General features: G+C 38.6%; 16 protein-coding genes and 1 non-coding gene across 27 annotated transcripts in view; 8 read left to right on the top strand and 9 right to left on the bottom strand.

Annotated features, from left to right (window-relative positions):
* The window catches only part of LOC121949597 (gastrin-releasing peptide receptor-like), a 2,953-nt gene extending 143 nt beyond the window's left edge, over positions 1 to 2,810 (bottom strand). Inside the window, exons 1-3 of the mRNA XM_042495328.1 lie at positions 2,413 to 2,810; positions 712 to 1,063; positions 1 to 172 (exon numbers count right to left, since the gene is read on the bottom strand). The exon at positions 1 to 172 is cut by the window's left edge and continues 143 nt beyond it. Coding sequence (XP_042351262.1) covers positions 1 to 172; positions 712 to 1,063; positions 2,413 to 2,810 — 922 coding nt within the window. The remainder of the gene's footprint in view (positions 173 to 711; positions 1,064 to 2,412) is intronic.
* Positions 2,811 to 9,189: 6,379 nt separating this feature from the next.
* LOC121949282 (lanC-like protein 3) lies at positions 9,190 to 14,314 on the top strand. Its single transcript, XM_042494928.1, has 5 exons — positions 9,190 to 9,771; positions 10,918 to 11,041; positions 12,757 to 12,954; positions 13,054 to 13,261; positions 14,140 to 14,314. The coding sequence occupies exons 1-5, from the start codon at positions 9,238 to 9,240 to the stop codon at positions 14,297 to 14,299; spliced, it is 1,224 nt and encodes a 407-aa protein (XP_042350862.1). The 5' UTR covers positions 9,190 to 9,237; the 3' UTR covers positions 14,300 to 14,314.
* A 4,750-nt stretch (positions 14,315 to 19,064) lies between these two features.
* xk (X-linked Kx blood group (McLeod syndrome)) lies at positions 19,065 to 34,583 on the top strand. The gene is made up of 3 exons (XM_042495355.1): positions 19,065 to 19,758; positions 28,884 to 29,146; positions 32,793 to 34,583. Exons 1-3 carry the CDS (start codon positions 19,514 to 19,516, stop codon positions 33,716 to 33,718), a joined length of 1,434 nt encoding a protein of 477 aa, XP_042351289.1. The 5' UTR covers positions 19,065 to 19,513; the 3' UTR covers positions 33,719 to 34,583.
* Positions 34,584 to 35,608: 1,025 nt separating this feature from the next.
* On the bottom strand, positions 35,609 to 38,922 carry dynlt3 (dynein light chain Tctex-type 3). The gene is made up of 5 exons (XM_042494958.1): positions 38,836 to 38,922; positions 37,494 to 37,535; positions 37,265 to 37,388; positions 37,068 to 37,145; positions 35,609 to 36,657 (listed from the first exon to the last, which is right to left on the bottom strand). Exons 1-5 carry the CDS (start codon positions 38,860 to 38,862, stop codon positions 36,581 to 36,583), a joined length of 348 nt encoding a protein of 115 aa, XP_042350892.1. The 5' UTR covers positions 38,863 to 38,922; the 3' UTR covers positions 35,609 to 36,580.
* Positions 38,923 to 41,057: 2,135 nt separating this feature from the next.
* Positions 41,058 to 92,509, top strand: sytl5 (synaptotagmin-like 5). Of its 3 annotated transcripts, none has more exons than XM_042495294.1 (17): positions 41,058 to 41,155; positions 65,519 to 65,870; positions 65,963 to 66,178; positions 67,955 to 68,067; positions 68,173 to 68,290; positions 69,642 to 69,785; positions 70,870 to 70,978; positions 71,070 to 71,199; positions 73,494 to 73,594; positions 74,742 to 74,837; positions 82,500 to 82,678; positions 83,434 to 83,536; positions 83,628 to 83,789; positions 83,874 to 83,982; positions 85,990 to 86,128; positions 87,538 to 87,746; positions 90,040 to 92,509. In XM_042495294.1, the coding sequence occupies exons 2-17, from the start codon at positions 65,752 to 65,754 to the stop codon at positions 90,180 to 90,182; spliced, it is 2,190 nt and encodes a 729-aa protein (XP_042351228.1). In that variant the 5' UTR covers positions 41,058 to 41,155; positions 65,519 to 65,751; the 3' UTR covers positions 90,183 to 92,509. The 3 variants fall into 3 exon arrangements, with proteins under 3 accessions (XP_042351228.1, XP_042351231.1, XP_042351230.1); XM_042495297.1 differs by having other exon boundaries at positions 70,870 to 70,972; XM_042495296.1 differs by having other exon boundaries at positions 69,645 to 69,785.
* A 1,610-nt stretch (positions 92,510 to 94,119) lies between these two features.
* Positions 94,120 to 119,843, bottom strand: srpx (sushi-repeat containing protein X-linked). The gene is made up of 10 exons (XM_042495265.1): positions 119,727 to 119,843; positions 109,215 to 109,271; positions 105,932 to 106,120; positions 104,941 to 105,117; positions 102,076 to 102,202; positions 101,813 to 101,934; positions 101,042 to 101,221; positions 99,351 to 99,484; positions 96,392 to 96,513; positions 94,120 to 94,801 (listed from the first exon to the last, which is right to left on the bottom strand). The coding sequence occupies exons 1-10, from the start codon at positions 119,785 to 119,787 to the stop codon at positions 94,618 to 94,620; spliced, it is 1,353 nt and encodes a 450-aa protein (XP_042351199.1). The 5' UTR covers positions 119,788 to 119,843; the 3' UTR covers positions 94,120 to 94,617.
* Positions 119,844 to 123,672: 3,829 nt separating this feature from the next.
* On the bottom strand, positions 123,673 to 135,762 carry rpgra (retinitis pigmentosa GTPase regulator a). The gene is made up of 15 exons (XM_042494765.1): positions 135,732 to 135,762; positions 135,322 to 135,447; positions 135,130 to 135,222; positions 134,249 to 134,311; positions 133,992 to 134,150; positions 133,728 to 133,877; positions 133,480 to 133,638; positions 132,545 to 132,700; positions 132,112 to 132,236; positions 131,703 to 131,909; positions 130,283 to 130,805; positions 130,070 to 130,155; positions 124,761 to 126,495; positions 124,005 to 124,667; positions 123,673 to 123,893 (listed from the first exon to the last, which is right to left on the bottom strand). The coding sequence occupies exons 1-15, from the start codon at positions 135,760 to 135,762 to the stop codon at positions 123,673 to 123,675; spliced, it is 4,497 nt and encodes a 1,498-aa protein (XP_042350699.1).
* Positions 135,763 to 136,897: 1,135 nt separating this feature from the next.
* otc (ornithine transcarbamylase) lies at positions 136,898 to 143,530 on the top strand. The gene is given in 10 exon segments (XM_042494767.1): positions 136,898 to 137,057; positions 137,172 to 137,310; positions 137,421 to 137,502; positions 139,343 to 139,430; positions 139,722 to 139,821; positions 139,823 to 139,876; positions 139,959 to 139,980; positions 140,790 to 140,806; positions 141,937 to 142,116; positions 142,221 to 143,530. Coding segments are annotated over 10 exon segments (825 nt in total). The 5' UTR covers positions 136,898 to 136,974; the 3' UTR covers positions 142,281 to 143,530.
* A 1,929-nt stretch (positions 143,531 to 145,459) lies between these two features.
* gpr161a (G protein-coupled receptor 161a) lies at positions 145,460 to 157,315 on the top strand. Its single transcript, XM_042494289.1, has 6 exons — positions 145,460 to 145,918; positions 148,825 to 149,212; positions 152,279 to 153,000; positions 153,352 to 153,459; positions 154,964 to 155,089; positions 155,221 to 157,315. The coding sequence occupies exons 2-6, from the start codon at positions 148,869 to 148,871 to the stop codon at positions 155,505 to 155,507; spliced, it is 1,587 nt and encodes a 528-aa protein (XP_042350223.1). The 5' UTR covers positions 145,460 to 145,918; positions 148,825 to 148,868; the 3' UTR covers positions 155,508 to 157,315.
* Positions 157,316 to 157,811: 496 nt separating this feature from the next.
* Positions 157,812 to 210,840, bottom strand: dcaf6 (ddb1 and cul4 associated factor 6). Of its 6 annotated transcripts, none has more exons than XM_042494283.1 (21): positions 210,438 to 210,840; positions 202,219 to 202,280; positions 196,672 to 196,764; positions 195,766 to 195,951; positions 195,568 to 195,681; positions 193,703 to 193,838; positions 192,272 to 192,483; positions 190,218 to 190,311; positions 188,788 to 188,907; positions 187,670 to 188,020; positions 187,187 to 187,366; positions 183,763 to 183,822; positions 181,512 to 181,701; positions 180,486 to 180,589; positions 179,403 to 179,736; positions 179,205 to 179,234; positions 177,183 to 177,321; positions 176,551 to 176,707; positions 176,355 to 176,443; positions 158,138 to 158,243; positions 157,812 to 157,995 (listed from the first exon to the last, which is right to left on the bottom strand). In XM_042494283.1, exons 1-21 carry the CDS (start codon positions 210,532 to 210,534, stop codon positions 157,937 to 157,939), a joined length of 2,913 nt encoding a protein of 970 aa, XP_042350217.1. In that variant the 5' UTR covers positions 210,535 to 210,840; the 3' UTR covers positions 157,812 to 157,936. The 6 variants fall into 6 exon arrangements, with proteins under 6 accessions (XP_042350217.1, XP_042350216.1, XP_042350220.1 ...); XM_042494282.1 differs by having other exon boundaries at positions 179,205 to 179,246; XM_042494286.1 differs by lacking the exon at positions 187,187 to 187,366 and having other exon boundaries at positions 179,205 to 179,246.
* A 1,921-nt stretch (positions 210,841 to 212,761) lies between these two features.
* Positions 212,762 to 220,213, top strand: mpc2b (mitochondrial pyruvate carrier 2b). Its single transcript, XM_042495154.1, has 5 exons — positions 212,762 to 213,118; positions 216,045 to 216,085; positions 217,267 to 217,351; positions 217,857 to 217,968; positions 219,098 to 220,213. Exons 1-5 carry the CDS (start codon positions 213,025 to 213,027, stop codon positions 219,141 to 219,143), a joined length of 378 nt encoding a protein of 125 aa, XP_042351088.1. The 5' UTR covers positions 212,762 to 213,024; the 3' UTR covers positions 219,144 to 220,213.
* A 1,187-nt stretch (positions 220,214 to 221,400) lies between these two features.
* rpl24 (ribosomal protein L24) lies at positions 221,401 to 226,651 on the bottom strand. Its single transcript, XM_042494596.1, has 6 exons — positions 226,613 to 226,651; positions 226,411 to 226,486; positions 225,485 to 225,595; positions 223,562 to 223,698; positions 221,820 to 221,883; positions 221,401 to 221,531 (listed from the first exon to the last, which is right to left on the bottom strand). The coding sequence occupies exons 1-6, from the start codon at positions 226,615 to 226,617 to the stop codon at positions 221,451 to 221,453; spliced, it is 474 nt and encodes a 157-aa protein (XP_042350530.1). The 5' UTR covers positions 226,618 to 226,651; the 3' UTR covers positions 221,401 to 221,450.
* LOC121949648 lies at positions 224,492 to 224,671 on the bottom strand. Its single transcript, XR_006106271.1, has one exon. It is a non-coding gene; the product is annotated as a small nucleolar RNA SNORA23 (small nucleolar RNA).
* A 518-nt stretch (positions 226,652 to 227,169) lies between the features above and the next one.
* cep97 (centrosomal protein 97) lies at positions 227,170 to 232,986 on the top strand. Its single transcript, XM_042494600.1, has 11 exons — positions 227,170 to 227,271; positions 228,140 to 228,282; positions 228,406 to 228,564; positions 228,696 to 228,797; positions 228,905 to 229,018; positions 229,120 to 229,286; positions 229,396 to 229,560; positions 229,727 to 229,905; positions 230,437 to 231,082; positions 231,240 to 231,315; positions 231,892 to 232,986. The coding sequence occupies exons 1-11, from the start codon at positions 227,235 to 227,237 to the stop codon at positions 232,399 to 232,401; spliced, it is 2,298 nt and encodes a 765-aa protein (XP_042350534.1). The 5' UTR covers positions 227,170 to 227,234; the 3' UTR covers positions 232,402 to 232,986.
* Positions 232,987 to 234,729: 1,743 nt separating this feature from the next.
* On the top strand, positions 234,730 to 242,293 carry nxpe3 (neurexophilin and PC-esterase domain family, member 3). Of its 4 annotated transcripts, none has more exons than XM_042494772.1 (7): positions 234,730 to 234,879; positions 236,308 to 236,330; positions 237,177 to 237,365; positions 238,256 to 239,037; positions 240,678 to 240,748; positions 240,849 to 241,070; positions 241,165 to 242,293. In XM_042494772.1, the coding sequence occupies exons 3-7, from the start codon at positions 237,273 to 237,275 to the stop codon at positions 241,728 to 241,730; spliced, it is 1,734 nt and encodes a 577-aa protein (XP_042350706.1). In that variant the 5' UTR covers positions 234,730 to 234,879; positions 236,308 to 236,330; positions 237,177 to 237,272; the 3' UTR covers positions 241,731 to 242,293. The 4 variants fall into 4 exon arrangements, with proteins under 4 accessions (XP_042350706.1, XP_042350705.1, XP_042350708.1 ...); XM_042494773.1 differs by lacking the exon at positions 234,730 to 234,879 and adding an exon at positions 235,115 to 235,178; XM_042494771.1 differs by lacking the exon at positions 236,308 to 236,330.
* Positions 242,294 to 250,261: 7,968 nt separating this feature from the next.
* Positions 250,262 to 265,126, bottom strand: me3 (malic enzyme 3, NADP(+)-dependent, mitochondrial). The gene is made up of 15 exons (XM_042494978.1): positions 264,964 to 265,126; positions 264,352 to 264,575; positions 259,447 to 259,580; positions 258,698 to 258,847; positions 257,573 to 257,648; positions 257,295 to 257,456; positions 257,042 to 257,145; positions 256,855 to 256,964; positions 254,934 to 255,031; positions 254,691 to 254,804; positions 254,503 to 254,608; positions 253,784 to 253,926; positions 252,624 to 252,797; positions 251,899 to 251,997; positions 250,262 to 251,389 (listed from the first exon to the last, which is right to left on the bottom strand). Exons 2-15 carry the CDS (start codon positions 264,568 to 264,570, stop codon positions 251,228 to 251,230), a joined length of 1,851 nt encoding a protein of 616 aa, XP_042350912.1. The 5' UTR covers positions 264,571 to 264,575; positions 264,964 to 265,126; the 3' UTR covers positions 250,262 to 251,227.
* A 3,358-nt stretch (positions 265,127 to 268,484) lies between these two features.
* On the bottom strand, positions 268,485 to 277,484 carry LOC121949041 (immunoglobulin-like domain-containing receptor 1). The gene is made up of 8 exons (XM_042494631.1): positions 277,222 to 277,484; positions 274,866 to 275,036; positions 273,022 to 273,171; positions 272,592 to 272,711; positions 272,028 to 272,174; positions 271,745 to 271,870; positions 269,381 to 270,258; positions 268,485 to 268,928 (listed from the first exon to the last, which is right to left on the bottom strand). The coding sequence occupies exons 1-8, from the start codon at positions 277,268 to 277,270 to the stop codon at positions 268,890 to 268,892; spliced, it is 1,680 nt and encodes a 559-aa protein (XP_042350565.1). The 5' UTR covers positions 277,271 to 277,484; the 3' UTR covers positions 268,485 to 268,889.
* Positions 277,485 to 279,772: the final 2,288 nt, after the last annotated feature.

Below are 279,772 nucleotides of genomic sequence, written 5' to 3' on the forward strand. Positions count from 1 at the left end.
TGAAGGCCAAAATGCGAGCGCACACGCTGGCGATGAAGTGGCCCAGCGAGGTGTCAACCTGGTCGTAATGGTAGGAGCGGTAAAGGTAGATCACATGACTGGGCAGCCAGCAGACGGCAAACAAGCCGACAAACACCAGCACAGTTTTAGCCAGACGCTTTCTGGACTTGATCTGAGAGCAGAGAAAAAAGAAATCAGTTCACCACTTTGTCCAGACTGAAATATCATAGCACAACCATCATTTATGGTTCCCAGACGAAGAATCTTAATATTTTTGGAGATTTCCTGACTTTCTCTACCACCATCACCAATTTTGCCTTTAACCTCATGAAGGTCTGGGGACCAAAATGTTGTTTATGCAAGCCTTTGAAACTTGAGCAAAGTGGTTTGATATTTGGGAAGAGGGTGACCAGCAACATAAAAAAGAAATTGCCCCAAAATGACCAAGAAATTAGTTAAAAAAAAATGTTCTCAGAAAATCACTTGGAAAAAAGGCAAGATAAAAGAAAAAGAAAGAAATGTTAAAAAAAAAAAAACTCAAGAAAGTGCTATTTTTTTGTTTGGTTTTTCAGCTGGTTGCAATCTGCAATCCTGGCCGTTAGATGACACTAAATGCCTCACACTGTTTCTTTAAATCATGTAAATAGAGAGTTTAGAAAGTAGTTAATGAAGAGCACTTTGTAAATGAGATAAATCAGAGGACACTCAGACCTGTTTCTGGAGGTGCAGGTGTCCCTCAGCAGGGATGTCCACAGAGCTCCTGATCAGACAGCGAGCGATGAAGCAGTAGTAAACAGATATGATGAAGAGCGGCACGATGTAGAAGATGAGGAAGGAGGCGGTGGAGTGGATTTTTGGGTGCAGCTCCCCAGCGTGGGGGTAGGGTGCGCAGGTCACAAACGTCTCATTTGTGTGGCTGGTGGTGAAGGTGTGCAGGTCCGAGAAGACGGCCTCAGGAACGGCCAGAGTCACAGACAGCAGCCAGATTGCCCCCACTCGGAGACAGATACTGAGCATAGAGCTGGACCTGTGGCTGTCCAGAGGTCTCACTATCGCTCTGTACCTGAACAGAGACGAGACACATGTGGGGCCTGACTGAAACTGTTTTTGTCATTATGTGCAGACTTTTCATAACGTTCTTCAATGTGCATGTAATCAAAAACATCTGCAGAAAAATGTGTTATTGTCTCATCAGATTATACCACCTACTACTGAGGAAGATTCAATTTGGCCTTTTAATCAAAGAAATATTAGCCTTGATTGCTGATCTGACTTAGATTATACAGCAGAGAAAATTAAATTAGGCTTTGAGTGAAAGGAAACAGGAACCACAGTGGCTAATATTAGCTCACAGGGTGCAGTTCAAGGAGGAAGGTTTTTCATAACTGGTGTTAAATGTTTTTTATTTTCTCCCAGAAGCTGAGAAACTTCCAAAGGTCAAATTTGCTAAAACAAACAAAAAAAAAGCAAAAAAAAAACAAACAAAAAAAAAAACAAAAAAACCCCACAAACAGACAAAAAAAACAACAACAACAACAAATCATCAACAAAAAATGAAGAGCTGTTGGCAGCTCCTGACACATTTTCAGATGATAAAAATCTAAATCTGGACCCTCTGTCATGGACTTAATATTTAATCTATTTTAGGTTGTTTTATCAGCACCATGCAGGACACATATAATCAATTTAGCTTGGCACTTCAATCTCTTTCTATCTTATGTTAGGGATTTCCAACCGTTTTGGCTTGTGACTCCTGAAAATGCAGGAACACTTGTGACCTCTCATCACTGGTTGCATATGAGCATAATAAATGTTTGAGCTGCGCGTTTCTGCAAATCATGTATTTGTTGCCTTTGTACATTTCATATATTGATTTTTTTATGTTTCATGTGTACTGTAGCAGATTTGTTACATTTTTTAATTTTATGTTGCTGGAAAAAGCAATTGGACCTTATGGAGAATAAAATTGCTGAGCTTTATTATACAGGCCTGATATTTCCTAATAATATTCTGATATACCTACTGATAATCTGATACTAAATAAAAGGAGAACAAAAATATAATCTGGTTAGGCTTTAGTCAACTGAGTATATGCTATGCAGTCATTGATTTGATACATTTTGTGCAGAAAATATAATTTAACACATTTTTAAAAAAAAATTTTAAAACATTTTAAGGAGACTTTCTTTTGGGGGGAAGTTTGCAAAAAAAAATATGATTCAAAATCTGTAAAATGTGTCTTTTTGATGCAGTCATGCTTTAAAAACATGAATTTTCACTCATTGTACGCATCAGCGGATTATTGAACCATCATTTAAGTTGTCATAATGTCATTTTTTAAATAATGAAACATTACATTTAAGCAGTCGATAAGTGACACTTTTTAAAGCATGCTCACACAGTGTGAGTTACCGGTCAGCGGAGAGAGCAGTGAGGGTGAACACGGAGACTCCCACCGAGCTGAGCTGGATGAACGGGATCAGTTTGCATCCCACGCGGCCGAATAGCCACTCGTCCACCAGGTAGCGGCTCGCGTCCACCGGGGCGCAGGTCACCAGCAGCAGCACGTCCCCCAGAGCCAGACTAGACAGGAACAAGTTAGGCACAGTCCTCATGGACCTCACTGTCAGACACGTCCTCATTAACGTGACATTTCCCACCAGACCCACGATGATGATGACCCCGTACACGGCTGCGATCCCGATCCCGGGGAGCCAGATGTTGAACTGGAGCTGTTCCCACGTGGACACATTGAGGACCGGATCCCTGCTGTCCTCTGGGGTTATAACGATTGACTCCTCCAGAGACATAGCGGTCTGTGCAGGAGAGGACGGAGGTCTTCAGCAGGGGAGTCCAGTGTCTCCTGATGCTTTTGGTGAGTGACTTTATAAACTATATGACCTCCTGCTGCCGCGTGCGTCATTTCACGCGCTACAGGCTCAAATGTGTCAAGGTGGGGGTGAAAAAATGTCAACAGTGACCTTATAGGCTGATATGTTTTAACTTTATTCTTTGTTGAGAGGCAAACGGCTTAACTCTTCTCAATGTAGTTAATATTATTTTATTATTCAAACACATAAAAGTACCCAAACCTTAACAAAATTTCCCATAAAATTATGGTTAACTACTGCTGCATCCTGTTGTTTTTTTTACAGGGTTACTACCCTAAAGTAGGTCTACTTCAACAGTATATTACCTGTAAATTTATTACATTATTCTACTACAGTAGGATTTGAGGTTTATTGTGTAATACTTGCTCCAAAAAGCCTCAAGATTTTTGGTATTTTGGGAAAACTGTACATTACTGTTTGGATTTGGCAGTATTTTTACAGCAATAGCCATTCACTGTAACAGGTTCTCCCCTAAAATTATAGTAAACTTCTGACAGCTGTTGCCAGTCATTTACCATCATTTAACAGTGTAAATTACTTTAACAATACCATTACATTTATTACAGTATCCTACAGTAGAATGTGAGATTTACTCTGTAACATTGGCTCCAAAAAGCATCAAGATTTAAAGTGTTTTACTGTATTTTTCAAGAACTTGTACATTACTGTGAGAAGTTTTCTGTATTTTTACATCATTTTGTTACAGTGAATACAGAACAATTAATAAACTGCGCAACTGACCCAAAAAGTAAACACAAGAACTGAAGGACGTTTATGTAAAATTAGTAGTTTGGATGAAGTTAAGTCGGCTAGATTCTTTCCACTCTAAATATTACATTAGAGATTAGTTTTCCTGATATTTTTAAGGAACTTTTTATAGAATTGTGTCCGTGTCAGCCTATGTTTTTGTTATTGTTTTAACAAAGCAGTCATACATAAGCCTATATTAATAGGTTTCTTTTTTTTCCAACAATGTCAGTGTTTTCTTCTCCCTGACGCCTGCCTGGCCATTGATCTATTTGCTCTTTGGTTGTTTAATCTGTGTACTTTTCTGCAGGATGAGGCTGTTTAGCAGAGCATGAAGGCTCTGTGTTGTATTCAGGTCTTTACTTTACCTTTATCTTTCAATGTTTTTTTTATTTTATTTTTTAAATTCATTTCTTGAATAATAATCCAGCCTTTAACAATTACTTTAATATACTCTACAGAAATATTTGAATTACTGAGATTTATCCCTGCTGTATGTTTATTTATTCATTAAGTTTTCTTTCGCCCCTTAAAATCAAAAAGGCCCCGCAGCTGCCCATGAAGCTTTGGTAACCCTTGGTTAGGGCCCCCAGGTTGGGACCCAGTGGACCATAGCTTTATTCTGTTTTGTCCAGAGTGAAAACACAAATGCTGTGTACACTCTAAGAAATAAAAGTGCTAACTAAAACCATATAACAGTCAGGCAAAAGGCTTATCGAGGCCCTGATGGTTTCTCTTAACATAATATGTGTCAGTTACAGTCACATAGCTGTCTGTCCTTACTAACTATATCCAGCTGTCATAAAGTAGATGAAAGGGGCTCCACTTAGGGGGGCCTTTGGGGCAGCGGCAGAGCACTATGTAGTGCCTTTAAGGAGATTTAAGGGTTGTCACTGTAATTGTCACTGTAAAAATTGTAAATATGAGGGAACATCAAGGGCCCCTTTTTACCAAATGTTTCTCTGGGGACCCAAAGATTTCATTGGTTTGCCTCTCCTGACGTTGCATTAAGAAGTGGGTGTAAACACTGTGACATCACCCACGTAGATTAAAACCTTTGTTTCTAGGTTTCCTTCATTGGATTTACGTGACAAAAGCATGTGGTTAGGTTTAGAAAACAACATCATAGTTTGGCCTGCTCCTCCCTTCTCTGTTAGTTACCTACATCAATGAATCTGCATGTAGCCTACTAACAATCGCCAAAAAGTTTTCTATGGGAGGTTGGGCGTCTGGTGCTGTGGTAGCTCACGCAGGTCCTCAGTGCATGCTTCTGATGTTCAGAGGCTAGCCAAACAACCACGAGTTTCCTGCAGGCATCGATGTTTTCCCAAGCAGATGCACTGGAACACATTTAGATGAAGAAGTTGGAAAAACCAACACGCAATTATCAGCTTCAGGCTTAGTATGAACCACAGCATAGCTGAGTACCCAAGGACACCACTGTGATATCGACTTGTCATTCTCAAGGTAGCAACACCCCAAAGTATACCCTGCTTTATCATCTTTTTACTCAAAATGGGACCATAACTTACAAAATAAACATCATGCTGCACTGAAGAAGACCTGAAGCTGACAATTGAGACAGTAAACTCATCAGGAAAATATTCATTTTCTCATAGAGCTCCATACAATCAGACTTCTTTTTGCAAACAGTGAAGTTGTCCTGCTGGCCATTATAAAGAATGCAGGTTTAAGGCACCTCAGCTTCACTTTTCAGACCTGCATGTAACTTCTTGTTTCTACATCATATACTGGAGACATATAGCAGCATTACTTTTATGGTATATCAGATGGTGCCAACTGGGCTCAAAATTGTTTCCTAATATAAACGCAAATTGATTTTCCCTGTATTGAGGCAGTGGAAAACACTCATGAAAATGAGTTTCTCTCTGAGCATGACTCATTTTAATTTTCAAGACTCTTCTGTTGCCAAATATGTTTTCAAAGAATAAAATGGTTGCAGTGTTGGTTATTCTCAAAAGTATTTTCTACCCTAAATGTTTATAATTTGAGAGAGAAACTGCCATCAAAGTAAAATGGCTTCTTAGATTTAAACCAGGCTTTTATCTGAACTCACAAACAGACACAGATACACTCTAAAGGCTGATGGTCACGCCTCTGTTGATCCAAATTATGTTTTTCAGCTCTCTGATTGCATCCACTTCTGTTCTCCCTTGATGTCAGGCGACATCCTCACCATCTCTCCCTCCGCCCTCGGTGTCTTCCCGTTTGCAAGTAATTTGCATTTGTTTAGCTTCTTTTGTGGTCAGTCTTTAGTCAATTAGTTTCTCAGAAGATGGCATTTGCTCCATATTCATGTGTTGATGGCATTCACGGTCTTTGTCAAAAAGCTGTTTCTTCATGAATTGGGCAAAATGAATAAATTAATTAAAATGAGATTCAAAGCTTCTCTGACACAACCTTGATTCAGAAAACACTTAAAAATGACACCCAGGGTTAATAAAGCTGCAGTTCACACAGCTGATTGTAGCCTGTGATACATCTGAATATTTCATGTGTTTGGTGCTTTCAAAACAGAGCAGTGTATTGTGTTTTATATATGAGATTATTGTGTGTTTTGGTTGTAAAAATCTAAAATCTTCCCCAGAAGTAGACTGTCAGACTGAAAAACAGTCAGGCCTAGTGGATAGATACAAAAGTATTATCACATAAATAAGTGTGAAGTATCAAAATAAAAGTGCTTGTTCTGCAGAAAAGTTTCCCCTGTGCCTAATTTATTATCATTAATGACATTTTTAGACTGCTTGTAGTGATGAATCTATGTATCAGTAGAATGTTCCTTTTGTAACTATTTGAGGTGTTGACAGTTTAAACTTCTTTATATACAATCAGGTATTTTAGCCCAAAAGTTCCCAACTCAAACAATCAAGATAAATCTGAGGTGTCATGAGATGATTAATAAGCAAGAAGGGAAGAAAAAAATAGGTTCTGTACCATGAATTACACCAATATTTGCTTTAAGAATAAATATTGGATCATTTGAGCTTCTTGGGCCTTGAGCAGTTTCTTTACTGAAACCATGTGTGAAGTTCAGAGCAGAAATTTATTTCTATTCATTAACTATGTGTTGTATTCAAAATTGTATCATGTGAGTTTTTAAATTTAAAATCTTAAGCTGCAAAGTAACTGCAGCTGGCATATAAATGAAGTGGAGTCAAAAGCATCATATTTCCATCTGAAATTAAGCGGAGTTGAAGTATAAAGTGGCAGAGAAAGGAAATACTAACCCTTTAACCCTTTGAAATCTGGATCGATGTCACTTTTCTTGTGCTGCGTTCAGATGCCTTTTACAAGCATTTAAACCTCTAAAACCTGAGCAGATTGTTGTAATTTCTTTAGAAAAAAAAACCTAAAAATAGTTTTTAAAAAGAGGGGAGGATCATTGGAAAATTATCCCAAAATAATTCCAAAAGCTATATTTATAATGTCAATAATTTATGTTTAAAACTATGTACAGAAAAAATGTTATAACATATAAAAAAGGAGAAATGTATTATTATTTATTATTATCATTTTATTATATTTAAGCTTATTTTTTGTTCTTATTTTATTGTAACTCTTTTATAATTTCTTTTTGCAAATTTTTGGATCATGTCCAGGTATGTTGCTTTTTGCCTCCCCATGTTTTTGAAAGAAATCAAACGAGTTTGCTCAGTTTTAAAAGGGTTAAGTACAACTATACCACACATTTATATTAAGAGTACTTCAGCAAATGTACTAGAACGCTGATAAGTTATAGGGTTCCAATTAATTAATTCTCAATAGTTAAAAGATATTGCTGTGTGTATTTGTTAACAAATATGAACATAATGACAATGTTTTGGCTTGTCCTTCAGCACCACGGACAGCAGCCGGCTGAGCCCACAGCCTTCTGTCACCACCTGCTGCTGAACATGCTGAACTGAAGGGGACGCTTTGATTCCCAAAAGAGACGAGTCATTCTTGTGGTGACACAGTAAGCCTTCAGCCAGAGGTAAACAGACAAACAGCACCAAAAAGGAAAAATAAAACAAAAATCACTTTGGAGAACGATCCTTTATAACGTCCAAAGCGTGATGCCTAAATGTTTTCTGAATGTAAATTAAAGTGTTTTTTAACCAGTGAACTTTCCTCAAAGTCTTCTTGGGCTTAGTTTAAGTTTTTCAAAACCCATCAGAGCATGTTCCCAAATAACTGTCAGAAAAGGTTCCCTAAACATTTTCTGAAGGTAATTTAAATGTTTTCTTTGTTTGTTTTCTAAAAAGTTTTAGAGAGCCTTCAGCATAGCATCTATTTCTATTGTCATTTGTTCAATTGTAAATATGGTGAATTTTGTAAATATGTTGTGCTTGGTGTTTGACTGTCTCTAATTACACTGTTCATTTTGTACACTGTCAGAAAAAAGGGTACGGTTTGGGTGCATATGTAACGGAGTTAAGAGATAATGTGATCCCACTTGCCATATAAAACACACTACAAAACACGGGAACTGGGGTCTCCTATTGTAAGTAAAGGCAGCACCCCTGTGGTTTCGGGTCGTGCACCCCGGGGGGTAGCAGCAGTCGGACCTCGCTGCCTCCGGGGTAGGTGCATGAGTATGAGCTCTGTCTTTGTTTTATATTAGTTTCTTTCATTTTAATATTAAGGAGTGGTTTAAGTTGTATTTTGAATCATAAAGCTCCCGTACGGTCGAGCCTTTTTTTAAAAAAGTTGACGATATTTGTCTTTTATTTCTGTTTACAAATGGCTAAAGTTACACATGTTAGCTAACTTGCACTTTTTTTTCATTTTACTTCTTGCAGCCGTGTATGTGTGTGTATAAACGGCGAACTGGACTGACTGTGTGTTAAATCTCCATGCCAGGTCAGTCCAGATGAGAAATAAACGGCGAGCGTGCCAACGGTGAAAAAGTCTGCCTTGTCACTAAATACACAACGCAAGAGGAGTACAAGGACCGCTACACATACATGTTCTTTAAGGTACAACTGCTGTTGATGTACCGTCAAAAGGTCATAGTTCAACCATAAAGTACTATCATGTACCTTCTCTGATAGTTCCAAACTGAGAACAGGTCCATGTCTGTACCAGTTTTAAATGTTTAGGGATACTATTACAATGTCAGTCTGTGACCAAAATGTTGTTGGGAGATGGGATGGTCATTGTGCAGTTAAGTTAGTGTAGTGTATCCGTCACTTTCCTAAGGACTACAAACCCCTTGATGTCTTGCTACTCAAGACATCAAATCCTGCATTAAGGCAAATCAAGTGATGATCTCCCAGCTGTTTATACTGCTGTTTTTTGTACTTTAACATTTGGATGAAGTACTTTCACTTGTATGGAGCACTTTAATATTGTGGTATTGCTACTTTAAAAGGATGTGGACATTTGTCCAGTTCTGCTCCTGTCAGGTATCATTACAGTGACAGGCTGCATGCGCCATCCGCCAACATGAGGCTGAACCATCACTGTTGACATCCAATCAGCGGCGGGCTGATGGGATTGGATGAACAGCGTTTTTCCTCTCGCACCCCTGGATACCTGAAGCTAACCCAGATCTGCGTTATCACTGCAGGCCTGCAGCTGTTCCCGTGAGCCGGTGATGGAAAACTTCCGTTGCTTTGCAAACCGCTTCTCCGACTACAGCGGCGCGCTGCTGCCGGGCCAGAGCGCGCAGGCCGTGGTGCCAGCCGTCATCGCCACCGTGGACAAAATCCTAAAAAAGGTTCCCATCGACATCAGCGACTGCGATGGAGGGCTGTACGACGGGCCGGCCGGTGTGGCGTACATGCTGTATCATGTGAGCGAGTGTCCGCTGTTCTCCGAGCAGCGGGACGGCTACCTGAAGACGGCCAAGCAGATCATCGACGTGTCGGTCAGATATGTGGATGCGGAGCCGGACACAAACATGCGCGCCGCCTTCCTGCTCGGCGGGGCGGGCATCTACGCGGTGGCCGCAATGATCTATAAATCCCTGGGTTTGGCTGATTTCGTTAAGCCGCTGACCAAATTTCGTAACCTGTGGGAGGTGTGCGCGCCCATCAATTTTCTGGAGTGCGGCTCGGATGAGCTGTTCGTGGGGAGGGCTGGGTACCTGTGCGCCGCCCTGGTCCTCAAACAGAAGCTGGGAATAGAGGTGAGAGACACAAGAGGGCTGTTTCACCTTCAGGGCACAGGACTGTAACCTGTCATACAAACACGAGACAACAAGCAGCTCTTATTAATGTCTATTGGTGATGTAGAGAGTCCTAATGTTTGTAAAACACTGATGTAAAAGGGCTGCAACTCCTGATTATGCTTTTCAATCTATAATGCTTTGATTATTTTATAGCCTACATTATTCATTGTGATTGTCAGAAAATGATGTCACTGGGTCATCACATCCTCTGTTGTTAACTGCTAATAGTCACAAGATGATAGAAGGAAAAACAAAATGTGTAAAGGTGCAATAATTTCTATTTTCTGACTGTTTTCTCTAATCACTTCATTGTTTTTCCAATGAAATCACTGTTCCCCTGAGCCCAGCAGTCCAAAATAGAGCCAGACTCATCATGAATGAACAAAATCAAAAAGCATCAAGGGAAATATATTAAGGACAGAAAGTTAATCTGAGTCATAGATTTTGGTACATATCCATGTGGGAATATGGATTTATTTTGTATGGGTTTTTTTTAAATTAATTGTTTTGCTTTTTTTTTGGTTGTTTTTTTTAATGCATACATATTTTCATGTAATTTTTAATGTAACAACTATTATTATTCTATTCAGTGATATATATACAGTATATATATAGAAATGTAAAGTTTCAGTATGGCTGCTACATAATGATTGGAAAATGCCAATTTGCCAAAAAATTTTTCTGGCAAATGGGTCGGTATATGTCAACTGATAAATTACATGTTGTCCAATGTTTTTTAACGGTCAAATATCAGTACAAAAAATCCAATACTAGTCAGGCAATGATTGAAAAACTCAAAGGTATTGAACTTTTAATTATATAAAACAGTGAAACTCATTCCCAGCCAATATTTAATGTTTATTCTTGATAAATAACAGTTAATTGCTTATCATATTGTTGATGAACAATTTGTGTCTTCATAATCAGGACTGTACCTCTGAGATGAGTTGTAAAACAAACAAACATGATGATATAATGGGTTTACTTGTAATTTTTCAGTCATTTTCATAACTATAAATGGATGAGTGAGTCTTTTTGTTTATGTCTTATGTCTGTATTTCCAGTCATGAAGCACTTGACGAACAATTCTCTTTTATTTTGCAGATTCTGAGCAAGGATCAAATCAAATCGATCTGTCAGGCCATCATTGAGTCAGGAAAACAATATGCCAGGAGGAAGAGAAAGCCGTTCCCCCTCATGTACTCGTACTATGGAACAGAGTATCTTGGTAAGAAAAACAGCTTTGAGTTAAAGTTAATTCACCTATACAAATGTTTTCAGTGTCTGCCCTTTTTAAAATCTTCTTTATCTTCTTTTGTAAGTGTGAATTACCTTTTAGAAATTCAGATTTTAGTTTGCTGTCGTCTGACTGAAGGATGACTTTCTGTCTGTTACACAGTGCCGATATGCAGGCACAGGCTTTAGATGTGTTAATGTGTGTCCAGCTAACTTTCCTTTTCTTGACTGCATCGGATGAAGACGGCCATCAGGGTCAGAGATCCTCAGTAACTTTCACATCAACACAGAGTTCATAGTAAGCATAGCCTCGCTGGCCACTTCTGCATGGATACAACCAGAACTTTGAGGGTGATGAGGAGGAGAAAATAAATAACAATTTTAAACTACAAGTATCTGGATGTGTCGTGAACGCACCTGTTAAAGGTGCTGCATGTGTTGCTTGTTCTGAAAGATTTACTCAGAGAGGGGTTCCTTTTTTGATTTGCTGCAGATAAAAAAGAGAATTCACAGAGATGTGTTTTGCCTGCATGTGTGCAGCATTTTTAGGAAGACACGGAGAAGCATCCAAGTGATTTTTGTCCATATTTGAGGATTCTGCACCTCACGGTTTACGTCCAATCCCAGCGTTCAGTGCAGGAAGAAGTGTTCCTGTAGTGAGGAGGATTGTGAAGGTGTTGGTGTTGGGGTGGTGGATGGGTCTGGCACATGTAACTGTCATGCAGAAAAGCCAGACTTGCAGTATAATACAGAAATTGTGAAAGAGTTTGTAAGCGGATGTTTTAATATAGTTTTGCCTTTGTTAAATGTTGCCCCCTTTACTCCAATTCATAACCCTTCTTCAGTCTGATCGGACTTGGAAAACCAATAACGGTCGACCCTCATTTTGAATGATACCTGCTGGTATGGAGAGTTATTTCCTCTCACAGAGGCAAAACGTTGGTGCTAGTTGGCTGTACAGACATGGCTCATGTCTGTACAGTGAGTATACAGTTATCACCATCGTCAGCCTAGCATGCTGTGTGATGAAACTTTAGATAACAAGAATCTTAAAAACACTGGGATTGGACGTAATAAATATTCATCTTGAACAAAATTTGTGGGTTTGCAGAATTGTCTAATATCGACTTTTTTGTTCGGAGGATTGCAAGACTAAAAGATTGACTTTATTTTCTTGACTTTACTCGTGTACGTGACTTGATCACTCTCTGGGATTAGATCCATAAGTAGTCTTTGAAACCTCCAGATTACTGCACCAAAGCATGTTTTTTTTTTTAAATTGAACTATTTCTAAAAACCGTGAAGCTTAATTACTCTACATTTCCTAATAGTTTGAGTCTTATTTCAACCATTTAATATACAGCATATACTCCTGGTTCAGCATGTATCTTCTGGTCGAGCAGACAGAGATCTCTGGTCTTAAAGGGTTCTTAAATGGGACAGCAATTGTGCAGCTGCTTATGTACTTGACAGGAGCTCAATTCTTCTGGGAATCATTAGGATTTTGACCTCTTTAATGCTGCAAAAATGCTCCATTTCCTGTCAAACACAACTGTCAAGTATGTACAGTGGGCTTTAGATCAGATGATGAGAAGCAAAAAGCACCAAAAACACGTTCTCCAGTAGTCCTTTGTGTCTGTCTGTGTGCCTGGCATGGTGCCTCCCTGCATGCGTGGGTGCATGTGTGTCCCTCGTCCATCCTGTCAGGCGCAGCCCACGGCCTCTCGTCAGTGCTGCAGATGCTGCTGAGCTACCAGGACGTGCTCAGCGCGGCAGAGAGGGACCTGGTGTGGCAGAGCGTCGATTTCCTCATGAACCAGGAGCAGAACTGTAACTGGCCTGCCGAGCTGGGCGCCATCATCCAGAGAGAGAACGAGCTGGTGCACTGGTGCCATGGAGCCCCAGGTACACTCAGTGCTGCACACATGACTGCACAGGTGTCCATACATGGCTTCTTAGTTGTTGTTTCTACTGTTAAATTCATGTCTCCATCCTCTCACGCAGGTGTGGCGTATCTTTTTGCTAAAGCGTACCTGATCCATAAGAAGCCTCAGTATCTGGACACGTGTATCCGCAGCGCAGAGCTTGTGTGGCAGAAGGGTCTGCTGAAGAAGGGGCCTGGGATTTGTCATGGAGTTGCAGGCAGCGCTTACGTCTTCCTCCTGCTGTATCGGCTGACGGGCAACTCGAAGTACATGTACCGCGCTCAGAGGCAAGAAATCTCTCCTACTGTGTCCCACAGGGCTGTAGTCTGGACTTTAGAGCACTGAGGTCATGAGTTCAAGCTCCAACAGTGAAACTCAAGTTTAAATGTGTAACACCCACATTTAGGTTTTAGCTTCGTGGCTCAAGGGATTGCAGCAGGGACTTTCAGTCTACAAGGGACAAGGCCGATTTTTTTGTAATCTTTTAAATGATAAACAACGTTTAACATGCCAGATCAACCACTTTGGTCCAGACTGTAATATCTCAACTTTTGTTGGATGGATTCCCATGAAAGTTTGTACAAATATTCATGGATGAATCTGTTTGTCTTTTGTGAACCTTTGACTTTCCTCCTGCGCCACCAGCAGCTTGACGTTTCTGGTTTATAATATGCAGTTCACAGACATGTTGGCTTTACACGTTCCTTCAAACCACGAATATGTTACATTTGCAATTTTGGAGGGGGATGGGAAAAGGATGGCATGTCACCTTGGCGAGAAAGCTGCCAAGCTGCAGACTACTGTTTTAGACTGACAAACAGTATGGCTGGTGGTGTTGTAGTGAGTTAATGCTCTGTTTCCATTGGCTATTTGGGCTCCAGTAGTGGGTGTTTTGTAGCAACCCATTGGTGGAGATAGTGCCTTGAAAAGCAGTTGTTTTTACCAAGACATTGCAGCTTTTCCTGCCCATATAAAACATAAAAGTGGTTCAAAGAAACGTTTAAAGCCAACATTTTTTCTTGCAGTTGGGTTGGAATATCGCTATCGTCAGGTCAATATTTTAATTTATCCCATATTTTGATGTCCAGTACTTAGTTTTATGATGCAAAACTAATAATATTTGTGCTGTTCATTAATGTCTCTTCACTGTTCCTTCTCCCCAAAGGTTTGCAGAGTTCCTCTTCACTGAGGAGTTTAAGTCAGGCTCCCACTCAGTGACGAGTGTCTGCAGTCTGTTTGAAGGCCTGTCGGGGACTGTTTGTTTCCTGGTCGACCTCCTGCAGCCGGACCAGTCGGAGTTCCCTCTGTTTAGTGTCTTTGTGTGAAGGGACCGTGCCTCACCGCTATTCACCTACCTGAACAGACACCACTCCTTCCCTCTGATCCCTCAAGGGCTGGGTTGGCAGAAGCATAAAGAAGCTAGATTTAAACTGTGATCAGAGTGGGAGTGGAGGGACGGATGGTATTTGTTTGGGATTTAGAAAATCACGTTTAAGTAACAGCTGAAAAATGGTCTTGTTTTGTGTCTGTGCTAAAAGTGGATGATCAGCTTCCAGGCTTTAACAGATTAACACCACCTACTGTAACATTACTCTTTTCAACATTGTAGGCTATGACTGAAGCAGGAGTTTTGAAACTGTGAAGCTAAGATACTGCGTTAAACATACAGGGAGTGAGAAAACTCTGGTTTATGGAGCACAAAATTGTTGCAAGTTGCAGCGCCAGTACAGGGTGAGATTTTCTTTTGCACTGTTCACCAACAAGAACACGCTCGATGTTTGGTAGGAAAATTGTTTAATTGGATAAATGGAGGATCAGGGATGATGGGGACAGGGTCGAGTTCGATGGCATGACGGGGGTTGAGAGTAAGGATGAGAAGGGAATTAATTAGACCTGAAGATTATCAGCGTCTTGAATGATGGGATGATGGGGATGGGATTGAGTTTGTGATGATGGATGTTTCGTATGGAGACGTGGAGAGGCTGGAGCATGTATGAACCTGGGGGTCAAGACTCAGAGTGTGCGACACGTCTCAATCAGCTCTGTGCTGCGTAGTCCCCCCAGGGTTCACAGCCAGGAACATCTGATGTGAGGCAACAGGGTTGGTGGCCGGTCCACCTGCAGCCCTGCTGAGAAAAAAAAGAGGAGAGGAACAGGCTTTTGGGGGGAGGGGTCATGAGATCTGAGACTAACATGGAGAAGGGGTTATACTGCATTCCATTCAGAGTCAGAAATCGGAATTTCCAAGTTGAAATTTTTGACCTCCGACAAGCGTTCAGGTGCACAACTCCAAACGTAAAGAAAAAACATGACAGACAGCGACAAACTGGTGTTTCCGTGTCTAGTCCATGGACAATTGCACCGTAATTGGGGTTGCCTCCTTATATTCTAATAATATATTAATATTCATTACTAACATTAATACAACATAAAAACATACTAATAAATACTAGTATAATTATACTAAATACTTTACTCTTCAGGTTTTAATATTTGATAGCAGATGTATTTTTTGTAATTAAATAAATGCAAATATACTTTACTTTGCCTTTTAGTTGATGTCTTACCATTTACAGTGTGCACCTCGGTGGCCTCCATGGATGCTGCTGTTGTTGTGTGACAAGTGGACTGCTGAAGTCGGGGTACATGGATTTGCCCCGAGTTCACAAGTAGGAAGTCCGACTTTGAGTGGCGTTCTATTGTACTTTTTCTAGATTGACTCTTAAATGACTTTGAATGGAGCGCAGCATTAGACCCACACGTCACAGCAGGTGATTGAATTGATGAGGCACAGGTGGTTAACCTAACGAGGTGCAGATGATTTCAGTCAGTGGGAAAGAGAGGCGTGGTCTTGTTCCTGAACCTCACTTATAGTATTTACATTTGTTGTTTCTCCTTAAAGATATATCCTTAAAGAAAAGGATGTAATTGATCACGTAAGATGTGCAGCTTCTCAGCCTCATAAATGAGTCTTCATCAACAATGACTGCAGACTGGAGGGAAAATGGAAAGATCAAGGACTTCAGCATCAGTATTTCATAATTGAAATAGATAATGGAGGTGAAGCAAGTCTGCAAAACGTCACAAAAATAAAGCAAAGGCAAGCATTTTTTTTAAACTACATGGTCTCTTTCCCAGGGCACCAAAGACTGCTGTTTGGTCAGTGGCCCTCGGCATCCAAAACAGACCTACAACACACCCTTAAGAGCCTGTGAAGACCTGGTATAAGGATGTGTTTTGGTGATCTGAATGCAAGTGGACAGCCAAGACATTTATGCTTATCATGTGTCTCCAGCCTCCACTTATGTTCAGATTTTGTGACTAACGGTTATCCCGTCCACACATTTGCTAGCTGCTCTGTAGCATGCTTGCTACTGATGTTAGCAGTTGTGTCACACTGTACAATCTTACAATAATCTTGGAAACCGATTTCCTTGAAAAATGTAAGTGCATATAACAGTAAATCTTAATTTATTTGCGCCCCAGACCACCTCAGCAAGTTGTGATGTGGAAAACTATCTTGTTGGCCGTTTAGACCCAAATTCAGGGCTATCCAGTTGTGATCAGATCACCTGAGATACATGTTGATGCCAGCTCTAAACGGGATGGTAGCATCTGACACAACAGGATTTTTGTTTTGATTTCCTACCCTCGGTTAGGGGAACTAATATAGGAAACACTCCTGTAGGTTGTATTAGAGGGTTGGCACAAATGACCTATGTAGGCATTATGGTTGGAGGGGTAGTTACAACCATGACAGTAAAAATAAATCAAATCACAACCAAAAAAATAATATGAGAAAAGCTGGTGTCACATAATGCCTTTAAACATTTTTCTATCACATCACCAGCTCAGCATCACATATCACAGACCTTAATGTCTTTAAGATAGGCCTGCGCAAATTCTCAAATTATTGTTTTCACGACCTTTAATGCTAAATATAAGAAGGGGATTTTGATACTGATCTTAGAAAGTCATCAGTTGGGTAGTGGGGGACAACCAACCGATGATGATGGAAACAACTGTAGATTAATGTCCTTTTCGTCTCACTTTGTTTGAGCTGTGCAGTTACTTGCAATAAACTGTGTTAGTTATGGGGATCTTTCTAATGTTCAATATGTTGGGATTTTTAGTTTGTTAGACTGCAGCTTTGTGATACTGTAAAGTTGTTGCTGTGAGGATTTAATTTTATTTCCAATGCAATCTGTTCAAGATGCTCCTCAGTTGTGTAGATTAGAGCAGACGGAGGATTTCTTTACATAAATGTGATGATGAGGCCTTAAAAATAAATTTCTAGCATTTGGATATGATCACATTTCTCAGAGTAAAAAGTTGAAAATGCTGGAAACTGAAAAAAAAAAATGCTTTGGGAAGCGTTTTTCGACATCATCATGGCTCCTGCTGGTGAAAGTGGCTGTGAATAATAGCAAACCAAAGTAGTTTCCTGAAGCTAACTGAGCATGTGGTGAACATTTATACACTGTGTGTGTGTGTGTGTGTGTGAGTGTGTGTGTGTGTGTGCGCTGTTTTTGCATTTGCGATCCGAGCTGTCCACAACAAAGTAAAGGATTATTGTCAGTAATAAAGTGTCCAGATGAAAACAATTTAAGGGCTTATTGTTTTCTTAAAATGTTATATCATCTTTAACTGCCCTCACAGCCCGACGTAATGACAAATGATGACAGAAAGATTTATATGAAAACAGCTTAGAACATAAATCAGTGCTTCTCCAACAGAGCTCTCACATCACTGTATTCTATTGTGGTTTTAGTGTTTTATTGCTTTTCTAGAGAAGTATTTAATTTCCAAGTTGACACTGCAAAAATACAAAAATATCCCACCAGTGCAATCAACTCAGATTTAAAGCACATGTTGTCTTTGGTGAAGAAAGAACAAATGTGCAGTATATCTAGCAGAATTACTGGGTCTAAGACAGGAGGGAAAAGGCTGATAATGAAGGGAAAACGTCATTTTATTATCACATATTATATATAGAACCAAGACATCCCTACTATTATAATAAATGAATAAAGATGACCAAACATTAAAGGGACAATTCACCCCAAATCAAAGCTACTTTCCTTTTACTTGTAGCGCTATTTATCAATCTTGATTGTGTTGGAGATGTCGACTGTAGAGATGTCTGCCTTCTCTTGCAATGTCTCTCTCCAGGAATCATGATCCTGTTACTCAAGATAATCCACAGACCTTGTTGTGAGCAGGTTGATGTTGGAACTATTTTCTTTTTACCAAAATACACCTGCAGAAGGAGGCATACATTTACCGCTTGCTCACCTATTAGATGCACGCTTCCTCCATCTGTGCAGTGATACAGCTGCCGGGCTCAGTTCAGCTGACAGAATAGTTCCTACATGAAACTGCTCACAAGGTCTGTGGATTATCTTGTGTAACTGGGTCATGATTTGTGCAAAGAGACATTGCTGTTGAGTTTTTGCAAATGTATTGGGTTTTTTTTGCACTTGGCAACACACACAAACACAATTTAGAATGATAAGTAACACCACAAGTAAGAGGAAAATGTGTTTTTGGGATGAACTGTCCCTTTAAAGCAGCAAAAGAACATTAAACATATGAAGCAAATATGATAATAGAACAGTCTAAGTATAAAAAAAAACTAGGCTGCACACACACACACACACACACACACACACACACACACACACACACACACACACACACCCTCACCTTATTAAATTACATTAAATATTAGACAAAAAACCCACAAATGTGATTTTTTTTTAATTAAAGGAATGATGATGATAATGATAATAATGATAATAATAATAATACATTGCTTTACAGACATAACCGTGACTACGCAATTCAATTACAAGATTAGAATAAATTTAAAGTACTTAAAAATGGAAACAAAGACAGTAGACAATGAATACAAATGCAAAGGTCAAAGGCCAAAATTATCACCTTTTCATAAATGCTAAGGCAAATTATTGTATGTACAGAGTTCTTAATTACCAGACTCATTTAGTTTTTTTTAAAATTCAATAATTAATGATCAAATTGCTTCGGATGACATTTACCAAATCATTTAACCAAATAATTTTTCTGGTCCTTTAATCGATGCTGGTGTTAAACGGTGCTTGCTGAATTATTTTCTAAAAACAGAATAAAGCATGTAAATATGAATTAATTTAATAAGCCTTTTTTTGATCAGTGAAATAATGTTCTAGTGTTTGAATAAAAACAACTAGCCTACACGACACTGTGCCAGTCTGCAGGGCGTCTCTGCTCCTCTCACTGGCAGGCGCCTCTCGCGAGCGCACCGCGCGCTCTGGACAGCGCAGCGCCTCGTGCGCCCCCCACAGTCTCTCTCTGGGACAACACCTGGCTGTGAAAACATCCAGCCTGCCTCTAAACCTCAGATGAGCTGCGGCGGCGGCAGGAACTTGAAGCGACGCCGTCCCCTCCGGTGGGTGACCGACCGACTGTCCGGTGCCTAACGGTATGGCCGCGCGGACCCTGAGCGAAGCCGCTTTCCCCAAATGGCGGAGTGAGTGAGGATGCGACTCCCCAGTTCCATCTTTGTGTCGGTGTCTCTGTTCACGGCCGAGACCACGGCAGCTCTCTACCTCAGCTCCACGTACCGCTCAGCTGGTGACCAAATCTGGCAAGGGCTCACGCTCCTTTTCACGCTCATACCGTCCGTGCTCGTGCAGCTGACCCTCACCTTCATCCACCGGGACCTGAGCAGAGACAGACCGCTCATCCTGCTGCTGCACATCCTGCAGCTCGGACCCATCGTCAGGTCAGTGCTGCTTGTTTATCTCCCACCACACAAACCCTGGATGCCATCGCGGTCCCAATCGCCGTGTCACGCGATCTATTATGACCCACAGGTGTCGTGTCCACGCGTGTTTTTGTCGTTAAAAACACGTCCGGCCTGTTGGCACATAAGCAGCTTATGGTTTTTAATGAATGCACTGCGCACATGCTGTTGTTTTCATTTTCTCCGGCCTTTGTCTCTGGCTGACTGCATACATGCTGCTGCAGTGGATATATATGTGTGCCATAGAGTTAGGACATAAAAACCTCATCAATATGATTATCGATATGTTCCATACAGCCATGTAGCCACACAGCTGGCAGCCACCCTGTCTGTGCACTTTAAAAGACCCCCCTCCTCCTCCTCACAGTTTGATCGTCTTCAGCTGTCTGATTTATTTATGCATGACTGCTCTGAAAGGAGAACCTGACATAGGCCTACATGCAGCTGTGCCACACTGATGGAGGAACCTTTAAAAATCTGCATTTTAATCTATAGTAGGCTTGGTCTTTCTCTGTGTAAGCCCCAGCATGGCCTTCACCTGCAAAATTTAACTGAAATGAACAGGTACTAACCAGGAAAATACTCAAATGACCACAAAAAGACCACAAAGAGATGCAGAGGAACTGCAAAGAGACCCGTAATAACCACAAAAATAGGCACACAACCACAGACACGAAACAACCAAAAAAACCCAGAGCAACATAACATTACTTCAAGGGGACACAAACTATCTCGAAGAGACACAAAATAATCACAAAGACATTGAATTACATCAAAGATGACCCAAAAAAGACATAAGATTACCTTAAAGACACACAAAATTATCTCAAGAAGATTTGATTTAATTTCAAAATAACCGAAAAAGGACAGAAAATTAACTCAAAGAGACATACGATTCTCTCAGAGACACATAATGACCAAAAATACATTAAATTACCTCAAAGAGACACAAAATGATCCAAAAAGGCATACAATTACCTCAAAGACAGAAAATGATCTCAAGAAAGACAAATTCAAAACGACCTAAACAAAAGACATACAATAAACTAAAAGAGACATAAAATTATCTCAGAGACACCAAACGACAAAAAAGACATAAAATTACCTCAAAAACACACAAAAAGGCCAAAAAAGACAAAATTACCCCAGAGACACAGAACTATTTCAAACTCAAAACAACCAAAAAAAGACATAAAATTACCTCATAGGCACAAAATGATCTCAGAGACATAAAATGACCCCCAAAAAGACACAAAATCACCTCAAAGAGACACAAAGATATCTCAGACTCAAAACGACAAAAAGAAGACATAATAAAGACAACAAAGGGATGTAAAACAATCACAGATCTCTGTGTTTTGCTCCTGTAAAGTGGTGGGGCCATTTGTAAATCTGTTCCCAGGGGCCCATTGTCATAATCCGCCTCTGCTAACAGCTAAAAAAAAAACCAAACCAAACACTCAGTTTAATCAAATTCTCACATTTGAGAAGCTGAAATAATCAAACGTGTTTACTTCTTTTCCTGAAAAACGAACGCACTGCACACACGCTGTTGCTTTCATTTCTCCGGCCTTTTGTCTCTGGCTGGCTGCATATATGCTGCTGCAATGAATACATGTGTGGGCCATAGAGTTAGATATAAAGACGTGATCAATATGATAATCGATATGTTCCACATCGTCACACAGCCACTGTCTGTGCACCTTAAAAGACCCTCCTCCTCCTCACAGTTTGATCGTCTTCAGCTGTGTGATTTATTTATGCATGACTGCTCTGAAAGGAGAACCTGACATACATGCAGCTGTGACACACTGATGGAGGAACCTTTAAACTATAATAGGCAGGGTCTTTCTCTGTGTAAGCCCCAGCCTGATCTGACCCACAGAGACCATCTGCCTCAGCTATAGGAGCCTAATCCTGCCTGTAGAGAACCTCCCCGCTGTCCGACATGCAGCACCATCATGGTATCAAACAGACAACCGACAGGAGAAACGACTGGAGAGAAAACCCCATTTATTTCCTGTGATACAGAAACTGGAGCTGAGTCGATTTGTATATGGACAGAAAATTAATCTGCAGCTGTTTTTGTGACTGATAAAGAATTTTAGTGAAGTAAAGAACATATGCTCAATTCAGCTTCTCATATGTGAGAATTTGCTGCTTTTCTTTGTCTTTCATTAAAGTAAACTGAGTTTTTAGCAGTTAGCAGAGGCGGATTGTGAGAATGGGCCCCTGAAGTAATTTTGTGAATTTTTTGGTCATTTTGTGTGTCTTTGAGGTAGGCTTAATTTTATTGGGATTTTGTTTTCATTTTGTGCCTCTGAGATTATTTTATGTCTCTTTGAACTAATTAAATGCTTGTTTTGTGTTTTGAGTCTGTTAAATTTTGTGTTTCAGAGATAGTTCATTTTGTCTCTGTGGTCATTTTGTGTCTCTGAGGTAATTTAAGGTCTTTTTTTTAATGTCTTGAGTCTGAAATAGTTTTGTGTCTCTGGGGTAATTTGATGTCTTTTTCAGTCATTGAGTGTGTTGTGGTAATTTTTCTATGGTTATTTTACATCTCTTCGTGGTCTTTTTGTGTCTCTTTGGGGTGATTTTATGTTTTTTTTGGTTGTTTTGAGTCTGTTTGAGATGATTTGTGTCTCTTCCAGGTCATTTCATGTCTTGTTTAGGTCAGTTTATGTCTTGAGGAAGTATCTTTTTGGTTGTTGCCTCTTGGATAATGTTGTGTGTCTTTGAAGTAACTTTATGTCTTTTTTGATTATTTTGAGTCTCTCTGAGATAATTTTGTGTCAGCAGTCAGTATTCAGTAAGCCTTCAGCGTTTTGTATAAACTAAGCTACTTTCCAGCTTTTTATATTTATAACAACCCAGTGACATCCATATTTCAGTTTTACTTTCTGCCTGTTGCCTCCCCAGCGGTGGCCTCTTTGGATCTGACCCTGCCTGTCCTGTTTCCCCTCGAGTGTGTTCAGATGATTACTGTTCAGACATCTGCATCTTTCCTCAGTGTAGAGCGGATCTAAGAATAGCACACGTCGCTGTCGGCTCCTTATCTCTGAAAAACACAACCAGAGAGAAGAGCGTCTGTCTCCGGTGCCGACAGCACGGCGGCACTTCCTTCTTCCTCCTCAGAACAACACTTTTCAAATAATAAAGTCCTTATCATTTAGAGTCATATCAGCAGTGACACCTCTGGTTGTTGTGCTGAAAACACTCATCGTAAGAGTTTTATTTTCTTCATTCCAGCCTCTTATCTAATTAGCAGTCTTTAAGAGATTATTTTAAGAGATTATCTTTGGCTTTTATTGCCTTTAATTGACAGGACAGTGTGAGCGTGAAAGAGGGAGAGAGAGATGGGGGGGGGCATGCAGCAAAGGGCCGAGGCTGGATTCGAACCCGCGGCTTCTGCGGTGAGGACACAACCTCTGTACCTTGGGCGCCGCTCTATCCACTGAGCCCCTAATTAGAAGTCTTATTGTAAATTCCTCCTCTGTGTACTTTTGGCATTAGTGCTCATTTCTTCTTTCACTCCTCTAAACAGAGGTGGAGTTTAATTTGTCTGCCTGAAAGTAAATTGTTGGCCTTTAACAAAGTAACTCAAGGTCCACGTTATTTTTTTCAGCAACTTTTCTAAATTTGCATTCCCCCTCAACTCAAAAATAAATTTCACTCATAGTTCCTTCTTGTCAGAAGTAACATAGATTGACGTGTGAGCTGAATTTGACACTAGAAGCTTGTTTCTAAATCTGCAGGAGGAGGGAAGTTTCTCTGAGCTCACGTTAAGTCTGAGCTTAAGACGTGTACGAGCTGATTTTGTGACATTACAAGTAGTTTAAAAAGCCAATAGTGGTTCAATATGCAGCTTACTCACATGTGATGTGGAAATGTGAACCTCCAGGTCATGAGCACTGATAACAGACTTTTCAGTGAAAAAGGAGACTTCTTGTGTTCAGCAGTTAAAGGGATAGTTTGGATCTTTAGAAGTGGGGTTGTGTGGGGGACCTATTAATAGTCAGTGTGTTACAAACAGTAGAAGTCCGTCGGCACGCCCCTCGTTTGGAGACGCAAGCTAGAGTCCTGACATGGACGCCAAGTTATATACTGCTGTGGACACTGTCAGCAGGAAAACCTATTTTAGCTGCCTAAAAAAAAGCTTAAATGGTACACTATATGTAAAATGTTTTCACTGCTTCACCTTGCCATCAAGCAGCGATTTCTAACAAGGAACTAAAGCCGTTATTTCGCTCTCTTCAGAGCCAGACTTCATTGATAAAAATAGTAATTTAACATCACTGAACGCAGGAACACCTCGTCTACTGCTGCTTCGATCAGTTTGTTTGCATTATTGTGTGACTTTTGCATCCTAAAAAGGTCATACATGTTATCTAAATATGAAAATATTCTAAATATAACTGTAGCTGTCCCAGAGACGGTGAATCACTTAGAAATTCTTTACCATATAACTTCATAAATTCATTAAAAAGTCATTCAAATGTGATAAATAAGGCGTTTAAAATAGTCAGAAGTATGATAAAATGTGTCTCAAAAGTACTTTAGAAATGTTGGTAAAAAATTTCTTGCCTTTAATGTAAGGTCTTAACTGAATCCAGAGAGTAACACCACCCTGATGTAGTTGACGGCATTGTGGGAAATGTGTGTCACGTGATGAGGTCATAGGTCAGTAGCTTTGAACCGGTGTAGCTACAATAGCCCTATCCATTTAAACCTTTTAAAGATGTAACAATATTTGTACACTAATACATTATTTGGAAGGAGTAGTTGTAATTTTAGGATTTTTTGTAACAAAGTAATTTAACTTTCTTAGTGGAAAACAAGTAAGATACATTATATTTTTAAACGTAGAGTACATGTTTATGTCTTTAAACATCTTTAAACCAGCAACATCATCGTTTATTTTGAGTCATGTATCTGCTCATCTGATTAATTTCACACTGTTATTGGTCTCCAATCCCTCCTGGAGGAAATGTCTGGCACTTTAACTGCTAAATGCTCCGTTATGTTCTCCTGCAAGTCTGTAACTGTGTTTGTGTGCTGTTTGGTGCATCAGGCAGTGTGCAGTGAGTTTATAGAGCCTCTTTGCTGAAAAGAGCTGTCTGCTGCAGCTGAAAACATTAAGTGAGCTGTGACAGTGAATTAAAACCAGTAAAGTGTCTCACCAGAAACCAAACAAAGAGCTGAAAGACTCTTTAAAGATTTGTAGAGGTGAGGGGAACTGCAGAATCAGGATATAATCCACTGTGAGGGAAACCTTCACATGCAAATCAATATTGATTATTGTGGCTGTAGTTTACGATTATCTGTTTGTTGTCTGCAAATTCTGCTTACTCCTTCATTTAAGGACATACAATCACATTTTGACTGTACAACATGGTGCGCTCAGCAGAGACAGCGTGTGACTAATCTTTATCTCTTCATCAGTCAGTGGGATTTTTTGTAAAAAAAACAAAACTGCACACTGAAGAACTTTACTGTGACTTTATTCAGAGCGAGCAACGCGTTAAGCCTTTAGCTTCTTCAGGTTTTTGTATTTTTTGTGATTGTGCTCAAAAACTAGATTTAGTACGAAAAAAACAGAATATTTGTTCTGATTGGTCTACAGTCACACGGACATACTTTGAGCAAAATAGTACAACTTTAAATGTTTAAGATGCATAAAGAATTACACTTTTATAATGTGAAATATGCAAACATTGTGCTAATTGTCTTTCATATGATTTTTTTAAAAAAAATATTCAACTTAACTGATAGTAAATTCTTGATTGGGCTTCTTCTGAGATAGAGCCATTTCCTTTTAATGCTGTAAAGCACATGGGACTACTGGTTTTTCCCTTTAAATATAATGAGTGTCTAAAATTGAATCTATCTGTAGCTATATATAACAGCAGTCCTCTATGACTAAGACTGAATATAAAAAGAATAAAAGAATCACTTTTATTCTTACTGATTTTGAACATTTCTTCAGATTTGTGCTTTTGTGAGCACTTTTGTGTGTGTTCTTCCACCAAAGAAAATTCAAAATATTCAGTCGTGGACACAAATGGGTTACCATCTGAAAAGCTGCTGACAGACTCAATCTTTGACACTTTTATTTATTTATATCTTTTAATCAAGTCAGTGATGTGTACGCTGTGCGTGCCACTCCAGCTGATAAACAGTCTGTCCCTCAGCACCCCTGTGGCTTAAATCCTCCTGCCTCGCCGTTTGGCACCGTGTATCAGCGCTGCCTCGACCTCACCTCGACCCACACTCATCTCCTGGCAGACGATTAACTGGGACGAACATCTCTTTACACGTACAAAAGATATTGATGATGAGTGTTAAATGTTAAAAATCCTCTCTGGCCACATTGAGTGCTGAAACAATCAATTAGGCATCGACCTTTTATTCAAGCCCTGTTAGTGTTAAAAGCGTGAACAGCTCAAAGGCACTGAAAGCTAAAATGATTAATAGATTGAAAAATTAATAAACAACTGTTTTACTTATTAGATAATAATTTTATTAATTTATTAAGCAAAAATAGCATTTTTTCTTAGGTTACAGCTTCTCAAATTTAAGTATTTTCTTCTATTTTAAGAAAAATGTATCATTGTAAACATAGTTGTGTTATGGACTCTGGGAAACATTTTATATACATAAAACTTTTATCAATTAAGGATGAAGATAACTAAGTTGCCGCCCTAAATAGGTAAATAATTCTGTTAAGAAGAGCCAGTAGAAGAAAATACAAAACAAGATCATTCACAAGAACACATTGTTCATATGCGAGATTGGAAAACGAATACATAATCAAAAGTAAGATGAGAAATAAATACATAAATAAATAAATAAAAGCCCGGAAAATCTAATTTTACAACCTATTTTCCTAAAGGGTTGTCATTTTTAGAAGTTGTCTAGACGTCCTCCGAAGAAGACATTAAAGTGAACTAAGTGTTCAAAATATAAATTTATCCTTCAGAGCAAACCTGAGTCTTTCATGCTGGAGGGTACACGACAAATCATGAGGCTGAAAATGCACTGAAGGTTTTTCAGATGTTTTCAAGAGCTTAAGTCAAAGAGTTTTCTTTGCTGTTATTGGGCTGTAATCAACTGTGCAGTTTGCAGTTTGCAACACTTAGCCGTTGCAAATGTGGTTTCAGTGTTTCTGATGTGATAAAAATTATCAGCATGGGATCAGTTGGTGACCATCTTTGGGAAAAAAAAGGGCTAATCTGCGCATTCAGATTGCCTTCAGCAACATTAGATTCATCACACTTTGCTAAAATGTTGAAAAAAGCTGTGAAGTTTACTTTTTGAATAAGTGATTGATTATCACCTGTTTTGATATTTCATTAATACGTTTAGTCACTTAAAACACAACAAGAATAAAGGTCTCAGCAGCTTTTTGATTGGATGCAATTATCATTATAATTGCAGCCAATTACAGTTGGTTATATCAGAATGTAGTCCACTTTTTCTAGTATTTGATATATTACTCAAATAGTAATATTTGTCCAGACAGTGTATTTCCTTGAAAATTGCAATCCAGTCGTGCTTCGATGGTGGCTCTCTTGCTCGCAGCCAAAAGGACTTTTTAAAGATATTCATCCCAGGCAGTGTGTTTGTGCTCAGGTGTGTACGTAAGGCCCATTCAATTTCTTTTACAAAATGTTCCTTATGGCAATATCTCTTGCCAGTATGAGCGGATTAGAGGGCAGCTCTAAAATATATGAAAGTGGTGCCATCGATTGACCTTCGTCCTGTCCCCAAGAACCCCGCTGTATAAATTTTAATTTCTGAGTCACAAAATATATGATGTTCTTCCAGCTGAATTCCTGCCAGGATCTTGAGTTGGTAACCGAGCCAGGGTTTCCAAGGATCCTTAAAAAGTCTTAAAAGGCAGTGAATTCATTAATCTAAAAATAAGGCCTTAATTTTTATTAAAACAACTTAAATTTGTCCTTCAAGGGATTTAAAAAATGTCAAAACATTGGAAGAAGGATTTTATGAATCTCAAAAATGGCAACATCTGTTTTTTTGTTGAGTAGTTTACCAAATTCCTCTTCTTAAAGGTGTCATAATGAGAATCCAGGCAATGAATCTCACATGCAGAGTAAAAAAAACAAACAAATACACCAAAAACACACAAAGAAAACTATTCAACAACATTCGAAGAACATAATCTAACTTTTTCACTGGAAAAAATGTCATGTTTTACCTTATAATAAACATTAGGGCAAAATTGAGAATTGGTCTCAAATTCAATTCCGAAAAGCAATAAAAAGTCTTTAAAAAGTCTGACATCTAACTTTCCTTTAGCTGAAGGAACCCTGGGACACTGTTGTCTGTTTCTGTTGCAAAGACGTTTTGTTCAATATTCAGAATTTGGAATATAAAAAAACTCTGACACAAAAATTTCTTTAAATGCCTTTATCAAATATTTAATCAACACTGAAACTTTCAACATCATATACAGCAAGTTACCTGCAACTTTTTTTAATCAAGTCAAGTGAAAATTTAAATAAAAAATGAATAAATAAAAGTAGCTCCCTGAGGTTTTACAAAGTAAAAGTTCCTCCTGTGCTGACACTTTCTTTGCAGGTTTTAATTTATTTCATTGGCAGTTATTAAAATAAAATACCGATACAGATAATCAGCAAAATGCTAAATAACGTCCCCAATAATTGGCCAGGCCAATAACCTGTCGATCCCTACCCATTGGTTTTGTGAAGGCTTGAGTTTGGCATTTTGGCAGTCACTATCTTGGGTTTTGGAGCCAGAAGTGACCATATTTGGAGGAGAGGTTGGAGCTGTGGAGGAGCGAGGGGTCGATCTAACTCAGACTTTGGTGACGCCTCAGACAGCCTGTCATTCAAGGCAGCCCCTCCCTTAAATATGTGTAAATTCGGCCCTTAATGAAATGTAAATGGATGTGACGTATGATGTGACAGTTGTTATGACTGTTCTGAGTTGTAATGGGGAATCTATTAAATGAATTGAAAATGGAAAAAAAAATGCAAATAAATCAACATTTAAAACTTTTCTGCCACTGTTCACTGAATCTGCAGCTCCTAATGTTCCCCCGCTGTGTTTTGTTCCTGCAGGTGTTTGGAAGCGTTCTGTATCTATGGCAGCGTGGGCCGCGTGGAGGAGCCGTATGTCAGCATCACCAGGAAGAAGCAGATGCCTCGCGGGGGTCAGTCTGAGGAGGTGGAGCGGCAGGTGGGGCAGGCGGAGGGAAAACTGTTTACTCACCGAGCAGCCTTCGCCCGCACCTCTGTCATTCAGGCCTTCCTGGGATCTGCCCCCCAGCTCACCCTGCAGCTCTACATCTGCGTCCTGCAGCAGGGGGTCTCCATCGGTAGAGGTGAGGAGGAGGGGGTACACTTACTTTGATTTACGCTCACGTGTACTCTCAATCCTGGTCACCAGTCCGCAGCTCCACCGTAACGTGGGCTGATCAGCTAAGTGCCGTATTGGAAATAAGAGGATGGTGTTTTCATGAGTCAAAGTGGTGTTATGTAACCGCCTCTCTGATATCGAGGATGGAAAACGGTGATCTGGAGATCTGGCCGTCCGACTCTTTGTGGGAGCCAGTATTTCTGTTCCTGAGATAGATTTAGTAAAGGTTCATACAAAGTCAAACCAGGACATCTGCTCTTCTAGTTAGGGCAAAATAAAAGACGTTATAAATACATAAATCTTACTTCCTCTGCTCCCAGCAGTCTGAGACTTCTATTTCACGCTTACCGATTTAACAGCCTGAATGTGGTGAATGAAAGCTTCAAGGCCTTTAAAGGAGAGATTCACAAACACCCACATATATATTTAAACTGTTTTTAATTGTTCCTCCTGTTGATTATGGCATTGTAAGGGACAGTCACCCCGAAATCAAAAATACACATTTTTCCTCTTACCTGTGGGGTAATTTATCAAACCAGATTGTTTTGGTGTGAGTTGCCGGGTGTTATAGAAATTGTCCGTCGAGATGTCTGCCTTCTCTTCATTATGGTGGAACTACATGGCACTGAGCTTGTGGCTTGCTTGCCGCTCAAATATTTAAAACAAAAAAAAAAGAATTAAAAAATTGCGAAACTCAACAGTCCCTTTCCAGAAATCATGACGTGGTTACTAAAGATAAACGTGTATTAAGCAGTTTCATGTTGCTTTATCGTCGACTCGCTCAGTGGTGCTTGGTGAACTAGCAGTAGTTGAATCATTCCTTGTGCACAGTGATACAATTAGCAAATGTAGTTCAGTAAAAAGAAAATAGTTTATACATGAAACGGATGTTAACCGCTGCATCAGGGCTTCCTCTCAATCTGTGACATTCAATGAAGGGTGATGAGATCATGTCGTGCGTTGTTAGTTCGAGAGAGCAGGAGGACGGCCTCTCGCAAGGGTGGTCCTTACAGCTGATCTGTGGCAATCGGCTGCTGCTGAACCCAACGCCCCTACCATCACAAATAGATGCTGATTCTGTGGGAAACACTGAATGTTCAGAATACGGCAATACAAACTGAATCCGAGACAGTATCCCAACTATTTTTGCCATTTTCACTTGTCCCTACAAAAAACGCCTTTGAAAAGTACATTTCAGAGAAGCTGCCGTCATATCAGCCATTGCAAGCCACAACAATTTCAAATCCAGCCTGCAAAATCCTGGAGGGACTGAGTTTTGCAAATGTGTTTTTGGCGCTTTTAGCACCACAAGCTGAGTGCCATCTGGTTCAGTTATAATGGAGAGAATCAGCGATATCTCCAACACTCGGCAACTCAAAACAAAACAATTCAAACTGATAAATAACACTACAAGTGAGACAAAAAAGGTATACGTTTTATTTTGTGGTGAACTGTCCCTTTAAAAGATCTCTCCCTGATGAGTTGTCAGTGTAGGTGTTGGAAGAAAAAAATCCTCTCGTTCTTGACCGAAGTCCAACATTACCTGAAGCTAATATGACAGATTAAGTGTTTTTAGTCTTTTTAGTACCAAATTCTTGTTGTTATGATCCCTCCACTCCCGCTCAACACAGGGAAACATAACGAGGTAATTTCATACCAAACAGACTGGTTGGTTTGATTAATTCACACTGATGCCCCAAAATGACTTCAGATGATCTTTGGAATATATTTAGAACAGATTTTGTCCCCAATCGCTCAAGCGAGTTAGGAGAAATCTTCCAATTTAATATGAAACAGAAGGAAAAATTACAGCAAACAAAACCTGTCTGAATCTTCACACGAGCACCTGAATGTTGTTTCAACCCTCTGGAGTTTGTTTGTTCACTAGTGAATACACAGAGCATGTTTTATTGATAGTAACTGTATTTATATATCATGTAGAGACCAGCTGAGAAAACCAGCTGGAAGTGATGTGGGCTTTCACACAATATTTCATTTATGTCTATAGACTGTAAACATGTTTTTGAACTACTTTACAAAACTGAATTATTGATATTTTTAGTGATTTGCAGGCGTCTATAGACTTTCAGTGATAAAGGGCACGAAAACAAGTTAGGATAAAAATTACTTTACATGTAAATAGACTGTGTTTTTCATTCATTTTCTCCTGAATTTGTGTGTTTACATAATTGAACTTTTCTATTGTGATATTTTGCGTGATTATCACTAAATTAATTCTTAATTTAATTCTTTAATGGCACCCTTTTCATTAATGTATTTTAGGCTGCTGGCTGCTTTAATGGGATAGTTTGGATCTTTTGAGAGGGGTTGTGTAAAATGCACCTCCAGTTTGGATAAGCAGACAGGAGTGCCGCCACAGGAGCAGAATGTACTGCTGTGGACGAGGCAGCGATTAAATGTGTTTAAGCCACCTCAAAAGCCCCATCTAAAAAAAAAAAACACAATATCTGTCATATGTGATTGATTCAGAGCCACATTACCCTACCACACTGCGACCATTCATATTGAATTACTTATGATTGTGCCTATTTTAATATTCTAGTGCTTGTTTTTACTTAGTGACTAATTTTTATTTTTATTTATTTATTCATATTGTACGCCACGGGGAGGAAAACATAAACCCCTTGAGATGAACCATCTCGTTTTCAGGAGGGTCCTGTTATACAGACTAACAAAAATAAATAACAAGAAACAAAACAAAGACTTTAAGGAAATGAAAAGACAAAACAAAAATCAACAATTCAACCGACACACTACGACAATCAACACAAAATCATCGGAGAGAAATGTACACAACCCCTTGATGGCCATGAAGAGACCATGAACACAGTTTGCAATTTCTTTCACTGCTTGTTCATATAACGACAAAGTTAATCTCTACTGTAGATAATTCATTGACTATGGATAAGTGCATCATACAACCCCACATCAAATAATTCCAACTATCCCTTTAAATTAGGGGTCGACCGATATTGGTTTCTCAGGGCCGATACCGATAACCGATTATTCATAGTTATTGAGACCAATAATGTATACTTGGAACCGATATGCATTCACAATAAAAATTTAAATCTTTCTGTCAATATTTAGAATTTGGAATTTAACATTAACATTTAATCAAAACTGAAACATGCAACAGCATATATAGCAAGTTCCCTGCAAGGTTTTTCAAAGTAAAAATTTAACTAAAAAAATACTAAATCAAAATAGCTCCCTGGGGTTTTAGAAAGTAAAAAGTTCCTCCCATGCCGACACTCTCTTTGCATTTTTTAAGTAGCCTTATTCATTTTATCATTAAAAATAAGACTCTGATCCAGATAATCAGCGAGATGAATCGGCCACGGATCAGCCAGACCGATAATCTGTCAACACTGACTTTAAACTTTAATAAATTTAAAAAATGAGACGTTTTAACATAGTTTGTGTTGATGTGCATGTGTGGAAAGGGCAGTTTAAAAGTTACTATGTAAAAAAAAAAAAAAAATAATGACAAAAAGTGATGCATAGAAAGTTGACCAAAATGAACCAAAATCAAAATGGACCAGATAGACTTGAAGATGTCCTCATATTTCTGTCTCCTTCACTGTCAGGCACACTGATGGTGATCTCCCTCCTGTCCATCGTGTACGGAGCGCTGCGCTGCAACATCCTGGCCATTAAGATCAAATACGATGACTATGAAGTGGACGTGCGGCCCATGGCTTATCTGTGCATCTTCCTGTGGAGGAGCTTTGAGATTGCGACTCGTGTGGTGGTTCTGGTTCTGTTCAGCTCTGTGCTGCAGCTCTGGGTGCTGCCGGTAGTTCTGCTTAATTTCCTGGTTTTCTTCTTGTACCCGTGGATCCTGTTCTGGCAGAGCCACTCTCCGTTCCCTGAGAATATAGAAAAAACTCTGACCAGGGTGGGAACCACCATCGTGCTCTGCCTGCTCACCTTCCTGTACGCCGGCATCAACATGTTCTGCTGGTCCGCCGTGCAGGTGAAACTCAACGACCCGGACCTCATCAATAAGTCCCAGAACTGGTATCGCATGGCCGTGTACTACATGCTGCGTTTTGTGGAGAACGCCTCGCTGCTCCTGCTGTGGTACATCAATAAAACTGACTTCTACAAGTTCATCTGCGCCCCGCTGCTTGTGCTGCAGCTGCTGGTCGCCTACGCCATCGCCATCTTCTTCATGCTGGTCTTCTACCAATTCTGTCATCCGTGTCGGAGGCTCTTCTCCTCCAGCATGACCCACAACCTCTGGAACTGCTCCTCTCTGCTCTGTCTCATGTGCAGCTCCGCTTCGCCACAGAACAGGCCGATGAGGAGGTCGCTCAGCCCCTCCACGCACAAAGAGCCGGCTGACGACGAAGCCCACGACTCGGCCAGCGACACCACAGAGGACATGCCTAACGAAACAACGTACGACATGCTCAATGATACAATCTATGACACTTCTAATGAAATGGGCAATAATATAAGCGATGGAATCAACGGAGACGTTAACCACAGTGTACCCTGCAACGCTTAAAGCATCACAACTGTTTGACGTGCCATCCAGAGGAGCGACTGTTATCACACCCTCTGCAACCTTTTAAGTGCCACATGAGTTTACACTTTCATATCCATCTCTGTTTTCTACCACTGTCTGTTCCTCCTACATAGTGTCCTTAACTGGAGATGTATTCTGGCTGCAGAAGCAGAGGTTGTGCTCACCTGAGTCATCCGCAAACATCCTTCATCCTGCAGCCTTGAATACAGATAAAAACAGACATCACTCCCAGTTCTGGAGACTGCGTCCACTTATATGCTGCATTATTGATCACAAGGCGCCATGCATTTGAATTGATTGTATTTAGTATCTGTTTGGCATGGAGGTGTGCATGTGTGGAGCCTCAGATGAACTTCTGCAGGGGGGTGGGGAGTCTGTTTTGTACAGGGTTTTTTTCTGAACCCTCCCCCCCTTCTAGTTTTATGGCTGCAAGCAATCAGCTTTTTTACTCCTTGATAAGAGCTTTATCATTGATGCGCGCTGCTTCTGTGATGTATTTGTGCTTGACGACGAGATGTGAATCTCACATGTTGTTTAATAAAGAGCCCGTTCGATCACCAAACACGTTAACTGTAAAGCACTCCGATGTTTTTGCACGTTTACAACAAGGATTTCAGTGGCTTTGGTTCAGCTGCTGAGCTGCAACCAGCTGCAATGATGTGAAACGCTTTGGATGTATTTGCGTTTTTTTTTTCTCACGCTTGTTACGTCTGTCTGCTGTGTGTCTGTGCGTCTCATTAGTTAGAACATTTAAACTGAGTGCACACTAAAATATGTAATTGAAAAAAAAATGTGTGGAATTGTAACAAGTGATTTTGCTTATTTTCAACCTTTAATGTGTAACTGTGCGTGTGTGTGTGTGTGTGTGTGTGTGTGAGAGAGAGAGAGAGAGAGAGAGAGAGAATGTCAGTGTTTGTTTTTGCACCTGCTCCTTTTTGCATTGTATCTGCAGAGGGATGAAAACCTCGGGTATCAAATGAATGCTCCTAATGTTTGTACAAATAAGATAAGCCAAAAAATATGGAAAATCTATTGTACGCATTGAACATTCTCACACAGAGCAAGATGAAGGCATTTAAAAGATAAAATCCTACTTAAAAATCTAAATAAATTTATATTTATATGTGGAAATTGTCAGAGCTGTTTTATTATTAGCTCAGAGACAGTTACTACACACGGTCCTGTGCTGAACTCTAGTGGACAAACAACCAAACTGCAAAATCACATCTATCTCCTTGGTGACAGTATGCTATCACAGAGTTAAAATCTTTTTTTTTTTTTTGCGTTTTTATTCTTATTTTGATTTCGTTGTTTAGTTTCAGTACATTTCAGGAATTCTTGTTGCTTGTTTCAGTATAGCTTTTATTCTTAAAAGTGTTTACCTTTGTTTTAATTTTTATTAGTGTCAGTGTTTTTTATTTTTTGTATTATATGTGGACATTTTTACCAGGGGCAAGATTTAAGAAAGTCAGAACAGGTATTAACAGGTGTATATTCACAGAGGAAGAAAAAAAAAAAAAAATCAAATTATTATTAATTTGACTAAGACCACAACTAAAGACATTTCCTGTATATTTTTAATTTTATTTTAGTTAGCTTTGGAAGTTCACAATATCGTTTCAGTTAGTCGCCCAAGTCTTTTTTTTTTTTCAGTAAATTAAAATGTTTTAATTTCACATGTAGTTTTTGTTCAGTTTTAGTTATCTATAAATAAAACTTGCATACAAATCAAATTTAGATTCTAGAGATCACCCACTCTGATGCAAAAACTGTAACTTACTAATACGTTTAATGATGGCACTGTAGACCTTTCAATAATTTAATTTATTAAACAGACTTTATGAACTCAGTTTTAAAGAAAATTACAGAAATTTTACAGAAAAAGTCTTAAAAAAAAAAAAAGTGCATTAGTCGTTCGGCTCATTAAACTCAGTCATCCTGGAAAAACTCTCATCTCTGCACAGTTACAGACCAGTCATCAAAACATTAATGCCAACTAGTAAATACACTTTATACAAGTAATCAGGTACATACTAAAACAGTCAGACTTCTTAAATACAAAACTACAACAACTGTTTTATTTGGGAATGTACTGTAGAAGAAAAATAAAGACGAGCCTGAAAGTCTACAGCCATGCCAGCAGCTCTGTGTGGCTGAACTTCAACACTGCAGTGCTTTGAGCTAAATGCTAATGTCTATGTTAACACGCTGCTGCTTTGCAGGTATGATAACCATGCTCACTGCCTTTTTCTTTGCATGCTAGCATGCTAACATTTGAAAATTTGCTCTAAACAAAGAGTGCAGATATTAGTTCTGCAAGAATTTGATGATAAACCAAAGTATCAGATCCCCAAACTTACTACAAATTATCCTGATGGAGGCTTGAATGTGTGTAGCAAATTTCATGGAAATCCAATTAACCATTATTGACATGTTTCAGTCTGGGACAAAGTAGTGGACCATTACTCTGCCACCCCGAGTCCTGCTGCTAGCATGGCTAAAAATGAATCAAGTTTAACATTATGCACAGATTACACCATTTGGGACATACAGAAATACTTAGTGTTCACGTCTAAACATCTACTGACCAAACAACACGGATGTTTGAGGTGTAACTTCTTAACAAACTAGTGCTTCAGGGTTAAATTCTGATCTTGGTCCTGACAATGCCGCATTTTCTCACACTAACGCAGCTCACAAACGGTCATCCTGACGTTCTGTTGTTCGGGGAGAAATAAGCTTGTTGCTCATACAGAGATGAATCTTGAGAGGATCTTCACGGCTTCTTGGTCATGGGGCGATTTCAAGACATCAGACATGATGGTGTTTGGAGAGAGCAGCTCACAGCGCCACGGCAACGGCAAACACACTGACCACACAGTACATGGTGCGATTCTCCCACCTCACCGTGCAGCTTCCTGAAAAACACAAACAAACAGGAGAAATGACTGCATGATGTTATTTATAAGGGTTTTTTTTTCTAGAATTTATTCAATAAATCTACTCAAAGCCAACAATTAGAGCTGGAACCATAAATCCACTAGAATTTATAACAAACAGAAAATCCCTTATGCAGTCCTGGCAATATTTGACACTCAAAGTGAGGATCGTGGACCAATAGCAGCCCCCTGAAACATTTTGTGAACTAAAAACTCTGAGAACCCACAAGTAAGAATTTATGTTTTTCTCTCATTATTATTATTTTCCCTCAAGTAACATGTTGCTAATCGTTGTTATGGTATCTGTACTGGAACTCAGGTATCATGTTGGCATTTTTATCCAGCAAATTAAAAAATGACACCAGCTCTACATATGAATCACTTCTCACCATCAGTGGCAGTGTCCCAGTAGCAGGAGTTGGCTGTGTGGAGACCAGCGCCGGTCTTTTGCATAATCGCACAGTTTACTGCGAAACATCAGAGAGACAAGCTTTACTCAGTCACACGTTTATGAGTCACATAAAAAGCTCCACATGTCAACAGCACGTCCTCAGCTCTCATGTCTCATGACAGGCAGCAGGTTCACCTATGTATTTGAATGGTCGTCCTTGTTTCACCAGGTGAGTCAGAGAGTGCTCCACTATACTGGCCGTCCACTGGTTCACTTTACTCTGGTTGTAATCTGTTCCACCAATAACACCTTCGATACACTGAGACAGAACAAAACAGAGAGAAAATGAGTCATTCACACTGTCTTTACATCAAAGAGTAGATTTACAATAAAATGTTTTACGTTTCCAGGAGGAAAAAGGTACCTCTTTAACTGAGATATTGACCTCATCAGCGTTAAACACAACCTGCAGACATATAAAAAAAAAAAAAATTAAAAGAAGGAAAAACACGGTTAGTTGGTGGCGCCTATGTTGTTTTATTTCTGGCTGTTGCTTGAAGAAACAAACTTTTAGGCTGAATTATTCTATGTATCAGGCAATCTGTGCAGATTTAAGCAGGCTGTCATTTAAAAAGTTTAATGTTGTCACAGTTTACATCCACAGGTCTGATATGAGGCGCAGAAGAAGAAACTATTCCAGTATCACAAAAATAAAGATTAAAGCTCAAAGCATTAAAGCTAAAGGTGCATTAACTAATACTTAAGAATATTTAATCAAATAACTACTCCAAGCAGCTCTTTCCAGCAAGGCATTTATTCTCCCACAAGGCCACAGAGTGAACCAAATGCTAAGTGGTATTTAAAAACAACAACAACAACAACAACAAAAGCATCTGCAGGCTACAGCACATCCCTCTACAAGGTCAAATAACTTAATATGAGTTTTATACTATGGTATACAAACTAATAGTCTTTATAATAGTTGTATATCATATTAGTTTTTATACTACACATTAGCTATATATAAATTGTTATTTTTGAAACATAATTATTATTAGTAAATAAATACAGATTATTTTTTTTTTATATGTCTCTGCTGATTAAGTGCGTCACAATAAAGTAATTTGGCACAAAATATACAGCATATACAAAATATATCAATTCTGACATTTCTTTTTAAAAAGAATAGTGTTGTGAATTTGACTGATTATAATGAACGATATTGACTAAATATTTGTTAATTCCATTTTTTTTTCTAGTGCGTTTTCCAACTGATAAACAGCATAATGTAAGACAACATATAATAGTAAATCAGTGAACAGATAACGGAAAAAAAGGCACAACATAAGATAAATCTGAGCGCATGTCAGAGTATAAAATAAGGGGGGAAACAGATAGAAAGAGGGGTAACAAATAAAACAGAAATCACGACATAAATTAAGTAGCATTTTTTTTAGAAACAAAAGTAGAGTGAATATATTGTTTCTTACTCTATATGCAACGTTTTATGTGCTATTTCTCTACCGTTTATATCAGTTACTGTAACTTATTGTTGCTGTTTTTAATACCCTGTTGATACTATAATGTAGGCCTAGTGCTAAATATGATCTTGTGAGTAAAGTATCAGGGACCGCACCCCGGTGGAAAAACCGTTAGCCTCGGCTAACTGACAAAAGCTAGATGACTAGGCTAACGTTACCAAGGCGTCTTTGTTGTCAACAACGAGGCTTTCTGCGGGTAAATTAAGTAAAAATCAAAATCTTCACCTCGTCTACGGAGTTATATTCCTCCATCGTTACCGACTTTGATGCAGAGGTGTGTTTATTTTATTATCACCGATTATCACCGATTTTGGCCGGCTCGGTTATTGTTCCTGTTTACTTCCTGCTGCTCAGAATAAACGAGATCAGAAAAGACATTTCTGCTCCTGAATACGGTCACTGTTTTTTTATTATGTCGCCTCACTGTGGCTGAAATTAGTCACTACAGTTTACATTTACAGCCATCATCAACATTAGAGGGCGTCTCATTCATGTGAAAATACTGTGAATATTTGTCATCCAGTTATGGGCTGAGCTCAGACTGATGATTCAGAAGTATATTGTCAATAGCTTGAATAAGGAAATTCCTTCTCTAAATTAGTTAATTTATTCAGTTCATTTGGTCTTTCTCTTCTGTTTTTTTTTTTTTTTTTTTTTTTTTTTTTTATAGATAGATATTGGATAATGTACCACAAAACTTCAATTAATAGCCTGCTGTTTTTGCAGGCTATTTTTGCTACCTGGAAACAATGCTTAAAAAAATATAATAATTCTGTAAAAATAATTAATTTTAAATAAATAATTGATAATTATGAATATAGTTCACTGGACATTTTTTCTTAGCTTTAAAAAATTAGTCTTCTTTTTTTGTGTGTCTCTCTTGTTTAATAATACTGACTTCTCTGGTGCTCATGGAGTCAGTAAAATTAATGGAATGATTGAATTAATCTTACCAAGCTAGCATTGTGAGTAGTAAGTCCATATTGACGAAAGTTTGAACATAATATACTGGTATTTGTATGTGCGATCTAAGCAGCTGACTAACATTATCTCCGGCCAACAACCTGGTTTTATACATCCAAAGAACTTCTATAAAAATGAGCTGCATGGCAACCAGACTGGGCCTCTAATTGAGATAGGCCTTTATTTGTCAAAATTTGTTGCCACACCTGGCTGGTAAAAAGGACAGGGCGTTTAGTCGGAACTAGGCTTTTATTTGAAGTAAGCTGAAAACTGAATTTGGCTTCCATGCAAAAGTGTTGGAAAGCTGTAGTCTATTTCACACTTGAAATATCCAAAAACGTGTTTTTTTTAATATGAATTTTAATGGATACTGTTATAATGGATTTGGAACAAGATCTTTTTATTTGTAAAATGATCCCCATATCTCCAGCTCTTGTCACAGTCCTATTTGTCCAAAATGAACCTTGAACAGCATTAGTTTACTTGGTCAGACACTTTTCACATTTATTTAAACCTCTGAACGTGGAGCAAATTGGTTTGATTTATTTTCAAAATATGGCTAAAAACATAATGAGCAACTTGACAAGAGACATCCCACAAATTGCAAAAAAAAAAAATGGAAAAGAAAAGAAAATGATCTCAAAATGAGAGAGAGGGAAACTGGTGAGAAATTAGAAGGCAATAATAAAAAAAAAAAATGTCCAGAAAACTTTACTATTATTATTTTAATATTAATAACAATAATTTTATTATTATCATTATTGTTTATTATTAATTAAATACATTTGCTCATAGAGTGTGTAATTAGGGTGTTCAAGAAATTATGTGTTTATTTATTTATTTGTGTTTTTGCTTATTTATTTATTACCATTTTTGTTACCTTTTGTCTGTGTTTGTGTTTTTGTTTTTTGTAATCTTTCTTTCTTTCTTTTCCTTTTTTGGGGTATTTTTCTTGTAACTCATAACATGTAACTTCCTCCTGTGTTTTTCAAAGAAACAAGCCAATTTGCTCAGATTTCAAAGGGTTAAATAGCTTCAATGTCACTTTGCAGCAGAGCTCTGACAATTACCACAGAAATACAGATTCCCAGATGATCTCAGCAGGGAAATCTGTAATATATAATGTAGGCCTACCACCTGAGACAGTGAGGAGTTTCCCTGAACCTATTTAGAGCCCAGCGTATGAAATAATGATCCAGTTTTTTGGGTCATTAAATACATTTCCCCAAAACAACAGGAGTTTAGGTTTGCTGAAACAACTGACGCATTGTCAGAAATAAGCCTATTTGTGAGGATTGCATGCCTCAGGAGCGCGCAGGAGCGCGCACACACACACACGCACACACACACACACACACACACACACACACACACACACACACACACACACACACACACACACACACACACACACACCACGCCCCCTCCTGTCGGGAACACCCTGGCTGAGCAGATCTGCCTTCAGACGGTGCTGAGACGCACCGACACGCTCACGGTCGGTCCCCTGACTCCGGGTCGGACTCTTTCCGCCCGCCGTGCTCCCCTGCCGGCTCCTCCTCGCCGCCGTGTCCGCAGCCACCAGGTAAGACACCACCGCTCTGCAGGTCACCGGCAGCACACCGGGGCTCCAGACGCCACCGTGTTTCCTCTGGCATATGGCACAGACAGCCACTGCTTGTCCCCACATGATGATGTTTTGGGGCTTTTTTAATTTATTTTTTGTGTTAGTGTTTTTTGGGTTTGGGGGGCTGCCTGTCTGTCCACCATCACGACCTGCGAGGATTAGTCACACATGAGCGGGACCAGACAGCCCCACTTCCTCCGGTAAAGTTGAGCGCGTTTTGGGCAGGTGCAATGCAGCAAAAAAGCTCCTTTTCTTGTTTCTTGTTGGCTCCGCTGTTTGCGACGGTATTTTAACCTGCAGTTGAATCTTTCTGCTGAGAATATGTTGCTTTAATTGAGCTGTTCACTGAGATTTGAAACCCATCGTGTTACGATATCGAAGGCAGCAGTAGTGGTTTGATCACCTGGATTGACTTCACCTGAAGGTGTTTTTTTAAAGGAGTTACTTGAGGTTAATTCGTGATATTGTTTTATGAAAGGGTGAAGTCAGGTAATGTGGGATATCAGGTAAAATGGGACAAGTAATATTTTTTTAATCTTGGGCTCTGTCACTGAAAATTTTCTTGAGCTGTTGCTACTATTGTCCTCTACATTAAAACATTTGTTTTCAGTGTATCAGAGAAAATTTAAATGGGGAGTCGAGAGTCAAAAAGCCACTGGTCCCACAACATGCAAGAAAAGCCATGTGGCATGTTGATATTCTCTTAATTAGCGTATGGAGGGGAGAATAGTAAGGATATGACAGCAGAAACGGTTGTAGGATGTTGCATTTTATAAACCTTTAACACCTGGATTGACATCAGTTGTCTTGTGCTACATTTAGAGACTTATTACAGTCATTTTAACCTCCCAAACCTGTGAAAATTTGGTTTGAATTCTTACAAAAACATGGGACAAAACATAATGAGCAACATGGCAAGAAATGTCCTGCAAACTGCAAAAAAACTGAAAATTAGTTGGAAAATGTCGACAGAAGAAAATCCAGAAATCCAAAAACATGTTATCACTTTCTTGGGGTAATTTGTTTGTTTGTTTGTTTGTTGTTTTAAACTTATTTTCCAGTAATTTTCTTGTAAATCTTTTTGGGCCATTTCTTGTTTATTTGCTTGTTGTCCTCCAGTGTTTTATAAACAAATCAAGCCAATATGCATGCAGGATTTAAACATAGGCGTAGATTTATGGGGGACAGAGGGGACATGTGCGCGTTAATATTTTGAGCATGTGCAGTTGTCTGTTCCTATATAAACATGAAAGTAGCAGAGGACTTTTATTTTGAGAAAATTGCACAAATTTGCACTGTAAATTGTTGCAGAAAAGGCACTAAATTGGCATTGTAGGTGAAACATGTCAGTTTCTGTTCATTTCTGCCCACATTGAATAAGTTGAATTATTTTTGAGTGCCTGTGACCTGCTTGTTTTTGGATTCTCGCCACAGTCTGGCACCGCTGTACACTGTTTAAAATTTTTGGAGTTGTTCACACCACAGATTGTAGTTATATTTCCCTTAAGTTGAAATGAGACATAACCACTGGATCTATAAATTACATTAGGGTGGAAGGGCTGCTGAGGTTTTTATTGCTCAATCAATGTAGGACAGCAGCCACTGATTGCAACTCATTATTAATGACTCAATGGCAATGGGTTTTTTTTGGTTAATCTATCTATTTAGTCTATAAAATGTCACCAATCAGAGAAGAAAGACTGCCACAAGGCTAAACAAGTAAATGGTTTCTGGATCAGCTGTCAAAAACAGAAATATGTTCTGTTAAGTATCAAATAAAACAAACAAAAGCAATAGGTTATTGCATAGATGCAAAATTATTAGAGGAACAAGAGAAAATGGTAATGATTAAACAATTATTTTCTAATTATTAAATAACATTTGGATTGATCAGTGAATCATTTTAACTCTAAATCCATTCATTGTTAATATTTTATGTCCAAAACTTGTGGAAAATTACATTTAAATTGCACATTTTATCTGAACACCAGACTAAATTTTTTTTGTTAGTATTTACACTTGGTATCCTTCACATTTGGGAGGCATGTTTTTTGGCTTTATAAATGACCTAAAGAAAAAGTTTGACATTTTGGGCTTATTTGTCTTGTTTCCGAAGTTAGATGAAAAAATCAACTCCAGTCTCAGATCTGTCCAGCATCTATCTTCTCCAACTCTTGAGAGCCAATAAGCTGATTTCCCCAAATGTCTTTCTGCTGGCTTTAAATGATTCTGTTATCAAAATTAGACTGTTTTTGCACCAAATTACATGTAATATTTGGTTATAATCTGAAGCTTGGATTGATTTAAGGCTAAAGCAGATTCATGTACTAATCCAACATCATGGATTTGTGCTTTTTATCGGGTTATTTGGCAGCAAGTGTTACATTTTCTTGGCCAGTTAAAGCAGCCGATGTAGTAGGAAAGGCCAGTTCAACCCATCAAAGTGGCTATTAAACCTGTCAGACCGGGTAGCTGCTGGCCACGAAGCCACAGAAAATATTTAACCAGTGTTTTCTCAGCCATCAGGTCTGTGTGTTTAAGACTGGAAACAGCTGTACTGAAAATTAAAACAAAGCTGTGCTAATGAGTTAAAACAACACCCACAAGTTCATACTTCATAATTAGGTTCATTATGAATCCCTGTAAGTAGATGTAATATGAAAACAAGCAGCCTCTTGAAGGATTATACAGTATGAGCTTTCCCAAAAAGAAACATCCACCCTGACATATTTTACATTGTTGTCTTTTTCCCACAAACAACAAGCATTTGCTGCGTAAGACATTCTGCATTACTGTAATTTGTCACCGTGACGCTTCCTTAAATTGGTTCATTGGGCTCCTGTAAGCAGCAGATGCAGTATCTGCTGAGGCTGTTTCATCATTGTCACGGGGAGAATGGCTCCCTAATGATAACCGAGCTTTTATACAGCTCACACACACAACGCTGCTGGAGGGGGAATAGATGGGTGAATAAAGGAGCAGAGAAGCCAGGGAAGGAAGGGATTCCCTGATTTCTCTCCACGCAGGCAGCTATAGCTCATCCAGCGGAGCAGAAAAAAGAAGCCCTGGGGAGTGCAGTCACACAGCATTAGAGGTCTGCCTCTCCAAGATCTGGCAAGACACTGAAGAAATGTGTGTGTGTGTGTGTGTGTGTGTGTGCGGGCGTGCATGCATGCATTTACACGTATATGCACTATTATGGTATAGTGACAGGCTGCAGCTCATGGTGCCAGACGGATGTACTCTGACCTACAAAATCATAACAGTGTGACTGCATATTTGGTCAAAACGGAGTTACAACCAGAATTAGGGATGCATGATAACATCATTTCATTGGTATCAACCGATTTTGGTCTTAAAATGAAATGAAACACTCTGATTTCTGCTGATATGACAATCCGATACATTTTTAAAAATTATTTTCAAAAAAGTGATCACGTAAAAAACATCACCCCAAAGTTGAGATATTACTTTTCTTAATTTGCACAGTTATTGAATATTATTATATTAATTATTAATATATATTACATACATACAATTACATACATTGAAAAGCTAAAGATTACACAAAAATAACAAAAATATAAGAAAACACACAGCAAAGTAGGTGTATAAGGAGTAAAACTAATTAAAAAGCAATAAAAGTCAGATACATTAAGTAAAATAGGTCCACTTAAATAGAAAAGAAAGTAACATTAGCACAATGAACGTACAGCACATTGATTATCATCTTAAACCTGTTATAATCTGCATAATTATATCCAGATTAACTGCTGTTGACCTGAGCTGCTGCAACAAAGCTCATCTGTGCTGCTGCATTCAATAACGTCTGATCTCTGTTGTGCCGCGCTGTGCGGGGTTTCCCTCCCTCCCACTCACTGATGCTTCTCTTTATCCGTGGCTCTCTAGTGCATACCCCGTTTGGTATGCAGCCTACAGCCCCATGCGGCCTCAGAGATGCATCGCGTTCCCGTTCAATCAAGGCTGCAGCGAGGCAATCAGTGGATGCCCGTCATCACACCAACATTGCAGATGTGGGAGGGCAGAAAGAAGCCCCTCAAAAAGCAGAAATGTAATTTGTAGGCAGTGCAGAGAGGAATGACTCAGTGGGGTAATAGATTGCTGGTCAGGGAGTGAAGCCTCCGTGTCACCCTCCCTCCACCTCTAAAGTGTGGAAACATGGCACACGCTGTGGGCACTCGGTGATGTTGAATTGAACCTCTGAGGGGGTCGGTGTGCAGTGATGGGATGATGAAACACCTAACCCTGTAAATCAGAATAATGTGTGCATGCACACATGTTCAAAACGAACCTTTTATTATTTAAGATTACATAATTATTTTATTATTTTCAAGCACCAGTATGTTGGTGAGGGTGTGCTGTGTGGAACAGTCAACAGAGCAGAGCCTACATCAAACACTGACCTTAATTAGATTCATTTTTAGCAAGCCGTGCATATCAAGGTGTTTAATCAATAAATATATCTGGACAGATTGAGGTGTAATTACATAACTGGGAGTCACAGCCTCAGTTTAATGTTATTATTAACGTTAAAAAGAGAACACTTGGACCTGAAATGAGTCTGTTAAGTGAATAAGATATGACATTAAAAGGAATGTTGTTTAGAAATTTTACTTCCTTTAAAAATGTAACATGCCATTTAAATGAATTAATCAATTGGCTTTTAATTTGAAATGACATTCTAGAAAATGGGAGTATTAGTTTGGCAAAATCATCTTAACTTAAGGTCCACCTACTAGCTTTCTTCACAGCTTTCAATAATGACGTGCAAGTTGCAAGTAGCTGTCATAATCAGGTCTTTGGTTAATACTATTTTGTGAAAACCATTTAATTATTTAAAAGGTGATTTACATTAATAGGACATGTTAGGATATTGTAATATAATGTCTCAAGAAGTATGAAACTGAGAAGTATGTAAAAATATAATGACAAAATTATGTACATTATGCTACAGTGTTTAACACCAGTATGTAAAATATGTAGAATATAAACTATGTATGCAAAAAAGTAAATGTAAATGTAAAAAATATAGAAATATGTGCATTACGCTACATTGCAATGCATAGAACTAATATGTTAATTTTTAGAAACATAAAAATATCCACATTATGTCACTAAATACAATGTACTACACAATATATACTCAAATAGAAATAAGAATATGTACAATGTGTGTTATGTTAGATATACATTCAAGAGTAGTGTTGGTGAGAATAAAATAAGATACTTGGGGTATCGCGCAGTTGAATAATAGCAAAAAGCTGTGCGGCAGTTGAATTATTGCACCAATTATTAAGACCATATTGTGAATAATTATTGTATCATTAAGTCACTATTGCACAGTTGAAATATAATAAATAAATTATGGGATTATAACTGCTGATTAATTAAGTCTAAGTGCTAGTCTATTAACTCAGTGTCGTATGGAGAGATGATAAAGTGCAGTCAGCGAAAAGCTATTATACGGTTAAGTTCATGGAGGTAGAGTCATGTTTAACTGCTATTGAGGTATCAGACGACACTTTAGCGCTCTTATCAATTTAAGGTCAAAGGTCACATTCATTATGATGTCACCACAGGTGGAGACTCACAGGTGCAGGATTAAAATGTGGCTCTCTGTGTCGTTAACTTTTTAATCACATAATCTTGAGCATTAATCATTAGTTTCAAGAGAATTTCTTGTCAGCCTCGCCCACATATGTTAAAAAAGGGCAAAGTTCACATTGAAATGTCTGTATTCACTGTGGGTTAACTGAGTCTGTACAAACTGTTCCAGAAAACAGCTCACCTGTAATTGGCCGTTTTATTTCCTCTGGTAGAGTTCAGTAATAAGACACTTGAGGCTGTGGTTTAAAGTGATTTTAAAACAGCCGAGGGGCATTTTTAGTTTGAATTTGTTTGTTGTTGTCTGAGTCTGTACTCATTGCATTCAAGAAGCTACACAAAGCACATACAAAAGGCAAATTGTCATTTATACACTTGAAGATATAAAGTGTTAGTTAGGGAGCTTACGATGTGCTGGTTGGTGAATTTTGTCCCTTTTGGACCAAATCAGGTTAGCTGTTTCCCCATGATTGAAGTCTTTATGCTAAAATAAGCGAATCGACTGCTGGTGTCAGCCTCATATTTAACAGGCAGATGAGAGTGTGGTATTGATCTTCCCATTGAACTCCAAGAAAGTATATAAGTTTATTTCCAAAAATGTCAAATTATTCTTTAATTAATTACACTGTTACCTCACAAAACATGTTTTTGGCCATAACTCAAGAATTTATATGCTAATTACGACAAAATTTCACACAATTGGATAAAATTATGAAGTTATGACATTTTATATCAAAAAGATAAAAGGTCAACTTCATTGTAACATCATAATGTTCTGAAAAAACACTTAACATTATTTAACGCTATAACTCAGGAACAGAAGGGGAGACATTCGGTCTGATACTGAATTAGTGAAACTTATCTTGAAACTGCTGATTGTAAAGATCTTCTGTGCTGCAGGGTTGAAGATGTGTGTGAAGCAACCATGTTTTCACAGACAAGGATGTAAACTGTAAGTGCAACTTGACCCGTGCATGGAGACATACAGCTGCATGGTGGTAATTCTATTTGTATATGTTAGGAAGAGGTGTTATCAGAAAATGATACCAAAGAAGCAGCTCATTGCAAGTTGCTGGAGCAGTACGAGTACGTGAAGATTCAGTAATTGTCAGGATGCCCTTTCCATCAAAAAGTTGTAAGCTCCAAATGTTGGTTCCTGTGGGCTGTTTATTTTAAAGATTCAGTTGTTTTGGCTCACAGCCAGGATTTTTCTTGAAATGTGTGGGTTGCTGAGAGCCCGCACGTAAAACTCAACACCACCTGAAACTCACTCAACAACATGAACATCAGCAAATAATCTCGTCTGGTTTATGGTCAGCAGGGAAAAAGATTGATAAGTGGATCTTTGGTGCATCCTTTTAACTCTCTGAGACCTAAGAAAATTGGCTTCTGACCAAAAAATTTGAACAAAAAAGAGTAAAAAGTACAGGAACATTACCGGAAATAGATGAAAATATAAGATTATAGGAACACCTAACAAAAACAAAAAAAAACATCTGAGACAAAAAGAAAATAATAATTCAGTAAAACAACTTTTAATATATAGCTATGATAATTAAATGCATAGTTTTTGGACATTTTTCTTTGCCTCTTTGAAAATAATTTTCAAAATCTAATAATTTCTCACAGTATGCAAAACATTTCTTCCCAAGTTCCTCATTGCCTTTTTTCCCCCTGCGTTTTCAAAAGAAAGCAAACAAATTTCCACAGATTTTGAAGGTTTAAATACTTGAAGATGCCAATCCAGGCTACAAATGGTTGAAAACAAGATACCAGAAGCCCACCTGTCAAATACTGTCTTTCCTGCAAGATCTTTATTCATCGATCCGTCCTAAAGGCTCAGCCAGCCCAGACACTTATCTGTCCTCCAAACACTGAATTTCATTGTGTATTCCGTCTCTTTGTTGTTACTCTAATGGTCCCACATACAGTGCCATAAACCTGAAATGACACAGGGCTAATCTTAAAAGAAAATCATAATCCATTAGCGTCCACTCAGATTTAAATTACACATGCACTTCTGATTCATGGTAACGCTGCTGTGTACACACATGAGCACTCTCAAGGATTCCCTTCTCTCCATTAGCCGGTAGTGCATCGAGAAGACAAAGTGCAGTAAAAATGTGGCAGGCAAGCAGCATTTAAACAGGAATGAGTGCTATGAAATATTCAGCCACGTCGGTGAAAGAAGAGGGAGCTGTTTATAACCCGAACGTCTCTCTCTTTTCTCTCTGTGAAGAAGCAGCACTGAGGCCACGACGGAAACTGGGTTAATGAGATCCAGCCTCGATCTAAAAACCTCTCATCTCTTGTTCTTTAAGTGCTCATAGTAACAACATGGAAATCTTTAACATGGGGGAAAACAAAAGGGTTTTGCTGTGGGGGCATTTTTTCCTGAATGATGCATGTAAACATTGCACCTTTGTTTTTAAAATCTTAGCTTTATCTGCTGGTAATCTTTGACAGATCTGCTCACTACATCTTTTTTTTTTTTAGAGAGATTCTAGATACTCTGCACTGAATATGTGCATGTTTATCCAACAACCAGACTGCTTTCTCTTGAACCGTCTCACAGTTTTCAGCAGAAGACAAAACATTGCCAGATCTGAGGCGTAGACGGCAGACTGTGGCTTGAAATCTGGACTGTTTCACTGCTGTTTCTGGCAGAAGAAATTTCACACCATAGCAATGGGAAGAGTAGATTCATGCTGATGACTGAGGGAGAAGCTTGTGTTTGGCACCTCCGTCACTGGTCACACAGAAAGCTCTTGTCCTGCGTGTCATTTATCACATTGAGAAACAGGCCGATTTTTTTGAGGATGCACTGAGGAAACTGCAGGTGGGGACAGAGAAGAAAAAGAGTCATAGCAGGTTAGATTTTTGGTGCAGTGCAGGGCTACAAAGAGAGATAATTTGTGTCAGAGGTCTTATTTTTTCTTTTATAAAGACAACTGTCTGATTTTCCTTTGCTGGTATAATCAAGTTCATCCTTTGCAAGGATATTCTCAGGGGTGCAGCTGCCTGTCATTAGATTCATTTAAATACTACAGCAGAGAGGATGAATCATCTCCACAGACAAGGCAGGAGTTACATACTAAAACACATTTTCCCAGCTTTGTTCGGCTCAGCTCAACTCACCTTTGGTTCTTCAATTCGTTTTCCACTGTGGAGAGTACCCCCTCAATGTGGATTCTTAGCTGATCGTCATAGTGACGCAGCCTGAAACTGCCGTGGCATCATCTTCAACATGACACAAACTCACAAGTGTGTTTTCTTGCTGGATCCTCTCATTGTGAGTCAAACAGAGGAACGTCCACACTCCGCCAATTGACCTCAGCGTGGCTTTGAGGTAGCTTGACTGTTTAAAAATGTTCGTGCAGGACGTACCATGTAACGCTAGTGACGCTAGTGATGGTTCTTTAACTTCAGCTTCTCATATTGGCTAATCTTGGTTCAAACTTTGACCAAAGTGGGATTAAGAAGGTACCAGGTGTTATCTGCAACTTTGGTCTTGTCAACAAAAAACCAAAAAAGAACAGTTCAGAGACAGTTGAGTCGAGCTGTGCCGTAGGGCAGTCCCGACATGAAGGGTGGCTCAGACCACGTCGTGCACGCCCTTTTGACGTCTCTGACCGCCCAGCTGAGGTGTACGTTTTTAAATGGAGCAGCTATGTAAGGCTAACCAGGCTAACACCTGGTGGAGATAATTAACCCTATTGTCCCAAAATACAGGTATACGGGTCATCTGGGGCCTCAAGGCAGTTGCCTGCTTTGTGTTGCTGGTAATCCGACCATCAACTGAAACTAAATTTGAATCTGTGCACTTTATGAACACCTGCAAAAGTAACAATGTTCCCATCAGCTTCAGCTTTAATAAGCAAATGTTAGCATGCTACAAGCTACAGTGAGATGGTGAACACTGTTATGCCTGCTAAACAGTGGTATAGTCATTGTGAGCATGTTTGCATTCAGCTAAAAACACCATTGCGACTAAATCAGAGCTGCTAGCATGATTTTAGGCTCTCAAATCCAAATCTTAACCCCAAATTAGCCAAGTGATTTTAGAGTGATTGTTATTTGTTTCTGGGGTGCTTGTTAGTCTTCAAATTCTCTGCATTACATAAAAAGGCTGCAAAAACTGGAAATTCTGTTTTGTGTCAGGATTTTGTCTTTCAGCTCAGGAAATGGTCCTTTTTTTATCTTTGTTCCATTTTAACGTAACAGGTTATTTTTTTTTTTTACCATGAGTATATTTTATAACACAGCTTTAGATAATAAAGCAACTTTCACAGACAATGAATGCAGCAGTGGTCGGCGTGCTGCTGCTGTTTTATCTGCTATACAAGGTGGAGAAAAGTCTTTTTTTTTGTATTCCTCACACGTTTGGTTTTAAGGTGTGCTGTCACTTCCAGATGGATAAAAAGATTTCAAGGTCAGAGCATTTAACTCGTACTGAGGTCATCACGAACACCTGATTTAACTTTCTTGCTCTTTCACCCCTTAATTCTGCTCTTCTTTTCCTGGTGCTCTTTTATTCCTCCAGTCACACCCAACAACACAACACGACCAAACCAAATCATCCATTTTCCGTCTCTGGCTCTGTGCTTCCTCCCTGCCGGTCTGTTTGGAGGAGGACGGCCTTTTCCTGAGCCCACGCTGCCCTTTCCTCTTAATTAGCGGGTGAAATGACACAAACAACCCATCAATATGAGGACAATGAGGCAGCATGCAGATAAGACTGATGCTTGAGAGTTCAGTGAAGGTGGAAGGAGCAGGGCGGGGAGTTGAATAGAGGACAGTTGAGAGAAGCTCTGATAAGGTTTTGAGGGGCAGTAACTCTGTGCATTTGTTTTTCCTATTTTCTGCTCCATTGAGTCCTGCAGGAAGCTGTGGAGGCCTGCAGGCCTGATAGGTCATTAGTAGTGACGGCTCCTGTGAGACTTGTAATGTTACGGTGGCTGTGACATGTGTGCCCCATGGCTGTAAGGGCAGCATTTTAAGTGTTAGTCGTGGTTGGGCAGGAGTTACTTCAAATAATAGTGGTGGTCAGACACAAACCAAAAGTAACATAATGAAAACAACTCTGAAAGGCAGTGGAGGAGGAAATATTGAGATCACTTTTTAACCATTCTGAGTACTTGTGTAATACTGGAGTGCAAAACAGAACTGCACTCAAATAAATGTGCTCTCCACCACTGCTGAAAGGAAACATTTCAGTTTTGATTTCTACACATTTCAGCCATTTTCTCAGAGTGTCAGTTTGCTCCACCCGCACTTTTCCCATGTCAAAATTAGATGAAGCAGCAGGTGCCAGTATGAAACGAAGTAATTTGTACAGTGTTTTTGAACGGCCACAGCTTATGTGGAAGGTAAAAAGACGGCCATCAAAGAGAGGGTGGAGACGAGATAATCGTTAAAACAGGGATAGCTCACACTTTTTGACTATGTGTCTTTTAAAAGGGATCATGTATAAGCAAAAACTGATGTAAGTAGATGTGATATATAATAATAATACTAACTTCATTTATATAGCGATTTTAAAACCAGAGTTTACAGAATGCCTTGACAAACAAAACAAAGCAGAAATGGCATACATAGACAGCGATACAACAACAGAAAGTCAAACAGTCTGATTCAATATAAAATTGTACAAAGAAATAGACCAAAAACAACAGAAAAAAAAGCAATCAAACCACAGATAAAAGGAAAGAAAATAGTTAAAATATAAATTGAAAAGATAATGAAATAATAAAAAAGAAATAAAAAGACAACATCACATAAAAGCAAGTCTATAAAAATGAGTTTTAAGAAGTGATTTAAAAGAAGTCACTGATTCTGCGAGCCTTATCTTCTCAGGTAGGTCTTCCAAAGCCGAGGGGCCCTGATGGCAAAGGCACTGTCACCTTTCGGCTTTGGAACAACCAGAAGAGCCCACCAGAGGATCTCAGGCTGCTAACTGGCTCATAAAGGGTCAACATTTCTATTATGTAGCTTGAAGCCAGACCAAGACGAGCCTTGAAAGTGATCAGTTAAATGTTAATATCACTTCTAAAACGAACAGGGAACCAATGGAGGGAAGTCAGGATTGGGTTGATGTGATGTCATCTGTTAAAACCTGTGAGATGTGTGAAGAATGAAAAACTTTAGAGAAAAGTTCAAAGCCCAGTCTCTGTAGGAAGTTTCATGAATGTTTGAATGCCATTTTTGAAAAGTTACAAAATTGCTGGATGCAGTTCTTGCTTGAACTCCAACTCTGGAAAGATGTAGGGTGAGGGGGTTTCAGACACTATTCAACCATCGGGTGAGCACTTTAGTTGAAGCAAACTGACACTTCACATCTCACAGTTTTTGTAGCTGAATCCGTCAACAGTGACGACCCACTGTGCAGCAATTGTGCAGGTGTGTGGGGGTGAGAAAGTACGCTGGATTTGAACTCAAATCTCTTTTTGTTATTCTCCACACATCTACTTTTTGTCACTTTTTGTGTCAACAAATGAGTGTGACACCGTGAATGCCTTTCAGGAGAGAGACTGTCAAAAAGTGTGCGATGTTATCCCCATTTGAGCGATTATCGTGTCTCGCCCCTCTCTGTGACGGTCGGCTTTTCATCTTGTGGCTTCTAGTGAGGCTGTTCAAAGAGACTGAACACTTTTGCCTTCAGAAACACGAATAGTTTGTTTCAAAGTCGACCTTCTCTGAAAAAATGTAGACAGCCAGTTTAGAGATGAAAGGATTGGCTGCTGTTCTGCTGGATCTTTCTCTCAGCTCGAGCTGTACTGAATGTTAGTTTTTTTGTTTTTTTTTTTAAATTAAAAGCTTCTATTGAAGTTTTCAAACGAAGCTTTGAATGTCTGTTGTTGTATTTCATGGCGTCATCAGCTAAAAAAAACCAAAAACTGTAAAAGCCTCAAACAAAATCCTCATTTTGTATAAGGTGATTCATCAGATTAAAAGAGTTAGTCTTTTTATGTTCAATTAAGTTCTTTATTAATGAATAAATGCAATTTATGGTGCTGTTAGTCTAAAGCTACACCACCAAGTCTAACCCAGTCGGGATATCTGCTGCTACTGTAGCATAAACCAGATTGTTTTAGTAGGATGGACAGATTATTTTTATTATCAAGGCCGATATTTGGCATTTTGCCAATTATCTGTATCACTGATCTCCGATAAAATGAATTAATTAGAAAGTGTGTGTATTACACTCAACCAACACCAGGGAAGGCAGTCTGCAATATGTGCAAAGAAAGTGTCTTTTACTTTGCCTGATATAAAAAAAATGTATTATGCTATAAACAAACCGCACCAAGTCAGTGGTGATGACTTAATATCCCGTAGTAACATTCTGTAGTCTCTTTTTTAAGGCAAATAAAACACGAGAGGGATATTTTACCTACATATGTTATGTTGAACAAAACATTAAAGTCTTTTAAGCTTGACCAGACATTATTTTAGGCATCTAACCAAAAACCCATTCAGAAAGAGCACTGACTTCAAGACGAGGGAGGTGGGAGTGCAAATTTGCAAATTCATCTCATGGTTTTAGGACTCATTCCTGGGGCACTCTATTGAGCTCTCTAACAGAAATGATTATTATGATTATTATGATAATTGTTTTTGTCTTTATATGTTTGCTAGTGCACAGTAAATATTATTTGTTCATTCAATTTGTTGTTTTATTTATTAGTGTCTTGAATACATCCTGACAGTCTTCCAGTTTCCCTTTTTTAAGGGCGAATACAGACTATCGCTCCCTGCTGCTATGGTACGTTATGATCACGCAGGTACAGAATGTATGTGGTATTTAGCCATTGATTGTATTTTTTGTGTTGTGTTCAAATGCAACTTTTTGGCCGAAGAACAGTCTGCCATGATTGCCACGAGCTCTTTAATGTCAGTTTGGTCTGTGTGCAACTGGGCAGCAACACCAGGTTTAAATACACAAAAAAGCTGTGCAGAATTCAAATGTAGGTTGAGGATTTGAATGTCAACATTATTTAACTATTCAGTCCAGGCCTATAGCTGCAGTTTAACATCTCCACTCTCCCTGTAGACTGATAATCAGAGACAAAAAAGGCCAAATCTGTCGAGGAAAGAATGCCAGTCACCATTATGAAGAGTGTCAGGCTTGACGGAGGTGAGTTATTCTTATCGCTGCCTGAAGTTGCTTCATTACCTTTGAGTCGGCCAAGTAATTACGGCTTTCAAATTGGATTCTGATTGACAAACCGTGATGGACGCTCAGTTTCAGCAGCGTTACTGACACGCACGAGTCCAGAGGATAAACAGGAGCGTTTGCAGACAGGTCCTGGCTTGATTGGCAGTGACACGGACAGTGTGTCTCACAGGTCTCCAGGCTGAGAGAAGGGGTTATTAGTGCACTGCAGTGGTGCGGATACGTTATCTGCCCTGAGGTGTTGTGTGTGTGTGTGTGTGTGTGTGTGTGTTTCTCAGAGAGCGACAAAGCAAGAGACAGAAAAAGAGAGAGACATACAGAAAGGTCACCTCTTCAGTGAAAAGTACACACACATGCAGGGATACTTTCCACACGGACAAACACGTCATGTATCATTAAACGTGCCGCCTCCTCGGTCCTGGTGTTCCCAGAAACCTCTCCAGTCTCCTCCAGCCGTGCCAGATCTCTTCTCCAGCTCTCTGTGTGAAGACGAGGGCCGTCCATTGATTTCACCTCGCTGTGAGCACAGTTCCCACATCCGATCTCAGGAAGTGGATTAAATGCAGAGAGATACACAGCTGAGATAGAGTGGGGTGAATCTTATTTGCTTCATTTCCTTTAAGTTGAGATAAGCTGTGCAAGCTAGAACCCATTTTGAGGTGCAACAATGGCCATATGGATCTTTGTCAGAGTCTGTTGTAAAATACACAAAGCCGCTTGCTTTCCACTTTATCAAGAGTGTTCTCAGTCTGTCCCCTGTTGTCGACTGCTGGAAAATCTGATTGTCCTGACTCTCAGGGCTTTATGTGAAGAGATCTATCTTGAGAGCTTTGTGCTTCATCTCGTACTCTTACTTAGAAAAGCAATTGAGTTTTATGTCTGCTGAGCGCTGCTGCGCTTTGATCATCACTACATCTGTCACTGTCATGATATTTCCCCCTGGAGAAACTCCTTGAATGAAGGAGGGAGGCCATTTAACACCCCGCATGGCTTCAAAGTCCAGTTTGTTCTGCTGTCTTGGGTTATTTCACCTTTCACTGAAGCTAGTGGGCAAGCAGTGGTTGCTTTTTTCCCTCAAGATTTATGTTTAGAGATAGAAAAAAAAATGCAATAAGGTGGCGTTTTGCTCATCTTTCGGTTTTGGTTCATCTAATATGGATGATTTTATCTTTGCATGACTTGAAAAAATATCTCTAGCTGTCAACAGAGGTTTAAAAATACAATGAAACAGGTTCTGGTGCTTACTCATGATGTTGCAACAGTTGACAGCGTGTAATTCATTCACTAATGAAATACATTTTGCAGTAACTAGGTGGCAGTTTAACTATATTCAGATCTCAGTAGCTTTTTCAGTAGTTAATTACTGTCAGTCATGTCGTTTATAAAGGTAATTACAAACAACATATTCATCATTATTTATTTTACTGTCATGATGTTGTTGTTTTTTTTACCAGACAGTATGGCACTTAATGACAACCGCCTGCTATTTGAGTCCTCTGGTTTGCAACCAACATCAAATACTGAACAATCAAATACTACACATTTTCTTAAAAGATAAGCATTTTCCTGATTTCACCCAAACATTTACACCCTGCTGTCTCCTTAAAACACATCCTCAGGCTGCTTAGTTACGGATTCACCTGCCCTAGTTCCAAAATCAAACACGCCTACACTTTATTCAGCGTCAGTTACGTTGTACCTCTATTTCCTCCATCCATTTGGATGAAATGAGATGAGACTTATTCATTCCACACTGAGGAAATTCACACATCAGAAATACAAAAAAAAAATGCAAAAGAAAAATTAAAAAAAAAATTAAATGATCTGCCAAAAAAGGATAAAATATTACAAAAATACAAATTAGATTAAAAAACATAAAACAATAAAAAATCAGTATACACTATATAAACCAGGTGCTGTATGTCCATGATTGATAGATGTGGTTAAACTGCTTTTTGATTAGTTTGACCTAATTTCCATTGTGAAGTAGCTAGGAGTTTGGCAAAGTACAGTTTTAATATAGTTTACTCAACCATGTTTACTAAACATGAGATGAAATGTAAAAGTAACTCATTATAATATCTAAACTGTGAAATCAGTCAGCATTTTATATCATAACGAACAATCAAATAGCTGTGTAATGTGTCACCTGTAATGATGAACCCATTTAGAATTATTGCATTTTTGCATCTGTCAGCTCATTGTTTTGGCTTTTCAGCCTGCAACTTTACTGCTGCGGTTCAGTGTCATCTCTGTTTTAGGAAAAAATATCTGATTAACTCAATGTTCACCTACTCAGCTTGTTGGTTTTGGTTTGTTTTTTCTTTTTATTTATAGGCAACAAGAAAAACATTGAATAACACCTGATTTATCATTTTATTACCTTGAATGGCAGACTTTTGGCATCCAGCACTAATAATAAGCAGCAAGTCAGATGTGTTTGAGCTTTCAAGTTGTGATCTGAATGTTGATGCAATGGGCATATTGTATGAGTCGGTGGTAAACAGGTAATTATGGTAACACAGCATGAATGGATGTTGGGTGGTGATTAAACTATCTCGAGTCCAGAAATCAGCCTCTGCTTGTTATAGCAGAAAAATACCAAAGCAGAGAGGTATAACTATATGTTATATTCTCTGGTGTGTGTCAAGGCACAGATGTAGGCAACTGTGAGATATGTCATTATTGACCTTTGCTGATGAATAATTGATGTTTTCTACACTTACTGCGTGTCTGCTATTGTGGGAGTGTGTGTTGGCTCAGGAGGTCTGGCTGAACTGAAGTGACCTGCAGTTTAATGGTCACCAGAGACGCTCTCTGCCACTCATCATCACTGTCTACTGCCGTCTCACATTAATGATTCAAGAGGAAAACGTGCAGCATCCTGTTCGTTGCCACAGGGGGATTTCAGTGGTTATACATTAAAACTAAAGAGGAGAGCCACGGTGCATTAAAGACTCTCAACCTGGAGAAAATTACACGGACCAAGGGCTAACACTCGTGCAGCTGTCTGTTACATGGAACTGGCTATTTGTATGGTTTATTAATGATCTGGACACGATGCTCTCCAGACCTCTGTCAACACTGTGTGGTAGTGAACATGCTAGATAGGTAAATTATCTGGAAAAGCCTCAACCTCCCAGGAGATGGAGAATCTGCTGATACATGGTGAAACTGTATGATTTATTCACTATTGTTAAGGCAAAAAAAAAAGAAAAAAACTCCATGGTGCCGCTCCCTGAAATAACGAGGCTAAAGCTGAAGTCGAAGATGATGAATTTTCGATTCAAAGAGAGTATGTGGGTGGCCCACATTTCTGTAAAAATACACCATAAAATGTCCTGGTACATCTCACTTTTGCTCTCTCACAGGAAGGTTTGATATCAACATTTTTACACAGTGACAGTTTGTGTGATACATTCAAAGCTCCTGCACTGATTAGATGCTTCTGCCCTTCAGCTCAGATCATACTGAAGTTCAGGATTGAAGAGTGAACAAGAGGAGAAATATGAGCCAAATGGTTTGCAGGGTTGTTGAGAAGTCGGAGGAAAATGCACAGTTGTATTTAGGGCTCCATCCATCGACTATATCCAAAGACTGAAGGAAGTGCATGTAGCCACTGCGATGTCATCCGCTGGTTTGTGGAAGTACTATTTGAAGCTTAAAGTTTGACATTTCTATAAGCTTAAATTGTTTTTCTTTAACCATTGAGCTCTTTAGCAGAAACCTTTCCTGACGGTTTTCTGTTGTCGTTCACTGCTGCACGGTAAATATACTTTCTTCTTTCAACATTAGATCTTGTTGTTAATGTGCTAACAGGCTAAGTAGCGTCATGGCAGTCTTCCGGTTTCCTTTTTGAATCACGATTACAGACGACCACCTCCTGCTGGTACTTCCTCTTACGCAGACGCAAAACATACGTGCTGGCTTGCTGTCAGTTTGGTTTGTCCATCTGCATCTTTTTTGGTGGGAACATGACAATGTGAGGCAACACAGCTTCAAAACACACGGTCAGAGTTCTTCAAAAACACTAACACTGACCCACACTGACCTAAAAAATAAGGTCATGGCTTTTAGATGCAAAGAATGCCTCCATCCTAAATGACAGGTCATCGTGGTAGTGACTTGTTAATCACAAAGTAGCTTCGACCTAAAGCGTATCCTGCTTTATCCATCCATTCAATTTTATTCGCTTCTGCAGAAGCAGGTCACTTCGGCAGCAGGCTGTGCGTTGTACTACAGACTCAAAAGACACATTTCTGCAGTTGCCCAAAATGAGGGATGCCAGGCAGGTGTGGGGATATGCATGAACCCTCAGCTGAGTGCCACTGTATTGATGCTGGTGAATGAGAGTGTTGCTTCGATGTGACTGCAAATTGCTTAGAGGAGGTTTCCGACTGTTGTTTGTGCTTATGCACCAAACAGCAGTTCAGAGTACCTGGCCTTCTTGGAGTTTCTGGGGGTTGTTCTGGAAAAGGGTACCGACCGGGGGCTTTATTGTGTATTTTAATTTAAATGGCACCATAATTTACAAAATGAACATTGTGCTATATTGAAGCAGACTTGAGACGAGTGACTAGAGACCAGCAATTGAGCCCATGAACTCGTTAAGAAAATATTTACTGAGATAATAACGGGGTTCCAGCGGATCCTTAAAAACCCATATAAGGCATTAAATTAATTAATTAAGAAATAAGGCCTTAATTGGTATTGAAATGTCTTAAACCTTTTTATTTTTAAGTTTTAAAACTGCTCAGACGTAGAAATCAGAATTTAATGAGTCTTTTTTTTTCTGTGAACAATGAAAACGGACAAAACTCTAACCAGGTCAAGTTTCAGCTGGCTGTAATCTGCAATCCTCACAGCAAAATGCCACTAAACTGAACTGAAAGTGACACATTTTTATGCTCTCTTCAAAGCCAGGCCCCTTTGACAAAAACAGTCATTTTTCCTCGCTGAACATGAGAGCTGCTGATCTATCACTGCCTTGATCTGTACTTCAACTTTTCTTCACAAATTCAACATCACACAGGGTGATAGACTGCCTCCTTATAGACATTTTGGGGAGTGATGTTTTCCTACACAAATATGAAAAAGTAGTGCTATTGTTGGAGACTGTTTTCAGCCACAGACTTGATGCTCTGGAGAGTGTCTGTGGGATTCACTCATTTAAAAACTACATCGCCCATGTTGACTGTAATGAAGGAACAAGTCACCCAGCCATCAGTGAGGCTCATTGATGTGTTTTTAATAGTTTTTAGAGGAGGAACAAGATATACCAGGCTTCGGCTGCACAGACGGATCGATTACTTGTTGGTTTGAAAACGAGAATGAAAATATACAATACCAACTGACTTTTGACTTTTTAAAGCCTCACAGGGCTGTTATTTGCAGAGTGCTTCATCCGAAACCAAACATAATTTGGAGTACAAACCGGAACCCTTTTGCGATGTCAGAACATAAAATAAAATGAGTCATCTAACCCTGTTACACCCTTTGAAACTATTTGCATTAAGGTTTTCCTTCTCAGTACAGTCCAGTATCGAATTACACACAGTCCAGGACTGAGATGAACGTGATAAAGGTGTTTTGAGGACATCGTGTGACCTTGATTTCTGACTTCAGGCTCATATTTGGCCTGATATTTTTGTTCCTCTGTCTGTCCACTCAATGTTCAGGAGCTGAGTGATATAAAGGCATTATATCATATCGAGATATGAGGGTATATATCGTTTTAGATATTGGATATTGTTATTTTGTGATATAGAATAAATTGTGTTTTTTCCTGATTTTAAAGGTTACTGTAAAGTGATGTTCTTTTCTCAACTTATCAGATAGTTCTACTTGATTTAATACTTTGCCCACTTAGTCATTATATCTACATTACTAATGATTACTGATCAAAAATGGAATTGTGTTAATATTTTTTCATAGTACCAATAGTCATTCTTATAATATTGCCACATCAAAGAGGGAATTTAGTTGGTTTTTTTTAAAGAAAAAAAGAAAAATTATTGATTCTGTCTCCAATTTCTAGCATTAATTAAGTGCTTTTGGGGAGATTGAAAAATGTTTATTTATACTGTGTGCCGAGATATTACCGAGAAAAATTGCATATCGCCCAGCCCTAATGTTCAGTAATGAATGTTTTTTAGGTTCATTTCTCATCCATGTCTACTTTGCTTTTCTGCCAACTGGGGCCCAGCTGCTGCCAGCACACCTGTGGTCTTTAACTGGCAGATTGATTTTGCTGTCAATAAGCCCGGCCACCTGCAGGAAACACCAGACTGGCTGGTGGTAAAAGGCCATACAGAGTTACAAAACACAAAAACCACAATGTGGCTTTGTGGCCAGATGTCGCCCAGCGGAGCACACACTCGATGACAAACAATCATTACGTGTTTGAACGACATGCATTATGGTGAATATGAAAACCTCCCCTGCACTGTGAGTCATCTGTGCTTTCCTTGGTGCTGCGTTAGTAGTGCAGAGCTGAGAAGTGAGTGTGCTCTGCTTAGAAGCCAAAGTTTAACTGTCTCCTGACTCGTGTTTGCTCAGGGCAGAGAGAGCGGCAGCAGGAATGTGTACACAGGGAGGGCTGCTGGGGACACACGCCCACTGCAGCTCGCATTTCAGACTCTGATACACTGTTGTGCTCTCACAGCACGGCTGTAATATTGTTGAGGCTCAGATAAATATTGGTTTCGCTTCACTGATGCTGTTGACCAAATACAAGTCACCTCAGGATGTCAGGAGTGTCATGTGGCGCAGCTGCTCAGCTGCCAGAATGTTCTGTTTGGTTATAATCTGCATTTTTCCTGCTTGACATGCAACACAAACCTGCCAGCTTATTAAAGTTGGCTAAAACAAATGCAGTCTAATACAGCAGTCTTACTTACAGGTAATAATATATATTGAATTTGTTTTTTAAAAGTGTTTGTTCATCTCTGCGCTCATTTTTTAGGTTGGATTTTGTGCTGCGGTGTTATATTGAGGGGTGTTTGTTACAGTATATTTTGTCCATCACATTCACATAAATGAGGGCACACAAAATTTTGAAAACACCACAAACTACATCCTCTTCCAACATTCCTGCTGATCCTTTCAAAGCAAGTCTTTCAAAGGATTGAAGTCATTGATCTAAAAATAAGGCCTTAATTGGTATTAAAATGTCTTAAATCAAATTTAAATCAAAGTCTTAAAAATGCTAATACACTGGAAGTAGGTTTTTATGAACCGCTTTTCTTTTTGACGTCTTTCTGAATTGCTAACATCAATTTTTATCTCTCCTCTTAAAAATAAGTAACAAGTACAAACAGTAAATGCCTAGTATTTCCCAATTCTAACCAGATCTAACTTTTTTCACAAGACAAAAATATAATGTTTTATGTTACAATAAACGTTTTGGCTACTGTTGTTTGGAACTTTGTGTAAAAAATGTTTGTTTATGGTTGATTTTGGTTTTTTTTGTTGTTTTTGGCTTTGTAAAATTGGTCTTAATTTAATCCCGAGTGGCTTCAAAATGTCCCTACAATACAATATCATCACCATACTTAAGATCATGATACAAAATTATTGCATTTTTATGCAAAGTTTTGCAATATGCATAAGTATTGTGAAAACATGTTGTGATATACTGGGATTTACTATCTATTTTTAACTGCGAGTTATATTCCCAAAAGGAAAGTTCTAGTAAAAAGTAAGTCTAGTAAAAATCTAGTTTATCTAATAAGATTAAGTCCGTTTATCTCATTTCAATCCTTTTATTGCAAAAAAAAATTTAGTGAACCAAAAAGCAGTTGTTTTCATCAATTAAGTAGACTACCAAATGTTTATATTGTCCCACAAAATATCGCTCCATAAAATATTACGGTACTATGTTGAATCCATTTTTTCCCCATCCCTACCAAATAACCATATTTAAAAAGTCAAAACCTCTAAAACTGTTTAAACACAAATGTAACATTAGGATTTATTACAGGTTGTTTTAGACTGCATTACTTTAAGCTAGGTGCACCTAATAAATTGGCAACTGAATGCACATTTACATTGTTCTTAGTTAAGTCCATACATTGCAGAGCACTTTTATGCCCACCTTTTTTTTATTGTAGAGGATATATATTGTTGTGTGAATGTTTGCAGAAGTGGATCAGTTGACTGTAGCTCTGTCTCATCCAGGTCTTGCAGGTCCTGAGTCTCTTGACAAAGAAAGGTGGGTGGATGTTTTTAAAGTAGTTTATATGGTAAAAATCCATTCAACACTTGTGTAGATATCAATGTCCTTATTTCTGCAATAAACCAAAATGTAATGGAAAAATTTCATTGGCTTTTTGACACAGGATCCATTACCAAATTAGTTTCTGGGTTTGCCAACATAAAAACGTCATCACCGGGACACTCTTTTGGGACTAGCAGCGAGACCAGGCTGCAAAACCACTGTCATTCCCTTCAGCATCAGCTGTACTGTGTTTACTGCTAATTTGCAAATGTTAGCATGCTCACACGCTAAAATAACATAATGACATTGTAAACATCAGCATGTTAGCGTTGTCACTGTGAGCATTTTATCATGCTGACATTAGCTCAGAGCATCACTGTGCCTGAGAGAGCGTGCTAGTGTCAACTGCAATATTTGTTCCAGGAAAAGTTGCAGTCAGTGAATAATTGAGTGAGGCATATCTGTATTCATCTGCTTGAGTCTTTTCACTGCCAAGGTGTCTATAATTCTTATTATTTCCTCCATTAAATCCCCACTTCACGTCTTAAAGGTGAGCGGAAAAGCTCTTCTTTGGCTACAATGCAGCTGCAGTTCAGCTTAAAATGCTATAATCACCGATGTCTTGATGCGCCTTTGGTTGCAAATGAGTCTGAAATGATGTCTGTCGGTTCATTAGTGCTAATTCATGTAAAGTGAAGGGAAGAGGCGAGAGAAGAAAGGATGAGGATGAAAGAGACGGTAATTAATAAGGACTGAAGGAGGCTGGTGTGGGCTTATGCAGATCCCTCCACTCCATTCAATTTTTATTTCCCAATTTCATTTACACAAGCTCTGGCAGAATTTTGTCCATCTCCTCAGTGCTTCATATAAACTCATATATATATATGAGTTTCTGATCTTCATAGTTGAAAGCCATTTTTGTGCAAATTAGATTATTCATGACAGTTCACTTGATCGGGCACTGCAGCTAGATTGAGAATCTTGTCTGTGTGTGATAATGTGTAGCATCCAAATCAAATCTTTTTTTTTTTTTTTTTTGAGTAACAGTGGCACCAGAGGAAGTCAGAGACACTTTGCGGTACCACAGCTCAGCCACAGTAGAAGTGACATGTCTAACTGCTTTACACTGTTCCCTATGGACCATTTATCATAAGAAAAGCGTCCATAGCTCATAATAGAGCCATGAATTGTACTGTTGGTTCGATCCTTGACTTCTCCTGTCCATATGTCATGGTATCTTTTAGTAAGATACTGAACTCCAAACTGCTCGAGATGTTTGTGTCTGCACACTGGGGACAACAACAGTCTACAAGCAGTAATCCTCAACTTACGGCCTGTGGGCCAAATCTGGCCCCTGATAGTGCGTCAGACTGGGAATTGGTTGTGCACTTTCAGTATAAATAAGGTGCCAGAGTGCATAAATAGCATCAAAACAGAGCTTGTTTATCATAAAAAGTGCCAGTAGTGGATCCCTCCGCACCCCTCAACAGAGGCCCAAATGTCCTAAAATCCTAGAAATATCCTAACATTCAGCAAACAAAATGTCCTAAAATTCGAGAAACATCATAAAACCCTAGAAATGTCCCCAAATTGGAGTAAGCATACAGCAAAAAAAACAATCAGAAAAAATCTAGAAAATGTTTAGACATTTTAAATACTATTTACTTTGTGTCAGGGTCCCTTTTTGCAAGCTTATCAGGGTGTCCCATTTCAAATCTGCATTATATGTCATGAATTGTTGTTGTATTTTTAACTTTTTTTGTGAATTCACTAAAATTGAACTGAACTGAGACATTTACCAACAGACATTTCCATCTCTAGAGCCACGCCACATGCACAGCTAAAATGGTATTCTCTTTGTTCAGTAGGGCCAAGTAAAATGTTATGTGGCTGTGTGCACTGGCATGCATGTGCAGATAATTAGAACAAGTCTTGTCATGAATTTGGGGGACAGATAGAGCTCTGCTAATAGAAGCTGAGAAATGTGGGTGTTGCGCTGTGAATGTCAGGCTTGGAGCCTAATTGGGAGGTTGTTATGCTGCTGCGGAGCTGTCAAATGGCCACCGATTACTTGTGCTTCTTCTTGTAATAATGTAAATCATTGTCTTATTTTAATTAATGTTTTCTACACTGGCTAAAAGACAAGCAATTTAACCCAGACTTTTATTGACAATCATTTTTCTCAAGTTATTAAGGTCAGCCATGTTTAACTGACTTTCCCTTGTGTGTGTGTGTGGTGTGTGTGTGTGTGTGTGTGTGTGTGTGTGTGTGTGTGTGTGTGTGTGTGTGTGTATGTGTCTAGGCTTCCTGAGAGTGGTCCCGTCTTATCAAAATCCCTGAGAAACAGAAGATCAGAGGAAGAAACACTGGAGGGACAAACCTCAGACTATGCCAGCACTAAAAGCACAACAACCCAACCGTTAGAAGATTACAGAAAGAGGAGCTTGTTGCAGCATAATGTAGTACTTTCTGACTTCCTCCATGCAACAGCTTTGCTTGGCTGATTTAATCGGCCGAGTGTAGACTGAAGGACCAATGGAGCAGATTGGGGAGGATCTGAACCTCTCCTTTCTGCTGGAACATGAAAGAGACATGATCCTTAAGGTGCTGCAGAAAGATGAGAAATTGAGGAAACGAGAGGAGAAGAGGATACGGTGAGGATTTTAGCATCACCGTTTGAAGTCAAGCTCATCTCACTCCGAGTTTCCTTAATGTCCCTCGATGTTTTCTTCTTTCTTTCCTACAGGAAGCTAAAGAATGAGCTGCTGGAGATCAAACGAAAGGGTTCCCGTCGGCCCCAGGAGCTGGGGGAGCGACAGTGCGCTCGCTGCCTGAAGAGTTTGGGCCTCATCTTCGACCGTGGAGATCTCTGCGAGGAGTGTCAGCTGCGTATCTGCAGCGACTGCCGTGTTACAACTCCCAAAGCGCGGCAGTGGAGGTGTAACGTTTGTGCCAAGATGTTGTAAGTGCAGATGCCTCGCAGTGACCAAAACACCTCACTGTGTAGAGACCAACGGTTAATGACACCACATCTGTCTCCATCAGTCTGTCATCCTCTACAGGGCTTAAAAGAATACTTGTATCAATTACTCACCCCATGTTATGTTCAATTCAGGAAGAAAAGTTTATTTTTCTCCCATGAAGAATCCAAAAACTGAATTTTTTGGGGGGATGAATTGAAGTCACAGGGCTCCATGTTTAATAAGAGAAAAACTATATCAAAACATATGTTTACAAGCAGCATTGGGAAGGTACGTTAAAAGCAAAAAATGCCTGTGTTTGGAAAGTGCTGAATATACGACCGAATAAGTGAGACTCTGATTATAATACACCAGTTGTCTGAGAAATCATAAACAGATGTTTTGATAAAATTTTGCTGTTTTTAAACCCCGACCCCCATGACTTAAATATGTCAAGAATTTTCTCAGTTTTTGGATTCCTCATTTACCGTGGAGGCATGCAGAGAAGCAAAGTTTTCTTTACAAATGCGATATTACACAGGTTATTTTAATTTTTCCTTTAAAAGAATAATTCACCCAATGCCTCCTAAAAGCCCCACTTGAGCAATTAAAACCTTTTTCTGTGGCACCAACTTTGTATACTGTTTGTTTATACATTCTGTACAAAGAAGAGGTCTTAACAGCTCTGCTCCAATAAACTGCTTGGAGCAAACTGAATCATAACATGTAAACATCAGTTTTGCCTGTTTGTGAAAATCAATTAACAGTGGGTTCAATCATCTGCACACAAAATAAAAAAATCAATCCCAGATATAACAGAGATACAAACTCCTCCTCCCCCACAGGTCTGAATTATCTGTGACCACAAGAAGTTTTTCAAGAAGTAATACTTTTCTCAACTCTTGCTCTCTTGCCCATAGTATGCAAATGTTTATGCTCTCCACCTACACGTGTAGCTTACAGCTAAAGTTCGCATGCGGAAAATCACCGACTGAAACTCAAGCAAAGTTGAAAAAGAGTTTGCACCAGTCTCTTCTTCCAGGGTATCTGCAGGTCCTGAAAAGTCGTAGAACACATTGATTTGAGTTTACTCAAGAAAAGGCCTGAGGAAAACTTCATTTACAGAGGTGAAGACTATTTTCGTAGCCTGCAGTAGTAGCTAAGAAAATTAAATTCACTACTGTGGTTTCAGACCTCTGAGCATACTCAATGTAAAATCAATATGTGGGAATTTAAAAAAAAAAAAATTATATTTTCTGCCTTTGTCAGGTTGTGTTTAATAATTTACTATTTTTTTGTTTTCTTCAGGAATTATTGTTGTATACAGCAGGAAAGTACCGACAACAATGTGATGTCAATACTCAGACTGAGCTAAATATTCAAATTAAATTACTATCCTGTACAAATAATGTACTTTTTACAGGTATCATTCAAGTAAAATTTGTAAAAAATGTCCTTACTTGTGATGAAGGAAAACCCGTATTTGGGTAACTTTGTTCAATTTCTTACTTTTGTGATGGAAATAATCTGAAACTTAATCCTGAGATTGTCCTGTTAATAAGTTTCTTATCAATAACAAACATAACAGCTTCTTATCAACCCATATCAATTTCTGTCTTAAAATAACTTCCAAGATTCAAGAACTTTTTTGACATCATGCAAGCATAACTGCATTGCACATGTGTCATCCTCAGTCGTGAATACTAAGAATTTAGGTGGATTTTTTCTGAAAGTATGTTAAGGTGTTGAATTAATAGGTGTCCGGTGTGTGTTTGCAGGGAGCTGAAGGTGGTAACAGGAGAGTGGTTCCTGGAGGAGCGGTCCAAGCGCTTTGAGCAGGGAGTGCCGAGCAGTGACATGATCAAACACACAATCATGAGTAGCCCGATCAGTGAGTCTCATCGATCATTTTCTGTTGCCCAAACTTTAATTATAAGGTGGAGTGGTGTACAATATATACGCTAATTTTACTCTTGATCTTGTTTTTGATCACCAGTCTCAAACACAAAGTCGATAGAAAACTTGTCAGCGGCTTCTGAGTCAGAGATACCCGACACACCGAGATCCAAAAGAAGTGCAATGTTCAACGTCATGGACGGAGCCAAGAAGAAAGGGTAAGTAGAAGAAATAAAAGAGCAGCCAAACAGCTCCATTTATGTTCATGCAGACACATCTGATTACCAGCAGTGAGCAGAGAACAGATAAAATCATCTCAAACTACATTTGAAAGAAACCTGCTGTGTATTAAGTGCTCGCCTCAGTACAAAGGCACAAGAAAATACCAGGTGGATGTTCATTTGATTTTACAGAGAACCTGAATGCATTTTAAAATACATTTGGCAAAGTAACACGACGGTAATTGGATTGTGCCGGCTAGCATCACTCCTCATCGTGGCTGCGCTCTAATGTTTCCTGAAGGACTCACAGTGATTCAGACAAAGAAAATATGCAGACAAAAAAACCTGCATAATCACAAGAAGCTGCAATTATTTTATCAAAGTGTTGGCTGCTGAAGACTTTCTCGCTCATGAATTAAATAATTAAATTAGCTAACCCGATTAAAAAAATAGAATAATTCAAACATGATTTATTCAAACAAAAAGAAATAATTCACATTTTTATTTAACATGTGTCTTGTTTTGCAGGAATATGTAATATTTGAAAAATGTGTTTCTAAATCCTGTGAACAATTTCAAAAAGAGGAACCATTTAAGAGAGTAAACAAGTCTTATTCTGTTTTTTTCCTGTGAGGTTTTGTGGAGCATTTTTGTCTGTATTTTACAGACAACCATGCAGAAGGTCCTATAGCTAGCATGTTTACAATGAAAATCTTGATGGGAATGTCAGCAGTTTTGCAGTTTTTTGGTCATAAACCAAAACTGGACAAATAAAAACATTGAACTGTTGTTAGCACTATATGTAAAATTAGGGAATACTAAAATCATTAAAAATAATTATCTCTGGAAAATGAGAATCTAGGAATCCATACAAGGGTGGCAAAACATCTCACCATAATAAAGTTGACCTCATGGTTGTGCAAGAGGAAAAAACCAAATTTGGTACCAATCCATCCAACAGATGTTGAGATACAGCAATTTAATCTTAACCAACATGGCAGACCAACAGAACAGCATTGCCAGTCCTGCAAGCACCATAAGATTTCATTAAAATCTTCTGTACTCATATCCTGCTGCTTACTAATACAAATAGAAAATAACAAGACAGAAAACAAGCTACTTTGTGGAAATAATCTAAATTTAATTGCAATACAACTAATTAGATATCCTCTGCAGGAAGCGAGCTGTAGTGTAAGATGATCTCGATAAAGCAAAGAGAGATAGTGTATAATTACTCTACCATAATGGACATGACTGAATTTCTCTAGCACACTGTAAATAACAGCCTTGGTGTGTGTTTGTGTGTGTATGTATGTGTGTGTGTGTGTGTGTGTGTGTGTGTGTGTAGAAGGATGAAGATGGATAAAAAAGGCAACCGACTTAACCTGAAGCCGGACAACGGAGGCGACAGCGGCAGTGCCAGATCTGCTTCAGATGGAGACGCTCAGAGTGTACGAAGTGTTCACTCTGCTCCGAGTCCACGTTCAAACAGGTGACCATCCACACCACCTACCTAAAAACACACTACATGCAAAGTTTTTCTGTGTTTTGTTATCAAAATACAGTTCTACAAACTGCTGCTGTGGAATAAATAACAATAAGGTGGGACACAAAATTAAATTAGACAATGAACATAATAAGTAAACACCACAAAAGTTTTTTAAAAAATGACAAAACGTTGAAAAGAAAGATGCTACAAATAATATGTACAATATATCTTTTAAAGAATAAAAGAGCCGAACTGTTTTAGGGCTCAGTATTTGTTTAGAGAAAGTGCAAAATATTATCCAGGGAGTATGCAAAAGCTGACAGCATGAAGTATGAATAAATAAACAGCTTTTGAAGCTGTTTGTTTTATTTAGATAGATATTCATTCTCTCTGTACTGCAGCTTGTGTTGGTATCTGCAGCATGAAACCTTGTAAATACTAGAGACTTTCAGTCTGAGCCTTTTGGCATCCAGATTAAAATTGGGTTATCTTTGTTTGTAAAGTGAAGATTTTCAAGCATAAAAGCAAAACATTTTATCTTGTCTTGTCTTGTCTTGTCTTGTCTTGTCTTGTCTTGTTAGCACACAAGATTTTATAAAAACAGTAAAAACCTCCCCTCTAGAATTTAAAATCTCTTCAAATTAAAACAGTAATTCTCTCCTTAACATGACGATTTAACAAACAAACAAGTAGAAACATAAATGGAGCAGACGCATACACAATACACATCAGCATAGCTAATACATTAACTACAGCACAGGTGTTTTTATATGTTAGACTTAAATGAGAATAATGATGGACAAGTTTTAATAAATGAGGGCTTGTATTGCAAAATAATGGTCCTCAGTGACTTAAAAATGAATTAAACATTAATGAAAAATCAAGTGAGGTGCGATGACAGTTATTAAAAGCTCAGTGTATTGATATTTAAGTAAATCTTATTCATGCCATTAGAGAGTCTGTGGCAGGCTGTTTCCCACAAGTATTACACAACTGTGCAACACTTGAATTGATTGATGTTGGATGATGAAATGAATCTCATCAGTGTTTAAAATGTGTTGATGACAGGTTTCTCTTTGGTTTTCAGGGGCGGTGCGTTGGCTCTGGAGTCCTCAGGGATGCCCACGGTACCCAACAATCTGCGCTCCCCAACTCCAGACAGATCCTCCACTCTCAGCGACAACCGGAGGGTCAGGGTCAGCAAATACACTTACAGAAACACACTGGGGAAAAATATAAAGATTAAATTGTTTTTTTAACAGTTGTTGGGTTTGTGTTTTCACGCAGCCTGACGGAGCAGAGAGTGTTGCCAGTGTACACTCCAGTGACAGTGCACCTGAGAAGAAAGCTAGCGGCCATCACAGGACGAATTCGGGCACCCCGACTATTTCTGTGTCCAGGGCCTCTGTTTCATCAGGTACAACCTCCACTCTTTGTCTTTTTTTTTTTTTTGTCTCACAGTATCACAGCACAAACATATCTGAATCACACTTTCAGGATGTGTCGGAGGCAGCGGTACCATATCAAAGGTGACGTTAGAGAGCTGTGAAAAAATACTCAGCTGCTCACCAGCTCACTACCTCGTACAGTAAAGGCACAAAATACTTCTGTTGGGAGCAGATGTCATGTCTTCACAAACCATGCTATTAAATTACACCCCCGTCAGTGTCTGCTGCTCTTCTTTATGTGTTGAACTCTTCTCCTTTTTCAGTATAATCTCCTTCACTTAGTCTCTCTCAGTGTCAGACCCTTTATCTCCACTCGTAGCAGCTGCAAAGAAGAGTGTCAAGATTTGTAAAATGGCTCAGATTAGTGTTCTTAGCTCGAAAAGAGCTGCTGAGTGTGGAGCTCCACTGTGAATATATTCAGGATTATTTATACTGAAGATGGTAGCATCCTATTTCCAATTTTGGATCGATTTTTAACATCGTCGTACTCTTCTAAAAATTTAATTCAGAAACTTGTGCCTGACTATATTGCTGTTGTGCTCTAAAGATGCAGTTTAGGATTCCTCAGGTTTTCATGCTCTGCCCTTTATACACAGAGATTGCGCTACATATTGTGTATATTCTTCACTTGTATGTTCTGAGTGTTTTTAATAATGAATGTGTATTGCCACGAATTCTTATAGCATTTTGTATTTCCACTTTTACCTAGTCTGTATGTTGTCATATGTATGTTTTTGTATTTGTTTTATTGAATCTGCTATGGTGAAAACAAAGGAAAAGTTTCCACATTGTGGAGGATACAATTTTTGTATTCGTATAGGGTTACTACGGTATCCCAACAGCGGCATCATGCTCACTCAGTTTGTGATTTTAGATACCATGCTGGCATTGCGGAAGCAAAAGTGGATGATGTTTATCACAACAGCATCAGCCTCTGACACATATCGCATATGTGTCAGCAGTGCTTTCTAAACAATTACAATAGTTTAAAATGGCAATAACAATCATTTTTAAAAGACTTTTTTAAAAGACTACTTGTCTTTTTCAAAATCTAACTTAACTTTCCTCGTTTTTCCCGTATATGCATTTTATATATTCACCTACTTACTTTTTCTCTGAGCGAAAAGATCAGTCTCATGTCTGTGTGTTAAGTTTGGAGCGAGAGCTGTGTGGTGATTATTTGCTTGAATAAGACTGTTAGGCTGGTCATCACCAAAGTTCAAAAGTATGCCTTCCAGCTCTAAAATTTCAAAAGTTACATTTGATTTGTTTAAATCCATTTACAAACAGTCTTTTCAACAATCACAAGCAGAGATGTCTCAGCTGTAGAGATGTTTTTATCTTGTCTACAGTATAATGAAACTAGATGGCACTCAGCTTGTGATGCTCAAAGAGCCAAAAACAAAACCACTTAACAGCGATGTCTCTTTCCAGAAATCATGACCCGGTTAGTTAAGATAATCCACAGACCTGTTGTGAGCAGTGTCTTGTAGGAACTATTTTCTTTCTACCAAATTACGCTGAGTAACTGTATCCCATGCGGAGGGAAGCGTGCATCTGCTCATGGACGAGAGACTGATGACAGAGCAAGATGTGATCATGAAAGGTGTCCTCAGTAGCTCAGTGGTGTGAGCTGAGCAGTAGATGCACGCCTTCTCTTGCGCAGTGATATGGTTGGCTGATATGGGTGTAATTCGGTTAGAAAAAGTAGTTCCTTCATGATTCTGCTCACAACAAGGTCTGTGGATTATCTTGAGTAATCGGTTCTTGATTTCTGGAAAGAGATGTTGCTGATTAGTTTTTCAAATGTATTTTTTTTTTTTGCGCTTTGAGCACCACAAGTTGAGTGCGACCTGGTTCCATTATATTGAAGAGAAGGCAGAAATCTGTATGGATGATATTTATAACTCAACTCATACGAAAACAGTCTAGAATGATTAATAGCACTACAGGTGAAAGGAAAAATATCTGTTTTTGTTTTTTTGGGTGAGCTGTCTCAAAGTAAATCACTTTGAGCTGCATTGTTTGCACATTAGGTACAAAAGTTTTCATTATTACTTTTTTATGTTGAATACAGATGTTCATGATGTTCGGACAGCTTGGTGATAATCATTAGCTTCTACCTTCTCTTTTGCTGTCTGCTTGAATTGTGTTTGTGTTTGCCTTTCGGCCCTTCACTCCCTTCAAAAGGCATCTTTGAAACTATTTTTTTTCTCACTCTTCTTCCTCCCCCGTCTCTCCCTCTCCTCCCTCCCTACACCAGATCACAGTCGCTCGGAGATGGACCTGTCAGCTCCTGCTTCTGAACCCAGTGACGACGCCTTTAGTCTAAGGAGCCGTTCCGTCCCCGGGCTCAATGAAGCAGTAAGTGTCACTTCTTCCTCCTTCGGCTGTATCTCCACACATTGGTGTCATATTTGGTTTCTGCAACAATTTCATCACAGAACCACAAAAGCAAATAACCTGTTTGTTTCTTCAGATTTCCATTAGTACCAGTATGAGCACTGGCTATTCTCCCTGGGTTAAAACAAAAAGAAAAAAAACATGCATTGAGACGTAGCACAAAAGAAACACATTTAAATGCAATTTAAAAAACGTGATTAAAGAGCTAAAGAATCTGAAATAAAGACAAGCTACAAATGATGTATAAAAGGTATGAAAGTTAAAAATAAATGTTTCATTTAATAAAATGCAGCTGCATGAGAAAACATGAAATGATAAATATAAATTATTAATGAATCACAATTCCTCAAGAATTTATAGCAAATCTAGTTGTTGTTTTTTGTTGGGTTTTTTTAATAGAATAAAAGCACACATTTCATTTGTGGTTCCTGAAATGTTTTCTTTTAAATAAATCTAAATAAATCTTTAAATAAATTTCGAATAATCTAAATCTAAATCTCCTATCCTTAAAATTATATTGAACAAAAAGCACTGGAAATCAATTCCACCTGACCACAGCTGTTTGATTTTTCAGTCCCCTTTTAGAAACACATACATGTAGTATAGCGTGCATCCATGTTGAGCTCAGGATCTGTGGGCTGATGAACTCAACGTGATGCATCAGATGCGGGGCTGCATGTTAATTTCACTTCAGAGCTCACTTCAAAGAGCATGACAAGCATCTAAACGGCTGTAGGCTGAAAACAGGTGGAGGATCTGATGGTCAATATAGCGCAGCTTTGTCTTTGTGTTTACTGAGTGTTCATTAGCATTCAAAACACAAGCACACACAGACACACACACACACACACACACACAATATTTTTACTCATCCATTCATGCTCTTACTGTAAACCCAATGACATTGTGATTTTTTTTGCGTGAAAAATGAGTAAACAAATTACCACACTCTGTCCTGACTTGTCTGGTTGAATTTGTGGAAGCTGGCGGCGTCCGCCCACACAGAGCTGCTGTGTGGAAAACTGTGCAAACGTACAAAGACGCTTTGGCCTGCTTCCCAGATGCCATCTCCCTTTTGATTAAATCTGAATGCTGTCAACCTCCGCAGGAGTTTTCTGACGAGGATGCGGAGGAAGACATCGATGCCCTGATGTCGGCTCATAGCAAAACTGCCGGCCGACGCCTCAGCAACGCGCAGTCAACGGTAACACCCATGTTCAAGCTACTGCAAACACAAAAATATCAAAAGTAAATTCTGGGAAGTCCTGTATATTCACACAGTACAAACATGTACCTTTGCACTTACACACAAATACTCACCATCACCTGATGCGTGACTCTGCTGCATCTGTGTTCTGTTGTTGACTGTGTAAATATCGTGTGAGCTCTGCAGGAAGCTTGCGTCAAGACACCTTTGACTGCTGCTGCACGCTTAGGAAGCCTGCTGAATTTACATAAACTAACTCATAGTATGATAATGAGAAAGAATACATCATGTGTGCATGAGAATAACTTGTTATAGAAACATGTTTTATGGGAGGATAATGTAGTTTTTGTCACATTATACAGGGTAGATGAACTTAGTGGATCTGAACCTTTACCAGAACAATGTGTAGGATTTAGGGGGATTTAGTGCCGTCAAGCGGTGAGGATTGCAGATTGCAACCAGCTGAAACTTCTCCCAAGTTAGAATGGGAGCCGAATTATCAGCAGAGGTCTCTTCTGTTTGGCGCATGACAGACAGGCCGCTGCCCTAATGTGTTCTCATTTGATTATGTAAGATCCATACGCTCGGGAGGTTTTTAGCGCGAGACAATATATATTCAGTTTGTGACCTTAGAATTGCATTTCTGCTATTTGCAGATGATGTGGTTCTGTTGGCTTCATTACACCGTGACCTTCAGTATGCACTGGGGTGGTGCATACTGAAGGGGGTCGGGATGAGAGTCAGCAACTCCGAACCTGAGGTCATGGTCCTGTGCTGGTAAACAGTGAATTGCCCCCTCTGGGTGGGGAAGACGTTGCTGCTCCAAGCAAAGGAGTTCAAGTATCTCGGGGTCTTGTTCCCGAGCGGGGGAATAATGGAGCGTGAGATGGACAGACGATTTAGCGCAGCGTCCACAGTGATGCACCAAACTGATGTGGTGAAGAGGGAGCTGAGCATGAAGGCAAAGCGTTGGATTTACCGGTCCATCCCTCAGCTATGATCATGAGCTGTGGTCAGAGACTGAAAGAATGAGTTCGCGGATACAAGCAGCTGAAATGAGTTTCCTCTTTAGGGTGTCTGGGCTCAGTCGTAGAGATACGGTGGGAAGCTCGGACATCCGTAGGGAGCTCGGAGTAGAGCTACTGCTCCTTTGCATCGAAAGGGACCTGTTGAAGTGGTTCAGGCATCTGATTAGCTTCCTGGGCACATCCAACTGGTCACAGGCCCTGGGACAGACTCAGAACATGGTGCAGGTATTATTTATCTCTTCTGGGCTGGGAACACCTTGGGATCCCCCCAGGAGGAGCTGGAAAGTTTTGTTGGGGAGAGGGATATCTGGTATACTTTGCACAGCCTGCTGCCCCTGCGACCGGATGAAAATGGGTGGATAGAAATATGTATTATCTGCTTGATTTGAACTAGTAAAAATACAGAAAGCCATTTTTACATAAAAAAAATCTGTGTTTTTCTGGCACTGCTCGTCCTAGGGGAGACTAGAGGAGCATTTCGATTTACAGCCGATGATAGCAGCCCTTGGAAATCTAAAATGAACTGAGAGGTTACACAGTAACTTGCATTTGCGATTTGGTCTGCAAATGTTAGGCTACTGATACCGTACAGTATCTATCTATGCAGATCGTTTTTATTATCTTTTTTTTTGTTGGAGTTTTGTCACACATATTTAATTGGTTTCCTTCTTTACTTGTCTTGATTTCCCTTGTTTACACTCCGGCCTTCAGCACAGTTGACTCGGTCACACATTATTGTCTCACAGCTGAATATAAAGTACTCTGTCTGGCAGAAAATCCAGTTATTTAAATGGCCTAAATAATTGGCTTATTCCCTGACTCATGCCATGTTCTTTGTTCCGTGTGTATTTGTGTGTAATTTGAGATCTGCATACGTAGGTAAACTGGCGAGACAGATGTCCTGCCTGCCTGACATTTATCATGTTGTCTCATAAATGACTAACAGCAGTCAGTGAGCTGCTGTTTTCAGCCTGAATGGAAGTGAAAGGAGGTGATGAGGGACATTATGCAGATAGCTGAGTCTGCCATTGAATCAAGCTCTAATATACTCATCCTGCTGTTACACGATTCACCTCATGGAGGTAGGAAGCTATATTAGTGCTGCTTATTTAGTGCAATTTTCATCTCGGGTTAGATATAATAACCTTTGATTTTATTGTATGTATTTAGTTTTACTGATGAATCATAATTAGAAACAAATATGCACAACAGTTGACAGTTTATTAGGTACATCCAGCTATCAGTTCTGCAAAACATCCTCCCTTCATGAAGGTTATAACGTTCAGTTTTTGTTAGAACTGTTTTAGAAATGTGTTAATTCAACTGCATTTTCCCTTATGGCAATTGTATTGCATTATACAGAAAGGTGTTACTGTTATTTAGTCAACAATCACTTATATAAATGAAGTGGACAACACAATGAAAATGTTGTTAGTTTTGTAGGTTTTTGGTCAACAAGTAGTAGACAAATTGAAGTAGATTGACAGAAAATTAATCGGTAGCTATCTTGATAATCGATTTTTTTAAAGCAAAAAGCAAAACATTTACTTGTTTCTGCCTCTTCAGTGTGAGAATTTCATGTTTTTCTTCACCAAACATGACAATAAACTGAGTAGAGGGGAAAAATAGGGGAAATGAAAAAGAGCATGTTTCACTTTTTATTGACAAAACCTTTAGTGGAAAGTAATGGGCAGATTAACTAAAGCTTAAATAATGAAAATAATCATTAGTTGCAGCCCTATACAAATTAAACCCATCAAATAGTTGTTCAGACATTTGTGGCAAGTGGCAGCCTCCAAGGCAGAAGAATAAAGCCAATATGGAAAAAAAAAAAAAAAAAAACAATGCCAAAAACTGCAGTTCCTCTTACGACCACTTCAGGCTGGCTCCAAAAAACAGTAAATTCTCATTGACACCAGGCTCACAGGACGTCTGCCAGGCTTAGAAGCCAATTTCTGTTGTGGCCGAACTGTGTAATTAAACCGTCACATGATGCCTTGTGGCCAAGAAGACTTTTTCCCAATAGACTTCGTGTGGAAGAGTTGTCTGTAAATCAGTGAATACTTTTTTTTGAGCCTGAAAAATTCCTGTGAAGTGACTTGCTTCTGTGTCGGGATTTGATCCATTCAGTTTGATAATGTTTGGAAAGTCTATAAGAGTTGCACGATGAAATCATTTTATCTCCATTCATGCTAATAGAGCTCTAAATCAGAAGTACTTGTATCAGCTGGCGAAAGTCCCTATAGGGCCACACAGTGCAGAAGCAGTGCTGATCATCCGGATGATTTCATACCCAGCAGCTGAACTTTTTTGCTTCATTTGCCACTGAGAAACTGTATTAGGAATGAACGGGGCTCTCTATGTACATCCATGATAGTGCCCCATGTTAAAATGCCCAACTTTACTGCCAAAATAAACATGTTTACAGCCTGCGACTGCAGTGGGGCTGACTTTTTTATAACTCTCCCATCTGCATTTTACTGAGGCTTAAACGTACACATTATTAAGGGCCAGGCCATTAAAGTGATAGGCTGTCTGCGAGGCCTCACTAGAGTTTATGAGCTGGATCCATCCCTCACTCCTCCATATCTCCAACCTCCAGCTCAAGGGCAAAAGTCCTGCGGGAGACACAGGGGACCTGTTCCCTCCTTCCAGAGCGTGTCTTCCTCAATGATATAACTATATAACATAGTGTAATTTTGAATAGTATAATCATTTGCATTGAAAACACTTTTGATGATTATGGATGCAAACAAAAGACAAATGATTGTGCCTCCCCTGCCTAATACTGCAGAGGTGGTTTTGTTCAAACAGGAAGAAACAGCTGCTGTGCAATGACCAAGCCCTCAGGAAGAGCCAGGCTTTGAAGCAGATTTTATACCACAAATGGAGTTACACTGTCACATGATGCTCTGGGGTCTAGAGGGACTTTTTCCCATTCACTTATATAGGGAAAGAGACATCTGTATATCAGTGGATACGTTTTTGTGAGCATCAGAATCTCTGCAAAACGATTAATTTCATTGTCAAGATTAAATCCTTTCAGTCTGGTATCATTTGGAAACTCCAGAAGAGCTGCAAGATTAAATTATTTGATTGCCATTCAACCTAGCAGGAAGCTAAACTGGAAGTCAGTCGCTCTGCCGGCCGAAGTTACCCGCCCGGGCACAGTGCAGATGCTCTATAGGCCTGATAATGCGGAAGGTTTGGGTACTTTCATACCGCGAAAAATAGAGCTTTTTTTTGCTTTATGCACCACTGAGCAGCTCGCATAAGAACGAACAGGGCCCTGCCTCCATAGTGTATCCAGGTTTTCTTAATACATCCATGACGATGACAAATTATTGTAGCGAATACTGTGTCAACAGAAGAGAGTAGCGTTAGTATTGGGGCTGTGAATGTGTGCAGTAATCACTCACTATGCAAAGTTATGAGGACGGCTCATATGTGGGACTTGAGGCTTCAAAACGGGAGTCCCCTAACAAATTGGTACCGATGCTATTTACTTTTATAAAGTCTGTGCTTGAAACCGCAGGTGGCACTAGATGAAAAGTCAGAGAATCACATGAATATGTATGTCTGTAAAAACCTCATGGTAATCCATCAAACGATTGTTGAGATATTTCAGTCTCTATCGTCGCTCGAGCTGCAACAATAGCACGACTATGAACTAATTTTGAAAAATTCTAAACATGTAAATGTTTATGACACGATTTCATAGTAAACATCATAAAGTAACTACACTTCTCCCATATGCTGACTGTTGCCCTGCTTGTGTGTGCGTGCATGCACGTGTGTGCGTGCGTGTGTGTGTGTGTGTGTTGGTTCCAGATGAGGTGTAATCTCTGTGGTTCCATCTGATAATCACCATGGTAACCGTGTGTAATGTGGTTTCTGGCTGCGCTGCTGTAGACAGGGTTTCTGCAGCTCGTCCACGGGGGCCGGAGGGTCTGTGCTCGGGGTCTGCCTCGATCACTAACACATCAAAGAGCTCAGATCTCTCTTCTTCTCTAATTTTTCCTTCCTCCCTGTTCATCTCTCTGTCTCATAAATGAATCTGCTGCTAGTCTTCCACTCCTGGCTCAGAGAGACGGTGGGGTTACCTCAATATCCCCGACTCGGATGCTGAGACTGTAAGTCTCCCCTTTGCATGTTTGTGCATGCGTTTATGTCCTCCTATACATTATGCAGCACAAATACTACATACAACATCTCCTGAATATACTGGTATATTAAGTGTGTGCTTCTGTTTTTTTAATGTGGTGGTGGCTACATTTGCTCCCATTAAGCTCCTCACATTAAACTTTTAGTCATTAATCACTGGCTCCCAGCAGGATATAAGTGAGGTAGACTTTCCAGTAGAAGAAGCACAGTGTGGCTTTCTCTCCACACAGACCGCAATATTATTATCAGCGGAATAAACCAGTTAAATCCTGTCCGGAGCTACAACAGTCACGTGTGCCAGACTTAATTACCTGCTGTGGTTGTAATGATTTGGAGTCTTTTGTTCATGAAATGAGTTTTTCAGGTACACAATACGAGGAGGCAAAATATGCTCTTCAAGCGCTATGATTTGGCAATCTATGAAGCTCAGGAGGTACAGCCTCACAGGTCAATACGCAGTTTGACAGACAATGTAAAGTTAACTCTCTGGAAGTTACTGGTAATAATAAGACCACATGATTGACAGGTTTAGTTCGTCTCACAAATAATGACATTTTTACTTTAATTTCCTTGTTGTTTTTTTAAAAATCGATTCTGTTATTTTACAGAGGGTTTTTTCTAATTACTTGCAATTAGAGCTAAAACAATGATGTCATCAACTGAGTAGTCAAAGTAAATCTCCAAACTTAAATCTCCCAGTTTTCAGTTGTGAGGATTTGCTGCCTTTTTTTTTTTTTTACATTTTGAAGGCCCGAATGGTTAATAGGTTCATCAAGAAAATAATTTTTGCATTTTGAGCATTTAGCGAGGGTGTTTGTTTCAATTTAACATTGTGGGGAGACAAATTACACAAGGGATTTAGGGATCCTCTACCGAAAAAAATGTCACTATTTTGGTGATTTTTTATGCACGCATTTGTGCATTTTCAGCAATAATACATGGTTGTCTTTTATATTAAAAGTAAAGCCCTACTTTCATGTTTTTATTGGCCAGGACAAATACACATGTTCTAAATATTGAGGGGGAATCTGAAATCTACACCCATGTCATTAAGCAATGATCTTTAGTTACAGTCCTACTTGCAGGATTTGTTTTGCAATCTAACCAAAACACTGATGATAAGATTAAAAGTGCCACCTATTATAAAAACCACATCCTCTCCATTATCCGCTTCCTACCTACGCACTCGCAGAAACAAAAGGGATCAACTAAAATATGTCAGAGTGACTTATTCTGTGAGAGGCTCTAAAAGCCTCAACAACCATCCTTTCACTTGTTAATTCATAAAAGAAATAATGTAGCGTTTTCTGGTTTATGACAGATTCTTTTATTATGCAGATGAAGTTACATTTCATCCTGTCATTAATACTTTTTAGGTCCAGTAACACATAATACCTGACTTTTTTTATTTTTAATATTATTTTTTGGGCTTTTATTGCCTTTAATGGGCAGGACAGTTTAAGTGTGTAAGGGGGAGAAAGAGAGGAGGCGACATGCAGCAAAGGGTCGAGTCCAGAATTGAACCCGCGGTTGCTGCGGCGAGGATACAACCTCTGTATATGGGGCGCCGCTCTATCCACTGAGCTACTAGGCACCCCATAATACCTGACTTTTGGACATAATACAAATACCAACTTGTGGCGTTCACAATTTAAACATGAAGAGTTCATCTAGGCAGGCTTCACAAAGAGCTGTCCTCTCTACATACCGGATCTCCTCTGTAGAGTGCTGCAGGGATGACACTTTTCTGTTGGCGTAGCTCTGGTCTCCTTGACAAGAAGACAATGGGATGTTTCCATTGGACTTTGGATAATCACAGAAAAATAAACTCACATTTAGCCACTTGTTAGTAACTGACTCCTTCAAGACACATAAAGAGTTCACAGTTCATGTGAGGAATTTACTGACGTATTTAATGTCTTGGAACAAAACATGAAAGTCTCCTAAGCTTGTTCTAACCACACACCTTATTTCAGGCTTTTAACCAAAAACCCATAAAAAAATCCCATTGAGATGAGGGAACTGAAAGTGCCAAAATGTTACTTTTTTCTGCATTTAAGGACTTATTGTGTCTGAAGAATAGGTCTAAAAAATGTAGGCATCTCACAATTTTAGAGCCATTATTGTGAAACTAATACACTTCGTGCTGTGGGTCGACGTAGCTGTTACACGTTGTGATGTGAAGCTGGTTCTGGGGTTGCAGATGTTAAAACTATTGCATGAGCCTTAGCTCTATTATTGCATGAATTGCCATATATTTGTGTTCGTGCAGGGCTGCATTTCATCAGCGTTCTGTAACACTTCAGATGTTGTTTTCTTTATCTGTCCTCTTCTCTCTTTTATGTTTTGTACCTCGTGTGTTGCTCTCATGTTCTCTTTCTGCACCTATTCAACACTCCCTTCATCTTTTGACCTTCTCCCCCTCTCACATCTCCACCTCCTCTTATCCCTGGTCTTTGCCTAACAGAGTAGTATAAACAGCATGATGAGCATGTACAGTGAGACCGGTGACTATGGCAACGCCCGGGTGAGCGGTGAGATTCTGCTGAACATCAGCTATAGCTACAAAACCGGTGCTCTCAACGTCCTGGTGAAAGAGTGTCACAACCTGGCGACAGGAGATGAGAGGAGGCAACGCACCGACACGTAAGAGTACAAACGCACACACACAGACACAGGGAGAGTTTATGTACTATATTAGCAGAGCTAAGTACGTAACCATCACTCTTTTGAAGGAATATTTCAACATGTACTGAAATACTTGGTGTTCCAGTTAAGGCCCATTTTCATGGGGGCACTACTTTTTTTCTTTTTTTTTTATTCGTGTGATTGATTTGCATGTCAATATATCTTTGCGTCTCCGCACTGGCAACAGCCTTGGTCAGAGGCATCATGTTTTCAGGTTGTCCATCTGTCTGTCCAATTTTTGTGAACCTGATAACTCAAAAACATCCTCAAGGTATTATTTCAAATTTGGCACAAACTTCCACTTGCACTCAACAATAAACTTGTTATATTTCCCAAAACTGAGGAGTTCATACACGAATTATGTCAGTTATGATGGATGGTTGTTTTTGTTATAAGTACTTTAACACTGAGTGCAAATACGCAGCAAAAATGCGACGTGTTTTTTCTGGAGCACGGTTGACTTTTCAAAAGTATCAGAGTATACCTTTATTGCAATTTGAATTCTCAATGTTTTGTTTAATCTTTTATAGCTCATATTTATCTTTTTCCCAGTAAACACTACAGTCAAATGTTTACTGTTATATTTACTTGTTCAGACAAGAATCTACTGCATAAATCAGGGGAAGCTAATATTTTTTAGTATAAACAAGAACAAACAATGTCCACCTCCTCCTATTGAGCGGACAGGCTGAGTCACTGTGTTTTTATGGCAGTTATGTGAAGACGTACCTTCTGCCGGATATGTCACGACAAAGCAAGAGGAAGACAAGCATCAAGGCCAACACCATTAACCCTGTTTTCAACGAGAATCTGAGGGTCAGTGGCTGAAAAACTCAATAAGCCTGCAATGCTGAAGTTGCTGAATCTAAATCATCTAAATGCTTATGTTGTTTCTTGTGTTGTGCAGTACGTCATCAGCCACTCGCAGCTCGAGACTCGAACACTGCAGGTCTCCGTGTGGCATCACGACCGGTTTGGACATAACAGCTTCCTGGGAGAGGTGGAGCTGACCTTTGACTCCTGGGAGTTTGATTCTCAGATAGAGGACTGGTACGCTCTGCAGCCCAGGGTACGAACTTAAAGCACGTTGTCACACGTTTTTATACAAACACTCACAAAGTGTTTGAGAGGATTGTGAATTTCGTTTCTGTAGGTGGAGAACAACATAGACACCACAATGCAGTATAAAGGAGAACTGACCGTCGTGTTGAAGTACATACCTGCAGAGAAGAACCTCACACTGCCTCTGGACCAAGTACAAGGTACATCCATAACTGTCACCACCATTATATTTCACGTTACATATAGTTTTCTAACTGCTCAGATAACTGCCTCAAGAGATCAACTCAGACATATTCGGTACATTTGGAAACTTTCGGATCTCTGCTAGAATTTTAAAATAAAGTTTGAGGGTTTGACCAATCTCTGTCTGCACAGCTTGAGTTTGTGTTAATGAGTGACCCACCAGAGGAAGGCGGCTTGTTAACAGATTTATATTTTTCCAACTTAGAGTTTAGCACTTCCTCCCCACATCTGACCTCAAAAAATGTTTTTGCACAATTTAATGTTACAATTTTGTAGAATTTTATTCTCTGTCTCTAATTAGTGCTGCTGGCAGGCTGCCGTCAAGATGTAAAAATAGACCACATCGTCCGAATTCCTTCCTCTGAGCTCTGTCCCCCTGCTCATTATCAAATCCAATCCTTGTGATTAAGACCTGCTGCATGATCTACCGCGTCAAAGATGAACTTATTCTCTCTGGCTGTGGTTGTGAGATGATTAACAGGAAGAAAAGTTGCACAAAAGAAGTCTTGTTTTTGGTTTTCTTCTGCACTAGCTGTTTAAATGCCCTCTAAGCTGCAAGTTAGGACAGTCTGGTTCCCTTGAGCTGTGGTTTGCGCTGACTTTATTCAGGTTGCTGCAGCTGCTGATCTAGGGTCACTTTCCCGAGATGCTCTCCACCCAGCAAGGTGTCCCATAGAAGAATTTAGAAGAAGGACACACTGTGATTTGAGGCTTTAACTAATGTTAGCCAGATAAACATGAACATAAAGCAGTTGCTGTGAGACTTGGGCTCTGGTTATTTTCTCTCCATCTCTGAAACAATTCGCTGACATTGAGATGAGTTTTCGTTTACTGTCAGACTCATTGAAGCTCTCTTTTTGATTAGTTCATCGTCTTATCTTAGGTTGCTTTGCAGTATAGGCAGTTGTTGAAAATGCTGGAATAGCAACTTTCTTGGCAGGATTATCAACCATTGAATCAGGCTTTCACTTCTTAACTTCTTTCACTTCTTAAGCGACGTACACCATGGATGTATTACGTGCACGCACATCTGCATCTGTACAGCCAAGAACCTTCTCTCCCTACTATAACCTGTGATTGGCTGAAGTCTCCAGTCACAGGCTAGATTCTCTAAAGCTTGAAAACAGAGCCACGGGGAGGTGCAGAGGTTTAGCTCTCTCTGAGTCCGGTCGGATTGCAATATGCTCAAAGTATATTATGGAATTTTTGGCTATTTACACACACAAATAAAGCTGCCCACTCCAGCTTTTATGGATTTGTAACTGTATTATTACAAAACAGAAATGCTAAACACCAACCAGATTTTTCACAAACACAAGATTCAAAACATTTGCCTATTAATGTCTTCTAACTTATCGATAAAGCATTAATTAGTCATCATTTATGAAGTTACAACCCATAAACACTCCAGAAAGGGTAACTTATTATAGAGTGACAGTCTTTTTTTGTGATTTTTTTTTTTATAGATATAGCAGGTTAAAAGTGACGTTTTGTTTGACGTGGTTTTCGTAACATGTGATAATTGGTCACAAGTAAACATTGTTTTGTCTTAAAGGACCTCTATGTTTTTTTTCTCAAATATAGTTATAGATGATTTCATTTTAGATTCTAATTTGGTCTTTGATTATGTTTCTATTGGTTAATTTTTTTTCTAATTCATTGTAACTCATTTCATTTGGGATTTTTTGACGCCTGAATGTCTGTTATTCCTTTCTTTAAAAACAACAAAACAAAAACCCAACATGCTTATTATCATGAGTACATGTGCGGCGTGTTTGTGCTTTGCTTATGTACATACGAGCTGCATGCGTGTGTCTGTGGTGCAGACAAACAAGTTTTACTCATTATGTAAAGCACTTTAATAGAAACTTGTTTTGTATCTCAAGTGTTACATAAACAAACCGAAACCTTTCAAAATAAAGATTGTTTATTCTCTGTGTGTATCTGCTTTCCTCCCCCCTCAGTGAAGAAAGGGTTCCTGAAAAGCAAGAAGACGAGCAGCTTCACTCTGCCCAAAGGGGGCATGGTTGAGCTGCTGGTCAAAGGAGCCAAAAATCTGACAGCTGTGAAGTCCGGAGGCACCTCTGATCCTTTTGTGAAAGGGTGAGTCGCTCTCTTCAGGCGTGGATTGGAAACTTATGTATGTATGTATGTTTTTAAAAAAGGAGCCCCGATTCTTTACAGCAATAAACCGTACATCATAAAGTTATTCAGTGTAATAAATTGGTGTGAACAAACACCTTCATATATTTGTAAATATGAATGAAGTCAATAAATAGCTGATACCTGTAACTCTAAATAGTTTACAGGCATAGACAGATCATGAGCGAGTGAGGCCTCTCAGTGGTCGTTTTTATGCGTTTTTAGCCATAATTGGAGGAGTTATGTTTTCGGGTTGTCTGTCGTACGTACGCCCATCTGTACATCCTGCCTCCCCGTTCTTGTCAACGGTACCTCAAGAAAGCTTTGTCAGAATTTCTTCAAATTTAGCACAAACTCAGTTGGACTCAACGATCAACTTATTATTTTGGTGATCAAAGGTTAAGGTCACTGTGACCTTCTCTGTGTCATTCTGTTAAATGTGATATCTCAAGATAACCTTGAGAGAATTTCTCCAAATTTGGCACAAATGTTCACTGGGACTCTATCATGACCCAGTGATCATAGATTTCAGTGGTCTAAGGTCGAGGTCACTGTGACCTCACATATGTCTCATTCTCATAAACACAAAAATCTCACAAACACCTTGAGGGAACTTCTTGAGATTTGGCAGAAATGTTCACTCAGACTCTTTGATGACCTGATTTGATTTTGGTGGTCAAAGTCAAGGTCATTGGGACCTTGCATACCTCTCATTCTCGTGTCTCTTTATGACTGCTCTTTTTGCTTCTCTTTGCGGTTGTTTTTATTCTCTTGGTAATTTAGTGTATCTCTGTGGTCCTTTTCTGTCTCGTTGTGGTCTTTTATGTCCCTGTGATTGTTATATGTTTTTTTGTAATTTGTTTGGCTTCTCTTTGCATTTGTTTTGTGGTTCTTTATGATTGTTTTGTGTCTTTTTGTGATTGCTTTGTTCCTCTCTATGATTATTTTGTTTCTCATTGTGGTTGTTTTTTCTTTTTGTAATTTGTTTTGTATCTCTTTGTGTTCGTTTTGTGTCTCTTTGTAATTGTTTTATGTGTCTTTGATTTTTGTTATGTGTCTTTGTAATCGTTTTACTCGCCTTTGTGTTTGTTCTGCTTCTCTTTGCGATTGTTTTACATGTCTGTGATTTGTTTGCTTGTCTTTGTGGTTGTCTTGTTGTTGTTTTGCCACCCCTGGCTCCTTTAGATGAACCTATATCACAGCAGGTATATGTCTTGTCACAGCAGGAGGAGCACAGGTGAAATTGACAACATTAAGAGTGGTTCAGTTAATGTTATTGAACACACCTGTGAGTTTCCTACGATGTGTCAAAATGTCTTCTGTAGCAGACAGCTTGAGCATTGTAAAGTAACACTTTTTCTTTCCCACAGATACCTACTACCTGATAGCAACAAGTCAACCAAGCACAAGACGGCGGTGGAACGACGCACCGTCAATCCGCAGTGGAACCACACCTTCACCTACTGCGGCCTGCAGCCAGGAGACCTCAACAACGTCTGCCTGGAGCTCACCGTGTGGGACAAAGAAGCCCTGGCCAGCAATGTCTTTCTGGGAGGGGTCCGGCTCGGAGCTGGCACAGGTGTGTGAAAGGAACGGAAAACTTTGTTAATATGAGAGACATTATAAGGTCAAAATCTTGCACAGAATTTAAATAAGGTGTTCAAAAACCTTTGAAACAGTGCACAGTTCTCGTGGGGGCCGACGAGCTTTGCAGGAGCTTTACAGCTTATGCAGTTTATCTACAGGAATCATTTGTGCTGTGATGTTTTTATCCATAGAAAAAAAAAAGCTTTTATTTAAGCTCAAAGAAAAAAAGCTTGAAAACATCTGAGATGAAGGACGTGTGTACATACCAAACAAAAGTCCAGAATCATAAATGACTTATCTGGAGCATCTTTAGTTGCACAGTTGAGAGCTGGCATTTCTGCGGGGTTATTGAGGTTGGCAGATTAAAAAAATATACAAAAGAAAAATAGTTTGTGTGAGGAGTGTGATTTGGGAGGAAGTGGGGCCCATTTTCTTTTGTATTGTACACACTGTGATCATTTAAGAGGGTCTTTTTTCCTTGAAATGGCTCTACAAAACCCTGAAGTTTTCCAGCGTACAGATCATCAAAAAAATTGTGATGGTTGTTCAATTTTTGTGCAATTCAAGGAAACACATATTCTGGGTCTGTCTTGCAGGTCCATACTGGTTGTATGCAAGACAAGACAAGACAAGGCAGGTTTATTTGTATGGCGCAATTCATACAACAGGGCAATTCAAAGTGCTTTAGCAATAAAATATAAAACATATTAAAGGATAGTGACGAAAGATAGAAATGTAAAATTATTCACTAAATTATTTACATTTTTTATTAGAATTGAAAATGGTAAAACTGCAGACAAGAGCTGCAAAGATAAAAAGATTATTGAAAAAATGACTTAATATCCAGTTTAAAAGTTTGCAGTCATTAGCGAGTGGAGTAGGCAGTGTAAAAAAGTAAATGTTTTTAGCTTTGAATTAAAAGTGGTCAGAGTTGGGGCTTGTCTAATCTAGGAATTTATTCCAGGTTTGTGCTGCATGATAACAAATGCTGCTTCATCATGTTTTGTTCTAACTCCAAGGACGGAGATGTCCTGAGGGTCCTAGAAGGTTCAAATGTCACAAGCATGTCAGAGATATATTTTGGTGCTCAGCCTAAGAGTGATTTATACATAAGCAGCGTGATTTTGAAAAAAAAATCCTTTGAGTGTCAGGTAGCCAGTGTAAGGATTTCAGAACAGGGGTAATGTGGTCATATTTCCTGTTTTTTTGTCAGGACCCTCCCTGCAGAATTTTGAATGAACTGAATTTGTCGAACAGCTTGTTTTGAAATGCCTACGAACAAAAAAAATTAAATCTGGTGATGACGACCAGTACCACTGCACCTACCCTGCAGTATCGATAGGCTCTTGAAAGTTTTGGGACTGTATAACTGCGAATCCGATGGGCTGTCCCAACATCAAGTTGGCCGTGGTCGACTTGACTATCTTATATTTTTCTCTACATTTTTTTCCCCCAACATTATTGGTGGCACAAGGTGGGCCAGCAGCCCTGCCAGAGTCCTGTGTTAAGTGACCCTGCCACAGATGTATTATAGGAAGTCTGGATACAGCCGTGGAGGCGGGGCTCCTTTAATTCCTATGAGAGCTGCTCATTGGCACATGAAGCAAAAAAAGCTATTTTTCCGGGTATAAAATGCAGTAAAATACCTGGATCTACTGGCTCATAAGGCATGTGCACTATAGACTTAGGGCAGCCGAGCATGGCCAAGTGTGTCCAAGCGGATAACTTCTGCCGGCGGAGCAACTGACTTCCAATTTAGTGCTTCACAAGCTTGAATGGCAGCCTAAAAAATGTAATCTTGCGGCTCTTTTAGACTTTACAAATGTTATCGAACTGGGTGGTTTAAATCTAGATAGTAAAATGAATTGTTTTGGGGGGGGTTTGATGGTCAAAAAAAAATTTACTCATTAGCAAACATCTCTCTCCCAATGATAGTCAAAAGGGAAAAGTCTTTCTGGGCCAGTGGGCATCATGTGATGGTGTAATTCCACTTTTGCCCACTATATAAAATTTAAGTTAGAGTCTGGCGCTCATCTTTGGGGCTTGCAACGACCCACCTTACTTCTTAATTGGACCACTCTAGATTGCTTTCTTATTTACTCTCTAGGCACATTGGTCACATACTTGCGGCCTTCCGAAATAAATGTTTCATCCAGGTATTGTTGGCTCATCATTACATGGAAAAGTAACATTAAAAGGAAAGTGCTGAAAGAGCGTTTATGTCCTCGGGGGTCTCTAGTAGTTCCAACAAAGTTAAACAAATGTTTGTCTCTTTTCCCCTGAAGGCACAAGCTACGGGAACGAGGTAGACTGGATGGACTCTTATGGGGAGGAACAGCGGCTGTGGCAACGCATGATTGAAAACCCAGAAGTCCCTCATGAGTGTACTCTGATGCTGCGATCCAGCATGCGCAAGTACAACACATGAGCCGAACCAAGGCACAGACGAGAGAGGATAAAAGAGAATAAAAGAGGGAGGAGAAAGGGTGAAAACTGGAGAAGTGGAACGGTCAAGAAAAAAACAAAAGGGTCCAGGACTCATAAAGGAACAGAGACTGTCTCTCTCCGTACGTCTGTCCCCCTGAGAGCCCCGTTCAGCCAGTCATGCCTTACACACTCATCCACATCTGCCCTCCAAAGCATCTAGTCTTGACTAAGCACTGCTGTTTACTGCTGTATATGAAAAAAAAAACGTGTTGTCTGTAATTTACTGTACTTAGCCGAAGAAGCACACAGTGTGGCTCCCGATGTGTCCGTCCTCGTCTCTGTGATTCATGAACCAGAGTCGTATCTGCATGTAGTTACAGTTGACTGAGACCATCTGTAAGGCATTACATGAGGCACTGATCAATAATGTAGAGACTTAGACATTCCTTTTATGAGCAACCAAGCTGCATCCTGGTCCTTAAGTACACGACAGTGCAGAGATTCATCCCCTGATAAAAAGTTGTATACAGAGGTGGAAAGTGACTAGTACTACTATCCAATTCAAGAAGTAGATTTTTTATTATTACCAAGGAAAACTACCAAGTTAAAAAAACAACAGAAGCACTTTTGAAGACTGTTTCTCTGCTGCGCTCCAAAGAACTGACCATCTTTTATTTATTGGTTGTTTTTTTTAGATCACTTTATGAAGTAAAAATATTATCACAGTAAAATCCTCCTACAGGCTGTTTTTCTGCCTGGGGTGAAAGTATAAATAATGATTTTAGAGCTTATTCAGAAAACTGAGGGAGCAGATAACTAAGTTGATAACTTGGTGAATACTTTATAAAATGCCATAATATTTGTGAAAAATGGCTGCGAATTTTTTCAGAGCTGTGGGCAACTTAATTTATTGAAAGCTTGAAAAGTGGTGACTGTTGACCAACAGTGTAAAACCTAAAGATGCAAAATTGACAATAAAATGGCAAGAGCAAGAAATACTCACCTTCTAGAAGCTGGAACCTCCAAATATTGATTTTTTTTTAGGTACTTTCAGCTTTATAGGACAGACTTTAGAGTGTGAAGACATGCAGCAAAGGTCAGAGGTCGGACCTGAAGCCGCGGCTGCTGCAGTGAAGACACAGCCTTTGTACATGGGACATCCACTCCTCCAGACGAGTCACTCGGCGCCCCACAAATGTTGAACATTTTTAATCACGCTAGCAACTTTGGTCGTATCACCACTTTGGTCCAAACTGAGCCATGTCAACAAATATTTGAGAGATTGTGATGACGTTTGTTACAAACATTCATGGAAGGTTTGATGGATTGCCATGAAGTTCCCCTTCAGTTCCTTTAACACCACCATCTCAGGTCTAAATTTTTATTCAATAGTTTGGTTTACGACCAAAAACCTGCAAAACTAATGACAGTTTGTGTTTGGCGGTAGTTGGAAAATACTAGTAAGCTAACAGGCTAAATGGTTATGGTTATCATGGTAAGCATTATCTGGGCTAGCAGGGAATGTGCCCTTCAACAGCAATTTAGAGGACATTTCCACCATGAACTGATGCAGAAAAGGCTTAAATTGGTGCATAAAAAATCACCAGAATTCAGGAAATTAAGTGTTTGATGCTCAAAATTTCCTTATTTTGTAGTTAGTCGCTTTCCACCTCTGGCTGTCAGGAGCAAATCCAGACAGACTACACAATTTAGATTAGCTTCGCTGTAAATTAACACTGTATCAGTGTGATAGTAGAAACTGCATGGTATTAGATAAAACAGAGGTAGAAGAACAAAAGAAGGTTATGTAAAGCACTGATGATAACGTCATTTTACAGATTTTACAAGTGTGATTTAAAGTGCAGGAACCCTGAGACAGAGGCTGTGTGTTATAGAGTGAGTCAGCACTGAGGCGAGCCGCCTTCATCTCAGGGGGAGCCTAATAATGAGTCAGTCACCTTGTCCCTGTCGCCGGGGGCTCTGCTATCCACCCTCCTGTGATGAATCACTAAATTCACCAAAACGATTCTCAAGTTAAACGCTGTACAACCATTTCTCATGTGGAATGCCAATTTCGTCGCGCTTGTCCTTGGCAAACCGTCTGCTCTGAACTCCTGGGGCACAACAGTTTCACACTGCACAATTATAGTAATAATACATGGTGTTCACTGTACAACATACTTTAGATGAGAGGCTCGTGCAATACCCAATTACTGAAGAAATTCTTGATGTACAGCATGTACTATCTCTGTTGTGTCGGTTCCCAAGCGTCAAACTCACTGTATTCAAACTTATTTTGTCCCAAATGTGTTACAGGAATATTTTGAAATAAACGCATCTTTCCATAGAGTGAGGCTTTGTTCTTTTATTAGAGATTGTTTTATTTATTTATTTTTCCAATTTTCTTTCTGTGATGCAGAATATATATATATATATATATACTATATATATACTCTCTGAACACAAACATGGCCTATAAAAGCTGAATGTTTTATCCAACAGTGTGATGCAACACTACACCCAGGGAAAAATAGATAAAAATAAAAAAATAAATAGATTTCACACTTGTTTCGAAACATTATTTCAGTAACCATGTTTATCTTTACTTTATATTCCCTGTGGATGATTTTCTGTGTGGATTTTGGGGAAGCACTCTCTGAATGAGGCTGGTTATCTCCCACCTGTTGTCTCTAATCATCCAAACAGGACACACCTGTGACTGAATGCATAAAAAGGTCAGGCTCAGCTTTTATTCTCCGCTTTGTCTCCTCGCCGGAAAGCCAGGAGACCGAAACTTTTATCAAAACTAAACTTCACACCCTGCTTCTTTATGCATGAGTGGCTTGAATTTGCTCTTTTACATGTTTGAAGATTTCAGTGCTTTTTCTGTTTGTTAAGTGCATCCCAAGATTAAACACACCATTATCTTTTTTATCTTTTTGGACGCGTTAGAACAAATATCTTCCAGTGAAACAAAGTTGTTTATCTTTATCTCCATCTCTGTGTCTATATTGAAACAAGACAAACTGACTTCAAACTTCTAAGATAGGTCAACATCTTAAAAAATCCACTTATTTTGAAATAACACATGAGAAAAAAAGATGTAAAGACTGACACCACTCTGAACACACATAATAAAACTCAAGTCAAAATCAATACACTTTTACGACAACCAACAGAGGTAATGTCATGGAAGTTACTGCTCCCAGATGAAAGTTTTGAATTTTAAGAAAGAAATTTTTTTTTTTTAATGCAAAGCTATCTGCTGACTACAGCCAACTTCATTTTTATGAGTAATTAACATAAAACATTACATTACAGTACATTACATTTTCTAATGTGGAAAACTAAGTTGGAACAAGTGAACTTGTATGGGTTATCATCTTAAAAATTTGTGCTCATAATTATGGTATTTAAGTATTTAATTACCATATACATGAACACAAATTTTAAGCTGAGTTTTTCACATCATTTAAAGTGAATTTTAAAGTTTTTTGTACTGTTGACATTACTATGAACACACGTTTTTAAGTTGATTACAAGTAAAAATCAGATTGGTCCAACAAACTTTTTCCACATTATTTAAAAGGACATTTAAAGTGTTAAATTCTTAATTATGAACATAGTCCTCATAAAATGATGTCATTGCAACTGTTGTTTTCACATTATTTTAAAGGATTTTTTTTAAAGAACAATGACACTGGGCTCTAGGAAATGCTTTAAATATGTTTTTGTTTTGTTTTTAACTACAAAAAGGTTAAAATAATCTGGGACATTTTTGTTGCTTCAAGAAAATAACATTTTAAGAAATAAATTGTATTAAAAAATAACTTTATAAGGATGGGAATTTTTAGTACCTCCTTTATTCTTCCTTCTTCAGTTTCTTGTCCTCAGACGATCACGCAGTACTCTTATACTCACACTGACACACTGAAGACCCCGATGAAAAGACATATTTAATCAGTGTCTTGTAAATTCAGACATAGATGTACAGAGTACAAACAGAGCAGCATCACTGTCCTGCACATAAAACACACACACACAGTATTCCAGAGAGTGTACATCATTATTAAAAGATGTGAGATATAAATATTAGACAGGCCAAGAGTTTCCCAGTTCATACAGTAAAAAGACTTTTTGTACAAAATAGTAAAACATATTTCTGCTTTTGAAAATATAAAATAATAATAAAAACATACAGATAGACAGGACACAGGAATCAATATGATTGTTATGTACTGTATGACCCGTTCCATTTAGTGACCTCTTTCAATAATGCTTCCGATCAGCACACACACATACACACACACACACGGACACACTCTGGAAACAGGGCTGAATGAGTTCAGGTAGGAGTGTGTGACATGTTAGAAACAGAAGATCGGTCTGCGGTGGCTGAGGATGAAAAGGATCAAAGATGGCTGAGAGTCCGTGTTTTATGATTGACAGCTCTGGCCCGCTTCCTGCTGGAGCACCATCTCGTCCTTGCGGAGGGGGAAGGTGTCGATGGTGGTGAATAATTCAGCCGCTGTGATCGGGAACGGGTAGCGCTGCTTGTCTATGCCCTGCTTGTCGACCAGCACCATTTGGAAAGACCTTTGCGGGATCCGGAGCAGTATCCTAGGAAACGCACATCAGCTCAGTGAGCAGTAGTGATGGAGAGTAACTGAGTACATTTACTCGAGTACTGTACTTAAGTACAAAATATGACTTAGTTCACTTGATTATTTCCATTTTATGCTACTTTATACTTCTACTCCACTACATCTCAAAAACAACTATTATACATTTTACTCCACTACATTTGTCTGAATGCACCGGACAGAAGGATTTCCAATTTCTTATCTGTCAGCTCTGCTAAATTTGTGTTAAATTTATGCTAAATTTTTGCTCTTATGTATTATTTGCAACTGTTGGTGGGGCTTTTGGTGTTTGCATGTGGCTAAGAGTCACTCATGTCAAGTCAATTTTATTCATAAAGCCAGTTATCACAAATCACAATATGCCTCAGACGGCTTTATAGCATGCAACATCCCTCTGTCTTTAGACCGTTACATCGACTAAGGAAAAACTCCCCCCTAGAAAAACCCTTTCACAGGAAAACTCGGACGGACTCGTCAGGTTGAGGAAATCATCTAACCAGTCTATAAACTCTCCTCCTCCTCTAGCTAGCTATCTGAAAGCTAGTCAGGACAAAGTTTTCAATTGTACATATCAGTAAAAACAAGAAAAAGATGGACACCGGCTGAACTAGCACCCTGCTGGTCGTTGTACAGGCGTTGGAAAAAACAAACTGGACAACCTCCTTGCTGCATCATTTTCCAGCAGGACGCCAGGAACTGTAATATCCTTCGATTCCCTGAAACTCTTCTAAATCCTGGAGAGCACAATGCAACCAGGAGGCTCTTTGTCTAAATGTCAGTCTGACAGAGCAGAGGACTTTGGCGAGAGAAGGCGTGTGCTTTATGGAGAGTAAGTGTTTGTGTGACAGTGGACACTCCCGGTCCTGCAATGGATCACTGCCATACGCCGCTTAGAGGCAGCTGCAGAGCGGAGTCCCTGCATGTGTTCAGACGCAGCGACCGTGTAGTGGTCTTGTTGGCATCAGGATGTGTGGACAGTTAAATCACTCCACTACCAGAAACCCTGGATTACCAGAACCACCCAAAAACATGGACAATTATAAAGCAGTAGCCATTAATGTAAGAATCTGCAAAAAAAGGACTAAATTACAGAGCACAAGTCAAAGGAGCTGATTGGATCACATTTCACTAGAGTGCAATGTTGAGAAATGAATGATTGAATGCATCTACTGCTAGCACAGCTAACACCAATGAGCTAACTAACATTGCAGCTCAGCAGAGGAGAATTTCATTCATTTTTACGTCTTACACTGTCATAAGCACGAGCCTCTCCAAGCTTCTTTCAGCACGGTGATATATTTTTGGTGGATGTAGTTCAGTAGAGTGTTTCAATTTCTGGAGCGAGGCATTGCTGATACGTTTTTCAAATTATTTTTTTTTTTTGGCGCTTTAAACTTTTCCTTCAAGTAGATTTTGCTGATAATACATACTTTACTTACTGTAAGACTGTCAGTACTTTTTCCACAACTTGTAAGCAGCTATAGCGAGCCAACGACATTCTGCCTGAGTGTGTGTGTGTGTGTGTGCATGTCTGTGTGTGTGTGTGTGTGTGCGTGAGTGTGCTTACCTGAGCTGCAGGGACAGTGCTGGAGGGAGCAGCCTGTGCCGAATTCGGCCAATCTGTGCAGGGTAAGTCCCAACCAGCTCAATTACTGTGACGTGCCTCAGGTCCAGTCCACACTGAGCGTGCTGAGAGAAAACACACAGAGACACAAACTGATCTACAGGCGTTTCTCTTTTATCACTTTGTTATTGATTTCTATGCAGGAGAAAGAAAAGTGAACAGAGTTTATTTCACAGAGGATATAAAACTGTCGAAACTCAAGTTGGTAGACACCAAGGCTGAAACTAACGATTATCCTGATGATTAATAAAGCCTTGCTCCACTTTACTTTATTGTTTGACCTTCACTGAGTTTCACAGCAGAAGGCTTTTGCATTCATTGAAGGAGAAGTTTCTCTGCACAACAGCGAAACCCCAATATTTTTCAGCCTGGACCATATTTTCCCAAATTTTTGTTTCCAACTGACTACTGGGGACAACATTTTTTAAACCGGTCCAGTATTAACAAAGAGCAGCAGCAAAACAGGCTGCATTCAGTATTCTGGCCATGCTTGCCACACACATTTATGTCCACTTAAAGTGCTTGTTTTTGCCGCTGGCAGGCTCAGATTATTATTCCAAGTGTCTGAAAAGATCCCAACAGAGATAGACCTTTTGACTGTGGGCTGTAAATTGTATGCATTAAAAAGCACAAAATTGAGTTTGTTTATTAAAAAAAAAAAATCTCAGGGGAGGATCCACCCGGGAACCTTCAGCTGAAAGCAGTTGTAGCGAAAACGTCCCCAGACCCTAAAAAAGATACTCATATAGCTTTGGTTAAAAAAGTAAGTCAGCTCTGCACACAGTCCTAAACAATAACCCATTTTACCAACCAGCATCTCTTTCTGCCCCCCCCCCATTCAAAGCAGTCTAGAGCCGGAGCAGGCCCAGCCTTTACAAAGGCCAGACCGGATCGGGTCCGCCCATGTGACGTCTTTGCCCGCCCAGCTGACGCGCACCTTTTCAAACAGGTAGATACGGAAGCAGCCATGTGAACTAAAAACACTCATCAGTGGCAGTTTTTTTATTTTACATTAAAACTGGATATACGAAAATGGTTTTAAACCAAGAAAATATCACGTGAGAGCTGCAGCCGCTAACAACCTGTACCTGCAGCAGCTAGCCCAGAAGCTGCAGCTGCTAGCTCATTTTCAGCTTCGGAAAAACGATCAACAAAGGAGTAGCTTTATCCGCGCAAAGCTAATCTAACTCGAAAAGGACTTGAAATGCAAGGATGAGTGAAAGGTCTGTGTTGAGGACATTTCACTCCACGGAAAACGGCATCTTCAGTTTTGGTTTTTTTTTTTTTTTTGCATCAACAAGGAGCTGAGCAGCACTGACTGTGAGGGTGAGTGGACTGTTTTCATGTTTATCTCGTGTTTGCTGCTCACTGCTGTTGTTGTTCTCTGTGTTGTGTGTGTGTGTTTGTTTGTCCTGGTCAGCTGGTTGGACTAGTGCAGGACCTAAACAAAGCTGTTGTGGTGGTTTTTGCTGCGCATCTATGTGCCTTAACGCAATGGTTTGGGCCACGCCGCTGTTTAACTGTGGCACTTCACGCAGTGATACTGGTCATGCTGTTCAGTTGTTTATTTGTGCCTATTTCTGCGCCTTTACGCAGCGCTGCAGGTCATGCTGTTGTGTTGGTTTGTGCGTATTTACGCGTGCGTCTTTACTCAGTGTTATTGTATTTGCGCCGCGCAATTCTGCGCCGTCCGTCCTCTGGCAGCGAATGCACCTGTTGCTGCTGTTGAGTTTAAAGTGTGCATCTGTCCTGATACTTAAGTGATACTCTGACTTAACAGCTTTGAATTTTGCCTATACACTGCAGCTTCTGATGTTGTACTTTCCTTAATTTTATGCATTTTATACACTATTTTTAGCTTTACTTTTATTAATATTATCTAAATAGGTTTTATTTCCCATCTCATGCATTCTGTGTATTCTATTTTCATCCTTGTTTTTGTGTTACTTTTACTAGTATTATCAAATGGCAACAAATCCTACCAGATCTGAACTGCACAAACAGCTCACAACCTGACAGATTGCAGGATCACTCAGGTTGTTCACGAACTTTTAACGGTGTCCTCTCTCAGCTGATAACCCATAACTCTGAAAGGACAGGCGTTTAGAGACAGCTCTGACTTAATGGTTTGTGAAGAGCTGTGGAAACATGCAGCCCCAGAATAAACCTTATCAAAGCTTCTGTCAGTATCATTTATTCATCTCCTTGACATTTTCTGGACAACCCCTCCAGTCCCCATATTTCTGTATTTCTCTCCAGGCCAGCTTCGAGATTGCTTTGAATGGGGGGGCAGTGAGAGATGTTGGTGGGTAATGTGAGTTTTTCTTTAGACTCATATTGAAGTCTTGCATGTTTTTATCCAAACAACAGCATCAAAACAGAGCTTGTTTATCAAGAAAAGTGCCAGTGGGGAGTCCCCCGCACCCTCTGACAGAGGTCCTGGCTAAGACCCCAATGTCCCAAAATTCTAGAAATGTCCTAAAATCCCTGAAATGTCCTAAAATCTGACAAATGGCCTAAATCCTCAAAATGTCCTAAAATCAAAGAAATGTCCTAAAATTCTAGAAACGTCCCAAAGTCCTAGAAACATCCTAAAATCCGAAAAACGTCTTTAAATCCTAAAAAATGTCCTGAAGTCATCCTAAATACTTCTTACATCCTAGAAACGTCCTAAAATCCTATAAACATGTATGATCAAGTTGGGTATCCTTGCTTTAGTGACAATAAATGCTCAAAGTGAGAATTTTTGGGGGCTAAAGATGCCTGAAAACCCAACACACTTTTGGACCTGTCTGCAAGCAGTCGAAACCAGATTCACTGCAGCGTTGACTTCCATCGCGTCTCCCCTCCGTCTCTGTCTCCCCCCACACAGCTCCCGTCCTCCCTGTGAGTCGTGCCTCACCTGTAAGTTAGTCATCTGGAAGCGGTAATTATGATTGGCAGCCGTTGGAGCCGAGATAATGAGGAGCCGTCGTTTCTCATAGAACTGGTCCAGCAGCGCAGCAGCCGTGCGCACTCCCACGTTTATGTTCATGGCTGTGATGACATTGAATGTACAATTAAGTGATATGATAAGATATGACACACAGAACAAGAGAAGTGCAGCGAGATGCTGCGTTATTTCATTCTCTCGGGCGGAGAAGATGCAGTGCACCATTGAAGTGAATTCAACAGTGAACTGAGCCTGAAACATTGAGTATAAATTACTGATGGTTTGTTGCAGCAGTCTCTCCCATCCGCTACTTTTTCATGTCTCACAGATACAGACATTCAATAGAAGGGCGTCCACTATTGATTTTTCTAGTCGATGGATGGCACAGGGGGCCCATTTCCTGCTCTACTGAGCTTCTCACATGGAACCAGATTAGCACAGGTAGAAAATCTTTACACAGGATGACTGTTGTGTTTATAACAAGTCAGCACACATTAAAAATACATGAGAGCCTTAAGGGACATTGAAAGTGTTGCCAGAGTGACTGACACCAATTAAACGCAAAGGTAGCTCAGTTATTATTCTCCATGTCAAACTACTTCTCCGTTTACTCAGAGCATTTCCATCATGCTCTGTGGCTGAATACTTGTCCTAAAATAATCCTGTAGTAAGAAAAATGTCTCCACAATGTTACATTTACCAGGGAGTGTCAGAGAGAGGGGATGCATGATAACATTTGCACGTCAACAGTATCGGCTGCTATTGGCTTTGAAGTGAAATATAGAATCGACTAACATGCTGATTTCATGCCAATATGACAAATTGTACAATTGAACATGTACAAAAATCAACCATAAGCTGAAGTATTTTTCTTACTAAGCACAATACATGAATATTACACACACTGAAAAGCATTGTATTTCATGTCTCCATCTGCTGGTGGGTCATTATGACAAGAGTATGCTGCTACAGAAGAGACTTATTATCAATAAAAATTAGGTGGGGAAAAAAGTATGTTGATGTATCTATTGCTTATTGGCCAAGAGAGTTGTTATATAATGGCATATTGGATATCAGCAAAAAATCCAATATTGTGCATCCCTATCAGAAAGTTGACTGAAAAATATCATGAAAAAGAAGAAAAGTTTCAACTTAGCTGTAATAAACTTTATTAATCCAAAGGCTGCAGTCCTGTAGCACAGTCGCCACAATAAAATATTGACATTGTTTCTGCAAACCACAGATATGTAACATTTGCAGTCACATAGTTCAGATTACATGTATATAGTTTCTCATCAGCAGGTGAAGGGGTTGGTCGATGGCGTGATAACTTGGCAATACGTCTACCAAGCGGCAGGTCACTGTTCAAGACCAAAGAATGTTGGTGGGCTTTTTTTTCATTTTTTTTATCGCGTTTGTAGTGACGAAAACGGAGATAGAATAAGAGGTCTGGACTTTTGCAGCTGTGTTTGTAAAGTTGTTTTTTAAATGAGAGTTTGGGATGAATCCAGCGATGCTTTGAACTGATATTTTTTCAGGAACATGTTTTCCTAATCCTAGCTGTGTGTTTTTTGTGCCTAAACCTAACGATACATTAACTAACCACAAAAAGAAACAGAAACATGAAGGTTTGTGTATGTTTGTCTGCATGCAGTACGTACCTGTGCAGGTGGTGTCTGTGCCCGACCAGGTGAGTCCATACTGACACACTCTGGCAGCGCTGCCCTGAAGCTCGTAGCCGCCGGTGCACTTGAACTCACATGTGGCACCGTAGTTGTCTTTGTCACTGTCGCACTTCATGTAACCGTTGTCTGGAGGAAAGAGTTGGCTGCAGCGGCGCACTGAGCGGAAATAAAACACAGAGGACCATTAGTCTTCAAAGTGTGTTTGCGTCTATAAAGTCTAAGAAATGGAGAGATTCTGGTTAGAAAAATTCATTTTTTTTTCAAGACATGGTAGACAGAAATGCAGTGTGCAGTCAAGTCACCACAGAAACCCGACAAAACTCCGGCACACAGAGTGTTCCTTTGCAGTGACAGTCTTTATCAGTATTGTGTGAACTCGTTTGGCAAGAGCTTAAATGTTACAGATGTTCATCTATGTATATGTACAACTCCCACAGTGCAGCTTTAAGTATATTTTGATGCTAATACTTTTGTACTTATACTTAATATATTTTAAATGCATTACTTGTAAGAGTGTATCTCTGCAGTGAGGTACGTATTTCTACTTTTACTTTAGTAAAAGATCTGAGCTGTTCTTCCACCACTGGATAGAATTAGAAGTATAAAAATTCAACACAGTCTCTACTTTCCTATTACTAGTCCCAAATCACAGAGTACACTCCCCTCACTCTTTGCAATAACCCATAAAAGTAAGTGCTACAGATCCAGCTTCACACACAGATCACAAAAAAGCTTTTATAAACTCACCTCGCACTCTGACAGTGAAGCGACAGGATCCTTTGTTCCCTGCTCGGTCATACACAGTGTAGGACATCTTATGGAGCCCCTCGGGGAAGTCTGATTTTGAAGCTTTCCCTTTCAGTTCAACACTGAAAAAGAGAGGCTCTGTTTTAATCTTTGACTGTGATCTCCTCGTACAGACTGCAATAACCAGCAGGGTTAAAACTGACTGAGTGCACCGAAGCATAACGGGATAAAAAGCTTAAAAGTGTGACAGAGATGAGACTGACTCTGTGAGGATGCCATCTGCGGTATCTACACCCTCCGGTGTGTCCCAGGTCACCCTCGCTGTCAGTTTCCCTGGCTCTGCCCACTTATCCTTCAGATTGGGACACTTGATTTTTGGAGGATCAATATCTAGAGAGAAAGAAAAAAAGAAAACTTAAAAAAAGGCCACATTTAATGTTATGCTGGGACAAGTTAATCTGACATGCTAACAGCCGCAGTTTACGTGGGAGCGGATGAACACACCATTCTTGTATTTTCTGTGTGTTTGTGTCAGTGTCTACTTGACCAAGCAGCCCAGTATTTCATGTGCACTTATGACTCAGTGACCTCCCTTTGTTGTGGTGATTCACAATTGTTAAGAAACATGTTTTATTGGCTTTTATTAATGGTCATTCACCGCTGACTCCTCACTTCTATTAACCAGCCTCAGGGGCAGCAGGTTGTCCGAAAATTTTCATGGCTAAAAACAACAAGCCTTATCGTCTTTTACAAGTTACGTTTTGTCCTTTGTCGTGGCTCAAAAAGTGACATCTATAGAAAAGTTTGGTCTTATTTTGAAATGGAGCATCTGCTGATTTAATTCCATAGTCGATTAGTTATGATCCACTGAAGTTAGGCACATAACAAGATGAATAAATCCCCATTTTTGTTATTTTTCACTGCCATCTGTAAGGGAGCCAAGAGGGACAATGCCACTCCTTTCTGGTCTGCCAAATAACACAATCAATCAGCTGCAACTAATTCAGAATTCTGCAGCATAACTTCTGGCTACGACCAGAAGGAGAGCACACATTGCTCCTCTTGTAATAACTTTAAACTGGCTGCCTGTTAGTTTTTGCATAAATTTTCAAATTCTGTTAGTAATTTATAAGGAACTGCACAGCCTTGCACCAGACTAAATCTCAAAGATGCTTTGAGTTTATGAACCAGGAAGGCCCTCAGATACTCCTGAAAATATTGATAATCTTAAATTTTTAATCTTTTTAGTCTGACTTTTATGTAAGGTCTTAGTATCACAGTTTTGTGTTTTTTACATTCTATTTTTTAAGATCCGCTTTTGCTTATTTCTTATGATGATCTTGTTTTTGTTTCTGCTATTAAACTTTAAAGCACTTTAAATTGCATTTGATTTGTTTGAAAGTTGCTATATAAATAATATTTGATTGATTGAATGAATTCCACCAGGCGCAACTGGTGTCATACGACACCAGGAGTGTGCAGACTTGCAGGTTTTGCTCACAGACTAAAAATTATGGACGCAGCTGCCATGAAGTCCCCCATTAGTTTATAGAATTCTGTTTTGGAGCCTCGAGTTTGGCATTTTGGCCATTGCCCTGTCAGAAGTGACCATATTTGGGCAAGAGGCTGGTGCTGTGGAGGAGCGAGGGCTGGATCTGACTCACAGACTGTAGTGACGCCTCACAGACAGCCTGTCACTCAAGTGTCCCAGCCCCTAAATATGCATAACTTTCAACCTTGTTAAAATGTAAATGGTAAGTTATAAAAAGTATACACCCCTGCACAGTTGTCATTAATATTGAAATTAACTATAAAGACTAAAACCGCTTCTTGTACCGGGCTGTAAATGTTTATTTCTGCTGTAAAGTTGGACATTTTAACCTGGAGGTCTATGGGGATTTACTCAGCCTCCAGTTACCTTTAATGGAACACGTTTCTGGCACTTCCACATCGGCTTCATTTTAAGCCTCGGATGTTGCCGCTTGGTTTTTCTATTTTGGTCATTTTTCCTTTTTTTTTTGTATTTCTACCATAATTAAGAAAACAGCCTTTGTAGCCTTGTTAAATGTTTTTGTCAGTTTTAGTTGTGTTTTGGTTCTTATTTCCTGTTTTGTTGTGCTGTATCCAACAGACAAAATGAATGCAGTTAAAGTCCAGTTATGAATGACAAGGATCCAAGATTTCTGACTGTGCTTCAGTCATAAAAAAGAAATGTTTTCACATAACAGAGTGTTATCTATATTTCACAAAAAGTGAGAGTTTGCAGGAAAAGTTGATCTGCTCTGTGCAATGTGACGTGTCTCCATCAAAAATAGACGTGTATTTTTATTTGCTTCTGGGCTGTAACATACTGTGCCGCATCTGCTGAGATTATAGGAGTTGTCTGAGTGGCCATGATTAGCTCCGACGGCTGCATGGCGGACATCTGCACTCGACTGAGTGCACAAAACTTTTTAGATGCCATATATCTCTAAATGCAGCCCCATGCATTCACTTCAACATGCTTATCCTGCATTTCTGTGGCACCATTACTTACAAAAATACCTGGACTTTTCATCGTTCAATAAAAGTCTTAATGATTAGAGACACTGTGTGACAGCTAGACATGAACTGACCAAGGTTGTTTCAACTGTCAACAACAACAAAGAATCATCTCATGCAGGAGACTCAGTGTCTCGTCACAAACAGCATTGGTGAGGTGATGCTGTCTGTGCTGCACTGAGATCTGAATGTGTCTGCACACAACACAAACCCTGTGACTGTTAACAAGGTCGAAAGAGTATTCAGCAAATATATGATCAGCTCCAGTAGGTGCAGGTCTCATAGTTCAGCTTTTCGTGAGTCATTTTTAGGCTGCAGCTTAAAAAGCAAGAAAAATATTCATCATTTGGTGATGCGAAACAAATCACTGTTTGTGTGTCTGTGTACATGTACATGTCTAAAGGCTTGTTTTTTTCCATCATACAACCTTACATTATGATGAATACTCTGTAATCTGCTGCTGACATTTTGCCTTAAGCAAGTAATTACCTGCTACATGTGATTTGCAGCGCAGTAGTCTGCGAGCTCCAGCCCTCTGCAGGACATGAAATTATGCACAAAATAACAACACACACACTCCGTCTTACCGACACAGGTGGGGACTGTAGCGCTCCAAGACTTGCTGTGCTGGCAGGTCGCTGTCTTCTGACCCTTCAGACTGAATCCAGGCGAGCAGAAGAACTCACAACGAGAGTTGAAGTAGGAGCCGTCCGAACACTTGTAGCCGCCGTTAATGGGCATGTCCAGTTTGGGACAACGGATCTCTGTCAGAGAAAGAGCTCAGTGTTGATTCAAAACCTTCTTTGATTCAAAGATGATTAACTTTTATTTGGTTCAGGTACATGCAATGAATTTAAGCTGATGCCTTTACTGAATAAGACAATATGCTGGTCCATCTTGGTCTTTTATTGAAACTCATAAAACAACCACTCATCATCTTATTTGAAAATAGGGCATGACTCATTGTTTTTAATTGCACTTGTAATTGGCCAACACTAAACTGACTATGGGAACCCCTTAACCTGAGCTGCTTTCTAATAATTTATGCTTTTTTTTACTTCCCCAAAGACTGAAGGACAGTACAAAAAGAGTATAATGTCACATTTATGTCATTAGCCGCAAACTGCATTAAAACATGCTTATGAACACCAACTTCAGCTTTCCTGAAACAATAGCTTTAATCCAGCTACAAGAGGGTCCCTGTAGATGTGACCGTGCTGAAAGTGAACAGTCATTAGTGGTCCAGGAACCCCTGTGATTTCTGCCACAAATTGACAAAAGTCAGGTTGATTTACACGAACAGAACCAATAATCTGCCAGGCTGTTAATCTGTTGGCGCCTATTTTAAGTCAATTAAAAATGTACAGTTTGGACGAAGAATATCCATGCCCATACAACAAGCTCCCGTCCTGTGATGTAGATCCAAGCTGTAGAGAAAGTTAGCACCTGGATCTGCTGTTTACAGGACCAAGAATGAACTTGCTCAAAAATGTAAGAATTATCATCAGGAATCCCCATGAGGCAAACTTGTGCATGAGAGCATGAATGTGTGTGTGTGTGTGTGTGTGTGTGGTTTACCTCTGCAGGCATAGTTGGAGGACCAGTGCTTGCTGGCCATACACACCACCTCTGAGCTCTGCGACTCGTATCCCTGCTTGCAGCGGATTTTACAGCGAGTCCCCATCACGTTCCTGTAGTGCTCTCCTCTCGGCGTACGACAGCTCACGTCCCCATGTTTCAGCTTAATGGGCGCACACCACGGTGTCCCTAAAAATGGAGGAAAGACAGCTGACCTTTCCTTTGCTGCATCGAGGCAATTCTGTGTTCTTTATGGTTCGGCCTTGGAGTGGGAGAGCATCAGTATTTAATAATAGGCACTTACCTGAAGACTATAAAGCCTAGAAAGAGCTCCTTTTATAAGAGTGAAAATGTGAAAACCCGCCCATCATCTGAGCTCAGACAGATACGGAGGATTTCTTATTACCTTATCTGCGACTTCCCATAATCCAACAGTGTCTCATGAGGCAGAGAAGATAGTCTCACTTGAGGAAAAGACAGATAATGATGTGTAGAGAGCACTTAAGTTTAAGAGTGTGTGTGTGTGTGTGTGTGTGTGTGTGTGTGTGATCAAGTGAGAACATTTCAGCACAGATAAAGGTCTGTATTGGGAGTGAAGCTTTTCATTGATACTTATCACACTTACTGATTTAACCCTTTAACACCAGGATTGACATCAGCTGTCAAATGCCATTCACAAGCATGTAAACCTCTGAAAGCTCAGAAAATTGGTTTGATTTCTTTCAAAAACATGGGAAAAAACACACTGAGTGACTTGGCAAGAAATGTGCAACATATAAGTAAAAGATGACAGGTGTTGTTGTTTTCTTTTGTATTTGGTTTTTGTTGTTTGAAATGTTTTCAGAAACATATTTTAGTGCACTGATTAATTGTACTTAGAGATCATTTTTACCACCATTTCGGGTGAGCAACTCCCAAATTTTCATCAAACACTGGGAGCCATTATTGGTCCAGAGCTGCGCATTGCATTCTGGTAGTTGTAGGTTTTGTACCTCTTGAGCAAAAGCAAATGCCGCAGCCCTTTTCCAACCAACTTTAAAAGTATTTGCATCTTTTTACCACATACGCAGCTCAGTTTTATGAAAAGGCAATCTTTCCAGTCTTGAAATAAGTCTAGCTTTCTGGATTAAAGAAACACAATATATTAAATATTAAGTAGACTTCGCTTGATGAGTTTTAGAGGTGCTGGTAGGTCATTTTTTGTTACCTTTGGACAGAGCCTGGCCAGCTCTTTCTCCTATTTTCAGTCTTTATGCTAAACTAAGCTAAGCTAACCAGTATTCTCACCTAATTAAGATGTATGAGACAATTGCAGTTGCTCTCAGCTTTTTTCCTCCCATGGCAGACACCTCTGCTCATCTCTACAACGCTTGTGTAAAAATTCCTTGTTTAATGCCAAGTTTTAGGGGCCACAAGGTTCTCACTCAAATCCAGAGAAATCAAAATCTGCAGTTTATTTCCTGCTGGCTCAGGACAAACACTCAGAGGACCAACACACACACACATGGACACACTTGGAGAGAATACAGTTTAGGCTAATTTCCAGTTGGAATAAAAATGAGTATTCATTACACAGCAAGCCACGCTCACTGCCTCTCTCTCTGTGTGTGTGTGTGTGTGTGTGTGTGTGTGTGTGTGTGTGTGTGTGTGTGTGTTGGCAAAGTCTCCACAACCACTGAGTAAGAGAAAATAATATTTGAGCTTTTACACAAGGGGAGAGTTTGGTTTGGCCGGGACGATAATGTTCCGTGTCTAACTGACCCCGAATTTAAAGCTGGAAGCTACTTTGACGTAACAGATCACAAAACTGGCTGCGCTAACTGTGGCTGAATTGTGCCTCTTTTAAGACACAGTGAAATAAAAAAATACATTTTTCTAGTTCTAATCTTGTGTCACTGTGTTAATTGTCCAGTTATATTTTGTTTTACTTTGGCGAAATCATGCACGCAAGGTATGAGGGCCAGCACAGCACACGCCGCAGGCCCCCCGCCTCGCTCCCTGCCGCTAAGAAACCTCTTTGTCGGGAGGAGAGTGGGTGGCAGCTCTGTTTAGGATGCCTTTTAAGGGGGCTTACACATTGGTGACCCGGGGCTAGATCCCACTACACATGACCCCAAAGTCCAGTTTGTTTAATTAGTGTAAACACTGCGTACCGCACTGGCACACAGTATACCGATCCATGTGATAAACTTGAAGAGGTGGTTTTGTGTTTGTGTACTCTGGTACAGTACACATCAGGTGTGAACACCAACTGTACCAAAACACAGACAGCTATTTAACGCGACTACAAGAAGTAGCAGTCATGAAACCGTCTCAATTTAATACTAATGCCTATTTATCAGACGGCAGCGCACACAGCCGCTGACAGACCGCAATCTGGCGCCGCTGCTGATGTCGACCAGCAGTAGGAGTTCTGACAAGAAGCAGAGAGCTCCACGTCTGACAGCAGTAGCTCCTCCTCTGTCCAGACGCAAAGCTTTGCCTCGCTGCTACACCAGCCCTCGCTGATGACGGTCCCTGGGGCAGCAGTGTCCGTCTGTGGTGCCCTTGTCTACACTGTAGCACAACAAAAATGTCTGGTAGATGACGACGCAAGTTTACGTGTTTAGGGAACAATACTAATGTGAAAGTTCCTAATATGGAGAGGGCCTTATACTGCCTTTATGTGCTCCTTGGAAATATCGGATTTACCGTATTTATGTGTTACAGGCACATGAACAGCCCTCCAAAGTCGTAACTACTAGTAGGAAATTGGGCAATTTCAATGATACCCTAGTTGTGAGGTTTGCATGACATTTCAAGGCAGCAGAAAATAGTGGAAAGCATGGAAACAGTGTCTACAGTTGAAGGTAAAATATAATATATTTTGTTATTTTGTTCCTAGTAGCTATCATTTACTAATAGTTGCACATTTCTGTGGATGCATCTGACTTTGATGACAACGTTATTTTATAGCACCAGTTGCTGACTTGACGTCATGAATGCATAATCATGGCGGGCAAAAGTCAATGTTTGGTCAATGGTCATTGTATTGCCACGGCCACTTTTGAACAATCGAATCAAAGTATTTCATTAATATCCCTCTTGCAACGATACCCCCACTCATATAGTCTGAATCACTCTCAAAATGCTCACATGCTGTTTCACTTTAAAATGGCACGAGACCAGAAGAACTTAACTTGATCTGCAAAACAATTAAGGCAAACACTCCCTTAAATGAAATGTGAGTCACATTTCGGGATGCATGTACTGTATGTATGAGTTGAACTGAGCATGTAGTCACCTTTATATCTACGAGAATACCAGTCCTCATCATCTCCGTAGGCGTACTGTCCTGACCCTGGGGATGAAAGAAAAGAAGAAAAGCAACTAATACGACGAAAAGAGCTGCATCCAAGCTGTTAGGCAATGTTTGAAAGCATTGTCCTAGGCTGACCTTGAGCGCCAAGAACAGGCTTAGAAATATTGCTTAACTTCCCATCTCAACCAAACTCTAGGGGGGATCTTTTGGATAAACACATGCAAAAGGAATAAATCACAAAAGATATTCTTTTTCCAGCTGGTTTGGGAAAAGATTCTGCTCAATCCTTTTTTTCTTTTTTTGCTGTGGCCCCCTGTTGCGTTTGGCAGAAATGAGGGTGTGAAACTATTTTGAAACTTTTTGTTCCAAAACAGCTCCTACAGATCATACTTACCATTTTAAGTCAACTTTAAACAGTGAACAGATCACTCAGACAAAGAAAAATGCATTTCAACCATGAAACAGCAGCATTCAAGAGTAACTGAAATATTTCTCAGTGGTGGCTGCAGAGCTGGTGGAGGACACAGCTGAGTGATGCTGCTAAAAGAAATGTGAGGGGAATTATGATGAGCAAGGAGGATTATTTAAGGGAAAGAGTACGAAAGGATGGGATCAGAAAGCAGTAAAGAGAGCAAGAAAAAAGGAAATGGGTGAGGAAGGGGTTAAAGTAGGGGAAAGGGATGTTTAACCTTGGCCCCGGGATGTTATGAACCCCGGTGTGAATGTGTTCTCTGTTCAGGATCCACAAGGGAGGAGTGTTCAAGCCTCCTCCAGCTCCATATATCAGCCATATGTTGGTCATTGAACCTGATACCTTGAGCACATCTCCTGTTCCCTCCATTCCTCATCATGGCTCTTCTGTCAGTTTAATAAAAGCTGTCTGAACCCAAATGCCGCAAGTCATCCAACACACACACACACACACACACAATACGCTCTGAGGTTTTAGCAGTCAGATCACACAGCATGGATTGTACAGAGCAAACCCACAGACTGGGTGAGTCAGATTTAGCTGTCTAATGGGAAAACTTCAGTGTCTGCTTCTTAATGAAGCAAAGATGGGAGGAAGAGAAAGGCATTTAAAACGAATTACAGGTATGTGTGCGTGCACATGCGTGTGTGTGTGTGTGTGTGTGAGTGTGTGTGTGCATGTGTGCGTGTGTGTCCGTCAAAGTGAAGTTAGATTTACATGCACCAGAAAAAACATCAGTGAGAGATACAAGAATTTACACCACGGCGCATGAGAGCTACCACAAACTATCACTTACTTATATACACCTCATGGAACTATTTTTTAAAGTTGTAATCTTTGAGATTTTCATTAAATTATTCCATTTATGGGCCTTTTTCTGCAGTAGCCATGTAATGTATTCTGTGGTAGAGTCCGCCATTGCTTGTTCTGTAGGCCAACGTTAACTTCTACTTCGTGCAATTGCATTTGCGCTTCAAAAATCATAAAAGCAGTGTTAATTTGTGAAGTTATCTTGCTAAACAAAATGTATCAAAGTATCATAAACTTATTGTTTACCACAGAGCTTATTTTTTGCAGTATTCCAAAATCCAGTGGGATTTTTGACGAGGAAACCAGGGCGGCACTTTCTTCGCCGTTGGCCTGCAAAAAAAAATCTTCCCTGCAGCACTCATCCTAGTGTTTGCTCATCACTCTCTTTACACTTTGTCAGAACTATATTGAATTACTGCGAATGCAAAGTGAATATTTCCTGCTGCTTCTGCTTCACATGAAAAGCATTTAACTGGTGAAACACAGCATGGCTTTTATTATGAATCAGCCCCAGGAAATGCAATTTACGCATTTATCACTGTGGTTAGCTCTGCGACCATGCTTGAAAATTAAATGCAAAACAAGATGATGGCCATTTCCTGCATTTTTTTGTCAACCGATCATTATTTTTTTGTTTTTGAGGGAGTAAAAGTAGCAGCCATAGTGAGCTTGACTGACTTCTTTTTTAAAACAATATGAGCTTGTTTGGCTGCACTACAAACAGTTGTCCTCCTCTTGTATTGCTTGAGCAGCTGGTCAAAGAATGCTGTATTATTAAAAAAATAATTTGCTGTAACCATGGTTGACACCAAAGCAGCCCAGTCTTTGTGGCCAAAAGGCGTGATCATGTGTTTCAGGTGGGGAAAAATTCTTTGCTAACATGGGTTAACACAGGACTTGATTGGCTGCGGGTATTCCTTTGTCACAATTTTCTGCTAGAAGTTAAACTATCCTCTCTCCCCTGTGACTTACCTCTGTATCACTGTGGTGTCTTATTGTTATCAATTCTGAAAAAAAAAACTTTTTAAAAAAGTTTATCTATCACCAATTTTTAGTTTGGCCAACTTCAATTTCATTTCTTGCTTCAACCACATTTAAGAAAAATGACAATAAATCCACCTTGTACTTTTAACGTCGTACTACACAGCAAAATCAAACTGCTGCAGCTTCGAGTGGCAACTGCAGCTTTCCACAGCCATTGCATGACAGCCGACCACAGGCCACACTTCACAGCAGCTTGGTGTTTTTGGTTAGATCACATATGAAATAGATCAGAGTAGATATAAAATCCATACTAAATGGTGTTCATACCGCAAGCACAGCAGCATTTAATTATTATTTCTCTAACAGGGAAAGTAAAAAATACCCACATTTCATAAGAAATATCTTTAAATGAAACAACCAAGCATAACAGTGACACATAAGCCTCCAGTGGATATCAATTTACAAACAGAAGTACATTTTTTTTAAAAAAAAAGAACACCAAATGTTTCAAACTTTCAATGATTTCTTAAATACATTTATTATTTCTTTAAAAAAAAATACACCTATTTCTTGGGTTTCCCAGGCTAGTTGTCCATAGAAATATTCAGTTGTTTGAAGTACTGAGCAAGAAATATGTAAACAATATCATGCAAGACGGCGCTTAAGACTGAACTTTGTCATCGTTTATTGTTAGTCGTCTTGAATGGTTTTCTTTTGGACATCTTCCCTCTCCACAGTAACCAGGAGGACAGAAGACATATGAGGACACTCAGAGCAGTGTGAACTCTGTAAACCTCCTGAAGCAGATAATGTGCTTGATTAAACAAACGCAAGCCTTTTGTTAGTGTTAAATCATCTCTGTGGAAAGTTCTATGATACGAGCCTGCAGGGGCGAGAGACAGACACTCTATCATGCATGTTGTTGCAGGCGGCATTACACAAACCCGGAAATAAAAGTATTTTTTAGTGAATTCTCTCGGCAAGCAGCAAGCATCAAGGCTGAGAAGTGAAACCAATGCGGACGTGCCGAAAACTGCAGTTCCTTGAATGGTCACTTGAGGCTGCCTCCAAAACAGAGTAATAGACCCCTGTGTTATAATGCCTAACTTTTCTGCATAAAGAGACATATGTACATGCTTAGACATGGAACAAAAAAATGATTCTGGTCTCTATAGCTGCTACAAACATTCATGACAACTCATCCATTTTAATTTAATAATGCTTTAAGTTTTGCATATTTAAGGGCAGGGCCACTTGAGTGACAGGGTGTCTGTGAGTCAGATCCACCCCTCATTCCTCCAAAGCTTTATCCCCTCTTTCAAATTTGGTCACTTCTGGCTCTAAAAAAAACAAGATGGTGACGGCTGAAATGCTGAAGTTGAGGCTTAAAAAAGGCGGTCTGCCGACCACTTGGTGACATCACAGAAGATATGTCCATTATTTATAAAATCTATGGTTCTGAGAGTCAAGTTATGTTCCTCTTTTCCTTGATATATCCTTAATGTCTTTGTCTGATTATAGCTGCTGATGTTAACTTTCTTGCCAATGTTTGGTGCAGATTGGAACGAACAATGTGATCTCATCTCCAGTGGTCATATTTTGCCATTTGGGCCGAAGCCCCAGTGTTACTGTAATGATGCCGGGGCCAGCCGTGTGTCGTTGGTTAGGTTTAGGCAACAACAACACACTCTTTTATACTTAGGAAAAGATTGTGGTTGACGTTATGGGGCTTTCAAACCACTGTGTGGTAATTTGCTGTCTCCAGTCATTTCAAAAAGGTGAAGGCGGGAGAGGGAAAGGCGTTTTGAACATGGCAGTAGGGGTATGAAGTGGTTATGTTGAGTTCACCATGTTAAACTTTGGGCGGTAGCTGCCTGGTTTGGGCTGATCAAATAGCACGCATCCCAGAGGCGGAAATTGACAAGATGGAGGGGCTGATAATATTGGTGTATGAATACCCCGAGTTACGCCAGCAACTTACGAGGACAACCAGAAAAAAAAATATAACATTTGCACCAAACTTCAGATGACTCTTAAATTGTCCTAATATGTAGAAATCTTTGGTCATTTCTGTGATTTCTTTTGTCTTGCTACAATATGCAGCTACAGAGTAGCTACAGAGTCCTGTCTGTCATCGCAGCCCTGGACTTAATCTGTAGCAGCCGCTTTTAAAACGTTTTGCTTTTTGGATGAACGCTCTTGCAGGCAGACAGTTGTCAAAGCAGTTACCACTCTTGCAGTATAAAAGCAGTTTAGGCAACATACCTACTTGGTTATGGTCAGGAAAACTGTGTGGATGTCGCTTAAAAAAAACAGCTTTGCAGGCACAAAAGTGACTAAAAAAGGCAGTGGTGTTTCACTGAAAAAACTTTAAGGGCTTGAAGCGGCAAGAACATCACAACTGTTGTTTGTTGGTTTTAAACACCAGCCTCCTGTGTCTAAAAAGTCGCCTGACTGCTTCGTCTGTTCACTGACGCACTGAGCACGTAACAACATCTTAATTGGAAAACACCGATTTATCAGATTTTTTCTTGTGTCCATCACATCCTGTAAGAAGAGGTGTAATATTTGAAGGTTTACATTGAAGTTTATGAAAAGGCTGGTGCGTCCCATACAGATGCCAAAGGGTGCCCCTGTGTTATTCTAGTGACACCTGGGACACTGCCCAAGTAGCATATTTTGATGGACTGGGAGTGACACCCGGATAGACTGGGTATGCAAACTGCACAGCAGCTCTGCATATTGATTAGATTGGCTGGGCTTGGCTTGACTTTGTTCATAAAGGCATCCCAGATTCAAACAAACCCAAGAAAAGAAAATGTGATCTGAGACTCCTCAGCGTTCAAAACAAACCTGACAACACGCTGAGTCGGGATCAGCAGCCAGCATCGTATTCTCATCTGCTTCAAACGAGCTCTTAACGAGAGAGATGTCAAAATGTTAATAATGCAGGAAGTGTAGAAACTCGTCTTTCTGACAAACCTCTGGGAGTGAATGAGCTTTAAATTACAGAGCCCGATATTCCAATTAGGTTTTCTCTGCAGGCCTGTAATACAAACTGTCATTATACGGAGCTCATTCCCTGAAAGTGTTGAAGTATAGCTACAGGCTAACAGAGCTGAGGAGAGCAGAAAAGTAAAATGGGATGTCATTTCTTTATCGCTCCGTTACAACACACCACAATTACAGCGTTATATAATTCCTTTCAGAGTGCTAATGATTTCTGTCCTATTTAAACCGTATACCAACACGTCTGCTGCTGGTTTCTTAATCACATCAGCAGTTTCTGACCCTGAGGAACAAACTGCTGCTGCTGTTTTTATCTGCATCAACTCTTTTCAGGAAGATACAACAATTGCCAAGTAGTTACATGAATGAACCCAAAGCTCACAATATATGTATCATGTTTATACCTGCTGGCATCTTGTGTGACTGTTTAAATCGTAACTTATGTTTAAAGGTGCAATATGTAAGATTTGAACATACTATTAGTTTCAAAAAATGATCTACCCCTATCAACAGAGTGTGAAGAAGTAACATGTTTGACCAAGATGCCTATATACTGTATTGCAGAAATATCCACTGCTAAGCAGCCACGAACGAGCCGTCCCTTCTGTTATAATACATCCTGGCCTGAGAGGCGATAGTGAGTCACTGTAGCCTCTAATGTGCTGCAGGAAAGGATGAAGAAGTGGAGTTGGCTAGAGCGCGTGCTCGAAGTCAAAATATTCTGACCTCTTACTAGAACTTGTGAACTCGGGGCAAATCCATGTAGTCAGACTTCAGCGGTCTGACGTCACACAACAATGGCCGCATGCATGGAGGCCACGGAGGCACACATTTTAAATATCAGTATAATAGAGTATATTTGCATGTATTTAATTAAAATGATAAATCTACTATCATGTAGTAAAACCTCTTCTGCATGTACATTGATGTCAAAATATTAGTATTTATTCTTCTAATGTTAGTATTTATTTATCTTATTTGTATTAAATATCAATATACTATTAAAATATAAAGAGGCGGCCCCGCAGCTGGTGCACTTGTCCATAGACTAGCCACAGAACACCAGTTCATCACTGTCTGTCAAGTTATAGTCTCAGTGAATTAGTTAGTGTGTAAGAAACAGCGATGGCAGAAGCTCCCAGAAAACAACTGTTATCTCCATCACAAGCAGCTCCCGGAAACGAGCAACGTTACGTAGCAAAGAAAAGAACCGATTGTAAGAAGAAGCATAACTAGAGTAAATACTGGTGTAGCTTTCCAATACTGGAGACAACTGCTGGAGAGTAAAAATGAATTTGTAGATGTATTTTGTGTAAAATCTCTCAGCTGTCTCTGGCTTGTTTCTTTAATTGTTGATGTATTTCCAGTGAAGGCTCAGTCAGATGAAGCGTTACATCACCTGAGAGACACTAAACTGAATCATAGCTGTTAGCAGCAGAGTTAATTGGGGATGATTCATTCAGAAAGTCTTCAATGTTCAGATTCACAGTTAGAAACTCATCATTGCGTGCTGCTTTATTAATATTGTATTTACCTGTCTGCTCTCAGAGCTGCACTGCTAAATATTTTTGTACTAACAATGGCTTAAGGGAATGTAAATAATTTAAGTCTGTTCTGTGTCACCTGCTGGAAGATTTCTTATTTAAAATACATGTATTTTAAATCACTATAACCGAATAAGGTAAAACAATGGTGATTCGAGCTTATGCCTTACTGGTTAAAGTATTGCAATATTTATTTATATATTTGCAGTGTTATGAGCTGGATGTCAATGGCAACATTTGCGGAAAAATGCTGTATTAAGTGACTACTAATGCAAACCAAACTTTTGCTGTAGCTTCACATTAACTAAGTTGGCTTTTTTAAAAAAAAAAAAATAAGATAGTCATAGGAAATGCAACGGACATTTTTAGCATTTGGTAACAGTTTGAAATATTGCAGGGAGAAATGAAACAGTCAGCAGCAGCCACAGTGAGCTGTTAGATGAAGAGCTGCAGACCTCTAATTTAGCAAGGTAACTAACCCCTTTCTGTGTGCGCTGCTGTCCACATACTCATGCTGTGTGCAAAGTAAAAACAGATCAAAGTTGCTCACAGAATGATGGGAAAAGGCCAATTACTGCCTGACCTCTTTATTTTAACAAGAATAGTTTGATCTGCTGCCCCCAGAACTCTGTGACCTCTAATATAAAACTGTATTTATTACATCCAGGCAGTAACTGCAGGTGTCGCCAAATCAAGCAGGACTGAAATCTTTGGGATTGCCACTTTAATGGGCAGAGAGCTGCAGCCAGATGCATTCAATTAAGAAGAGCTGCTCAGGTCATTTTAGAGTGAGCTGCAGCTTTTCTTCTTTGTTCAGTGTATTTGTGTGCACTGTAGAACAGTAACTACCGTTTAGCTATTTGTTAATTATCAGTCAGTTCCTGATTCGTTTTCCTTTTTGACTATTCAAGACTTACCTTGCTGTTGTTGCTGGGAGAGACCCAACTGAACACATATTAGCTCTTTGAAACATGAGCAAATTGATGTGATTTCTGTCAAAAACATGGAGAAAAAGCAAAATGCAAGAAATGTTTCACAAATTGCAAGAAATTAGTAGATTTAGAAAATTATTTTTTAAAAAGTAGGACAAAATGTCTAAGGAAAAAAGCTAGAGTGAAACTGTATTTATTGCTAATTATCATCATTACATATTTTTATTTAAAAATACATATTATATATTTAAACTTATGTTGCTGCACTTTTTTCAAATCATTTCCTTTTCAAAATCCTTCCTTTTAAAAAATATATTTACTTATTAGCAAATTTTTAGGTAATTTTCTTGTACTTTTTACTTATTTCTTGCTAATTTTAGGGTCATTTCTTCTTTTGTCACTCATTGCCATCTCCACATGTTTTTGAAAGAAATCAAGTTTAAAGGTTGAAATACTTTTGAAAGGCTTCTGAAAGCAGCACAAGAAAAGTGATGTTGCTATAGGATTCAAAGGGTTAGAGTGACTGTTCTCCACTGATGTTGCAAGCTGGCTTTTTCCTAAGTTACTCCCTGTGTGTGGAGGACGTATCTTCCCCCAGACTCACATCAGCACGACAATCATCATGGAAAATGTGACGAAGCTTTCACAAATACTTGCTGTAGAGTAGAGGGGTTTCACTGTAACAGAATGCATGCCAAGCTTAAAGATTTCCATTGTTACAAAAAGAGCCCAAAGGGTAAGAAAGTATTCATTCTGGCACACTGACACCCAGTTTTGAGGCATGCACATCAAACAACTCAACTGGCTAATTGACCACCGGAACAAACACAAACACAAGCACACCCCTGTAAAATAAACTCCTCATAAACACACAAGCACAGACCTCAAGTCCTCTCTGTCAGCTCGACAGGCAGTTTTTAGTCTGTCAGGATAAATCTGCTCTGCAGCTTCTGTTCATGTTTCAGCCTGTATGATCATACAGCGGTGATCCACTCTGAAACCATCTACAGGCACACAGCCACACACACACACACACACACACACACACACACACACACACACGATACTCCATCCAGACTTGAGCTTTGAAGTCATTTCAGCTCCTACAGGCTGTCCTCTTGTCTGGCTCCGACTATCTGGAGAGTCTGTTTGTTTTCTTATGTTATGATTTATGTCAATGAAGGGCTACAACACTCATTTTTGACCAATCAAATCATTTTGTATAGAAAAGTTGAGAAAATATAGAAAAATGTCCATCACATTTCGGTGAAGTCATCAAATGCCTTGTTTTATCCAACACCCAAAACCCAGCTAACACTGGACGTCATATGATGTCATAGCGTCATTTACCTAAAGTTTTGTTTCAGGTTTACAATATTTTAAATCTATTAACAGCATTAGAATTTCATGTTGTGTGGACGTTAACATTATGCTGTTCTGCGGATGTTTTTTTTTCTCTGTACTTTATAACTAAATGTCATTATTCTACATCAAGATGATGTTAGCATGAGATATTTGGAAGAGGTTGGATTTGAGTTATTTGCAGACAAACTCCCGCATACTGTCTAACCTGCAAAAATAATTATTTTTATTGCAACATTTCGGTAACATGATCTTCATTGGGCAAACAGTGTTTTGGTTACTTTACAACAGGCATGTCAAACCGGTCCACAGGGGGGCCGGTGTGGCTGCAGGTTTTGTTTCCAACCAAGTAGCAGCACACCAGACTTGACTCATTTAATCAACTGATCTCCGTCTTCAGACAGTTGATTGGTCAAACTGTGTGCTCTTGGTTGGTTGGCACAAAAACCTGCAGCCACACCGGCCCCCCTGTGGACCAGTTTGACATGCCTGCTTTACAACATAACCGAAAACCAACAAAATAGTAAAATCATTGGTTGTGAGCATTATATGACAAACTGACATTGTCATTAGATGTTTTGTCCTGACATTGAAATTAGGTCACCTGACTTCACAACCTAAATTTTACCAAATATCAATGCCTCTCAAAATTGCTGACCAGCTGAGAAGATACCTAATTTACAATAATATGAAAAAAAAAAAGCAAAAACAGGAAATTCTCACATTTGAGAGGCTACAACCAGACAACACTTGAGAGGTTTTCTTGAGGAAATGATGATGTATTGATTAGCAGAATAGTTATTTTTCTGGTAATCAATTATTGACTAGTCATTGCAGCTCTCCTAAAGTGTGTGTGTGTGTGTGTGTGAGAGAGAAAGAGTCATGTTTACTCAACATCAGGACAGAAAGTTAACAGTTAAATACTCTCGAGATGGGAAAGTCCTGCAGGAGTTAAACTCAGAGAGTTGATGAATAGGTCGCTCTTGGAGAGGCATTAAACAGAAAGCTGAAAAAGTAAACTCGGTGCACTTCCACTCCAGTTGCAGGGCTTTCATTAGCCCCACAGACTGAGCTCTGTGCAGAAACGTCCCCCAGATGCACACTGCACTCCCCCCGCTGTCCACCCCCTCCCCCACGTAAACACACCGCGGTTCACCGAAAACCAGCGCTGAGGATCACGAGCCTCAAATGCACGCGCAAAATTACAGTATAAATCATTCTCCCGACACAGAGATTACATCTAAACCCAGCCTCAAATCAGTGACATCCAGTATTTTCCACCACTAATCTACAAATAATCTATTCGATTATTGCATCCTTCTGGGCTCTGAGGGGTTAATAATATCCGGGAGGTGAATGAGGGTCTTTGTCGGCTCCTTACCTTCATACCCGGAGCAGAGGCAGAGCTGGACGAACAGGAGCACCAGCGGCCACATGTCCATATCGAGACGCGGGACTCTTCAACATGTGAAGAGGAGAGCTCACAGGAAAACTTCCAGCGCATTCCTGCTTTCCAAAGGCCCGCCTCTTGCTCCAGAAACAAGGGAGGATTCTCCAAATACAGTCAGGCCGGCCACCACATACACGAGACTGTGCCAACTCCTGTGGGTAAACTGTGACATGGACCTGATTATCACCACAAGACACTCCGCTAATTCAAGTCGACCTAATTATTCTTACAAAACTCCTTTTATACTCTGCAGTGGTCAAGTTCAGATACCAGTTAGTTGCATAAGTACAATTTTGAGGTGCTCCTACTGTGGTGTGGTGGAAAAAGTGTCATTTAGGCTACTTAAAGCTACAGAAGGTAATTTTTTTTCCTTTTTATTTTGTGTTTTTATTGATTTTTACTTATTTTTTAAAATCTATTTTACCTTCTTTATTCAATTATCTCTTTTATTTCCTTTTATTTGTGGTTTTATTTCTTTTATTGTTTTTGCCCCATTTCATTATATCAATTCATGTTGACATTATGCGTCCTGCATCTTGCATTATTTGTCTGCTGGTTTTAATTTTATCCTAACTACTTTAGTTTCTTCTCGCTTGTGTTCAGTTCGACTGTTTGGCTCTCTGTTGTTGTATCGCTGTTATGTATCCCGTTTCTGCTTTGCTTTATTTGTCAAAGCATTTTGTAAACTCTGTTTTTAAAGGTGCTATATAAATAAAGTTATTATTATTGTATTGTGTAAAAAAAACCAAAAACTTTTTGTCATATTTGCTAAAACTCTCACTGGACTGGTGACCATTAACCCTCAAATTGCACAAATGGAAACTGCAAATATAAAATCTCCCTAATCGTTCTAAAAACATGTCAACTTTGAAAAAAACTATCACTGGTGCCAGGACTTCCAAGGAAAGCCATGTGGCATGTTGGTTTTTGTCATGTTGGTAAAAAGAGAAATGCAGCTAAAACAATGTGAGTATAACAACAGAAAATGGTTTAGGATTTTGCCTTTGTTGAATGTTCGATTTATAATCAAAATATTTTCACAATACACTTTACTTTTTTGAGAGCGAGTTTGACTGAGGAAAAATGGGTAAAAATCAGACATTTCACATCAAAGTATACTGATGCACACAGATTTTAGGAAACAAACTTTATTTGAGTTCTAATGAATTGACGCCAGATGTGTCTTCACCAGTCTAATTCAGTCTGATAAAGTTATAACCCCGGCTTAAGTTTGTTGCCGCAAGTCCTTGTGCTTCAGTAGTTGGACCAAATTTTTGACATTTCTCCAGAACATTTTAAGTCCCATAGTACATAAAAACTGGAAAAGATACAGTATACGGAGCATCCTGCAGGCCTTCACAGTTACTGTGATGGTATATACAGTAGGGATCTCCACTCCTCTCACACATACAGACATAAATCCATAAAAGCAGCAGTAACAGAGTGGAAAGAGTTTTCATTTTCATACACTAGCAGACATTTACTGCATTTGCTAATGATGTGAACATTTTATAGGAAGTCAGGTCCACGTTGTTTCCTAGCGACGCTTTTTCTGATGAAATTTTCCCCGTAACCATGTTGTAATCATGACATTTGCCTGGCAATTGTCTATAACTGATCATTATTCTGTTTCATACAGAAACACACTCAGCAGGAGGGTCGGGTGAAAGTACAGAGCTGCTGAAAGACTGATCAGTGCTTAATTTGTACGAGGTTTGGTTTTGTAGAGTGCGAGGGGGGGCGAGTCCACGCATGAAGGTGGTGAAGTGCTCTTTGTGTTGACGGGAAACAGGAAGGGGAGGCGTGTGGTGGAGGAGGATCTCCTGACCTGAGCTGTAATTATGAATGTAATGTGGGTTCAGCTGAAAAGTGTCTGAAGAAAAAGTTAGTTGACTCCTTCTTTGCACACCTGGCTCTGCAGGATTGGACTGACTCTTTGATGTGGAGTTACAGCCCATGATTTTAGATTTTTTGATCGTCTCTAGGTTTGTTTTTGTTGTGTTTAACTGTTGTTTACAGACTTACACTTAACCGCTATTCTCTGTAAGAATATTTTTGATTTTCTTTAGAGATTTCAGCATTTCAAAGCATTGATTTCTCCTCAAACACAGTGCAGTTGTACAGTATGTAATTACAGCAGGGATTCTGTCGGCATAAAGGGAGTGAAGATCAGCGGGGTTTGATTTTGGTGCAGAATGTACAATCTGAACATTTGACTGCTGCGGTTCATTTTGAGGTTTCAAAGGCATATAATCATCTTAACCACAGACAAAAATGTACTAGTATGTGGGCCGAAACAAGGCACTCCCTCAGTAATACAAACATTAATACATTTATGAGAGCATGAAAACCAAATGAACAATTTAGTGATGAGAGTTTGACATAAAAAAGCAACAATATCTACAGACTTAGAAAAAGCATGGCAAAGGACAAAGAGCACAGTAAACACTACTGCAAATCTGAGCCTGAGTCAGCTTTGGTTGGGGTGAAAGACTAGTAAAGAAGTGGATGTTGCCTCTGTTTCTAGAAAATAAGGCCAATGAGGACGTACCTTACACAGGCATTTTTTCTAATGGTCAGCAGGGGCCGACTCCACTGATTGCAAAAAGTCTAAAAAGTCTGATTGTCTAGTCTATAAGAAAATGGCTATACTTCTTACTTGATTTATTACCTAATCAAATTTTTTTCGAATAAGTTTATGGTCTCAATTGCTAGTTTCAAGTTTTCTTCAATACAGCACGGTGTTTGATTTCCTAAATTATGGTCCCAATTTGAGTAAATAGCAGGAAATGCTTTAGGGCGTGGCTACCTTGTGATCGAGAAGTTGCCACCACGACCGTGTCCCAGATTCTCAGCCTGGATGAATATAGAAGTGTAGACAGGGGTTGATGTAGGACCCTGTTCTTTCCTTTGAAAGTTTCTTAGTGGCTAATGAAGCCAAAAAGTGGGATTACCTGCATCTTCTGCATTGCTGGGCCCATTGAGCATGTGCACTCCAGACTTAAATAAGCTGCGTGGCTAATTTGCTGTGAAGTGCTCCGCTACCTTGAACAAAATGATTTAATTGTGCAGATATTCTAGACATTTTAAACGTTATTGGACCAAATTGATGAGATTTTAATAGTCAAACAAGTCATTTTGAGGGAAAAATGTATCCATTGATTTAGAGATGTCTCTTTCACAATTTAAGTCTAAAAAAGTATATTGTCTTTTCCCAATTGAATCACTTTGTCTTTGGTCTGTTTTGCCTATTTTCTTTTGTTTTTGATAGGTATCTTTGTACTTTTACTTTTACTTAAAAATAATAAATGAAATGCACAAATGGAAAACTGGTATATGCTGGTAACACACCCAAATCTTGAAGTGAACAGTCGGTGATTGAGTTGCATTGTGGGTGACGTAGACATCAGTTTGTTTGTTTTTTGGGGGGTTAAAAGAGTGTGTGGAACAAAACAGATAATATGTCTGCTTCTGCTGAATCAGTTATGATCCTTTTTTTAAAAAAAAAAAAAATCAGTTGGACAATGTTGCAATATCAGTGAAGTGCTCTTAAAAACACACTAATGAGCCAGTGAGTAGCTGGAGTCAAGTTTGTGCAAAATGAAACTATTTGTGACACATATTTCAAAATAATTGTCTTCAGTAGAAATGAATGGGCTTGAATCTGCAAATAATGCCGGAAAGTACTGAGACATAGACTGACGCATTGCTGGTTTTGGTCTTTTAATGGGATTTTGTTGACAATAACAACAAAATACAGACAGCAGACACTTTAGTTGAGTGTGACTCACAGTGAGCATGTCTTACTGTTCTGCATTATGGAGCTGAGTCTGAGTCTTTTTAGTGAAACTCTATTTGATTGAATTGGAAATGATCGTCACTGCAGGTCGAGGTACTGCGGCAGAACATCGTTCCAGAACTGTTGGGGGTCTTCTTGTTTCTTTTCTCCTGCAGCGCTCGGCTTCGTCCTCGGCGCTGGTTTGGGCGTTTCTTTCTGTTTGTCTTTCCTGTCAGCAGGCAACTTCTGTATGTTTTTTGTTTTTGATGATACAACTTTTTTCTCCTCCTCCTCCTCCTCCTCCTCCTCCTCTTCTTCCTCTTCCTCCTCATCTCCCTCCTCTTCCTCCACTTTTTTAATTTTCTTTTCTACCTCCCCTTTCGCATATTTCTCCATATATTTGACATTTGCAGCCTTTCCTTTTTCCTCACTCTCCTCCTCTTCTTCCTCGTCTTCTTCCTCATCCTCGTCTTCATCTTCCTCCTCCTCACCACCTTTCTTACCTTCACTTCGTTCCTTATTTGTTTCTTCTCTCTGATTACGTTGTCTTGTCTCAGTTTTTGGTTTAATCTTTGTTTCATTCTCCTCTTCCTCATCTCCCTCTTCCTCCTCTTCCTCTTCCTCCCCCTCCTCCAACTCCTCATCATCATCATCATCTTCATCCTTCTCTACCATCACCTTCTTATTAGCCCCATTAAGTTTCTCTTTTCTGTTAATTTTCTCCTCCTCCTCACCTTCACTCTCCTCTTCTCCTTCCTCCTCTGACACCTCTTCCTCACCTCCTTCTTCCTCCTCCTCTCTTACCACCTCCTTATCCTCTTCCTCCTCCTCCTCCTCCTCTTCCTCATCTGTAACCTCTTTCTTAATCTCTTCTTCCTCATCCTCTCCGTCTTCGTCCTCCTTATCCTCGTCTTCTTTCTCGTCATCCTCTTCCTCCTCTGTAACCTCCTTACTTTCTTCTTCCCCCTCCTCGCCCTCTTCTTTCTCATCCGTAACCTCTTTCTCACTTTCCTCTTCCTCCTCCTCACCCTCTTCTTCCTCCTCTGTAACCTCCTTACTTTCTTCTTCCTCTTCCTCACCTTCTTCTTCCTCCTCTGTAGCCCCCTCCTTATCCTGATCTTCCTTCTCCTCATCCTCTTCTTCTTCCTCCTCTGTAACCTCCTTATTTTCTTCTTCCTCTTCCTCACCTTCTTCTTCCTCCTCTGTAGCCTCCTCCTTATCCTGATCTTCTTTCTCCTCATCCTCTTCTTCTTCATCCTCTGTGACCTCCTTACTTTCTTCTTCCTCCTCCTCACCTTCTTCTTCCTCCTGTGTAGCCTCCTCCTTGTCCTGATCTTCATTCTCCTCATCCTCTTCTTCTTCATCCTCTGTAACCTCTTTACTTTCTTCTTCCTCCTCCTCACCTTCTTCTTCCTCCTGTGTAGCCTCCTCCTTATTCTGATCTTCTTTCTCGTCATCCTCTTCTTCTTCGTCCTCTGTAACCTCCTTACTTTCTTCTTCCTCCTCCTCACCTTCTTCTTCGTCCTCTGTAACCTCCTTACTTTCTTCTTCCTCTGCAGTCTCATCCTCAGCTTCCCCCTCTTCTAAAGACTCTTCCTCCTCATCCTCATCCTCCTCATTTTCTTTATTGCTCTTTTCATCCTGATCTTCCTCATCTTCGGCCTCACTGTCTTCCTCTTCCTCCTCCTCACTTTCATCAGTCTTCTCATCTTGTTTCTCATCTTCCTCCACTTCACTCTCTTCCTGTTCGGAGTCTTTCTCCTCATCCTCACTTGAGGAGGAATCTTTCTGTTCCTCAGTGTCGCCCTCTTCTTCTGCATCAACCTCATTTTCTTCTTCATCGTCATCTTCATCAGAATCATTTTTCTCTCCCTCCTCCTCCTCTGACTCTTCGCTCTTGCTTCTCTCCGACTCTTCACCACTTTCATCCTCACTCACCTCACTTTCTCCCTCTTTATTCTCTTCCTCTTCGCTTCCCTCCTCCTCTTTCGTCTCACTTACCTCAGACCCACTCCCTCCTCCATCTCCTTCCTCACTGCTTGCTTCCTCCTCCTCCTCTTCAGCCTCTGTGATATCACTCTTCTCGCTCCCTTCATCCTCTTCCTCGCTGCTGGAGCCTGTTTCCTCTTCACCATCCTCCTCTGCTGTTTCATTATCTTGCTCTTCCTCACCCTCTCCAGAAACACTCTCCTTTTCCTCCTCGCTGCTTTCACTTCCCTCCTCTTCTTCTTCTTTGTCCTCCACAGCACTTCCACTCTCCTCTTCTTCATCCTCCTTCTTTTCCTCATCTTCAGTATGTGTTTCTTCATCATCTTTGTGATCCTTGCAGATTTTCTCATCTTCTTCATGCTGAGAAGTTTCCACGTCTGTGCTGCTGTTCTTCCCCTCTGTGTGGAAAAACTCTTCACTCCCGTCACTATTCTTCATCACCTGTTGTGACTGAGTGGTTTCATCACTTTCCCCTTCTTCAACGTGACTCTTCTCGACCTCTTTCTTTGTGCTTTCTTCTGGAGTATTTGACGTCTCCTGTGACAAAGTTGAAGAAAAGGAAGGTTGCATAACCGCGCTCTGCTTTGTGAACTGCCTCCCTCGACTGGATGCTTTGGATGACGTCGAGGTAACGGTGTCACCATCAGACTGGAAACCACCTACGCTTGTCACAGCCTCACTGAGGACCCCCATGGCTGCACCTGCTACCCCGACAGCAGGCAGCAGAGTAGCTGCGGTGCTGAGGATTTCCCCCCACTTTGGCTTTTCTTCAGAGGGGCTCTTAGGATCCTCAATGTGTGTTCCAGAAACAAGCAGATCCTTATCAACAGGTTTGGCAGCTTGTGGGGATTTGGCTTGGCTGACTGAAACCACCTCTGTTCTCTGAGTGCTTTGAGAGGAAACGGGGGTGCACGGCGCTTCGGTGGGTGCATCCTGCTGTGATGACAGCGAGCTGGAAGCTTCAGTCTGCTTACTCCTTGGTTTGGCCCTTCTGTTATCTTCAGTTTCTCCTTTAACTCCGATTTGATCTCCTTCTTCTGTCTCTGGTTTTGTTTTTGCCTTGTTTTTGTCCTTTACTTTAGCGCTGTCACCTTCAGGTATCTTCTGCTTACCTGTACTTCTACCTTTCATTTTTTGAGTTGCTTTTAACTCATTTTCCACAACTTTTCCTTTGCTTTTACTTTTAACTGGAGTACTTTTTGCCAGTTTATTTTTGACTGGTGTTGATTTGACCTCTTGAACTTTCACAGGTGTAGATTTCACACTTGGCGATTTCTTTGTATCAGCCTGAGCAGGTGTGCTTTCTGTTTTCGCTGGTGGTGATTTCACAGACAGTGCTTTACTGTGACCTTTTTTCAGCACAGATTCAACCTTCTGTAATTCTCTTTTTGGAGTCTGTTGGACTCTCTGTGTCTCTTGTTGCATCTCTTCGACGTCAGCGGCTTCACTTTGGATTTCTGAATCTTTTTCTACGGATGACAAACTCCCACTTTGGACAGATATGCTGGGCGTTTCATTTCCTTGAGTGACAGTAATAATAGGAGATGTCCTTTCCAAAGCGGGTGATTTTTTTGGCGTCAAGTTTTTCTCAAAAGTGCTGGCTTTCATATCCTTTTGATCTATATTACTTTCTTTCGCATTTTTATTTTTCCTCACTTTTCCTTTCACTTCAGTCAGTCTTTGTTGTGCTTCAGTCAGTGTCTTACGGACAGACTGAGGAGTTTTTGGGCTCGACGGTGATAGTTTTGGTGATTTATTTTGAGCTTGTTCTTTGTCATGAGTTTTGATTTTATTATCCTGCTTGATGATGTTCTCTTTGCCTTTAGATGTGACTTTTTTGGATGTGTTTTTCTTTTTTGGTGGAGACACATCTTTCTTTAAGGAGCCTTCCAGGAGCTCTGTGGGTGAAGCCTTGAATGAATGATGTTCTGCCTTCTCATTGAACTGAAACAACTCTGCCTCTTTTGTAGTTCTCCTAAGAGCTCGGCCTTTCTTCTTTTCCTATAATAAATCACAGAGAAAACAGGGATTTAGTGGGATGTAAACATAAAACTGGCAGAAAAGGCCATATGCCAGATAATGCTGTGTTATAAAAAAGTAGATTTGTACCAGCAGACCAGCAGCAGAACTGCAATCAACAGGGCCGCGTGTGTAGTTTTGGCGTTTGATGTTTCATGTGATTTACTGCCAAAAAACTTGTCAGGTCTAGTTTGAGGAAGTACTTTGGTGTTCAGTAACACACTAACACTTGCAGCAGAATCAGGACTTATTTGAAGATGTTTCAGTATTTTTTTATGCGAAGAAATCATTTAACAATACACACAAAAAAAAACATATTGCCACTATAAAGTATATTTTGGCTGTCATCATCTGGTTTCAACAGACAACATCACACCATCTCAATCCTGGCTTCTTTCCATCAGTTTGCATTTTAGAACTGATTTTAAGATTTTACTGATCACCATTAAAGATTGTCTGGGTTTGGCCCGAAGCTACATTGCATTTTAATTTATTTCTCTTTCTCTTTTTTTTTTTTTTACTTTTATTGGTATGTTTACCAATAAAGTTTCTCGCTATCTATTGTCTTCTTTCAAGTATGTTCCTGAGTCTGATTTCTCTTTAATTCTGCCGTAATTTCTGTCTGGCCTTAGATTGGCTTTATTGTATGACTTCTATTGTTACATTGCCTTTGGGTTATCTTGTCCCTGCTTTGCATTGTTTGCCAAATCACTTTGTAATCTGTATTTTTGAAGGTGCTATATAAATAAAATCACTATCATCATCAAATAGAAATATTTTTGATATATTTTTGTCCCATTAAGAAAATATCTTAATGGGTTTTCTTTGCAGCATGTGTATGGTGGACACATCGAGAATGTAATGACTGATTAGTCAGCCAGTCTGTAAAGTTTAAATACAGATGTGGGTGGGAGGTAAAGGAAACCATGGTGACGACTGAGAAAAGATGAGAGGAATGCTTATTTCTCCATCTACAGTGGAGATAAACAGGTGGTGGTTAACTGGGGGCCAGTGGGGTGTGACATGAAAACAGACATTTAATCACCGTCACACAGCAGAACTTCAAATGCAGGTTCAATAACTGTGGTGCACCTTTCAGATACTCACCTCTGCCCCACAGTAAAGCTCATGTAAGCACAAAGTACATGTTATACGAGTCATTTTTGTTTATATTAATATCTGGTTACTGAGCCCAATATGCTTTTAATCCTATGCCTTAGTTTATGTACATGGTTAGGTGAGAGGAGAATTTTTCCTCGCTCTTATTTTGAAGCCTGACTCAGTGACTTTGGATGACTGTCGCAGGTCACAGGTGTATCATTAGTAAGTAAGCTCAGGAAGACGCATACACACAGTTATCAACTGCTTTGTTTGTTTCGATTTTTTGTTGTTACCATTAAATATTTTTCGGATCATCATCGCTGGTGTTGTCAGACTGATGGAAACTAACCTGCCACAATCAACATTTTAAACACGGTAGATAATGCAACTCATCACTCTAATCTGTTTGCTGTGAAAAGCATGTGATCAACTGTTCATCAGGACACTGCCTTCATTTATGGGGCGCTTGCTTTATCCACTGAGCCACCGGACGCCCCGGCATTGTGTATAATTTTATTAAGATTTTAACATTACCTCCTTTTATTTATTCCTTACCATCATGGTACAGTGTTGCTTTAAGGTAATGCAACCAAAAGTGCCTCAAAAAATACCTTTTTTGAAAATGTCTTTAAATAATGTTTACTTTATCTCTTTTAGGACAAAAAAACAAAACAGAATAAAACAACTTTTTTTAACCAACTGGCATCATGATGCATACCATAGAGTGTTAACTTCACAGCGAGGACAGGAAGGGGTTACTGTACACCACATGTTGCACTATGACACACAACGACGCAGGAGACTCCTTCACAGCTTGATTCATCATTGGCTCTGGAAACACTGATGAGATGTGGTGAGATTCCTGCCAACTTTTCCAGAGCTGTGTGTGTGTGTGTGTGTGTGTGTGTGTGTGTGTGTGTGTGTGTGTGTGTGTGTGTGTGTGTGTGTGTGTATATATCTGAGTGTGTGTTTGTGGGTCTGAGGCTGGAGTACAAACATGTGTTTTGGCAAAAGCCATCCTTATCTCTGAATCTGCTATGAGGAGATTCATTACACACATTCTTGGGGAAAAAAGCAAATAAATGTGAAAAATTAAGAGGCCAAACACTTAGTTCAATTTCATACTTCAACCTCAGTGTCGCGCCAAATGGAAAACGTCTCCACAGACACACACAGACACACACACGTATGCTGAGCTATGCACATTTCCTGGAAAAGTCAGTGAGTTTGCAACATTGCTGCTTCCTGCCCTGGAGTGCACATAATCTAGACCACAACCAAGCAGCCTAAAGAGGAAAACAAAACTGAACTGACTCTGTGTTAATGACTCTGTGGACATTATAGTAACTGTATCTACTCTATCGGGGTCAAACCACACGTCTCTCACCATATTTGGCAAAAAGTCGACTCCTTTCTCAGAGATATTGTCCTCCACATCTTCTAAAACAACTTGTCCCTGAATGGTTTCTCCCTCTGAAAAAAACAGACCATGATTGAGTTAATTATACAGCTGTACTCTAGAGTTTCTATAGTTTTGCTCTCATGGATTTGAAAGATAAAGCTGAGCTAGGCATTAGCTGAAATCTTAGGCTGAAAATACCTGTTTGTGGCGAGGCAGGATGCTCTTCCTCACTGACATGTTTGCTGGAAATATGACTAGAGGGTCTGGTGGGGCTGCAGGGCTCTTTAGGTGGTAGCGGAGATTCTCCATTTAAGGCCTTTTTAGCAGATGTCACTCTGTGCAGTTTCTTTTTTGCAGTCTTTTTAGGAGATACTGGGGTGTTACGATTAGTTATAGACTTTGGTGAGAGTAAAGGAGAAGGCAGCTCTTTGGATCGAGTCCTAGAGGAAGCAGCGGTGGAGGATTTATACTGAAAGGTGTTTGATGACTGAGATCGTGGGCTCGATGGCTTAGAGGATAATGCTGGAGATCTGGGGGAGAGTGGAGGGCTTAGTGTTACTTCTGATTGTGGTTTCGGGGATGATGAAGAGGTGGTGAAGTCCTTTGAAAGCGTTTTAGGGGTTGGGATATTTCTGGATGTTTGCCAGGAGGTGTTGAGGAAGTCAGAATTCAGGCGTGGGAGGTTGTGAAACATCTCCCCGAAAAGCTCCACAGCACTTCTCTGAAAGACAAGAGAGGAAAAACAGCAAATATGTTTGAAAGGGTTTGAACCACATCGATGCAGCTCCCCCAACAAGTCAGTCAGCGGCACTGCAGTAGAGCTACAACTTGGTGTAACACTGCTCCCTACTGGAGATAAATAGTGATTACAATTATCTAAAGCTAAGACATCAGACTTTGTGAAAGGTTCTTCGGGTTGAATTAAACCATTTTTAGGAGCTTTTAATACCATGTAGAATGCAAATTAATACCTATTTCATGATTCTTATGGTCAAAGTATGTCAGGACAATATGGCCTACAATTACTTATTATTATATCACTTTTTTTCAGTGGTAAGTAACGGTAATTCCCAATATTAAAAATAATTAAATTAAAGCAAGCTGAATCCAAATAAGCAGCACAGAGAGAATACATGGATTTAACAATTAAAGATTATTTAGTTTGTTAAAGGAATACTTCACCCCACAAAATTACCTTTTGTATATCAATTACTCAACCCATAATATGTTGAACTAGTAAAGAAAACTTTTTTCTCAAATGCTTCCACTGTGAATGAAGAATCCAAGAGCACAAAATTCTTGATGGGTTGAAGTCATACTGGTCCAAGTTTAAAAACATCACAACTATTGGTGTTTTAAAGGGTTATTTCGCATTCACCAAAGTCACACAATAACACAAAACAAATATGTTCAGCGAGGTAAAATATCTGTTTTTGTCAATGGAGTCTGGCTTTGAAGAGAGACAATCCAGTATCGCAACAATCCCACTTATTGTTTATAAGTGTGCAACGCCCATGTGTGCAGCTGCTAATGGTTGCAATGAAAGACTTTTAGTTTCAGAGATCTTGTAAGAACCTGGTTTAGTCTGGGAAATAAGTGCCAAGGTGTAGGTACTCACTTTTTCTCTGTGGCGGGCTCGTGCAGAGAGGGCCGAGAGTGGGACTGTTGGACTGGGATCAATCAAAGTGTCCAGCAGGAGGATTTCTGTGTAGCTTGGCTCCAGAAAGTTCTCTTTGATTGTGACATCCTTCTCTGGCACCTCTTCTTGGCTCTCTGGTGGTCTGGGTGCAGCCAGCACCAGCATGTGGTTTCCACCGCAGGACACCTAAACAAAAGAAAACACACACAAACACAAGGACCCAATATAGTTTATTAGTGTGTGTTTCCTTTCACCCACTTTGTATATTCATTTAGGACAGACATGCAAGATATACCAGATACGAAGTAGTATGCATTTACAGAGAATTTTAATCCACTTTGGGGATTTACTGACCACCATCCAGAGCGCTTTCATCACATTTACTTACTAATTCAACACTGTACTTGAGAAAACGTGTGCAGAGAGTTGGGCTGAACTGGTTAATGAAGTTCTCCTCTCTCAAACCCAGTTTCCCATGACGACCATCACCAAATATGTAGAGAAGCCCGCTGTCTTTAGAGAAGGATGACAGATGCATTAAATAAAGTATAAGATGCTGTGTTTATTTACCACACATTTAATTACATTTGATCTAATTTTCTTTTTCACATGCTGGTTTTATTATGTCTTTTGATGTGAAGAACTTGGTGCATGTAATTTCTTTCTTGTAAAGCAGGTTGGGCTGCATTCTTAATAAAGTTTATTATTATTATTATTATTATTATTAATTTAGACAATCAGAAATACACACAAAGGTTCACAGGTGGTGCATTTTTTTTTAAACACCATAATAACCCAAGCGAGCTGCAGAGGTTGCTTACTTGAGATCACAGCGGTGTGGTTCTCTCCACAGGCGATGTGTTTGATGCTGCTGTTACAAAAGTGCTCCAGTGGTTTTGGCAAATCAACTTCAAACAGAAATGTCCCGTGGCCCAGCTGACCGTACTGACCTCTGCCAAACGTGTACACGTTCTCCTCTGGCACAACAAAACGGACACAATAAAACAAATAACAAGAGTATTAGGAAAGTAAGTAGAGGTAAATATTGTGATTCGTACTCCAATACATTCATTTGATTGCTTGAATTATTTTGTAGCTTCTATAGTGTAAACGTTCCAATCCTCATTTTACTCAGTCATTTTTTATTATTATTTAGTGTAGACACGTACAAATTCAAAGGTCAACATTATCATATTTTAATCAGAAATAGTTGTTTTAACTGACCTACCATGACATCGTTTTCCAAACCTAACCATGTAGTTTTGTGCCTAAACCTTATCATCAGACATGCAAACAGCTATTTAATCGGCTGAAAATAGCCTTTGAACTTACACAATTTAATTAAGCTTTAATTTTCCCAAGATTTCGTACCCAGTGGCAGACACAATTGCAAATTGAAATCGTGGCTTTTTGGGAACCTAAGCACAGATGGTCTCATTAATCTATATTTATTACATTGTGTAATAATCATTGACTTCGTAATGATAAATTAAAGCAAATAAGGTGCTCCACTCTAATTATATCTTGCTGGTATTGTACTTTTATTTGAGAAAAACTTCAAATGCAGGACTTTTTATTTTTAATATATTTTCATAGAGCAGTATTGATACTTTTTTGTAAGTAAATGACCAGAATACTTCTACCACTGACTAACAGGCTATAGGAAGTACGTTTTTACTAAGTGTAAAACATAAACAGTCAAGTGTGTAAAACAAAAAAAGGTGTACAAAGAAATGCGTCTGCACTTTTTACCTACCTGTGAGTGCCACAGTGTGCTCCCCTCCACAGCACACCTGACTGACACAACCCAGAATCCCTTGCACCCGCTGTGGGACTCTGTGATTGGTCAGCTGCTCCACCTGGAGACCAAGCCTTCCATTCGCACTCTCACCAAACGTGTAGAGATCTCCATCCGCTAAAAAGAGTCGACGCAACACTGGTATCTAAAGTCAAATGGACACTCAAACGGTCTCTGGTGCTGTGTTTCGTCAGACTGTGTCGTACCTGTGACAAATGCTGAGTGGTGGTATCCACAGGAGACCCAAATCACGACTTCTCCAACATCCACCTCTCTGGGCTCTGCTGCAAAACCCTCATCCCCTAAACCGATCTGACCCACGGCGTTGTCTCCCCACATGAACAGCCTCCCATCCTCTGCCAATAAACAGGGGTTTGAAAATCAAACATCACACATTGATTTAATCAATTAAATCAATGGATAATGATCAAGGAGACACAAATTACAACATTTCTTGTCATTGTTTGAACCTGTTAAGGCAGCTGAAGTGTTGCATCCTGCAGAGAGCATTTTGATTGGTGCATGGTCACAGAAAGGATGCAGCAGGTGAAAGGATGTGGTGTTGTCACAGTGACCCAAACCGAGCTGTCCCACCTGGTTACTGCCAGCAACATACACACTACCCCGCGCTTAAAATACACAAAACCTTAAATTAAATAAAACCAGTTTGGGGCACAAATGTTCTGTGTTAGATGATGTTCTGATTAAAATTTGTTCATCATCTTACATGTGCAGACGATGGTGTGATCTCTCCCACAAGCCACAAGCTTCACCTTCTCAGACTTTAAGGCTGAAAGGAAAGCACACCATTATAGCTACCACAGATGATAATAAAATACCAAAAAACACAATCCTCCTCAGTTTATATTTAAATTATAACTGAGACACAGATATGATTAATACATCAGAAACTATTTTGATAGTCTACTACTATATTTACTTATTCTCTGGAAAGCTGTATATATTTTGAGTTAAAACCATGGGCTGAAGAAGTACTCTCTTCTATTTAAGTAAAATCAGCAATATCACAGTGTGGAAATAATCTGTTATTAGTAAAAGTCCTGCAATTTTTTTACTGATGTAAAAGTACAAATCTATAAGCATGAGGTTTAAATTTAAGTGCAAAATGTAAAAGTTCTATTATGTTCTATAATGGCCCATTTCAGAACAAGTTTATTTCACTACTGACGAGTACGTCACTTAAATGTTGCAGCTGGTAAGGTAGAGCTAATTTTAACTGCTAACAATGGACCTTTTTGGGGGTTATGTTGTCTGTATAATCATTAATCTGAATCTGCAAAGTAAAGTTTTTAGATAAATGTACGGGAGTTAAGGATGGATTATCTGGCTCTGAAATGTTGTGGAGTAAAAGTAGAAAATGGCAGAAAACTGAAATACTTAAGTGAGGTAACTCAAAATTACTTGTGTAAATGTACTGTGTTTCCACCACTGGGAAAAATGTGATCTGAAGATGCCAGCTTGGGCTTTTTCCCTGTTTTCTGACACTTTATAGACCACATAATTAAATGATTAATCAAGTCAATACTTGGCGTATTAATCAATAAAGAAAGTAATTATTATTTTTAGTGTTGGTGTTAAATAACTTACCTTTCACGGAGGCAGGCTTGCGAGCTGTAGGTTTAAATCCATGCCCTAATTGGCCCCAAGTGTTACTACCAAACATGAGCAGCCTGCCATTTTCTGTAGGGATAGAATTAATTCAATTATACAAACATATATCTTTGAACACATTTATTGCATTAATTATTGATTATTAAAATGTGCGCAGATTGTCTGCACCTGTGATGACAGCAGTGTGCTCTCCCCCACAGGACAGGTGTACTGGCTGGTCATTCTTCAACCAGAATTTACTAGGCACATTATTAGCAAAACCACTCTTTCCAAATGTGAAGATGGCTCCTGTTTCTGAGGACAAATGTGTGAATCATGTTTTAACACAGCCTTTAATAGGAAAATCAAACACTATACAGCACTTTAAGGCAACACTAACTTACTCTTCTCTAACTTAACACCGGCTAAATCCCAACCTGCTGTCACATCTCAAGCCATTTAAGTAGCAGCCTGACAGAAATAGCAACAGGTCAACCACACAGACAGTGTCTGGAAACCGTCAGTATGGGCAGGTATAAGTATATTATCCATACTGATAAATGTGCGGGGTTAATGTCATGTGCAGAAAGTACTCTCACCAGGTATGTCCACATCGTCCTGTCCGGTCATCTCTCCTGCTGCTCCCCTCACACCTCCTCACCTGCACCGTGTGGCTCGGTGCTGATTGACCGGTCAAGGAGACGTAAGGGAGGGGCAAGAGCAAGCCACTCGAGCTATATATATATATATATATATATATATATATATATATATATATATATATATATATATATATATATATATACAATCAGTACACAGATTCAATGATTAAGTGGCTTTCCTATTTTTAGAATACAAAATTGATGTGATGTATTGTTTGAGTTAATTCTCAAACATAAAAAGGAAGGTTTATCACTGGGTTTAGATTCATGAATATGAGATTTTGCAAGTTATAGAAATATAAGGGGGAAAAAAAGAAGCCAAACAACACATTTTCATAAGAAAGGGAAAATTCAAAATTCACTATTAGGCCACTGAGGGGAAAAAAGATATCTTGCCAAAAAGAAAAAAATAAAAGAGTGAGGGCGAGACCAAAACAGATGGCAAAGAAATTTTGTGGGCTCCTAAATAAGATTTTTTACTGAAATGGTCTGTCTTTCATCCGCAAATAATTAAATATTACGACCCATAATAATAATAATAATAATTTTTATTATTATTTTTTATCTTCATATTCAGCATGTGTACCAGTCACGAAGCCTACTACCGTGCCTGAGTGTTAGGGCAGTTTGTGGAAATGTCACATTAAAACGCTAGTTTCTCCCCGGACACGCATTTCATCATGCCGGATAGACAGCTGACGTCTGCGACAGTAAGTAAATATATTTTTAAGGTGCAACTCTTTACCTGAAACGTTAAACATCGACATTTTATCTTTCGTCCCACGGTTTGTGAAGGCAACGTTACTATACCGAGTCTGACAGTTAACGTGCACAACTCTTTCTGTATGTATTGCTTAGCAACCTAATATCTAGTTGTTGAAAATAGTCGGTAACTGTTTCATTTTGCTGATGAAGTAGGCCTACACTTAATAACGAAGATGTAATAGCCCACATATTACATAATTAAAAACCAAAAAGTCATCCCATCTCAGTAGTGACACAAAAACACAGTAAACTAGTTTTGTGGGAAGCCCCGCCTTCTTCCTGATCCCGCGGTGACGTCAGAGGCAACCACGCTGTCCTAGCTCTGGCTGCATGTCGCCTGGAATAGGCTGTGAATGAAACTCTGATGAAATATTCCCACAACATTACCCTTTCATTGTATTTTCATTGAGCTGCAATGGCTGCTAAACTATTATCTGTAAACAGCACCGTTTTCAAATGTTTGAAAACTCTCCAACAGCGCTCTGCCCGGGAGTTTAGGTAAGATAACTTATTATCGACATTAGCATACTGATAGTTAAGTTTAGTCAGCATAACAACAATTGCCAGTACATGTAACAACATGCATTGTGGCCTTGTTTGTAACTTTCCCAGCGCTGGAGCTGCTTCTCTTGGTGGAGTGAATTTAAAGGGTCGCAGCTGCCTCACTCTGAAAGACTTCAGCTCTGATGAAATCAAGAGGCTGCTGTGGGTCTCAGGGGATCTGAAACATCGTATCAAACATGAAAAACAGGTAGTTTAACGTTAGCGAACTAATGCCAGCTGCAGTGTGCATTTGTTAAACGTCCACAGTTTTACTGTGTGGTCTCAGGATGGGTCATTTAACTGTCATTTCTATTTCAGTATCTTCCTCTTCTGCAAGGAAAGTCGATTGCTATGATATTTGAGAAGAGGAGCACCAGAACAAGAATGTCCACAGAAACAGGTGTCTGTTTTGTATTTAAGTATCTGCACTGGTGTGTGCCATGCGCTTCAGTTTAACAATACCATCTGTGTTGGGGAGGTTACTTTTGAAATGTGATAGGTTACTGATCACTAGTTACCCTGCTAAAATGTAATTCATTACTTAACTATTTGAATTGCTTCATTATTATTATATTTGACTTATTACATTTGACTACTTTTCAATTACTTTCCCAACAAATGATTTAACCTGCAAGACCTGCATTGTCTGAAAATATGCCAAAACAAAGCAATCCAGCACCGCAAAAAAGATGCAAAGCAACAGAATGAATGTTTTATTCAGCACATTCATATGTAACCTCTTTGTTATCAACATTTTGATAAGTAACTAATTTTATTTTTTATTATTTTTTATTTTTATTTATTTAATTTTATTTTATTTTTCTCCTTAGCATCTGTAGTTTGCTTACAGTTACATTTATTTTTTAATTAAACTACATGGCTTTGGGCTTTGTTACATTTAACTAATTACTCCCCATGAATAACAGATTGCAGAAGGTGGGCAAATAATTACAACAGATTTAAGTGTCACATTAACACTTGAGGTTACATTAATGAGACTATCTCTTGTGATGATTTGTGTTATTGAAAGATGCTTAATGTATAGTGTAATTGAAATATGCAAGATACATAAACAACTTCATTTGTGCATCTGAAAATAGATTTTTAAAGAGAAAGGAAAAACATGTAAAGATGCATGCAAATGTACTTAAAGAAAATGTTTATTAAATACCAGTAATGATACATCAACTTAAATGTATATCTAAGTCAAATGCTGATAACAACATATGTAACATATTACTAAGAATATACCTAATCTATAATAAAAAAAACCATTAAATAGCATTAATGAGAGCAATCTAACGCCTCACACTTTTAGCTGGGCTGATAGTATTCATCAGTGAGTTGAGCCGTGTAAAAGTCATTGTTCATATGGACACAAAAGAACTGCTGAAAGCTGATTTTCCGTGCATCCCAGGAACAAAACAGTCTGCGACTATCTCCACTGCACTGTTTCCCTTTTCTGCCCCCTTAAAACTCTCATGAGTTAGGGTGTGTTGTATTTAAGTAACCAGTTAGCTGTTACAGAACTTTAAGTTGCCTTAAAGGAATATCTCAACCCCAAAATGATCATTTATACATCAGTTACCCACACTATAATACATTAAATTTGTGAAGAAAACATTTCTGTTGAAAACATTCCTCCTGTGAACAAGGAATCCAAAAAAAAGAGAAAATTGAACTGAAGTCTCAGGGGGTCTGTGTTTAACAGCAGCAAAACTATATGAAAACATCTGTTTACAAATTCTCACATAATTTATTAAGTATAAAACCAAGTCTCACTTCCCAAACACATTTGATTGTTCTGCAGGATTTGTGTGAACCTGTTTTAAAAAAATGTTTTGTTTTAGTTTTGCTTCTGTTATATGTGTAGACCTTTTACTTCAATTCATCAGTAATATTCTCTGTTTTGAGATTTGTCATTCACCGAACAATTGTGAGAACATGAATGTTTTCTTCATGAATTTAACATTACACAGAGTGAGTAACTGATATACAAACAGTCATTTAATGGGTGAAGTCTTCCTTTAACCCTTTGAAACCTGGGCAAATTGGCAATTGATAAGAAGACAATGAGCAACAAAAGAAGAAATGACCCAAAAATTAGCAAGTAATACAAACAAGGAAAGTAAAGAAAATTATCTGGAAAAAAATAGTTTGTTTTTGTTCGTTTTTTTTTAAAACGGAAACAAAGTAGAAAAGGTGCTCCACGTTTAAAACGTTTAATATCATAATTCCAGGGTTTGCTCTGCTGGGTGGGCACCCCTGCTTCCTGACCTCTCAGGACATCCACCTGGGAGTCAATGAGAGCTGCACAGACACAGCGAGGTGAGTCTTATAATATCACTTATAGAATTAAAATTAATGTCGGTGAGTTGCTGGATGTAGGCCATGTATATGCACTCCTTTTTTATATGAATTTCCAGGAAAATATTGATTAGCATTGTGTTTTTTTTTTTTTTTTACAGTTTCACATATTTATAATACTGTAAATTTTTTCAAGGTAGTAACAAGCATCTTACATTGTCTACTAGTACTGCTAATTGATGACTGAGGGGAAAGATGAGTGTTGGTGGCCCATATTTTAGTTTTAGGTCTGCCTCTCTAATCTCTAAACAGGGTTCTCTCAGGACTCTGCGATATCGTCTTGGCACGAGTGAACAGCCACTCCACACTGGAGGAGCTGCATAAGGAGGCCTCCATCCCCATCATTAACGTGACTGTCTGACCTCTACCACCCAATCCAGATTCTGGCCGACTACCTCACTTTGCAGGTACTCCAGCTCCTGCTGCATGCTGCAATTTTCATCCAGCAAATGATAATGACATCATGTTTTCTAAATTGCTACCATTAAGGAGCATTATGGGTCCCTCAGTGGTCACTGCTGGCTGCAGCACTCTTCCTAAGTACTGGACTACTTCAAACAAAAAATGTTGTTTCCATTGTTAGACAAAGAACATAGGAAGGTAGGGTTTGGGTTGAAAAATACATCAGCTCAGAGAAATTCGATTTTTTCTCCATTGCAAAATATTTATGTGTAAAACATAAATATATGTTCTTATTGACCAAAATAATTACAACATCTTTTTCAGAAAATGATATAAATTATAAAATCATGTTTGATGCAAGAGTGACTGATGTATAAAACAGTTGAAGTCTGTCATTAGTGTTAGTTTACCACACAAACAATTAGCAGAAGATTAAAATCTACTGCCTTCGTTCAGGCTGTCAGGCAGGAGCATGTTTCAGACTGATTTGCTTTCTGTCAGGAGTGTCTGCAGATGTCAAGAGGGACCGATTTGGGAACAGGCACTGATTGAAAACAACTGCTGACTTCTCTAAAAGCTACCAACATGCCATGACACGTGATCTGCAAATTAGAAAGACAGTATAAAACATTTAAAATCTGGGATGTTGCCTCTAAATTATACTCAGATATGATAAGAGAGAACGTAATATATGCCAAGAGTAAGTATTTTACAGCAGTTGCAGTGCAAAGAGGGGAAGAGTGGCAATATATATATATATATATATATATATATTGCCACTCTTCCCCTCTTTGCACTGCAACTGCTGTAAAATACTTACTCTTGGCATATATTACGTTCTCTCTTATCATATCTGAGTATAATTTAGAGGCAACATCCCAGATTTTAAATGTTTTATACTGTCTTTCTAATTTGCAGATCACGTGTCATGGCATGTTGGTAGCTTTTAGAGAAGTCAGCAGTTGTTTTCAATCAGTGCCTGTTCCCAAATCGGTCCCTCTTGACATCTGCAGACACTCCTGACAGAAAGCAAATCAGTCTGAAACATGCTCCTGCCTGACAGCCTGAACGAAGGCAGTAGATTTTAATCTTCTGCTAATTGTTTGTGTGGTAAACTAACACTAATGACAGACTTCAACTGTTTTATACATCAGTCACTCTTGCATCAAACATGATTTTATAATTTATATCATTTTCTGAAAAAGATGTTGTAATTATTTTGGTCAATAAGAACATATATTTATGTTTTACACATAAATATTTTGCAATGGAGAAAAAATCGAATTTCTCTGAGCTGATGTATTTTTCAACCCAAACCCTATCTTCCTATGTTCTTTGTCTAACAATGGAAACAACATTTTTTGTTTGAAGTAGTCCAGTACTTAGGAAGAGTGCTGCAGCCAGCAGTGTTGAAACAGGCTGCAATGTAACTACTAGGGGTATGTTCACGTTGTCAATTTATATCCACTAAAAGTGTTTGTTTTGCCACTGACAGACTCAGACTGTCATCATAAGTGTGTGATTACATTATTATCTCTACAGAGATAGACCTTTTTGTTTAAGAGTAAAGTAGTTTTTGTTGAACCAGAAAAAGTTCCCAAATCGCCATTGACAAAGCTGCCAGACTCAATTCAAACAATCAGTACTTTCATCATCGTAAAACACACCTAATTTAAAGTCGTCAGAAACAAACAAACAAAAACCCTCCAAAAAGCCATCTTAGTATGTCTTTTCATTATTTCAACAATCACTAACTCGGGTTTGGTTGAAATAAACCTGTAATTCACCTAGTTAGATGTGAAAAATATTCTGGCCCTATACACAGTAAAATTGCTGTTTATTTAAATGGAGTTTGGTAGCTTGGGGGTGGGGGTGGGGGGGGCACTTTTGGTGGATGATAAGGGATGTTGCACAAATGCCTCGAGTGGTTACATTGCAGCCTGTTTTGCAGCTGCCAGCTGCAGCACTCTTGCTCAGTACTGCACCAGTTTTAAAAACTTCTGTCTCAGAGTCCCATAGATGGAAAACATTGGCATATATGGTCCCTGTTTTAACAAAATAACAGCATTACCTTTTAACTTCATTATTTGGCTCTGGTCCACTACAGACGGGAAGTGTGTCCAAACCAGACTGGACCTTCCTGCATTGTCTCCCCCGGAAAATGGAAGAGGTGGATGATGAGGTCTTCTACTCATCCCGCTCCCTCGTCTTCCCCGAGGCAGAGAATAGAAAGTGGACGATCATGGTGAGTAGCCTGATCATTGTTTGATGTATAGTTTAACACTAGTATGAGTTTAAATTTGGTCTGATTCTTCATCAACTGATCATCACATCTGTCTTCTCTCTCAGGGTCTGATGGTGTCTCTTCTCACTGACTACAGTCCGCAGATCCCCATGCTCAAGTTTTAACTTCAGGCATTAAGGTGGAGGTTTAATTGTGTGTCATGGTGTGTGACGGTCCCACTGCAGGTGCCTCTGCATCGGTCAATGTCAGATTTCACAGAGTGGTAGCACCGTCAAAACACGAGACGAGTTACCCCAAAGTTATTGTGTTTACATTGTAATATCTGGTTTTAGAGCATGGATGCCATTGTTTAATTTTCTCGCTGTTCAATTACAGGCCAAACTTATCTGTTTACACCCTATTTTTACTGTGATAGAGGGTAAGAATTATGACGAGCATGAGTCTCAGCTGTTACTACCAAGGAAAAATATTACTTAAAATGTCCTCATCTTGTTTAATGTCACCCTGACTTGACAGTTTGGTCCAGTAGCATCAAAAACTTGAAGGAGGAAGTGCAGTGAGCCTGAGTTGACCAATCACTTGCAGTCTCCACATGGTGTAACCCTGAGATGTTTTTATATTTTTGAAGAAATGCACATTGGTTGCTGCACCTGAGCCCATTAAATGCACAAGTTTAAATCCAATTTAACTGCTTAATGCTTTGTTTACATATATCACTAAAGGACAGCACCACTGTTTCTTTATGTTATAGCCTATTTAGAACAAATTACACATATTGAACTTCAAATGACAGATTGATTTCTAGAGTGAGCCGCACAGTTTTACAGTATTGAATCAGAAGAGTGAGAAAATCAGTTGGTAAACAATTGAAACTGGCCTGTCAAAGGGTTATGTGTACTTTGTATTGCTCACAGTTAGGTTCAAATTGTATGGCATGGACATCTTGTTGACCTTATGGTCTAAGACATATACCAAAGTGTACCCCTCTCTTCCACCCATGTCACTTGTCTGTCTCTATTCCATCCTATTTAATAAAAGAAAATTGCCAAAAATATATTCTGAAAAAATATGTTGTATGGCACATCACCTGTAAAGTGCAAATTGGTTTTAAAAATCAGTACTGTATCACTATACGGTGTTAAAAAAATCCCATAGAAAATGGACTGAAACAAAAGTATTGTTAATGTCTTAGAGCAATAGACCATTATTTGTAAGACTGATATGGTTAAAGATGATGTTTATGTTTGTTTTAAAGTCTGAATGTATACAAATGTGCCTTTCACATCATGCTCCTCACTTTTGTAATTCCCCTCTGACTGTTATGTATTGTCCCTACAGAGTTTGTGATGCAGTGACAATTCAACAAATTTGGAGAATCAAATTATTTTTCACAAACTATAAATAAAGACATTACACTCTGTTACCTAATGTTTGTCCACAGTTTGCAGTAGTCCAGTTCTTGTTACTGTGGAGTTTTAACAGTGACTAAAATCCACAGGTTACAAATTCAGTTATGTCCTCTTCAAAAAATCCACTTACAAGTAATTTTAGAGTTTGTTTATTTATATTTTATGTTAAATTTTGATTGAAATGAAACAACATTTAAAGCTAAAAATAAAGTTAATTAAGCCACAGAATGAGGAAACAAATGAGTGATCTCTAACATAATTATATACTATGAATGTTAAGTCTTACTGGCTATCAGTGACAGATAAAAAGTGCATTTACGCAAGTACTCTAATTAGGTGCAATTTTGAGATCACTTTAGTATTCCCATTTTATACTACTTAATTCTTCTACTCCACTACATCTATAAGTTGATATTGCACTTTGTACCACACATACTTGACACTTTGCTAGTTACTTTTTACATAAAAAACATGATATATGATGCAGAATGATGAAGACTATATGCCATAAAGATGCAGTACTATACAATTATTTTACGAAGTACTAGACAAAACATCTAAAATTGGCTCCACATTTATAACAACAACAACCATACTGATAAAATATTTTTTTTAATTTATATAGATCCTTTCAAAACAAATGTTAAAAGGTGCTTCATAAACACACACACAAACACACACACACACACACACACACACACACACACACACACACACACACACACACATTTAAAAAGAAAATTTAAAAAGTGGATACAGTATTAGTGATACTGGTGATAATAACTTAATAATATAATGCTAGTTATATAACACAGTTAAAGGAGCTATTCTTTTGATACTTTATGTACATTTTGCTGATAATACTTATATACTTTTACTTAAGTCACATTTTAAATTCTGCTGTATTTTTATTTGTTTTATTTTATTTATTTTTTAACTGAAGTTAAGGGTCTGGGTATTTCTTTCACCATTTCTTGCAAATAGTTTTTGCCTACCATTAATATACCTGTGTTTGACATAAGGTGCTGTACATATTTTCTCCTGGGCATGTAAACACCCTCTTCCCACATTAGACTACAACGTGAATTAATATTGTATAATAGTATAACTGCATATCATTCTACATATGATAAACATATATCATTCAACAATACTGAGCACCCCCTCCACCGCACACTGGACCGACAGCGGAGCACCTTCTCCAACAGACTGATTCAGCTTCGCTGTCGAAAGGACAGATACAGGAAATCTTTCCTGCCACAAGCCATCCACCTTTACAATAACTCACCTCTGTCTGCGCTTTAAACTCGGGTCTTAGCTCCATGTCACTCTGCACTGCTGACTTTATTTTTATTTATATTTATTCAGATACTGTTCCGCACTTTACACATGTATACATGTAGATATGTACAGTCTCTTAGTTTTTTTTTAATTTATTTATTTATTTTAGGTTTTTTTTAAGCATATTCCTTTATATACTATTAAAATGTGTGCTCTTTAGTCTCTGTTCTTACTGTATGGCACTGCTACATCCCAATTTCTCAGTTTTGAGATCAATAAAGTATATCTATCTATCTATCTATCTATATCAGAGTGCTATGATAGTGCCAGGGAGCAAATCTGAATTTGTGTTTGGGATTGTTATGTTTACTTCCGTATGCATACTATTTTTGTCCACCTCTTGTAGAGCAGCATGATTCATTGTTGCAGTATCATTGACTGTGTATGTGTAGTATTCAGGCAGAGTGCGCCTTGGCGCCATCCAATGGAAGTGGAGGGAGTTGGTAACATCCCGGCTCTCTGATTGGATAACGTAAGATTACGTGATGACGTGTAGTTGATATGCGCGAAGCTTTGATCCACATGGGTGGTCCAGCCGGTTTAAAAAATGATGCTACGTAGCGTTTCATTCAGAAACACCGCCAGCCTGTTGACGAAGAGACACTCATGCGTACACTGATTTTTCCTCACATGAACACAAACGTTTACACAAACTACATGTAGCATCCGAAACACGATAGAATGCACTTTTAAGTTTGTAATAAGTGTCGTGATGATTAAAAACTATGAAATAGCACAACACGCTATTGGCCAGAGAGAAATTACCCAAAACAACGCGATTCCCACCCGGGGACCACCCACACACTGAAGGAGTCTGCGAGGAGAGGGAGCTGAAGCTGAGGTGGGAGGAGGACGCCATTGCAGCCGCAGCTGGCCGTCTGTGATTGAGGAGGGACAAACGTTATCAAACTTCACAATGTCGAGGGGCTCTTCAGACCTTTTTTGGACTCTGCCCCCTGTTACTGGGTTGTTGTGAGGAAACGGATAAGTAGGATGGACGGTTTGCCTTCGAGGAGGAGAAAATGTGGGGCAACAGCGTCGAAACGAAGCAGGTAAAGAGCGAGAGCTGCGGGACAATGGGAGAAAGTTTTAGCTAACCTAGCTAACTAACGGTAGTTGTTTTAGCTAGCGTCGCTGCTAGCTAAAACTAGTGGTCACATCGCTGTTCTCGGTTTAAATAAGTTTACATTTGTCAGTTTTGAGCTGTGCAGAAAGCTAAAATGTTGCCTTGAGTTGAACTTTTTTTAATTTCCACGAGTAACGCAATGGTGACAACAAATCTGCTTTTTCGCTGTAAAATAATGTTAACAAACGGTAGAGAGATAACGTTTGGTGTGAACAAACATTTCCACCACTTAGCTCGGCTGAAACGTTTACTCTAATTTACAGGTGATTTATTGGTAAGGGTTTTAGCCTCTAAGTCTGGTGATGAAGCTTGTAAATAATGACCCAGTTAACAGTTGCATGTCAACATCCTGTGCTTAACATTAACGAAGATGCTAACATATAAAGCAAGTGGTAAAAGTAGTAGATATGTGTAAGCACTACGTTTATATCAGAAAAAACACCAATACAACGATTCAAAACTGCTTATTTCAAGTAAAAGTCCTCTTTAGGTAATCCGAACAAGCAACGTTACAATAGTGTTATCTCCTTGTTACTGTATTATTAATTTTATTATTGGATTTATTGAAAAATGTGTGGGGAGCATTATAATGTTGTAGCTGGTTTACATTTGTCAATATTAAGCTGTGCAGAAAGCTTAAGTGTAAGCTGAATTCGCGTTGAACTTTGTTTTTATTGCCATTTTAACTCTGAAAGGTTAACCGAGTAACGCTATGGTGACAACAAATCTGCTTTTCGCTGCAAAATAGTGTTAACAAACGAAGCTAACAGCAGAGAGATGATGGCTGGAGTTTGGACAAACGCAACATTTCCACCATTTAGCTCGTCTAAGACGTTAACTCTGATCTACAAGTGATGTATTATTGATGATATTAACCTCGAAGTTTGCGCTTTACATTCACGAAGGTGGCAAACTACAAAACAAGTGGTAAAAGTACAATCGCGAACCGTTTCTCTTTTTAAAAATACCAGTACAGCAATACAAAACTACTACTAAGTAAAAGTCCTCTTGAATTTATTCGAATAAGAAATGTTTCATTAGTTTTATCCGCAGCTGTCCTTATTATATTGTTTATTTTATTATAATATTAATTGCATAAATGTGTAAGATGCATTTTAATGTTGTGGTTGGTTGAGTTGAAGCAACTATTATCTTTTTTTTACATGGATGGGTAATTAAATCTGTATATACATCTCATTTTATAAACCTGTGACATGTTTTGTATGTGAAATGCCACAAAGTTACTACAGCTGTCAGATTAATCTAGGGGAGGAAAATCTAGTGTTTCCCTCTGAAATGTAATGGAGTTAAAAGTACGAGGTCGTCAAAAATGGAAACACAAGTACCTAAATGCTGTTTAAATAACTTTTTTTGATTGTCTATTTTTGTTAGCCACTTGGTTGAACTATTTTCAAAGCAGTATGAGGATCAGATGTCAACCTCTTGAAAGTTTCTTGAGACATTTAATCCAAAAACTGTGAACATAAAGTCTTAATGTGCCTTAAGGTTTATTTAAGTTTCAAATCAGCCCTTAAACTGCACTAGAGCTTAAATTTGAATAAACTGCCAACAGTTTTAAAAGTGGATTCAGAAATTGAATGCTGTCTATTGCAATGTAGGTTTACAATAGACTGTACAAGGACAAGGAATTTGCTTTGTAGTGTAGTGGTCATAACAAAAACACTAAAAATAACAAATAAAATCAAGAGACATATATATAGAAAAGATGAAAATTACGATAAAACATATAATTAAATATAGATAGTATATTTTTTAAAGGGGTAGTAATTAGAGCTGCAAAAATACATAGATAAGTTGTCACCTGTAAAATAAGCAATTAATTTGATAATATATTAGCTGGTTTGAGTAATTAGAAAAAAAAATTAAAATCCTCTGATTCCAGCTTTTTAAAATGTGACTATTTTCTGGTTTCTTTACTCCTCTATGAGAGTAAAGTGAATATCTTGACTTGTGGACAGAACACTGATCGACATTTTTCACTATTTTCTGACATTTTACAAGCCAAAAAACAAATCAGTATATCGTGAAAATATCAAGAATCCAAATTTATTGAAAGTTGCTGTCCTAGTAGTTACATGAAAATGTGCATTATATTGTCCAAGGAATGTGCAAGGTTCACAGTGTGACGTAAAAACAAATGTGTGCAAGGTAAAGAAATGATGGTGGATGAGATGTGTGTTAATGTAACACATAGAGACAGATAAAGATGTTAATGTAGCGTTTAATGTGATGAATTGTATAATTCTATTACCAAGCAAAAATGCAAAACATTGTCTGGTTCCAGCATCTCAGATGTGACAACTCGCTGTTTTACTTTTACTTAAATTTCATAGAGACTGTTGGTTGGATAAAATAAGCAGTTGAAGTATATCAGCTTTGAGTCTGGGACATTTTCATGAGCCTTTTCACTTTTCTGACATTTTATAGCCTAGACAGATTGATTAAAAAGAAAATCAATGAATGAATCAGCTATGGGAACAATAGTTAGTTGCATCCCTAAACAGCTTTCACACAGTAACAATAATGTAACATAAACATTTAATAAGACATGATGCTCACTGTGACGGACAGCTCAATCAAGTTTCGTCCCAGTATTTGATTTTTGTAGTTAATGGAAGTGAAAAATACATCTGCACTGCACAGCTTTAATTCAATACATGTCAGAGGAAATTTTTAAGTATGGGCTACATGACTCATCGTTAAAGCGCCAAAACATGTGGTTTTGGTCCTTTAACAGTCATATTTTGTTTTTACCACTTTAAAGCTTTTTTTGCAAAACCATCCTTTCTAACCATGTCTTTCCACCAACAGTCTCCGACCATTCCTTCACCTGTCGGGTGGCCCAGCGACTCATCATGAACACCAGTAGGAACTGCACCACAGCGGGAAATGGTGAGGGTCTGCTCGCCCTGGAGTCGGTCTCCATCGTGACCATCACACTCCTCGCCTGCCTGGGAAACCTCTTGATTGTGGCGACCCTCTATCGCAGGCCTTATCTGCTCACGCCCAGCAACAAGTTTGTGTTCAGCCTGACACTGTCCAACCTGCTGCTGTCCATGCTAGTGCTGCCGTTTGTGGCCGTGAGCTCGGCGAAGAGGGAGTGGGTGTTTGGGGTCGTGTGGTGTAACTTCACTGCGCTGCTCTACCTGCTCATCAGCTCTGCCAGCATGCTCACCCTCGGAGCTATTGCCATTGACAGGTGAGTGCTGGATAATAATCAAAGTCATGGGTACTAATAATGATGATAATTACATTTTTCTGTTGTTTCATCACTACAACGAAAACCAAAAATTACACGTAGTCATATGATCCATTGTTGATTTATGAATACTGATTGATGCAGCTCTTAATTCGAACAGATATAGCTGTTTTTATGTAGAGAAAGCAGTGGCTGAGTAATGACAAATGCAGGCTTGTTAACAGAGTTTGTTCACATGCTCTTGATTAAGGCACTTGGACCAGTGCAGCTGCTCACTGGTCAGTAGTTGTACTGGGCAGCTCACATATGTTAAAATGTGTGAGTGTGAGGCATTGCTGTGAAGGAATGCTTGACTTCCTACTTGAGCCAATTTATTCCACATGATAAGTTAATACACTATCAACCAGAAAAAGTGCAGTTTTGACTAATGTTGTGCAGTACTTGCTATTGGTGGAGTAGTTTTTGCATTTCTGTCTGCGTAAAATACATATGAGATACATCTATGTTAGATCAAACAATGTTAGACTAACCATTCTTAAGTTGGTAATTATATTATTATCTACTTGCCATGTAACTTGGGAAAGCTTGGGAACTAAATATTTTCTTTGGGTATACATGCAAGGAAACATTTGAACATGAACTTTTAGAGAACAGGACCACACATGGTGTTAATTTCAACAATAGGGTTATTTTACTCATGACACACAGATAAATGCTTGGGAGAAATTTCCATCCCATTACAATCAAGTGTCTAATATTCACCGAGCAGAAAGTGTTAATATCTGAACATGAGATGTGAAAGCTAAGATTTCAGTTTCAAGACTGACTTGAATTTGCATTAAATGTAGTCTTGGAAATGCCCTAGAATTTTTTTTTTCCCCAGGCATTTTAATCAGCATAAGTTTTTTGATATACATTATACACACATGGTGTCTGGAGGTCCTTAAAATGTGTTAAATTTGAATTTATAAAATTGACATGAAATATTCTTAAACTTCTAAAACTTTGCGAGGTCTTAGTTGCCACCAACATTTTATCTTATTGCATTTATCCATCTTTTATTTCTTTTGTGTGGGAAAGTCCATATTTCTGATTTTAAACATCTTCTGTAAGTCTACCACTGAACCTAATACTGTCTTTTTACTTTATACCCATACTTGGTTGTTGGAAAAATATAGATGAACCTACTCACTGTAATGACAATGTTCCTAATTGAAACCTACCTCTGCACGGGACCATATATACTATTTACTACCTAGCTTTATACTTACTTGCATCATCTTGTTTGAGTAAGAAAAAGGATCATTTGTCCAAATCAGTCTTAAATTTGATTAAAAAATGTCTTGAAATGATCTCAAAGAGCATCAAATTTAAGTGTCAGATACCAGTAGACATCCTGTATATGGAGGATGGTATCATTCCTCATGCAGTGATAATATCCTTTACTGAGTGACAACAATAACCATAAAAAGCATTAAAAGCAAGTAAATACAAGATTTAGTCTATGCAATTATTTCTCAATTATACATGGTAAAATAAGCACAGTTATCTTTATTATTTAGTAAATTTGCTGAGCATTTACCTCATTCTTATGACAATGTGTTTAATATTTTTGTGCCGTTTTTGGCTTTCAATTTGTGACAAATAGCTTTTGGTTCGTTTCCCTTTAAGGTCAGTATGCAGCCCTGTAAATAAGATTGGTTAACCACACACTTAGCTTGTGGTGTTTTTCTGGAGATTTTCCCAGCTCAAGTGACAAGCATTAGACAAGCTCACACAAAGTAACTTTAAATGTTGTCCGACATGAATGCTTCATTCATCTGCAGGGCAGAGATTATTTCCTTTGATTCCTATTTTTAGAAATAAGAAGCTGATTCACGAGTAAAACAGCCTGCACAGATAAAGATAATCCATCATACTGAACTACATTTCCACCACTTTGTTAATCACAGATTGAAAACTTTTTTTTTCTTTAAATGGATATTTGTTACTTTGATCTTTTTAGAATGTAATTTATTTAGGCCAACTTCTTCTGTAGTTGTTTTGTATAAAAATAAAATATGACAACTAGACATTAAAAAAGGACAGGCTCACTAAAAAAAAGGGAGATGTGTGTACACGCACACTGCGAGATATTATAGAAATGTTGCGTTAGTTGTAATAGAAAAGCTGATACTTCAGTCAGCTTATCTCCTGCACCCACCTGTCCAACAGAAAACAGGCCAACTCCGCACAGGTCTTCATCCTCCCCTTCAATGCTCACAAGCAAAAGTGAAAGCCAAGCCCAGATTCACTCTCGTTTTGGAACAAGCTTTGTCTGCTTAGTGTTTCGCCTCCCCGTATTTTTGTTGAATCTGCAGATGCAACAACCTAAAGTCCCAACCTTACCTGTGTGTTGTTATTAGCTGTGGGCCATACTAAACTGCCCCAAAGTTGCAACCCATTAATGTCCAGAACACAGCAAAATAAGAAGAAAATAAGAAAATACAGAGTCTGCAGATAATTACATCACCACACACTTGTAGAGGGTCAAAAGTGATGATTTAGAGGGATTACTTTTGCAAGAGTCCATAGATTGTTTTTTCCGGAAAATCGTGCAAGTCATATACTAATAGATAAGTAAGTTACTGTTAATTGCAGCCTTAAAGTTAAATTTTGGGTTTTTTTGTAGATGGACTACTTGTTTGGAATTGACAGTTAATATCACTCTGTTTAAATAATATTGTTACTCCTGATGCCAGAGATCAGAAATTACTGTAAAACGTGATTACTGAGATCTACTGTAAAATATCTCTGCAGCACAAAATCCTCGCTGTTCTCCCTGCTGTCCTAATTACCCTCAGCACCTTTTGGGAATTTGTGATTACAGTTCATGTTTTTGTTCTCCTGCCAAGCTTCTCATTTTCTGTTGTGTTTGCAGCTTTCTGAAAACACTTCACAGCATTGTTAGGTGGGAAAGTGCCGCTTTTAGCTTTTATATCGCTCAGTGAAATCTGAGCAGCCCCTGTGTTACTTGGACTCCCTTTAGAACAGTTTCCTCACTGTGTTCCTCTTTTGTTCTAACAGGTACTATGCAGTGCTTTACCCGATGATCTACCCCATGAAGATCACAGGAAACCGGGCGGTCGTCGTCATTGCCTATGTGTGGCTACACTCTTTGGTGGGCTGTCTTCCTCCTCTCTTTGGCTGGTCCTCCTTTGAGTTTGACTGTTACAAGTGGACCTGTGTTGCATCTTGGCACAGAGAACCAAGCTACACAGCCTTCTGGGTCACCTGGTGCATCCTCCCCCCCTTATTCATCATGCTGGCTTGTTATGGTGTAATTTTTCGAGTTGCCCGCATGAAAGCCAGAAAAGTCCACTGTGGGACAGTTGTTGTGGCCCAGGACGACTCCGCTGGAGCTCAGAGGAACGGACGTAAAAACTCAAGCACCTCAACGTCCTCTAATGGAAGCCGGCGGAGCCTGGTGTATGCAGGGAGTCAGTGCAAGGCCTTTGTCACCATCTTGGTGGTGATTGGCACCTTCCTCATGACCTGGGGCCCGTATGTTGGGGTGGTGTGCACCGAGGCTTTAAGGGGACAAGGGAGTGTGTCTCAGGGACTGGAGACTTTGGTAGCGTGGCTGTCTTTCTGCAGCGCGGTGTGCCACCCGCTCATCTACGGTCTGTGGAATAAAACAGTCAGGAAGGAGCTGCTGGGGATGTGTTTCGGAGATCGCTACTACAGAGAGTCGTTCGCCACGCGGCAAAGGACATCCCGTCTGTTCAGCATCTCCAACAGAATCACAGGTGAGAGAGCAGCGGCGGCTCTGTTTGTGATGCAAATTGATTCAAAGGAAGGTTGACATCATTCTGTATATTATTACCTTTTAACATACGGATACCAAATCAAGGACAATAAAGCTAAACAAAGATTAGAAAACACACATATTAGCATTGTAAGCGGACAAGTATGTGCATTATCTATATATAGATTAAACTGTAAACAAGTACAAAAGCCAAAGGTTGAATGTGTGGTGTAATAAGCGGTTTATGTAAAATAGATGTATATATACAGTACATGCCAGTATTTACAGCCTGTTTAGATTTACATCCCTGTGTTGTGATTTCATATGTTGTATGATGGTTTTGTTCTTTCAGATTTGGGTATGTCTCCACACCTGACAGCCATGCTGGCTGGTGGAGGACATCTGCTGGCCCCTGGGAGCAGCACAGGAGATACTGGCTTCAGTTTCACTCAGGACTCATGTAAGTGTTGCACCCAAGAAGCAGAGGAAATGAGGACAAACACAGAATAATATCCATCAGCAACGCAACAAAGTATTGACCTATCGCTAAGCCCCGCTCCCTTCACCCACGCAGACAAACAATCTGCACGCTGCCTAAACTAAAAATGACGGCTGTCAGTATCAAAGACATATCCGAAGATGCTATTCAGAACTTTTAGGGACACAAGTGCCTTATTTCCCACAAAGCCATCAAAAAGGTCTTCACCGTGCTATGGTGTTAGCATTAGCCAGCCTTCGCTTTTTTGTAAAATTACAGCAAAGTTAACGTCAGTGGTTTTCAGTTGGATGGGCTTTCACTACAACCTTTGCTACGGTTAACACTGCTGACCGATTGTCAAAGAAACTAAATACTAAGTTGAACAGTTGATATGATGAGCTACCTTTACAAAGCTGAAGTTGGCTATAATATTAGTGGCTATTACCTAACTTAAGCTAACGTTACATTATAAAAAAACTTTATTTATTAGAGTAGGTCATTCTTTCAGTTAGGGAATATTTATCAGAATGACCTACTACTACTATAAATGCAGTTTAAAATAGAGTAGGTCATTATGACGCTATTGAATATCCATCAGAATGACCCGATTATTCTATAAATGCAGTTAAAATAAGAGAAGCTCATTGTGTCAGGTAGGAAACGTTCTTCTATCGCTTGCTGTCAAAAATAGTGAAAAAAGTCATAATACAGCATCTCGTCAAAAATCATGTAATATGTCATACTACAGCTTTTAGTCAAATATGATGAAAAACATGTCATCAAAGATGATGAAAAAACGTCATAGTATAGCATGTCGTTAAAAATCAGGAAAAAAGTTATGCTAAAGCATCTCGTGAGAAATCATTAAAAAATGTCATACTATAGCAGCTCTTCAGAAATTATGAAAAAACATCATGCTATACCTTGTCCCTTAAAAAATCCTTAAAAAACATCATAGTGTAGCATGTTGTCAAAATGATGAAAAATGTCATGCTGTACCATGTCGTCAAAAACCATCAAAAAACGTCACACTGTAGCATGTTATCAAAAATCGTGAACAAACGTCATACTATAGCATGTAGTTGAAAAAAACATGAAAAAAGGCATAACAGCCTTTCATCAAAAATTATATAAAAAAACGTAATCACCTAAATTTTTTTTTTTTTTTTTTTTTTTTTTTTTTTTTTTTAATTAATTTTTTTTTTTAAAAATGTCAAAAATCAGGAAAAATGTCATAGTACAGCTTGGTTTTTAAAACTCGACTTACCTTGAATATAAAATGATGATGATAAAGTGATATAGTGTTAACATGATGTCGTACCATTTCACGGTCAGCCTCACATTCCTGTTTCACAGCTTTTTTTTTCCAGCTCAAGATAACATTATCTAATTATCCAGCTTTTTTGTGTCCTCATTATTAAGACGAGTTGCATTTTGATCATAATTAAACTGGCTTATTTCTGTCTCTGTAATGTTTCCCGTGTAGGCACAGACGTGATGCTGCTGGATAACTTCTCCACAGATGGCTCCAACCTCCCGCAGCACCACGGGAATCCATCCGGGAAGAGGCGGAGCTCCGTCACCTTTGAAGACCAGGTGGAGCAGGCCAAAGGTATGTCATTTCCACCGCTTTGAAACATTTTAGACGGGAAGAGTCATACTCACTGAGGGTTTCAGCAAGCTACGAAACATCACACTAAACACAAGATTTCTAATGTAACATATTTGTGTTTTTGTCCTCAGCTGAAAACACCAATGCATTCTCGGTTCAAGTCCACGCAGAGGTACACAAATCTCTCGACAGCTTCGCCTCCTGCTTGGCGAAGGCTATCGAGAGCGACGCCAAACTCACCCTGTTTGGGGAGGGTCTGGCTCTGCCTGGGGGACTGTTTACAACCAGGGCAGCACCGAGACCCAGATACCTGGATGGTCAGAGACTGAGGCTGGAAAGTATCGATGAAGGGATTGTTAAAGATGACAGAGATGAAGAAGAAGAGGCGGAGCAGGACGTGGAGGAAAAACCAGCCTGAATGCAGCAGGTGTGTTTTTTGGACATTTTTATAGACAGTACTCAGTTTATTAGTGAACTGCACACCTTCCACACCACTATATATGACCATCTAGAGCATTCTGTGGTGCAGTTCATGAAGTCTGATATTTCCACTCCATACTTGAAATTATTAGGAAACAGAAAGAGAGGCCGCATTATTCATTCCACTATGCCGGACCAAGTGCACATCAGTGTTTTACAAGCTTTTGTATCTTCTCATGTAATCACATAGGAAGCCTTAACTACTGTAACCTAAATGATCAGACTTGTTTATTACTATATATAAATAATGTCCTCACAATCTGCAATAATAAGTGCCCCATCAGGGCAGTAAAGTATGAAATAATACACCAGTTTCTGTCTTCCAAAAGACTTGTAACACTGTTATCAGAACACTTTAATATTTCTCTTTTTTGTGTTGAGAAAAGTATGTTTCAAGCCTTTTTTTAAAATTCAGGTACAGAGAAAGAGCCAGTTTGTGGTTGCAGTGGTCCACATACAGAAGCAGGTGTTTTTTCAGTTAGCTGTGCCTGCAGAGTTGGACCTGTGACAGTTTAGCACTGTGCATTGATTTTAAGAGTAAATTGAGTAATTAATCATAGGAAAAACTCAAATTTATTATAGTGATGCCGTTCATGTATCTCCCAGCTCTAAGCTTCATCATATGAACGAAGTCTGTCAGCAGAGTGAGTAGAAATTACGGTCCTGACATTTCATGATTATCTGCGACAGTCATTTTGCACTTGAACATGCAGCGTGTGCCTGTTCTCATAGAAACCACTTTAACTGGCGATTTTTACAGTTTGGTCAGTATTTTTGCATACTGTAAAGCAGTATGTTAAAAATAATGTGGTGAGGATGACTTTAGGTTACAATGAAAAGGGCTAATAAGTAAATGAAGTCCAAAAATTAGTTATTCAGACATTTACTGTTATCAGTATTTCAAAGATTATTATTATTATTATTATTAATGGAATTCCATCAACAAAGATCCACATTTCTTAGTATTGTGCACGTACCGAGCAGTGCACAGTGTTCATGTTTTTTGCTATATTTTGGTAGTTTAAAGTTGACAAGAAAAAAATTGTGTTTGGAGTTGAATTGCGTAAAAAATGGTCTCAATCTACAACAGTACGTCTTAGTAAATGTTAATTGTTACATGGATGTCGTTTACCTCAGTTTATACACTCCACCGCTGCCTTTACTGTTACGAAAGAGACTCAGAGACCGTTGTACTAAGTAGAGCGCTTCAGTCTTACCTCGTATCTTCATATTATGTTTGAATGGTACTATACACCTGAGAAGTGATGTAACCTTTTGATTTTCACTATACAATAAGTATTAATACAAATATTTTCATTTAAGTTTTGTATCAAGATTCATCTATTAAACTTCTTTTTTTTTACAGAAAGTTCTCTGAGCGAGTTTTTTGTTTCCCTTGTTTGTGCTGCAGTGAAGCTGAACCAAATGATGTCCGTTACACTGCAACACTTACTGGATTCTTTCGTCGACAACCAAACAGAAGCGTTTGCACTTTGAAGGCGCATTTTGTCGGGCTGTCATTTAAAAATTTGGGTCTATTGAATTTCAAAAACTAATTTGGTTGCGTTTGACCTTAGCTTTGTTATTTAATAACTGACTCAGCGCCTGCTGGTATGAAGAGCTAGTTCCTCTCACGCAGGTACAGAACAGACATGTCGGGTGGCCATTGGCTGTAGTGTTTGCAGTGTGTTCAGGTGCTGCGACACAGGCGATCTGAGGTGACGCAACAGTCATCCTTTGTTGCTGTTAGTTTTCTGATGTAAGTTTGGTGCATCCGGGTCTTTAAACTTTCATGTTTCAGATCCAGGTACAGACATTTTTTAGATGCGATAGCTTTATTTTTTTTTCCAAATTCTGTAAAAGTTTTATAATTTATTGGCATTTCCCCTTCGGGGAGAAAAACCACAGCTTCCTTTTTCCCCCACATTTGACAGTAAAATTAAAGCACTCTCCAAGTCTGTTTTTACTTAAAGTCCTTGTTTACATGCGTAACTGCCTGAGTGGCACATCAACATTTCTTAGCTTTGTGCTACAAATTCAAAATGTCACACGTTAACACTGATCAAAGCTCACTTTCTCCTAACAAAATAATATTGCACTTAACATCCTTGCACACCAGCCGCCATTATTCTCACACTTAATATATATATACTGACGTCCTTGCCTTTTGCATTCACACAGATGTAGTTTATCCTCATACAGAAACATCAGTAAGAAAGTCATCTTAAAAAAACACGGGGGCTAGAAATAACACTAATTTTCAAAAGGAAGTATTCTACACTATACTTGTACAAATCTCAGGTTTTGTTTTCAAGTGCTATACAGCAAGAAGAAATAGTGTTTTCTTTAAAATAAATTACCAGCAGGCTACTGCTCGTCCTCATTTTCCTGTCCTGAACCTTCGGAGCGATCACCTTCTAGTCGATCTGAAAAAGAAGACAGATATTAAAGAGAGGGATGACGAGTTGTTCTGAGAAAAGGCAAAAACATTCCTGAACACTGGCATTATAGGCACAAATATTCAAACAATTTACATTTAGTGTAAAAACATTTTTTAAATGCGTGTACCTGATCTGATGTGATTAAGGGAGGCCAACATTCGGAGCATGAAAGAGGCCGGGACTGTGATTGTGTTCCTAGTTTCCTCTAGCATCAGCTCGTTCCGAGTTATTACCTTAAGAGAAAAGAAGGGGAAATACCAGAAAATGATAAATAACAGGAAGAAAGGAAAAAAAGTGAAATTTGTGACATTTTATGTTTTTAAAAAACAATTGTATATACTATAGAAAGACAGGTTTTGATTTTTTGTAGCATATTATAGTCAGACTTTTTAAAAATCATTTCCACATACTGTACTGTAAATCATTTTTATTTTAAAATTACATTTTAATGATGGATTCTAATGTGACTTTATGACATAGGATACTGACTTTTTCGCATTTTTGATGTACTGTTCTGACTTTTTGGTGAAGAAATAGTATACTCTTTTAAACATTTTTGCAACAAACTACTAAATTTTTTTGGAAAAGGGACTAAAAACAACCTAATGTGGCAAGGCAACAATCTAAAAAAATACCATACTAATATGGCAAAGAATGTCAAAATACTACTATCGAAACACACCATGACATAAAAAGTTGCAAAAAAGGCCAAAAACACCATAATTTGGGATGTCAAAAAATTGACCCAAAAAGCAAGGCTATAGTATGGCAAAATTGTCAAAATATGACCTGTCCCAAAAAAAGCTGAAAACCACATTAAACCACGTAAAATAGGCTTCCAAAACACGCCATAGCATAGAGAGTTGCAAAAAAGGCCCAAAACACCATAATTTGGCATGACGAAAAAAATGACTGTAAATGCAAGGCTATAGTATGGCAAAAATGTGAAAATATGGCATGTCCCAAAAATAGCTGAAAACCAAAATGAAACACATAAAATGGCCTTCCAAGTCACACAATAGCATAGAAAATTCCAGTAAGGGCAAAAAACACCATATTTTGGCATGTCGAAAAAATGACAGAAAATGCAAGGCTATAGTATGGCAAAAATGTCACAATATAACATGTCCCAAAAACAGTTGAAAACCACTTTAAACCACATAAAACACCTCTTCGAAACACGCCATAGCATAGAAAGTTGCCAAAAAGGCCGAAAACACCATAATTTAGCATGTCGAAAAATGACTGAAAATGCAAGGCTATAGTATGGCAAAAATGTCAAAATATGACATGTCCCAGAAACAGCTGAAAAACACTTTAACCACATAAATAACCTTCCGAAACACGCCATAGCAAAGAAAGTTGCAAAAAAAGGCTAAAAACACCAAAATTTAGTATGTCAAAAAAAAGACAGAAAATGCAAGGCTATAGTATGGCAAAAATGTCAAAATATGACATGCCCCAGAAACAGCAGAAAAACACTTTAACCACATAAAGTGTTTTTTCAGCTGTTGCCATAGCAAAGAAAGTTGCAAAAAAAGGCTAAAAACACCAAAATTTAGTATGTCAAAAAAAAGACAGAAAATGCAAGGCTATAGTATGGCAAAAATGTCAAAATATGACATGTCCCAAAAACAGCTAAAAACAACTTTAAACCATATCAAATACCCCTGCGAAACACGCCATAACATAGAAAGTTGTAAAAATAGTCAAAAACACCAAAAATCAGTATGTCGAAAAAATGACAAAAAAAAGCAAGGCTATAGTATGGCAAAAATGTCAAAATATGACCTGTCCCAAAAACAGCTAAAAACCACTTCAAACCACATTAAATAACCTTCCCAAACACACCATAGCATAGAAAGTTGCAAAAAAAGGCTAAAAACACCAAAATTTAGTATGTCAAAAAAAATGACAAATAAAGCAAGGCTATAGTATGGCAAAAATGTCAAAATATGACATGTCCCAAAAAACAGCTAAAAACAACTTTAAATCATATCAAATACCCTGCGAAACACGCCATAGCATAGAAAGTTGTAAAAATAGTCAAAAAAACACCAAAAATCTGTATGTTGAAAAAATGACAAAAAAGCAAGGCTATAGTATGGCAAAACTGTCAAAATATGACCTGTCCAAAAAACAGCTAAAAACAACTTTAAACCACATCAAATGGTGCTGCGAAACACGCCATAGCATAGAAAGTTGCAAAAAAAGGCTAAAAACACCTAAATTTAGTATGTTGAAAAAATTGAAAAAAAAAAAAGCAAGGCTATAGTATGGCAAAAATGTCAAAATATGACCTGTCCCAAAAACAGCTAAAAACCACTTCAAACCACATTAAATAACCTTCCGAAACACGCCATAGCATAGAGAGTTGCAAAACAAGGCTAAAAACACCAAAATTCAGTATGTCGAAAAAAAAGGCCAAAAAAAAAAGCAAGGCTATAGTATGGCAAAAATGTCAAAATATGACATGTCCCAAAAACAGCTAAAAACAACTTTAAACCATATCAAATACCCTGCGAAAAACGCCATAGCATAGAAAGTTGTAAAAATAGTCAAAAACACCAAAAATCTGTATGTCGAAAAAAAACGACGAAAAAAAAAGCAAGGCTATAGTATGGCAAAAATGTCAAAATATGACCTGTCCCAAAAACAGCTAAAAACCACTTCAAACCACATTAAATAACCTTCCCAAACACACCATAGCATAGAAAGTTGCAAAAAAAGGCTAAAAACACCAAAATTTAGTATGTCAAAAAAATGACCGATAATGCAAGGCTATAGTATGGCAAAAATGTCAAAATATGACATGTCCCAAAAAAAAAACAGCTAAAAACAACTTTAAACCATATAAAATACCCCTGCGAAACACGCCATAGCATAGAAAGTTGCATAGAAAAAAAATAGTCAAAAAACACCAAAAATCTGTATGTTGAAAAAATGACAAAAAAAAAGCAAGGCTATAGTATGGCAAAAAATGTCAAAATATGACATGTCCCAAAAAAAGCTAAAAATAAACTTTAAACCACATTAAATAACCTTTCGAAACACACCATAGCATAGAAAGTTGCAAAAAAAAGGCTAAAACCACCAAAATTTAGTATGTCGAAAAAACGACAAAAAAAAAGCAAGGCTATAGTATGGCAAAAATGTCAAAATATGACATGTCCCAAAAACAGCTAAAAACAATTTAAACCACATAAAATACCCCTGCGAAACACGCCATAGCATAGAAAGTTGTAAAAATAATCAAAAACAACAAAAATTCTAGTATGTCGAAAAAATGACAAAAAAAGCAAGGCTATAGTATGGCAAAAATGTCAAAATATGACCTGTCCAAAAAACAGCTAAAAACAACTTAAAAACCATCAAATACCCCTGCGAAACACGCCATAGCATAGAAAGTTGTAAAAAAATAAAAAAAAAAACACCAAAATCTGTATGTTGAAAAAATGACAGAAAAAAAGCAAGGCTATAGTATGGCAAAAATGTCAAAATATGACATGTCCCAAAAACAGCTAAAAAAACTTTAAACCACGTTAAATAAACTTCCGAAACACACCATAGCATAGAAAGTTGCAAAAACAGGCAAAAACACCAAATTTAGTATGTCGAAAAAATGACGAAAAAAAGCAAGGCTATAGTATGGCAAAAATGTCAAAATATGACCTGTCCCAAAAACAGCTAAAAACCACTTCAAACCACATTAAATAACCTTCCGAAACACGCCATAGCATAGAAAGTTGCAAAAAAAGGTAAAAAAACACCAAAATTTAGTATGTCAAAAAAAAATGACCAAAAAAAAAGCAAGGCTATAGTATGGCAAAAATGTCAAAATATGACATGTCCCAAAAAACAGCTAAAAACAACTTTAAAACCATATAAAATACCCCTGCGAAACACGCCATAGCATAGAAAGTTGTAAAAATAGTCAAAAACACCAAAATTCTGTATGTTGAAAAAATGACAAAAAAAAGCAAGGCTATAGTATGGCAAAAAAAGTCAAAATATGACATGTCCCAAAAAAAGCTAAAAACTTTAAACCACGTTAAATACCCCTTCCGAAACACACCATAGCATAGAAAGTTGCAAAAACAGGCTAAAACCACCAAAATTTAGTATGTCGAAAAAAACGACAAAAAAAAAGCAAGGCTATAGTATGGCAAAAATGTCAAAATATGACATGTCCCAAAAACAGCTAAAAACAATTTTAAACCATATCAAATACCCCTGCGAAACACGCCATAGTATAGAAAGTTGTAAAAAATCAAAAAAAAAAAAACACAAAATTCAGTATGTCGAAAAAATGACAAAAAAGCAAGGCTATAGTATGGCAAAAATGTCAAAATATGACCTGTCCCAAAAACAGCTAAAAACAACTTTAAACCACATCAAATACCCCTCCGAAACACGCCATAGCATAGAAAGTTGCAAAAAAGGCTAAAAACACCAAAATTTAGTATGTGTCGAAAAAAATTACAAAAAAAAAGCAAGGCTATAGTATGGCAAAAATGTCAAAATATGACCTGTCCCAAAAACAGCTAAAAACCACTTCAAACCACATTAAATAACCTTCCGAAACACGCCATAGCATAGAGAGTTGCAAAAAAGGCTAAAAAAACACCAAAATTCAGTATGTCGAAAAAAAAGGCCAAAAAAAAAAAGCAAGGCTATAGTATGGCAAAAATGTCAAAATATGACATGTCCCAAAAACAGCTAAAAACAACTTTAAACACATAAAATACCCTGCGAAAAACGCCATAGCATAGAAAGTGTAAAAATAGTCAAAAACACCAAAAATCAGTATGTCGAAAAATGACGAAAAAAAAAGCAAGGCTATAGTATGGCAAAAATGTCAAAATATGACCTGTCCCAAAAACAGCTAAAAACCACTTCAAACCACATTAAATAACCTTCCGAAACACGCCATAGCATAGAAAGTTGCAAAAAAAGGCTAAAAACACCAAAATTTAGTATGTCAAAAAAATGACCGATAAAGCAAGGCTATAGTATGGCAAAAATGTCAAAATATGACATGTCCCAAAAAACAGCTAAAAACAACTTTAAACCACATAAAATACCCCTGCGAAACACGCCATAGCATAGAAAGTTGTAAAAATAGTCAAAAACACCAAAATTCTGTATGTTGAAAAAATGACAAAAAAGCAAGGCTATAGTATGGCAAAATGTCAAAATATGACATGTCCCAAAAACAGCTAAAAATAAACTTTAAACCACATTAAATAACCTTTCGAAACACGCCATAGCATAGAAAGTTGCAAAAAAAAAGGCTAAAAACACCAAAATTTAGTATGTCGAAAAAAAACGACAAAAAAAGCAAGGCTATAGTATGGCAAAAATGTCAAAATATGACATGTCCCCAAAAACAGCTAAAAACAACTTTAAATGATATAAAATACCCCTGCGAAACACGCCATAGCATAGAAAGTTGTAAAAATAGTCAAAAACACAAAAATTCAGTATGTCGAAAAAAATGACAAAAAAAAAAGCAAGGCTATAGTATGGCAAAATGTCAAAATATGACCTGTCCCAAAAACAGCTAAAAACAACTTTAAACCACATAAAAATACCCCTGCGAAAACACGCCATAGCATAGAAAGTTGCAAAAATAGTCAAAAACACCAAAATTCAGTATGTCGAAAAAAAATGAAAAAAAAGCAAGGCTATAGTATGGCAAAAATGTCAAAATATGACATGTCCCAAAAACAGCTAAAAACAACTTTAAACCACATAAAATACCCCTGCGAAACACGCCATAGCATAGAAAGTTGCAAAAATAGTCAAAAACACCAAAATTCAGTATGTCGAAAAAATGACAAAAAAAAAAAGCAAGGCTATAGTATGGCAAAAATGTCAAAATATGACCTGTCCCAAAAACAGCTAAAAACAACTTTAAACCACATCAAAAATACCCCTGCGAAACACGCCATAGCATAGAAAGTTGCAAAAAAAAGGCTAAAAACACCAAAATTTAGTATGTGAAAAAATGACAAAAAAAAAGCAAGGCTATAGTATGGCAAAAATGTCAAAAATATGACCTGTCCCAAAAACAGCTAAAAACCACTTCAAACCACATTAAATAACCCCTCCGAAACACGCCATAGCATAGAAAGTTGCAAAACAAGGCTAAAAACACCAAAATTCAGTATGTCGAAAAAAATGACAAAAAAAAAAGCAAGGCTATAGTATGGCAAAAATGTCAAAATATGACCTGTCCCAAAAACAGCTAAAAACAACTTTAAACCACATCAAATACCCCTGCGAAACACGCCATAGCATAGAAAGTTGCAAAAAAAAGGCTAAAAACACCAAAATTTAGTATGTTGAAAAAAATGACAAAAAAAAAGCAAGGCTATAGTATGGCAAAAATGTCAAAATATGACATGTCCCAAAAACAGCTAAAAACCACTTCAAACCACATTAAATAACCTTCCGAAACACGCCATAGCACAGAAAGTTGCAAAAAAAAAGGCTAAAAAACACCAAAATTAGTATGTCGAAAAAAATGACAAAAAAAAGCAAGGCTATAGTATGGCAAAAATGTCAAAAAATGACCTGTCCCAAAAACAGCTAAAAACAACTTTAAACCACAGTAAAACAGTGCTGCGAAACACGCCATAGCATAGAAAGTTGCAAAAAAAAGGCTAAAAACACAAAAATTTAGTATGTTGAAAAAAAATGGACAAAAAAAAAAAGCAAGGCTATAGTATGGCAAAAATGTCAAAATATGACCTGTCCCAAAAACAGCTAAAAACCACTTCAAACCACATAAAATAACCTTCCGAAACACGCCATAGCATAGAAAGTTGCAAAAAAAGCTAAAAAACCAAAATTAGTATGTCGAAAAAATGACAAAAAAAAGCAAGGCTATAGTATGGCAAAAATGTCAAAATATGACATGTCCAAAAAAACAGCTAAAAAAAACAACTTTAAACCACATCAAATACCCCTCCGAAACACGCCCATAGCATAAAAGTTGCAAAAAAGGCTAAAAAAAACACCAAAATTTGGTATGTCGAAAAAATGACAAAAAAAAGCAAGGCTATAGTATGGCAAAAATGTCAAAATATGACATGTCCCAAAAAACAGCTAAAAAAACTTTTTAAACCACATAAAATACCCCTCCGAAACACGCCATAGCATAGAAAAGTTGCAAAAAAAAAGGCAAAAAAACACCAAATTGGTATGTCGAAAAAAATGACAAAAAAAAAAGCAAGGCTATAGTATGGCAAAAATGTCAAAATATGACATGTCCCAAAAACAGCTAAAAACAACTTTAAAACATAAAATACCCTGCGAAAACACGCCATAGCATAGAAAGTTGAAAAAAAATAGTCAAAAACACCAAAAATCTCAGTATGTCGAAAAAATGACAAAAAAAAGCAAGGCTATAGTATGGCAAAAATGTCAAAATATGACATGTCCCAAAAACAGCTAAAAACAACTTTAAAACCATATAAAATACCCCTGTGAAACACGCCATAGCATAGAAAGTTTGAAAATAGTCAAAAACAACCAAAATTCAGTATGTTGAAAAAATGACAAAAAAGCAAGGCTATAGTATGGCAAAAATGTCAAAATATGACCTGTCCCAAAAACAGCTAAAAACAACTTTAAACCACATAAAATACCCCTGCGCGAAACACGCCATAGCATAGAAAGTTGCAAAAAAAAGGCTAAAAAACACCAAAATTTAGTATGTTGAAAAAATGACAAAAAAAAAGCAAGGCTATAGTATGGCAAAAATGTCAAAATATGACATGTCCCAAAAACAGCTAAAAACCACTTCAAACCACATTAAATACCCCTTCCGAAACACGCCATAGCATAGAAAGTTGCAAAAAAAAAAAGGCTAAAAAACACCAAAATTAGTATGTCGAAAAAAATGACAAAAAAAAAAGCAAGGCTATAGTATGGCAAAAATGTCAAAATATGACATGTCCCAAAAAACAGCTAAAAACAACTTTAAACCACATAAAATACCCCTCCGAAACACGCCATAGCATAGAAAGTTGCAAAAAAAGGCTAAAAAAAAACACCAAAATTTGGTATGTCGAAAAAATGACAAAAAAAAGCAAGGCTATAGTATGGCAAAAATGTCAAAATATGACATGTCCCAAAAAACAGCTAAAAACAACTTTAAACCACATAAAATACCTCTGCGAAACACGCCATAGCATAGAAAGTTTGCAAAAAATAGTCAAAAACACCAAAATTCAGTATGTCGAAAAAATGCAAAAAAAAAAAAGCAAGGCTATAGTATGGCAAAAATGTCAAAATATGACCTGTCCCAAAAACAGCTAAAAACCACTTCAAACCACATAAAAACCTTCCCTCCGAAACACGCCATAGCATAGAAAGTTGCAAAAAAAGGCTAAAAAAAAACACAAAAATTTAGTATGTCAAAAAAATGAAAAAAAAGCAAGGCTATAGTATGGCAAAAATGTCAAAATATGACATGTCCCAAAAACAGCTAAAAACAACTTTAAAACACATAAAATACCCCTGCAAAACACGCCATAGCATAGAAAGTTGCAAAAAAATAGTCAAAAACACCAAAAATCTGTATGTCGAAAAAATGACAAAAAAAAAGCAAGGCTATAGTATGGCAAAAATGTCAAAATATGACCTGTCCCAAAAACAGCTAAAAACAACTTTAAACCACATAAAATACCCCTGCGAAACACGCCATAGCATAGAAAGTTGCAAAAAAAAGGCTAAAAACACCAAAATTTAGTATGTTGAAAAAATGACAAAAAAAAAGCAAGGCTATAGTATGGCAAAAATGTCAAAATATGACATGTCCCAAAAACAGCTAAAAACAACTTTAAACCACATAAAATACCCCTCCGAAACACGCCATAGCATAGAGAAAGTTGCAAAAAAGGCTAAAAACACCAAAATTTAGTATGTCGAAAAAAATGACAAAAAAAAGCAAGGCTATAGTATGGCAAAAATGTCAAAATATGACATGTCCCAAAAACAGCAGCTAAAAACAACTTTAAACCACATAAAATACCCCTCCGAAACACGCCATAGCATAGAAAGTTGCAAAAAAAAAAAGGCTAAAAAAACACCAAAATTTGGTATGTCGAAAAAATGACAAAAAAAAAGCAAGGCTATAGTATGGCAAAAATGTCAAAATATGACATGTCCCAAAAAACAGCTAAAAACAACTTTAAACCACATAAAAATACCCTGCGAAAACACGCCATAGCATAGAAAGTTGCAAAAATAGTCAAAAACACCAAAATTCAGTATGTCGAAAAAAATGACAAACAAAAAAAGCAAGGCTATAGTATGGCAAAAATGTCAAAATATGACATGTCCCAAAAAAACAGCTAAAAACAACTTTAAACCACATAAAATACCCCTGTGAAACACGCCATAGCATAGAAAGTTGCAAAAAAATAGTCAAAAACACCAAAATTCTGTATGTCGAAAAAATGACAAAAAAAAAGCAAGGCTATAGTATGGCAAAAATGTCAAAATATGACCTGTCCCAAAAACAGCTAAAAACAACTTTAAACCACATAAAATACCCCTGCGAAACACGCCATAGCATAGAAAGTTGCAAAAAAAAAAAGGCTAAAAACACCAAAATTAGTATGTCGAAAAAATGACAAAAAAAAAAAAAGCAAGGCTATAGTATGGCAAAAATGTCAAAATATGACCTGTCCCAAAAACAGCTAAAAACCACTTCAAACCACATTAAATAACCTTCCGAAACACGCCATAGCATAGAAAGTTGCAAAAAAGGCTAAAAAACACCAAAATTCAGTATGTCGAAAAAATGACAAAAAAAAAAAGCAAGGCTATAGTATGGCAAAAAATGTCAAAATATGACATGTCCCAAAAACAGCTAAAAACAACTTTAAACACATAAAATACCCCTCCGAAACACGCCATAGCATAGAAAGTTGCAAAAAAGGCTAAAAACACCAAAATTGGTATGTCGAAAAAATGACAAAAAAAAGCAAGGCTATAGTATGGCAAAAATGTCAAAATATGACATGTCCCAAAAACAGCTAAAAACAACTTTAAACCACATAAAAACCCCTGCGAAACACGCCATAGCATAGAAAGTTGCAAAATTCAAAAACACAAAAATTTAGTATGTCGAAAAAATGGCCAAAAAAAAAAAAAGCAAGGCTATAGTATGGCAAAAATGTCAAAATATGACCTGTCCCAAAAACAGCTAAAAACCACTTTAAACCACATTAAATACCCCTCCGAAACACGCCATAGCATAGAAAGTTGCAAAAAAAGGCTAAAAACACCAAAATTTAGTATGTCGAAAAAAATGACAAAAAAAAGCAAGGCTATAGTATGGCAAAAATGTCAAAATATGACATGTCCCAAAAACAGCTAAAAACAACTTTAAACCACATAAAATACCCCTGCGAAACACGCCATAGCATAGAAAGTTGCAAAAAATAGTCAAAAACACCAAAATTCAGTATGTCGAAAAAAAAAAAAAAAAAGCAAGGCTATAGTATGGCAAAAATGTCAAAATATGACCTGTCCCAAAAACAGCTAAAAACCACTTTAAACCACATTAAATAACCTTCCGAAACACGCCATAGCATAGAAAGTTGAAAAAAAAAGGCTAAAAACACCAAAATTCAGTATGTCAAAAAAATGACCAAAAAAAAAGCAAGGCTATAGTATGGCAAAAATGTCAAAATATGACATGTCCCAAAAACAGCTAAAAACAACTTTAAACCACATAAAATACCCCTGCGAAACACGCCATAGCATAGAAAGTTGCAAAAAATAGTCAAAAACACCAAAATCTCGGTATGTCGAAAAAATGACAAAAAAAAGCAAGGCTATAGTATGGCAAAAATGTCAAAATATGACCTGTCCCAAAAAACAGCTAAAAACAACTTTAAACCACATCAAATACCCCTGCGAAACACGCCATAGCATAGAAAGTTGCAAAAAAAGGCAAAAAACACAAAATTTAGTATGTCGAAAAAATGACAAAAAAAAAGCAAGGCTATAGTATGGCAAAAATGTCAAAATATGACATGTCCCAAAAACAGCTAAAAACAACTTTAAACCACATAAAATACCCCTCCGAAACACGCCATAGCATATTGAAAGTTGCAAAAAAAGGCAAAAACACCAAAATTTAGTATGTCGAAAAAAAATGACAAAAAAAGCAAGGCTATAGTATGGCAAAAATGTCAAAATATGACATGTCCCAAAAACAGCTAAAAACAACTTTAAAACCATATAAAATACCCCTCCGAAACACGCCATAGCATAGAAAGTTGCAAAAAAAAGGCTAAAAACACCAAAATTGGTATGTCGAAAAAATGACAAAAAAAAAGCAAGGCTATAGTATGGCAAAAATGTCAAAATATATGACATGTCCCAAAAACAGCTAAAAACAACTTTAAACCACATAAAATACCCTCGCGAAACACGCCATAGCATAGAAAGTTGCAAAAAATAGTCAAAAACACCAATTCAGTATGTCGAAAAAATGAAAAAAAAAAAAAAAGCAAGGCTATAGTATGGCAAAAATGTCAAAATATGACATGTCCCAAAAACAGCTAAAAACAACTTTAAACCACATAAAATACCCCTGTGAAAAACACGCCATAGCATAGAAAGTTGCAAAATAGTCACAAAAACACCAAAATTCAGTATGTTGAAAAAAATGAAAAAAAAGCAAGGCTATAGTATGGCAAAAATGTCAAAATATGACCTGTCCCAAAAACAGCTAAAAACAACTTTAAACCACATAAATAGTGCTGCGAAACACGCCATAGCATAGAAAGTTGCAAAAAAAAGGCTAAAAACACCAAAATTCAGTATGTCGAAAAAATGACAAAAAAAGCAAGGCTATAGTATGGCAAAAATGTCAAAAATATGACATGTCCCAAAAAACAGCTAAAAAAACAACTTTAAACCACATAAAATACCCCTGCGAAACACGCCATAGCATAGAAAGTTGCAAAAAAAGTCAAAAAACACCAAAATTCAGTATGTCGAAAAAAAAATGACAAAAAAAAAAGCAAGGCTATAGTATGGCAAAAATGTCAAAATATGACCTGTCCCAAAAACAGCTAAAAAAACAACTTTAAACCACATTAAATACCCTTCCGAAACACGCCATAGCATAGAAAGTTGCAAAAAAAGGCTAAAAAACACCAAAATTCAGTATGTCGAAAAAAAAAATGACAAAAAAAAGCAAGGCTATAGTATGGCAAAAATGTCAAAATATGACATGTCCCAAAAACAGCTAAAAACAACTTTAAACCACATAAAATACCCCTGCGAAAACACGCCATAGCATAGAAAGTTGCAAAATAGTCAAAAACACCAAAAATTCAGTATGTCGAAAAAATGACAAAAAAAAAGCAAGGCTATAGTATGGCAAAAATGTCAAAATATGACATGTCCCAAAAACAGCTAAAAACAACTTTAAACCACATAAAATACCCCTGCGAAACACGCCATAGCATAGAAAGTTGCAAAAAAGGCTAAAAAACACAAAAATTCAGTAGTATGAAAAAAATGAAAAAAAAAAAAAGCAAAAAAAAAGCAAGGCTATAGTATGGCAAAAATGTCAAAATATGACATGTCCCAAAAACAGTTAAAAACAACTTTAAACCACAGTAAATACCCCTGCGAAACACGCCATAGCATAGAAAGTTGCAAAAAATAGTCAAAAAACACCAAAATTCAGTATGTCGAAAAAATGACAAAAAAAGCAAGGCTATAGTATGGCAAAAATGTCAAAATATGACATGTCCCAAAAACAGTTAAAAACAACTTTAAACCACAGTAAAATACCCCTGTGAAACACGCCATAGCATAGAAAGTTGCAAAATAGCAAAAACACACCAAAATTCAGTATGTCGAAAAAATGACAAAAAAAGCAAGGCTATAGTATGGCAAAATGTCAAAATATGACATGTCCCAAAAACAGTTAAAAACAACTTTAAACCACATAAATACCCCTGCGAAACACGCCATAGCATAGAAAGTTGCAAAATAGTCAAAAAAACACCAAAATTCAGTATGTCGAAAAAATGACAAAAAAAAGCAAGGCTATAGTATGGCAAAAATGTCAAAATATGACATGTCCCAAAAACAGCTAAAAACAACTTTAAACCACATAAAATACCCCTGCGCGAAACACGCCATAGCATAGAAAGTTGTAAAAATAGTCAAAAACAACAAAATTCAGTATGTCGAAAAAATGACAAAAAAAAGCAAGGCTATAGTATGGCAAAAATGTCAAAATATGACATGTCCCAAAAACAGCTAAAAAAACTTTAAACCACATAAAATACCCCTGCGAAACACGCCATAGCATAGAAAGTTGCAAAAAAAGGCCCAAAACACCAAAATTATGGTATGTCTGAAAAAATGAACAAAAAAAGCAAGGCTATAGTATGGCAAAAATGTCAAAATATGACATGTCCCAAAAATCTTGGTGTTTCCTCTATGGTTGTGTTCTCTCTCATAAAATACCCTCTGTGTGTGTGCCAAAAACACCAACGCCATGTGCCTGTTTGTGTGCCCAAAAAATGTGCCTGTGTGTGCCTGTGTGTCCCCGTGTCCTCATCCTGAATGGTGTGATGTCCCAAAAACAGTAAAAAAAACAACTTGCGATAAAATTGGGTGTTCCGAAAGGGCCATAGCATAGCTGTTGCAAAAAAAGCTTCAAAAACACTTTTTATGTCGAGCAAGGAATCCAAAAAAAAAGCAAGGCTATGTTATGGCAAAAATGTCAAAATATGACATGTCCCAAAAACAGCTAAAAACAGATTGAAACCACATGTAAATATCTGCGAAAACAGCCATAGCATAGAAAGTTGCAATTTTGTGCTTGATCAACACCAAAATTGATGTCGAAAAAATGACAAAAAAACAGCAAGGCTATAGTATGGCAAAAATTCAAAATATGAGACCTGTCAAAAACAGTTTAACTTTCTGTTTTAAAGTTAAAAGTTTAAAACCAAGCATGTGTTTTTGTGTTGTAGAAAGTTGGTTGCTCACAAAAAGTATTAAACTTAAAATTTTACCTTTTCAAAAAACTTTGTAAACTGTTTTTGCTAAAAAAAAAGTGGAAGAACTGGAAAGTGCTTGGTGTTGTCTTCAGTTCAACATAGGCCGGGAACAAAAACCAATCATAATATGACATTTCCCAAAAAAAAAAAAGCAAGGCTATAGTATGGCAAAAATGTCAAAAAAACATTCACAAAAACAGTCCTAAAAAAAACTTTGCCACAGTAAAAACCCTTCCGAAACACGCCATAGCATAGAAAGTTGCAAAAAAATAGGCCAAAACACCAAAATTCAGTATGTCGAAAAAAATGACAAAAAAAAAGCAAGGCTATAGTATGGCAAAAATGTCAAAATATGACCTGTCCCAAAAACAGCTAAAAACCACTTTAAACCACATTAAATAACCTTCCGAAACACGCCATAGCATAGAAAGTTGCAAAAAAGTCTAAAAAAACACCAAAATTCAGTATGTCGAAAAAAAAAAATGACAAAAAAAAAGCAAGGCTATAGTATGGCAAAAATGTCAAAATATGACCTGTCCCAAAAACAGCTAAAAACAACTTTAAACCACATAAAATACCCCTCCGAAACACGCCATAGCATAGAAAGTTGCAAAAAAAGGCTAAAAACACCTAAATTTAGTATGTTGAAAAAATGACAAAAAAAAAGCAAGGCTATAGTATGGCAAAAATGTCAAAATATGACCTGTCCCAAAAACAGCTAAAAACAACTTCAAACCACATTAAATAACCTTCCGAAACACGCCATAGCATAGAAGTTGCAAAAAAGGCTAAAAACACCAAAATTCAGTATGTCGAAAAAAATGGCCAAAAAAAAAGCAAGGCTATAGTATGGCAAAAATGTCAAAATATGACCTGTGTCCCAAAAACAGCTAAAAACAACTTTAAACCACAGTAAAAACGGTGCTGCGAAACACGCCATAGCATAGAAAGTTGCAAAAAAAAGGCTAAAAACACCAAAATTTAGTATGTCGAAAAAATGACAAAAAAAAAGCAAGGCTATAGTATGGCAAAAATGTCAAAATATGACCTGTCCCAAAAACAGCTAAAAACAACTTTAAACCACATAAAATACGGTGCTGCGAAACACGCCATAGCATAGAAAGTTGCAAAAAAAGGCAAAAACACCAAAATTCAGTATGTCGAAAAAATGACAAAAAAAAAAGCAAGGCTATAGTATGGCAAAAATGTCAAAATATGACCTGTCCCAAAAACAGCTAAAAAACCACTTAAACCACATTAAATACCCCTTCCGAAACACGCCATAGCATAGAAGTTGCAAAAAAGGCAAAAACACCAAAATTCAGTATGTCGAAAAAAATGACAAAAAAAAAAAGCAAGGCTATAGTATGGCAAAAATGTCAAAATATGACCTGTCCCAAAAACAGCTAAAAACAACTTTAAACCACATAAAATACCCCTGCGAAACACGCCATAGCATAGAAAGTTGCAAAAAAAAGGCAAAAAACAAAATTTAGTATGTCGAAAAAATGACAAAAAAAAAGCAAGGCTATAGTATGGCAAAAATGTCAAAATATGACCTGTCCCAAAAACAGCTAAAAACAACTTAAACCACATTAAATAACCTTCCGAAACACGCCATAGCATAGAAAGTTGCAAAAAAAAAGGCTAAAAACACCAAAATTCAGTATGTCGAAAAAATGACAAAAAAAAGCAAGGCTATAGTATGGCAAAAATGTCAAAATATGACCTGTCCCAAAAACAGCTAAAAACACTTTAAAACCACATTAAATAACCCCTTCCGAAACACGCCATAGCATAGAAAGTTGCAAAAAAGGCTAAAAACACCAAAATTCAGTATGTCGAAAAAAAGGCCAAAAAAAAAAGCAAGGCTATAGTATGGCAAAAATGTCAAAATATGACCTGTCCCAAAAACAGCTAAAAACAACTTTAAACCACATAAAATACCCCTCTCGAAACACATGCCATAGCATAGAAAAGTTGCAAAAAAGGCTAAAAACACCAAATTTCAGTAGTATGTCGAAAAAATGAAAAAAAAATGCAAGGCTATAGTATGGCAAAAAAAGTCAAAATATGACCTGTCCCAAAAACAGCTAAAAACAACTTTAAACCACATAAAAATACCTGTCCGAAACATGCCATGGCATAGAAAGCTGTAAAAATAGTCAAAAACATCATAATTTAGTACGTTGAAAAAATGACAAAAAAAAGCAAGGCTATAGTATGGCAAAAATGTCAAAATATGACATGTCCCAATAACAGCTAAAAACCACTTCAAACCACATTAAATAACCTTCCGAAACACGCCATAGCATAGAAAGTTGCAATAAAAGGCTAAAAACACCAAAATTTATTATGTCGAAAAAATTACAAAAAAGCAAGGCAAAAAGGCAAAAATGTCAAAATATGACCTGTCCCAAAAATAGAAAAAAATAACTTTAAACCACATAAAATACCCCTCCGAAACATGCCATAGCATAGAAAGCTGTAAAAATAGTGAAAAACACCAAAGTTCAGTATGTCGAAAAAAATGACAAAAAAAGCAAGGCTATAGTATGGCAAAAATGTGAAAATATGGCATGCCCCAAAAACAGCTGAAAACCACATTAAATAGAGTGCAGAGATAAGCGTTAGCATAGGATGTTGCAAAAACGACCAAAAACCCCCTAATATGGCATGTCGAAAAAATGCTAAGAACCATATAATATAGCTGGAATGTCAAAGAAATGTCCAAAAACATCACACTATAGCACATTTACCGTGGTGTTTTCAACATGCTATAGTATGATGTTTTTTCAACCATATGCTCTACTACAACCTTTTTTCATGTTTTTTTTACGACATGCTGTAACATTTTTTCGTGATTTTATGATGACATGCCATTGTATGACTTTTTTTCGTGATTTTTGACAACATGGTGTACTATGACATTTGTTGACGATTTTGACGAGTTGACAAGTTTTGACAATTTAATATGGTTTTTACAGGATTTTTGACATCCTATACTATGACTTTTTCCCCTCATTTTTGAGGACATTCTATACTATCTGAGTTTTTCTCGTGATTTTTGATGACTGACTATACTACTTTTCCACAATGTTTTTGTGGAAATTTTATTTTTATTTACAGTTTTTTACATGCAATACTAGAACTAATTTTTATGATTTCTGACAGCATTCTAACACGATAACTTTTATCATGATTTTTTATTACATTCTGGCTTTGATTGTATCCTATACTATGCCTTGTTTTGATTATTTTTAACAACATACAATACTGATTTTTTAAAAATTTCTGACAACATAATATATTATGACTGTATTTCACTATTTTTGAGATCATGAAAAAAGTTTTTGACATCCTATATAGTATACATTTCAAATGATTTTAAGTATTCATAGTAAGAATTTTTTTCATAATTTTTGATGGCACAGTTCAGTTTGACATTTTGGATCATTTTGCCAACCATCTATAGCATGACAACATGCTTTATCATGATTTATTTTCGAAAACGTCCTATCTTATGTAGTCATCAAAAATAATGCGTAAAAGCCACAGCATAGCATATATTCAAAAATAAAAACATATTTAAAAAAAAAAAAGTATAGTATGTTGCCAAAAATCACAACTAAAAGTCAGAGCATAGTATTCGTCAAAAGTCATCAGAAATAATCATAGCATAGAATTGCGTCAAAAATAATGAAAAAGGTCATAGTATAAAACAGTAATTTTATCACATACCATTAGAAATTATCCAAAAATGGTATGTCGTAGTATGTCATCTAAGATCATGAAAAAAGGTCATAGAAGTAACAAAAAAATGTCATAGTATTGTACATCATAAAAAAGTCACAGTGTAGTTGGTTATAAAAAAGTCATACTACACCATGCTAACATGGCATAAAGATTCAGAGAACAGTATGTCATAAAATGTGTATAAAAACTGACAGTCTAGTATGTTAATATTTTATGTCATGAAAAAGTCTTAAAAAGTCATAGTATATTATGTTACAAAAACGGGCTTGAAATTAATAGTATTGTAGGTCATGATGAACTCACAGTATAGTATGTCATAAAGAATTCTTAAAATGTCAGAGTATACTTCAGTTAAAAAGCACATCACTCTAAATGACTACTTCCTTCATGAAGATCTGTCAGTCAAAATCAGTTACACTGATTTGTGTAACTGGTTATTACACTTAATGAGCTGGGCAAATTTTTTTGCTGCACACTTAAATAAACCCGTGAAGAGATTCAGTGATCTCACTGATTTCTCAGTGGAAATACCTCATTGGCGAGGACTCTGTTGAAAGATGGCGACTGTTCCAGTGGTGACCAAATCTTGATATCGTAGTCTATCCCTGAAGAAGCCAGAACTGAAACAGACCAGAAAATAAATGTTGACATACAACTAACACCATCAGATCATCCTGGAGCAGAGGATCATCTGAGCAGCGGACTGAAGGCGGAGGCGGAGGCTCACTGGGGTCGTAGGGGTGCGGCTGCAGGCAGTTGACCACATGGTTGTCGGCCTCCAGCAGCATGAGGTGCTCTGCAGTGTGCCTGTCCCAGATGAAGATGTGGCCGCAGTCTGAGCCGCTCATCACAAAGTTGTTGCCCCAGAAACAGGACTCCTTTATCTGGACAAATAAACAAAACCACCTTAAACTATTACAGTCAAGTGGCGGAAAATGTCTCACATTTTTCCACGCAAACTTATTAGTTTAGAAACAAAAAAGGCCCTGATGTTCTGCACAAAGGCAGGGCTAAACTGTTCTTTTCCTGCAAAACACACTGTTGCATCCAGATCTGTTGATGGAACAATCACGGTGAGTTAGCTTAATATGCACGGTCAGTGTTTGTGTTAGTGTATAAATAAAAAAACTTTAAAGAGTGTGGTTTTATTGTCACTGGATGACGCTGCCTTAAAAAAGTAATAATAATTGCTTTTTAAAAGTTACAAAGTGAGTTGCATACAATTAAAAGGAATCAAGCCAAAAGTTACTCAAATATTATGATAAATACAACAAAAGACAATACACCCAAAGTAATATCTGCATTGTTTTCTCACCCAACTATCAGAAAGAGCGCAAATAACTAACACGACGTACGAACCATTGTCCTGGAGTTGCGGTGGCCTTTGTAGACCATCTTGACTGAGGGTCTCCTGATATTCTGCGTCTCACTCTCCTCCATTTCTCTTCGCTCTTTCCTCCTGCGAAACAGCTCCTGGATACGAGCGGCTGCGGAACGTCTGTGAAACACACAAAATCAGCGTGCGATTATGCACAGTGCACACACACACACACACACACACACACACACACTAAGAAAAGCCACACAAGCCCATGCCGTCTGATGCTCATGAACCCCATGCTTGAATTTTTTGAGTGAAGTTTGTGCTTAAATATTTCAACCAAATAACAGCTAGAAAGCAGCCACTTTTAAGGCAAAACACATAATACCTGAATGAAGCCCTCAATATTATTGTGCAAAGCCATTTCCTACGTGACACCGGTACATTAAATCCACACGGGTTTGTGTACTAAACTAGTTGAAAACTGATCCAGCTGAGGAAATCAGAGCTTTATATCTGTTCAGCTCATTCCCATCATGCACACATTCTTTGTCCATTCGTCTTGTTGCTGTTATGCTGCTGCTCACACCATCTGTGAAGGTCAGTACTCACATGCACGTCACTCTGAGGCCTCATCCACACTAACGCGTTTTCATTCTCAAACCAAAATGCGCTTCGTTTTTGCACCGTCTCAGAATGACTCACAGATCACATGAGCATTTACAAACGCTCGGCATGCAGGTGGCGATATAAACAGGAAGCAGATTGTCTACTGTGCCACTGGTTTGCTTAGTCACAGAAAATACGACAGAGACTGCGAAAAGTAAGAACCAGAAATTTCTTTGCTTGGACCAATGACGAGGTGGAACTGTTCCTAAAAGTCATCTTCACTGCAGCATGTTTTTTCAATTGAGGCTTATTTATGTAAATCAGGGGTGTCCAGTGTGACTTGCGCACTCTGGAACCTCCCCAAAAACTAAGCTGACTGTTGCCAAATAAAGACAGATTTAGCAGCTGCATGACGTATCTCTGGATTCAAATATTTTCAAAAACACATTTCAGTGAACTGTTTTCATAATTAAAGACAAAGTTTCCAAATGGGCAACCTGTCTGGTTTTAAATCTGGAGGCAGACATGGTTGGCACGCCCATCAAGCATCCAATGCTGGGACGCAGCAACGCCACCGTGGCCATGTACCATAACACATGAGAGTTAGGCATTTAACCCTTTGTAACCTGGAACCACACCTGTTTTCTTGTGCTTTGTTCAGACGCCTTTCACATATATCTAAACCTTTGAGAAAATTAATTTAATTTCTTTTCAAAAGTAAATCAGCAACTTGGCAAGAGATTACACACAAATTTCAAGAATTTTGAAACATGTGACAAGAAAATGACCTGAAAATTAGCTTTTGAAAAGAGAGAGGGGTAGCGCCATTATCAGAGGTTTCTAACAATAGTAAGTATTTTATCTCTATATTTATATATTTTTTCTTTTTTGCTAAATTTCCGGTAATTTGCTCGTAACTCCCTCTGATGTTTTTGACAAAAATCAAGCCAATTTGCTTTTCCGACAGTTAAGGACGCAGAAAACAGTTTGGTAATCGCTGCAAAGTTAATACAGCAACATATCAGACCAGAGGAGGTCAAGGCAGTAGGAAAGGAGGAATGTAATCTAAACAAGAAGGATAAAATCACAAAAGGTATGTAAACTTTGCTATAATCTTTTGCCCTTACACCTCACAACTAATAAGACCCAATCAGGAAGCAAATGTAGGTGTCAATGTCATCTTTTTAAAACGTCTCAGTTTCATGTCCAGACTAAAACGCAGCCCTGAAACAATGGAGGAGTGTGAAAGCTTGCTAGCATAAGTTACGCGTATTGAACCGTATTAGTGTGGATGTAGCGCACCTCTACAGTTAGCTGTGTGTTTATTAGTTTTTTGTGAGTAACACCAAACAAAACCCTGATATCTTCACCAAGATGTGCTGTTGAGTTTTAATGCTCTGCTGCAAGTCACACACTTGGCAGGTTAGATGCTTTTAGTGCAAACACTTTACCTGATCATCCTATCTCCTACTGCGGACCCTCTGGAATTAAATCTATATTTGTAGTCAAACAGTCAATGGGGAGGAATCACAAAACATCTGATGCCCCCACACACCCGCCATTTAAAAAATGATATTTAACAAGAGAAATGAGACAAAAACCTGCATTCAGATACACGAGGGTGTTTTTGTTTGTAGTGAGCGACGTACCTCTGTCCTTGACCTCTGAACCTTGTTGACGGGATCAGAATTGGATCATCGTCGCTGTCGTCAGAGTCCTGGTGGCTCCGTGCAGGCTGACTCTGGCCCTCCTCTCCCTCCTCCGCTCTGGGCTCCGCTCTCCTGCAGCCTCCTGACGTGTCCTCCTTACCCTCCGGTTGACTCCTGTCCACTGGTGGAGAAGTCACAGTGTCCCCCTGAGAGGAGCCTGCCGCTGGGGTCTGAGCTGCCGAGCTGCCGGGGCCACCAGAGCAGGAGGGGCCACACGGCGGCGGCTCTGTGGAGGCGGACGGGACACTCTGTTGCCCCGAGGACACAGAGGGAGCTGCAGGAAAATACATAAAGACATTTTTATTTTTGTATGCTCAAAACATTAACGTAAAAGAGTAATTAGTGTGTGTGTTTTCTTTGAATATATGTATTAGTGTCTTCTCCAACATGTTTCTTTGCAGAAGTTCCTTTTTATATCTGTCCTTTCATACGAGGAACAATTTCATTTGTTTATTTTTGTACTGCCTGTTTATTTGTGTACTTTTTACAATAGTAAAGTGTAGATGTTTAAAGTTGTGCTTATTTTCTTTTTTTCTGGAAAGCAATTTATGGCACAGAACAGACAGGGTTAAATTTCCCCTACTGTTCAAATTTTTCCAAAATTTAGGTCGGTTGCGCTGATTTTTACTCCTCTGTACAGTGCTGGGCAGTTTAATTCACAGCAGTGCATCAAATTCTGTAAGATCATCATGTGTTTGCAGCATTTCTCTCCTGCGGATGGAGAGGAATGAAAAATATCATCTTAAAAGTAGTAACTAAAGTAGATAGTATAATGGAAATAGAAACACTACAGTAAAGTACAAATACCTCAAATTTGTACTTAGGAAGAGTACTTGGGTCAATATATTTAGTTAGAATTCACCACTGGCAACAAAGCACATGTTCTGACTGCAGTCATGAGTGATGGAGGGTGTTAGAGGAGAAACAGGTTTGAAACTTTTAACACATCTCTTCAGCCTGGTGTCAATATTCAAATTTCATTCAAATTCTGTCTGAGCGTTTTCACAGTGTTGAAGGACTCACGTTGCTCTGCCACTGAACTCTCTGTCGACAGACTCTCTTTGCTCTGCACAGCTTCAGATGTTTTGGGACCGCCACTGCCTTTAGAGCTAGATGTGCTACTGCTCCTGTGGAGACAAAAACAGCGACTGAGAGTCTATCGAGCCTCTGACGGGTTTTAATTGTTTTTCAATGAGGGAGTTGTTGCACAATGCTGATGACGCATCTGTATCCACAACATATGTGTCAATATTCCCTCTGCAAACTGTGAGTGGAGCCAAAATTCTGCACAGTGTTGAACACTTTTACATATTTTTAAATTCTTTTAAAGAATCTGAATTTATAAAGGCTTACAGAAAGAAACGTTGAAATAAAATTAAAATAAAAACAAGCAACAAACTCTTCAATTACACTAATGCAATTATCCACAACACAAAACACAAAACAGATGAAATATAGTCTTTAGAATAGAGGTCAACAGATTATCGACATGGCCGATTATTGTGGCCGATATTAATTAATGAGAAAGTGTGAGTATAACACTCAACCAACACCTGGGGAGGCGGCCAGTAATACATGCAGAAAAAGTGTCAGCATGGGAGGAACTTTTACTTTGTAAAACCTCAGGGTGCTATTTTTATCAATTCATTTTAACTAAATTTTCACAAAAAAAAGTTGCTGCTAACTTGCTGTATATGACGTTGAAAGTTTCAGTGTTGATTAAACATTTGCTGAAGGCATTTACACAAAGTCTTGTGTTGGTTTTTCAGAGCAGATACCGATTAATATTACTATAGAAATTTAGAATTTGGAATATAAACAAACTCCAATATTGGTCGACCCCTATTCTAGAATAAAAAAAGCGGCCCCTGGGATGCTCTACAGGGCCCATTAACAAATATTTCAGAATAAAAAGGTACTACATCAAAAAAGCTGATGATTGTGCTAAAATTATCATTAATAACAAACTACCATCAAAATACTCAAAACAAAAAATGTGTGTAGTAAATAGGGTCATAATGATTTGAGAGAGGTCTTTTATCTCCTCACCACTCGTCAGTGAAGTCCAGCTTGATGGTGCTGGTGGTGGTTCCCTCTGAGCTGTAGTGCAGGCTGAGGACTGGCTCTGCTGCACTGGGCCGACTGGTGCCTGTGGTGGTGCTGGGAGTGTTGGGGGCGCTGGTGCTGACTGGTACAGAAACAGGTTGATCAGGAGGTGAACCTGCAGCTTCTGCTGCTCCTGAGAGGAAAACACACAGGCAGAGCAAGCAAGAATGATTTCCTGAAAATCTGTTCAGCCGATAATTCTGATTAGAAAAGCTTTTTGTTCTTGCTGTTCACAGCATGTTTTCTGTTTAAAAGCACGACAGAAACATGCAACCTTCTGTTGCATCACTTCCCATAGACTAACAGCAAAAACATGCAGCAGACATTTACAGAGCGGACAAAGGTGGACACGCTGTAACAGACAACAATCACCAGCCACAGCAACGAGACAGAAACACATCGAGACACAAGATTCACGAGTCAAAGCCCCTGAAGGATCATTACGCACCTCAGCTGGTTATTATAAAAACTGATGGCATTTGTGTGTTATCAAAAGTAACAGTAACCAAAATGTGTCTTGCTACAGCCTCTAAGGTGAGAATAATATAAATTAGCTGATTGCAGATATTTTGGCATCGATGTGTCCTCTGAACAGAAATATCAGATGTGTTGGAGGTCACTTAGAAACCCTTTCAATGTTGCACAGTTTATCCACCAAAGACTGCTGGCAAGTTTATATGTTAAGCTTAAAATGTTTTTCTTAGATTTTTAAAAAGAGCACATTTAAGGAAGCCTAATTAAAAATGCATGTGTGCATTTTTTTGTATGTTTATGTAGAAAAATTAGTTAGTGATGACGCCTCACTGCAAGAGGGTCCCTGGTTCAAATCTAGATTGGGGCAAGGTTGGGACCTTGCACGGGGGGGCCCTTCTGTGCAGGGTTGCACGTTTTCCCTGTGTCTGTTTCTCTCCGCGTTGTCCGGCTTCCGTCAGTTTAATTGGTGACTCTAAATTGCCCGGAGGTGTGACTGTGAGCATGAAAGGTTGTCTGTCTATATGTGTCAGCCCTGAGATAGTCTGGCGACCCCCGCCCAGTGACAGCTGGGATAGGGTCCAGCCTCCCCCCCGTGACCCATACAAGGACAAGCAGTTACGGACAATGAATTAATGATTAATAAAATATTGGCCAGGCACTACAGTTAATATTTGCAGAGTTTATTTTCGTGTTTTATATGATATTATATTTGCTGATTTGATCATTTATATTTCTATGATATTTTATTTATTTTTATTACAAAAATGACATTTATTTGTTTATGTACATATTTCTGTTATTTACTTTATTTATGTATATTTCTATAACTTATTAATTTATATTTCTATTGGATTTTATCAATTTATTTATATTCCAACTTGTTTTTTTTTTTTTTGTTTATTTACATTTATTTCCACATTATTAATCGATTTTGACATTAATCTTTAGATGTAACCATTCCCAAACCATGTGCAAGAAAAAAAATCGTTTTTATTTTTAAGCCCCAATTCTCTGCTTTTAACACGAACAATACAAGAGATGATCCTTTATTCAATTAATATGTTGATGTTGTCAGATTTAAAGTTATACAACTGGTCAACAAAGCCTGTTTCAGACATGCAGCTCGTTAAGTAAATGCAACACCAATTTTTTTTTTGTTTGAAAATAATTTAATATTCTAATAATATATGAAAAATATAATGTCACAGAGTGTCTTGATGGTAAAAAAAAATAAAGATATCTATATGATTTTATTACTGAGATTATTATTTTTAATATATAGATTTTGTTAAATGACTTCAATATTGAACATTTATATTATACTTTTTTAAAATATTTTTTTAAACATTAATACATTTAGTGTGAAATACCAAAAACAAACATGTGCAGGCTGTCCACTTTTACAGCCTCCCCTCCAGAGATGGCTGTTGATATTATTATTTATTTATTTAGTTAAATTATTTATATTTTTTTAATTATAGTATCCTTCAGTTCAAGTAACTTGGTGGCATAAAAACGCTCTGTCTATCTGCAGGCACATAAACGTGTCTGGACAGATAAATGGGAGTAATGGAAATAATGAGAAAGAAAAGTGTTGGAGGGAGAGAAATAAGAAGCATGAAAACAATGGAGGGCAGACTGTGCAGAGAGAGAAAGCGTTTGTGTTGATGAGGGAGGGCGAAAAAGACAGAGCCAGTAGCAGGGTGGGGGGAGGACGCACCCTGCTGTTCATCAAGAGTCATGGATCCCAGCTGTTTGTTTACCACAGACGAGGGAGAATCTGGAACACAAATGAGACCGACTAAAAATCGGACACAGAGGTCACACCTAAGAGCTCAACACAGTCAAGACGCACGAGAAAAAAACACATAAAAACCTTCTAAGTCATGTTAAAAAAATTAACAAGGTCCAAGGCCAAGCAGAAGGAGCTGAAAAATCAGCCAAAGGAGAAAAAAAAGCTTCATCTGATAGTTTCACTTCCACTGTTTGTGCAAAATGAGTATCAGAGATTAGTAAGTCTGAATGAAAACAGGAACATGACAAGTCCACGTTCATGCTTATGACATGTCCTGCTTATAAATAGTTAATTCCTGCAATGTTACAATAACCATCGAGCTCAGCGCAAGACATCATAATGAGAAATAAAAACATTATAATTACACTTTTTTTGCTTTTAAAAAACCTCTGAACAATCCCTATATCTCCAACATATTTTTAAATATGAAATTAGTGACAACATTTTTGACAAACAAAGGCCCCGATTCTCATCTAGTCATCAGTGCAGCCTGATTTTACCAGAAAAACAAGCAATGACCCTTTATTCAATTAATGCCTAGTTGGTGTCAGACTGAGAGTTTAACAACTCATTCAGTAAAGCCCCTTTCAGACATGCAGCTTGTTATGTGACTGCGTTTCACTCTCATGTTTCAATAAAATACAAAGTCCCTTTGACGTTAAAATTATAACGGCAATCTTATCAAGAAAAACTCTATGGAAGCCAAATGCTGCCATAACTGTTGTGGGTTTTTTTTTATTGCCTATAATGTGAGATTACGAGTTTATGATTTTGTTGTCTTCAGAAAACAAGCTAGTTAACCCTTTATAACAAGAAAAAAAAAACTTGTTTCCTCTTTTTTAAACGTTTATCAGGAATCAGAAGTGCCAGCATGCTTATATGTCAGATTTTCTCATGATAAATTATCTTGAGAAAATCTGCTGTTTGTGTGGGTCCAGAAAGGAGATATTTAACAAATTAATGTCTTGATGAAACAAAGTAATTAATTGAAAGGTAATTAATTACCTGGTGCAGACAAGATAACTTGTTCCCACCAGATAATTAACTTGTGTGCATTAAAAAAAAACATATATAGTGGGAGTGCAGGAATGACGAGACGAAGACACTGAGTCGAGTCAAGTCCGTTTACTCTCACTTCAAAACAGCAACAACAAAAGCTCAGGACAAAGTCACAGTAAATGAGCCGCTAACGCTAGTCCGCACCAACAACAACCCTGAAACTGCATTTCCCAGAATCCCCATCTCTCAACTTTGACCTCTGCTTCTTACAGGGCCAGCAGTCTCTGGTGAATGTCTCTGTAACATCCTATAATGTGGGTCACCACAATATCACCTTTAGTTTTTGAGAATCGACATAAATTAACCCATTTTCTAAAGACAGCTAAATAACTTATGGCCGTGCTTGGCTCACATACAAAACCCTTTTATGTCTGAATTTTTTAATTGAATATTACGTTAACATAAAGGCTGTAGAAGCACAGGGTTAAAATTCACTGAGAGCGATTAAATGCATGTCTTGCCTGCACTAAGAGGACGGTAAAAAATTTCTAATTTATTTACCATCTTCAGTTCACAAAAATCACTGTATATATACTACTTTTACAATAAAAAAGGCAACATATTATGAAAAATCTTGTGTTTTTCAACATAAATGTGTCCTTGATGTGGTTGGAGACTCACAAAGGGATAAGAAAAAAATCTTCTCTCTTTTCCTCCTGAGATTTTTCTTTTGTCAGGTCATTCTATAAAAATGATTTTCACCTTTCAGATGAAGGAAAAAAAAACTTGGTATAACCATAATAATCACTAGACGACTTGGATGAATAAATTCCCATCCAGCAAAATATGCCTTACACACAACATGTAAAAGTAATAGGAATTAAATTAGAGTCCTAAATTAACACCTTGACATTAGTAAAGAGCTGCAGCTGAATTCAGCCCTCTAATAACTGAGAAAACATACGAGTGGATTCATGTTGAGAAAATATTACGTAACTCTAAAATAAGTTTGAGAAACCATCACTGATGCAGCCTGAGAGAAAACCAAGGATACTAATACTGAATCTCTTTCTGTACAAGTACCTGCAGTACATCTGAGTTACAAAAAGACTTAGCCGGCTGCAGTACTAACCAGTGAGATCGTTCCATGTCTGAAAAGGGCTTTAGTTATGATTCCCAAGTTTGATCGATGCCTTGTCCACATGCACATGGGTATTTTTGAAAATTGGGTTTATCTTCCTCGATTATCAAAAATAATTCTGTCCACACAAGCACAATTAAAAAAAAAAAATCTACGTCCAAATACTAAAAACACCACTGAGGTGCTGTCAAGAAAATGGCAAACTAACAGGTGGCGATATAACCCTGAAGTAATATTTGGATAAGTAGGTCGAGCTGTGGAGAGCGAGGGATGGATCTGACTCACAGACTGCAGCTGCGCTTTGCAGACAGCACGGCACTCAAGCAGCCCCGCCCTTACATTTGCCCAATATACTTCAGGCTTTATTAAAATAATGGGGGAGAAGTAAAAAGAAAAATCACCCATTGTAAAGTTGCCATTATTGCTGAAAATACCTTTAGAGACACAAACCTTTTTTTGTAAGTTGTGCATTTTAACATGGCGATCTGACTCTGTTTTGGAGCCAGTCTCAAGTGGCCATTAGAGGAACTGCAGTTTTTGGCACTTTTGCATTGGCTTCATTTCTCAGCATTGGTGGTTGCTGCCTGGTGATGCCTCACAAAAGACAAAAACTTTGCCCAAAACTTCCCTATCTATGCACCTTCAAAACATTTCCTGAAAATCACCCTGGAAGGTTTATAAATGGTCCCTTTTGGTGACGTAATACACAACTTTTTAGTGGACAAAAGGCCAAAACAGAAAGAAACAAATACCCGTGTACTTGTGGACTAAGTCTGAGATCAAACCAAACTGAATCAAGCCCGACAGTCCAGACAGCTGATCAGCGTGAATCAGTACAACATAAGTAAAAAACCACATCAGCCATGAGGACGCCATTGCAGAGCTTCATACCAGCTGGTGCCACTCGGGTGAAAACTCAAGCAACAAGTGGAGCGATGGAGTGAGAGCGTTAGTGAGTGAAGGGCCGAGCAAACAGTGGAGAGGCGACACAGTGACGGCTGCAGAGGTTAATAAGCACAAGGTGCATTATTGGGGAATGGAAAGAGGATCACTGTGAGATTAGTGGTCAGTTCTAGCAAGGCCGGGTCTTTCTGGAGCCTGACTGTCTCTACAAACATGTCTGCCTGGAGGGGAGGATGGCAGGGGAGGGGGTCCAGGCGAACAGCCTGCATGGAGGGGAGGTGGGGGGAGCTCGGAGGGGAGGGTAACCTGTACGGGGTTGCGTCTCAGCAGCAGCAGCAGAAGTAGCAGCTCTTTGTGACTGTCTCTCAGGGGCTGCAGAGGAAGAAGAGGAAGAAGAACGACCCTGTCCTGGTGGGTCGGCCAGCCGAAGTAACCTCTGCAAACGCCTACACACTAAACTTATGGGCAGCCGATGAGGACCGTACTCTGACAGAGAGGCAGAGGAAGAGAGGGAGAGTGGATGCACGATTAGAAGACTGAGGGGAGGATGTGAGGAGAGGGAAGGGAGCAGAGGAACATAAATGAGGAGAAGGATAACAAGATGCTGAAGGAAAAGAGAGTGACGTGAGGCTGCTGCTTGAGTGGAGTGGCTCCAACAAAAACACACACACACAAACACACACACACACACAACACATACACACACACACACAGTTCATCTAAGGATATCTCCTCACATGTGAATTGCTGGATTTGTGTCAAACACAACAGTTTACGCTGTTCTCTTACCTGACAGAGCGGGCTCTGAGGTGGGGGTGGGTGTCGGCGTCGGCGTCCCGGTCGTGTCAGTCTGACTCCTCTGCTCTGAGTCAGGCGAGGAGGTGAGGGGGGAGGAGGAAGGAACTGAGCTCTCTACTGATGAGGAGCTGGAAGGAGGAGGTGCTGTGACTGTTGATGACGACCCTGAGGAGGAAGAGGAAGTGGATTTAGGTATGGCTGCAGCAGCGGCGGCGTCAGGACCGGCAGGTACCTCCGGGGGGTTTGACCCCGTGGGCCTCTCGGGGGCGCTGGACTCCAGACTGGAGCCTCCTGCAGGAGCAGCTGGAGCACTAGGCCCCCCCTCTGGACGGACAGCTGTTCCTGAAACAAAAAAGGAAAAAACATTTTACAATCTTCAAGATGAACTGAAACTCACAAAATGTAACTCTAAAATCAACCTGCGTGGTTAAATATTGATCATTTATGCAAAGTTGCACTCAGCATCTGTTTCGTTGACATATTAAATAACAAGAATGTGATCTTAAATTTTGGGATCCATAGTTCACCTGCGTTTATCTCTTCTATTAGGAATTCTGAAACACCTAAAGCTCTCTTGTTATCTAACATCAAGCATTAGCCTATACAATGTTAAACACATATCAGTAACATTACAAAATACATAAACAGACAAAAACCACAATGTTTTTTGACATCCCTCAACTGCTTTTTTTGCACTGTTTATTGGATTTATTGTGAGAAATATGAACCAAAATGTTCAGATTTATGTTTACAGTTTGCATTTTTATGGATTTTATCTTTATTTATTAGATTTTATTTGCAAAAAAAAGCATCTAGCATGAGATAATGCCACATAGCACAGCATTTACAGTCTGCTAATTTACAGTTACTCTCCCTAGACAAGCTTTTAAAATAAACAAAACTCATGAAATACACAAATTATTCAAAAACAGTGGTATATAATGATCATCATGCCAAGAAACATGCTAAGAAGAACAAACACGAACACACACATAGAGGCAATTTAAGGAGTTTTACATCTTTGGACAAGTCAAGATATAATGTGTAAAAAAACGTAAAGAGTGTGTGTTAACAGTGTTTTTAAGAGGAAGCACCAGTTAACGCCTCACCTCGGGGTCGTGTCTGAGGTCGAGTTCCTCTGCTGCTCTGAGCCTCGCTGGCCTCCTCAAACCAGCGGGACAACATGTCCGACATCCTCTGCATCAGAGACACGTTCGGACTCTGCTCTCCTGCAGGAGCACAGCAGAAAACGCTTTTTACAACACTGGATTAAATTAAAGCCAACATGAGAATGTCTGATATGACCTACAAGATCTAAATAAGATAGTTCAAAAGATTGTTGTTTGTCACACAGGGACAATTTTACCAAACAATAACTAAGAGGGAAAAAGTGGAACAAAAGTGTGTGTGATATGCAGTTGTTGTGACACTGACACTGAAGTGGAGCACTGGCATGGTTTTCTGTGAAGGAACAAACTACTTTATGAGGCAACATCGCTTGTAACTGCTCATGTATTTAAGTTGAAGAGTTGAACAGTAAAGTCTATGGCCCAACGATGAAACTTGAATTTGAATCTGAATTTGCAGAGAGGGTAGTAATGCAACGGCCTCACTTAAACTCACTTCTGTGTGAAGTAGCGTACTGTTCTGTTAGTTTTTAATTATTTTTTGGCTCTTGCCTTTATTAGAGATAGGACAGTTTGGCAAGGACACACAACCTCTGTGCATGGGGCGGCTGCTCTACCAGGTGAGCAACTGGGCACCCTATGTAGTGTTTTTTGTTGTCTGGTCTCCACTAGCCTTGCAAGTAAACTATTACTACCGCTGAACAAATAAAGAACTCGGTGACTACAGACGATAACTGATGTCTCACAGGATAACTGTTTGGATTTCAGGGAAGTGAGATCCAAAAACACACTTTAATTTACAGCTTATTGCCATAGTTGCTGCCAAAGAGAACAAAACGGATATCTTGGGGATTGTAACGTTAATGTTAAATGTAAATAAAGAGAAATTTTACATACAGAATAGACATATCCTCGCAAACCAAACGTTCATTATTTTCATTTTGTTCATAAATTAGTTCTATTGGTCCCCCTCTACATCTGTGTGTGTGGGTTTTACCAATCTGAACAAATGAAATGTATTTAAATATGCTTGTGACTAAACCTCCTATGTTCACTGGATCCTTTTTTTTTTTTTAAACAGCGTTTTTTTTTAAATTCATGAAAAACAGCAATTTTGGACATAGGAGGTTTATGCCCGACTGTCTTGGCCAAGACATTTGCAAAGGAGATCTTATATGTTACTGAGGCTTTTCATTGTTTAATAAATTTGAAATTAAACTAAACATATATCAAGGTAAAAAATCTAAAGGTCTGGCTGGCAAAAATCTAAATTTCAGGGGTGGACGGGGAATGGGGGGAACGTTTGGGAAACTGTCCCAGAAGCCGGATCTGTAATTTGAGACCTCTTGCTTTAAACTCAACAAGCAGAACCACGTACATGTCAGTATCTGTGCTGACTGCTCTGATCTTACCGTCTCTCTCCCTCTCACTCTCGGGGCGAGCTCGGGGTCCAGTGTCGGACCAGTCACCTCGTAGACGGAGGCGCTTCACTGGAGGCTGCCTCAGCTGTGGAAACACACACACACGCACACAGGGAAAGATTAGCAGTTTGTCAGTCAAAGCATGGTCAAAAATAGCTCCGCTGCCAAAGCAAAACACTGCTCGTCTCTGTCAGTGTCCTCTTTAATGCACCCCCTCCTTTCTGGCTGCTCCACTGAAGTTGCCTCCACTCTCCAGTCCTCTGGCGCTCTTTGCAGGGCAACAGGCTGAGAGCCAGGAATAGAAAAAGGGGGTCTTAGTGCAGGGACTATCAACTGCTTTACTCAGGAAACATCGTCAGGTCTGGTTATGGGCTGGCGGAGGTGAAAAGGAGCAGCGGCTGACAGAGATAGTAGAATAAATCATAGAGCAAGAAATGAGGTTACAGGTGGAGAAAAGGTAGACGTAATGGGCATTTGCTTGGCTGTCCACTCTACCTCAGCCTGAACTATTTTGGAGGATGGAGGAACACTGCCTGCGTCGGTCGCTGTATTTGGAAAGGAATGTGTGTGGTGGTTTCATCCCGACACAGCTGAACTCACCACGAGGCTTTCAAACACTGGCACCATGATCCAGCACATTCAGACACATGTCAAGACCAGAGCTCACAGTAAACACTTCAGACGACATGCTCACTCAAACAGAAACATTTAAGAAACACACGTAAGAGGAACACATTAAAAAATTATCTTAGATTTTGTTTTTTTTTAAAATCAATAATCCATTATGCCTTTTTTCCTTCATCACGGTGTTTCTTCCCCGCTCCCCTTTTCTTCGGGGTCATTTGCTCCACTCACTGCTGCATCAGCCAGTGCAGATTTAGCACGGATGTCTGCAGAGCTCTTAGAGAAGCTGACAGCCACAACAAGGTCTCTTGTTGCGTTTGTTTACAATAATCATCCCTTTCACTGCCTACATGGGAGACACTGCTTGGCCACATGCGCTTATGTTTATTTTCCACAAGTAGCACCAACTGGGCACAGCCTTAGAAGATGTAAACTACACCGAATTCACCCATTTTAAGGGATAGTTTGGATATTTTGAAGTGGGGTTGTATGGGGTACTTATGAGACACATTAGGTGTTGGCTGACAAACCCTCAGTTTTGTGTATTGTTGTGGGAGGCGTCAGCAACTAAATATATTCAAGCCACTTACTAGGGATCGACCAATACTGATTTTTCAGGGCCAATACTGATACCAATATTAGTACTTAATGAAACAGTATAAAATACAAATATGCCAGAGTTAGCAGGATTGCTAATGTATATAGTGTTTATTAAAACTGATATTCATTGTTTTAATTGGGGGTTGACAGATTATCGGCCTTGCCGATTATCTTTATTTTAATGGCCGCTGATAAAGAATTATTTAATGAAAAAGGAAAGGCAGTCTGCATTACATGCAAAGAAAGAGAGAGCTATTTTTATTCTTTCATTTCCTAATTTAAGCTTCACTGAACCTTGTGAAGAAAAGTTGCTGGGAACTTGCTGTACATGATGCTGAAAATTTTAGTTTTGATTAATCATTTGCTAAAGGCATTTAAACAAAGAGTGTTGGAGTTTGTTAAATTCCAAAATTCAAAAGTTTGATTTTTATTGTAAATGCATATCAGCTCCAAATATCAGTTAGCGGTCTCATTAAGTACTAATAATCTGTATCGGTATCAGCCCTGAAAAAACAACATCGGTCAACCTCTAATCCATTCAGTTGTTGTTGAGTTACTTTGCTGAAAATTACAAAAGTGAATGTCATGATTGGACAGATTTCAATGAGATTTATCCTCTTGGGACAATGAATATATGTGGAAAAATTTACAGGAATCCATCGAATAGTTAAAAAAAACTCACTCTGGACCAAAGCAGTGGACAGACAGACGTTACCATCCAGAGCCACGATGTCACATTAGCGTAACTACAAATATTTACTTCCTATCAGGACTCGTGATGGGATGAGAGCTGCGTGACTCGAGTCATCCTGTGCACTCACCTCCTCCCTCCTCTCCTCGGACGGGCCCTTCAGCTCTCGGGCCTGGTCGTCTTTGGGATCGAACAGGTAGATGTAATCGGAGGAGTAACTGACCAGCACCTCCTGACCGTCCTCGCTGTAGCAGAGAGACGTCACGCGACAGGACTTGTTGGACAGGTGAGTGGGGACGAACCTAACGCACATACCCGTCGTCCCCCGGCCCATGTAGTTACCTGCGGATGAGACAGAAAGACCCTGAACGTCTGGATGAGGAGACGGGAGATACAGGGTGGCTCTGGTAGATCCTCAGACTCTCTGCTGCTCACTGCACCGAAAACTATGTTTTGGATCCAAAATGTGAAATTCGTTGCCTCTGAATCTGAGGACAGCAGCATCAATCTATATCTTCATGATCTTGTTAAAAAAAATCATATTTTTAGCCTTGCTGTTAATCTGATACCATAACTCAACTGCCATTGTACATTTCTGCTCATTTTGACCAAAAATGTTTGTTTAAAGAAACTCACTATGAACAACTTAGTCAATAGTATTAATATAGTTAAAATATATTTCCACTGACAAAAAAAGATGCTTCTGATCTGCTGCTGTGTCATAAACCAAGCAGTATTTAGTCTTTGTCACATATTTGCATAAAAACTCTCAGAAAATGTGAGGTCTGCTCCAACTCTAAAACTCTATTTGCCTTTTATTAAATAAAACACTAAATTATAACTGTAGCTACACTGTCATTTGTATTGTCCTTTGACATTTTTATCCTCTTAGCCGACTGAAACCTTTGTGAAGTTTCAAACCACATTTTATTAGATACATTTATACATCCCTAAGTTTAAGAAAGGTCATAAAAACATTGAAATATCACAAGGGTTTTACATAAAGAGAAAAAAACACTACGTCTTTAATGTATTTTTATGACTAATGCAAAGCACATTAAAATACCTTCTCTTTTTTCTTTTGTTTTCATTCTGAGTAGAAATATAATTTTATGTTGGACGGATGCTCTATAAATAAAGTTTGTGATGTGTTCAAGTTCTCAGGAGCTTTTAAGCAGAAAAGGATAAAATCATATTCATGTAAACATCCAACAAGAGATACACGGGAGCAAACACGGCACCGCAGAATGAGACTACAACCCAGAGAGAAACCTCTAAAGCCTTCTTTGTAACTTCTATCTCTCAACTTCACTTATTAATAACAGCTAATTACTGCAAAGGCAGATTACAAAAACCAATCTGCCAAAAAAAATAAAGGTACATTGTAATATAAATGGCCTTTTTTTGCTACGTGAAGCTCATTTCTTCCTCTCAAGGACACCTGCATTGTCTTGAAACATAGAGGGAGCCAAAAACTCAATGTGAATGCTTTATAATAATATAAATATAGAGAAAGAAGAAGCTAAGTGAATGCTGTCGGCCTGCAGGACCTGCAGTTTACCTGTCGCTCTGGTGCCCAGCATGCGTCTGTCGTAGATCCGCACGGAGCTGTCAGAGCAGCCCACAGCCAGGTAGTACGGCACCAGAGGAGAAATGGATATCGAGGTCGCTGCCCTTCGACAGTTTATCAGGATATCCTGAAATCAAAGAAACACAATAAGAAAAAGTACTCAGAGGCCAAATAAAAAAGTTCATGAGCCTGACTCTGAAGTCAGCAACAACTGATGAGGCATTTTAAGAATCAGTTTTTACAGTAACATAAATCTGAGGGCAAACATTGCAGCAGTTTGATCTGGCTGTGCAATTAAGGAAAAAAACATTTTCACTGTTTTTGTTATTTTTCAGCTGTGGATGTCCCTTTCAGAGCTGCGACTATTTCAGTCAAAATAAATAAAATCTTTTTTTTTTGTTTTTTTTTTAAGCAAGAAAGCCACATTTTTTGCTGGTTTCATGCTTTTTAAATGTGAAAATTTGATGGGTTTTTTCTGTCATACATGATACTAAAGTGGATTTTTGAACTGCTGGTTGGGTAAAACATGAAAGACGTCAACTTTGGCTCAGGGGAATTACACAGAGCATGTTTCAGTATTTTCTGTCATTTAGCTATCAAAATGATTGATTTGAAAAAGAAAAAAAAAAACAATAGCCAGCTTAATCTAAAATAAAAATAATTATTAGTTGCAGCCCTTGTCCACTTGTTACATTAACAGGTTGTGGGGTAATTAAGCAGGAGGTAACAGAGTCCGGTAAAACTACTCTGACGGTCTTAAGGTCACACGCACTGATCTCAAACAGGAAACACGAGAAGATGCAACACAATCTAGAAGGAATGACTTCTCTCAGACACACACACGCACACACACACACACACACACACACACACACGCAAGCTGTTTGTGAAGAGGATGGCTGCGAAGAGAAACTCATATCAGAAAAGTAAAAAAATTAAAGAAAAAAAAACATAAATGAAATTGAAGGAGGTGGGAGAAACTTCACTGATTGAAATAGATATTTATAACGCTTTATAATCTGACCCACTGAATTCTACATGAGATTTTTTTATCGTCCACACTACTACGTATCAAACATTTGAAAAGAACTAAAAGTTAAGATTACTAACCTTAAAAAAAATAAACAAATAAATTATTGCCCATATCTGCCACAACAAAAAATGTCCACTAATTAACAACTAACCATATATTAGTGATACTAGCTGCTTTTGGACTGCAGAAACTTTTCATAGTTTTACCTCTAAGCTTCATTTTTCTCATATTCTCAACACAAAAACACAATCACAGTCTTTAGAACGCCATTCTAAGGGTCTTTTTTAGCTCCTGTAAGGCGTCTTCAGACTTAACAGTTCTGGGGACTCTCAGAGAGAAATTGCCACTAGGGAGAAGCAGCGCTGGCAACTGCTATTTCATTAAAAAAAAAACTATTAGCCATGCAAACATCATACAACACAAAACACTAAAACAACAGCTGGTAACAAAATAAATGGAAGAAAATACAGACCAAAGGACCAAAAATGAAGCTGTTGGTTGACTATCCTGGTCTGTGTGACGATGATACGAGAGGCATTTGGTAAATTATATATATAACAAAAGAAGATGTGACCAACTATTTTTGAGATTATATAATGCATCATGTGTAAAAAATAATTAAAAAACAGATGTATTAAAGGCATTTTAATACCAATCAAGGTCTTTTTTTAGATGAATAACTAACATTTAAGCCTTTTTAAGGATCTGCAGGAACCTTGGATATTTAGTTTTCAGGGCCCCCCCCCTGCACCCTCAGTGTCAATGCCTGACCATAAATCACCAGCTGAAAAGAGAAAAAAAAACATCCCGGCTGTCACCGTACATCTTTGCAGTCTTCTTTAGTGCAGCTCGTCTTTGTACGGAGGTCAAACCATCGCACCGTGCCGTCCTCCCCACACGACAGAAACGTGTAGGGGTCATTTGGTACCGTCATAATCTGACAAAACAGAAAGGGAGGCAGAGGTCAGGAGGCAGAAACCCTGAAGAAGAACGATGTGTAGCATACACTCGTCTCCAGTACCTCATAAGCTGTTCCATAATGGCAGGTGAACTGACACTGTCTGTTGTGCTCGGGACTCTTCTCTGTGTGCGTGTAGTAGATGATGCCGTCTCCGGAGCAGGAGATGATCTCCTGATCATTGGTGTGGGGCATGAACTTAGCGCTGAAGATATTCGCCCGATGACCCGAACGTATGGACTTCTTGACCTGCAAAAGAGAAGCAAAATTACACGATGGCTGTTGGAAAGTAAACAAGGCTGCGCCAAAAGGCTTACTATAAAATATCAAGGTTGGAAGCTCTGAATGTCTGTCATCGTATTTTAGGACATTTTCATAACCCAATTAAAAAAAAAAAAATCATTACAAAGTCAAGGTAACATGGCATGACTAACTGATATGTAAATTGTCATTTTGTGTATAATGCATTCCTTTAATAATTTTTTAAATTAATTAATTAATTTATTTATTTTTTAAATTTGACCCCATCACCCAAACTGTCATGCTAGTTGAGCTTCAAGTAATTACGTAATTATGTGCAATATTCTCTTTTATTTAAATAGCTTTTTACATTTATGCATATGTAGGTGATGAGCATGTATGTTTGAACTGGTGTGTTAGCATAAGTGTGTGTGTGTTGTTGTTTTTATTAACTTAATAGCTTTTTAACTTTTACTATTTATTTTAGTCCTTTATTCATAATTATATTTTATTGAGCTCTTCTAGGGTAGTACAACTAAATTCGACTGTAAAATGACAATAAAGGTTTTCTAATTCTAAATGGCAAATTCTGCTGTAAAAAAAAATCAGTTTCATCTGCTTTTTGTTCATAGACAAAATATAATTTACCCCCCTTTGTTCAACTTCAGTCAATACAGTCAGAGATTTTCAGTGTGCATATATGGTGTCACTTTATTGATCAGGACCTACCTTTTTGTTGTACGGGTTGGAGATAACCAAAAAGGTGTCGTCTGACCCCGACAGGAGATATTCACCTGTGTCGTTCCAGGATATAGTATTAACCTGCAGAGAGAGATAATAACTCGGATCATGAGAACAGATATTTACTTTATTAGTGCTGAAAGGATTAGTTGAATGAAAGAAATTTGAGCGACACCTATTATGACAAAACATTTACTGATTCCAGCCTCTCAGATGTAAGTATTTGCTGGTTACTTTCTTTTCTTCATTATAACAGTAAACAGATTTTTTTTTTTTAAAAAAAAAGAAAGAAAAAAGACATTACTAGTCATTAAAAGTCATTACTTTGTGCTCTGATAAGAGAAAATTATAATTTTTTTTCGATACATATTAAGTCTGTCAGCGTTAACGTGTTAATTGCAGTGCAATTAAGGTCTGTAATTAAAGCTTAAAAAAAATCCATGTTAATCGCCAGCTGAAAATTTGCAATTAATTGCACTTTTAAAAAATAATCATTTGACAGCTCTAATGCGTATTGACTGAACATTTAAAACAGCTTCAGATCTCATTTGAGCAGCACTGATACGCCAGCTGAGCTTTCTTGCTCTCTCTTGTTGTTTATGTTTCCAACAGTCATTCTGCTGTTCTCTACTACAAACCAAAAAAAGAAAAGCCTTTGTTATATTATAGCCTTGGTGTAACATTTATCTTTCAATAACAATTTCAGCCTTTATGCCTTCAATACTAATGTAGTATCAAAAATTTTATTACATTTAGACATTTTTCAGTGTATTGTATTCAAGTTAGAAATTACAGTATTGTGTAAGCAATTCTAGCTTTTATATATAAAAAAAAATGGCAATGCAGTGCACTTCCCGTTTTGCAATGTTCAAAAAGCAATCGGTACCTTAATTAGATCACAAGAAAAAAAAGGTTGGGAACAACTGGTCTAAGAGATTAATAAAAAAAAACAATACAGAGATTAATTGATGGAAACAATTGTTAGTAATGGAGCAAAACTGATGAAAAGCCCCAATAAACTGAGCACTTTTAAAAACAGAAAATTTCAAAAAAAATCTTTTTAGAGTGCAGGATGTGAAGTATATTCACATGCTAAGATGTTTGACAGCTATAATATTGCTTTAATCTTTAAAGTCCAATTAAAAATGATTTTCTTTAACATGCTCATTAATATTTAACAAAGCTTACCATCAAATCTTGGTCACACGTTTTAAATGAATCATAACCTATCCAAAAAGTAGAGCACAAAAACATTCAGCTTGTACTTTTCTATAATTCCTTGTGGATCAATATGTCATTAAAGCATGTTTGTTGCAACTTCAGTGTTTCATTGTCACTCTTCATTTCCACAGATGCTGCAATCACCACATCCTGCAAACTGAACCCTACGCTCAGTCTTACAACTTGTTTTAAACAGTTTTCGATCGATTCTGATGTTATCGAAATCGAAACGTTATCAGACCGCAGGGTGGAGTCCAGTGAATCTGTCTTGTGATGAAAGATTAACAGACAGATGGGGAGCAGCACATTCAAATGAGAGGATGAGGAGATGTCGAGTATCACTGAGCCTTTTTTTAAACACAGGTCTGAGTACGTTGTGTAACCATGTGGAGGCACCACAGGCCAAAAGCCTAACAGTCTTAATCACCTTCTACTGGCACATTTTATCAGGTCTACATCTATGTTATATTGTCATGTGTCCTAAAACTCATATTTTTACTGTGTCGACTGGGAATAAACTGGAAATGTGTCATTCTTCAAAAACAGCATCAAGAAGTTGTGTTTCATAAGTGACACAACTACTTCCTTGTTTTCAGTAATTTTGCAATGACTGTTTCCCACTCATCAGCGCTGAAAACCTCATCCAAACTCTGGCATGGTTGAGGCGAGCTCTGACACCTATAGAACAATTCTCAAGGCCATCCACTTACTGAGAGGATGCAGCTTATAGTTGAGACGTGTTGCAGATTATTGAGAGCAACAACAGAAGAATGTGTGACATTTTCACACAGCCAATGTCGTTATATGGTGCATGGTGGTGATCTATTAGTATGCGAGTGGGGTGGGACATTTTTCTATTCGTTTGGTGTATTTCGTAAAAAAGAAAACCTTGAAAAAAAAATAATAAACATAATATTTTATTCATATAGCTCTTTTTAAAACACAAGGTTACAAAGCTCTTCAAATTTAGATAAATACACTCATAAAAATTAAAGTACACTTACAAACACATACGTAAATACATAAATACCCCCAGATGTAAATTCAAATGTGTGAGAAAACTCCTGCTGAGAGTGAATATAAACAAGTCTGCCGGCCCGGACAACATTCCTGGACGTGTACTAAAAACCTGTGCTGATCAGCTGATTAATGTTATAACTGACATTTTTAACATCTCACTCTCACAAGAGACTGTTCCCCTGCCTCAAGACAGCTGTCATCGTTCTTGTGCCTAAAAAGTCTGCTGTGTCTAGTCTTAATGACCCTTAATGATGAAGTGCTTTGAGAAACTGGTTCTCTAGCACATCAAAGTCAACAACAAAGTCCCTGTCAGCCTGGACCCTCACCAGTATGCTTTCAGAACCAACAGATCCACAGAGGACGCCATATCTACTGCTCCTCACTCACCTGGAGAATAAGAACAGCTACATCAGGATGCTGTTTGTTGACTTCAGCTCAGCATTCAACATAGTCTTAACACTCTTGGCTTCAGAACAACAATCTGCAACTGGATACTGGACTTCCTCACATGCAGACCCCAGAGAGTTAGGATTGGCAGTCACACCTCCTCTACATTAGTGCTAAACTCCGGAGCCCCCCAGGGCTGTGTGCTCAGCCCCCTCCTGTTCACACTGTACACCCATGACTGCACTTCCAGACATCAGGAGAACTTCATTGTGAAGTATGTGGACGACACCACCATCATCAGCCGTATTACAAACACAGATGAGAGTTTATACCGGGAGGAAATCAACAATCTTGCAGAGTGGTGCACAGAGAACAACCTACTGATCAACGTCAGTAAAACCAGTGACCTGATTGTTGATTTTATTAGGAAGAAGGAGGCAAAGACACACATCCCTGTCTACATCAGAGGAGCTGAGGTGGAGCAGGTGAACAGCTATAGGTTCCTTGGAATTACCATCAATGAGAAGCTATCATGGTTATCACACATCACCACCCAGATTATAAAAGCATGAAAAAATCACACATCACCACCCAGATTATAAAAGCATGAAAAAATCACACATCACCACCCAGATTATAAAAGCACGGAAAAGGCTTTACTTCCTATAGAAACGTAGGAAGGCTACATTCCAGAGCAAGATCCTGGTAAACTTCTACAGAGGAGCAATAAAAAGCATCCTGACTGGAAACATCACAAACTGGCATGGTTTGTGCACGGCCCAGGACAGGAAGGCTCTACAGCCGGTGAGTAAAACTGCCCAGAACATCACTGGTTCCCATCTACAGAGCATCAGTGACCTCGGTGAAGTGAGGTGTCTGCACAGAGCCCAAAGGATACTGACAGACAGCAGCCAATCCAGCCAAAGTCTGTTCACCCTGCTGCCATCTGGAAAAAGATACAGAAGTATTCGCTGCCGAATAACCAGACAGAGAAGCTTCTTTCCCCAAGCTGTGAGATTCCTCAACTCCTCCTTCGACGCCAAAAAGATGTAGCAGGATTTAGGGCCAACTTTAATTTCATTTCTTCTTATACGACGTTTAAGAAAATTTACAATAAATCTACCTTGTACCTTGTATACATACATACATACATACATACATACATACATACACATATGGACTATACCTAGCCAACATTTTGCACTCAGGGGAAAAAATATTAAAAAGGCCAAACTATGCAAATGAGTTTTCAGGAGCTGCTTGAAGCAAAGCACAGATTCAGCATTTCTGGTTATATACAAAGGGAATACTGCTCCAGAGTTTGGAAGCGTATATTTGGGAGCATATTTGTATTTGGGAGCATATTTGTATGCCTCCACCAATCTTTCAAGCTGCAGTCATACATGTCTGTCCATTCTCACAAGAAACCATGACAGCTGACAATGATTTAAAAGTGGATGTTGCTGCAAAGACGCTAAAATGTGCTCCACACGTGTCCTTTCTCTGCAGCACTGAAGATCTACGCAATCGTCATCACTTTATCCTACCAGACATTTGTCTAATAATCATATTTACATATGAATTCTTGAGTTATAGCCAAACGAGTGTTTTGTGAGGTCACTGAGTCCAAATGGTCGTTTGTGCCAAATTGGAAAAAATTCCCTCCCTTCTTAAGATATCTCGTTCACGAGAATAAGACGGATATACAGATGCAAAACCCCAAAACATGATGCCTTCAGCCTCGGCTGTGCAGAGGCGTAAAAATAATATTGATGCACAAAGTAGTATATTTTTTTTCCTTTTTTAAAATTTAACAACCTGCACACAGTGCGGGTACAGAAAAAGTTATATGGCATAAGCCTCCAGTCACATGGTGGGTTCATTGCTGGAGAGAATGCTGTTATAGCCACAGTTTGTCAATTTTATTCTCATATTTTCATCTGTGCAGCCTTGAGTTGATTGTTTTTCTTTATAGCTTCAATAGTTTTGATACTATGTATCAAAAATACCAAAACTATAAATTTGTTACTATGTATCAAAAGCACTATGTATTTATTAAAAAAATATCGTATCGAAAAATATAAGTATCGATACTTATAACAACCTTAATGGCATGCACTCATTTTTTTCTTTTTTCAGTGGTGTAGTTTCTGTGATCTACAACTTCCTGGAGAAAAGATGCTACATCAACCACCCCTCTAATTCCAAACTAATATGGGCTATCATATCTTGAGTTGATCATATTGTTGATAATAGTCTATAAAGACTTAAAAGCAATGGCAAATGTCACACATATTACCAGAGCCCAAAGGGAAAAGTACAAATTTCTTTACAAAAAAAGTATACATGCAACAGAAAAAAGCAGGAAATCAGCACATTTTAAATTTTGTTAACAGATATTGTTTGGTGTAATTAATTCTATAAAAGACTTATATGTGAAATTAATAATCAAAACTATCTTTTTTTAAGAAAAAATACTAAATTACTTAATTGCCACAAACATTCCACAATATAAACAGAATATTTAAGCCTTTAACTAAATAAAACTATTAATATATTCATAACATGTAATAAAAATGTCCCTCATTCTTGTTAGTGCAGCAGTTGTGGTAAAGACGAGGCGGGTATTAAAGTGAAGCTCTCCTGTGGTTGTTGTGGTGTTTTGGACGGACTGACGTCTGGGCTGATAGTGTGACAGGACGTGTGACTGTTATGTCAGCTTCAGGTTTCTCAGAGGTATTAACCACCTGGCCTGAAGTCAAAGATCGGCTCTCTGTCAGACTTGAGGCTTCACTAACTGACTGAGGAAAAGAGGCACAATGTGGTGTTTTTCCACACAAGACAACACAAACTGTTATTTTTCTAGGACAGAAAAAGAACAAATAGATCAAAATTTGATGCACTTACGCAGCCATCGTGTACATTCAGAGTCCCTTCGAGCTTCAGTCTCTGGACAAATTCTCTTCTACCTGTAAAAAGAGACGAAAAACATCTTTTAAAAAAATGACAGGTCAACTAGCTTCATTTCTTATCCTATCGATTGAGAACCCAATTTACATTGACATTCACTCTGTCAAGTCAAGTCACATCTATTTATAGAGCACATTTAAAAATAACACACATTAACACACATTAAATAACAAATAATAAAATATCAAAGAAAATAAAAAATTAATAAAATAGCAAATAAATAAAACAGAGACATGATCAAATAAAAATGCAGGAAAAGATCAAATAAAAACCGTCATAAATAGTAGAAAGTCAGTAAAATCGATTAGAGAATACAATATCATGACACTAAAATATAGGCAGTATCAAGCACTGTGGTCGGCCACGTCATTATAATAATGTTTTAAAGGCTAAAGAAAAGAGATGGGCCTTAAGACACTTTTTAATTGTCTCAGTGGATGGGGAAGAAAGTTCAAAAGTTTGAAATCCTTTGAGTCAAACGCTTGACTGGTTAAATTCAGACATCTGAGCGGACTGCTCTATATTTCTGAGTGTTTTTCCTGCTTTTAGGGTTGTAGAAAGTCCTCTTCACTAATGGATGTTATTTTGTGTGAGGAGTTTGTTTTGTACATGGAGAACAAAACGCTGTAAAACCAGACTGACAACTAAAAGAGCAGAAAAAGACAAAGATTCTTCTGAGCAACAGTTCAAACATTTTCAAAATTTTAACATTTCAAATGTCAAGTTATGCCATGATGCCACTATGTTTTTAGATGAAAAAAAAATGAATTACTTTTTCTTTTTTTTTATCATCACAGCCTGGGATCTGTCAGTGATTTGCAGCAACACTGAGCGTGACAGTGCACCAAGTGGAAATAGCATGTAATTTCTAAAAATATGGTTAACAAAAAATCATCAGGTGGAAAAATAGTAAAAATGACACCTAGAAATGACACAATGAATGTTTTATGCTTTGATGGCTGTGGGATCAAACATTGCAGCTGGAATTGGTTTCAATGCTGCATTTTTTTTGGACTTAACAGTACGAATGTAACAATTTAGTTTAAACCGTGTATTTTGGACATATTGCAGGAGCTGAGCTGGAAATTGCAAGATTAAACAAAAATACACATCCTTACCAAAATGTATACCAAATGCATGAACACAGACCAAATGAACTAAATAAATAAAAAGAATAAATTTAAAAAGGGCATAAAATGCACCAAACAGTCCAGGGGGGGTTAATAAAAGAAAGTGGAAGTTTAGAATGAATATATGTGCAGACTGAAGTAGAAACAAGTTCCTGTTTTACTGTCGAGTGCACAGTAATGCCAATAACAGGCTGCAATTAACAGGAAAAACTAGCAAATCTATTCTTCAGATCTCACAACAGAAATAGAGGGTTAGTTGGGGGAAGCAGCAGCACTGCAGACATATCAGCAGAAAAAACTATGACAACTGACAAATCAGCTCGAACCTTGTCACTCTAACCACCGATTACACTGCAGAGGGCCCAAAGAAAAGCAGGTTCCCAAAATATTTGGTGCCCACTTGCACTGTTGTGTTTCAATAATAACTGAGTGTCACTTGTACTTTTCTAATCTGGAAAGTTATTTGGGGGTAAAATGGTTCAAACAGTATTCTCCACTGCAGGGACATCGACTAAATGTCTGAATCATTTAATTGTTTTTCTTTTGGGGCCCAAACTATTTGAAATGTAAATAATAAATTGGTGTCTGAATTTCACTGATTTTATTTATTACCTTTGGATTTTATTACAGCCATTACTGAAGGAAATAATAAAAACAGCAATATAACAATTAATTCCCAACTTTTGTGTCTATCCATCCATCCATCCATCCATCCATCCATCTATCCATCCATCCATCCATCCATCCATCTGCCCATCTTTGTACTTTGCTTCTCTCTAGTTAAGTGCATTAGTAGTTGTGTGGTTGGGTATAAAATACCACATTAAACATTTGGATTCAGTATTTCCGCATCATGTACTGTATTATTCATGCAGGGGAAGCCTTCCTTGCACCAACAGATAAAAAAGAGAAATTTTCCTGCAGCCATAAGAGAAGAACATAAATGCAGGGGAAATGGTCTGATTAGCGTGTACTTTTACACTTTTCTTTTGCTGTATCATGAAAGGAGGGAAAATATCTTCTCTGAAGGATGGTTCTTCGGAGAATTAAGTGACAATAAAGCAGCAGTATCTCAAAAGGCATTTCTATTTTGATTTCTGGATCATATACATGTTCATCTTTAAAGAGGCAGCTTCAGGATGAGATGATGTCTCACATATTTCAGTCGTAAATAAATCTTTTAGTTATTTCTCATCCTGAGTGACACTTTTCTCATCATTTTTAAAAACCCATGCCCCAAACTAACTCTGGACAGGTTCTGTGTTTCAGTCTGTTTCAACTGTAAAAGAGACAAAATTCAGTGTACGGAAAACAGTCAGTATTGCAGTTGCTTTCCCACAATGCTTAGCACAAAGGAAAGAGGAGTATATGCACTCGGCTGCTAAAAATGAAAACCACAAAATAATTGTTACATTTTTGGAAATAGGAAACTTTTTGCTGCCTCTTAACTTAACTTGACATCCAACAGTGCGCTTATCTTTTTTAGTATAAATTGGTTAAGTATGTTGTCTTCTGAGGACTTCGGTGGCTGAGTGGTTAAAGCAGGCGCAACATAAATAAAGGCCTTGCTACAGCGGTCGCGGGTTCAAATCCAGCTCATGGCCCTTTGCTGCATGACACCCCATCTCTCTCTGCCTTTCATGCTATCAATCTGTCCTATCTAATAAAGGCAAAAATCTAAAAAAGGTATGTTGATATCTCTTTGTTTATGTTTTTTTGTGTTTTTTTTTTTTTTATAGGCCAGGTTAAGCGTGAACACAGCCTCTGTACATGGGGCGCCCGTTCTACCAGGTGAGCTACCGAACGCTCCAAGTGTGTTGATTTCTTGTACACAAACAGCATACTGGGACGCAGCAGCAGAGACTGCCATGACAAAGCTCTGTAGCAGTTTCCTGAAACATGCACACATCATTAAATTTGCTAACTCATTGTATTTGTTTGCTGTGAGAGATAATCGAAGAATGAAGGAACTTCAGTCACTCAGTGTGGGAATGTAGCTTTTATATTTTGAAAAAGTAATAATCAAATGAGTCAGTGAGAAGTTGCAAAAACGCTTGTGTTCATCCGATCGAGAGCTCTGACCTGCACTGACAAGTTTCATTAGTGCTGAGTCAGACAAGCAAGAATTTGTGTTGAGTGCTTCCTGTAAATGAGGAGGTATCTTTATTAAACCTGCCAATCAAAAGAACTACTACTACTTCTAAAAATAAGAGGAATATGAATAAGAATTGCTTCCTATTCCTATCATCTTTTCTCCTCCAGTTCCCCCTCCGCCATCATGGAGGATCTTCCAATCCCTGAAATTACAGCTGGGCATTTTATCTGATCCACCAACCAGCTCTTAGTGAGAAAAAAGGGGTCGACTGATATTGTTTTTTAAGGGACGACACTAATACCGATTGTTAGTACTAAATGAGACCGATAACAATATTTGGAACCGATATGCATTTACAATAAAAATGAAAATATTTCCGTAGAAATTTCAAATTTGGAATATAACAAACTCCAACACAAAACTTTATTTAAATGCCTTCAGCAAATGTTTAATCAAAACTAAAACATTCGATACCACACACAATAAGTTCCCAGCAACTTTTTTTATAAAGTCAAGTTTTTCATTAAATAACTGAGATAAAATGACGATAAATCGGCAAAATGTCATATACCAGGCCGATAATCTGTAGACCTGTAGTGATAAATGTTCAGCTCTTCTGCACGCAGTCTCCTCCCACTAAAACAGTGTCGCTAACCAACAGAGGCTGGTAGCAAGTTGAGGCGACAAAATCCGAAGTTTATCGTTTCAATGCAATTACATGATTGTGGATTATATTGATGCAGAACTGACAAGACTATTGTCTGCATATGACACCTTTTAATTTGTGCTTCTAGAGTTAGGTTTTTTTGCAGACAGGTAAGGAATTGTTAATATATTTCTTAAAGGGAGATTGGCGTGATAGAAATCTAGTTGTCTTTCAAATAGTGACCCTACAAGATCCCCAGTTTTTGCACAAACTCTTACTGCTTCTCCCATTCTTCACGTAGAAAACTGTTCTCAATGTCACTATTGAACACATAAATCTTTTTGAAGTTCAGGGAAAGCCCTGTAACACACACAAATTTCCTTTAACCTAGCTGGAAGTGTTTGTGGAATTAAATGCACACCGCTACTTGTTGCCCTCCTCCCCCTTTTTTGAAGCTAAATATAACCTACAAGAGCTCTGACCCACACATCACTGCATGTATCTTCTAGTGATAATACAATAACAGTTCCAACCGTATCTCAGTCAAGCTAAATACAGCGCTGACTAAACCTCCGTGGCACCTGCCCCACCTCCACAGGCTCATAAATCTTCAGTCAACCACTGTCAGGTGCCAACTGTTTGACAAACCACATTTCAGACCTCTCTGTCTCGCTGTGCGTCAGCGGCGCGGTCCTCTGTTTACAACGCTCTGCTGTTTTATCGTGTTCTGTCACAACCAGCACAGAAACAGACATACAGCAAAAAACACAACAAAATCTCACTAATGAGGACTTTCACTGCAAGTCAGCTCGGCCCAGTGAGTGTTATAGTTTTGCTCTGCTGAAGCATGAATGAAAACCAAAACTAAATGATTCTGAACTACATGGCACAGCTACCTTTACACAATGCAGACTACATCTATCGGTTTATTTTACTGACATATGATCTTAATTATATTTGCCAAAAAACACGACAACGTATCGAATCTTCTTTTATGATCATTTAAAAGGCACTGCAGAGTCGTGATACATTTTTATATTATTCATTTGAATAAATGCTGATGAATGAAGCAGCCTTCCCTTATTCAGTGTGGGAATTTGCTATTTTGAAAACAGGTTTGATATCAGAAAAAAAAAATTTAAATTGTCATTTATTTTCTTTATTCTGCTGTTTTTAAGTCTGTTTTCATAAGTATATTATTAGAATGGTAAATTAAATTAAATTATTCATTCATTGTTCGTCACTGCTTGTCCTCATAAGGGTCGTGGCTAAATTGTATTAATTTAAATTAAATTAAATTAAATTTGTGTTTTTTGTTTTTTTCTAGCAGGGCTGCACGACATGCAAAAAGAAAATCAGATTGCGCTAATTTTAACAGATATTGCAATTGCTTTGCGAGTCAAGGTTTTAATGGATTTTTGTATTTCATTTTCACTGAAATAAATATCTAAAAATTAGGATGTGATTTTTGCTTTGGTCTGTATAAACCAAGTGTATCCCCTTACGATCTGAATATGATTTGTCATTTAAAATAGTATGTTGTGTGACAAATATCAAAAAATGAACTGCAGCTTTTGCAATTTGGATTTTGCACTTAACCATAGTGCAATTTAGATATTATTTTGGTTCATCATGCAGCCATAATTTCTAGATTTCTTCTTCAAGGATAGGAAGATGATTTTCAGAATAGACTCGCAGACTGGATATAAATCACATGGCATATAAATCATAGGAACTTAGTATACTGACAAATACTCTCATTGTGCAATTTGAAAACAAAAATATGGAAAAGGTTAAAGAGAATTTGTATGAGACAGATGAATATACCTCCTTAACTGTTCTTGTCTCGGGTAGTTCATACTTTTGACTAGTTATTATTGTTTACATGAAACAGGTGTATATGTAGCTGGATGATAAGTTGAGCGCCCACTTTAATCCTTCTGCCTATAAATTCCTGCACATATACACATATGACCAGCTGTTTATGAATGACAAGACTAAGATGAATATTAAACATAGCTGGGAAAAAGGACTTTGGTGTTGACCTCCATGGATCAGATCTGGCACAGCGTTTTGTACAATGCCAAAAAAATACTGTATTAGATAAATTGCACAAAACAAAATATAATATAATTAATAAAGTATATGTGGCTCCTGAAATAAGCAGTAAATATGACGATTCAAGCTCTGTAACATGTCGGACATGCATAAAATCAGTAGGCACGTAGTTTCATTTAAGGCGGTCATGACCACAGATCTCAGTCTGGTCTGTTCAAACAGAGATTGAGAAATTATTTGGCATTAGAATAGCAATAGATCCAAAACTTTGTATTTTTGGTGCTCGCTCCATGTCTGGACAAAAGGCAGAATTGCTCAGTATCATGTTGAATGTTGCACACCTTTCACTGCATGTTTGGCTTGATGTGAATCCACCTACATTATCAGTTTGGTATGATAAATTATTATCAATTCTTCCTTATGAGAGACTATCTATTGTGCTGCAAGGAACCTTAGGTGAGTTTGTAAAACAGCGGTCTCCTTTCAGTGTGTATTTTGGTGGTCAGCAATAACCTGCGTTGGAGTAGACTGAGCGTAATATGCTCATTAACCTTTTTATTTATTTTTCTCCAAATTTCTTCTCTTTGTGTGTTTTTGTCATTTGTGATTTGTTTTGGTATGTTTGTGTTGTGTATACGTATTCATTTCAGGCCAGAGGTATAAGAAAGGTGTAATTTGACTATACGTGTATGCCGATCTCCTGATACGATCTGTTGTGTTCTTAAACGCATAAAAAAAGTATTTAAAAAAATTAATTCCTGCAAAACTGAAAACACTTTGTAATATCAGTGCTTCATAAATGCATTACATATCTGATCCCTGCTTTTTACTAAATTATTTTTGCTATTTTAGTGCCATAATTTAAGTAAGCATATACTATATACGGGGTTGTTAGTCTGTAGACGATGTCTTCATCCAGGGAAATTGCATCCATACTGTAAGAAATGTCCGTAAATTATTGTGACATCATAAAACTGTAAATAGGAAAACAATGAAACAGTGTTCAATTTAATATTTGTAAAATTGAACCAAACAAAACTGTTAACTTTAGAGTAAGAATATGCTGAAATAAATATATTTCTGTGATAAATTTACAGAATACTGCAGTTTAGACAAAAGAAAACTATTATTAAATTTAAACACAATTCTGTTAAAATTATAACTTGACTGTTAAAGTTAGATTTTTTTTTTACAGAATGAAACCATATTACATTTTACAAATTCGTAGCCTACAAATTGATTTTTCATTGGATCTCATCCTGAAGCTGCCTCTTTAAAGATTTAACTGATCCAGAAATCAAAATATAAATACTTTTTGAGATACTGCTGCTAACTCACCAATCCCCTGTGGATCCAAATTTAAACCAAAAAAAAGTATTTTAATGTCATTTAATGAGTGACACATCTGAATGTTCCTTAAAGCTTCAACTTTCCCATTGATGTTCACTCTAAAAAACGACAAAAACTTTTTTGCAGAAATATTAGGACTTTGCAAAAAAGTTTTTTACCTGCCCGTCATAGCTATTCGAAATTGGAAGAAAAAAAAGATTTTTTTAAATGTGGATATTTTCAATAATTAATTTAATTTGAAGGTTTTTACATATAATGTGACTGGCGGTGGAATTGCAGAAATGTTATTTTTGCCATCCAAACGTACAGTGTACATTTTACAGCTAAAGAAATCTAATTACAGGAATTTTACATTTGAATTACAAGTTTTAAATTGTTAAATTTAGGGTTTTCTTTAAAGTTGTTTACATCTTCGCTATAATTTTTATACAGAATTATTCTTGCAACCACAGCTACAGGATTTTGGGGTTTTTTTTTCGTGAAAAAATTGAATTTTTACAGGGCATGCATGTGCAACTAATGGGATATTTGAATGCGAAGATAAATATGATTTAGCTGTAGCTGTTACCTCATAAAAAAAACTGCACCATTAAGGATTATATAATCTTTAATCCCATCCATGTAGTGCTTTAGCATCACATCTCCTGTTTAGTATGACTAAATTAAATGCACAGGCTGCTAAGTTTCCTCTGGACGGCTCTGACTTTGCAGAAGTAGGAACTTAGCAGCTCTGTTGTGATTAAGCAGATTGAGGCACAGTCCTGTCTGGCTGTCAGTTGATCTGATTCCCCCTGCAGTGCTGAACACAAAGCTGAAATAATACAATCCTTGTCATCTCACCAAACGTTAGCATCAAAGAGGCTTGTTTTGTTCTTACCTAAATAGTTGGTCCTGATGGTGTTAGGCTCGTTGTATCCGATCAAACGTTTATTTACATCCCAAACCAGGTTTCCAGAGCAGGACATTGTGACCATATGTGTTTTTTAATTAGCAATAACATTGAAACTAAGCTAACCCGTTCCTGTTGATGTCGCCTTTTATCTATCGTCGCCCATGGAGATCAGTCCCTGAGTGTCGGGACAGCGATAACGTTAGCTCGCTGCGACACTCCGCATCGCTGGAGGTAAAATTCTCGCTGCTGTCCTGTCTCCGCTGTCCTCCCGGGTCCACACTCACTGTCCTCCCGCTGTCTGTGCTGCTAACTGTCTGTCCTGTTAGCCTAGCCTGGTTTATTTGTGCTAACAGGCAGCGGTCAGCTGTGTCCACACAACGCGATAAACTGCGTTCGTTGGCTGAGAGGGAATGGGTGCTCGTTATGTTGAACCGCGCAGCTGGAGCGGGCGGAGTGTAAGCAGGAAAACTGGTTTGATTTCCTTTATAAAGATGGGGGTAAAAGGCAACAAGCAATTTTTTTTTTTTGACATTTTATTTTTTTTAAGGGTAGGGGAAAATTAGAGTTATTTTAAAGATTAATGTATTTTTTTTCCTCTTCTTTTTTTTTTTTTTTTACTTTATTTGACTAAATTCAGGTATTTTTTGTGTACTTTTTGCTAATTTCTTGCTCATTTCTTGGTTCAAATGTTTCAAATATTTTTTAGGCACTAGGGAGGGAGTTATGTTTTTTGAACTGGCTTGTGGGAGGGAAAAATTTAAATAGTTGCATTTCTTTCTTTTTCAGTTATTTGAATTTCTGTTAAAGCACAAAAGAATTGGGGACTGTTCTTTTTTGGGGGGCTGCTTTTGTATTCAGAGTTTGAAGACAACTAAGCAGGATGTTTGTCAACAGGTAAGCTGATTTGTAAACCTTTGTAGAGTCTTGTCTGGCAGGGCTGGATTTACCTGTTTCAGGCCTTCAGGGGTAAAAATGGCTGTTGGGCTGCTAACAAGACAAAGCCACAAGATCAGCAATGACGATTTTCTGCAATGAAAGTTAGAAAAAGCTTATGGGATTTTTCAAATGGATTTTGGATTATTGCAGAAAATAAGCTCTATTGCAAACAAACATTTATGAAGTATTATCATTTATCAAGTTTTGATCTGTAAGATAATCTTCACAAATGAGCGCCACTTTTATTGAAGCTTAAATGCAATCACCATAAGTAAAAAGCTAACGTTATAAACAGACTACACCACGGCTGCATGAGTTCAGCGTTGCCACCACAACAAAGCTGCAAAGCCGTGTTTGGCATCATGACATACTGATGACTCCTTTAGCCACTTGTTAGCAACCGTCTTTTTTAAGAAGTGTAAAAGCTTCAACGTTCACAAGTGGATTATATGCTGACTTATTTTATGCTGTAAAAGAAAACAAGAAAATCTCTTAAACTAGGACATGGCAATGTCACTTTTCATTACTAAATTGCAAAAACTTCTTAAAATTGAGTACAGTACTGTGCAAAAGTCTCAGGCCACCTTCAGTGTTTTTATTTTAGCAAGGTTATAATAATCATACATATTTATTCCTCAGACGTCTCTACGAAAAATAAAACTAGAACATAGAGGAAAATATATATACAGTATTAGAAATACAAATATTTCAGAATATAAATGATTCAACAGGCTAACGTGCCAAGTATTTATTGTTATTTGAATCAAATGTTGAAAAAAACAATGAACAATGAGTATATTACATTGTTATAAAAGTATATTTTAGGTTTACCAACTGAGGAGGGAAATAACTGGGACTTTTGTTTAATTTCTCAGCGATTTTGTTTTTCATTTTGCATGTGAGATTCAACTGCTTGGATTCCCATCATGATAAATTTAGCAAGAGGAATTTATCAAATTAGTTAAAAAAAAAATGAGTGTGGCAATTATTTTGAGATTGCTCAATGCAACTTCCAAAAAAAAGATTCACAAAATCCATTTTAAGACTTTTTGAAAGATTGATTTAAATCATTAAGTAGCAATAAAGGCCTTATATAAAGACTTTTTAAGGATTAACGGGAACCGTTAGTATTGAAAAATCACACTTAAATTCGGATTAATTTTTAATCCCAAGAAAATTTGTTTTAAAAAGATAAATTGTCTCCGCTCAATCGGGATACGCCGGGCTAAGAAAAGTAACAATCCTTTATAAACCAATCATATTAGGGCTGTGTCCAGGCGGACCAATGGGGATACAGGAATGTCTAACCCCGCCCCTCACGCGGTAGGTTGCATCGTACAGAAAGTCACCTCGTCGCGCTGGTGTCGGTCAGACAGAAGCTACAGAAGCTAACGGAGCTAACATGGTCACAGTGGAGACAGAGGAAGGTCGACAGTAGGACAACAGCATCACCTCTTATCGCTTAATCTGCCTGTAATTAATTTTACTGACAAGATCGAGTAAATAGAAGAAAGCGAGCTGTTTTTTACAGACATCCGTAGCTTTTCTGAAAGGTTTTTACTTCGCTAACCGCTTAGCGAGTTAGCTTCAAGTTCCGCTCAGCGTCTGTTTCCAGCACATCTACACATCTACAGTCATGGCTGCGCTCAGAGCCTCCTATCACAGGCTTTTGGACAAGATCGAGCTCATACTGCCCTCCAAACTGAGACCTTTTTACAACCACCCGGCAGGTAATGCAGAGATAATCACCCGGCTCCTGGATCAGCAGGCTGGGTGTGTTTGTGGTGTGTTGGCTGTCTGATGCGGGCTGTTTCCAGCTGTGTGCTGGTGGAGATGTTAACGCACCGGCACAGAGAGGATCACACAGCAGCACCTGTCTGTTCCTGATGTCTGAGCTGTGCGATGGTCATTGTTTTCATGTGTCTGTCAGTGTTGCTCTGGGAGACCCTAATCTGAGGGGATAACTCCAGCTAAGCAGCTCAGTCTGTGCAGAAGAGTTTATTAGAGGCAAAGTTTGTGGCTCCTAAAAAGCCATGAAGTTTATTATGGTTTTAGAGGAGGTCAAAGGTAATGCCATAAAAAAAAAAAAAAAAAAAAAAAAAAAAACACAACTAAATTAGTGATTGTGATGCTATTGTCACCTTATCAACTTGTGCAAATAATGTATGGCAACACAGAAAAAAGACTGACTTTTGGACAGAGGAAGTATGTTTTGTGTGGGAGTGTTGACGCATTATGAAAATGATCACTAACATTAAAATCTGGTTTTATTCTTATTAGTTTTTGCATAATTGTTTAGTAAAAAAAGAGATGCTGGGAAAAAATGATCCTCGGTACCAAAACCAACTGTGACGTCTTAAAAATGAACATAACACAGAGGAAAACGGCACATTGTGCCATTTGAGAAGCTGAAAAGAAGCCAATATTTTGACATTCTTGCTAGATTAAAAGACCAATAAAGAGTGATCAATAATCAAAATTGCTGCTCAATAATTTTCCGTTATAATCGACTTATTGCTTAAGCTCTAGTTATGATTTATAAGCATAAAGGTCGAGTGTGTAAGATTTAGGGGGACTGAGTGGCATCTGGTGATGAGGATTGCAGATTGCAACCCGCTGAAACTTCTCCCGTCTAGAATTTCTTTAGCATTAAGGAAGATTTAATGTGAGCTGAATTATCTGCCGAGGTCTCTTCCTCACAAAAACAGACTGACCCAGTGACTAAAACCAGTAAAAACACTGAATAAAGTAGTTTCGTGATAAAATCAGGGTTTCTCTGACAGCTTGTTCAACACATGCTAATCCTTTTGTGTTGTGTAAAGTGGAGAAGCAAAGTGAGAATTGAATTGTGTTTTACTGTGCACATGACAATAAACTGCTCATCTTAACTTACCTTTTCTTAATGTGTGCTCACCAGTTTTCTGGCGACTAAGATCAAGACGTTCAGTGCGCTATATATATTTAATTTCTGCCAATATGTCCCTCTAAATCCTGGACCATTCAGCTATAATCATGATTTATAACATTCTTAATTTTCCTAAATCTTGTGATGCAACAAACACTGAAGTAACTTCTACACTGGACGAACAGGTTCACTACTGCAGTATCGTGCAACAGCCTTTCGAGTAAATCTACCTTCATGGAGGTATATTTTGTCAGCCCACTTTGTATAAATGAGGGCAAACTAATTATAGTGGAAACGCCTCCCAGTACAATGCAACGCAATGACAGGTCTCTCTAAAACAGCCTGAACATAAAGTGAACATTCAAACCTTCATGAAGGTAACGCTTTTTACATCAGACTGCATTGTTTCAGACAGGAGGACCTAATAAACTAACACGGTTTCTCCTGTTCTGTTAGTGCAACTCTCACACACATTCAGATCTCTTTGACGCTGATCTTAACTAGAGGGTACTGAGATTAAGGAGTCACTGGCGTCACTGGGGACAGTATGTTTTGTCTGTACTGCGCTGGAGCTCTGATTGTCAAGGACAACTTTCTGACCAGGTATGAAGGGGGCGGAGAGTAAAGCCACCTCCCTCGGCGATCGTTTGCCCTATTTTTTTGGTTAACCCGCAGCAGGGAGCAGGAATGTGAGGGAGGTTTAACTCCAGACCCAGCAGCCTTTTATGGTCTTGTGCATTTTTCCTTTCTTGTGCCATCACTAATTCAGTTTACGAGTCTTCTCACAGCGGCTGGGATGCTCTGAGCTCCGAGTGTCTGTTACACACTCAGGATTGACTGTCTGGTTTAAAGTCTAATCTTGTCAACAATTAGAAAGTCCTGGTGGGAAGATTAACTCACCAAAGGAAGAAAACCCACGAAATCAAGTCATATTATGTAATATAACTGCTATAACGCATCTTTAATGTGACAACATTTCATATTTTCATGAGTGATGCTCAGTGGTATGCTGCAGTAAAATCTATGATGTTTTGTGTTATTTCTTTGCAGCATTTTGTTCTAATGCCAATAAGGGATTAAGTTCATTGTGGTGTTAAGTTTGGGGTGTAAGGACAGGTCAAAGATATCGCCATTAACAATATAAAACAATTCAAGTCTCAATAAAAATTGAGCCAAGCCTTACAGACACAATTGCCATTTGGTATTTCATTAATTTGTGCAGGGCTGCAACGGTCGGTTATTTCATAAATAGTTATTCTGTTTTCTTAATTGATTAATTGATGGTTTTGTTTATTAAATGTCAAAAACTAAAAAAAGCTCGTAATGACTTCCTGAGTGACTAAAAAACTAGCTAAACGAATAGAAGACTGTTTGATCTCACCCGTTTAATGATTTTACATGTGATTTTTGCAAACATTAGCACCAATATTGAAAAAATATTCTTAACTGAGGACAGTAGATAATGTTTCCTTACGTTTTTCTTCCTCTTGTTGGGAAACAAATGGCACGGAGCTGATATTTCGAGTCTGCTTCTGCTGTGTTTGCACACACTGAGGCGTCCAGGTATCTGTTACACACATACTCTGTCTGGATGATATGGAAACGGGTTTCTTATTTACACGCATTAGAAAACACCAGCGGGCAGATTAGAAACCTCAGAGAGAAAACGGTGAAATTACAGTCAATGTAACATTCAGTGTTCGAGCAGAACTGCCAGATTTCATGTTTCTGTTTTGTTGTTTTTGTTTCAGGTCCAAAAACCGTTTTCTTCTGGGCCCCGATGTTTAAATGGGTAAGTGCATTTCCACAGTTTCCCCATTTAATTTGTGCAAGTGCACCTTAAACCAGTGGTTTACGGTCTTTTTGGTGAAACCCCCCCTTGTCACAAATCGCTCAAGTGCAATCCGTGAACCACGTTGTGTTATTTGAATACTTTTAAGGAGCTGAAGATGTTAAACTGTCCAGTAATTCACAAGCAAAAAGCCGTGGATGGGAACAATTGCTGACCCTATGAAATCTATTTTAAGTTATTTTTCCTTTAATTTTTTTCTGAACTCTGTGTTTTTTTCTGTATTTAAACATTCACAGCCTTATTAAACAGCAAACCACTGTTTGCTATGTAAAGATATAGTGGAGTAACGGCGTCCTGAGCAGACAGTAAAGTCACGCCGCCTCTGTGTGTGTTGGTATCCGAGCTTCTCTGTTTGTTGTTGTGGTAAGCTGGTCCGGCCACGCGTGCATGTTTGTGCATGTGTGTATCGCACTGGCTAGGTCATCGCCGCCGCTTTGCACTGTGCTCATAAGGGGCTTATCGCTGATATCGGGACGGCTTGTAGCTGCTCCAGCTGCAACTATACCTACTATCCGGTACTCCCATGGTTAACATCATTAGCTCGGTCAGCACTGCTGCTGCTGTCAAGCATTGTTTAAGGAGTTAGCACTGTTAGCTTCTAGCTGCCGGCTCTGTGTGCAGTCAACTCATACGTGCTTAATTTCGCATAGAGCCTCTTTAAGCACATTTTGTCATCAGAAAGAGTGTCTAACTAATGATGCGGTGGATGAATAGCAATGAATCTGATGTAACACAACATTGTACTATTTGTGTCAAAGTAAGCGCTTCAATAGACTTACTTAAGAAAACATTTAGTAAAAAAACTGCGCTCTAAATTTAGCTGTTAGGGATAAATTCCTGGGTATTTTGGACTTGATAGTGTCACAGGGCCTCTTCCACATGACTGCAGAGCCCAACAATAACATTCACTGTCAACCCAGCATCAAAGAATAAAATAATTTACGTCACAATTTAGTGGGATTTCTTCATTTATAAGGGACGCAGGTTCTGTGTTTTATACTTCCTGGGAATATAAGCTAATGACTTATTTTCATTTAAAGGTTTTGTCTGTTTTAACAGTTTAAAATAATCTGTCAACGTACAGTAAATACAGTATTTTTACTGTTTTTTCGTCTGTACAGGGTCTGGTTGCAGCTGGTTTTGCTGATATGACTCGACCAGCAGAAAAACTCAGTACCTCCCAGTCTGCAGTGCTGACAGCCACAGGTAAGATTTAACAGATTTAATGTGGACTCTGATGGCACAGTGTCTTAGTTTGCAATTTGATTTGAAAATAGATAGTATGATAAGGAAAATATAACTAAATAGAACTGGTACCAGAGAAAAAAATCTGTCTTTGACGTAAAAATGTAAATTAATGTGTAAGAAATATTACGTTTCTCTACTTTTTTGCATTACAAGATGAAAAATGATCTACACTTCAGACATCTTGGTCTAACGTTGTCAAAATGTGTGGCCATGAATTATGTTTTTATCTCCGCTTTGAATTCTTGATGTACATTTCAAAATTATCAGTTCAGTGTTCGGAGAGAATTTGACCAATCCGTGCCAAAGGTCATCTGATGCGTCTGCTTTTGCAACATGTTTCTTCAAACAAATCTTATCTATCACTGTTTTGCCAAAACACAGACTCTGTTCTTGTGATTAACAGCTAGTTCGTCATTAGTGTGCATAACCTTCACTCTTACCGCTGACCTCCTTCTTTCACCAGGCCTCATCTGGTCCAGGTACTCGCTGGTCATCATCCCGAAGAACTGGAACCTGTTCTGCGTCAACTTCTTCCTCGGCTGTGCAGGAGGCACCCAGCTCTACAGGATCTGGAGGTTTGTATTTTTGGTTAATTTACAACATCACTGACCAAACAGCAGCTGCATGACTTTATTAGAACAGGTTTAATGATCAGTAATGATAAGTGATGCAAGATTAGTGCACAGTAGCAGCAGTAGTGTGTTTGTTCTTCACACATAGAAGTCCTGGTGACAAGTTAATGTTTAAGTGCGTCGCAGTAAATGTATAACATACAGTAGTTTTCATGTGTGCTTTGTCAACAATTAACTGAACGTCAGAGAAATGACTTGAACATTTTGCCATCAAGAGTAAAACTCACAGAATTACGAAGACTATTGAGTGTGAGATTGTCAGAGAAACATCAGGTGACAACTGAACCACCGTGTGTGTGTGTGTGTGTGTGTGTGTGTGTCATCAATACTACAATACAGTATGTACTGTTACTGTCACTCACACACCAGCATCGTCATCATCATCAGTACTACTATACAATATGTACTATTACTGTCACTCTCACATCAACATCGTCATCATCAATACTACAGTACAGTATGTACTGTTACTGTCACTCACATCAGCATTGTCATTATCATCAATACTACTATACAATATGTACTATTACTGTCACTCTCACACCAACATCGTCATCATCAATACTACTATACAATATGTACTATTACTGTCACCCCATCATCATCATCATCATTATTGGCAGTTCAAGTACAATATGTACTGTTACAGTCCCCCTATTTATTTATCTATTCTGTATATTCCTGTACTGCATCGCAGAGCTATTAAACTGTCACAGTATTTATTTCAGTTACTTGAAAGTACTTGAAGTGTGAACAGTGCACTTGTATTGTCCAGGTAAATACAAGTATCGGATCAGGACTCTGTATCGGCAGATACTCAATCCTATTATTCCTGATCAAAACCAGAACTTTGTAGCTGTCAGCTACAGCTGAGGAAATAACCCTGAGCTCACTTACAGAGTGACGTACATTGCAACAATAAACCGTTCTCCATTTGTCCGGGGACTTTAACAGGCGACACATTATATAAAAGAACAATGTCCAGAGAGCGACGCAAGCAGACAGACAGCAAATGAAATATATTTTGATCAGATTTTAATCTTATTTTTTTTCATTTTATCGTCTCTTGTAGGTACAACCAGACTCTGAAGGCTAAAGAGGCCGAGCCTGAGTCCTGAGTGCTCTTCTGTTGCCAACGCTCCACTTCCTCCAGTGGACAGAAAGGGAGACTTCACAGCGGGCACAAACCTGCCCCCTTCACATCATCTCAGCATCCCACGTTGTCTCCGTGACACCCATGCCATAACCATTACTCTACCACATTAAGCCTGTCGTCCCTGTGGGAAATCTTTCCTTGAGTCCCAAATTTCCTCAGGGGGTAAAAAAAAATAACAAAAAAAGAAGGTTTTTTAAACTGTAGTCAACACACCCTCAAGAATTGTGGTCATAAACGCACAAGTATTAATTGTTCAACATGTATGATTGTACATTCTTTAATTTAAGTTCATGCTTTATCGCTCGTGCACTAGTCGGGAAGTTTTTGCGTTTTTCCATCAGCATCATTCAGGTGTCGCAATCAGTACCTCATGCATTAATTTCCCCAAAAATAATGTAACTCTTGGATCTGTGTTGAACATGGTTCAAAGGGATGTTTTTCAAATTAAGAGGGATTTCATCATTTATCTTTTCATTTACTTATTTATAATTAGGTTACAGTTTCGACATCTGTACCTCAGTGATTATTAAATCATTATTGATTACCATGTAATGATTCCTTCCATTTTAATGGCTTTAATCTGTTTAAAAGCAAATCATAGTTCATTAATCACGTGATAAAATGTCTCTTGTAGTGAAACTGTATAGAAAGATCCTGTTATTTTCTAATTCTTTATCAGGAATACTTACACCAATGCCACATATTTAACCTGTGCAGCTTTTTATTGATTGTTGCAGAGTCGACTGGCAAACTGACGGCTCTGTATTATCAACAATAATGCAGTCAATGCCTCTTTTTTCCCAGAATGGTGTTTTGTATATTTTGCTGTGTAAGAATACTATTCTCTCTGACACGTTTCCACTGTAGTTACACATTATGATTCCCTGTATATTTTAGCAATAATTGGTGTCTCCACTTTTAAATATCTCTTGAACTGCTGACTGTTTGAACAAATGGCACTTTGTTGGTTGCTCACGATGGCTCTGTGGCTCTGTAATGCTAAAAGACCTGTAATAAAACACCTACAGCTTATATAATGTACGGACATCTCTGATTTAAAGAGAATCATATTGCAATAAAGGAGTTGCAGGATCCGGCTTTTTTTTGGAATTTAACCCAGATTATGAGGTTATCTTGACCTCAGGTGCATCCATTTTTAAATGTCTCTCTCAAGTCCATAAATGTTGTCAGATTGTGACACTGAATCACTGCAACACCCCTTGAATCAACATGCATAAACTTAACTGCCAGCTACTTTAATCCATGTGTGTTATCACATTTGCAAATGAGTAAGTCTCTAAATGCACACTGAGATTTGTGAATGAGTACAGGAATCTGTAAATGTGCACAGAATCAGATTTGTAAATGTGAATTAGACAACTCTGTATGCATCAAATCCTCAGTAGCTGGAAATTGTTTTGCTCTAAGAGCTGGAAATACAGAGATGTCATCAGCTACATTTGAGGCCAGTATCACAGTTAAATCTCTTCACACCCGAGTTTTGCAGACTACAAATGCATGAAGATCTGTTATCTGCACGGCTAAAAACCACCGCTCTGCAGTGGCACCAATGATTTGAAGCTTGAACTTACTATATATATATACATTTGCAAATCAGTAAGTCTCTAAATGCACACTGAGATACTAACTCATTTCATCCAAGTCAAGTGACTGTTGACAACAGTCACTTGACTTGGATGAAATGAGTTAGTCAAACCACAAAGATGGAATTATTTTTCACTAAATAATTCAGTTCATACTACACAGTGATATAGCCTATCAATATCTTTAATTAATTGAAAGACAACTTTTTTCTACTTCAGTCCACATAAATCAAACAATTTACTGATAAACTGTTGTTGAGAAATATGAAAATTTGTTTTTTTATCTTGAAATACTTTTCTGCCATTAATGTTTTTATGCATTTACAAATCTCACACTTGAGATTTTTTAAAATAAAAGTCTGATTATGCTCAGTCCACTGATACAGCACAGACAGGTCAAATAGACCAAAGTTAAAGGCTCAGATTAAAGTTTGGTGTTGCCATGGTGACCTCTTTGGGAGGACATCCTTTTTCCACTGAAGACAATGTGAAACGATATTATCTGAAGTACAATGTAACTCCAAAGCTGCTGGTCGACAGTTAAATTTAGTGAAATAGCTTTCAATATGATCTTGCGCCAACATGGTCACGTTATCAAATCACACAATACACATATGATGGTTAATCAAATTTTTTTTTATTAACAACCACAAACAGAGTCAGGTTTAGCGTTTTCCACCGACGCGGGGAGCGCTGACCTTCATGGGCTTAGCGATCTTGGGTTTCTGTGCTGTCTTGGCGGACGTCTACAGAAGGAGAGACACATGAAGTAAAGTTACATATCACCATACTGCATAAAATAAAACTGACAGGTTTCTGAGTCATCCAGTGGATACTGAGGAGCAGCTGAGAGCCACGCTCCTCAACAGTGTGCCGTTTAGTCTTTTATAATAATGGTAAAAGAAAAGTTTGCAAAGGGCAAAAAAATACTCCTAACCATACTATTCATAGCATGTATACAATGTAATATCTCTGGTTTAATATTTGTGAAGGAAAATGACTTTAAAAGTTATCACTGTGACGACAGATTTTACCTTTGCACTTGGAGCAGCGGGCTTCTTGGCTGCCTGCTTCGCCTTCTTGGCCTCCTTGGCAGCTCTGAGAGCAAAAGGAGAAAATCAGCCAAATTAAACAAGTAGGAGAGGACAACAGGGATAAAAATCCTCAGTAACCTTTGTGCTATTATCCAAAAACACATCTGGGGTGAAGGAGTAAACTGAGAAACTAGAACCATGCAGGAACGAGTCTTCAGCTAATAGAAAAGGTGAATTTCCTTTCAAATCAAAGTACCACCACATTAATGCAAAACCTTTATAAATATTAATTTGAGCCATAAAGTAGTCCTGATCATTTATTTGGATACACTGGCTTAATACACCTTCAGATATTTAAAGAGATAAAAAGGAAAAGACAAGGAAAAGAAAAGAGGCCATTTTAACCCTTTTGAGACAAAAAAAATCTATTTCATCAAACTAATGAACCAAACTTTCAGTCACTTGCATGGTTGTGGAAAGGTCTTGACACGTATCCAATAAAACAAATATAATAATTGCTCTCTGCAGGACGTTCCCATTTATTGAAAAATAATAAAACTTAAATTATTTGCCGTGAAGATGACGTAAAAATGAAAATAAATCCAGCTTGTTTAATGCGATTACGGTAAGAGTTGTGTGTTCCCACAACCTCCCATCACTTCCTGTTCAACCAATGACCTATATCACCTGCCCATACCACCTGTATAATTAACCTAACTAACTTAACCTAACTTAACTTGATTTATTTAGTTTTACTTAATAGCACCCAAAAAAAACAAAATTACTGCTTCACAGTTTAACACCTCTGTGCACCAGTCAAGTAGCAGGTAAAGTTAATATCCATGTCTGTGAAAACATAGATGCTTCACACACATATCTCCCCCCGACCGATACATTAATACACTTATCTAGCTGCCACTTGCATATTTTACCAGCATTTGGCTGGTGGCTAGTGCTTATTTCTAACCCTGGACCTACGTCTACTGACCAACCAATAGAAACGACGCATGAAATATCGACCTCATTAGCGTGACTCTGCGAGCGAATGCTAAATGTTAATAAATGCTAATACTTACTTCGAGCTCTCGTTGCAAAATTGGCATGCCAAGTTGGCCTCTTTTTACGGGCCAAGACCGCATCCACACTCCTCCTCCTCTTCAAACATAAATGCCATTATAGCGGGGGCTCGATTTATTTGGTTATATTTTTCTCTTTCCACTGCAGCGACATAGATGGATGACGCACGCCGACATTTTGTTGTTGCATATTAATGTCAACTGACATCGGTCAGAGCCTGCAATACAGCAGGTGATGTCATCGCACAGTCTGCATGCATCAAACATGACATCGCACCCAAGTTTATTAAGCTCCATGTCGCAGAGGTAGCTTAAACTAAACTAACAAGATTAAAAAAATCTGTCTGCAGGAGGCTTAAAATGGGACATATGTAACAAATTTAAAAATGTTGTCTCAAGAATGAGACGGATGCGAGATCATAGTGTCCTTGACCTTTGACCAGCTGAATCTAATAAGTTCATTTGTGAGTCCAAGTGTATGTTTGTGCCAAATTTCAAGAAATTCTTTCGAAGCGTTCTTGAGATACTGCATCCCTGAAAATGGGATGGACGTAGATACAGATGGACGTACAACCCCAAAACATCTGCCTCCGGCCTTGGCTATTGCTAGTGCTGAGGCATTAAGTTCCAGAAATCACTGCATATAAGTACGGTTTGTGTCCTCACCTGATGGCCTGCTCCCTCTGGGCCTTGCGGACCTCGGGCTTCTGGTTCCTCTTGGCCATGATCTCAGCCAGGGAGGCCCCAGTGATGGCCCTCTGGAATTTCACTGCGCGGCGGGTGCGCTTCTTTGCCACCTCTTCCTGTAAGAACACATGACGGACAGACCTTTGGTTATTTGCAGCCCAATATTCACAGTATGATCTACAGACTCACATCAGCAACATGTCCAACGCATCCCTAAATCTGTCCACTGAACGACACAGACAGATTAACAGTATATCACAGATCAGTAGCTTACACTGTGCTCATTTGGGTTTTTAATTACATTAAAAACACTACATGTGTTACCTGATAGATGAAACAAGAACAGACTTGGATGTTCAACTGAACCACAAAATTTTCTGGATGAAACTTTAAACCCTTGTAGCAGCAAATTTTACAACATTTGCGAAACTTTGTTTTTCGCTACATTTTTGCAGGAATCCACAAGGCAACTAAAGTTTTTTCAACACAACTTTCAATTGTTAATTCACCTATAAATGAGCGCAACCTGATCAATATTTCTCAAGAGCAAAATGTTGAGGAGTATCTTAAAAGTGCTCACTGAAAGCAACATTAAATATTGACCTTCACTGTCACTTTTATTAACCACTAAGCTGGTACCGAATATTCACAGATCTTATGGTACATTATAACTACTCTCCATCTAAACAAGCAACAATACTGCATAGCAAGTTATCTTAGTCCACAAATCTAGTAAGAATTATTTCAAAGATTAAATGTAAAATAAAAATATATTTCTTAAATGCCGTTACTTTCACATTTTAAAACAGAGTAAGCCCTGCATTACCCCAGATATGCTGGTATTTTACTATTGCTAACTATGACAGAAAAAGCTTGCACATAATTCTGTCGCTGGTGAGAACTTTGGTAGCATGTTGGAGAGTTTGGAGGCTGGCCGATGGTGAGATGTCAGAAAGACGTCAAAGACCAGTACTATGATCTCCAGGTACTCTATGGCTGCAGGTGTGGCGTGAGCACTGCTGCCCAGCCTGCAAAACGCAGTCAGGCAACAGCACATAACACAGACTTGCACTGTGCACACCGTCCACCCGCAGCCAAACGTGTGTGTGTGAGCAAGTCAGTAAAGGTAGAGATCCATCAACGTGATTTTGTAAAGCCAAAACCAATACCCTCCACATTACCATGTGTTAGCAGTGCTTTGACACAATGGAAAAGGTTTAACTTCAGTAAGCAGTACTGAAAAAAGTTAGTTGATTGTTGAGTCTCATTCCAAGTTTGTCAAACACCAATAACATGAGGTTGGGAGTTGGACTGAATCACCAACCCAAAGAGTCAGTATTGATGACCTGGGAATAAGGCTATCAACTATCTTTTTCCAGAATTACACACTGCAACTGTACCTTTAAACACAATCATGACAGTTTTGCTATTATGGCAACTGTAATAAATATAACCAAAAACATATTTCCAAATTCACAATTCTACCAAATATCTGCACATAACAATAATTGATGGACTGACAAATGACAGATATTGGCTGCTTTATCAAATAGTTAATTAATAAAGCATTATAGTACAATATGCAGGATTGTCCATTACTGTTTGTAAGTTGTGAAGTTAAAGCAAACCCCAGGATGATGCTCGTTTGGCTTCACTTAAGATATAATTTGACACCTATTTGCTACCTTTTAAAATAAGCCCCAACTTCACCTGAATGTTGTGAAAAAGCATGCTCATAAATATCCCAAGCACAGAAAATAAGAAGAAAAAAAAAAAGGAGAAAGCAATGTCACTGCGGGAAATATACCCCACCACACACATATCCTATAAAGTATATTTTAAAGCACTTTACAACATCTCATACATACAAACACAAACATACACATGCAGCTTGTTACTTACAGACTGGCCCTTCTTGTGCTTGCGTCTGTACAGCACAGTCCAGTTGATCTGTCTGGGGTTCCTCTTGGCCAGGAAGGCAGACTCGCACTTGGCGTTCAGAAACTGGAACACCTAATGAGGACAGGGAATCAAACCATCAGGTATTAATTTACAAATACCTCAGCACTGTATATACACACACACAAGTTTTCTCTATGATGTCCAGTATGTTGTGATTTTGGTCAAATATGAATTATCATTGTATTTCAGCATCACTGACAGGTGTAATTATTGTATAACTAAAAATGTATTTAGTTAGTAGTAAAGAAGTGTACATGTACAACTTTTTGGTCCATTGTGCTACTTATAAAGACATTTCTTGTACAGAAATAAAACTTAAGACACTTAAATGAGGAGCCAATATGCACAGTCATAGGATCTCAGAAAGGCGAATATTCAATTCTTATATTCAACCTATCGCATAGCTTTTCGTGGGACTATTACACAAAGTTATGCAATTTTCTTCACATATTAATGGAGTGAACCACAAAGACTCATGTCTGCTCCTCTGACAGCTTTAATATCAACCTTAGCACTCAATATACATATTTGTCAACATTGCCGAGACCTACAATGGTCCTGAATAAACACTAGAGCAGCCCGGAGCAGCAGTGTCGTTTAAAAGCGGTGTAATAACGAAAATAGCAGTTACTTAGTTAGCTTGTTTAGTTGCTAACTTGAGGCGCTATCTTGTCAGTTTACGCTAGCAGCTAACGTTAGCATGTTTCATAGCATTCAACGGAGCCGGCTGGGCAAGACCGTTTCTGTTATTAACACATATATAACATAACATAAACAGGATATTTCATCCAGTAAATTGTGTTTCGCGTCTTATCTTCAGACAATAACAGCTGTGAACCGGTGACGGGTGGAACTGTTAGCGTTACCTTTCCGTCTATCCTGGCGTATCGGCGGCCATGGCCGGGGTAAATTTTATACCCGCTGAAACTGCACAACTCGACCCTGAAAACGACAAATATATTGCATCAATGAAAGAGAAGGGCACATATTTACGCTTGATTTAGATAGCATCGCTAGATAGTTTATTTAAGCGTTAAGATGGCATTTGATTTTATTCTGTACACTCACTTCATGATGGCTACGAGAGGGCACAAAACCGGAAAGAAAGATGACGGATACGGAAACGGAATACAGAGACTACAAAACGAGATTTATAAACTATTAAACAATACATATTTTTTTCAGTCAGATTACGTGCTATTGATACTTTATGCATAAAATACCCGTATAAATTATTTTTGCTTTTATAAAAATAGCTTAATTAAAGTAATACTTTGGCCAATCATCACAACTCTACGTCACAATCTGACGGTTGCGACGGTTGCCTAGCAAGCGGGCAAGCAGCACCTCTGGTTTAACAAAACGATAACAATAAAGAGCAAAACTAAGCAAATAGAGACTGAAACAATTGAAGCAACTTGCAATAATCTCAGCATTTTCATCATTATTGTTATTAGTTAGCTTTTTTCTTCCTTTTCGAAAATCTGGCTGACGGTAGAAAACGACGAGAATTGTAGTCTTTTCAAGCCACAAAGACAACTCTCCCTAATGGGCGAGGCGGCATACATGAACTACATTTCCCATAGTGTCATTGGTTAAACAGTTTGACAAGCGGTAGACGCTTCTTGTCTTTCACATCACAGTCTGCAGCTAGTAGAGCTGTTAGCTAACATTAGGTGTTGCCGACAGGATGGGTGTATCGGATTTACAAGTCGATACAAATGCTGGTAAGTGTTTATATGTTTTTATTTGTTAGATGGTTCGTTGTTGTTGAACTTTAGTCATGGTAAGTACGTTTATTACTTGCGAGCTAACGTTAGCTAGCATGTTCTCCCGGTATAGTACTGCCATTAGCTTCCGTTAGTAACATCATGTGTTAAAGGATCAAAATATCCTGTCTGTCCTCTAACTTAATGCCAGACTCAAACTGTATTGCAGCAAAGTTTAACAAAATTAAAATATTAGACCAACTCATTTTGTGTTGCGATAATGTTCTCCAAGCTGTGTAGGTGAGGTTAGCCAGTGGAAGACTGTGACTAAGATATTTTGTTTTGTTACTTGGCATTAATTTAGATGTGACCACAATGTTATTGCTATACCCACAGCACAAAAGTGATTGTTTTCTCCACCTGTCTTCTCTATTACTTTCCAAAGAGGGTTACTGTTGATTTTCATGTGAGAGTTTAATAAAATTGGAGAACTTGCAGAGACAGATCAGAACAAAATCAATACAACATTTTAACGAGATATCTTAACTTTTTCTTTACACCAAAAAAGCTTGAAAAACGCTCTATCCTACAGTTTCCATTATGCAACTCATTAGCATCATTCATTAGTCTGGTTAATTCCCTTATCTTTAAACACCCAGTTTGAAACGCTGTTTTTTTCTGTCAATTATTTCTTAATAGTCTTTCCAGCATAACTCGAGATAACCTTGATCACAGTAAACTGACGGTTTTTGTGTGTAAAATTGGTGTATACTGTATGCTTACCTGCTTGAAGCTCTTTTGTGCTTTGTAGTCATGGTGATTAGCAAAATGCCCATTGTTGTGGTTTTCTGGTCTGTTTAATTTCTTCCTCCTTTGCTCCTACAAGGACCTGTGGTGGATCTTTCAGCCCGGGGTATGCAAAAGCTGGATTCAAACTTCATGTGCTCGGAGGACACTCACACTCTCATCTTGGATCGTAACCACATAATGAAACTGGACCATCTGGAAAGAAGCCCAGGCCTTCAGCAGGTAGTTAACCCCTGAAAACTCTGTGCTTGTCATTTTATTTCTTTAATTGCAGTCATGACTTAATACTGTACATTTTCTTGATTTAATGCCTTTTGATAAATTTTTGATTTTTTTTCTCTTTAGTTGTCTGTAGCGAGTAACCGTCTGGTGAGAATGATGGGCGTGTCTCGGCTAACAGAGTTGACAGTCCTCAATCTTCCCAATAACAGCATTGGATACATCGAGGGGCTCAGAGATCTGCCACACCTCAAATGGCTAAACTTGTCTGGGAACAACATTAAGGTGAGAAGAGGAGACATTCTCACACACTTTACTGATCAACGATATCTCATTTATTTGCAAAAATATAACTGCATAGATGAAACCATTTGTTTCAGCACATGTGTTGATATTTTCACTGATCTTTTACACAGGTCATTGAGCAACTCAACAACTGTGTTTCCCTTCAACACTTGGATCTGTCTGACAATAACATATCTACCATTGGTGATGTGACAAAACTGGCAGCATTAAAGGTGAGCGCTGGAGCTGGTGCCAAAAAAACCCAAGAATTTATTAACGTGCAGTTATTGTGTCAGTTTTCTTTTATATACCATTAATGAGTTTTCTGTCAATTTTGCAGACGCTGTTACTCCATGGAAACAGCATTACGACACTTCGTACTGTTCCCGCTCACCTACCTGCCCATTTATCCATTCTCTCCCTGGCAGAAAATGAGATCAGGGATCTTAATGAAGTAATTATCTTTTCCCTCACTTAATACAGCAGCGCTGATCTGCATTTAAATTATATAAAGGCTAATTATCATTGACCGACTCTCTTTTTCTTACTCCGCAGGTGTCATACTTGGCACCTCTCCATGAGCTGGAGCAGCTGTCCATTATGAGCAACCCTTGTGTTATGGCGACCCCCTCATTGCCTGGTTTTGATTATCGACCATATGTCATGAGTTGGTGTCTGAGCCTAAAGGTGATGGATGGCTATGTGGTGTCACAGAAAGAAGGGTGCGTGCATTCCTATGTTGTTACAGTTTGGGAAGTAATATTATTGTAGGAATACGATCTAAAAATGTTTGAATCTCTTATTCATTGTGCATTACTGCCACGATTACAGTCTCAAAGCAGAGTGGCTCTACAGTCAGGGAAAAGGGCGTTCCTATCGACCGGGTCAGCATGTTCAGCTGGTTCAGTATCTGGCCACTGTTTGCCCTCTGACATCATCACCAGCCCTGGAGACGGCAGAGGATGCCAAATTGGAGAAGATCCTCAATAAGCAGAGGTATAAATCTGGATTTATAAGGACCACTACACAACGTAAAGCTCAAAAAACACGACCCTGGGGACACCAAAGAGTATCATCAGTACTCAGTTCATGGCCATGACATCCTTGCCATACATCCCTCTTAATGGAAAATAATTACTTGAATGGCTTTTTTGTCTCTCAGGTTTCACCAAAGGCAGCTGTTAGAGGAGACCCGAGGAGGCTGTCCTAGTCCTCCTCGTCCAACTCAGCTAGATGTGGAGAGGCACAGTCCTACACACCCAGTCCCACAGGAGGGAGCCAGAGAGGTGAAGCAGACCAGTGCACCTGTGCCAGCTGCTGCTCCATCAGTCCGGGAGACAGGTAAGACGGAGTCTGTGTCCCCTCTGTGTGTCAGTTTTGGTGTATTCATTACCTACGCCAAAAAGGTCAAGCTTCCAAGTTTTAGATTGTTTGTCTTACAGCAAGATTATGAGCAAACTACAGGTCCGATTGTCATGAGACTTGGTAAAAGGATTAGCTCTGACCGAGGCAGAACACACTAAATTTTACAGCAGATCCGAATGCTGGGGCGTATACACAAATTATTTTCACTTGAAAAACACATTTTTTTCGTGTCTGCCCCATGTTTCCTAAATCCTTTCCAACTGGCGGCCCTTTGCTGCATGTCATCCCCATTCTTTCTCCCCCTTTCCTGTCACGCTCTCTAACTGCACTCTTATAAAGGCAAAAGCCCAACAACATTCTTTGGAAAAAAAATTCATTAAACATAGCATTAAACATTCTGCAATTTCCCGTCTAGTTTTTTTTTTTCTTTTCCTCTTAACAGGCAGTGGTGATGCAGAGCATTCTTTGTCACAATTTGAACTGTTTGGTGTGTCTACCTTTATACAGAGCCAGTCGTGCAGTTTAACACCTGGGTGAGCTGTGACTCCTCCCACCCATCACTGACGGTAGTTCGCAGCCCGAGGCCCAGAGAGGAGCACATCTTTTTGGAGGATGTGCAGACCGATGAGGAGAAACTCAATGGCAGCATGCTTTCCTCAGAGTCCACCTTCATCCCTTTCACACCTGATCTGGAGCCACAAATGACCCACTCTGACAGCGAGGATGAGACAGAGACATTTGAACCTGATTCTCTAGCTCCAAGGCGGCCGGCACAGCCCAAAAAGCACAACACAGCCAAGACGCATCATTCACCCTCAGCAGAAAAGCATGAGAGAGGTCCTGAAGAAGAAGTTATCTCTGGCGCAGCCACAACAGCACTGGTTGTCACAGTTACAACACCGCAAAATGATCTGCAGACGTCATCTGACTTTGGTAAAGCAGAGATGAAAGGAGCCCCCGAGCAGGAGGAAGTTGGTGTGTGTGCCAGTAAATCAAGTTTGATGGAGGCAGACACGGCAGCGGTTAAAATACAGTCATGGTGGAGGGGACAGCACACTCGCTGTTGTCACCCCATGGCCAAAGAGGTGCGCAGTGAAATCCGGCTGCGCAGGATGCAAGAGCACATCCTCTCCCTTTCTGAAAGGTTGGACAGGTAAGTCCCTGACCATCAGAATGGTTTATTTCTATTCCCCTTCTGTTATTAAAATGGTTGTACTTGAACAAATATTACATAAGGTTGTGGGTATACAAATATTTATTCACTAATATTTACAAAGATTAAAAACGGTCAAAATGTTATTTGTTTTCAGGGTGCAGCAGCAGTATGAAGAAGAGAGGTTACAAAGGCTGGTTCAGGAGGAAGCTGTCAAGTTTCTGTGGAAGCAGGTCAGTAATTTAAGTTTCATTTATCAAGTCAATCCATCTGACAGTAGATGAAAAATTTTAGACAGAAAATAGACTTTGTCGTCATGCTGCTCGCACTTCTAAAAAATGTCCTTAAAATTGTCTGTTAAGTGTTTCCCATAGAATTAGCATCAATGTGTGGTGGGAGCTGACGATGGGGAGCTTATCTTGTGTTTGTCCCTTTTGTTATCATTCTGTCTCTCGTCTCTAAAGTGGGACATTTTTGCACGTACAATCAATGGATAAGAGCAGCAGCAGCTGCTGCAAAGAAAGCAAACTTTTAGACCTAGCACAATGAACGGTTAAGTCTCATTATTAGGAGCACTATTGGACATATATACAATTCAGTTATTTGTTGAAAACAGTGAACAGTTCATGGCCAACACACTGAAAAACAGTCCAGCTCCAACAATATAAAATATATGTACTTGGCTGCAGATATCTTGATCATGGCAGGCCATCACAAATAAATGAACATGTGGGAGACCCTGATGTTGCTGTTGGCTTTGCATGATTTCACATGGCTGTCTTTAGACTTTTCCTGTGTTCTGCTTGAAGCTCCAGTCTATGCAGCAGTGGAAGCAGTCTGTGGAGCAGCAGCTGGCTAGCATCGGTCAGGCTGTTGTGCCTCCGGCTCAGACCTCAGCTCCCGCACTCTGTGTGACTGTCCCGCCTGTTGCATCCAGCACGACAAACCCACCCAGCACAGACGTCTCGTTCCCAGACTCCGGCTTTCAGTCAACCAGCGATCAACAGGCAGCGCTTGAGGACAGCTTCCTGAGCAGTGGGACGGCAGACTCTCTGAAGACGGTGCGAGCGCTGAGCCCCGTTCGTAGTGGCTTTGATGGTGTGGACAGCGCAGACTGCAGCCTGCTGGAGCAGTACCTCTCCTCTGTGCAGCAGAGGGAGGAGGAGGCTGAGGAGGTGATCAGTGACAGAACAGAAACACCACAGCCCTCCTCACCAGTATCACCCAGCCAAACAGCACAGTCCAGCTCCAGCCCGCAGAAGACATCGGACAAACCAGAAGCGCAAAGAATCGAGGAAACCTCTCCTGGCCCTGTGTGAGCACCTACAGCCAATACACACCTGCACAGAACTACTGAGTGTGTGTAGATTTGCACTGACTGTTGGATCGAAACAACTGACAACTGCACTCATCTTGATCACTGACCCAGATCTCAAATATCAGTGCACTAAGTTTCTGTTCATCAAAAAATCACCTTAATGTGAATGTAACTTAAGTTTTTTATACTTCACTACTTTGCTCTGTTATTTAACATTTTCCTCTCTGTGTAGAGACAATGATTGTGGTGTAGCTTCAGAATATATTAGTTACTTAAAAGCAATTAATTCACGATAGGTTGCTACCTCTACTGATCAAAGAACAGACATGGTATCCTATTCTCTTTATCAATATCTACTGCATTAAATATGTGTGATAACTACAAATAATCAGAATAGGAGTTGATGTGTTAAACGTAGTGCACTTGTAACCACGGATATACTATACATGACACAAGTTTACTATCTATTATCACACACTGTGTTAATAACCGACTGTTTTAACAACTTAAGCTCACATCACCTGAAAATGTTGTAGCATCTTTATCGTAAAAAAATGTAAATAAATCTGCTTTGTTATTTGTTTTATATTATGTTGAAATGATCAATTTCATGTGCTTATTCAGGGCCGGGTCACAGGGCAGCAGGCTGAGTACTCCAAACATCCCTCTTTCTAGCTATGCTTTCCAGCTCCTCCTTGGGGATCCTAAGGCGTTCGCAGGCCAGACGAGATGTATAATCCCATCAGCGTGTTCTGGGTCTGCCTCAGGGCCTCCTACCAGTTTGATGTGCACAGAAAATCGTTAACCAAAGACGACCAGGAAGCATCCTAATAGATGCCAGAAAATCTGATCATCAAATATTTAATTCAATCGGGTGGTGTTGTTAAGATTGGATCTCTTTTCCAAGAGAGGCCTGACGACTGGAGACATTTATAGAAACACAGTCAGCCAAACAGAAACAACACATCAAAAAAGGAATTAAGAAACATAGTAACAAGAATCATAAAAAACATCAGATAATAAGCTTTAAAATTTCCAAAGAGAATATAAAATCTAATTTGGGGGGCAGTTTGCAGTTTATTTTATTTAAAAAGGTGAACAGTATCTTAAATAGGTTCCAGCAACATAAGTGCGTACATGTGATGTCTAAGGTTAACGGGATTGTGGTAGATTTAAATTTTTCCTGTAAAGAAGGTATGTATTGCTAAAGAAAGACTGAATGTCTGTCACTGGAGTAGTTCATTAATGGACTCATTGTTTCTGCACAGCAGAATAGTAACATAACACAAGTTGTAACTTGTGGGGCATTTTGGTAGGTGGCCTCATCAATATTCAGGAGTTGTTGCCAAAGAGTGATGGAAAGAGTTCTAAAAAAATGTACGCAAGTAACAGTAGCAATGCCACAGATACTCCATTGCAAGTAAAAGTCCTGCATCAAAAGTTTTACTACAACAAAACTGCAGAAGTATTAAAAAATGTTCTAAAAATACAGTGGATACTGTCAGTTATACAATTACATTATTGGATTATTATTAATATACTCTAATGTAGCTGGTCCCAGTGGATCTTATTTTAACTTATACATTGTTTTGGTAGTTTAATCTTAATGAATCATGTTATAAACGGATGATAATCATTTTTAAGATCTAAATTAGAAAAATAACGATAGCTATTAAAAATGTAGCAAAGAGAAAAGTACACTGTTTCTTGCGGAAATTTTGTGAAGTACCCTCAAATAGAAAAACTAAAGCCAAGCCAGTTGCATAGATCAAAATTATTCATTTTTAGTTGCATACACTAAAATATCACTACATACTACTATTATCAAAATCAGCTTTAATGGCCAAGTGTAACAATCATACGAGGAATTTGGCTCTTTTCATTGTTCTCAGAGTAATTACAAAAAAAAGACATAAGAGATAATATCAAGTACAAAAAAAGTAAAGAAGACAGGATCAGTATATACTTGGTATGAGGTTACATTGACTGAATGACCAGGTACAGTATGTACATGAAGCTAAAAATACCTTACTGTATGGAGACTACCATGTGCAGGATTTATATATTGCTGATTGACGTAATAACTTCTAATATTTGAATCATTCTGTATGTGTTTTTATTTTGACAACCTGCTTCCAGGGCACCGGGGTATTGATGCAAGAGTATTATTATTGAAGTCTATGAGTAATATGGCACAGCTTTTATGTACACGAGTTTCAAATTACCGACCACCAGAGGGTGCCACAGCACTGATCCACACATAAACCCAAGAATAAACCCACCCCCCACCAACACGGTCCTGTTGTCCTCCCATCAACATAACTGGGTGCTCCTGATAACCAGACACTCCTCCGGTCTACTACACCGTCTCTGCTGTGCCACGCTAGCCGCAGCTGCGTCCTCTCGCCCGGTCAGCCGTCAGCTTCATCACCCTCCTCCGGCTGCGGTTCGACATCATGCTAATCTGTCGACGTAATGTGTAAGTACGGGAGCGTTTTATGTGGCTGCATCACCGGTGTAAGCTAATACGGTTGTTTATATGATATTGGAAATGTGTGTCGGAATCTCCACCCATGCATTGGATGTTATTACCGTCGCTCCGGCTCTTTGTCGTTGCTCCTGCAGCCGTTCATGTGACAGAAGCAGCTGACCGTGAGGACAGATCTGACCGTTTCTGATGTCTCAAGATGGAAGATTGTTCTGATGTGAACTGGAGGAATGTTTACACTCACCAGTGCCTTTTTTTAATAGAAAACTTGAAAACAGAGCGGTTTGACGGTCAGTATATCTGTCAAATCTGGTAGTTTTAACTTGTACAAATGACTATATAGAGACATTAGTGCTTGTAGATGAGGAGGGTTAAAACTGCAACGGTTAGCCGATTAGTCCATAAGACAGAAAATTAATCACGAATAGATTGAGTTATTTTTCTTAGCAAAAATGTCCCAAATTTAAGGGGAAAATAAAGTTTTTTGACCCCTGGTCAAACAACATAATATCAACCCGGGCTCTAGGAAATCGTGATCTATTTTTACTGTTTTACCTTGTAGAAATTTCTATGCATTGATTTCTATTTAGGCAAGACAGCAGGCACGATGTAATAACCTTGATATGCACCAGCATTAGTACATATTTGGGATTTAAACTGCAGCGGTCAGCTGATTAGTCCATAGGTTAAACAACATAAAAAGAATCGGCAATAGATCGTGTTCTTTTTTTTTATTTTTTGGCAAAAACATCCTGGTCAGAAAACATAATATTACCTTGGGTTTTAGGAAATTATGATCATTTAGACATTTCTATGCATTGACAAATATTTCAGCTCGACAGTAGGCACAATAAAATAACCTTGATTTGGAGTAGTGTTGGTAGATATGTAGGATTTGAACTGCAACTGCACTGACACATTTTATGCTGTAGAAAAAAAGGTGAAAGTTTCTTCAGACTGTGTTAACCACAGACCTTATTTCCAGGATGTTAACATAAATGTGTAAAAAAAAAAAAAAAAAAAACCAAAAAACACAGTCTCGGTTTCAGGATTCACTCCTGGGGTTCTCTAAAAGAAATCAATGACAGACTTTTAATGCCTTTAACTTCTCCTTGTGGTTACACTGTTTGGTTTTAAAGTCACTGCTATTATTTTGCTATGTCAATAGATCTGTTAGGTTTGTTGTCTTTTAGGGAGGACGTGTTATGGACAGTTACAAAGAGCCTTTTGTGAACAAGAGTTTTTTTCTTTTGGCCAGTTTCTGTACATTTTGTTTCCTTTCCTGTCCAGTGCCTCCCACTTCATCTTCGGTTTTGTATGTTGTTCAAGTGAAGTGTAACGCGGGTCTAATGCAGAGAGGACATAGTCCTAAAGCAGTGGAGTAGTTATAGGCTCTGTGTTTGTGTCTCCTCATTATAGATCCAACATCACATGGATGAAAGGTATGTGAGACAGGAATAGAAATGTAAAGAGCCATTAATGGAAAACAATTTCTGTTGCTCATTAGTCAGAGTCAGTCACTTGAATACTTATGAGTGGGTGAAGATGATGAAGAGAGCTTCAACAAGGAAGACAAATGACTGTATAAGCTGCCAGTATAAGTTGATTCATGCTTCCTTGTATGCAGTATACAGGTGGTGGGTGTAGTTTGAAAGAGAGAAAATAGTTATAGTTCATGCATGAAACTGCACACAAAAAGGTTTGTGAATTTCCTTGAGTAACTGGGTCATGATTTTTGTAAAGAGACCTCGCTGTTGAGTTTTTCAAATGTATTTTTTTGACTCCTTGTGCACCACAAGCTGAGTGCCATTTAATTCTATTATACTGTAGAGAAGGCAGACATCTCGGCAACTCACACCAAAACAATTTAGACTAAAAATTAGCAGTGCTAGTAAGAGGAAAAGTATGTGTTTTTGACTTACGGGTGAACTGCCCCCTTAAGTAAATGTAGACGCAACTTAATGGAGTATTTTACACTCCAGAAACAGCTTCGCCCTTTGTTCAAAACCAACAATACTACTTTTCTATAGATGGACATTTGCAGCTGTTGCATACAACATCAGTTACAAATATGCAACCGCATTCATCAGTAAATAAGAAGGCAGAACTCTGACAATTGATAAAAAATGATGATCAGTGACTACAAAAAGCTTTGGCGACTGCAGCAGGTGAAACTTTAACAGCAGACTGCAGCGTTGCCAAGACAGACAACACAGAGATCTAAATACATCCTGTTTTTTATGTTTCTTTATAAACAGTTTTCTGTTGTTCATCCTTCTTGTTGACAGAGCTCATTTGCTGATGTCAAGATGATGCCATCATCGCAGGTGTGACTACATAAGTGTGAAACAGGGCCTGATCATGGGAGACAGAAGAAAGTCACCATGTGCCGAAATCCGTCCAAATATGCCCTCATCTTCCTCTTCCTAGCCCTGTCTGGCCTCATCTTCCTGCTACGCAACATCCACACTGTGGAGGTGAGGAGAGAAGTGGGTGACACTGGGGGCGTTCTGGATTACCTTGAAAGGGAATGGATTTACCGATCATTTAGCCTTTTATTTTTAACAGCGTAGTATAATATTATCTTTTTTATATTGGTGTAGATTAAGGGGACAATCACAGTACAGGTAAGATAAAAATGGCTAGAACACTGTTATATATTTTTTTCATTTGTGTACTTAAAAATATTTGGCTATTCAAGAATTCTTTAATTGGGTAGGTATACCGTTTTCAATTTAGGCATTCGGATGTTCTTTTTTTTTGTGGAGGATAAATCACATTTCGGTGTTTGTGATCCTGACAAGTGCAGTTTATTAGTTAACAGTAATACGCAACAACAGATCATGATTTGATTGTTTCATTTTTCTGACAAAAATAGTTCTGTAACTGCTGGATCTGACAGCTGTTGTCTAGCAACACATCATCATTTTCCTACATACTAGCTTGCCAACCTGTAGAAGCTTGGTCTACGTGTAATGCATAGACTCAGTTTGTGTATGGCGGTGTCTCTCAGGCTTTGGTTAAACAAGTGTGTCCCTGCCTCACTAGACATCCTAGTAACATCTGTGACAGCTTGTTTACTCCCTTCGAAAGGCGGTATATCAAAACCTGTCCATGACAGCTGCTCCCCTCATGGAATTTTGCTCAAGTAGTTTTAGAGCAATGATACCGATCAAATGGGATTTCCTTGCTCTTCAAACATTGATACAATCTATAGTAACGTGAGATAACTACATAGATACATGGTGACACAGTCCTTTAATATACACCTGAGATAGGTTGGTTAAACATGCAACAGTATTTTGCTATTTCATGCATTTTTAAGTGCCAGTCATTCAGCACCCTTTAAATCTACCTTTCTCTTCAGAACTGGAACTGCCAAACTGCTTCAGCCCTCTACCAGCTCCAGAACAGGATCCAGTCATCCTTCATCCCAGAACATCTCCCAACATTTCATCACAATCACACCTTCTGTGCTCATCTGGGCCAGAAACCCTCCCCTGAAGATGAACTGGAAGAGCGCTACCTTTTGGACTTTATCGCTTGGCCTGGGCCTCCGCCTCGCTCTACAGCAAACTCTGTGCGCCAGACAAGTGACCCTGTGCACAGCCTGTTTGCCATCCTCCCAAATAAGGGAGAAAGGGAGTGGCATGTGGACGACCAACTGGAGGTCCTGGTCCAGATGCATGACTTCCAGGGTCGCCCCAAGCGCTACGGCGGAGATTTCCTTTTGGCCAGACTGCACTCCCCAGAGCTTGGAGCAGGTGTAGCAGGTAAAGTGCTGGACCACAGGAATGGATTTTATTCTGCCATGTTCCCGCTCCTCTGGGAGGGGTCTGCACAGGTTGAGATAACGTTGGTGCACTCGAGTGAGGCAGTTTCTGTGCTGCGACGACTTAGGGAGGAACGGCCTGATCGAGTGTTTTTCAAGAGCCTATTCCGCCTTGGCTTCCTGTCTGAAACAACTGTGTGCAACATGTGCCTCCCCCCTGACCAGCAGCCTCTCTGCAACTACACAGACCTTTATACCGGAGAGCCCTGGTACTGCTACAAGCCCAAAATGCTCAGCTGTGACACCAGAATTAACCACGCCAAAGGAGGCTATCTGAAACACCTCATCACCAACAAAGAAGCAATGCTCTTCCAAAGGTTTGCACTACTAAAGGATGGGGGACATGTCTCCTAGTATGACATACAGTATATTTTAGGGATTTACCCAACTCAGAATTATGTCAGTCAAATCAGATTTTCAATAGTCAACTATTCATTTTGTTTTCCTTACAAAGTTTTTAAGTTTGCATGGGCTCAGCAGGATGTTCAGTATGACAACAGCATTCATGTGATAAAGAAAACAAGCTAAATGCGCTAATAATGATCAGAAATGTGCAACAAAATTTTTGCTGACACCGTATATCCAACAAAACCAAGAGACTGTATCCTGTTGAGTTGCTTTGAGTGTTAAATTCACCTTTTCTAAGCAGAAGGACTCTTATCTCGCCTTTTCTGTGCTGCTGCCTGCATGTCCGTCTCCCTGTACCAAAGAGTAGTGTAAAGGTCAAGAGTACTCACTCTGCAGCAAAGTCTGGGGACCAAAATATCCCCAGAAGTACACTGCACAGAAAAAAACTGACTGCTTGACTTGAAGCAATCTCAGTTGACTGAAGGGTCTCCCACTGATGATGCAAATCTCTGGCTAAGAATTCACCCTGTAACATGATTCATATCATACCACCAGATTCTTGACAACACACAGCGCTAGTACCCATATGGACCATTCTGATGCAGTAACCTACAGTTTTTAAAATATGAAATTAAGCATTATGTTTTTAAATTATTTATGTCTTCAGTAGGAACTGGGCTGAGTGCCAAAGGAGGAGGGGTTAGAAAAATATCTGCCACCTGAAAGTCAAAGTCCCCTCAGTTGACTGAAGCCTCATTCTCACTGATCCAAATACATCTTCACCGTGTTTGAACGAGAGACTTAATAAGTAAGAGATATAAAAAGAGAAGAAACCACTGAAAAGGTTTCGAAAGACCTCTGTCCCTGCTGAAGCCCACTGTTTATTCTCCAGCCTGTCTGTAACATTGCACTGACACGCCAACAAAACAACCCACATACAGATAAACTGACAGAAAGGCAGACTCATGTGATGCAGCAGTGAGTTCCCTGACAGTGTGCTTGCAGCCAATCGCTGATATTTAGTGGGTTTACCCGTGTATGAAAAACCAGAAGGCATGCGCTAATCTTGAGGAAAGAGGGTATGAGAGTTTTTTCTTTTTGTCACTCAGTTTGTGTCTTGGGACGTTTTGAACCCCAGATGTTGGAAGAGAGGCTCTGAGATAATGTTATCATCTGCATTCTGCTTAGAAGTGGTGATTTTACAGCTCAGAGCAACAATACAATCTTTGGCTTTTGTTTAATATCTAGTGTTAGCCAAAAATGTTGGTTGTGTAGTTAGCACACATTAGCTAGAAGGGTTAACTCGCTTTACTTTATGCATGAGTGCACAGTCACCCTAAATGTCCCGTCGAACCTTGATCAAAATCTACATGGAAAAAAAGGGAAGGAATCGTAAAACATTCATGTTAAGCAGCCAAATTTTTGACTGACATAACTTTTAGTCAGACAAAGCCCTACCTGGAAAGGGGCGAGAGGTAGACTGATGCACTGTTAGTTCTGGTTTTGTCATGGGCTTTGTTGACAGTAACAGAAAAAATTTACAAAAGATTACCAGACATTAACACTATGTTGTTACTCTGATCACTTCTGTTTCTTTTTTTTCTCGTAGTGGCGTAAACATTAAAGTCCGCATACACGCTTCAGGATCCGACAGAATCAATGTGCTGCCTCCCAGGAAAGGTACAGTATATCTGCAGAGTAACATTTTTGAGTCATGTCACATGATTTGATTTATTCCATTAATTTAATTTTGTCTGCAACATTTCTTGCTTTGTGTCAGATAAAGTAGAGCTAGAAAGCAGCAGTATAAAACCAGAACCTATTAAGCTAGCCACGTCTGGATATTACTACGAGGACTCATGGAGGCCATTAAATGGCGTTACAATGCGCCAGTTCAATGAATCATCTGCCATCACTCAGTGTTTGAAGAACAAGGTGATCAACATGTACGGAGACTCAACCGTCCGGCAGTGGTTTGAGTACCTCATTGCTTTAGTACCAGGTAAGTCTTTTTGTCTTGTGTTTTGTTTTTGTGCTAAGCATTTTGGCTTGTGTATCTTTCTAACTGCAACAAACATTCATTTCACCTTCGACAGGTTTAAAGGAGTTCAATCTGCACAGTCCTAAAAACGTTGGGCCTTTCATGGCGGTGGACAGCACCCATAATATTCTATTGAAGTACCGCTGCCACGGCCCTCCTATCCGCTTCTCCACGGTCATGTCCAGAGAGCTGCGGTATGTTTCAAACGAGCTGGACGGCCTTCCTGGGGGTCCCAACACTGTTGTGGTCCTCAGCATTTGGGCCCATTTCAGCACCTTTCCTGTGGAGGTGTACATACGGCGGCTCCGTCACATCAGACGGTCACTGGTGCAGCTTCTGGACAGAGCGCCGGGGACAATTGTTGTGATCCGTTCTGGAAACCTCCAAGCCCTGGACCAGGAGGTGAGCCTGTACAACAGCGACTGGTACTCTCTGCAGCTTGATGAGGTGCTCCGGTCCATGTTCAAGGGACTGAACGTGCTGTTGGTGGACGCCTGGCAAATGAGTTCAGCGCACCACCTCCCTCACGCTCTCCACCCTCCTCCAGTCATAGTCAAGAACATGATAGACATGCTTTTGTCTTATGTTTGCCCGGAAAAGAAAAAGAGCAAACCAATTTAGAAGAGCAGTGACGATAGTGGATCTTGTTGAAGGAAACAGTTTACTGAGTGAATCCAAGCCAGTTCTTCAGTTCACAACAGTAAGGCCTTTTTTTTTCTTTTTTAAAGTTTTCTCCAAAGCTACACACCCTTTAATGAGATTTGCCTGACTTCCACTGTAGTGCTGATCTCTGTTTACTTGCCTGTTAAACTTCATTTTGAATCCAACAAAACAGAACTCAGAAAAAAGCCAAAGACTTTGGCAAAGTGATTGTTACTTTCCATCTGAATTTTTACACAAGCTTCCATATATGGTGTTTGTATACCGTCAGTTTGAACCTTTATTTATATTTGTTTTTGTTACTTTTGCCAAAGCAGAAGTCAGAGTGGGTTTTTAAGATTTTCCCTCAGGCTGTTGAAAATGTGCTCTTTTGCTCTGAGGCCATGTTGCACCATGTTGACCACACTTTGTTCCTGGTGTCAGGATATTCATAGTGACATATGAATTCCAACTTTCTTGAATTATTTGTTTTGCAAACTACATACATGAACTACATTTGCCATTAAATCTCATCTATGTGTGCACATTTTGTCTTATATTTTAAATGTTATATTAGGTGTCTACTTTACTCATGGTGAACATCACTGTAACTCATTTTAACATAAAAAGGTTAAATCGGTTGTGTTTATCATCCAAATATCTTTATAATTGTTTTGTTTTCTAAAAACCTTAAAGGAATACTACACAGAATTTTCCTAAAAACAATATAACTCATATAACTCATACAGAAGTAATCCACTCTCAGTGTGTGGCAGTGTGTGTTTCTGCAGAGACTATGCCATATGCCTGTCTGACTGCCTGCCTGACTACAACAGTAACCAACAATCCCACATAGTACCTTTAATTCTTGTTATCTAAAAGACAAAACCTGCAGCTTAACCATAATTTAACTTCTTGAGGAACATCATTTAGCTTTATAATGTCACTTGAAGATCTGACTGAGCTGCTTTTTTTTTTTACGGTCCCTTCTCAATGGCTGAATTCATCATCATTCAACAAGCGCTTGATCACTTCTTCGCACTTTCGCAAAAATTATCTGTTTTTAAGGTATGGTGCAGTGTATGTTTATATAACACAGTTTGTAAGTGTATAGCATTTGTGAGTGTGTCTGCGTTTGAGTATGAAAGAAACATATGTGAGTCTGCAGTAACTCAAAAAATATGATTGTGCACGTAGTTTTTGTGTGTATCTGGGCACGCTCAGTTAACTTCAGAGCTTTTATTGTCCCTCAAGGGGAAATCTGATCTGCAGTTTATAGTACACAACAATTTAAAAATACAATAAATAGGCACATAGGACATCATAGCAGCACACAACCAAACTCGATTAAAGGAATCCTGATCATAATATAGTATCAATAAAAGTCATCTAAAAGTGACAATAAAAGGAGTGAGCTCTGTCAACTATTAAACAAGTCATTAAAATATAGAAATGTCAATTAAAGGAGTGATCACAGTCTTTTTCAATCATTACAAGTCATGAAGTGCCACAAAAACAGTGCACTTAAGAACTGTGCATGTTAATAACACTGATTGCACATAGAACAAAAGAAAAGGTATACCTCATCTCTACCTACGTCTCATCTCTATACCTCATATCTCATATCTTTGTGAGACAGAGCTGCTACATGCCAGTTATCTCACTGGCTTATGTGACAATTTTGGACAGACGATTTTGTTTTGTACTGATAGTTTCCCTTAAAATGAGATTAAACAAAGAGATAAAATTGCCTCGATAAAAGATTTGTAGAATAAAACCATCAAATTCTTGCTGACATTAAAACAATTTAGCACAGGAAATACAATTTCTGCAGGCCCTTTTTGCAGATTTTGGATGTAATGAAGTCAAAGGTCAAGTTTTAAATCAATTACTGTCCCTAAGTACTTACAGGACTCAACCATTTCCACAACTGTACCCTTGATTATGGTTGAAAAAGTCAGCTGTACAGTTTTCCATAAATCAGTGACCATGTTTTCTGAACATTTAACTTGAGGAAATGGCGGTCACACCACTTCACAAAGTCGATCACAACTGGCCCATGATTGACCTTTGTACCCTGAAGCAGACTGACTAAAACTGTGTTGTCAGCAAATTTTAAGAAATGCCTGTCAGTGTACAAGCCTCTTGGTCAGCATGTGTGTTGTGTACCAGGTTACCTGTTAATGGTCTCACTGTGGTAGAAGACTGGAATGAGGATGCCCCAGTTGTGCTGTCTGGAGATACACCAGTACATCTGTTTCTCCCAGCATGGTCAATAGGCTGGCCCTTGCCGACTCTGGCAAAACACGCTCCTCCTTGCAGTGCGTCCTGGACAAACAAACACACACACACACGCACGCACGCACGCGCGCGCACACACACACACACACACACACACACACACACAAAGGTTTGTCTTCGTTTGGGAAAAAAACTATAAATGTGAAGTCACTCCCCTTCTTAAAACATAAATTTCTTTGTGTTGAAGCACAATTCATCACTTTATGTGCACTAAGAACAGACTATATTTTGGTCAAATAAGCCTGACCATAAGATGGGTTTCTTGTGTACAAACATTATTGGGTAAGTGCATATTCAGTGGGCAAAACCACTTTGGTTGGTACCAGGGTCAGACTTTTTTGTGTTTTTTGTCCATCTGCCATTGTGGCTGGTAGATTACAAATATTAACAGCCATTCAATAGATTACCATTGGGGTTTTTTAGTTGGTGAGTGAAGCAAATCTAGCAGCCATTTGCAAATTTAACCAGTATTAAACTGGTGGCTGGTGCTTATTTCCATTCTCTTGTTGGTGCTCAAAAGATTTTAGTCCAAGTCAACCATTGTAATCAGTAGATTTCACAGCGTTTGTAAATATTTGTTGATTCAATAATTAATTTCTTTTTAAGAGTGAGGAAATCCTGTTTGAAAGGTATCATCGCTTCAAAAAATATTTGAGAGAAATTTATCCTCATGCAAAAGCCCTCTATCTGTGGCCCAGCTGCCATAGACAGGTTTGGGTATACCACCATTCCCTGTGAGGCAGGGACACACCCGTGTTACACCAACCACCGCCTGAAAGACACCACCGTACAAAACTGTCTGATACAACATCCACAACCTGCAAGCCACCACCACACACAACCTGTCTGATCCAGGATTCGAGTTGACAGAGTTTATAGCAGTGAGCGGGCACATGCTGGATCCATGAACAGTCTGATCAAACTAACTCATCTGAGTCCCACAGGCAGCCAAAGCAACTGTTAACACTCTTATTTCACAATAAACACACGATCTGCGGCCTCGTGCCTTCGACCAAATCACAGCTTTAATAATACAAAGTACAACAGCACTCCCTCTCGTGTGATATTGCTTAAGTATAGTGCTAAGCCTACAACTGGTGGCTGATCCATGACGGTTTGGGCTTGAAGCGTACAAAGGCAGGTGCGAACCACTGAATACCTTACCTCTGCTCTCTAAGTGGCCTCTGTGCAACATAAGCTGTGTCAGTCCGGGCTGGAAGTGGATAAAGGTGAATGAGGGGAAATGGAAGCTACTAATAAAATGCAGCCATTGTTTAAGTTGACCTTTTTCTGGTGGCTTCTGTAGCCTTTGGCACTTCACACTTTAAAGTGTTACACAGCTTTGGTAAATGTGCATCACTTCAGCCACAGTTCAACTTTTTTGTACAAATAGCCATCTTTTTATTTTCAATTTGAATTCTAGATATTTCATATGAACATGTTAATTTAACATGATCAAATACTGTCTGTTGTCACATGCTCATCTTAGTGAGACAGTGAAGACTGGAGATGTCAGGACTGTGTGACACGAAGACATAATGTGCCTACATTCTGTCTAATCCTGTTTGTCTCTGAGGACGATCAGAGGCTGACTATTAAGAGACTTTGGCGTTACTCATAAAAGCTGCTGTCATGTTTGCCAGTATTTGCTGTCGTCAGATGTGTTCTTTTCTAACTTAAAAAGAGAAATTTATGACTGTATTTCTGTCATTTGCCTACTTGAACTGGAGGTTAGACCAAGCAGTAAAAAGAGGTTTGAGATGGAGCTGAACACTATCTCTATATAATATTTATACCATATCAGATCATAAGCTGGTGATGGATCATTTATCATGCCTTTTCCTGATCATAAAGCCTTTGGTGCAGCTCATTAAACTAAACTGTTACACTGGCAGCAGTACCAGTAACAGATCAGTCTTAGTAAACTAATTTCTCATGTTTTTTCAGGTCAAATAAATTTTCATTTTTTTACGCCTCAGGGCCCGGCACAGTCTTGGCCCGGGCCATTATGTTTTTAGGCTGTCCATCCATCTATGCTATTCTCAAGAAAGCAATATCTCAAGCAGGACTTTAAGGAATTTCTTTTTTTTCAAGATTTTTTTGGGGGTTAGGGCTTGATTTTTTATGCCTTTATTTGATAGGACAGATGTAGTGTGAAAGGGGGAAGAGAGAGGGGAATGACATGCAGCAAAGGGCCTCGGACGGAATCGAACCCACGACCACCCACAGCCGCAGCAAGGACACAGCCCCTGCACAAGGGGCGCCCCCTCCACCAGGTGAGCTACTGAGCGCCCCGACTTTTTTCTCATTTCTTCAAATTTGGCACAAAAGTCCACTTGGACTCAAGGATAAACGAATTAAAATTTGTTGGTCAAAGCTCAAGATCACTTTGACCTTGTATCTCATTCTCGTAAACGTGATAAACCAATTTTCCTCAAATTTGGCACAAACGTCCACTTGGACTTAAGAATGAATTGATTTGATTTTGGTAGTCAAAAGTCACTGTGACCTCTTAAAACATGATTTTGGCCATAACTCAAGAATTCATAGGATAATTATGACAAAATTCAACACAAATATTTAATAGGAGGGAGCTCAGTAGGATAGTGGGTTGGGTGGGCGCCCCATGTACAAAGACAAAGTCCTTGCCACAGTAGCCGCAGGTTCGCTTCCAGCCCGTGGCCTTTTGCTGCATGTCTTCCCCCCTCTTATTTCCATTTATGCTTACACCGTCTTGTCAAATAATGGCAAAAAAGCCAAAAATAGTAAAGAAGCAAACAAATGTTTAATGGGATAAAATGATGAAATGATGACATTTTTATCCAAAAGGTCATAGGTCAACCTCACTGTGACATCATGTTGTTCTGCAAGCACTTTACTGGCCGTTAATCAATGTCATAACTCAGGAGCAGAAGGGAAGATGTTTGGGCGGATACTGAAGTGGTGACACTTATCTTGGGTGTCAACCTTGAAACTGTGCTCATTGTATAGATCTTCGTTGCTGCCTCGTTAAACGTATATGAAGAATCTATGTTTTTACAGACATGCCTGTAAACGGAAACCTAACAGGTTTACGGAGGCAGTAACTCTGGTTCTGTTAATTAAACATGCAAGTCAGGCCAAGAGTGCAGAATAAAATGCTGTTACAACAACAAATACAAACAAAATAAACAGGCTAAGACAAGGGTCACACACTAAAAACTGCAGATCATTTTTTCTCCAGATGCTCTGCAGAACTGCCCCCACAAAGAAAATAAAAACACTCATTTGTCAACAACTGGCATGCTTTCACCTCGTATCACCCTCCTCCTACATATTCATGTTGAAGAGAGGCTGAAACATGATGAGTCACACTTGTCTGACTTGAATTAGCTAAAAGAGGCTTTTCTATCCAACTTTAAATGTCAACACAGTTATCAGGGTAATGGTAGACAAAGTAAATTACAGATTTTTGGTTATATATAGTTTAAAGAGAGGGAAATTACATCTTCTGTCAGTTTGAAGGATGACAACAGCCTCCAGAAGGTGCTGCTCAGACTGAGTGGCTGCAGCTCTCAATTACATTACATCCCATTTGATAGTTTCACATTACAAAGTTAGACCTGTGTAGAAAACCATACGGCGGTATTTATTTAGAAAAACATCTGTTCAGGGCTGTGGTTGGCCAATTCAAATCGGTGATGGATAGTTATCAGTTTTTATGTTGCAAATGCAGCCGATTGCACAGAATTTTAAAACTCTTGGTCTTAAAACCACAGATTTGATATTAAGGATGACACTATATGAAAGCGCAGTTACTGCGTTTTATTTGTATTAATTTCGTTACAATATATTTGTAATCTAAATGTGGATAAAAAAAAAGTCTGCACCACTCACTACTTTTTGTTGGCCTATATTTAACTTGGTATTATTTGATTAAAGACTCCTTTATAATTTGTTTAGAACTCAAAATTCAAAGTTTCGGACTAAGGGACTTGACTTGGGACGTAAGAGCAAAGGTTTTAGCCTTGAGACTTGCAAAACAGCTGGTCTCATCTCTGTCTTTTTAACAACAGCTCTACAAGTGCCATTTTAAAAGTCGACTGTAAAAAGCATAGACATATTATACGTAGACGCCACACTGACTGTGTTGGCCCGTTGCTGTGATACGTGTAATAAGTGTGATAAGTGTCCGCCAAATTGGATGTGGCAGGTCTGCCCTGTCAACAAATACAAGTAGACATAACTAACATTTACATTTAGCTGATTTTGATTAATCATTTTATATTCAATTATTTATATTCATTTAAGTACTTGTGATGACCAGCATCGTCAAAAATATGAACAAAGTCTGCAAATCAAAATAAGACACTGCAACTGGCAGTGAGTCTGCTTTCTTTTCTTTCAACAGTGAAGTGATATACACCATGACAGAAAATTATAAACCCTTATTCTATTGTATACAATAACATTAAAGAAGTAAACTTGCAGTAGGCTACCATTATAAATATGCACAATATATTGTGCAAGTCAGTTGTCCATATTTTGTTGATCAGCATCATATGAGTTGTTTATTTTATATTATTGGTTATTAAACTTGATTTGAAGTAAATGCAATTTATAACAGCAACAAAAAGCAATGGAATAACCATACAAACAAGCAATGCCAGGGGTTAATAAAAAAGTTTGACAAATACAAACTAAAAATAGAGCAGTACAAATAAAAAAAATAGATAAAAAAAAATAAAGTATATGTTAAGATTATATTTGTTGCATATAGGTAGGACGCTCTACTTATAGTGATAGGCTAAGTCAAAATTAGACTAATAATATCGTCAATATATAGTCCTTTAAGGACAGTAAGGAGACGTTTTTCTGGACACTATTTGTCAATATATATAAAACAAAACGGGATAAGAGCTAAAACCCTTGTTAAATACTTGTCTTGAACAGCCTTTTTGGTTTCTCTTAAACCTGGCGCATTGCTGCTACATCCAATATGGCGGCGACGTACGAGGCGTCTAGTATATATATCTATGCACTAGCTTACGGCATCGTGTAAGCTAGTACGTTATGCCAGCTACTCTTACATGTAGGCATACATTTATCTGTGTTTCCATTTATTTTGTAACCCAAAAATTACATCTTTTGACAGTCGCTTGGTGGTACAAGTGTGATGCCGATGTTAAAAGTAAAGTTACGTTGCTACATCTTCTGGTTTCATATTAGCATACCTGGTGGTTTGCAGTGAAGTATCCAGGCCTCTTTCGTCCTTTTTTGACGACCGTTTATAATGTAACACAAATGTCATTTATGGAAATATGTTCCTCCTTGCGTTGTAAAGTTAGTAAAGACGACCGTTAACGTAGGCTAATTTACGGTTAACGTGTTTAACCGCTGAAGAGCACCTGAGAGGCGGACTGATACCGGCAGTTAAAAGTCCCAGACCTGACACAGGAAACGCCTCCTGTCCAATCAAATTGCTTGGTCGGAACTAACTTTTTCTTTTTTATTCATTTTTTTTTTTTTTTTTTTTTATCATTTAATAATGTTTTTTATTTATATTTTCATATGTTTTTGTATCATTATTATTGACCAATTAATAATGTTACTTTATCTGTTTTAATAGATATTAATAATTATTGTTGACTGATAAATATCATTATATTTTTGTCATCATTTCATTATTATTGGTCAGTTACTGTAGTTTTTGTATAGTTTTGTATCATTATTATTCATAGCTTGTTTCTTTATATTTTATAGTTTTTGTCATTGTTGCAATTAATATTTTATTTCATTAATATTTTCATTTTTGATCAATTCATGTTTCTGTTTTTATATTTTTTTTATTAATCATTATTGATCAATTAATGATGTTAATTCTTATTTTTTATTACTAATTAATTAATGATGTTTCTTTGTTTTTATTTTTAATCATTAGTATTGATCAGTTAATTATATTTATATGTTTTGTACTTTTTTAATCATTATTTTTGTGTTTATTATTATTATTAATAGTAGTAGTGGTAGAGGTAGTAGTAACAGGTCCTCCTGTATGTCAGAGAATGTTCTGTTTAGCTAAAAATGAAAGAAAGTTGAAATATATAATGACATAAATTACATGATAAAACTAAACTGTACATCCTCACACTAACTGCTGAGTACTTTCCAGTTATCAAGATGCAAAATTATATGAAAGAGATCCCTAAAAATGACAAAATGCTATACATGACTCATTTTTGTTGACAATTTTATTCAAAAAGTTTCATGTTCCCTTTAAAAACTTCAGGCATTTCTGTCAGTACTAAAGCTTGCAGAGCATCATGTTTTCTAGGAGTAAAAGATAAGATACAGTTAATCAGTAACTTTGGCAAAAACACCACAACAGGCAGAGAGCTCTGTACAAAACTAAAGGAAAAACACCATTGTATGCAATAAAAAACCTCTAAATCCCAACAATACCTCCTCTGATCACATTCAAAAAGACAGAAGTCCCTTCATCAGAAATAACCAATTCTCACAGGGAGGCAGAGAGTGTTTTTAGTCGAGCGTGCGTAGATAGACAGGAGTGTAAAATATGAAGAAGCAACTACAGTTATGAGCCAGATGTGTCCTCGACAAAGATTTTAACTCATAATGTGGAGCAGTGATGTCCTGAGGTCACACAGAAAGAGGCACTAAGAGTTTCCTATTCCATCTTTTTTTCAAGCTTCAGAATGAGTCCTCCTTTTCTTTGCGTCAAGACAAGAAGAAGCATTGTGCGTTACTGTGAGCCACTGTTTTCTTATTTTATGCACCAGCTCTCTCAAAAAACAGATTTTGAGTCACTGCAAGCGCTGAATACCACAACATCTTAGCTGAATATTTAAGTGTAAGGAGTGTAAGTTATAGAGGTCGCACTTATATTTGATATGCTGTTTGTTTGTGCGGCTATAAATTATTTTATTCATTTAGATCTTCAATCAAATGCAGATAAAAGAAAAAGTACAGCACTTTAAAGAGTAGACAACTTGACAATTCAACACTTAAGAGGTCGTAGAGAATAACAGTGCCTTTTCATCAGTAATGGGGGACAGAGACTTACTGACATTTATAACATAAAAGAAAGAAAGAAACAAAAAAGCTAAAAGGCGAGAATCATTGGCAACGTTTCTGAACGTGGACACGCGACACCACAGCAGCATATTGAGAGAGAGACATCACACGTCCTGGACGTTCATGGCCTCCTGTGGCCAGCTGTATGTGTCCAGAGTGAAGGAGTCGTAATCTGGACTGTAGATGTGAGACAGCACAAACGCCTCCTTGTCTTTAGGCTCCGGATACAGCGAAGCCATGTTGTGTTTGTATGCATAGTTGACAATCTGACAGAGAAAGACAAAGATCAACAAAAAATAATGATACTTGTATTTTAAGGCCCTGAAAACATATTTTTTTTACACTTGGCTGCTGTGACGGGATCAAACATGAACACAAGATTTTCTACCGAAGTTTAAGTTACAGTGGGTATTTTTATGAATATACTTTTTTTGGTCATATTTGCTTAAACTGTTGCTGCATTCTGAAAGAAGTACATGAAACAGGCACTGTTAGTTCAATATTCACAACTCCATACTATTTACTATGTTAGAAAAAGAGTAAGTACATTCATATACATGGTGTGTCAAATACAGAAGGCCAAAAATACCACTGTGTTTTACTGCATTTGGTCAGATTTTGCAGTATGCAAGCCAGCTTGCTTTTATGGCCGTTCTGACCGACAATCCTCTGCGCAGTGGAAGATATGTATTCAGAAATATTTTAATGTTCTGTTTAGCTGTTAAATGAGAACACAGTTACATATTTCGTTGTGAGGAAGAGAACGATTTCTCACCTTCACTGCGATCTTGAAGGACACCTCTCTTATGGAGTTGAGAGGAGGATAGAGTCGTCCCTCAGCCAGATGCTCCTCTGTTACCATGTCCGCTATCGCCTGAAGCAGTAAAGTTAATTCAAAGTAGAAGGAAAGAGCGTTACTGACTGAGAAAGCGACTTTAATATTCTATAAATATGAAAAGGGGAGATAAATCCTTACTGGCTGAAGTTCACTCTATAAGTGTCATTTTACAAAAAGTATTTTGTTTCAGAAAACATGTCCTCATAAATATATGTTAATTTGTCATTAATAAGGTTTCATTAAACCTCTGAAAACTGATATCTGTTCTTCAGAAAGAAATATGTATTAAAATGGTTCGGATGTAACTTTAAACCTCTGTCTCATTTAGTATAAATAAGGTGTAAACAGACTTTTGAGAAGCATTCAATTAATTAGATTTTTTTCTTTTTAATTACCAATTATTTTAAGATTTTATGAGGCAAAGTCAGAAAAAAATTACTCCTTCAAATTGAAATATTAATTTAAGACATTTTAATGCCAATTAAGACTTTATTTTAGACGTTTTAAGGATCTGCAGGAACCCTGGGTGTAAATACTCAGCCATTGTGCTGACTGCTTATTTCACTCTGATATGTCTTTTAGCATATAAAAAAAAAACATAACGTAAACATGTTAACAAGGTTGATTTTCACTGGAAAGAGTCTTCAGTAAGCAATATTTACCTCTGCTGTGGTGAGGAAGATGTCGTCAGTTATGTGGCGCACTCCACAAGCAATAACACCCAAAGCCACTCCAGGGAAGACGTAGGCGTTGTTTCCCTGGCCGGGGAAGAAGGTGCGTCCATCAGCCAGCGTCACCTTGTTGAACGGACTTCCACTGGCGAAGATGCCCCGGCCCTGAAGAAGAACAGAGAGGAAGAGGAGGGTACAGAGGAAATGTAAGACCCTTCTGCGGGGATGACAGAGAGGGTGTTTGATAAAACAAAAACTGGTGATGTTTTTTTTGCCACTGAGGCGCTTTAGAGAAACATTTCTGTAGTACCATTATTGTACAGTAGATGTCAACAGAAAACGATGATGATTACTGTGCATTCTGACAAGAAATTAGATCACATTAAATTTTCTTTGCCATCTTAATTATGCACTTTCATGTATAAATAAAGATGAACTCATGTTTTCCCCTCAAAAGACAAAAAAACTGCAAGCCGGTGCAAGTCAGTAATAAATAGCAGAATAAAAATAAGTCAATAAAGGTCATAAATAATTAAATAAAAGACATAATTGGAGAATTTTAAAAAATCTATCAAGTGCATCATTGCGGGCACATGAAGGGCCTCTTTCAGTGTGTCCATCAGGTGCATAGTTTTTTGTTCTTGTTCCAGTGTAAGCTCTGGCAAGAATCCAACAAAAGATCTTCATCAGACATTTTTCTGGTAATGTACTGGTAAAACTAGTGCATGCTCCCATAAAAATTTATTTGATTACCTCCAAAGGAAATCCAATAAATTTTATGGGAGCATGCACAAGTGTGAGGACTTTATTTGTTCTTTCACATCGGTTTTTGCTCAGTCCAGCACCTAGTTTTTATCACTTTTGGATGTGTGTGCTGCTTGAACTTTTCTCTAATTTGTTTTTTAACAAAAAAAAGATGTTACTACTTATTTTGATATTTTACAATGCAACATCCGTCAAAAAAAAAAAAAAAAAAATTATAAAAACCTACTTCTCATGTTCCAAAAAATTTAAAGACTTTTGAAAGATTGACTTAAGACAATCAAATAACAACTGAGGCCTTATTTTTGGATTAACGAGTTCAATGCCCTGTGAGACTTATTAAGGACCAGCGGGAGCTGTTTGTAATCTAAAGTGAGGCAGGTTGTTACCTCTGTGAGCTTGTAGCACTGCTCCGCTGTGCACTCCGCCTTGCTGGTGGGATTACTCAGAGCGAAGATGATTGGCCTCTCGTTGAAGGCCGCCATGTCTTTGATAATCTTCTCAGTGAATGCTCCTGGGATGGCTGCCACTCCTTCATGTTCGGGAAACAGAGCAAACAGAGTCCATCAACACACGACATAAATCAACAAGCTGCAGTGAGACAGTGGGGACATGAGGACATGTCATTTGTAGGATTCAGACCAGCGTGGGTTAATTAATGTCAGGCAAGAGATTACAATCCCCAAATTGTAGTTTAGAAACCTGCAGATCTATTTCTAATATAATTATTGTATGGTCATTTTTTCTTTAATATTAAAATACAGAAATAATGCTGACATGTTTTCACAGTTTAGATTAAAAATCTGAGAATACCTCACGATTCATCTCACATGCAGTGTTTGAATTTAGACCCATAACATCCACATCTAAAATCTTTATGTTATCCTTTATGAATTAGTTGATTTGGAGTCAATTACCAAATTGTTATTGTGCTGATCAAAGCTGAAGAGACACAACTTCACCTTTAAAAAGTTTCTTTGTTTTTCCACAACTGATCAGGAATGACCATAAATGGATAAAAACAAACGAGTTATTATCATTTTTAAAAAAATTTTTTTTAATTTTAACATCATTGAAAACCACACAGCGACCTTCCAGGCAGACTCACCTACGATGGCGGTGGGTTTGATGGTTTGCACCACCTCCTCCAGCGTCTTAATGTGCGGGTGATCATGAGCGAACTCCTCCTTCTCGTGGTTAAGATGACCTCGTCCCTAAAAATGTGTAAAATTGTGGTGTTATTTGCACACAGGGGATATCTGGGAAGGCTGTGTGAGTGGCAGACACACACATTACCTTCACAATGAGACCTTTGGAGTCCACCATCCAGATCCTCTTGGCAGCTTCTTCTCTGCTTACTCCTTCTTTGGCCATCGCCATCATGAGCAGGTGAGCGATTCCCAGAGCAGCCTGAAAAAAAAAGAGGATAATTCTCCGTTGACCTCAGCTAGTTTTAAATCTGTCATCTGAGTAGAGTCTCATATTTTAGGGATTACAGACCGTCATTTTTATTTATCTTAGTGATCAAAATCTCCTCACCTCGCCTGCTCCCTGGAAAACAACGGTGTGGTCTAAGAGTTTGTTCTTAGTGATCTTCAGAGCAGCTAAGATCCCTGCAACAGCTACTGAGGCCGTGCCTGTAAAGAAAAAAAAACACCTGAGATGATTCACTGGAATAACGAGATTTAAAATGGCAGCGCTACGGCAAACCCCTTTAACAATAAAAAGTTCAGCTGTCTGGCACAAATGAGTTTTTACTGATGAAAATGAGTGTTTGACATGCAAAAATGTCATTTTGAAAGGAAAAAAATGTTCATTTAAAATATCTGTGAAACAAGTTTGATATGTTACAAATAAGGTTATAACGGTAAGAGATTTTTCATGGTAAAATAACTGTCTCAGAAAATATTGCGAATCCACAGTAACAGAGTATAACAGAATTATCGTCATTATCAGTCAGAATTACCCTTAAAGGAATGAAAACAGGAGTGTTAGTTTTGGTTAAATTAATTTTTTATCTCTATAATTAAGCACTTTTGTGTTATATTTTATGGTTATAATATTTACTGTCATTTTCTGCTGTTGTAGTTTAGTATTTATGTGTTTTCTTTTATTTTTTGTCCATAATGTCATCCTAAAACCTGCTACCAGTTACCAGCGGGCTCCAGCAGAGGGAGACCTCACTTTCTCCCTGCACTCATTACACATGATCTGAAGAAAGTTTGTCTTCCTGAACCTTAAATGCAAAAAAAAGAAGATTTTTCAGGGCCTTTACATCAGCAGGTTTTAAGAAATCCACAGGATCATCTCTGAAGTGAACAACTTAACTAACTTTAACGGTGCTTTTACTACACTGCCACATACTCAGAAAGTGCAACAAACAGACAAAGCCATGAACGAGGTGATCTTGCTGATGTTCTTCAGATCTGCATTGAATCTTTAAATTTCCCCGTCAGTGTGCTTCAGATGCATTTAAGCATTCACTGACCCGAAAAGTTACAGTTAGTAACTTTTATAAAAAGTCTTAACAGAATGAACTGTGTCAGTATTCATGATCAGACACATGGTGGTGCTATGGATCATGTTATTCCAAGGTTAAGGTCACTTATATCTCAGTGAGGGTCATTTAAGGCTCTGGATAGTAACTGACTATCGGGTAAGTAATACCATTTGAAAACTTCCTTCTGAGAGTGTGGTACAGGGTTTAAAAAAACAGAACAGAATAGAAAATAACAACAGAAAAATAACAGAAGAAAAAAAAACTTATTTTCCTGTAACGCTCTTTCCTTGTACTTTGAATTTTTAAACTTATTTTCTTACGCTGTTTGAGCTCCAAGCATCAATGAGTTGGTAAAAAAACAGTAAATATTCAGCTCCAGGATGTTTCGTTAGCCTGCCAAGCACTCACACTGGAGCAGCGTCAGCTGTTAGCACGAGTTTTGAGCTGGAATTTGGCAGAAAAAAAGCAGCAGTGTGTGTGTAACTGTTGGAGTGGAGCTGTTGAATCGAGTTTTTGCATGTGTTGGTTTTACTGCTTTTTAATTTTTTTTTTTTTTTAATGCCAACCACATGCCTGAATTATTTAACCAGTTAATTAAGTCTAAGTTAATTTTAGGTCCTAGTGGCATATGTTTCCATTTACGAATTTGCACAATTCTCTTGCAACAGATGGCGGTGAGAAAACAAATTCATCATTGAAAATAAAAACGGGTGCTTGAAAAAGTTCTTGAAAGTCTGAATTTGACTTGGCTCTGTCTGTACGAACCCTGGTGGTGTTACTGTGCAGGGATGGTCACGCAGAACGTTTAGACGGTATAAAGTCAAACTGTTATTTTTGTGTATTCTAATGCAAAACATTGCAAATATTATTACATTATTAATGTTATTATGTAAATATTATGTGTAAAAAGCTACAGTTATCTCTCTGACTGCCTCACAGAGGCTGTGAGTGTTACGGTACCCTGGATGTCGTCATTGAAGGTGCAATATCGATTCCTGTATTTGTTGAGGATGCGAAAGGCGTTGCTGTTGGCGAAATCCTCAAACTGTATCAGACAGTTCATCCCGTACCTGCAGACCGAAAGAGTAACCGAGTCAGACATAAGCAGTCGCTAAAACATATTTTAATCATCTTTGTTGCCACTCACTTGTCTGTCACGGCCTGCATGAACTCGTCGACCAGCTCATCGTACTCCTTTCCTCTGATTCTCTTGTGCTTCAACCCTATGTACAGGGGGTCATCGAGCAGCGTCTGGACCAATCAGGCAATCAGTCAGAGAAAACTTTTTTATCATTTTCTGATATGGACACAATCAGGTAATGACTGATAAGAGGCACATAAGCTGCACCAGCTTGTAAAACCTCACCACAGCCGCCCTGCAGCTCTGTGACCAAACACACCTGGTTGTCAGTGCCGACGTCCAGCAGCACAGGGAGACACTGCTGCGGCCGAACACCGCCGCAGGCTGTGTAGAGCGCCAGCTTCCCAACAGGAATGCCCATACCGTAGCTCCCCAGGTCGCCCAGGCCGAGGATACGCTCCCCGTCTGTCACCACAATGGCCTACAGGAGAACACGTATTAGTTACAGATATATCTTACACCGGTAATATTTCTAATAGGTAGCTCTGTGTGTGTGTGTGTGTGTGTGTGTGTGTGTGTGTGTGTGTGTGTGTGTACCTTTATGTCTTCTTCAGGCCAGGAGTTGAGCATGGTGGCAATGTGGCCTCGATCATGGATGGTGATGAAGAGTCCTCTGTAAACAGGTTAAGTTTCAATTATAAAGGCAGAAGGATTGATTCATTTTTATGAGTAGTACTGTAGCAGTATTGATTGTTTTTATACCAGTTTCCTGCATGCCAGGGGTTTCCATTCACAGCAGTCATTAAAATCAACCATCAGACACTTGAAACCCAAATTTAAAAAAAATACATATATATTTCCTGTTATCTGTAGTGCCATTTATCAGTCTTTTTTGGTGTGAGTTGCAGAGTGTTGGAGATATCAGCTGAGATGTTTGCCTTCTCTCTGATTTAATGGAACAAGACGGCACTCAGCTTTTGGTGCTTAAAGCCCCAAAAACAGAAATGAAAAAAAAATGTAATAGCAATGTCTCTTTCCAGAAATCATGGCCCAGTTACTGTTGTGTGCACTTGTGAGCAGTTTCCCTCTGCCAGGACAGTTCAGCAGAGAGAAAAATAGTTCCTACATGAAACTGTTTAGAACAAAGTCTGTGGATTTTGCGAATAACCGGGTCATGATTTCTGGAGAGAGGCTTAGACATCTCTGGGGTCAATATCTCACAACAAAACAATCTAGACTGACAAACAGCACTACAGGTAAGAGTAAAGATAATGATTTTAGGGAGAACTGTCTCAGAAGGATCACCACCATGCAGAAGGAAATGTGCATCTACTCATGTACAAGATGCCTGTGACGGTGTGAGATGTAAACATTGATTACGTCCTCCTCTGCTGAGCTGTAACATTAATTAGCTCAGTGGTACCAGGTGAGCTAGCAGTAGCTGCATGTTTCCTTAAACGCTGTGATACAGTTGACGGGTATTGTTCGAATAACAAACCCAAACCAATTTTAAGTTGCACCAAGTTTAATTGCCAGAGGTAAAATTTATGGAAATTAAACTGACTTAAAAACTGTGGACAGGAATATCAAGTTTCTATTATTTGCTCTTCCTGGATCAGAAAAGGTCCCTCAAAGAGGCATTAAAACAAATGTAAGAAACAAACAATACTTAAGCAAATAGTGTCGCTGCGCAGCTGCAGGTATAGTTGTGAATAATCTTACCGTGGTCTCCTGAAGGCGAGTCCGTACTGTTGACAGGCCAGGCCGACAGTGGGGGTGTACACGATGGGCATGAACTCCTCGATGTCAGAGGTGAGCAAGCGGTAAAACAACTTCTCGTTCCTGTCCTGCAGCGTCATCAGCAGGATGTACCTGACATGGAAAAAGCCATCAGAACCTGAAAGCATGATGTTTGCTTTAAGAATATTCACTGTAACTATGCCAAAAATATTTCTGCATAATTATCATCGATGAAAAAGAAGAAATTCTTCAAAAACAAGATGATGAAAGCCACGTCACGACTGATTACATTTCTACGGATGGAAATGTCTCCCGATACGCCACTTTGGTCCCGTATAAACTCTCTCGACAACTACTGGATGCACTGGCATTAGATTTTAGATGACATTAATGATTTCCAAATGATGAATTGTGATAATAATAATAGTGAGAGAGAGAGGAGGTGGAATGAGATACAATGAAATCAAAACAGGGATGCTGCAGTTATATGATTGGGTGTCTTAACCTCTGGGCCAGTGGATGCTTTACAAGTCCTTGACATGACACGAGATAAACTTTTAATCATTTCCCGGAAGACAAGAACAGAAGCCGATGTGCCAGCAACAGATGTCACATGCTCAAGAAGATTTAAACCAAACAAGTGGGACAGCCCGATTGGCTGAGCTTATTCAACATCTGTATTCCTGAACAGCACTTCAGCAAGCTTCATTGTTAAAAAGCTGTGCCCTCACTTGTCCAGAGGATTGACGCGTGTCTCATAGCTCTTCATGACACGCAGCACCTGCACATCCTGGGACAGGAAGCAGGGCGGCAGCAGGCCGTGGATGCCCAGCTGTAAGCGCTCTTCCAAAGTGAATGCCATTCCCTGCAGAGAGGAAGAGAAGAGTTTACACAACGCCCTGAAAGAGTTCGCACAGGGTGAAGTCCACAATCCAAGCAAGAAGCTGCAGTGACTCATGTGTTAGTCACCACAGTCTGGTTATGACTCATACCCGCGCCCAAATACAGTGGTCTTTTTGATGTCTTCTCTGAATTATGAATTAGCTCCCATTTTGTACTGCTACTAGGGCGACTTTGAAAAGTGCAACAAATGTTTTAGTAACTTGGGGCAGTCAACATCACAAGGCTTTTATTTTGGTGAGCAGCTCTGAACACTTCTGCCTTCTGGTTATGGTCAGCGCTCCTCTGCCTAAACGCTGGCATGCTTTCCACAGAGTGATTTGAGGGGAGTGTGAGGTTTAATCTATTTATTCTGTCCAATAGTGTTGGAGCCTGAACTCACTCCCCTGTCAGCTCCGCTTCTCTCACCTTGTCTCCGCAGCGTCAGTCTCTGTTTCCTCTTGATTCTTGCACGGCAGAGGAAACGCTGACCTACATGAGGATAAACCGGCCTCCTAGGGTCCGTTTGTGTTCGGCGACTGTGGGTCTGTGAATTTTTCTGCCCACACACCCCTGTTTTGCTAAATTATTCATGCTGGAGTCGAGTGTGAAATGTGATAGTTGATTAGATATTTGGTTGCTAACAGTCCGCTCATCTTTAAATCATAATGTTGACAGTTGTTCAGTTGTTCCACGAGCTGCATGCTTTCCACTGAAAAGTATTTTGATGAGAACAGCTCAACAGCTGAACTGCACTTCACTGTAGAGCTGCAAGCAACAGCCCGCACAACAATGGGCCTGCCTGCTAGAGGTCAAAAGGAGATACCTTAAATACCAAACCAGATTAAAGGGGCACTTCATACCAAAAATCAAAGCTACTTATTTTACCTTTTACCTTTAGTGCTGCTTATCAGTATAAATTGTTGCAGTGTGAGTTGCAGATTGCTGGTGATATTGGCCATAAAGTTGTCTGCCTTCTCTTCAGTATAATGGAAATATATGGCACTCTGCTTGTGGAACTCAAAGTGCCCAAAAAGCAGAAAAAGCATTTAACTAAATAGCCTGCTTACCTACTTATGGTAGAAGCAAAAATACCAAGGAACAATAACCAAATCCCCCCCCAAAAAATAAAAAATTTACAAGTCTATAAAATCGTTCATGAAAAAACATGCCATTTCTGGAGCGCTGCTGGTGTGGTGTGGTGCTGTGCAGATGAAAAAAGCCAGAACACAGCAAGCCGGGCCTGCTGGAGATGTTCATCCCCTTACAGTCAAGATGGCAGTGAAGCTAATAAAAACGGGGGTTTATCATGTAATGCAGGTGCTCCGGTCCAAATCAAAACCAAACTTTTCTATGAATGTCAGCTTTTGAGCCACAACAATGCCAAAATGTGCCCTAAAAAAGTTGGTGAGGCTTGTCGTTTTTAGCCGAGCTGATTTACGGAAAACTTGCGGCCCCTACCAGCTGGTTAAAGGAGTGAGGATTCAGCACTCAGTGATGTTTAAAAACAGTCAATAAAACAAGTTTTTCAACTATTGTGAACGACCGCACTAATATCAGATCTTTGGACATACAGACATAAATGTGCACACAAAGTATGAGGCTGACTGGTCCAGTAGTTTGTGAGATTAGCAACAGACAGACAGATACACACACACGTGATCAAACACATGATCCCCTCCAAGCTTATGCCTCGGGGAGAGAACTATTTTCTTTCCACTAAACGACACCTGCAAACCGAATCACCACACTGGAGGAAGTGTGCATCTACTCATGGACTCGAAAGTATAGTCTAGTTCAAAGTCTATTTCCATCAAGAGAAGAGGGACATCTCTACGGACGATATGTCCAACACGCCACCACAACACTCTGGACTGACAAAGAATACAACAGGGAAGACTTTTGGTTGAACTGTGCCTTTAAGTCTTAGACAAGAAGAGAAAATATCAGTGTTCAAGGCAAATTTTAAAAAAACAAATCTAACACCATAAATGTGGCTTTTTTTACACGTACATGCTGATCACAAACGTGTCTGCATGACTGAACGTGGCCGAAGTGGCAGATTAACGGAGTTAAACTAAACCCATTAGAGCGAGCAGGTTAAGTAAACCCATTAAGGTGAGTCTCCTAACTAGCAGCTGTGATTAAAGGAGAGAGTGAAACTGCATGTGAGAGGGAGAAGTATGAACTGCTTAACCTTATTAATCCAAACTTTATCATTTATTACTCTAAAGTTACAATATAATAGCAGCACAGATGATGCCACGTGTTTCATTTATATGGTTATGAGCTGATTATGTATGACATTTAAGAGGTCACTGTGATCTGTTTGGCAGGTTTACAGAATCAAAAGTCTTATTAACAAGGCCTTTGTCAATAAATACAGTCAAGGTTCTCACACATTTCTTAGGGAAAAAATGTCAAAACTTTTCCATGAGTTTTCAAGGGCCTATAATAATATTTTGTTTCCTCTTTTCCTGCTTGCCCAGCATTTTTCAAACATATCAGATTCAAACTCTATTTAGACATTAATCATCAATAAAGAGAGAGACGCAATGGAAAAATGGAGAAATGTCCATGGTGATAAGCAAAAAACAACACGTTACAAAATGTTACGTTGGTAGCTACAGAAATTAAATCTGCATTTTTGTTACCTCATAGTTATCCACTTAAGATTATTGTAACAAAATGTCTAGGACTTTTGCAAAACTTTTTAATGTTTTTTTTTTTTTTTTTAATTCCAGGACTTTTCCAGGTTTCCCATGACCATGGGAACCCTGCACAGTTAATACTGTATATGCAGTGGACTAGCATTACACACAATGACCTGTGTGATATTTACAAAATGTGTGTAAATGTGAAGAAAGAGTTATTATAATTCTCAGCCCTTTGCTGCATGTCTTCCCTCCTTTTACTCTTAAGTCTATCCTACCAAATGAAGCCCAAAAAGCCTAAAAAAAGAAAACAAGAAAAAAGAAAATATACATATATATATATATATATATATATATATATAAAAAAGACAATTTTTCATCCAAGCAGGCTTAAACTTGCTGACCGTTTCCTCTGTCTTAATCATTGAGTCAGCGTGTAACTGCTGACAGGGCATCAGGAACTGTGACCGACCTCCTATCAGCCCAAATCACAGCAATATACTCAGCTAAAGTGTACGTGTGTGTCCTGCTGTCCTCACAGAGCGAATGAGGCAGAGAAAAGAATTCCCCTTTCCCTTTTTACTTTTAGGAAAAAATGCAGTGAAACTACTGATGAGTCATTTGGTGGATGTTTGTTTTAGACCAGTTCTGCAACTGCAGCATCTCTTGGAAGAGATTTTTTCTCTTTCTAACTTAAAAAAAAGCACTTCCAAACAGTGATTGCAGAAGCATTAACATTATTCTGTGCTTATGTGATACTACTGTGACACTCTAAAATCAACATGTTTTGGGGGATTCAAAGAGAGACACACATATTGGAGGAGTCGACAGGGAGACTGTTCACAGCTCCAGATATGGGCGTTTAACCACTCGGCTGTCTCCCTTAGATATGAGCTGTGGCATTCATGTGGCACCTCTGTGCTGTAGTATGTAGTACTAACATGGTAGTCTGTGTTTATAAATGCTCCACCATCATACAACATGGTATGCGGGAGTGTCTTTACGTTATCATTGGACACGGTCATGTGAACACAGCAGCAGCAGCACAGGATAGGTTTGCATGTAACTGTACATCTTCATGCGCTTTATGACACATTGAATAAAAATATCAAGAATGTTGAGTGTTATGTTTTTTTTTTAGTAGTGTTTATATATCACTTCCCATTAAAAACACCATATGCATGTGTTTTGTTGCAGCATATCCAAAGCACATTCCCAAGTACTGTATGTTGCTAACATTGACCATAAAATGTAGCAGGCATTCAGAGATGCTAAAATATAAATAAGATTTGATGAGACCTTATGCATCGTCTGTGAACGAGGTAATTTATAATATACATGTGAAGACTAAATGCCACATAATTCAATAATAGGAGTTTTCAAAAAACAAGAAAATTATCTGAAATAATTTTGATAATTGAGTAATTATCAAGTATAAGATAAAATAACAATTCACTGCTTGCAGCATCTCAGATACTTTTTTTCTTATTTGTCTGTCTTTTAAGATAATAAACTGAATATATTTGGGTTTAGTCTGTTGGTCAGTGAAAACAACACAATTGAGGACTTTTGGCACTTGTGAGGGCCCAATTTTCAGCATCAAACTCTGGATATCGTGCATTCTGGTGAATTTTTATGCACCAGTGTGTCGATTTCCTGCATCAGTTTATGGTATATATTATTTTTTAATTTTGACAAAATAAAATTCCTCTGCCTTTTTTCATGCTTTTGGGGGGAGGCAAATGCACACGTTCCCTAAATATTGAGGAAGACCTTTCTTTGTAGAGTGAAAGGATAATTGCTAAAATATTTGCAGATGTTTGTTACATAAAAACTACACTTAAAAATGCACTAGAAATAGCTTTTCTTGTACAATCGAAGGCATTTTTAAGTCGTGTTTACTTCATAACTGATAGCAAAACACAATATTTGTGTGTGTGTGTGTGTGTGTGGTTTTATTATATGAAGCACTTAGTGTCACCGTTCATTTGTATTAAAAGTGCTGAACAAATAAAGTCTTATTGATTGATTGATTGATTGATTGATTGATTGATTGATTGAATGTGCTCCCGGTGACTGACAAGAAAACACACATCAGCTCACCTTATTGAGATGGGGGTTTCTGGTGATGTCGTAGCCCCTCTTCTTGGTGCTCACACTGGCCTTGCGGTTCGTCCCGGAGTGGCAGACCCGCACAGCCTGCAGAGAGGCCGGCATTACCCCGGCTGGGTGACCCGGAGAGCCGGCGAAGACCCTCATCCCGCCCGCTGCAGCCGTGCGCCTGCACAGGGACAGAGCGGCTCTTCCTGGGAGGGAGTTCATGCTGCCTGCAGAAAACAACATGCAGTGGGTGTCAGTGAAACCCTGCCGAGTGTACAAGTCACCTTACAGGTCAGAAAAAGGACGCTCGACCTAAAAACGTCACACACACCAAGAATAATACAAGTTATTCCTGTAAACAACTTGCTCTAGCTTTATACAAGCTGAGTCACGGCGGCCGTTAGTGCGAATATAAATAAGACTGATAGCTCATAAATATTATAGCCGATGTGTTCAGTGTATTCATATTAAAGTCATGCCGTGGGCTACTACATCAGCTTGACTAGCTTTTGTTAGCTGTCCGCTGTTTTTCTCACAATTTGCTGTTTTCTTTATGGGGATTCTGCGCCGCTGCTAATGCTAACTAGCGCGGAGCTAATATTCCGTTAGCCTCACCTGGAAACGGTGAGAAGCTGCTGAGCCTCTGACTTCAATCTTCATAGGAGGCGCGTCTTTGTCCCGGTGGTCGCGTTACCGATCCGTTATCAGTGGATGTTGTGCTGAGGATCGACAGCTAACAGCTGATCCAGGATCCTTTGACATTGACAGTCCAGTTTCCCCTCCGGAGCCTCCAATCAGACGGCAGCACGGCGGGCTCAGAGGCGGCGCTACACCTCCCCCCTGCTCCTCATTACCGTGATTTAGTAAACACAAGCTCCATCTGCAGCCTCAACATCTGCGCTCAAAATGCATAATGCACATTCACTGTCTTTGAATATATCTCATGATTTAGTCAGTTTTACTAGATGGTATATTACTATCATTATTATTATTATTATTATTATTATTTTACCTAATATTCTTTGTTCTGTTACATTTTATATACTATTTAGAGTATTTATTTATTTGTTTATTTATTTAACTTATTATATATATATATATATATATATATATATATATATATATATATATATGAAATCTTTTATCTGTAGGTTTTTCCTGCTTTACTTATGGTAGTGTTTCCTCAGTTCCTGGTTTTAATTAGTTTATTTTAGTGCAGTTGCAGTTGTGTTACAGTTTTGCCTGTTTGATTTTATTTACGTGTTTATTTGACGGGGACATATGCATGAAACATTGCTTCATAGGAAATACAAAGTAGATGCTATGAGAAGTACTACACTAATTAAGTTTAACTGATAAACTGATAATGACTGCATTGGTACTACAATTGCTGCAATGTTAAAATTTAATACTGTATTCTGTTTTATAAACACACAGCAGTGGAAAAAACAGACATTTTTTCAATTCTTAGTCATGCACACACACCGCTGAACTCAGTCTGTACAGTCTGCAGAGCATAATAGCCTCTGGTTCCCCCTGCTGTCAGAAAAGCTTCTCTACTCCACTGGTTCCAAACCTGCACCTCTCAAACATTATTAGAGGTCACCAAAAAGCAATAATGAGGTCATGAGGCCTTCTTTAATTTTAGGAAGTGTAAGGAAACTCTTTTTAAAAACATACGGGATGCCTACATCTCAAGTATTTTATTGATTCTGTGGAGAAACCTAAATAAAATTGTTATTTCCAAAGTTTGAAATATTATTAAAGATATACTGTAAACTTTGTGATCAAATGTTTGTAAAGATTTAAGATACAAGGTCTGTAAGGGAGTCAACAAAGCACATTTTGGTGTAATGTTTGCCTGTATGTTCTCTTCTCTTCCACCTGCAACTGTCAAAAAAAACCATTAAGTATGTATGATCGTTTAAACAACTAAATTAATAAATACATAAATATGATACAGACAAAATTGTATACAAAGAACTCACCTCTGTTACCATATCCCAGGAAACAATCTGCTCAAAATCAATCAAAGCACACATTTTACTCAAACTTCCTGCAATTAATGTATTCACTGTTTCAATTATTTGTACAGGTCATCAGTTTTTCTGTATTGTTATTGTTATGCATTGAATATTATATGAAATATCCATAAAATATGTCACTTAGTCAGGTTTCATCCATTTTTTTCAATGATAGAAAATGAGTTTCTTAGGAAAAAGCCACTGCTCTACACTCTGTGGTGAATCTTAGATGTTATTATACATTCATGCCTGGTTTAACCTGTTTTGTGGCCCCTGCGGGCAAAAAGTTGCTGTTGTTCCCTCAAGTTCATACCAAGTACACACAGCACACCATACACGGCAGCTTCACTGTATTTATGCCACGGGACACAGGAGTATTACTGCAATAGGCCTTCTGCACATATAGATTATATATACTTTCTTGGGAGACTAAGACTCAAAATACTAAATGACACCTAAATATAACACACTACAGCTAAACAGCACAAAATTAAATCTGTACTATGTAAATGACCACACAAGTTAAATCAACATGTCTCTTAAATCATTAAAATATAAACTTAACATAATAACCTTCATGATGGTAGATTAGACTACATTCGTTTCAGATAAATTTACAAGTTAAACTTGCAACTAAGTGTTTATAATATAAATGATATAATTTATAATATAAACCCTAATCCTATTGTTATTGTGTACCGCTGTATAAAGAAAGCAGACACAAGCAACTCAAAAACCACAACAGACTTAACTAAAACAAAGATTACAGCCCATATTTTCACCAAAAAGACAAAACAAACAAAAGTCAATGTTTTAAAGGTCCCTTATTGTAAAGTCAGATTCTTATTTTCTTCTTTATTATGAGGCAGGAATAGGTGGCAGGAATATATATATATATATATATATATATATGTGTGTGTGTGTGTGTGTGTGTGTATATATATATATATATATATATACACACACACACACACATACATATACATATACACATATATACATATATATATATATATATATACACACACACACACACACACACACACACACACACACATACACATATATATATATATATATATATATATAAAAGCATCAAAAAGCTCAATTTAAAGAGAAATGCATTTTGAAAGAAATCACACCACTTTGCTCAGCGTTCAGAGTTTAAATATTTGTGAAAGGCATCTGAAAGCAGCACAAGAAAAGTGATTGTTACTCCAGGTTTCAAAAGGTTAAACAAGTAGTGAAAATAATGTACAGAGGATAAGTCCTTGCTGCTGCGAGTTTGACTGTCCTATCTAGTAAAGGCAAACACAAAAAATAATAATGAAAAATTATCTTTTAAAAATGTTTTTTTTAAACCTTAAAGTATGTAAACATGTTCAGTAGAAACCCAAAATACAAGTATGAACCTGAAAATTAGCAACAGATGGGACCTTTAATTCACACTTTTAGCATGATTAATGTAAGCCTACATAAAAACATAAATCTACATATACAATTAAAACTTGTTGCTCAGTCTTGTCACACTTTATCAAGTTCAGATTATCAATTTAAAGTTTTGGAGTTTATTATTTTTACAATTTGTAATACAAGTTCTGCCCATATGGTTTCATTTGAGTGAATTTATTCTTCTGACTTTCTCTATGTCAATTATTTTAAGTTAATTTAATTAATTACTTTATTTAGTACTATGCTTCACATGAGCAAAATAAAAACACAAAAAAATTACAATTTCATAAATACATTTTGACACAAGGACCTGGCATATATAAAGTACATGAAATACCCTCTACACACTAGCAGTATCTAAAAAAAGTTTATTTAAAACGTACAAATATCACAGTACATCTGTATTTGTGTTTATAACAAAAGCATCGTTAATGAAAATCTAAATTATATCTTGTTTGGTTGGTTTGGTCCAGATTCAACTCTGTCCATCTCCAAATGTATAAAGGCAGACATACAAAGTTGTGTTATTGTTGTTTTATAATGTTATCATGAATGAAAGGTAAAAAAAAAAAAAAAAGACACTTTAAATAGTATAAGAAATTATGCAAAAATAAGAAATTATTTTCTAAAAAAAAACAACAAATACAGACAATGTGTACATCTCACACACGTTCACAATAATTAACCTAAAAGTGAATGAAAAAAGCAAACCAAAGAAGTAAAGAAGGATATTTTTATCCACCACCAGAAACAAATTGTGACATTTAATACAGCTAAAACAAGAATCACACACAGGCTTTATATCACTGCATGTTGTCTGCAATTTCAAGCCTCAACAGAACTTTCCTTCATGCCTAAAAATCATACTTTTTGTTGCAATTGCATGCAGTGCTTATGCAGTAAAAGTATATATCAAAACAGTACATTATCAGGACTCACTATCAAATGACACAACAAATATGCTTGGGACAGATGAAGGTAGTTGTTGTTTGTCTTCATTTTCACCGTTCTGGAAACATTCAGGAAAAAGTTTTTTTTTTTTTTTTAAAAATTAAAAGAAATGCTTCAGATGACGACGCTGGTGCCGCTACGGGAGCTTCTGTCCTGAGAGAGAAAAGTAACAGAGGAGGAGTTCAGTTAAAGATAGAGATGATCTTTTGTGAAACACATGACTTTTATTTCTGTGGAAGAGGCTATTCCAAATAAACTTATTATTATTATTATCATTATCATTATCATCATCATTATTATTATTATTATTTATTTATTTATTTAGCCTGGATGCAAGATCGGAAGCTATTAGGGCCAATTTTATGATATATATTTGGTGAAAGATGTTTTTGTTTAGGTGTTTCACTTTCAAAGACCAAAGTGGTGGACTGATCCACATTCATCTTTCACCAAATTTATGTCATAACATTGCTTTAAGTGGTGAAGGAAAGAAGTTTGGACTAAAAACAAAGAAAAGTAAGTAAGGAGCCAGAAAGAAACGAAACAAAGACAATAACTGATGAGATTATATGTTTTCAGAGAGTGTGTCAGTATCTGGATCTTACTGAGAGCCGGTGGTAGTTCCTGCGGTCGCTACTGCGTACAGGCTGCTCCTCTACAGAGGAGTAGCTGGGGGGCTTCTCGGGCCAATCCTTCCCTTTTCCTCCTTTCCTCCTCCTGCTGTCCTCCTCGTCTGAGCTCCAGGATCCTCTGCGGCGCTGAGGAGGTGAGTAGCTCCTCTCCCTCCGAGCTGCTTTATTGTACAGCTCCTCCATCAGGTCATCACGACTATGAGCGCGCGGCCTGGATCCGCCTCCTCTCCTCCCTCCGCTCTCATTTCTTGAACCTCTGTGCGGCGCTCTTGCTCGCCTGCTCTCCCACTCGGAGTCGCCGTCGTAGTCACGCAGGATCCCCCGTCTGGGAGGAGAGACATCTCTGTAGCTTCGACTGTCGCGGGGGAGACCTCCTCCAGAGCGGTTGGTACTCCCACTGGACTGGCTTGATATCCTGGGACCACCTCTGGCTCTTTCTCCACCTCCAGTTTCCCTCCGTGAGGACAAACTGGGAACACGCGTGATTATAGGAGGCAGCGTGATCACTCTTCTCTCCACCCCTCTCACCCCCATCTCATCCAGGGCCGACAACATACTCGGGGGCCCCGGGGTGTAGGGGACCGTCTGAGGAGCCAGCTGAGGCTGGAGTTGAGGTTGTAATGGGAGCATATTCTGGTGAGCGTGTGGAGCCATCTGTGGTGGTCCGACATCCAGCCCCCTCACCTGGTTCTCCAGGTAGTCCAACACCTGACCGGTGCCTCGAGAGCTGCCACGCCCACTGCCGTTCCCATAGTGTGGAGGAGGAGGAGGCTGATGCTGCAGGGCCATGGGTGACAGCTGCATGGGAGCCATGGCAAAGTTTTGTTTGGTCGGGTAGTCCGAATACGAGCCTGAAATAAAATGACAGTTCAGAAAGAGACAAATGAATAATCTGCAATAGGTGTTTTTGGGCACTGGGGGGCAGCAGACACAAGCTGTTAACACAATATGGACACATTTTCATCTATAAAGTTGATAAGTTGATGGCAAAAAGTTCCATATTTTCAAATCGAGCAGACAAAGAGCAACAGTTTCGATTGTTTTTTGTGACCACTTTTTTTTGTGACTTTTAGCTCTGTTCTTGGTCTCCAGTCACGCCAGAGGGAAATATTTGTCTCTTTAGCTTTTTTTCAGTTAAAATGGTTGCCTGCTGCATCTGAAAGCACTTTGAGAGTGGTGAAAATAAAGTAGAGCTTTAAAGGTGTGTACCATAAAACCAAAACAATGGGCTAAAATGTGTTAAAATGCTCAGTAGAGCTGATGTAAAATGCAGAGTTGTTGATAATCAATCTCAGAACCTGTTGCCTTTTAGTCCAATGATGATAAGCAGTGGGGACATCCACCGATATTTTGAGACATCCGGTGCAGCCCTAGAGGACTTCCACCTCTGTGAGACAGTCAAGTCAGCTGATCTCTATGAACACATATTTGCATATGACTGATGAAGATGAAGAGTCATCATTTTTAACACGGTTATAAAGCCGTTACATTGTTCTCTGGTCAACCATTGCCTCGATCAGCTAGTTTGTGATATTGTGTGTCTTTGACATTTAAAGGGGCTTTTTCTGACTCACCAAAGTCACACAATAAAAGAAACTCACAGATCGAGGCAGCAGTCGTCCTGCAGCTCCTGTATTCAGCGAGGTAAAATTAATATTTTTGTCACTGGAGACTGGTGGCTTTGACAAGAGCATAGATGGGGAATGCTTCATTTCCCGAAAGTATATTGCTGTATGATGGTAAATTAAAGTGGCAAAAATATTCTGAATGTATCATAAACTGATGCTGATTTTTTTAGATGGCTAAAATACGTTCCATATTTTTTTTCTTTTTTTTTTAATTTAATGTAATTTTTTTAAAAGATTTTTTTAGATTTATTTATTACTGATATGACAGACTAAGTGTGAATGAGGGAGGGAGAGGGGATGACATGCAGCAAAGAGCTGTAGGTTGGAGTCAAACCTGCGGCCGCTGTGGCGAGGACACAGCCTCTGTACCAGGTGAGCTATTGGGCACCCAAAATGTTTCATATTTGTCTCAGTCCACAGCATATTGCTTTAGCTTCTGTGTTGGCACTCCTGTATGCTGTCTGGGGGCGTGCGGACATACATCTACTGACTATAGATAAGTATCTCATACAACCCAACTTCAGAAAATCAGAACTATCTCTTTAAATATATTAGATACGAACATAAAAGTGGTGTTTACATAGTTTCAGGGTTTTTGTTTAACTTCATTGTGTCCTTCCACTGCTGAAACCAAAGCAAACACACGCCCTCCGGTCTGTGCGCGAATGACGCAACAAAGCGTTAAAGGGAAGTCTTTTGTGTCAATCACCTGAGTACAATATGGGAACGCCCTGGGAGGAGGCGTTGGAGCTGATAGGAGCATAAATGGGTTGACCGTTCATCCAAGGAACCATCGCCTTCTGAGCCTCTCGCATCATCCGGTGCTGCATCACAGCTGAAATCAGAGCCGAGGGAACTTTTACAGCAGATTTTGATACGCAGACTTGAACAAATACAGAATCTGAATGAGGCAAACCTGGATCTGTGCTTAAAAGACTTGTGTAAAATAATCTGTAAAGTTGCAAAGTGTAACTGTAAAGTGTTTCTGGTACCTTTCTCCGGGCAGCAGCATGTCTGTGGACAACACGGGCAGCGGACGTAGCAGCAGCACCTCTGCGGGCAGCACTGACAGCAACATATGCAGAGGAGCATGATGAGCAGGAGAGCACCGAGGATGATCAGCAGGACGGTCAGCCAGTCTGGAACGCATAAGAAGACACATGATTACGGATATTTCAGTCTCAGAGAGACTTTTCAAAACCAGGGGAAGAGTATGAGACACACAAAATGCCCCATCATCTCCTACGCAGGAGCAACACACACAGACTTTGTGGTAGTTTTGCATCTTTTTTGTTATTGTTTTGTGTCTCTTTGTAGCTGTATTGTGTCTTTTTGAAGCCAATGCTATTTTTTTTGTCTTCATAGTAATTTTGTGTCTCTTTTTGGTTGTTTTTCCCCCTTTTTGTATATTTTTTGTATATATTTGCATCTCTTTGTGATCATTTTGAGTCTCTTCCTGGTCAGTATGTCCTAATTTAGTGACAGTTCTCAGGTGTGGGGCCTGACAGTTTGGGCTTGTGCCCAGCTGACCTGTAAACCTCAACAGAGGAACTCACGGTACACGATGAGTTTGACTTCACGATCCGAGTCCCCTGTTGTGTCACCGGCAGCGTCGATAGAGCAGAAATACACGCCGTTATCCCACCACATCACCTCATTGATGACCAGGTCAGCCTCTGTTGACACATAACGTCACATTACTCACAAGAATATTTAGGTTTTAATTGTTTCAAACTGCAGTGAAATGGAAATAAAAATATAATTTAAACAAAAATATGTTACAGACAGCTACAATATGCTTGTGTCTTACTTTAGGCGCTAAAGCCAAGTTATTCTAATGAAAACAGTATTTAGGGAAAATACAAACTGCTTGGCAAATACTTCTTTAACAAACAGTATATTCACAAGCCAAAATATCAACTCTATCCTAAAGAGTAAAATGTTTATAATAAAATGTCACTGTTACTGAGATGGGATCAAACTCACTGTTTTGGATGGTAATTTTGCGGTTTCTGTAGTCTGCACCCAGTATGGGCTCATTAAGGCCTCTCTTCTGGATCACAGTGCGGACGGTGCGTTGGCGGTCGGGGCAGTCATTGGAGGGGTCCTGACCCAGCTGCAGAGCCGCTTGATAAGCTTCAGAAACAGACGAAAATCAGATTAAATATCTTCAATTTATTGCTTTCTTTTAGATCCGACTACCTCATGCTACACAACCCATCATGACTGTGGCACTGCGACTGATGCCTTCAGCTGAAACACTGCAACAGCAGCTCTTCAGTTTCAGCAGGTTAATGAAGCTAAAGTCAGTGAATAATAATTTGATAGCAATTAACTGCTGAAATGCAAAATACACCGTGTGTGTTGCTGCTGCTTAAGTGTTAATGTGTACTTTTGATATTATCATGAATAAAGTTTTCTTTGCATATAGTGATGTTATAAAATGCTGCTGTTCAAGTGTGCTGACATTTAGCATAAGCAGCAAGTATTCTAATGTAGTACAAGTATTCTGTGTTATTTGTGAGTAAATGATTTACAAAAATGTGTCATCAGTCGACTGCTGTTTTCTTGCACTTTAAATTTTTATTTTTCTTTTTTAAAAAACGCACGACTGTATAATGGATAACACAATAAAACAAGCAGAAAAGTTACCATTCAGTTATACACCGACCAAAACTACTGACAAATGAAGTGAGTAACATTGACTATTACATTACAATGCAATGTTCTGATTGGTATATTGGTACACTGAAAAGCAAAAAGATTTTCTCCATCTGTTATTAAGTGAAATGCATAATCTGAATATCTGTAGCTTGTTGCATATAAAATTGCAAAGCCAATCTGTGTGGTGTCAGGTCAATAAACTAATACGGTGTGAACATTACAGTGAAGTGTCTTTATTGTGTCTGTGTGGAGCAAACGTTTCCATCCGTTTTTAGTGTAAAACACATTAAAAGAGCAAGATTATTAACATAAATTGAGAGTTTTATATATGAACTTCTGCAGTTTGTCTTTTATGTTGTTTTTTGGTGCATTGTGGTTTAACAAATACACAAGCCCATATTTGACCCTGAGCCGTTCTCTGTTTGGAAATCTACCAAAAAATTGTAAACATCACTCACGCACTTAAATCATGTAGAAAACCTGATGAAGGCCATGTGTTGACTGAATAAAGTTCCAGCAGGTTTGTCACCTGAGCACATTAAGTTATCTCAGTGACTGTGAAACCATCAAAGAGCCTCTGAACTGTTTTTCACAGCAGAGATTTTGTCATAGCAGCAGAAGCAGAGCTGTAATCAATCAACATTAATGACTGCTGTGTTTCATTCAGCTGTCCCACTTTGACACGCACGATACAGCTGCGGCCGGAGCATCTACATGTAGCTGTCCATCTTTAATGTTATTAATGACAAAAGATGTCCTGTGATAATTAACTTCTTTCAATTAATGTTGACATCTGGCTAAAAAACTGTGCATTCAGTTATGCTTTTTTGACAATTTGTTAGAACTTATTCATGTCAAAGCATTCAGGTGGTATGTTGCAAATGAATGGTATATTACCAGGAGATATATTGAGCTGCATACAGTTCAAGTCCTCTAGATAACTATCAAATACAAGACAAACAAAAACATAACATGATATTTATTATTTTGGTAACTCCTTTGAACAGACAATAAAAAAAGATCAAGCCCAGAATGGAAGAGGGGACAAAAAAATAACTAAACTAGTCTTCATTACTCCAAAGAATAAAAACTACTCTCTTGTTTATGTAAACTAGCAACATTATTGCTTATTAAAAATCAGCGTCTTGTTCCAGCTGCAGCCTCACCTGTGGAGTAGTACTCCAGCACCGGGTCTTTACAGAAGGATTTGTACCTCCAGGTGACCAGCACATCCTGAGGGTTCGCTGAGGTCGAGTAATCACAGCGAAGGATCACCGAGGCAAACAGAGTCGTGCTTCTCTCCGTCTCTGGAACAATCACCTGGATGGACAGCAGCTCTGACACAAACAGGAAGAATAACAGTAAAACGTAAAGCTGACACGAGAAAGAAAAATCACATTAAAACGTAAAACAGAAACACACTCGACATAATATTGAAGTTTCTGTAACTTCAGACGGAAAATCCTTCGTGTTTTTGTCACAGCTCTGAACGCTGGATTGATAAGAATCTGACCCGACTGGTTAACAGTTTACAACTGAAGTCTTTAAGGGTGAACGTGTCGTACTAAATCATTTGATGTAATAACAGCTGTCAATCATGATCCGCACGGTAAAGTGAGAAAACAGGCTGATGACAGGCGACGCCTGCTAATAGAGAAAAATATCAGATATTCAGGTCAAAGTTTAAACCACTTTCTCTTTAAAGTAGCTGTCCAAAACTGTGATAGAGATGCACGTTTGTCCAAAATGTGCTGACAGTTTTTCCTCAACTGATTTAGCCTATAAAGATAAAGACTGGAACCAACAATTATTTTCATTATTGAATCACCTGTTGTTATTTTCTCAGAAATCACCGAATTGTTTGAGCCATTAAAAGTCAGAAAAAAATGAAAAATGTTTTCATTTAAGTCGACGCGAGTGTATAACTGTAAAAACTGTTATGCACTGCTTTTGTGTGTGTGCAAAACCTCTTGAGTCTTTTATGATTTAACTACACTTTTTTAGTATCCAGACATTTGTGAAACCATTAAAAAAAAAAAAAAAAAGAGTTGTGATTCGATTCACTGATTTGTCGGTTGACAGAAATTTAATCTCAACAGTTTTAATGATAAGTTCTCCTGGGAAAATGCCAGTTTACAGGTTTCAGCTTCAAAAATGTAACTTTATTGCTTTTCTCTGTCTTAATTGGTGGTATCTTGATTATTTTTGTCTTTAAAACTAATTTTGAAGACATCACTTTGGTCTTTGGAAACGTGATAGGCACTTGTCTTTGACTTTATAAACCAAACTAACAAATTCATGAAAAAAATGATTGAGGAGAAAAAAGCTGCAACAGCTATTTTCTTTACCAGTTACGCTATTTATTATTTTTTTCAATTGACCGATCAAGAGTTTAGTCTATAAAATGTCAGAAAATTGTAACCAAAGATATTTCTTTAAATTGCTTGAAACACCCAATATTTCCCTTTTTCCTATTGTCATTTTTGCACAATTTAAAATTACACAAAATGACAAAAAAAAAAAATCAAATCATATAGAGAGCAGGGAGAGGCAGAAACCTCAGTGGGCCTATTTACACACATTTACAACACTGTTATAGACAACACAAAAATTAATATACAGAAAATGATATGACAACAAAAAAAAACATGGCACACTAATACACTGTAAGTATTATTGTTGTTATATATATAAAGTTGTTATCATAACAACACATGAAATAACAAAAACAATACTCAACATAATTTAATTATTGAGCAACAGTGATTAGTCGATTAATGTATAAATTTATCTGCAACTATTTTGTGTATCCACGAGTTTAATGTGAGAATTTGCTTATTTCCTTTCCTTACATTAATACTTAATGACATCATCCTAGTCTCTTGGGAATTATCACGGACATTTTTTCAATTACTTCTGATGGTTAATAGACCAAACGATTAATCAATTAATGCAGACAATAATCTGTCTATAACTAATAATGAAAATAGTTGAAGTTGAACTCCTCTTAAAAAAAACCCTCAGTCAATTCTTACATTGAGAAGCTGAAACAAGATAAATTCTGACATTTTTTACTTGATCGACTAATTTTAAGTTTATTCAGTTATTAAAATTATTGATTAACTTTCTAGCAATGATTGACTAATTATTTCAGCCCTACAGCAGATTAACAGATAATGAATCTAATCTGTATTTTTTAAATAAATATTGATCAGATGAGGGTTCATATTTAGTATTGTCTTACGTTTTTTTTTTGTTTTTTTTGTGTGGGCTGTTACATTTTACATTTTGGAGAACACATTGAGAAAAACTATTAGTGTTGTGCAGTCACGTGACAGCAGTCGGCCTTGTCCTGTTTACACCTGTCGATAATTAACTCCAACACATCGCTGAGAGTTTCGACTGTTTGCTTAAAGTGGCTTCACCCTAAACGTCTGCATACACGCTGACACAAACACACGTGAATAAAGAGCAAATAAAAAGGTATAAAATGTGTTTCCCATGTGCGCTTTAGAGCCTCACCTGTGGGCAGGTGAGCCAGCAGAAGCGCCATCAGTATCATACTTCCCATCTTTTCCGCGGAAGCGTCTCTCTTTATCCTGTCGGAGACTCAAAATCCACCAGAAATCCTAATTTTTGAAGAAAAACGTTTTATTTCCGCTCCTCCGCATATTAACGCTTCTTTAGACGTCAGACGACATGATGGAGAGGATGTTTTTAATCTCTGAGGTGAAAGACGAGCGTTTGCAGCCGCGTTGAGAAACAACTTTTCCCGCAGAGAGAGTCTGCGGAGGCGGATCATCTCCTCCCCTCCCCCCCTCCAGCAGCTTCAGGTGACATCACTGAGCCCGCCCCCTCTGACAGGTGCAGGAAGAGGAGCAGGAAGAGCAAACAAAGGTGATGTTTCCTCCAACAATCAATTCATGACTCAAGCTTTCACCAGAAATCCAAAACAGGTTTATGGCGAAGCAGGTTTAACACAGAATTTACCTTAGTGTTTGGTGTGTAATTATAGTAGAGGAAATAGAAGAGTAAAGAAGACTGAGGAAGAGGAAGAAGAAGAAGAACAGTCAGGAAAATAATAATAATAATAATAATAATTTATAAATGTGTTTCATAGTTTTTTCAAATGCATTCACTAAGTTTTTATGACTTCTTTCTTTTTTGGGTGTTTTTGTTGGGAGTGTTTAATTTGATTTTATAGAAATACACAGATGACAGTTCATGATACAATTATTATTTAATTATTAAAAATAAATTATGATGTTATTGATATTATTATTATTATTATTATTATTATTATTATTAATTATTATTATTATTATTATTATTATTTATTATTAATTATTATTATCATTATCATTATTATTATTATTTTCTGCAAAGGAACTTCTTTCAGTTTGTCATTTTCAGTTCAGGTTTCGATTTGAACATTTTCAAGTGAGACAAAGCCAAGACAGCAGTATAGAAAAATTTTAAACAACAATAACCACAATAAAAACTTAAAAATTTCACATTAAAATGTTGAATATTGAATCACATACTCACAATGAGAGATTAATTCGCCTTCGTACTTAAGAGAGCTTTAAAATCTAAGTTTCAAATCTCTTTGAAGGCTATTCCAGGTGAGGGGAGCAGGACACATAAAAGCTGTCTTCTCCAGCTCAGTCCATTGGAAAAAACAACAAGACTAAATTTTACACTCTTCATCAAACATCAATCCATAGCGTGGATCCTTAAATGTTTTTCGAGGTAACCTAAAGCTAAACACTCATTAACGATGACAGATTCAAAAAGGTAATCCTCTGTCATAGGTTTAAAAGTATGAAATATGTCAGCTTGCAAATGACTCATTTCTTCATTAATTCTCTGCTGTGTTTTGGTGAGTTCAGTGTGTCTGTTGAGTGTATTCACATGTTGTTTACAGGCCAGATGAATCCATTCTTTATGTAAATGTTAACATCTTAAGCCTCGCTTTAAATTAAAAGAGAGCGAATGCTGCAGAGTCTGAACACAGTGAATGAGAGCAGTGATTCGTTCGTGGCAAACTGCTCGAGTGTAAAGTTCACTCTCGGGATGAGTCATTGTTGGAGCTCTTTGTGCGAGAGATGTTTACGTCTCTTATCGAGAAGGTGGACCCTAGCGAGCTTCACTGTTGACACAAAACAAGCCCGCCTGAGCTGAACTCGAGTGCTGCTCTCAGCTCACTGAAGTGTGCTTGAAATCCTGTGAAAAATGCTGCGTGGATGAAAAGCTTTGTAGTCACATCTGAGTCTGGCTCCAATCCGAACCTCGAGACATGCCAGGATTTTAATTCCTTCCTTTGCAGTATCTGTAGAGGATGTGCAGGGCAGTTCATCCTCTGTGTAATTTGTGAGCTGTGTTAGAAAATGTTACCAAATGTTGTTCTGTTTTGTTTCTGTCGGCATGTACTGTAGTCTCATTTTGCCCTAAAGTGGTTACGCACCGGCGCCGGCCAGAGGTGAATGTGTTTTCCACCGCTGATCCCCCCCACACCAGATTCAGAAGATGACAGTCAGCTGGCTTTTTAGTATCATGGATGAATTACTGAACAGACCTGATGGATATAGGCCCCGAGTCCCTGTTTTACAGTGGAAGTGACTGTGAACATTTCTTTTTGAAAATGCAATCAAATGACTATCAAGAGTCACAAAATGACCACAAAGAGTCACAAAATGACCACAAAGAGTCACAAGGTGACCACAGACACACACAAAATGGCTACAGTCACAAACTGACCAGAAAGAAACAAAACAAACATGAATACACACAAATCTAGTCAGAAACTAACATCAAATAGACGCAAAACAGTCACAAAAATGACAACAAAGACACACAAATCGACCGTGAGTCACAAAATGACCACAAAGAGTCATAAAACGGATACGCACAAAATAGAGTCACAAACTGACCACAAATCGACCCAAAACAAACATGGTTACAAAAATGACAGCAAAGACAAATGAAATAAACACAAAGACACACAAAACACCTAAAAAGAGTCACAAAATGACCTTAAAGAGTCACAAATTGACCACAAAGAGACACAAAA

The sequence above is a fragment of the Plectropomus leopardus genome, chromosome 10 (genome assembly GCF_008729295.1).
Source record: "Plectropomus leopardus isolate mb chromosome 10, YSFRI_Pleo_2.0, whole genome shotgun sequence".
NCBI lineage: Eukaryota > Metazoa > Chordata > Actinopteri > Perciformes > Serranidae > Plectropomus > Plectropomus leopardus.

Bases quoted from the DNA above. Each gene is read 5' to 3' on its own strand.
- LOC121949282 (XM_042494928.1), top strand. From the start codon at position 9,238: ATGGAAAACTTCCGTTGCTTTGCAAACCGCTTCTCCGACTACAGCGGC. The intron at 9,772-10,917 runs GTGAGAGACACA...TTTATTTTGCAG, and splicing joins AACAGAAGCTGGGAATAGAG to ATTCTGAGCAAGGATCAAAT. The intron at 11,042-12,756 runs GTAAGAAAAACA...CCATCCTGTCAG, and splicing joins CTATGGAACAGAGTATCTTG to GCGCAGCCCACGGCCTCTCG.
- xk (XM_042495355.1), top strand. From the start codon at position 19,514: ATGCGACTCCCCAGTTCCATCTTTGTGTCGGTGTCTCTGTTCACGGCC. The intron at 19,759-28,883 runs GTCAGTGCTGCT...TTGTTCCTGCAG, and splicing joins CAGCTCGGACCCATCGTCAG to GTGTTTGGAAGCGTTCTGTA. The intron at 29,147-32,792 runs GTGAGGAGGAGG...CTTCACTGTCAG, and splicing joins GGGGGTCTCCATCGGTAGAG to GCACACTGATGGTGATCTCC.
- dynlt3 (XM_042494958.1), bottom strand. From the start codon at position 38,862: ATGGAGGAATATAACTCCGTAGACGAG. The intron at 37,536-38,835 runs GTGAAGATTTTG...ATATGTCTGCAG, and splicing joins AATATAACTCCGTAGACGAG to GTTGTGTTTAACGCTGATGA. The intron at 37,146-37,264 runs GTGAACCTGCTG...GATGTTTCGCAG, and splicing joins ACGACCATTCAAATACATAG to TAAACTGTGCGATTATGCAA.
- sytl5 (XM_042495294.1), top strand. From the start codon at position 65,752: ATGGAGCAGATTGGGGAGGATCTGAACCTCTCCTTTCTGCTGGAACAT. The intron at 65,871-65,962 runs GTGAGGATTTTA...TCTTTCCTACAG, and splicing joins CGAGAGGAGAAGAGGATACG to GAAGCTAAAGAATGAGCTGC. The intron at 83,790-83,873 runs GTACGAACTTAA...TCGTTTCTGTAG, and splicing joins GGTACGCTCTGCAGCCCAGG to GTGGAGAACAACATAGACAC.
- srpx (XM_042495265.1), bottom strand. From the start codon at position 119,787: ATGGACATGTGGCCGCTGGTGCTCCTGTTCGTCCAGCTCTGCCTCTGC. The intron at 102,203-104,940 runs GTAAGACGGAGT...CTTTCTCTCTAG, and splicing joins TACAGTCCCCACCTGTGTCG to ATATTGATCCTCCAAAAATC. The intron at 99,485-101,041 runs GTACGTACTGCA...ATGTCATCACAG, and splicing joins CACAGACACCACCTGCACAG to CCATGAACATAAACGTGGGA.
- rpgra (XM_042494765.1), bottom strand. From the start codon at position 135,762: ATGACCGGACAGGACGATGTGGACATACCTG. The intron at 130,156-130,282 runs GTATTTTCAGCC...TGTTTTTTTCAG, and splicing joins TCCTGCCTCGCCACAAACAG to AGGGAGAAACCATTCAGGGA. The intron at 123,894-124,004 runs GTGAGGAAAAAG...ATGAGGAGGAAG, and splicing joins CGAGGAAGAAGAGGAGGAGA to AGGAAGAAGAGGAGGAGGAG.
- gpr161a (XM_042494289.1), top strand. From the start codon at position 148,869: ATGAACACCAGTAGGAACTGCACCACAGCGGGAAATGGTGAGGGTCTG. The intron at 153,001-153,351 runs GTGAGAGAGCAG...TTGTTCTTTCAG, and splicing joins CATCTCCAACAGAATCACAG to ATTTGGGTATGTCTCCACAC. The intron at 155,090-155,220 runs GTATGTCATTTC...TTTTGTCCTCAG, and splicing joins CCAGGTGGAGCAGGCCAAAG to CTGAAAACACCAATGCATTC.
- dcaf6 (XM_042494282.1), bottom strand. From the start codon at position 210,534: ATGGTCACAATGTCCTGCTCTGGAAACCTGGTTTGGGATGTAAATAAA. The intron at 188,908-190,217 runs GTAAGATCAGAG...GTGCTCCTGCAG, and splicing joins GAGTGAGAGGGAGAGAGACG to GAGAGCAGAGTCCGAACGTG. The intron at 188,021-188,787 runs GTGAGGCGTTAA...TTTTTGTTTCAG, and splicing joins ACCTCAGACACGACCCCGAG to GAACAGCTGTCCGTCCAGAG.
- mpc2b (XM_042495154.1), top strand. From the start codon at position 213,025: ATGGCTGCGCTCAGAGCCTCCTATCACAGGCTTTTGGACAAGATCGAG. The intron at 213,119-216,044 runs GTAATGCAGAGA...TTTTTGTTTCAG, and splicing joins TTTTTACAACCACCCGGCAG to GTCCAAAAACCGTTTTCTTC. The intron at 217,969-219,097 runs GTTTGTATTTTT...CGTCTCTTGTAG, and splicing joins CAGCTCTACAGGATCTGGAG to GTACAACCAGACTCTGAAGG.
- rpl24 (XM_042494596.1), bottom strand. The intron at 225,596-226,410 runs GTAACGCTAACA...TGTCCTCATTAG, and splicing joins ACGCCAGGATAGACGGAAAG to GTGTTCCAGTTTCTGAACGC. The intron at 221,532-221,819 runs GTAAAATCTGTC...CTCCTTCTGTAG, and splicing joins CCGCTGCTCCAAGTGCAAAG to ACGTCCGCCAAGACAGCACA.
- cep97 (XM_042494600.1), top strand. From the start codon at position 227,235: ATGGGTGTATCGGATTTACAAGTCGATACAAATGCTG. The intron at 229,019-229,119 runs GTAATTATCTTT...CTTACTCCGCAG, and splicing joins AGATCAGGGATCTTAATGAA to GTGTCATACTTGGCACCTCT. The intron at 229,561-229,726 runs GTATAAATCTGG...TTTGTCTCTCAG, and splicing joins AAGATCCTCAATAAGCAGAG to GTTTCACCAAAGGCAGCTGT.
- nxpe3 (XM_042494772.1), top strand. From the start codon at position 237,273: ATGTGCCGAAATCCGTCCAAATATGCCCTCATCTTCCTCTTCCTAGCC. The intron at 240,749-240,848 runs GTACAGTATATC...GCTTTGTGTCAG, and splicing joins TGTGCTGCCTCCCAGGAAAG to ATAAAGTAGAGCTAGAAAGC. The intron at 241,071-241,164 runs GTAAGTCTTTTT...CACCTTCGACAG, and splicing joins CCTCATTGCTTTAGTACCAG to GTTTAAAGGAGTTCAATCTG.
- me3 (XM_042494978.1), bottom strand. From the start codon at position 264,570: ATGAACTCCCTCCCAGGAAGAGCCGCTCTGTCCCTGTGCAGGCGCACG. The intron at 258,848-259,446 runs GTGAGGGCACAG...TTTCCATGTCAG, and splicing joins CGCGTCAATCCTCTGGACAA to GTACATCCTGCTGATGACGC. The intron at 251,390-251,898 runs GTGAGAAATCGT...TTTCTCTGTCAG, and splicing joins CCTTCAAGATCGCAGTGAAG to ATTGTCAACTATGCATACAA.
- LOC121949041 (XM_042494631.1), bottom strand. From the start codon at position 277,270: ATGGGAAGTATGATACTGATGGCGCTTCTGCTGGCTCACCTGCCCACA. The intron at 275,037-277,221 runs GTGAGGCTCTAA...TGTTTGTGTCAG, and splicing joins GCTGGCTCACCTGCCCACAG to AGCTGCTGTCCATCCAGGTG. The intron at 272,175-272,591 runs GTGAGTTCCTCT...TATGCGTTCCAG, and splicing joins AGTCAAACTCATCGTGTACC to ACTGGCTGACCGTCCTGCTG.